The 288,358-nt window shown below is 39.7% G+C and overlaps 4 protein-coding genes and 1 long non-coding RNA gene across 37 annotated transcripts; 3 read left to right on the forward strand and 2 right to left on the reverse strand.

Moving 5' to 3' along the window:
* Positions 1-53,243: 53,243 nt before the first annotated feature.
* On the reverse strand, positions 53,244-71,825 carry LOC123383142. The gene is made up of 3 exons (XR_006592572.1): positions 71,691-71,825; positions 68,674-68,857; positions 53,244-53,787 (listed from the first exon to the last, which is right to left on the reverse strand). It is a non-coding gene; the product is annotated as an uncharacterized LOC123383142 (long non-coding RNA).
* A 287-nt stretch (positions 71,826-72,112) lies between these two features.
* Positions 72,113-99,902, forward strand: CIBAR1 (CBY1 interacting BAR domain containing 1). Of its 2 annotated transcripts, XM_045049912.1 has the most exons (10): positions 72,113-72,381; positions 72,933-73,167; positions 74,298-74,321; positions 76,271-76,339; positions 77,293-77,394; positions 80,695-80,700; positions 81,907-82,011; positions 91,166-91,279; positions 96,838-96,957; positions 98,815-99,902. In XM_045049912.1, the coding sequence occupies exons 1-10, from the start codon at positions 72,356-72,358 to the stop codon at positions 98,899-98,901; spliced, it is 888 nt and encodes a 295-aa protein (XP_044905847.1). In that variant the 5' UTR covers positions 72,113-72,355; the 3' UTR covers positions 98,902-99,902. The 2 variants fall into 2 exon arrangements, with proteins under 2 accessions (XP_044905847.1, XP_044905848.1); XM_045049913.1 differs by lacking the exon at positions 74,298-74,321 and having other exon boundaries at positions 72,185-72,381.
* On the reverse strand, positions 81,716-124,069 carry RBM12B (RNA binding motif protein 12B). 22 transcript variants are annotated; one of them, XR_006592560.1, is made up of 5 exons: positions 108,571-110,649; positions 107,499-107,619; positions 107,363-107,410; positions 85,850-94,473; positions 81,716-85,122 (listed from the first exon to the last, which is right to left on the reverse strand). XR_006592560.1 is itself a non-coding variant. In XM_045049910.1 (4 exons), exon 4 carries the CDS (start codon positions 106,746-106,748, stop codon positions 103,788-103,790), a length of 2,961 nt encoding a protein of 986 aa, XP_044905845.1. In that variant the 5' UTR covers positions 106,749-106,776; positions 107,363-107,410; positions 107,499-107,619; positions 110,674-110,849; the 3' UTR covers positions 103,173-103,787. The 22 variants fall into 22 exon arrangements, 8 of the variants coding, with proteins under 8 accessions (XP_044905845.1, XP_044905844.1, XP_044905846.1 ...); XR_006592562.1 differs by having other exon boundaries at positions 85,850-85,980; positions 94,365-94,473; positions 107,363-107,619; XR_006592561.1 differs by having other exon boundaries at positions 85,850-86,233; positions 94,365-94,473; positions 107,363-107,619.
* TMEM67 (transmembrane protein 67) lies at positions 110,966-188,478 on the forward strand. Of its 7 annotated transcripts, none has more exons than XM_019822882.3 (29): positions 110,966-111,089; positions 124,343-124,430; positions 126,068-126,156; positions 128,769-128,862; positions 135,365-135,464; positions 137,157-137,226; positions 137,320-137,394; positions 142,762-142,824; positions 144,235-144,386; positions 144,507-144,615; positions 145,343-145,429; positions 145,690-145,755; positions 147,858-148,014; positions 148,580-148,703; positions 150,275-150,380; positions 153,038-153,094; positions 154,620-154,718; positions 156,488-156,586; positions 156,840-156,926; positions 159,124-159,223; positions 159,309-159,448; positions 161,745-161,885; positions 165,108-165,188; positions 165,682-165,798; positions 169,041-169,157; positions 169,262-169,366; positions 169,912-170,014; positions 173,976-174,118; positions 175,376-176,629. In XM_019822882.3, exons 3-29 carry the CDS (start codon positions 126,100-126,102, stop codon positions 175,454-175,456), a joined length of 2,730 nt encoding a protein of 909 aa, XP_019678441.2. In that variant the 5' UTR covers positions 110,966-111,089; positions 124,343-124,430; positions 126,068-126,099; the 3' UTR covers positions 175,457-176,629. The 7 variants fall into 7 exon arrangements, 4 of the variants coding, with proteins under 4 accessions (XP_019678441.2, XP_044905843.1, XP_011289698.3 ...); XR_006592556.1 differs by lacking the exon at positions 110,966-111,089 and adding an exon at positions 187,936-188,478 and having other exon boundaries at positions 124,156-124,430; positions 175,376-175,513; XR_006592557.1 differs by lacking the exon at positions 110,966-111,089 and adding an exon at positions 186,745-187,449 and having other exon boundaries at positions 124,156-124,430; positions 175,376-175,513.
* A 58,085-nt stretch (positions 188,479-246,563) lies between these two features.
* On the forward strand, positions 246,564-255,706 carry PDP1 (pyruvate dehydrogenase phosphatase catalytic subunit 1). 5 transcript variants are annotated; one of them, XM_006943307.5, is made up of 3 exons: positions 246,610-246,736; positions 247,578-247,612; positions 251,450-255,706. In XM_006943307.5, the coding sequence occupies exons 2-3, from the start codon at positions 247,582-247,584 to the stop codon at positions 253,108-253,110; spliced, it is 1,692 nt and encodes a 563-aa protein (XP_006943369.1). In that variant the 5' UTR covers positions 246,610-246,736; positions 247,578-247,581; the 3' UTR covers positions 253,111-255,706. The 5 variants fall into 5 exon arrangements, with proteins under 5 accessions (XP_006943370.1, XP_006943369.1, XP_044905745.1 ...); XM_045049810.1 differs by lacking the exon at positions 247,578-247,612 and adding an exon at positions 250,537-250,693 and having other exon boundaries at positions 246,615-246,736; XM_019822886.3 differs by lacking the exon at positions 246,610-246,736 and adding an exon at positions 247,177-247,335.
* Positions 255,707-288,358: the final 32,652 nt, after the last annotated feature.

Here is a 288,358-nt window from a genome sequence, read left to right on the forward strand (position 1 = left end):
TAATAGTTTACTTTTGGGTCAGCCTGGATTTTTCAGGCTTTCCTATCTTTAAGCCCTGATTTTCTCTGCAAAGCAATAATATTTCCACGTTTTATACCAACTCAAACAAAGATGTGAGGGATGCACATAGAGAAAACTTGAGACTTCTTCAAAACCAAGTTGCCCAGTCAAAAAGCCTTCCAATTCAAAAGAATGAGAACCTCAGGGCCTAGACAGAAGACTGGAAAAACACACCTTCTCTCTTTTCCTACCTTTGATCACCCCATTTACACCTACATTTAGCGCTATACATATGTGCCTTTACATAATAGCTCCCAAATATTTGGCATTTACTTTATGCCAGGCAATGTGCCAAGCTCTTTCCAGGCATCATCTCACTGATTCTTCACATCATCTTCAAGGCAGTAATAAGTTACACAGTGCGATTTGCTCTCAGACCTTTCATAGTTCTTGACATCCTCCCCTCTCTAGAATCTCACAGAAACCTGAGAGGCTCCCACAAACCCAGAACAAAGTCACATCTCCAATCTCCCATCCATAGGGTCACAGCTGTTGCTTTATGGCCCAGGCTCACTTTGTCCAGATAGGAACATCGACCCCAAGGGTCCTGGGGTGGAAATAGACATGGAATCTTCGGCTTAACTAGCAAACCCTGTGCCTAGGGTCCAGCCTTCCGTAGTGCCATTCCCTCCAAGGTCCACTGTGAGAGAACAGGATACAAGTATCCACTACACCAAGATCCTGCCAGTTACAAAGGGTCTCTTCTCTCTCCTGTTCTTCCTTCTCTTACCTCTCTAACTCTACTGATTCCCAGGGCATTTTAGTATAATCAGCTTAACAAGTTTAGGCTTTCACCAGACAGGAAGTGAAATTCCCTTCTGACCCAAACTCACCCTAAGGTAAGTGAACCCAAGAAATGGCCACCTCCTTTTCATGCACAGGAAAGGCAAAACACAGGTCATATCTCAGTGAATGATCTTGCCACAACAGCAACCACCCAATATGGGTAAATTTGGCTCTATTATCTTTTTCTTCCAGTGGCACCTCTTTACCCCTTTTTCGTATCTTTGACTTTAGGCTTAGGTAGGAAATATTTCTCTTGGTAGCAATGACATCAAACTAGTACAAAAATGAAACTATCTTAGTTTTCTTTCTTCTGGTCCATCAAATTAAGAACATTATCTGAAGTACCACCACAAAAACAAACAAAATAATAGCAATGATGACAAAATAATAGCTTCTTTCCATCTTATGTATATTTCTTCTTCCTGCTTGGCTCGTCCCAACAAAGAGGTCTGGGAAAATGAGCTAAAACAAAGTGCAACCCATTCTGCTTTAAAAGGATTCTTGGCAATCTCTGGATTTTACTTTATTTGCAACCAATTAGGTCAACGTTGATATCCTTTTAACCACTGATTTTTCTGAAATATTTATGACATTAACATAACTGCACTGGCAAGATTTCCTACAGGTGCCAACTCTTCTGTTCTCCCAATTTTAAATAAATCCTCAATTCTCTTAGTCCCCAAACAGCCCCGGGTATGTGGTAGCAATTGGCTTTAATGACATAGTCTATATCTACCTCTCTAGCAAGGCACGGACAGTGCATACACCCTTGGGGTTATAAGCTTGTCTAGTTATGAAGAAATGTGGCCCTAGTTATATTTTCAGAGATCCCACATAAATAATTCGTGGCTGCAAAAGAAGCAATTGAATCCTCCCTCTCATGTTCTATCTCCCCTTGCAATTTTAGGGTTATAAACTCCCTCTTGCATGAGGACAGGGTTTTTGCTTGTCATGTTCGTGCTGTATCTCCTAAGCCTAGAAGAGTGATTTGCCTCTAAAAAGTGTTTAATAAATATCTGTTGACTAAATGAATGTTCATGTGAGCAAATGAATAGACTTTATTAAAAGCTAGAAGATTAAAATATCCTTTGATTCATATCCAAAAATAAAAATGTTGCTGTTTTTAGGTTTCTATGAAATCAGCTCTTAAATAAAATTGTTCCCTGTAAGTTTGACACTTCAAGAGGGTCAAGAGAAAATATTTCTTCTCTTTCCCAATAAATAAAATTATTCACCACCTGACACCTGTAATACGGGGTTGGGGGGTAGGTTTCTTTCAAGTTTTTAGTGAGTGTTATTATGCACTGTTTCCTAACTGGGCTGTTACTGGCATTCTGTATAGGATTGTTCCACGTGCTGTAGGAAACTTAGCATCATTTCTGTCTCCCACTAAGCATCAAGGGAAAGGATAGTGCAGGATGAGTAGGTACTAGCGGGGCAAGGAAAGATGAGAAGAGTGCCCCCAGGTAAAGGCAGTATGTGGAGGGGTCAAGAGTGATAGACTCTATTCATTCTCTAGCACAGCTTTCTTAATGCATTCAGAGTCATCTTCAAAGTCCAACTGCCCAGGTCGGAATGCAGGGGCCACCGCTTACAATCTACACAACTTTGGGCAAGGATCCTATTCTGTGATAGATTTGTTATGAGGACGAAATAGGGTAATCTATTCAAGGTGTCTCGCACAAAGTCTGGCCCCATAAATATTATCTCTTATCATTTTTTATTATCGTTATTATTATGATTCCACAACCATCTGTAGGCCTGCCCACCATGTGCTAGGCGGGCCCCACACCAATCACAGGATACAAAGAGGAGCAAGATGCAGTGCAGGTGCCAGGAAGGCAGGAGACAGATGTGAGCAAATGAGAGCAACACACACAAAGGAAACACTCAGTAAAAGATGGTTCGGGTTGCTGCCGGTGTTAGAAGCAATGATAGTAATAAACAAGTGCAATAGAGTATTCCCAGTACTATGATGGAATCTGAAAACTCTTTCGCTGTTGGCCTCCCCTCCTGCTTCCATCCTCCACACGTGACACCTTCCTTCTCCTCTAAGCCGCTTCCAGTGCCGTCAGCATCAAAGGCCTCATTGCAGCCTCACTTCCTCCCTAAACTCCCTCCTATGCCAACCCTCATGGCCCTCTCTCTCGCTGCTCTGATTTAGTGCCTAATGAGAGTGTCTTGTCTCGTTGGCTGCTTTTTCACAATTGGGACTGGCATAATAGATAGGCATATAAGTGGTGTGTTTTACAACCTTAAAATAAGGAAAATAATGGGCCCGTGAGCCCATTCCAAGTAATCAAAGAAATATGTTTGTCATGAAAAATTCATATATCAAAACTGACCAACAAATCATGCAGTATCTTGGAGTCATTTTATCGTCGTTAACTTTCCGTGCTACTTGTTAAAAACCGATTTCTCCAGCCCTACTCCCAGCCAATCCTGTTAAGTCAGAATGCCCAGGAGTGAAACATGGGAATCTTTAACTTGCTCCCCAAGTGGCCATTGTGGAAGGTAAGTTCGGGAAATACTGGCTTGCCCCAGTTAACTGCTGCTGTGAACTAAACATCCCCAAACTAAGTAGTGTACGATAACTTTATCATTCCCATGGATTCCCTGTGTCAGAGACTGGGAGAAGGAAAAGGAAGCATGGTTTGTCTCTGCTCCTCAGTGCTTGCAAAAGTCTCAAGGTGCAGCCAGCTGTTGCTCTGGGGACCTATAAGTGGCCTCTCCAGTACGGAAGCCTCAGGGTGGTGGGATTTCTTTACGGCGCGTGGCTGGCTTCTCCCAGAGTGAGCATCCCCGGAGAACTGGGTGGACACTGCATGGCCTCTCCTGACCAAGCTTCAGAATCACATGGCAACACCTTTTGCCGCATTCTGGGGGTCAAAGCAGTCACAGACCTACCTAAATTCAAAGGAAACAGACAGGACCCTGCCTCTCAATGGGAGGACAGCAAAGAATTCAGGGCCATATTTTTAAACTGCCACATGTCTTGTTTCAGTCCTTAATGTGCACCCACAAACTTTCTTTTTCTGTAGACATTCTTCACATTTGTAAGGTCTTGACAAATACCAGAGCAAGGCTATGGGTTACTGGTTCCTTGGAACTCATCAATTGTCCCAGATGATGCCTAAATCTCCTTATGAGAATATTCTGCTTTGTAAAGTTGGTTCTTAATACCTTCAATTCGGAAGCAACCCTTGTTAATCCTGTCTTTAAATTCATTGCCACTAATCCATACTCTCTTTGGACCTCTTCAGAGAGGTTTAGAAACATTAACAATGTTTTACACATTTTTTTGGTTCATATAAAACTAAGGATTAAAATCCTTATAGGACACAGGTTATAAATTATGCCCTCCCCCCTCCCAGATATTTCCTATAAAGTATTCAGTCTTACATAAAATATTGTGATCCAAAGTCTAGAGAGATTAAAGGATGAATTTTCATCCTGATTCATCATGCACACATACAATTCTTTTGGCTGGTGTCTGTTTTGTTTATACATTTGACCATGTTTTATTCATGTTCCTGTACATAATTGTCCACGCTTATGTCACACAATCCATTCAAATGCCTAAACATTATAAATACACATATAATTTTATACTAGTTGGGATTACATAGAAATTAGATGTGTCAGGTTTTTGTGTATTTTAATATGACACTAAAATAGTTGAGTCCATAAGTTCAAAATTTAAAGCATATTAATCACTTTGTTACAGGAAAATGCACAGATGCAATAGAATAATAGCAGTCTGTGTGATTGCTCTAGCAAGTTCTATTAGAAATGTGTGTATTTTTCCCCCAAAGCCATCTTCATTTTTTTCCTTCCATGTAAAATTGGCTTTGGGGGGAAAAAACAGACTGAAATCCACATTGGCATTTTTTAAGGAATCACGCTATCTAATGTGAGATATTTTATCACATAAGTAATCATATTCCAAGACAAAGATTTTTTTGGACATGTGAGATTTTCAACTCATCTCAATGGCTGTAGAACTAAATCAGTTCACTGTTGCTAATATAACCACATAGGCCCAATCACACAGTAATAAGCCTTCCATACAACTCCTGTAATTTGATATTGCTGCCTGTTCTAAATTGCCATGGAGTTTTAAAGAATACTGTCTATTTGTTTTTGAATACGCAGTGTATTTTCTTCTAATTACATTCTGATCACATTTCACAGAGAAAAATACATCTGGCCTATCAATGGCATAAAATGGGTATTTCCTCAGGGGTGTGTAAAGTGTATATAAATCTCAGCTCCTGCCTGAGATTTGCAGAGATGCTAATACACAGGTCACTTGTGTGCTGATTTTTCTTTGTGATTGGGGAGCAATGCTTGCAAGCTCTCTGCGGTGTAATGAGATCATGGGCAGTTTGGCTTACATGCATAAAGATTTAACTCTTTTGCAAGTAGTCCCTCCGTCCCAGTACATTAGGTTCCTACATTGCCTTAATGTACCAGCCTCCCATCTACATTTATTTGGGGGAAAAATGAAAGCAGCATTTCCTTTAGTTTACTCAAACTAAAAAGAAAAAAAAAATCATATAGATGTATACATCGTCTACGTGGTACCTAGACGGTATTAAATAAATACAGTATAGTGGTTTTCATTTTTAATGGCTCGGGTTTTTTTTTCCTTTGATTGCCTTCGCCAATAAAAGTGTAGTCTGTAGAAAAGCACCCTTCTGGATAATCCATTGTCTCATTTTAACTCATTTTTATCAAGGAATTCCCCCTGCAGCAATCTCCACTGCCAGCCATTAGCTGTGCACATCTGCCCACAGTAATGACCGCTCCTGTGTACATACATACCTGACTGCCATCTAATTTAGACCTCACCCATAGGACACTAATGCAATGTCTCCAGGGCCAGCTAAAGTCTAGACTGTTGATGCGTTACAGTTATCACTTCATTTGGTCTTTGGTAGTGAATTAAGAGTGCCTGGAGTTGAAAATAGGGCAAGCGCTTATGCTAGGGGCCCTCATCTTACCTGTATCCAGTCTCATGTATGCCCTGACAGAATGTGTGTCACATCACAACCCTTGGGACTTTATTGGACTTGCGGCCAAAATAAAAGATGTTTCAATCCAGTCCCTTCCTCTGTACAAGTACAAAATATGGGTATGTTTGTGTGATCACAAAGAAACATATATTTTATAGCAATAAGTAGACCATATATTAACATTTGTTCTACCTGAATTTTATTTCTCTTTGATCCGTTTTCTTCTGTGAACATGTCCCAGTTTAAAGGGATCATTTAATTAAAGCAAGAGAAATTAAAGAAATAATTTTTAAGGTTCTTATAAAATGCACCCACATCCTTGTCCCCAAACCCTGAATGTTTGATCTTTTGTACCGCATTGTAAGGGACCAGAAGGCAGTGGATGTAGGAGGACACTGAATTCTATACTAAGGTGGTTGGGCCATTAGAAGACGTTAGTAAGGACAGTCCTAAGATGAGACTTCATCTTAGGACAATTTATGCGTTACTGGTGATAAGGAAAATAGTCAGGTGACTGCTGCAATGATCCAGACAAGAAATCATGATGCCTTGACTGAAGCTGGGAATGTTTCAAAAGATACTTTGGAAATAGAAGTAATAGGACTTGGATAGAAACAATGAAGGACTAGGAGTGAGGCAGACTTTGATCTCAGCTCTGACATATAAAGATCTTGGAAATCATCGTCCCCTTTCTTATAAGGAGAAAAAAATGGACAAACTGAAAATCAATTAATTTGCTTGGACCTATCATAAAATTGAAGTAGCAGGACAAATTACCTCCCTGAAATCTGGAGAGGTAGGTACATCTCAAGAAAGAAATACAGTGACTGAGATCTGTTTACCTCAGGCAGAAGTTACAGGAGCCATAAACTGGTAGAAACACTTTCCTGGTAATTTTGACAAATTGCTGGAGGTTCAGTGTAGACTGGGGTAAGAGTGAGAAATTCCTGGGGTCCATAGTCTTGAGGCAAGGAAGCTTTCCTGAGCTTTCCCTCCAGGAACACCACCAGGTTCACAGCGAGAATCTGCGAAAGATCCCCTCCCAGCTGAACGATCCTTGTGACACCCATCCAGAGCCATCACCATTAAAAAAGGCCTGTTCTCCAGAGAAAATGACTTCACCTGTGCACAATTTTTAACCCTTATCTTGCCTGGGGGAAGGGAATTCCTCCCCACTGCAGTATCCTACAGTCTTCCTATAGAGAAGTAGGGGCAGAAGGGGGAAGGAGAATCCCATAGTCACCAAGGAGCTGGGCTTCAAGAAAATAAATTGAGGAAACTGTAGCTCTGGTATGGAGTAAAGGGCAAAGGAGAAAGGGGCTATACCCCTGGAAGAGAGGTAGAAACTCTTGTGAAGACTACAGTCCAAAACAGTCTCCCTATGAGCCTAGGACTGAGACTTCATCAGAAGATCATGGATCACTTACACACACACACACACACACACACACACACACACACACACACACACCCTACAACTTCACCAACAGACTCCAGTGTCATAACAGTGAATTACAGGTAAAGGAAGTGTACAATGCAGACTCTCTCCAAGAAGTAGGACACAGGGAAGCTTCAAAGCCAAGAGAGAGAACAAAAATAAAGATGAGAAAAAAACTGAAGCCTCTGGAACCTACAGCTAAAATAAACATTAAATATAGTCCAGCTCCTAGCCAGATTAACATAAGTCCTCCCACTAAAGACCTATTTCCCTCAGTTCTTATTATGCAATACAACATGCCCAGCTGTCAACAAAAAATTACAAGGTATGACAAAAGGCAAGAAGAAACACTGCATGAAGAGAAAAAAAATATCATCAGAACTAGACTCAGATATGACACAGAAATTAGAATTAGCATACAGGGAGTTGAAAATAACTATGATTAATATATAAAGGACTCTAATGGGAAAAGTAGGCAGATAGGCAAGGTAAGGTCAACACAAGGACAATGAGTAATATAAGAAGGGAGATGGAAACTCTAAGAAATAATCAGAAAGAAATGCTAGAAATCATAAATGCAATAATAAAAATGAAGAGTGCCTTTGACTGGCTCATCATTAGAGGGAGCTGAGGCTAATGCAAATGATAGAGCAGATGGTGCTGACATTCATCAAGATAGGGAAATACAGGTGGAGGAACTAGTTTAAAGCAAAGATGATGACCTGAGAGAAGTGATTTCTAAGGTGGGTGTTCTTAGGCATTAACAAATAGAGGTGGACAGAAAGAAGACATTCAAAACAGAAGAAATGGTTAAGATGCCAAAGAAAGGTGAACTAAAATGAGCAGTAATAGTGCTCATTGGATGTGGCATTAGGTGATTACAGGTGCTCAGGGCCAAAGCATGAAAGCCAAGGCAGCTCCCATGGAATGCTGAGGCAGAACCCATACTGCAGAAGGAGAAAAGTCAAAGGGACATACAGAGAGCATGGACAAAAACTTGGCAGGAATGAAGTGTGGTGGGGAGAAAGGACAACCGATTTGGGATGGAAAGTTGCAGGGTTTTTATTCAGATGAAAGGGCTGTAAAACTATTCACAAGTTGGGCAGAAAAAAGTTACATGTGTGAGTAAGGGAGTGAACAGATTTATTGAGTAAAGAGTCAAACTTAACCGATTGGACTGAGACTCTGAATGCAGGAGGAGAAACCACACAGATGAAAAGAAGAAAAGCCCATCTTTTCCACTGAAAGATATCTTTTCCATGGCAAAAGGAGTAAACAGGGGGAAACAAGGCTATGGATACAGATAAGTGTGCAGATAAATTAGGGGCAGGAAATCAAAAGAATTCATATAGACTGTTTGATCGAGCTATATTATTCTATGGACTGGTCATTTCCAAACACTGTTTATGTTGTACTTGATTTGAGCACACTCCCAAATTTATACATATAATATATACAAGTATATATTATATGTCTTTTGATGATACATATATACAGCACAAATGCTAATGTCAATCTTTACCTAAAAATTGATTTCTGTCTTTTGATAAGAAGGCATTATATGCTTTGCATGTCACATACCCTGAGATCATCATGCCTCCTTCCTAGAGTGTACATTCTCCATTCTGAAGGTACCAGTCTATGGCATAATTTTCATGTAGCTATATAAAAGTAACTTAGCCATCACAAACTTAAATCTTCTCATTTAGTTTCAGAATCAACCTAACCACCCACGTGGACCTCAGTGCACTTCCGTTTGTTAACACTCTTGCCGACCTACCTTGGAAACCATCTCTTGGTCTTTCAGCATCTGGCTTGAGCCACACAACCTTTGCCCAGTTTCCTATCCCAGCTTCCTCGCCAAGCAAAGCTCTTTGACTTGGCAAATTCATGAACATCCTCCTGGTTGGATCGTTTCCATCCACTGACTCCTTCCTGTGTGTCATGCCTGAAGGCAACCCCCACTGTGTCTATCTTGGACTTACAGACAAAACCAACAATTCTGAGCTAGTCTACAGCAGTCCTGCATTGCTGGTTAAGTTTTGCCATCACCTCCCTTTGCTGTCAGGTGTCATTGCTCTCTCCCATTAGTATGACTTTGACTTGAAACTTCCTCTGCCCTCGTCCAGTTTACTGCTTCTTCGCTGCTCTGGGGTGGGGAGAAAGACAACTGAAAATGTTAGATGAGAATGCTAAATAGATATCAAGAATAGGAAGCACTCAGGGGCCTGGATCTCATGCCGGGACATGAGTCTCCTGCTTCATATCTTCATAGTCCTTTTCCACTTACTTTTTTCAGATCAAAGCTGTATTTCAGACTGACCTCTATATACAGGTGATATGCCACCATATATATATCTTTAGTTTTCTCAAAGCAAAATAAATACCAGCCTTCCTTAAGGTACTAGCATCACAATCAATCTACAGAAAACTAAAGATTCCATTGTCCCCCGAGAAGAGCATACAGGGAAATTGATCAAATGTAATGTATTTTTCATCCTGTTTAAACAACATGTATCCCTAAAATTAGTATAAGTTGTCACAATTTATATACTTATGTTCTCCTTTAAGCTTTTATGTTGGGAGCTGGTCCTAATTCTTTCATGTTTTCACATTGTACAATATGAACCATCTACAGAATTGATGACCACCTTCCAGGCAACCCTGACTTGGTGAAACCCAGAGAAGAGTTAAGAAAGCAAATGCCCATTCAGCTACTCCCCAGGAGTGTCCCAGCTACAAGACAGAGAGAAGCATCTAGTAACTGCTCCACCCACACCAGCTATCCTCATTTCCATTATAAGCTGCAAATGACAAAATCAATGTGTAGAGATGAAACTGGAATATAAAGAGGCCTAATACCGTTACAGATCACGTCTCTACCTGGGAGGCCCATGCAGAAACTCCTCGGAGAGTTTCCCTGAGAAAGGCTCTGCTGTGTCCAGCCAAAGTGCTGAACTTCTCCTTAAGGACCATTACTCCCAAGTGGACATTAGGCTCTTGGTACCTCCCAAACCATCCAGGGAGGGAATAGTGTTCTCCAAGCTTCTGTAGGCCTGTTCCCAGAGAGATCCCAAGCACAGAAGACAAGAGAAAAGCACAGCTGCTCTGCTGGGTAATGGCAAATTAGGTGCTCTTCCCTAAGCCTCCAAACAGCAGGATGGAGGGCAGGGGGGCAGGAGGGGGGGCCCACAGGCAGGCAACAGGTGTATAAAACAGAGTGGTGGGGAGGACTACCTCAACTCAGGCTCACTTTGTTCCCTAAGTAGGTAAATTCTCTTTTGCTGTCAAGGGGAAGGAATCACCCCTAGATAGATTGCCTTCTACCTCCCTTGCTGCTCTCAGAAGAAATACTTTTTTGAAATATCCAACTTCTTCCACTATATTCCTTTTAAAACTTCAATAATTCACTCATCCATTTATTCCAAATATTTTTAAACTCATAATATGTGCCAATTATTTTTCCAGGTGTTGAATCCCCATACATCCTAGACAGAGAAGAGAAAAGCAAAAAATATGGAATTTGTTTTTTTTTAAGTCAGATGTTATGAAGGAAGATAAACAGGGTTAGGGTCTAAGAAAGCGCGATGAAGACTGAAAGGGCCTCTCTGAGGACATCAAGTTTGAGCAGAGCCATGAAGAATAAGAAGAAACAGCCAAGGGCAGTTCTGGGGAAAGAGTGTTCTGGAAGGGAGGAGCAAGTGAACATGGAGTGTCCAAAGTGAGAGGCCACTTGGAGTGCTCCTAAAGCAAAAAGGAGGCAAGCAGACTGAGAGCAGCAAGCAGGGGAAAGAGATGGAAACAAAGATGCACAGACAGTTATGGGTAGGGTCTTAAGGAACATCACAGGCCATGGTGAGACACTGGATTGTGTTCTGAATGTGACATGTCATTGGGGGTGGACACAGAGGAGTGACACGATCACTCTGGCTGCCTATGGAGAGTAACTAGAAGGGCAAGAGAGGAAGCAAGACCAAAGGAGGTCCTTACAGTCATCCAGGCAAGAGGTGATCATGGCTAGGATTAACCTGGTAGTGGTAGAAGAGAAGAGAATTGGTTAGATTCAGAACAGGTTACTAAGGGAGAACTGACAGGATCCACTGAGGGATGGGATGTGGGGTATGGGAAGAAGGGAGAAGTCAAGGAAAATCCCAGGTGGCAAGCCTGAACACATGGATATATAGAGGTCCTCCCACCAGAAATGGGGGAGACAGGATGCATGGATCAACAGTGAACCTCCCAAAATAAGTGAGGAAAAGAGAATGCAAAGATGAACAGTGATCCTCCTAACAGAGATGGGGAAGGCTCAGGGAAGCACGGTTGTGATGGAAGTGAATAAAAATCATGTAGGACTTTTGATTAAGCTTTGTCAATCTCCAAGAGAATTGTGGCTATTAGAAATCTACATTCAAGTACATTCATAATATAATGCATTCATAATAAAATATTACTACCACTGGGAACTGAGAGAAGAACAGAGAAGCGTGTACTCCAGCCTCAATATACCTGTGCAAAGACACAAAGATGACCACAGAGATGCTATGTAGGCAAAGCTGTGTTGCAGATCCTCTCTCCTGTGTGTTAACATCTACTGGGTTCCAAAGACACCCAGTACCCAGGGCATGGGTGCAGTATAGTTCAACAAAGATTTATTAAGTACCTGCTATATTCTATGCCTGAAACAATATGCTCTATACCCATTATTTCACTTAACCCTCATAATAGCCCTATCTAGTAGGTACTGTCAGCTCCATATTGATAATACGAGAAAACTCTGGCTCAGAAAGTTCCATTTTTCCAAGGCCAGAAAGCTCTTTGTGCCAAGATCTACCCTCTACTCCTCTTCATGACGATACCGAATACCCTACTGTGGGCTTTCCTATTCTGGTCCCATACCTGAGTCCATGGGGAACAAAGGTGGTCCTGATTATTCCTGGTGAGTTAGAAATTAAAGAAATACTTATGCTCAGAGGACTCAGGAAAAGAGTCCTCCAGAGCCTGCCTAGCCACCTCTTATCACGGACAAGCAACAGAGCACACAAGTGAGGGGCAAAGACTCTGAAGCCAGCCTGTTGGGTTTGGATCCCTGCCCCACCAATTATTAACTATGTGACCTGGAGCAGGTTATTTAAGTTCTCTGTGCTTTGCATTACCTACTTTTAATAAGGGGAGTCATACCAGTTCCAAACCAATATGGTTATTGTGAGCATTAAGTAAGTTAATATACAAAAAGTCCCCAGAATGACATCTGAAGCATAATAGGTACCGTATACAAGTAGCTAGATTGTTCTAACAGTTCTGTTGAATACCCCTAGAAACAATCAATTGTACTGCCAGTCCCCTTGAGGTCCTGTGGTTTAATGAAAGCAGTCACTTATCTGGAAGCGTTATTTATCTCTTAATAAATAACAGATTGATCACTGTAATTTATGTTGGAATGCTTCTTTTTAACCTTAACACTTCTTTTTAACCTTGATACTTTTATTTTACCATTTTAAGTCTACCCATTCATTCCGCAAGATCTTATTATGAATCTGGTGCAAAGTACCAGATGAGAGGTTTGGAAAACTTTAACAAATGAATCAGAAAAATACCTGCCCAGGAGTAGCTCACTATATGAAGTCAATTCAGTCAAACATAATGATCAGTTAGTCCAAACAACCAGCCAACTCTGCGAAACATGTTTTGTTGTTTGTGTTGACATTGTTGTTGTTGTTTCTCTAAGTTTCTCTCTTGTCTCAGTCAGAACAAAGACGTGTTTCAGAGATGATAGTTACTGATTTATGTGCCAATGCGTCATCTCCATATTCTCAAAGAAAGCTCAGGGAGCATCCAGGATGCCAAACTCCTGTTCCATGAGGAAATGTAAGCCAGAGTTAAGTGGCTTAGCCAAAGTCACTGGACTAATTACCATCATAGGTGAAAATAAAATTGATGGCTCCAACTCCAAATACTTTCCACTAGAGCATGCAGACTCTGTGTTCTGCTGTCCACTAACTAGGTCAGTGTTCAACATGACAGTCAATTTATTACGCAATCTTTATGATCATGCAACCCTGTCAGTAATAAACAATTGAGGAGACAACATACCATACATGAATTATAACTATTCTGCTATGCTAATACATTAATTATAGTGCAAAACCTAGGCAAAACTATACATTGAAAAGTTGAGTTTTCTTCCTTTACTTAAAAGGATCCTTCTGTGCACACCTGGGGGTGATGGACCTCTCACCCTTAGAGACCACAGTGCTGGGTGCTGTCCTGGGCAACCAGTGGAAACAGTATGGAACTGGGAATCACCTGAATCACCACCAAACAACTTTTGCAACTGTATGTGTATTCTATTGCCACTGTCACAGATTACCCCAAATTTAGTAGCTTAAAATAACAAATTTATTCTCTCATGATTTCCATGAGCCAGGGATCCAGGCATAGCATGGCTCAGCAGGTGCTTTGCTAAGTGTTGCACGTGGCAGGATGAAGGTGTTGGCGGGGTTGCGTTCTTTTCTGGGGGTGCTAGGGGAGAACACACACCTCCAGGCTCATTCAGGTTGTTGGCAGAATTCAGATCCGTGAGGTTGTAGGACTAAGGACCCCACTTCCTTGCCAGCTGTTTGCCAGAGTTGTTCTCAGCTTCTTGAGGCTGCCCATATTCCCTGGCTATGGCCTCCTTCATCTTCAAAGCCAACAATGGTGGGTTGAGTCTTTCCCACACTTCGAATCTCTCTGACTTCCCTTCTGCCTCATCTCTCCAGTCAAATCACTTCTCTCAGGCTCAACTTCTTCAACAGCAAAATGGGAATAACAACATCTACCCCACATGACTGGTTTGAAGGTTAAATGGAATAATAGATACAAAATTATTTGGAATATTGTAAAGCAACAGATGTGAGGAGTGGTGGGAGATGGGGGAAATTAAAAAGAAAAGGAAGTACAGGGAAGCTTTTCTTCACATTTAAAATGATCAGCATGACTTTGATACTAGGAAAATAGGGTGAGTGCCCACAGAACATTAAAATTAAGGGAGAGATTATTTGTAAAAAGCATTTTATAAATGCTACAGTGGTGTATAAGTGTTGGGAATTTTCATAAAATACCATATACCAAATGAAACACAAATTAACCTTAAAGCTTATTGAGATATAGTGTAAACTCCCTAAATGATCATAATTTAAAATCTATATATGGAAAAACTGAACATAAGCTAGCACAATACCACAGAGCCTCTAGATACACAAATACCTTTGGGATAACAGGTGTGTCCCTAGCTCTACAGATATTGTCATGGGGCCAGCTACTTAACTTCATTCCTCATCTGTAAAATGGGAGTAATAATAATAGCAGCTATCTCAGCATTGCTGGAAGAATTAAAGAACTCGTGTAGAATATTCAACACAATGCCAGACTATAAATATTGTCTACCATTTCATCATTGAGCTCAGAAGAATGAGACTATAATCAATGGGTCATAAAACCAAAAATATGACAACCAATAATCTATTGCTTGTTCACAGCTCTTATTGAGACAATAAAAAGACTCACATATCCCACCAAAAAATATGCAAAAAAAATTAAAATATCTTTCAGGTTCCAGTATTTAATAGATATTTTACCCATTATACACACTAACCTGATTTTTTTTCTTTTCTATTTCTTTTTTTTTTTTTTTTTTTTTTTGCATCTGGTAGGACTTGGAGCAGTAATTTAGGTAAAAGCAAAGGGTTATGTGAATTTGCAGTTTCAGCAACTAGCAGTTCTAGAAGATGCTTCCAGCAGATGCACCCTCATCCTGAGCAGATTTAGTCAAGGCATGGTTGCCTACATTGCTGACACCTGTTGGTTTTTATAGCACATAGTCAACTAAGAGCAATGGCAAAAGAAAGGACCGAGCGTAGTTAAGCAAATGCATTCTACTCTGGGCAGGGGTAAACTGTACATAACCCAGCTGCACTTCACACGTTCGAGAATTATACACACTGAGGCAACTGTGCCACATTGCTGGCAGAATTTCAAGACGCTCTGAACTTGTATGCCCCCCGAGAGACCTGTTGAGGAACCAAAGAAAGTAAGAAGAGAGATTTAAAATACCAAATGCCTTACTACCTGATGTGTTACTATTTAACAGATGTAATTTAAAATGAAAATCAAAGGACTTTTCCCTTCAATGTGACAGGCTCTAGGGAAACTCTTAAAATAGAAAACATAAGGCAAATCCAAACGGAGATTCTGTAAGGAAAAAGAAATAAAACACTGAGGGAAAGTCAATGAAAGAAGAAAAACTATAAAAGAACAAGATTTTACAATGGCTGTAAGTTAGGAGAAAACCATTTGAAAAAACTTTACATAGTCACATAACATTAACAAAGCACAATAAAGTACCTATTGTGTGTGAAACACTATGCTAGGAGCCCCCAAAGAGCCACGTGGAGATGGAGACAGTAAGCAGGCAATTACAAAACAGAGAGGAACATCTCATCATGGGGTAGGTAAAAGCAGGATACATCAGAAAGAGTAAAGGAACACCCAGCTCTACAGAGAAGTACAAAGATTAACCCAACAAGATAAAAGGTGGAGAATAGAAAAGAGAGAGGGGCTCGTGGGTGGCTCAGTTGGCTGAGCATCCAACTTCAGCTCAGGTCATAATTTCACCAGTCATGAGTTCAAGCCCTACATCGAGCTCACTGCTGTCAGGGCAGAGCCTGCTTAGGATCCTCTGTTCCCTTCTCTCTCTCTCTCTCTCTCTCTCTCTCTCTCTCTCTCTCTCTCTCTCTCTCTCAAAAATAAATAACCATTTAAAAGAGAGAGAGAGATAGAGCTGTGCCCCTCCAGATGGAGAGCAACCACTTGCTTGCTGCCGGGGCCTGGACAAGTCATTCCTCTCTGTACCTCAGTTCTCCCACCTGTGAAAGAAAGTTCTTGAGCTGTATGATAAGGCCAGGAATCCTATGAATACTGTAAGTACAGGGTCATCCTTACCTCTTCTCATTCTTCATATGCCACTTTCAGTATATTGCAATGTCTATTGATGCTACCTTCAAAATATGTATTCAGGATCTGACCTCCTCTCACTTCCTTGGTCTGTCACTATTATTGAGGCCTGAGTCAATGTCACCGCTCATCTGGATCGACACAATGCCTCTGCTTCTGTCTCCCGTTCTCAAGGGCAGGTAAGAGTGAGTCTATTCTTTAGGAGCAATGCATGACTCTGTTCAGAATACTACAATGGCTCCCCATTGTGTACTACACAAGTACCCCCAACCACCCCCACCTTGTCTTCTATTACACACCCACCATACACTTCTCTCCAGCCACAGTGGCCTATTTGCCATTCTTCCAACACTCTTGACATGCTCCAGCAGAGCTCTCTGCCAGAAGGGCTTTTGCTCTGGTCTTACTCTGCTGATGTTCTTGTCTCCTTTAAGTCTTTGCTCAAATTTCCTCTTTGCGGTGAAGCCTGCTCTGACCACCCTAGAGAACCCCACAAACTGCTCGTATGCCCTCTATCTTCCTGATCATCTGATAATTTATTTATTTTGTCTATTGTTTGCTATCTCTCCCCGCCCCTCTAGAATGTAAGTTCCAAGAGGGCAGGGACCTTTGTCTGCTTTGTTAACCAGTAACCACTTGGTCTCAGAACAGTGCCTAGTACATGGTAGGCACCTGATAAATATCTGTTGAATGAGCAAATATGCCATTCTAAAAACAGATACAAAAGCGAGCAAATCACAGGATCTTCTGGTGAGACTCTCAGTCATCCCACTTTTACCCAACTCGTTGTGCAGCTTGATAAAAGACAGGAAGGGCCCTCCAAAGTCAATGTGCCAGGGAGAACAGTAAAAAGGAAAACGTATTGCATGGTAGGATGTCTGAAACAATATTCTGGTTTTGATTTTGCCACTATTATGTGACCTGGGCCTCATTTGTCTAGTTTATAAAAGGAGAGGTTAAGTTCAAACAGGAAAAAAGCAAACCTCTGCCCTCGGGCCAAATTCAGCCCACTTCTTGCTTCTGTAAATAAAGTTTTATTAGAACACAACCATACCCATTCACTTACACATTATCTATAACTGCTTCAGTGCTATAATGGCAGGGGTAAGCAGTGGTGACAGAGACAGTATGGGCTGCAGAGCCTAAAACATTTACCGTCTGGCCCTTTCCAGAAAAAGTTAGCCAACCCCTGGGCTAGGCCTGTTGAATATAAGAGACAGAAAAGTTGACTTTGTTTTGTTCACCGCCATCTCCCCAGCCCTTAGACCTTCCTGGCACAGAACAGGTACACGATAAATATTTGAACAACTCAGAGGTTTTCAAGCTGCGTCACTGACCTGTTGTATAGATTAAATAATACTAGCAGCAGCTGACAGGCAGTATCACATGCAAGTACTGATCTTAGCGCTTAACTCATAATCAACTCCTGTCTTTAATCCTTACAAAAACCCCATGAGACTGCTTTTATTCTTATCATCCCCATTTTATAGTTGGAGAAACTGAGGTACCAGGAGGGTAAGTTACTTGCCCATCTAAGTAAGTAGGAAAACTTGAGACCTGAGCCCAAGCAGTCTACCACTCTAGGTCATACTTGAACCACTGTACCACACTGTCTCTCAACTAACCAGAGGGACTGAGGGCACCCTTGTACCTGTTTTGTCTGTGAGCTCCTTTAAAAAAGAGAACTATGAGTTTTTAAGTTTGAAAACCACTGATCTCAACTAATTAAGTCGCTTTAACACTCTAAAATCTGGTTTAGCAAGAGCTACTCTAAAGAAAAAAGTTAATAAAATTGAAACCTACATTCTTGACTTTCTCTCTGCTCTTCACATGTGGAACCCTAAGACATCCCTGCCTGGGTCCCTCCCAACTCCAGGAAATGGAGAAGACTCACTGCTTCTCAAAGGAAGAATAACCCCCCAAAATCAATTGTAACTTTCATGTCCATTGCATTCTCCAAAAAAAAATATATAGGAAGGGAATTGATTCAGAGGGACTCAGAATCTAATTTAACTTTTAATTGCTTCACTTACTGCAAAAGCTTAGAAGATGAGCTGGAAAGGTGCACAATACATGCAGAATTCCAAAGACTAAATCTGCAAGTAGCATGAAATTTCACTCCAAACTCCAAGGCTACCGCTCTTGGCCCCGAACCACTTATTTTTCAGCATGGAAGCACATGTTTTCCAACACACAGACATCAATAAGTCAGGCCAAGGATAATCTCTAGGTCATTAATTAAACCCTGTGTACAGGCATGCACACGATATCATCATACATAGCATACGGAGCCATAAACACTACGTGGAACCAGCAACTATAAATTACGAGCATATAATTCCCTTGAGCTTCATAAACCATAAAAATGAAGCTCAAGTGGTTTGTGTAGTCATTTGAATCCCAGAAGGAAATACAGCATCGCGATTCAAAAGTTGCTTATTGTTTATTTTTATATAATGGATGGATCCTACTTCTCAATTCACGCGTGCCCTCCTCCCACTGGGGCCATCCATCCTCACACTGACTCTCCCTGTCAGCCATCCCCTCCCAGTCTGACTCCCCCCAAGCTCTCCTCTCTTCACAGAAAAGGCCCCTCCATGGCAGGAGCAGAAAGAGCAGCCTGATGGGAGTTTGGGCCTGATTCTCATCTCATTAGCAAATTTTAATAATTCACGAGAGTAGTGTAACTCTTGTGAATAATCAATGGGGTTTTTTCCCATGGGGTGCAGCATATGTAACACTGCGTTCCATGTATTATGACATACTTATAGATTGCAGAAACACAAAAGAAAAACAATGGTTATTGAACACTAATTTCTTGGTGAAAGTAGTGTTTTAAATGATTCCTTCCCATTCCCTTGTCCTCAAATTGCTGAAGCCTCAATTCGAAACTATTGTGTCCTTTCCTTGAATCCTTTAGTCCTTCCTATATTCATCTGCTTATTGACCTAACAATGAGAAATCAGATATGTAGTGATCACTGACTATGTACTTGGAAAATAATCAGAAAGATGTTTTTGTCTCCCAAGAATGTGCAATCTGGTTAAAAATAAAGCAAAATGATTAGAATAGAATAGAATAGAATAGAATAGAATAGAATAGAATAGAAAAATACACTACAGTGGAAAGAGCATGGGAACCGGAGTCAAGTAAACAAGGTACTTGAACTCTGCTTCTGTGTAACTGTATGCTATTAGGAATGCCACTTAATTGCTCAGAACAATAATTTTCTAATCTGAATTAATGAAGATGATAAAATCTGTTCTGAGTTGCTGTGAGAGTTAATAATATTACCTCTTACTTGTTATATGCCCTTATATACACATAACGGCTCAGTGCCTCCATTTCCTCATCTGCAAAATAGGGATAGTAAGTGTTCTTCTCATGAGGTTATTCTGAGGATTAAATGTGTTACTGCATGTAAAGCATGCAGAGGACTGCTTAATACAAAGTAGGCCCTCAATAAATGTTAGTGGCTATGGTTGTGGGTTTAAACGAAGCACCTATTTCATACCACTTAGGTGTTCAAAGTTTTATAAAATAATATCACCGATAAAGGAGACATTAAATGATTTCATTCTAAATCGTGTAACATAGACTTACATAACCTTTTAAAAGTAGAGGAACACCCCCAAAGAAGCGAACACCAGGACTCAAACTGATATTTGGGTTTCTATTGTTCGATTGTTTGTTTGTTTGTTTGTTTGTTTGTTTGTTTTGAGAGACTGTGACAGAGAGCAAGCAAGCAAGCGCTCGCGCGCGCGCGCGCGCACACACACACACACACACGCACGCACAAGTGGGGGAGGGGCAGAGAGAGAGGAAGAGAGAGAATCCCAAGCAGGCTCTTGTGCTGTCAGTGCAGAGTCCGTGTGGGGCTTGAACTTGCGAACCGTGAGATCGTGACCTGAGCCAAAATCAAGAGTCAGACGCTTAACGCACTGAGCCAGCCAAACTGATATTTGTACACCCATGTTCACAGCAGTATTATTCACAATAGCCAAAAGGTGGAAACAACCCAAGTACCCCTTGGCGGATGAATGGATAAATGAAAGGTGGTATATATATACAATGGGATGTTACTCAGCTTTAAAAAAGAAGGAAATTCTAACACACACTACATCATGAATGAAACTTGAAGGTATTATGCTAAGTGAAAGAAGCATATCCTGTAAGGGCAAATACTGTAAGATTCCAGTACTTAGAGTAGTCAAAGTCATGAACAGAAAGTAGAATGGTGGTTTCCACGGCTGGGAGAAATGGGAAGTGGAGAGCTGGTATTTGAGGGGTACAGAGTTTCAGTTGGGGGAGATGCAAAAGTTCCAGAGACGGATGGTAGTGATGGTGTACAATAATGTGGAGGGTATTTAATGCCACAGATCTAACTGTACACCTGGAAATGGCTAAAATGGTAAATTTTATATTACGTAAGTTCTACCACAAAAAAAGAAGTTTAGAAACAGAGGGCATTGTACAGAAGGCCTAAGAAGTCTAGGAAGTCTATTCAGAGCAAGTGGCATGAGAATTGTGCCTTAAAAGATAGGAAGATCTGGGGAAAGGGCACATTCCGAGTGAGGGGAACATGTGAGTGAGGGCCCAGCTGGGACAAGGAACAAGATGGCACAAGGCAGGTGCGGTCAGTGCTGAGGCTCTCTGCTGGAGAGAGCGGGAACCATAGCAAGGGGGCCTGGCTCCAGCTACTGCCTCTTCCTTCCCTGTCAAGCCTCACTGCACCACTCTTACCAACACCCACCCTCAAGTCACCCTGAGTTAACCCCTGAATTGACACCACCTCACCAGTCAGTGCCCTTCCATCCCTCTTCACACAGTTCCTTCTCTTTGGAAATCCTTTTTGGGGTTCACCCCCTTTGCAAAGCCTTCCTGGATTCCAGAACGTCCTCCTACACTATCCATCTCTCTCCTCCACAAGAATCAATGCTCCTTGAAGGTGGGGCTTATATCTTTTTCTTATATCCAGGCCATATGGCCATGCCTGGCACATTGGTGGTGCTCAATAAATGCATGTGAAGCCAAGGAATCGTAGAGAAGCTCAAATAGGGTTGAGACTTGCACCGATACTGGTTAAGACAGGGAAGATGAGAGTATGAATGGGGTTGAGGAAAGTCCAAAAACAAGAACACAGAATGGAGAAGAGGGCTAAGAGACTGGGTTCAGGAAATAAGCTAGGAGAACCACGCCAGAGTCTAGGCAGGAAGCTTCTGGGGGCTGGATTAAGTAATTATGATAAAAATGGAGAGAACTATTCGGGGGGAAAAACCTCCTTCACTTAGTACAACTGATCGAATGTGAAAAGTCAAGAGTACAGATAAATATTTTTAATAGGTTAAAATTTTCACTGTGGATAGTTGAATTACATGGTTTTCATTAACTGAGACCTAGAAAATGGCACAATAAAGATGTTTAGTGAGCAGAAGTCTGGTTTCAAGCAAAACCAAGCCTCTGTGTTTGTAGAAAGGAGGAAGCATGACAAGAGAGTGGAGGCCGGAGTCCTGCCTGAGCAAACTCACTCATACGTCATTTTCTAGGCTGCTACATTTTCAGTGTATTACAGGCCTCTTCCCTTTGTTTTCCCATCTTTAAAGAGACCTGTCCTCACCAAAAACAAACCAAACAAAACCAAACAAAACAACAAAAGCCAGTAAATTCAATTACATACAACATCCAGTTGGAAATGAGTATAACAAAATCTCCACTTAATGAACTTAACATTAACATCCTTCTTTGAGGGAAAGAGTAACCTGCTATAAACATCAGAGGGATGTCTTTTAAGGTCCTTGTGTGACTTTAAACAAGGGGAGATGTGTCTCTGCCTCACCCTCTTCCCACTGTGGTGTGCCTTTGGGCCAAGACTAACTTCCTCTTGCCTGCCAAATGAACTGAGCAGAAAAAGGCCAACGCTTAGAAGACACACATGTGCTAACAGAAATAATCCAAGGTGCTTTCTAGTTTCCCCATAAGGGATATTGATTATTATGACATTATACATACTGCAACTTTGCACCAAGAAACCATGGCTCCTGGTAGCGGGAAGTTGACATTCTAGATAGACATTGGTCGTGAGCCCACTTACAGTAGAGAATCATGATAGCGCAGAAGGATGCTCTTATCTCTGCCTCCAGGAGATGACTGTCTGGTTGTTATCACCCCCACCCCAAACACAAAGAGGAGACTCAGTCCCCTGAAAGCAGGCTTTCCCACTCAAGTGTAGACTGATTCACACAGACAGTACTACTATTAATGCTAGGGATTTCCCTCAGAACGGCTTCATGTGGCCAAAGGCCTATGGAAAAATCAGCAGAATTGTTTAACAATTAAACCAGTGCTCTGTCAATGCTGGACTTCCTTGGGGAAAAATTATTTCTCAGACAATCAACAAATAATTTTAGATGGGTGGGCTACCCGCCGACCGATAATGGAGATTTTCACAAAACTCAAGTCATAAAACTCCAGGAAATAAAATAAAAAAGCAAGGTAAATCACCATCCGTTTATTTATGTTATTCATACCCTTCTAATTGTAAAACTGGATCTAAAGATGATAGTCCCAGCAGGGTTGCAAAGGTTCCATCTCAGCGCTCCCCGCTGTTTCCAAAGGCACATGCGCTCAGGCACGCATTCCCTCCACACACACAGAGCAGCTCGGCTGGTGTCCCGAGAAGGCAACAAGCAAGGAGCTATTCTTCCCCTCCAGTCCCTGCATTACTAGCACCACTAAACATTAGACTCTCGGGATTTTAAAATAAGCCTAGGAGATCACTCATGTGATAGTTCTCTCTCAGAAAATACAAAGCATCAGAGGATGAATTCTGAAAAGGACTCACTGGTTTCTAAATGCCAGCCTTGGGACTTGGGACCATGCAAGATACCTTCTTTACCAATCCAGGAAAAAATGAGAAAAATAAGGACAAGGAGATGAGTTTCCCAAGAGATCCATTTAATGAATTTAAAGATTTTGTTTTCCTTTGGTAATATATGCTCCCTGTATTTTCTATATTTGAAGGTCAGTTTGTTTATGGAAAGAAGGTAATACATCACCCTAGATTTTTAACACCCATACTGTATATGACTTATCAATTCCCAAACATTGTTTTTTAAATATTGCTAGCTGATGAGATTACACAGATTGGGCACTGCTCACATGATCCAAGTCTTTCTTTTTTGCTTTAATTTTTTGGGCCATGGGTGCAGAGAGCTGTGTTAATAACACTTCTTAGCTCATGCTATACTACTGTCTCAGTCCACACAATGCTCCTTCTCCTGTATTATCTGTCCCCTCACCCGTGCTCCACGGTCCTCTCCTACTCCTCCATGTAAGTATCCCCCTCACGGTGATGACTGGAAAAGATAAGCAACAGTCTAGGCACATTACAAGCACATTTTCACAAGCGCCTGGGTGGCTTGGTCGGTTAAGTGTCTGACTGGCTCAGGTCATGATCTCATGGTTTGTGGGTTTGAGCCCCACATTGGGCTCTGTGCTGACAGCTCAGAGCCTGGAGCCTGCTTCAGATTCTGTGTCTCCTTCTCTCTCTGCCCCTCCCCCACCTGTTCTCTCTCTCTCTCTCTCTCTCTCTCTCTCTCAAAAATAAATAAACATTTTTTAAAAAGCATATTTACACACAAGCAGCATCATTTATTTTATAAATATCCATACAAATCCAAGGACCTGTGTCAGTCCTCTCATTTTATGATGGAAGTCACTGAGGACCAGCGAAGTGAAGTGACTTTCACATGGTCACAAGAAGATCTGAGTCAGAGCTGAGCTAAAACCCAAGCCACCCTGTACTATCTCTGTTTTTTCGTAAGGTCTTCGGCCATTTCAATAAATGAAAACACACACATACACACTGTAAAAAAAAATCTGTTAAGGAAATGAAATTAATCATATACATTCATAAAAATGTTCATTAAATCTCAAAACAAAAACTCCATGAATCTGGCTATTTCTATAAGGTTATACTGATCACATAAAAGGTTTTGTGGACTTGATCCATCTATGATATTATGAACTGGAAGATAATTTATTAGGCATGTTTTTGAGATGTGATTGACACATAACACTCTCTTAATTTTAGGTGTACAACATAATGATTTGGTATATGTATATACTGCACAGCATCATTACCACAATAAATTTAGTTAACCGTCACTACACAGAGTTATGGTTTTTTTCTTATGAGAATTTTTAAGATCTACTCTTTAGCAACTTTCAAATATTCAATACGACATTGCTAACTAGAGTCACCGTGGTGTATATTGGGCATATTTTTTGTAAATCCCATGTGATCTACATAAATTCCCTCAGGGATATTCAGGAGTGTTTTGGTAAAAGAGTGGGAAAGATATTAATCACAACAATCTAGACACTTGTCTAGGATGTCTCTGAGCTCACCCCATCCCTTCCAAACCACAGGTCCTATCCTTCCTGGTGTCTCCTTTCCAGATTCCACAAAGAAAGCAAATTCCTCAAGTCCTGCCACTACCTGCAGCCTATTTTTGCCTTCAAGGTTGGCGTTAGAAAACATCTCCTTCAGATGCAGCAGTGTGTCAGACTTTGCCCACAGACATGCCCTGGAAGCCACAGTCTGGGGCATGACACTAATCTTTTTTTTTTTTTTTCCCCACACTCCTATTAGAATTCATGACTCCCTCTCTTTCTGCCCCTCCCCAGCTCACGGTCTGTCTCTCTCTGTCTCTCAATAAGTAAATATTTTTTAAAAAAAATTTTTTTAAATGGGGTGCGTGGGTGGCTCAGTGGGTTAAGCGTCCAACATCGGCTCAGGTCATGATCTTGTAGTTCGTGAGTTCAAGCCCCACGTTGGGCTCTGTGCTGACAGCTCAGAGATCGGAGCCTGCTTTGGATTCTGTGTCTCCCTCTCTCTCTGACCCTCCCCTGCTCACGGTCTGTCTCTCTCTGTCTCTCAATAATAAGTAAGTGTTAAAAAAAAATTTTTTTTTAAAGAATTCATGAAGTGACTAACTCTAGTATGTGCCTGAAAATATTTCAGGTGCTATTTTCAAGTATAAACCATAGGGTAATCTCATCTAACTGTTTAAAAAATACTGTAAAGTAGCATCCTATGGTCACACGCCCTTCATCCATGAGAAACAGTGCCTTTGATCATGGGCTCCCTGCCCCATAGGTTCTGACTAAGAGACAGCTTCACTGAAGACCTGTTTATTTATAATGAACAGCCAAAAAAAAAAAGGTCCCACTCCTGGCTTGGAGATTCCAAATTTAAACTGAAATCCCTCCGAAAGTCAACTAAATCTATTACCTAACAGAGCCTAGCAATATATCACTGTAAGTCTATAAAGCCAAGGGCAACCTTGACGTTCACACTCTCTCAAGAGCTTTAGTACCCCTTGGTTGAGAAGTGTCCCAAGAATTAGGTTCTCTGATCACCAACCTGAGACTGACACTGTACAGTTTATTTCAGCAGAAGTGATGATATTTACACAGCAAGAATGGCTTTCACTGCTCTATGAAATAAGACCTCCTTGCTTTAACCATTTGCATCCAACACTAATTACAGCCATCCTACTTCTTTCTACTAACCACTCTGTGATCTCAGTGGAACTATCCGTCTATTAAAATGCTTACTCATTAGGATTCCTTCTTTGGTTTTTCTTAGACCCCACTCTAATGAAGTATCCTTTAGTCCTTACACAATGCTTCCACTGTATTTGCATAAAATAAACCTTCAAATACACTACTCTGTTTTAAAAGACAAAACAATGTTAAAGCGGACATTTTTCCACAAATTTATCATAGAATTTGATTAGTTTACTGGAGTCACGTAATCACTAATCTGGTCTTTAGGCCAGTTTGAAAAGACTGCCTTTGTGTCTGCCTACTATGACTATTTATTGGGAGGGAGGAAGGAAGGAAGGAAAGAAAAAAGGGGGAAGGGGGAAGAAAAGAAGAAAGGAAGGAAGGGAGGAAGGGAGGGAAGAAGGAAGGAAGAAAGGGAGGGATGAAGGGAGGAAGAAAGGAAGGAAGGAAGGAAGGAAGAAAGGGGGGGAGAAAAGGAAGGAAGGGAGGAATGGAGAAAGGAGGAGAGGGAGGAAAGAAGGATGGGGGAGGGAGGGAAAAACTTGCTTGAATAAAGCTATTTCTCAAGATGAAAATTCATCACAAAAGAGAGAAATTATACTTAAGTAACGGAAAAAAATTAACTCTTTTCCTGGATAGAACCAAGATAAACTTGAAAGGAGGCAGGAAAGGGTGCTGCAGGAGCTTCCCAATCATTATCTCATTTACCCCTCACAGCAACACTGAGAGGCTGATATGATTATCCACATTTTACACACAAAGAAACTGAGGAGCAGTGATGTAAAGGAACCCACTTACAGAAACACTGGAGTTGTGATTCAGGATGAGGGTTTTTACCCCAGCCTCCACCTAGGTAGTCAACACCTCGGGTAAATTCCACTAGCCCCTAATATATGAAAATTATAGTTGCCACACGAGCTTTATTTCCTTCCCAAAATTTGTTCTTGTCTTTTGAAAAGTTAAATGAGCACCGGCCATAGTGACTAAAAGAATCAAAAGAATAAATGGAGTAAATGTTATAAAAGACCATAGAGAAAGATTGATTCCCTTACCCAGAAGACACTGGACAACTTGGAAACGGTTAGTTATGATTGATGCCCCTTGAGATACTCCCTAGAGTCAGCCTGCCTCTACCTGTGGGGGCACCTAAAGTGCCTGCCACCCTTTTCCAATCTTTTCATCCTCCCCACACTCAATTTAACATCAGTAAACTCGCCAGTGAAGGAAACCAGAGGCCCAATGACCATCTGGCCTTGAAGGCAGGATGGTGCCCTACCTGTGTGCCTTGTCTTACTTTCTCCTCTGGGTAATTGTGCATACAAATTGCTGATCTTTCTTCCAATCCTATTTCCCACCATTCCGAACAACCTTAAACTAGGATGCTCATGGAACAAGGAACAGAGGCAACTGGCCGTCCAGAGAAGTCCACAGTGTCATGACTCCTGACTTGCCCTCTCCATCCCAGCTTTTCCAACGTTCACTAACCATGTGGGTCAAAAGCTATATTACCAGCCACAGGCAAAGCTGCGGTATCACAGCAGCTGTCTCTCTCTTCCAGGCTGTTGGCAAACTTAAGAATCCCTGAGTGGAAGGAAGAAATGGCATGAAATGGAATGGAATGGAATGGAATGGAATGGAATGGAATGGAATGGAATGGAATGGAATGGAATGGAATGGAAACTCTTCATCCTCTTTCACCAAGCAGGAATAAAATCTATTAAAACAGTGCCTCATAATCTTACCACATAGTCTCATTTTCCCCCCGTCATCCACGTAACAAACAGCATGGATACACCTTTAACCTAAAGGTGACTTGAAAGTAGGTAAAATGCCTCACAATTCTAAGAAAAGATAAATGCTTGTGAAAAATAGATAGGCTTGGATACAGAGGAAATATAATTTTCATCCTTTTTAAAAAGAGAGAGAAGGAGAGACAGAGAGAAACAAAGAAACATCGCCAGAGTCCTCAGTGACCCACACATATCAAATTATACAGGATGGGGTAATATGATTGCCCATTCTCAAATCAGCCAACAGATGTGCCGCTGCATTCTGCATGAGCAGCAAGTGACAGAAAAGCCCTGCTGGAAGTCCTACTAAAAGAGAATTACAATAATCAAGCCCGTGCTCCATCAGGACATGTGTTACTGCAGCAAAATTAAATACAGAAGCACAACCTGCCTAGAGCCTGAAAAGCACAACATCATTGTCTTAATCTCCCAAACATTGTTCATTGAAAGAAAGGGGTAGCATTTAAAAATTGAGATCAAGCCCAGCAACGTGACTCAGTTTGATTTTGCGGTGTGTGCGCCAGTAAATCATTGATTGGGTTCATCTTCGCTCTTTCTTACCCTTGTTTATGTTGTCCCCTTGATCTTGACCTCCAATAATGAGATTTCAGTGTAAGACTGAAAGCCAAGGATTTGGAAGTTATTTCCTCCAAAGAATACTTTAAATAGAACACGTGTGGTCAACAGTTTTTATATACCTCAGTAAGCATAACATACTTCCATCATCTAAAATTATCTTGTAACCTTCCAATACAACAAACCAGGATCTTAGCTTCAGAAGAACTACACACCCCACCCCTAGCTAATCTGGTCAGTTCAGTCAAGTAGTGGTTACGTGTCTGAAAACGTCAGTCAAACTCATTTCTACACATACATGGGTTCGTGATTTTCAAACTCTGTTCCCAGAGCCCCAGGGCTCCACAGAGGTGGGCCTTAGGATGAGAAGGGAACACCTCCCACATTCAGCCCTGCACGGGCTACCTGCAGCCTCCCCACTGGATACCAGCCATGGCCTCTTTGCCCAGACCACTCAGGAACCTCTGTATGGCTCTCCTTCCTCTCCTGCCCACCTCCATCCATTCTTCACACAGCAGGCCTGGCATTCTTCTCAAAACCTGAACTAGTTCATATTTCACCCCTGACTAGGTCCTTTCAATGAATTCACATCTCATTTCAAAGAAAACCCAAGCTCCTTGCCCAGCCTTAAAAGACCCTGCATAAGCTGGCATTCACCCCTCCCCTCCCCATCCTCCTGGTTTGTGCTAATCTCTTCCTTACGGCTCCAGCTGTGGAAGAAAATGGTCGTTGTATGTCTGTGCCTTAAAAATAGCAAGCTCTTTCACACCTCAAGGAGGGCAAACCTCAAGGCCTTTGCATATGCTATTCCCTCTGCTTGGAATGTTCTCCCCCCTTCTTTGCAGGGCTGGCTCTCCTCTTTACTTTCAGTGAGAGCCTCCAGGTCCCCTCCTCAAAAAGGCTGTCAAGCATTGCTTTCTAACATTATATCTTGTTCATTTCTTTCACAGCAGCCAGCACTATGTGCAATAATCAAGTTATTTGTTCAGTGTACAAATTTACTGACTATATCCCCAACTAGACTAAGTCCAAGAGCAGTGGATTTTAACATCCATATAGAGGTTCCTTGCAGGCTGTGTCCCTGCGTTATCTCGATATCAGCTCCTAGCAAAATGATAAGGCAACTAATTCTTAATCATGGAAGGAAGGAAGGAAGGAAGGAAGGAAGGAAGGAAGGAAGGAAGGAAGGAAAGAAGGGAGGAAGAGAGGAAGGGAGGAAGGAAGGAAGAAATGAAGAAATAAATGAACAAATTGGCTTACATATAAAAGGGGAATATACGTAATTGGCAAGCCTAACCATTGTAGTCATATTATTGCGGCCTGAAATTTAAACTGAAGTGAATTCTGCATAATCTGAACTACCTCTTTACATGCCCTTTCGTCCCACATCCTAGGGGGAAGCAGATAACGAAAGAGATTATGAGTATGTTTGGGATCTGATTCTCCCCACTTCATCCAGCCTTGCCTCCTGTTTGATGGAGGTAAACTGAGGCAACCCCTGGACACTCGTGAGCCTCCTCTTACAGCACCTTGATTTCTGTAGCCAGTTTTTCTTATCGGTCCACAGTCCTCCTCGTGTGTGGCTCAGGCAGCATAGTCCACACTTTCTACCCAATTCTGTGAGGTCTCCTGGAGCACATATAACATCTGGCAGCATCCTGAAATCACATGTCTGGATGCTGCAAAGGTATCTCCATATATTACGTTCCTGCTCTGCAGGGAGAAATGTTATTTTTGGTTGAAGTCACTTTTTCATTTATCCCAGGTCAAGGGAAGTTCATTCTCCCTATTGTTCAATTTTCCTCTGAGTCAGATTTTTAAATTTTGTCTCATTTTAAAATAAACGACTTTCAAATGTACTATTTTACATAGATATGTAGCTAAAAGCAAAGGCATGTGATTGAGTCTAACTTACAAGAATGAATACATATATATATATGAAAATTAAGCCTTATTTTAAATTGTAATTCACCATGCAATGTCTGTCAATGGTTTCTATGCAACCACTTATCACACAATTTATCAATATACTTACCTTTTTTTTAATTTCAAAAAGATTATTAATTTAAATCTGCCTTCATACTGGAAAGAAGCTCACATGCAAGAAAGTTTTAATTCAGCACCAGGAAGACAGAAGAATTTATTGTAAAAATTCGAGAAGCAAGTAGTGTAACAGCATTAACAAATGATGTTCATTTTAAAACTGAACATCCACACCCAGAGTTTACAAACAAAATGAAGTAACATTCTACCCACCCCCCCCCACATGCTAACAAAATTATAAAGCAATGCTCACACACCATCTGGAAGAAAGCCATGTTTTTCCATTCCCATTTTAAATAATTTGGTCAAATCTTGAGAAAATAGAACTTCAAAAAATCTTAAAGTATAAAAAAGAATGATGATTAGAGGTCTTTTAAATACTAAGGTTAAATCAAGCCGAATAGATTCTCTTGCAAAATAATTTATGGCAAATATAATTTCTGCTTCCAAAATATTTTGGAAAGAAATAATTTCTCCAAAGATCTGAGGTTTGCATATGAAAACTGCTTGGTGACCCATTCTGGTTCTGTTATAATTCTTTCTTTATTTTTTTAAGTTTATTTATTTTTGAGAAAGAGAGATCAGCAGAGAGAAGGGCGGGACAGAGAATCTGAAGCCGGCTCTGCACTGACAGCAGAAAGCCCGACACAGGGCTCAAACTCACGAATGGTGACATCATGACCTGAGACGCAGTTGGGGGCTTAACCGACTGAGCCAGGCTCCCTCTATCATAATTATTTCAAAACCTTTTTCTCTTTATTTTCTTTACCAATCTATACATACTTATTTTCCCCTTTAATTTCTTTCTTTTTCTCTTTTTCATTGCTTTCTAAGAAAAAAAAATTGGGGGCAGAGGAAGGTTTTTTCTTAGTTTTTCCTAGTTCATGTGATGAGAGCAGCAAGCACCAAAATATTTCCCATCAGATCCAGTTACTTGCAAAATTGGGCTTTGGGCACACTGTCTTTGGCACACCCTCATCCCCTTCTGGTAACTTTTTTATAGCTGTAAGAGGCCTGCCTTTCTCCCACCAGGGACACCCACTCTGCCATCCTATCCTTGATCATGACCTATTACTTCAATGCTTACCCTTCCAAGTAGTATCTGATTGTTGCCTACTCTCTACCTCATTATCACAGTTTACCTACTTTGTGGCTCATTCTTTCAGAAATACCCTTTTGTGGAGGCATCAAAACTAAGTGGAAAGAACATGGGCTTTGAAGCTCAAGACCTCAGAGTTTGAATCCTAGCGATGCAGTCCATAGCTGTATGACTTTTAGCAAGTTACTTAACCAGTCTCCCTGGATGTAAATGGGAATAATAATTTCTCCTGCATTTGTTGATAGGAGGTTTAAATATAATAAACATGGGGCACCTAGATGGCTCAGTTGGTCAAAGTCCAACTCTTGACTTTGGCTCAAGTCATGATTACATGGTTCATGGGTTCAAGCCCCTCACTGGTCTCTGTGATGACAGCATGTAGCCTGTTTGGGATTTTCTCACTCTGCCCCTCCCCCACTCATGCTCATACATGTTTGTACGCACTCTATTCTCTCTTAAAATAAATAAATAAGCTTATATATATATATATAATTATATATATATATTATTATATTATAATATATTATATATTATATATATATTATATATATAATTATATATATATTATTATATTATTATATATTATATATTATATATTATATATATTATATATATAATTATATATTATATTATAATATATTATATATTATTATATATATTATATATTATATATATTAATAATATATATTATTATATATTATATTAATATATATTAATATATTATTATATATAATATATATTCTATATTGTATACAATTAATATTATATTATAATTAATATAATAATATATATAATATATATATATTTATATATAATTATAATATTATTATTATATATAATTATATATATTATATATAATTATAATATTATTATTATATATAATTATATATATTATATATATAATTATAATATTATATATTATATATATAATATATATAATATTATATATATATAATTAACATGAAGGAGTTTTAACAGGGGCTGGTATATAGTAAGTACTCAATAAATAAGGAAATGGTAGCTACAATAATAATTTTTAATCTAACATTCAGTTTGGAAAATGATCAACAAATGATCAACAAATAAATGTAAACACATAAAGAGTTAATATCAACTTGACACTAGAGCATCTCTGGCCTAGGGTTACTTACAGTTCAAGAAATACCACACAGACCTTTATCTTTCATTTTTCATCCTAAATCAGGCTTGATCCACTCCCCTAGATATCATGAAAAAAGTGTTTTTGTACCCATAAAGTTTTAAAGTTTATTTAATTATTTTGAGAGTGAGCGAGCCCATGACTGGGGGAGAGGGGCAAAGGGAGAGAGGGAATCCTAAGCAGGCTCTGTGCTGAGCTCAATCTCATGACCCTGGGATCATGACCTGAGCCGAAATCCAGAGTCAGATGCCCAACCAACTGAGCCACCTGGGTGCCCCTATACCCCATAAAGTTCTGAAAACACACACACGCACTCACACTGGTTATAAATCACAATGAGATGAACAAACATTCAGAAAGAAGGCATAGCAAAGGCAGAAGTGATCCATGAACTAAGAAATTTAGTTACTTATTCAACAAAATTAACTTCAAGTCAGCAAACCTTTACAAGGTGCCTCCTGCCAGACACTGAGAAAACAGAGATGATTAAAACATCCTCCCTTATATCAAGGCGCTGGCACACCAGTGAAGGACCCTTCCCCTAAGCTGCTGTCAAGGAAAGGTTTTCCCATAAAGATGACACCTGAACTGCCTTATAAATGAATCCAGGAGGAGGCGCCAGGGTGGCTCAATCGGTTGAGCATCCGACTCTTGATTTCAGCTCAGGTCATGATCCCAGGGTCATGGGCTCGAGCCCTGCAGTGGGCTCCTCACTGAACATGGAGCCTGCTTGGGATTCTTTCTCCTTCTGCCCCTCCCCCACCTGCACGCACGCTCACACTCTCTCTCTCAAATAAAAAAAAAAAATGAATCCGAATTATCTATGTGAAGAAAGATGTATGGGCAACCACTGCAGGCAGAAGGAACTGCTTGAAGAGAAGCGTGAAACATTCAGGTGGCTACAGTGAAGCGTCCAGCAGTAAAGTGTTACTAGAACACTAAATGGGCAGGGGAATGGGGGCAAAGGAGGTCCGAGCAGAGCGCGGGACACAGAAGCCTTATCGTCTGTGCCAAGGGGCCTGCCCTTCATTCTCCCCGTGGTGGAAGCACATGGAAGGGAACCACCCCAAATGGATTTGGTCTTGGGCCGTCACTCTGGCTGGTGTGTGGGAGGCAGCCTGGGGACAGGGTTTGAGGCAAGGCGCATGAGAGTGGAGGCAGGAATACAAGTCAGGCTTGAGCTGCCCAAGCTCAAGAGTGAGCACGAGGGCCTGAGCTGGGAGATGCTGTAAGAGGACAGATTGAAGAAACATGTAGAGGGTAAAATCAACAGGTTACACATAAAACCATGAAGAAGTACGTGAATATCAAAATGTTAGCCTTGGACTAATGGTTCCTAAATATTGGAAGTAGTCACAAGTACGTGAGTGCCTACATTCACTGCAGCTCCCGATTTGCCATCTACAAACCTGTTTTTACTCACTAAACCAGGTCCATTTGTTTAATGAAATGTTTTAAATCACTACTGTCAATTTTCAAGAAGTACATGGAGCTTTGGAGCTACACACAAGCTAGATTCCCAAGAGATATTTCCTGGAATTCTTTTTGTATCAGGTCCCATTTCTTTGCTCCAAGTTTTGAATTAATTAATGCAGATAGAAGGCTATGTCCACACACTCAAATTATTTGACAATCTTGAATAAAATGGCAAATGTTCTTGATCAAATAATCATTTTTAACAGAGCTGTAAACACTAAGTTGACTCATCAATTCAATCAACATGGCTGAATTAGTTGTCCTGTTGACACAGCTTCTTGTTAGAAAACAAAAATGATCTGCCATTGAGCAAGAGCCAAATGTTCTTAGGCATTGGGGTTTGATGCACCAAAAAACAAACAAAATTTTAAAACTAGAATGCCTGACCAGGTACTTTAAGCATTACTGATTGATGGGAAAATTTATGATAGATTTAAAAATCCATTAACATTTGGTTAATAGCTTTCCCTCAAAAATAGCCATGCTATTGAATGGAGATGTTCTAACGCATTCACTGTTTTTTTGTTGTTGTTTTTTTTTTTTTTTTGCATTCAGTATTTTAAAATATTGGTGTGTTAAATGCCAACCAATAGAGGGATGACTGAAAATGGGTTCAAGGTTTCTTTTGGAGGCAATGAAAATATACTAAAATTAGATTGTAGGGAGGTTACACAACTCTGTGGATATACTAAAATTCATTGATTTGTACACTTAAAATGGGTGCTCTTTATAGTATGTAAATTATATCTCAATAAAGCTGTTTTAAAAAACCAAAAGAAGAAGCATTTGAAATCACACCGATCCTCTCTCTCTGAAGAAGACAAGTATTTCCAAATGAACATGGTCACCTACGTAAAGATCACTTGGAGAAGTAGTCAGCAAGATCCTGAAGGAGACAACAAATGTCATCACCACCACCAGCAACAAAACAGGGTGGGTAATTTGAAAAGATCATCAACATTCTCAGCCCTGAGAGTCTGAAATATTCTTGGAGACATAGCCATGGTCACATGAAGCCGCAGAAAGAACACAGGGACAGTCACAGAATATACATTAGAGGTGCCAGCAAAGAACTTTCAGTTGGGACAGGGCTGTGTACATGCTCTTTGGGGAAACAATGCAGCATCTGGGACCTGCTCTGTGACCTCAATGAAGAATATGATGAATCTGAATAGGCAAAACGAAGCTGGGGCAGAGACAGCATGAACAAAGGCCAAGAAGTAGAATGATCATGAGAAGGGGTGGAGAGTGGGTGAGGAGGGGTCTGAGAAAAGGTCCTGTCAAATTTGTGGAAGGTAGTAAGGATCACCCGAGTTAGGTAAGGTTTTTGAAAAATCTACCAGCAAAGCCTCTGTTTGCTCTTACCAGCAGTAGAGTCTAAACTGTAAGTTCTGGGGAAGATGAAGAAAAGAGCATAGAAAACAAGGTTGTACATAAAACTAATTTGAATTTTAACCTGTCAAACCAGATGTGAAAGACAGCAAAGATGTTTGTTTTCATGCTCAAAAAGAGGAAGCATTTCAGAGGAGGAACTTGGCGACCACAAGGGTTTAGAGGAGCAACAAAAGAGAAAAGATTCCAAATGGCCACAGGCTTTTAAACCTGAAGGAAGAGCTAAAAGGATTAAAAAATACTAAAGTTTAGGGGCACCTGGGTGGCTCAGTCAGTCAAGCGTCAGATTTCAGTTCGGGTCATGATCTCATGGTTCATGAGTTCGAGCCCCTAGTTGGGCTCTGTGCTGACAACGTAGAGCCTGGAGCCTGCTTCAGATTCTGTGTGTCCCTCTCTCTCTCTGCCCTTCCTATGCTTGTGCACTCTCTTGCTCTCTCTCTCAAAAATAGATAAACATTTAAAAAGAATGTTTTAAATACTATAGTTTGGAAGAGAGAAAGGTTGGCTTATGTCTAAGATACTTAACTTGAAGACAGAACACCTAAGTGAAATAGTCCCATCATATCATGACTGATTATGAGAAACATGAAGGAGACAGAGAAAGATCAACACAGTGCCCGCATCCTTACTTCTCCCGTCTAATTCTTAGGTATAAAAAACTGGGCTATGTCCCAGAAAACATTCTGAGTACTCAGAACTTCAGCTTTTAGAGATATTTATTTGGTTTCCTCCAGTACATTTAGTTATGAAAAAAATACGAATTAACAAGAATTCCAATGTCTTGAACACAGAACTCAACAATTATACATTATTGCTAGTTAAAGCCATTTCCAAGGCATATATGTATTAGTTCCTCAAGAACATTTGCTTTGTGTGTTTTTCTTCTGGAAAATTAATAATTTTGGCAATGTGTTTGCGATGTTCTTTCTAACGTGTTGTAGAAGGATATTGTTGCAACTGCTGCTTTGTGTATTCTGGCTCTTATAGATGATTTCTCACTTACTAAGTTTGAAATTTAAATCGTAGGTTTGGCTATAGCTGTTGCCAGACAGCAATATCACAGAGTTAGGATGAAGTTAAGAAATTTGTGTTGTCATTTGGATTTCTAACTTTATTCAGGGAAAAAAAAAAAAACCTACATAATCTCAGGACTACAAGCATATGAGGTGTAGGCTAATATTTTGCTTCTGATGAGAGTTTTTGCTAGTTCTGAGAGATTTGCAGGGCATATGCTATTGAAACAGCTCATTCCCAAACTAAGCAATAAATCTAGAATTGACAGCTACACAAATCCATCACCAAGTCAGGGAGGCACCATCCTCAGTGTGTAGACATCTGGGTAATTGGAGAACAGGAGGGCAACAGTGAAATGATAGGACCTCACTGCTGGGGGAGATCTGGGAGATCATTTTTAGATTACATTCTGTTTAAAATCACCAGATTTGAGAGTGTATGGCAGATCTTTAAGTGTTTCAAATTCTAATCACAGAGCCCATCAAAAGTGTAACTTATCTCATAAAATATATTTAGATTACTGTCTTAAATAGCAGCACCAAGAAGTGATTAATTTCTTAAAATCAAATAGACATTTTCCAAAAAAAAACGGTATGATTCAGGGTTTTGTGGAAAACTATGAATTTTAAAGATCTTTTTGATGAAAGTTAAAACCTTCCTTAATTTATGCATTTAGGTTTTTGGTTTAAAGTCATATTTTGTTGCATGACAAGGGGGAAAATAGGAAGAAAGAAATTCTATTGTAAAATGTACATTCAGTGAACTAAACGAAATCACATACTGGGAAAATCAGTCACTAGAGTTACAAAAATTATAATTTTATTAATGATATTTTCTTCAGATTCTCCCTAATTTTGTCTTCCATGAAAATTCTTAAGACACCTCCCATGAAGGCATCTTTGAGATATTTACAACAGTAGGCTGGTCTTTCTGGTGGCTGTATATTTTGTTTTTCTATCGTGGAGATGTATACGTCTGCTCTATAATGCTCCCTTTGGCTTATTGGCACAGCATTAGGGAGAAAATGGCAAACTGTTTCCAGAAAACTGATTCTCAATTGCATCCTTTAAGACTAAAGGATGTCTTGCGGCTTAAAGAGAAAGGGAAATATACAAAGGAATAAAAATCAAATGGGTTACACCATTTGAAAAGTTTCTTTAAGATATTAGAACTAGAACTTCAAAGGTTTAGCTGGAAGATATTGTCAATTATACAAGTTTTTTGAAATCCCTTTTCCAAAAGGCAGCATCTCAATACCTCATGGAAGATGGCATGATTTAATGAAGATCTCTAAGGCAGGGAGCTAGTTCCCCCCCCCCCCACACACACACACACACTGGCATCACAATCAGAAAATAACTCTTCTACAGAAATATCTAAAACGGGGAAGCACTGTTTGAGTAGTTTACATACATTTGTGAAACTACTGCCTAGAAGATATGATTATAAACAAGCAAAAAATCAAACATTTCTGACTCTAAGGTGGTTCAACACAGAACTTGATATAGGAGGCCTGGGAACCAGGATGACAACCAGGAAGCCCTTTTTAATGGTAAACCAGGGACATCTACTGTCTGAAAATGGAAATAGCAAACGAAAGCCATTTCCTACCCAGCATGTGGCGGGCTCTGGGAGAAAGCGGTGAGGCTGTCACAGGTGTAGCTAATTCTGGAAACCACGATGGGCCTTGGCTGGTGAGAGCTATTGAGGGTTGAGTATTCAAAGGAGACCGAGGTGCGGGAGAGAAGAAAAACAGAAAGAGGGGAGTTGCTTTGGCTTAAGTGGTGACCAGGTAAAGATACCCAGCCAGGATGAGCCTCTGTGAGAGGTAAGGAAGAATGCAGGATCCTGGGGAGTGTTACCAGCAGGAATCACATTTACCCTGAGCACTTAGCTGTCTTCAGAGAAAATCTCTCTCCTGTGTTGTTGACTTTGTATATCCTTTTTTCCCCATTCCCCCATCTTAACTACACCGTCTGTAAATCATTTAGAGCTGGAAATCTGTTGATGATCCAAGGTTTTCAAATTGCTTCATAAATTAAGGAATTACTGGCTTTAAGACAATACGTAAACTTCTAAAACTAGGCTGATCCCTTATAGACCATCTTAGTCTGCATTTAACAGTAGAGGAAACCGAAGCTAGAAAAATGTAGGCGACCCTGGGGTCACCCAGCTGGTGAGCGACAGACCACAGATTGGGCCCTGGAAGAATAAATTTTTCCACAAGTAGGCCACACATACAAAATGTTCCTCAAAAGTTTCCCCACCTCCAGTCTGTTTTTATTTGTTTTGCATATGTTTGGAATTTCAGAGGCTTAATAAAATTCTATACTTTCCTCATACATACTTTCCTCACTTTCTCTGAGCTATTTTGAGGAAAATCAGAATTTAATATAAGTACATAGCTACATGAGAAAGTAAAATGGGCAGTTATCTCTAAGTTGATGTATCCAATACATATGTTTCTGAAAAGAATAAACTGATTTAAATCGAAATTTTGTGGTTTTATGGTCCTTTTAAACACAACACAACAAAATAAAACACGGAGCTTTTTATCCTTAATTCACTCTATCTTTATGGAACTTTCTGCCATAACAAAGTCATTCACTGTAGAATGAAACTTCCTAGGGGGTCAGGAAATAGTCTTTAATTTTTTCATAAAGCAAGTACTTTAGAGTAAACCTGGGTGTTTACCTTTTTGGTAAAGTTCTAAATACTGACTTTGATTAATCCATGTTTTAAAGATTTATTTTCTCCTACAATTCTCATTTACAACCATTAAATATGGAATGCCTCTGCAAGTCAGCTACTATATAAACCAGAAAATCACATCCTTTAAGATGTATTTTATTTGCAAGAATAAAGCTCCAAAGATATTTTATATATTCACCTTTTCTTTTTCTGGGAGGAAAAATTTCAAATTTCAAATATTAGCAACCATCAGATTGTTTTCACTGTAATCCTTTTATAAAGCAGGCAGAATAAGGTCAGAGTATTTTTCCAAATTCATTCTAGGTAGAGAAACTGACAATGTTGAATTTTACCTGAGTCCTGTGCTCCTGGAAAACAACAAAAATTAAAGGAATTCTCCCTCCGCTTTTGTGTTCTGGAAAATGGCTTACTGCAAAGAACCACCCTTCCCATACTACTTAGATAAAATTCACAGGTTCCCCACTTGTTCACCCTAGGACAAGACCAGCCTTTGCCTTACAAATGATTAGCTGAACCTCCTGGTCCCCACTGATTTACTAAAACAAAGCACTTGTTCCCCAAACTTTGGTTAGGCTTCTCTTCTTGCTTTGGGTCCCTGAACTTGATTGAGCCCCACTTGCAGCCTGAGACAGCATACAATACCTATTTATGGGTCCCACCTGGAAAGCAGGGTGGGGTCTGAGTAAGGCATTCTCTGACCTACTGTCCTATATGCTGTGCTCTCATCCCACTTCTCCAGCCCAGTTCTTGCCAGCCTTGTTCACTCCTCCTGTAAAAGCCCTTTTTGCCTAACTCTTCAGACACTTGCCGATCACATGGTTACAGTGTTCTCCCTACGGAAAGAGCCCCCTCATGACATTGTAATGGTCTCTGCCCACCTCTTGCAATAATCTTTTCAAATAAAGTCTCTCCTTACTAAGTCCAGATTTGCTTTTTATTTGACAAAACCGAGAACTCTAAGGCTGAGGGAAGTTGACTAAAACAGATCAGGATTATAAAGTCTTCCTGCTCTAGAAGCAAAATCATATGAGGTTCATAAGGATATTCATATTTCTCATATTTTTTTCTTTAATCCCAAGATAAAATTTCAAAACTTTCCAGGGGCAATGCTTTCTGGAAAATATTTGCATTCAAATGAATAGTGAAATTAGCTTTGTTTTTGTTTTGTGGGGGGGTGGGGGTTGTTTGTTTGTTTGTTTTAACAAATCCTAGTAAAAGTCCTAGTATTTCCTAAGTTTAATCCTGGCACACCAAGTTCCTCAAATTTGCCCATATCCAAGCTTACCTTTCAAGGAGAAAAAGAACGATTTATTTAGTATTAGCTCACTAAATCTTGCAACTCACCATTTTGCAGTGAGGTGAGAAATCTAAATATCTTTATTCAAAATTCTTGTTAATATGATCAGTACTCAGTTGTCTATCAGAATGGAAATCTAATTTTTCCATGACAAAACCACACATTGTAAGGCCTAGTGCTACCACAAATCTTCAGGACATTTCTATGGTCAGAACTGACCGATACCATATGCCATATTATATAAACAAATATGTACCAATGGGCTCAACTGTATAAACCACAGGAGGAAATGAAAATGATGAGCTGAACAGATGTCTTAGAAGCATAATCATTTCTCTGACAATCCAGGAAACAAAGACCTATGTTTCCCTTTGATCTATGAAAACAGGTTGGAAATATTTATACGCTCACTCTTTATTTTAAAAATATGTATTTTGAAACATTAATGAAACAATTAGTTGGTTTCTCATAAACTTAACAGACCCAGGTAAATGTGAATTAATTTAGCTAGTGCCCTTCTACACATGTTGGAAAGAAGCATTCATTTCCCTTGACATCAGTTCTAGGCTCAGATCCAATGCCTATATACTCTGATTCATTTCTACTGTATTTATTTAATGCTTCTATTTATTCCTTTATTTGTTAATATTTACTGGACACCTACTGTGTGATAAACATTAGGGATACAGTTCTTTTTTTTTTTTTAATTTTTTTTTTCAACGTTTATTTATCCTTGGGACAGAGAGAGACAGAGCATGAACGGGGGAGGGACAGAGAGAGAGAGGGAGACACAGAATCGGAAACAGGCTCCAGGCTCCGAGCCATCAGCCCAGAGCCCGACGCGGGGCTCGAACTCCCGGACCGCGAGATCGTGACCTGGCTGAAGTCGGACGCTCAACCGACTGCGCCACCAGGCGCCCCCAGTTCTTTTTTTTTTAACGTTTATTTATTTTTGAGAGACAGAGAATGAATGGGGGAGGATCAGAGAGGGAGATACAGAATCCAAAGCAGGCTCCAGGTTCTGAGCTGTCAGCACAGAGCCTGATGCGGGGCTCGAACCCACCAACCGTGAGATCATGCCCTGAGCTGAAGTCGGATGCTCAACCGACTGAACCACCCAGGCACCCCTAGGAATACAGTTCTGAACAAAATAGACAAAACTCTCTGTCCTCATGGAACTTGTAATTTAGATAGAAAATGAACCAGATAAATGAGTAAGATACATAAAATGCTAAATGTATTATGTACTAGGGAGAAAAAATAAAGCAAGAAAGGGAACTACAAAATGCTGAGGGGCAGGAGGATTTTAGGCAGTGACAACGTGATTTTTGAGTCAAGACCTCAAGGAAATGAAAGAGCTAGCCATGCAGCTCTCTGGGGGAAGAACCCTCCTGAAAGAGAAGAGCAAGTCCGAGGCCTAGAGGTAGGAACACTGCTACGTACAGTGCTGAGCACTGCAGAGGATACAAAGACGAATACGCTCAAAGAGCTCAAAATCTAATAAAGAAGCTTGGAATACAAATGTACTAAAACTAATACCAAGTAGACTGCTTTAAGAGTTGTTAGTGAGCTACAAACGCGATTCCATAGCACTTAGGGTTTCACGGCAATAATATTATAGTTGGGAAGGTTCGGCGTGCAGGGCGAGGTGTGGTTACGCTGGGGTCCACAAAGGAGTTCAAATCTGAGAGGAGTTTACGCAAAGCATGTAGAGCAATGAAGCACCACTCCTGGGGTTAACTAGACTTAGGACCAAAACAGGGAGGAAATAGAAATACTAAATACCACGCAGACACATAAATATATGTGCGTCTGTTAAGTCAGCAGTATATTACATATAAAATATGTTTGGACTTATAGTAAATATATCATATTTCCCTATTCACAGAAGTTTCCTGGGCCCCTCATATGTGTATTTGAAATGGGTGTCTTCTTACATTCATTTGAGAAAAAGAAGTAAATTCTTTGTCAAATATAAAGCCTTACAAACGAAGGTGGCGGGAGGGATAGGAAATGGCATCCAGCTGTTGATTTAGAACCTAGGAGAGTCCCGGTAATTGTTTTCTCTCGCCTTGGCAAAAGACACCCAGTTAGCAATATCCTGAAGCTTGCTTTTCTTCCCGGCCCCCCATGCTCCAACTGTAGGCCTCTGCCTTGACCACAGTCGCCCTTCTCACGTCCCCAGTCTCAGCAGGGCCCTTGCCCCCAGCCTGTCTGTCCTCTGCACCACCGCATCACCCCCACCCCCACCCCCGCCCCCGGGCTCCTGTTCCTTCCGTTGCCGGGACCCGACCGGGCTGTGAAGTCCCCAGGAACCTAAACACCCACACGGGCTGTGAAGTCCCCAGGAACCTAAACACCCACACGACGCGGTGGGGGAGACCAGCCAACAGCGGTTAGGAAAGGACCTGACAAGAGCTACAGTGGCGACACCCGGCGGGCTGTGGCAGGGGCCGACGACCAAGAGGCGGCAGGGGACCCCCACACACACCCCTTCTCGAGGAGGCGGGGACAACCAGGACCCCGGGAGGCTGAGCAAAGGCAGTGAGTTAAACTCCCTCCCCTACTCTGCAGAAAATCGGCCAAGGACATCAGTTGCCCCAAAGTGTTAACAATGACACGTCCTTCGAGCGCAAGGGCTGTTTTTAAAGAGCTTGTTCTAAGTGTGAGAAACCGACCTTGGGTGGTGGCCCGTGGGGAGGCGCTTCGGAGCGCAGTCCCTGCAGCCCGGCGGCAGCCAGAGGCGGACTAGCTGAGGCCGCTGGCAGAGGGAGGAGGAGCTCGCGCGGCTGGCTCGCCGGGTCCCCTTCCTCCTCCCCCTCCTTCCTGCCCCAGCCGCACTGCTTGGGGTGGAAAGTTCACCTGGCCCTGGAGCGGGGCTGCCCCCTGACCTTTCACCCGGCAGACAGCCCTGCCCTTCTCCTAGAGCAATGCTTGGGTTCCTCACTTGGGATTGGTGTCAGCCTCGTGTTGAATGAAGAATTATGAATTCCCTCTGCTTCAAAACTCGTGTCCGTCAGAATGTTAGGGATCCTGTGTCCCACGCCAAAGCTTCCATTCGATTTGGGAAAATAAGCTCTGAGTCTCAGTGTTCCCCTGAGATCATCTAAGATCTTTATTGAGTTGCTCTTTATTAAACATTCCCTAACGACCAAATCCCCTATTCTGCTATTCTACGAGTTAGCCCTTTAAAAAGCTCTGAGAGGGGCACCTGGGTGGCTCAGTCGGTTGGGCGGCCGACTTCGGCTCGGGTCACGATCTCGTGGTCCATGAGCTCGAGCCCCGCGTCGGGCTCTGTGCTGACAGCTCAGAGCCTGGAGCCTGTTTCAGATTCTGTGTCTCCCTCTCTCTGACCCTCCCCCGTTCATGCTCTGTCTCTCTGTCTCAAAAAAATAAATAAACGTTAAAAAAAAATTTTTTTAAATAAAAAGCTCTGAGAGTACCCCCAAATCTTCCTCTACAGTTTGTACAACTACATTTGGTCCTTGAACAGCATGGGTTTGAACTGTGGTGATTCACTTATACATGATGGATTTGTTTTTATAAATACAGTACATACTGTAAATATATTTTCTCTTCCTTATGATTTTAATATTTTCTCTGGCCTCGTATATTATAAGAATACAGTATATGATACACAAAATACCTGTTAATTGACTGCTGCTATTATTAGCCAGTCAACAGTGGACTGTTAGTAGTTCGGAGAAATTCAAAAGTTATAGGTAGATTTTTTTATTGCACAGGGTTGGTGCCTAACCCCTGTGCTGTTCAAAGGTCAACAGTATACCCCGTACAACTCAGAAAACCTAATTATTTAAGTTGGTAGACATTTTTCCACAACACTTCTTCCTTTGTGAAGCTTTTAAAAAGATTTTATATGCATGAATTTCAAATTTAATTTCCAATGAAGAAAAAAAAGAAAAAAGAAATTCAATTTCTAATGAAGAATAACTAAGCATAAATACCCATTTACTCCATTCTTTAGTTGTGAAAATAGCAATTAAGTTATTTGTAAAGAATACACATATTCAGGCATCTAAAAATATTATAAAGCCAAACTGGAAATATATTAGGGATACTGATACTTAGATCAAGATTCAGATCAAGGTGATAGCCTTTCTGTAAATTTATTATTTTAAAGAAATATTTGTAAATATTACTTTTAACACGAAAGTAATTTTATTCTAAAAGATTAAAGACAGGGAAGACTTCCATTTTCTCATCTTGAGGCTTATTAACTACATTTAAACAGTTCAAAAAGCTATCTGCATTTGTCATCTGCTTTGTACATAGTTTAAGAGCAATCATTTGCTGCCCCCTGGCTGTAAAAAAAAAATCTTTATCTTTCAATAAAACTACTGTCTTAAAAAAAATTACTATAAAGTGAAAAAGCGTAGTGGAGAATTTAGGAAATGTATCACTTCCCACAGATATCAGGGTACTAATTAATAGTGATTAATAACCTGAACTTTTAGATCAGACTGATTGGATTTGAATCCCGGTCTGCCATGTACTAGCGGTGTGAACTTAGTGTCAAGTTACTGAACTTCTCTCTTCATTTCCTCATCAGTATTAATGAAGATAATAAGAAAAATAATACCTACCAGATTTAGCTAGTATGAGAATTCAGTGAGCTCATATAGTGCTTCAACTGTCTGGCTCAACTGTTAGGTATTAGCAGATGCCATGCTTTAAAAAAAAACGAGGAACTGAAACCATCCACTGTGACAGCAACACTGCTAATCGCTCGGACCCTGCTCTGTTTTCCTTTTGTTATACCACTTACCACATTCTAACATACTATCAAATTGGATGATGCCTGCACCTCACCATGAAGTAAACTCCAAGGGCATCTTTTGCTTTGTTCTCTGACTCCTGCCAAGCACCATATCATAGTCCAGCACATAGTAGTAGGTACTTCATAAATATCTGCTGTTGAATAAATTTTCTGCCATACTTTTGTCAATATTCAGAGAACCTTAGACTCTTGAGGTCGCAAGGAGTTTTCAAGAACAGTACCTTAATTCATCAGCCTTTTGTGACAGACTTCCTCTGTGGCTGATGTTGTTAAAGGGGCGTGGCATCCAAGACGACTGCACAATGTGCAATGAAGGAGCAAACACAAGCACAAAAACGAATAATTTCAATACAATCTCAACACTGTAATAAAGAATAAAATGTTGAAAATTGAAAACAAGAGAATATAAATCTCTCCACGGGAGTCAGAAACAACTGAGCTCGGATGAGAGGTGCTATCCAGGCAGAGAGCACAGGCTATGTTCCAGCACGGGAGCAGCTTGGAACAGAACCATGGAAGAGCACTGTGTATCTGGGGGCAGAGAGGAGCAAACATAGCTTGGGATGGGGTGAGATTTATTACTGTAATTATTGGCTGACATGCTCTGAGGTGCACAAGGGCCGTGTTGTGATTATGGGTGTTAACAGAGTTTTGGGTTTGGTTTGCTACAAACTGAGAGGGAGGGTACCAATGCGGGGTGGAGACCAGGCTAGCTGAGGCCAGGTTGTTATAGGCAGATAATCCAGGTTGTTAGAGGTAGACAGTCCAAGATCAGAGCAAACAAGGAACCATGAAAAACAAAGAAATGAGAGTCGGAGGAAGCCATGGAAAGATGTCAAGGAGACAACCATGGCTCTATTCTGTGTATGCATCGGGGGGTCCAAACAACCAACACCAGCTCTGGAGGGTGGCTGGCCAGAACTGGGATGGCAAAAGAATTCATCCGTGGGCCACAGAACCTTTGATGTCAGTTACACAGCTAGCGATAACTCTGCCAACTTGCCTCCAGGTGAGTTGTTACAGTGAGTTCAGGGGAAAAAAACAAAAATAAAAAACCTTCAAACCACTTACTCTGTACACAAAATGATGAACTGATTGATTAGATTTTTCCACCTTTTAATTGCTCTTCTTGGCACAGTATAGATCCCATCATAAAGAAATGGAATTTCTTTCTATGGATTGATCATATCAGAAATCACTTAAAAACGTATTCTTGATTTTTTTTTATGCAACCTCCTTAAACGCAGGGAATTCAACAAACATGACATTGACGGTATTTTCAGGTTTACAATTGTGAAATGTTGGAGGTAAGAATATTTCCAATTATTTTATAGGGGAGTAGCCCCTTATTTGCAGGGGATATGTTCCAAGACACCCAGTCATAATACCAAACCCTATATATACCATGTTTTTTCTGATGTAAATATATATGTATATGTGTTCACATATATGTGTGTGTGTGTGTGTGATAAAGCTTAATCTGAAAATTAGGCACAGTAAGAGAGTAAGAACAATAATAATAAAATAGAACAATTATAACAATATACTGTAATAAAAGTTATGTGAACATCGTCTCTCTCGAAATATCTTATTGTACCGTATTCACCCTTCTTCTCGTGATGATGTGAGATGATAAAATGTCTACATGATGACATGAAGTGAGGTGAAGGATGTAAATATTACGATGTAGCATTAGCCAACCATTGGCCTTCATTGATTGATCAGGAAAAGGATCATCTGGGGGCGCCTGGGTGGCGCAGTCAGTTAAGCGTCCGACTTCAGCCAGGTCACGATCTCGGGGTCCGGGAGTTCGAGCCCCGCGTCGGGCTCTGGGCTGATGGCTCAGAGCGTGGAGCCTGTTTCCGATTCTGTGTCTCCCTCTCTCTCTGCCCCTCCCCCATTCATGCTCTGTCTCTCTCTGTCCCAAAAATAAATAAACGTTGAAAAAAAAATTAAAAAAAAAAAAAAAGGATCATCTGCTTCCAAACTGGGGCTGAGCACAGTTGACCGCTGGTAACTGAAATCATGAAAAATGAAGCCACAAATAGGGAGATTTCTGTATTCTTTTTTAATTAATAAAAGTTATATAACATAGATAGGAGTACACAGGGCTCAGCAAGATTTTTTTTAAAGGGTGGATAATAAATATTTTCTACTTTTCAGCCCATATGGTGTCTGTAGCAATTACTCAACTCTGCCATTGAGCACAAAAGCAGCCAGAGACAATATGTAAACAGACGGGAGAGGCTGCATTCCAGTAAAACTTTATTTACCAAAACAGGCAGCAAATTGGATTGTTTGCTGACCCCTGATCTGTATACAGTTCTGTATCTTGTTTTTCTCCCTTTATAATATATCTTAGAGTGAATTCTGTACCAGGACATAAAGAGATCTCATTTTTTAAAAGAATATATAATAAGCTACTCTATGGATGTATCATAATGTATTTAGCCAATCCTACATTAATAGTTTTTTGGTTGTTTTTTTGCTATTATAAATAACTGCTAGAGTGAATTACATATTACATACTTCTTTGTATGCATGTGAATATATATGTTAGATAAATTCCTAGAGGTGGAAACATGTAATTCGAGATTGCCAAATTGGCCTCCAACTCTGCACTCCACCAACAATATATGAGACAGAATATCCTAATTTCACGTGGCATTATCCTCATATAGAAGTAAGTTGGGATCAAACTTTATTATATTATAATGCTACAGATGTGTGCCCAGTTGTCCCAAGATGACTTATGAACTACATTATCTTTACCCACTAATTTGAAATATTATCTTATTAAAGGTTTCTAGCCAAGAAAAACGTTTCCTATCAACATATGAAATAAAAATTTTTAAGTATGAATGTCATTTTCATCAAGGCTGCCTTCTCTTTCTCCCCATAAATCTAAAAGAATTTTATCTTGATGCTGTGATGTATCGATCTATAAAAGGAACATGGAGATCAATTTAGATAATCACATTATCCATGATCTAATTCTAAAAGCATCACAACTAGTTGTTAATACCATAAGCATGAGAAATAAGTGGTTGTGTGTATGTTTTTATTGAAGTACTACCATATTGTCTTATCCCTCTCCAAAATTCTGCAATTCTTTGAAAGATTTATATAAGGATCTGCACTCACAACCCTGAGATTATATCAAAATCCAGTCTGGTGGGAGAAGAAACCCTTCTTTGGGACATTGTCCTTTGGCAGCTAGTATTAAGTAATGCAAAACATAATGATAGATTACCAAGGGTCATTCTAGATCTGTAACGTCCAACACACACACACTCTATTGTGAGTATTGAGCCATATAGTAACCACTAATCACATGTGACTATTGAGAACTTGAAATGTAGATAGTGCAAAATGGGATAGGCTGCAAAATATACACTGGATTTCTAAGAAATTATCAAAAAAGGAATTGAAATATTTCAATAATTTTACATTATTTACATATTGAAATGTTTATTGAAATCACATTTACATATGAAACACACAAAATGGAATACTACTCAGCCATTAAAAAGAAAATCTTGCCATTTGTAACAGTATAAACACACCTAGAAGGTATTATGCTAAGTGAAATAAGAGGAAGGAAGACAAATATTATTTCACTTTTATGTGGAATCTTAAAAACAAAACAAACAAACAAAATAAACATACTTTTAAATACAGAGAACAAGGGGCGCCTGGGTGGCTCAGTCGGTTAAGCATCCGACTTTGGCTCAGGTCATGATCTCCCGGTTCACAAGTTTGAGCTCCACATCGAGCTCTGTGCTGACAGCTCAGAGCCTGGAGCCTGTTTTGGATTCTCTGTCTCCCTCTCTCTGCCCCTTCCCCACTCACTCTCTGTCTCTGTCTCTCGCTCTCTCAAAAATAAATAAACATTAAATAAATACACACATACAGAGAACTGGTGGTTCCCAAAGGGGAGGGGATTGGGGGAATGGGTAAAATAGATGAAGGAGATTAAGAGATAATTCCCAAAATGCTAAAACTTTAGATATATTCATTGAATAAAATATATTATGAAAATTGACTTCACTCTTCCTCTGTACTTTTTTAATGTACTGATTACAAGTTACAAACCAGTTAAAAAAATGGGTCATGTTGTATTTCTATTAAATAGTGGTATTAGTTCATGCCAAGAGAACTTATAACTTTAGGATATAACTTGAAGGTTAGCTATGACTCTTGGAGACCACAAATAGAACTTGTGATCATAGGGATTCCTAAGAGTTCAGTATGAATACTGGAAAGCACAATGCACTAGGAAAAAAGAACATCATTCATTCTGCAAATATGGATTAAACACCAGTTATTACTAGGAACATGACTGGAATTAGTTCAAGGCTACAGACTTCTTAATAATCATATAACTTTCACCTTGTCAAGTCATTAAACTACTCTGAGCCCCATGTCTTCATCTGCAAAACTGGCCTCACCTGAAGAGAAGACACTGGAATGGATGAACTCTTGAAATCTTTTTCTGCATCAAGATCTATGATTCTGTACATATTTCAATTTTTTAATCAAGGTCTCTAACTGGGTGTAATAAAAGCTTATCTCATAAATTTATAAACCACATTTTTACACATAATTTACTATGAGCATTTTCTCTCAGCAAGTAAATATATTTCCTTAGTGTCTAAAACAGTCAATTATATAATCAATGGTGAACTAAAAAGAGATAAAATCAAATATATTTTGTATTATATTTTGACAGTTTTATTTTGAAGTACATAGATTTTTTTAATTCATTTATTTCTTATTAATGAGTATAAGGCAAGATCCTATAAGGGTAACAAACATCCATAAGCATAGTCCCTGTTCCTGAATAACTTATCTCTGTGAAGCTTTGCCAACTTCCCTGGCCAGAGTTATGCCTGAAGGTAGATTTAATTACTCCACTGTTCATGCCCCTATTACAGCACACAACTCATGTTACTGTCCTTTTTCTGTTTACATTTCCATTTCCTTCCTAGACTGTAATCTCCTTGGCAGAGGAATTATCTTATTCATCTTTGAACCCAGTACTTAACTTATAAGAGATGCACATTGAAGACTTGGCAGATGACCATTACTATAACCAATAAGGAAGAGATGAACATGTGCCCCAGATGTGATACTCTGAGAAGAACACACCATCTACAACGCAGTATTTTTGCCAAGAATGCATAACCTCAGTCTTTTATGAGGAAACATCAGACAAGCACAAAATAATGAACTTTTACTAAGAACGTGAGACATGGGGGCATTACATTCTCACAAAATGTCAATGTCATAAAAGACAAAGAGAGGCTGTGAAAATGTTCCATATTAAAGAAGGCTGAAGAGACATGGCAATTAAATGCAATACCTTATCCTAGACTGGATCTTTTATTGGACTGGAAAAAATGCTATCAAGGAAAATATTAGATCAATGAACAAAACTGGAATATGAATGATAAAGTATTACATCAATATTAATTTTTTTATTTTGGGGAGAGTCCAAGTGGGGGGGGGGGGCAAAGAGAAAGGGACAGAGGATCTGAAGTGGGCTTTGCACTGACAGGCTGACAGCAGGAAGCCCAATGTGGGGCTCAAACTCATGAACTGCAAGATCATGACCTGAGCCAAAGTCAGAGGCTTAACCAACTGAGCCACCCACATGCCCCTCAATATTAATTTATGAATTTGATAAATTCATGTGGTTCTGTGGAAAAGTGTCCCTATTCTTAGGAAATATATGTGGAAATATTTAAGAGTAAAGGACTCCATATATGTAACTTCAAATACTTCAGTAAAAAATTATGCATAGACACACACACACATACATACAAACATACACAAAGAGAGAAAATGACAAAGCAAATGGAGTTAAATGTTAGCAATAGATGAACCTGAGCTGAGTAAAGAGTATATATATATGTTCCTTGTACGGATTTTGTATTTCCAGCTTTGAAATTATTTCCAAATGAAACATTTTTAAAAAGACAAACAAGAACACATATATTTAAAAAGATGCTCAACTTAACTACAAGTCAAAGGAATGCAAATTAAAACAATGAGAAAGCATTATTCACTATTGGCAAAAATTTTAAGGAATCATTAAAAGTCAAGGTGTAAAAAAAAAAACAATACTGTCTCACACACTTGAAATAATAAACATGTCATTGTATGTTTTTATACTACTAGAAAATCTATATGTATTTCTTTTCCGTTGGCTAGAGTTTTAGATGGGACAATTACCACAGCTGCAAATAGATACATACATACATATTTCTATAGAGAGATAGAGATAGAGACAGAGACAGAGACAGAGATAGAGAGATAGATAGATACTTGGGACTTTTAAAAATCTCCTTAAAAGGGGAACAAACTTTTAGGGAAAGGCTTTTTTGCCCTTCAGCCTTCCCAAAAGTTGTCTGAAGCCAAAAATCTGTATATAATGACTGTGCTGCTGTCTTGTTGCAAAGAAAGAAGTCTGCATTCCAGATAACTTTATTTATCCTCCAGACAAGCTATTGACTCCCTACCATGGCACTTCTTTTATGTGAAAGAAAAATTAATTTCTATCTTGTGTAAGCCCCCCTGACTCCCGGTGTCTTCTGCTTCATGCAATTCCCAAAGCAAATTGCCAATTTTTTTTTCTTAATTAAAACTGTTTTCTTAGGGCAGACTTGGCAACACAGAGCCACCTGGAAGTTCACATATGGCCAAAAGCACAATGACTTTTCCCACCATTCTGGGAAAATTCAACATTTCTGGAGCAAAATGTGCAAAAGTGAAAAGCAGGGATAGGGTCAAGAGCACTTCTGTGATTTTGAATTATGGTTCCATTCCTAGGCACATACTTTAAAGAAGCTTCTTGGAGACCAATAAGAGGAAAAGAAATATACAGAGCCTCAAATTATCAGAGAAGGTATTTATATTATTAAATCAATGGCACTGGGGAAAATAGCTAATTAGACATATTGGTCATACTGGCCATTTAACACTGTTTCCTCACAACTTAGAATGAAATAAATTTTTAAAGGATTAAAATGTTAATTACATAAAATGAAACCTTATAAAAGCTTGGGGGGGGAAGGTGAATATTTAATTGATCTCAAATTGGGAAAGGGCTTTCAAAATATAAAAGCAAATTACAATGACAAAGACTGCTAAAATGGATTTTATCTGTTCGTTTTAAAGCATAAGCTTAAGAGGCAAGTTACAAATTTGGGAACTAAAATATTAAAGTAAAATATTTACTATTTTTAGATATAATTTGTTCAACAAAAATATATTGACTGTTACACTTAAGACAGTATTCTAGCTTCTAGGTGTGCGGTAATGAATGATGTAGCATGCTGTCTATATGAGGTCAGACATATGAGTAATGCGGTCTATATGAGGACAGACAGACACAAATAGTACTCATTACCCAATCAGATATTTACTTATAATTGTGATTGGTGCTGCAGAGTAGTATGAGATATCACATAGAGAAGTATGAGCTATCAATAGCACCCAGGGGTGCCTGGGTGGCTCGGTCAGTTAAGCATCTGACTCTTGATTTCAGCTCAGGTCATGATCTCAGAGTCATGAGATTGACCCCCATGTCAAGCTCAGCACGTCAAGCTCAGCATGGAGGCTGCTTAGGATTCTTTCTCTCTCCATCTCTCTCTGCCCCTCCCCTGCTCGTGTTCTCTCTCTCTCTCTCTCTCTCAAAATAAATAAATAAACTTAAAAAAAAACAAAAGTGATTAACAGTGGTTCTGCATCTTGCAAGCTATCTAAAAAAAAGTATTATAACTTTTATAATAGTAACAAAGCAATAAATATGTGAGAATTTTTAAAGAAAATAAAAGTTTTAGGTACACTCTTTTAATAAAATACCCATTTTTCTATAACACAATATTATCTAGATAAAAAGGAAATGTTTCTGAAAATTATTCCAATGCTTCAGTTAATCCCAAATAAAGATCTGGACATACTCTAATAAATGACTGAACTTTTCACTCCATGGTATTTGTCATAGAAACCCCATATTTACTAGATTCTGCTATCAAAATGAGAAGTATTTCCAAAAACTGGTGATCTGAAGAAACATTACTCTTTCTTCCCAGTAGGCTAAGCCTATGAGTATGTTAAACTGCATAAAACTGTCTCTAATACAAGTACAATCTCAATCACACTATTTTAAATTTTTGTTTATTTAGGTTGAAAGAATAGGAGCACAACAAGCTATGATTTAACGCAGATTTTGACTGTGATAGTCTTTGTTAAAAAGATAAACATATTGTTTTCAGTGACCATTACAGCTAACAGTCAAAATAGATGCTTTCAACTCTTTACTCAGCAGGCTTGCTATTCCCAAAACTCTCTCAAGAAAATGCTTTAATAAGGAATTCAGAGTTTTCAGTTTAAAGTGACGTCTAGCTGTTCCTTGCAGAATTGGCTGATTCCAAGTCTTGAGAAGAATAGACACAAGGTGAGTCTGGGACGTCTTGGGCCAGAACCCAGGACACATTTATGAAAAACAGGAACTTGTCAAACACAGCACCAGCTAGAATGGATCCCACTGGCCAGCTCCTGAGTAATTGGAACATCAGAAAGAATAATGGCTGCAATCACCTGTAAAACACTGACTAAGTAAAATCTAACTGCTCACTAAAAATAACTGTGAAGACTCAGAAAAACTGATATCAACACTGAAAAACAATAAAGAAAAAAATTCATATGGACAGAACATGAAGCTAATATGTGAAATACAAATGGTTGCTAACACAGGCTTTTCTTTTTAAAAAAAATTTTTTAACATTTATTTATTATTGAGAGACAGAGAGAGACAGAACATGAGCAGGGGAGGGGCAGAGAGAGGGGGAGACACAGAATTCGAAGCAGGCTCCAGGCTCTGAGCACAGAGACTGATGCGGGGCTTGAATTTACATAGAGATCATGACTTGAGCTGAAGTCAGATGTCAACCAACTGAGCCACCCAGGTGCCCCTAACAGAGGCTTTTCTGGTTGAGAAAGTTAATCTTCCAATCTAAAGGACAAAAAAAAAGTTACAACGTATGCCCACAATATAGTAGCTTAAAAATTTTTACATTTCTGTCAGGGAAAAAAAATGTTAATTCATATCTAATTTTATCCTTTTAAAAAGTTAATAGAATTATTGTCTAAGCATCTGTAAAAACAAGGAAATCTACAACTACAGTAGTAATAGTAGTAGCTTCACAAGATCATTGTGAAGATTAAAGAAAATAGTATAATATAGCAAAAAATACAAGGACTTCCAGGTAAAGATGATAGAATAAAGTTGGATCACAGAATCCTTTCCCTCCATATCTGACAAAATAAACAAATAAATAAAGATTGCAAAAACTAGCCAAAAAATTACAGCAAAAGTAAAACACAGTAAAGTATACTAAATCACATCATAAATTTTGAAAAGTTTCAGCCATGACTAGATCATAATCCCATACCTTCTTCCAAGGAATAACGATAAGGGAAAATATTGAGTTCAACTAAATCCTGGGAATTCTCCATTTTATCCCCAAATTTTTAAAGAAGTGAAAAAAGAGTAGGTAGGGAGCCCAGAGAATCATTAAGGAAAATCAATGAAAGTAGAATTTTCTATTTTCATTCAAGATCTTCCCAGGGTCTGCAACCTAATTCACATTAGAATCACCTGGGAAGCCTAATTTAAGATTATCAATTGCCAGGCTGCATTCCAGATAAATCAAATTATAATATTTATTGGTAGGACACAGGCATTGGTATTTTTTAAAGCTTCTTAGGTATTTCTTTTTTTTTTTTTTAATTTTTTTTTTCAATGTTTATTTATTTTTGGGACAGAGAGAGACAGAGCATGAACGGGGGAGGGGCAGAGAGAGAGGGAGACACAGAATCGGAAACAGGCTCCAGGCTCTGAGCCATCAGCCCAGAGCCCGACGCAGGGCTCGAACTCACGGACCGCGAGATCGTGACCTGGCTGAAGTCAGACGCTCAACCGACTGCGCCACCTAGGCGCCCCATAAAGATTCTTAGGTATTTCTAATGTGCATCCAGCATTAAGCTCCACTACACTGGAGGAATCTCTTGAAGTAACTGCATCCCATGGCCACATGCTGAATTGGAGTCAGCAGATATCCCCCACCATAGGCGCAGGATATACTGCAATTACATGGAGTTAGCCCTGACACAGGATATTAACAAAGACATCAAAAAATAATAGGACCCAGGTCTTCCAACAAAGGAAATACGGAGTATATTTAAAAAGCTACCAAATGGTAGATTTTAATATTACTATATCAATTATTACATTAAATGTAAATGGCCTAAACAAATTAATTAAAGTCAGAGACTATCAGGTGGATAAATCAAAACCTAACTATATAAGAAACCCATTTTAAATATAAAGATACAGATAAGTTAAAAGCAAAAGGAAGGGAAAGATTATACCATCCTAACACTAATAAAAAGTACATTAGTATCAGGAAAAATAGTCTTCAGATTAAGGAATAGTACCAGGAATAAAGAGCAGTATTTTTTTTTTAATTTAAATCCAAGTTAGTTAACATATAGTGTAACAATGATTTCAGGAATCAGTAGTCAGTAGCTTCTCATAGATTAAAATAAAAAGCCTGTAACAGCCAAGCCTAGTTTTCATTTCACTAGGTAATTCATAACTTTCCTCTGGCAGTGCTGCCAATCTCTAGGTGAGAGTCTGTCTCTGCCAGGTCCTACTTATTTGTTCCCTTCTATTTCTTTTTTTTTTTAAAGATTTTATTTTTAAGTAATCTCCACATCCAATATGAGGCTCAAACTCACAACCCCAAGAACAAAAGTTGCATGCTGTACCGACTGAGCTAGCCAGCCAGGCACCCCTGTTCCCTTCCATTTCTTTTCAATGATGAACCTCTGATGTATATCAAACCTAGGGACGTTTGTGTTTCTATTGTCCCTAATATACTATCTAATGTGCTGCGAAAGGAAATGACTAGTTGTCCATTAGACAGGAGGAACAATTTCTCAGCTCCCAAAAGGTTGCAATGTTTAGCACCAAATGCCAACTATTTTAAAGCAAAAATCCTAAATGCTTTGAATAATTTTTAACAGTTTTGCTGAGATATAATTCACATATGATACAATTCACCCATCTAAAGTATGTAAGTCCAATGGTTTTTGGTATATTACCTTTTTAATATTTTCAAATTGTGGTAAAATATATATATATATACATATATATATATATATATAAAACAAACCTTGGCATTATTTTCTATTTTTATTAAAATTCCAGTTAGTTAACATACAGTGTAATATTAGTTTCAGGTGTAAAATTTAGTGGTTCATCACTTTCATATAATACCCAGTGTTAATCCCAAGTGCCCTCCTTAATGCCCGACACCCATTTAGCCCATCCCCCCACCCAACACCATACCAGCAAACCTCAGTTTGTTTTCTGTATTTAAGAGTTTTTTATGGTTTGTCTCCTTCTCTGTTTTTATCTTATTTTTGCTTCCGTTCCCCTATGTTCATCTGTTTTCTTTCTTAAATTCCACATATGAGTAAAATCATATGATAATTGTCTTTCTCTGAGTGACTTATTTTGCTTAGCATAATACACTCTAGTTCTATCCATGTTGTTGCAAATGGCAAGATTTCATTCTTTTTGATCACCAAGTAATATTCCATTGTATGTATTGTGTGTGTGTGTGTGTGTGTGTGTGTGTGTGTGTGTGTACACACATGTACCACACTTCTTAGGGATAAAAAGCAGTATTATACAATCATTAAAGGGTCATTAAGAAGATATATCAATATGGTACATAATCTAAACATATATGAACCTAACAACACATATTCAAAATGGACAAAAGCTGATGGAACTGAAGGGAGAAACAGGCAAATCTATAATTACAGTTGGAGACTTCAACATTCTTATTTCAGAGCAAATAGAAAGAAATTCAGTAAGGTTATAGAAAAACTATAATACAATGCTATCAACACTTGACCTAATTAACATTGGTAGAATTTTCTACCCAACAGTAGGATACAAATTCTTTTCAAAAGCATATGAAACAAGGCATCATATGTAAGTGATGAATCACTAAATTATACTCCTGAAAACAATATTACACTATATGTTAACAAAGTAGAATTTAAATAAAAACTTGAAAAATGAAGTATAATAAAAATGAAGCATATGAAATATTCACCAAAATAGACAATATTCTGAGCCATTAAAAAATCCTCCAGGGGGTGCTTGGTTGGCTCAGTCGGTAGACATTGTGACTCTTTTTTTTTTTTAACGTTTATTTATTTTTGGGACAGAGAGAGAGCATGAACGGGGGAGGGGCAGAGAGAGAGGGAGACACAGAATCGGAAACAGGCTCCAGGCTCTGAGCCATCAGCCCAGAGCCCGACGCGGGGCCCAAACTCCCGGACCGCGAGATCGTGACCTGGCTGAAGTCGGACGCTTAACCGACTGCGCCACCCAGGCACCCCAACATTGTGACTCTTAATCTTGGAGTCATGAGTTTGAGCCCCATGTTGGGCATAGAGGTTACTTTAAAAAAAATCTTTCAACCAATTTGAAAGAACTAAAATCATAAGATATATATTCTCTGATCATAACAGAATTAAACTAAAAATCAGTAACAGAAATAGATCTGTAAAATTTGAAAATTTGAAAATTAAGCAACACACCTCCAAATGACCCATGAGTCAAAGAGGGATCTATAAGGGAAATTAGAAAGTATTTTTAGTTGAATGAAAAGAAAAACACAACATACTAAAATTTACGGATGCGGCAAAAGCAGTGCTTAGAGAAAAGTGCATAGTATTTACATAGCATTAAATTCATATATCAGAAAAGAAGAAAGGTGTAAATACCATGATCCAAGCTTCTATCTTAAGAAACTAGGGGGGAAACGGGGTGCCTGGCTGGCTCAGTTGGTAGAGCATGTGACTCCTGATATCGGGATTGTGAGTTTAAGCCCCATGTTGGATGTAGAGATTACTTAAAAATAAAATCTTGAAAAAAAAAGAAAGAAAGAAAAGAAGAGGAAGGACGCCTGGGTGGCTGAGTCAGCTAAGCATCTGACTCTTGATTTCGGCTCAGTTCATGATCTCACGTTCATCTCTCATGAGATGGAGCCCCGTGTCAGGCTCTGCACTGACAGCATGGAAGCTGCTAGGAATTCTCTCTCCCTCTCTCTCTGCCCCTCCCTGCTCATGCACACACACTCTCTCCATCAAAATAAATAAATAAACATTTAAAAAAAAAAGAATAGCAAATTAACCCTATAACAAGTGGGAGGCAGAAAAAAAAAAAAGAAGGAAAAGGAGAGGGAAGGAAAAAAAATGGGACCAAAAGCTAGTTCTTTGAGAAGATTATTAAAATTGATAAGTCTCTAGCCAGACTAATCAAGAAAAAAAAAAGAGAGAGAGAGAGAGAGAAGGCACAAATTATAAATCACATAAATGAAAGAAATGAAAGAAGGAACATCATTACTCGTCCCACAGACATTAAAATACTGATAACAGAATATGACATACAACTCTGAGTTTATAAAGTCACCAACTTAGATCAAGTGGACTGATAGAGAGCAATGAGTCAATGAGTCAATGTAAATGTACAACCAAGACTAAACCACTATATGGGTTATAGCTTCAAACATATTGTTAGGGACATTGATAATATAAAATAATAGTATTATTAATAAAAACAAAATGTGAGGAAAAGGGAAGTGATAGAAGGTATAAAGATGGTAATTACTTTATTTTTCATAGCAGAGAGTTTACCATAAAATTTGAAATTGAACTACATGTTTACAAAATATAAAATCTTCAGTTCTCAGGCAGCTTGGGTGGCTCAGTTGGTTGAACATCTGACTTCTGTTCAAGTCATGATCTCACTGATGGGTTCCACCCCCATGTCAGGCTCTGTGCTGAGAGCATGGAGCCTGCTTTGGATTCTCTCTCTCCCTCTCTCTCTGCCCCTCACCACTAATGCTCTCTCTGTCTCTCTCAAAAATAAATAGAGGCTCCAGGATGGCTCAGTTGGTTAAGCATCTGACTCTTGGTTTTGGCTCAGGTCATGATCTTGCAGTTTTGTGGGTTCAATCCCTGCATCAGGCTCTGCGCTGAAGGTACACAACCTGCTTGGTATTCTCTCTCCTTCTCTCTGCCCTCCTTTACTCATGCTGTCTGTGTATCTCTCAAAAGAAATAAATAAACTTTAAAAATAAATAATTAAATAAATAAATAAAGATTTTTTAAAAATTAATTCAAAATTGACCATAGACATAAATTTAAGTGCCAAAACTATAAAACTCTTAGAAGAAAATATAGGCGTGATTCTTTATGACCTTAGGTTAACCAAGCCCTCTTTGTTTAAAAAGCACAGACAACAAAGGAAAACTTACATAAATTGGGCTTCATCATAATTAAAACCTTTTGTACTTCAAAAGATACCATCAAGAAAGTGAAAAGACAATCCATATAATGGGAGAAAAATATTTGCAAATCATATATCTGATAAGGGACTTGTATCTAGAATACATAAAGAACTTTCATAACCCAATAATATAAGAACAAATTACCAATTTAAAAAATAGGCAAAGGATCTACATAGATATTTCTCCAAAGAAGATATACAAATGGCCAATAAGATATCCAATAAGGGGTTAATATCCAAAATATATAAAGAATTTATACAACTCAATGCCAAGAAAACAAAACAAAACAACAACAACAACAAAACAGATAACCCAATTAAAAATGGGCAGGGGGGGTTGCCTGAGTGGTTCAGTCAGTTAGTTGACTCTTGGTTTCAGCTCAGGACATGATCCCAGGGTCATGGGATCAAGCCTCACATCAGGCTCTGTGCTGAGCATAGAGTCTGCTTAAGTTTTTCCTCTCTCTCTCTCTCTCTCTCTCTCTCTCTCTCTCTCTGTGTGTGTGTCTCTCCCCCACCCCTCCTTCACTCTGCCCCACTTATGAGCTCCCTCTCTCTCTTTAAACATTTTTTTTTAAATGGGCAGAGGACCCGAGTAGACATTGTTCCAAAGAAGACATACAAATAGCCAACAGACACATGAAAAATGTTCAATGTCACTAATCATCAGAGAAATGCAAATCAAAACCACAATGAGATATCACCTTACACCTGCCAGAATGGTTAGTATCAAAAATACAAGAAATAACAAGTGTTGGTGAGGATGTGAAGAAAAAGGCACCCTCGTGCACTATTAGTGGAAATGCAAAGTGCAGCCACACTGTGGAAAACAGTATGGACATTCCCCCCAAAATTAAAAATGTAATTGCCATATGATCCAGTAATTCCACTGCTGTGTATCTATCCCCCTAAATGAAATCATTAATTCAAAAAGATATACACACCTCTATGTTTAATTGAAGCATATTTACAACAGTCAATATATGGAAGCAATCCAAGTGTCCATCCATAAATAAATGGATAAAGATGTGATATACATATATATGGATACATATATATATACATATAATGGAATATATGTGAGATTTATATATATATATATATACACACACACATATATATATGTGTGTGTGTATATATATATATATATATCAATTAAAAAATATATATATGTATATATATATACATATGTATACACATATACATATATATATATATAATGGAATATTACTCATAAAAAAAGAATACTCAAAAAAAAAAATGAAATCATTAATTCAAAAAGATATACACACCTCTATGTTTAATTGAAGCATATTTACAACAGTCAATATATGGAAGCAATCCAAGTGTCCATCCATAAATAAATGGATAAAGATGTGATATACATATATATGGATACATATATATATACATATAATGGAATATATGTGAGATTTATATATATATATATACACACACACATATATATGTGTGTGTGTATATATATATATATCAATTTAAAAATATATATATGTATATATATATACATATGTATACACATATACATATATATATATATAATGGAATATTACTCATAAAAAAAGAATTGGGATCTTGCCATTTCTAACAACATGGATGGACCTAAAGGGTATAATGCTAAGTGAAATAAATCAGACAGACAAAGACAAATACCATATGATTTCACTTATACATGGAATTTAGGAAACAAAAAAAAAAATGAACAAAGAAAGGGACAAAGAAAGAAACGACTCAAATACAGAGAACAAACTGGTGGTTGCCAGGAGGAGGTGGGAGGGCAGATGGGTGAGGTAGATAAAGGAAATTTGTAGCAGACTACGAGTCTGGAGTTCTCTCTTGTCCAGCAAGAGAGCAGATGCAGAATTGAGTGCAAGAGAGGCTAATGCCTGGGAGAAGACAAGAGCCCCAAACAGGGATTTTGTCTCCCTATTTATTGAGTTCACAAGATACTACCCACGTGGTGAACATGAGGGAAAAAAAATCTTAAACACGTGAACATGGAGAAAGCAATCAGACAGTAATCATTAACTTGTACGTGTAAGAAGCAAAGGATCTGGGGGGCAAGCGGAGTTTGTGATAAAGGTACATTGGCGCCAGATGGAAAGTAATTTCCTGCAGGTGATATAACTCGTGATTCCAATACAGTATCTCTCTAGCTAACCTTGGGTGTTTTCACCCCGTGGTGGCAGTTTTCCAACCTAAGTTTTTTTTTAACCCATTTATGTAAGTAGAACCTATTGCCCCACAGAAATTAAGAGTACATTTCTTGTGAAGAGCACTGAGTAATGTATAGATTTGTTGAATCATTATACTGTACATTGGAAATGAATAACACTTTACATTAATTATACTTCAATTTGAAAATACAAAAAAAAAGATAAATGGCCAATAAGATCACGAAAAAATGCTTATTATTAGCCATCAGACAAATGGAAATCAAAACCACTATGTCATATCATTTTTTTTCCCACTAGTATGGCTAAAATGAATAAAGTCAGAAAATAACAAATGTTGCAAAGGATGTGGAGTAATTAGAGCCATCATACACTGTTAGTGGGAATCTGGTGCAGCCACTTTGCAAAACAGTCTGGAAATTCATCAAAAAGTTAAACATACTGTTACCTTATGATCCAGCAATTCAACTCCTAAGTATATATACTCAAGGGAAATGCAAACGCATGCCTACACAAAAACTTGCACAGAAATGTTTACAGCAGCATTATTCATAACAAGCAAAAAGTGGAACTAACTCAAACATCTATCAATTGATGAAGGGGTAAATCAAATTGGTATATCCATACAAAGGACTATTACTCAGCAATAAAAAGAATAAAATACTACTACAGTTTATAACATGAATGAACCTTGAAAACATTATGCTAAGTGAAAGTTCAATCACAAAAGACTACGTATTGTATGATTCCATTTATTTGACACACCGAGAACAGGAAAGTCCATAGAGACAGAAAACAGATTACTGATTGCCTAGGGCTGGCGGGTTTGAGAAGCAATGGCTAAACAAATAGGCCAATGAACAGAATGCCTATAAAAGGTCAAACTATGTATGGGAACTTGGCATGTGACAGAAGTAGTAATAACAATTAGTTGGGATGGGGGGGATAATTCAATAAATTAATCTGGTACAAGCGGTTATCTGTATGTTAAAAAATAAAATTAGATCCTTACTTCCTAGTATATACAAAAATAGATACCAACTAGATTAAAGGCCTAATATTAAGAACTTTTGTAATGTAAAAGTTATTACAAACAACACAAAAAGACAAGCCATCTCTATATAGATACTCTAGAGAAAATAAAGTACATATACATTGCAGCATATTTTGTAAGACAAAAAATTGGAAACAACCAATATTCACCAGAAGAATACAAACACTGTAGTTTAACTACACAGCACCCAATGTAACAATATGGATAAACCTCTAAAACATGATAATGTTGTGTTAAAAAGCAAATTTCAAAAAGGTACGTAAATATTATACCAATCACATAATGTTTAAAAACACAAAAAATACTACATCATTAATGAATACATACATATAAAGTAGAAGTATATAAACAGGCATGGAAAGAATATGCTTGAAGACAGTGATTATCACGACAAAAAAGGGAGAGCGGGAACAAGATGAAAGGGTAGGATTTTAACTTATCTGGAATTTTTGCTTATTAAAAAAAAAATGAAGCCAATATGGTAAAATCTGCCCAATGAATACACAGAGGCCAGCTAATTACTTTCTGTATGTTTGCTATATTTCATAATGTAAAAAAAATTAAATAATGCCTAAAATAAAAATTTAAAACACACACAAAAATCATATTTTTGTAAGATTATTTGTCTTCAGGCCTACTATATATTTGTATATTTACATATGCATATATATGCTCTACCTCTACCTATCAGATAGATAAATCTAGAAAAACAGATCTACAAAAATGTTTACCTAATATTAACATAACATTTTACCTATAGTATTGGCATTCTTTATTAAACTTTTCAACTTTTCTCTTTTTTTTAAATTTTTTTTAATGTTTATTTATTTTTGAGAGACAGAGACAGAGACAGAGCAGAGGAGGGGCAGACAGAGAGGGAGACTCAGAATCCAAAGCAGGCTCCAGGCTCCTAGCTATCAGCACAGAGCCTGATGCAGGGCTTGAACTCATGAACCACGAGATCATGACCTGAGCTGAAGTCGGATGCTTAACCGACTGAGCCACCCAGGTGCCCCTCAACTTTTCTTTATTATACTTCTCAACTTTTCTCATTCTAATAATGAATATGTATTCATATTTTTCTAAAAGTCAAATAACTTTGCTTTATTTTTTTCTGTATTTTATTCAGATTTCCTTAGTTCTTACCGTTTACCTAATGTCCACGTCCTGTTCCAGGACCCCATCCAGGATACCACATTACATTTAGTTGTCATGACACCTTAAGCTCCTCCTGCCTGTGACAGTTTTTCAGACTTCCTAATTTTTTTTTAATTTATTTTATTATTTTTTTAATGTTTATTTATTTCTGAGACACAGAGACAGAGCATGAATGGGGGAAGGGCAGAGAGAGAGGGAGACGCAGAATCAGAAGCAGGCTCCAGGCTCTGAGCTGTCAGCACAGAGCCCAACGCGGGACTCGAACTCACAAACCGTGAGATCATGACCTGAGTCGAAATCGGTAGCTCAACCAACTGAGCCACCCAGGTGCCCCATTTTTAAATTTATTTTTGAGAGAAAGAGCAAGAACGCAAGTGGGAGAGGGGCAGAGAGATTGGGGGACAGAGGATCTGAAGTGGGCTCCATGCTGACAGCAGAGAGCCTGATGCAGGGTTTGAACTCATGAGATCATGACCTGAGCCAAAGTCCAATGGATGCTTAACCAACTGAGCCACCCAGGCACCCCCAGACTCTCTTATTTTTGATGACCTTGACAGTTTTGAGGCATCCTGGTAAGATATTTTATAAAATGCCACTATACTTGGATTTATCTGATGTGTTTCTCATGATTACTCGGGGGTTATGGGTTTTGAGGAGAAAGACCACAAATATAAGATACCATTTCCATGACATCACATAAAAGGTACATACTTGTAACATAACTTACCACTGTTGACATTGACCTTAATCACCTGGCTGAGCTGATGTTTGTCATGTTTCTCCACTTTAAAGTTACTTTTTTCCCCTTTTTAGAAAGAAGTTACTACGTAAATAAAAACAAAAGAAAGAGAAGAAAAGAAAGAAAGAAAAAGAAAGAAAGAAAGAAAGAAAGAAAGAAAGAAAGAAAGAAAGAAAGAAAGAAAGAAAGAAAGAAAGAAAGAAAGAAAGAAAAGGAAAGGAGAAAAGAGAAAGAGAAAGAAAAGGAAGAAACAAAAAGAAAGGAAGGAAGAAGTCACTATGTGTTGTCTACACTTAAGGACTGAGTTAGGCTTCCGCTTTGAGGGCAGAGAATCTACATAAATTATTTGGTACTCTTCTGCATGGAAGATTTGTCTCTTCTCCATTTACTTATTTATTCATTCTTTCATTCATTTAATCATTGATCTCAGCATGGACTCAGGGATATCTGTTTTTCACCTTGGGTTATAATCCATTACTACTATATTTTATTGCTCAAATTTTTCCAGCTTTGGCCATTGGGAGCTGTTTCAATTGGCCCCTGTGTTTATTTGACACTCCCCTTCAGTGTGTAGTTTCTGTTTTGTTTTGTTATCAGTTTTTCAAAGCAATGAAAAAAGATTAATATATTAATAATGAGGGAGATTCTATAGATTTGTTAATAATGCTTAGTACAGTGTCAAGCACAAAGACCTTAACCATAAGTAAAATTACTGATATAACTTAGCTGACTATTTTAGCTCAACAATATTATTAAACAGTTTTACTTTATTTTTTGAATTTTCCAAATTAGAAAACACTGCATATCTGTGATATTAACACAAGCTAACCTTTATGGAGCACTCACTATGTCAGGAATCATGCTAAGCACTTAATTAACATCAACTACTCCATTTAATTCTCACAACAACCCTGCAGCTCAACCCTGAGGAACAGAAGGCTTACTTAGTGACATCACTCTAGGAGTCAAGGATCCTATTTCTCAAAGTGTGGTTTTGAAAGAGAACTTTACCTCCATTTTTACCTTAGTCTGTACTTTCTAACTGATGAAGTTTTCCAACTTAACTTTTAACTCAAGCAAAAGAGCTGGCGGTTCCCATGATGGGAACCGAAACTACCCCTTCAAATAATAATAATTGCCCTGATGCCAGCAAGACCCCCCACGATTGACCCCAGGACAAGGCTTGACCTGACCTGTATTGCCTGCCTACATGTACCCACCAACCTTTGTCCTACATTTTCCTTATATAAACCTAGCACTATCTTCAGCACTTTGGAGTCAGTCTTTGGGATATTAGTCCGCTGTCTTCCCAGTGTTCTCACCGAAATAAATTCCTTTCTTGCCTCTCTACCTCTTGTCTCTCTGCCTCTGGATGATGTCAGCAATAAGTGGCTGAGCCTGGTCTGTTTGGGACCCCTGGGGCCAGGTGCTCTTGTACCCTTGGGCCCCGGCTACAGTCCCTGGATCAGCAGCATCAGTGTCATCTGAGAATTTGTTATAAATGTATATTCTTGGCACTCACTCCAGATCCCTGAGTCAGAAACTTGGGCTGGGGTCTAGAAAGCTGTGTCTTAACATGCCCTCCAGGTGACTCTGATGCACACCAACCCTCAAGAGAGTGATAAAGCCGGGCTTTAAATCTGGGTATGAGACCTCAGAGCCCTCCAAAGCCCATGTGCTTCATCACTTTATGACACTCACTCCTTAATACACTAAAAAAGCCAGTGGTAGGTAAGTTCTGCTTGAAAACTGATCATAAAAGGGATAGCAGTCTGGGGCAGTTTCATCCTAATCCCATGGTTCTAGTTCTTGACCAAGTCATTTTAAGTACTAAATTTACCACTAGAGGGAGTCCTTACATCCCCTCAAATATTGAATCTTCAAAGAGTAAAAAAACAAAATTAGAGGCACCTGGGTGGCTCAGTCGGTTAAGCATCCGACTTCGGCTCAGGTCCTGATCTCATGGTCCGTGAGTTCAAGCCCGGCGTCGGGCTCTGTGCTGACAGTTCAAAGCCTGGAGCCTGTTTCAGATTCTGTGTCTCCCTCTCTCTCTGCCCCTCCCCTATTCATGCTCTGTCTCTGTCTCAAAAATAAATAAACATTAAAAAAAAAAATTAAACAAATAATAAACAAAACTATTTGCTAGGGAGAGGTTTTGTATCTGTGTATAAACATTAAAACAATTTTCTTAAGCTATCTAACATGTAACAGCTACATCCGAAGCCATGTTGTATAGGCATAAACAACAGCAAAAAAATACAATATATCATGGTTGCTCACTTAATATTTTCCTTTCTAAAATGGGACAAGGGGGAGGGGAGGAGAAAGCTAAGATTAAGAAAATAATAACATATGATTTAAATAAAATAATCTAATTTAAACTACCTCATCACCTCTAAAGTTTCAAAGAAATACGACTGGAAAAAAGCTGAAAAACTGCTCCAGTTATATGTATAGGTACCTCCTTCCACCTCATGCAGGGCACTTGGTTTAAAAAATGGTAAATCCAGGGGTGCCTGGATGGCTCAGTCGGTTAAGCATCTGACTTCAGCTCAGGTCATGATCTCACGGTCCATGTGTTCGAGCCCCACGTCAGGCTCTGTGCTGACAGCTCAGAGTCTGGAGCCTGTTTCGGATTCTGTGTCTCCCCCTCTCTCTACCCCTCCCCCTGCTTGTGCTCTGTCTCTCAAAAATGAATAAACATAAAAACAAAAAAAAGAATGGTAAATCCAGCACCTGGTATATGACAAGTTCTCAGTAAATAATGCTGAATAAATGGTGAATGAAGTTAATGTAACTCTTTGCCTCCACTGGACCTTTCTTAAACCAACCTAAGTAAATTAGAATTCATTCAATGTTATGCAAAATAAAATTGTGCTGTTTTCGCAATAAATAAATATCATGTAGTAACTTAAGAGAAGTCAGTGAAAAGTCAGTAGTAATTTACAAAATCACTGAAAAAAGTCAAGTTATACAGCTGATATCCTGGAAGAGTAATTCCCAGAGATTTTGGAATGCTACAACCATGATTGGCTGATCACTGACATACACTCTCCTTATTTCAAATATGAAATGGCATTCATTGACTACTTAAATTAATTTATTTAATGTTTACATTTGTTTGAGAACATTGCAAAAAAAAAAATCACAATGTACGTGGTGTGTGTGTGTGAGAGAGAGAGAGAGTCTACAACAGTGGCAAGCACACTGGAAAGAGAAGACAAGGGATTTAATTTCAATGTTCTGAAATGTCTGTTAACAAAAGAGTAAAACCAAAGAAGAGCCCAGAACTCAGGAGATGGGTTCCTAGAACATGTTCATTCCATATGTTAGGTGGAGGCTGAAAGAGTACAATTCAGTACAGTTTTGTTCAAAAATTGTACATGAGGCATTTGCTAAAAGATTTAAAAGTTACATGGCGAATACAATAGTTGTCGCTGTAACATATAAATACTAAGATAAGGACTGTGATCCTTTATTTGTATCAACTTGACTGGGCCACAGGATGCCCAAACTTTTGACCAAACATTTTTCTGGGTGTGTTTGTGAGGATGTTTTGGAATGAGATTAACATTTGAATTGGTAGACTGAGTAAAGCAGATTGTCCTTCCTAATGTAGGTATGCCCTCATCCAATCAATTTAAGACCTGACTAGAAAGAGGTGAGTCAGATGGGTGATGGGCATTGAGGACGACACTTGTTGCGATAAGCACTGGGTGGTGTATGTAAGTGATGAATCACTGAATTCTACTCCTGAAACCAATATTGCACTATAATGCTAACTAACTAAAATTTAAATTAAAAAAAAAAACAAAAAACTACCTGACTAGGACAAAAAATCTGAGGGAGAAGGAAAGCTTCCTACCTGACTGCTTAAACTGGAATGTTGCTTTTTTTCCAACCTTCAGACTCAGCCAGAAATATCAGCTCTTCTTGAGTCTTGAGTCTGCCAGCTTTTGGACTAGAATTCATACCACCAGCTCTCCTGGGTCTCCAGCTTGCTGACGGCATGTCCTGGGACTCAGCTCCCATTTTCACATGAGCCAGTTCTTTAAAATAAACCATATGGTTGGATGGATGGATGCGTGGATGGATGGATGGATGGATGGATGGATGGATGGATGGATGGATGGATAATAAAAACATATATATACACTATATTTAGTACATATACACATATACTATTGGTTCTGTTTCTCTGAAGAACTCGAATGTAAGGAACAAATTTTTTCACCATGACTGAACTGCCTATGTGACCAGACCCCTTCCCTACCACTCCAGCTACATCACCTATCATGATGCCCACCTCCTCTACTCCAGCCTCTTTGATTTTCTTCCATCTCCTCAAACACACCGTGCTCTTTCTGTCGTGGGGTTTTCACTCATTCATTTTTCATTGGTAAATTCCATTAATTACTAATTCCATTAGTTCCTACTATGAATCAAGGACTTTGGTGGTGCAGAGAATATAATGTGAACTGTGCCTACCTCCATGCAGATTATATTCTAATCATGGGAGACAGAAATAGCATATAAACAAATAGGTTAATTTCAGAGAGTGTCATGTGCTTCAAAGGAAACAAAACAGAGTGATATGGTAATGATTAGGTGTTCAGAGAAAACCTCATTCTGTAGGCACCTTTAAAGCAGAATTCCATGTGATAAGAAGGGGCCAGCCACGTAAAGACCTGAGGGAAGAGTGTTCCAGGCGGAAAAAAAACAACAAACACAAAACTGATTCTAAAACGAGCTTGATACATGCTGGGAACAGAAAGATACTGTAGCTAGAGCAGAGTGGGGGCAGTGGAAGTAGATGGGAAGGCAAGAATGAGATACAGCCTTCATAGCCAGAGTAAGGATTTAAATCTTGATTTTTAAGTGTACTGAGTCTGTCTTAGTCCATTTAAGCTGCTATAGCAGAAACAAAAACATAAACTGTGTAGCTAATAAAAAAACAAATTTACTTCTCACAGTTCTCTCCCTCATTGATGGCCATCTTCTCAGTGTAACAAGGCAGAAGGAGCTACGGAGCTCTCTGGAATCTCTTTTATTAAGAGCACCAACAGGGTTGGGACATCTGGGTGGCTCAATGGGTTAAATGACACACTGTTGATTTTGGCTCAGCATGACCTCATGATTCATGAGTTCGAGCCCCATATTGGGCTCTGTGCTGACAGTGCAGAGCCTGCTTGGGATCCTCTCTTTCTCTCTCTCTCTCTCTCTCTCTCTCTCTCTCTCTCTCTCTCCAAGAAATAAATAAACTTAAAAAAAAAAAAAGAGCACTAATAAAGCCTTCCCCTAAGGCCCCATCTCCTAAAACCATCACCCCAGAAATTAGGATTTCAACATATGAATTTGGGGGAGACATAAGCACTCAGATGATTCAGCAGAGGCTTTGAAAGGTTGGCATGATCTGATCTACATTTTTTTTATTTTGCATTGCAATGTGTAACTGTGGACGTGCAGAGACCAACAAGGAGGGTCTGCAGTAAAGGTGAATGATGATAGTAGCTTGGATTATGGTGATGCAGAAATGAAAAAGGAGTGATTCAGGATATGTTTTGGCAGTGGAACAGATGGAAATTGTCAGTGTGCCTGGGGAAAAGAAAGGATGGCTCCAAAGTTTTTGACTTGAATAATCAACTGGAGGGCAGTTAGGATAGATGGGAATGGGATTGGGGTTTGGGTTGGGAGGGAGGGAATCTGCCTATCCTGTCCTTCTCTTTGGACTACTTTTCCCTCCTTCTTCACCTAGTTAACCCCTTCTCAATCTCTGAATCTCAGTTCAAATGTCACTTTCTCAATGAACTACTTTCCCCATCCAGTTCAAACCAAACTTCTGTATTAAGTATATGTCATCGTGCACCATGTACTTTTCCTTAGTACCTGTGTTATAATGCAAAAGGGGTCACTAACATGTTGCCTCTGTTGCCCCTGCTGATAGCCTTCCCAACCCCAGACTTGTGAGCGAGGTCACCCTGGCTCATCCAGTCACCAGCAAACCCAGAGCTGGCCAGAAAGATATAAAAGAACCCATTTGAGTAGACTAAAGTAAAAGAACCACCCAGCCCATTCATAGAATCCTGAGTTAGCTAAAGGACTATCATAAGCCACAAGGTTCTGCCATGATTTGTTATACAGCAAAAAATAGATGCAGTGGCACATACCTCAACTGCAATTTTACAAGTATTTGATTAGTGTCTATCACTCTGAGGAGACTGTGCACTCTACAAGAGCAAAGACTATTCTGATTTTAGTTTACTACTCCACGCTCAGAGTCCAGCACACTGTCTGGAATACAACAGGTCCTGGATAGATAACTTGCGAATGAATACAAGGGGCAGAAGAGACGAATACAGGTAACATACGAGAAGAAGGGGAGTTCCATAAGAGAGGTAACAAAGGACTGGGGATATCCATTTGTCCAAAACAAACTTTCATCAGCCTAAGGCACTGACAATACAAGACCAAAATTGCATTTCCTCTACCTCCGAGAGCTCAGTCTAGACTGGGGGAGACAGCACAAAATCCAGAAAATACACTACCAAGGAAGAGGGCTCTAACGTGCTGTTGGGAAGACAGAAGTGTGAGGCGTGTGTGTGTGTGTGTGTGTGTGTGTGTGTGTGTGTGTGTGTGTGAGAGAGAGAGAGAGAGAGAGAGAGAGAGAGAGAGAGAGAGAAAGCTTGAATTTCGTCCTAACAGTGTTAACTTGGAAGAGCAGCACAAGGTAAGGTCAGAAGACCCAAAGAACATGGGTTGTTCAAAGGCAAAAGAAAAGCCTCCCGTTTGTTATTTATCTCAGAGTATATTGTTCAACAGTTTAAGTGGCTGTCACCTCATTGAACGCTAAGGTCCGTCAGGATGGGGGTCCTTTCTTCTTACCTTTGTTTGTACTAGTTCCAGTGTCTAACCCAATCTTTTCCAGAAAATAAGAACTCAACAAATATTTGCTGAATAAGTGAAAAGTTAGGGATGAGACGGTAAGCAGCGCTCCTACCAAAGGCAGCTTCCAAGAGCCCACGTTTTCAGATTCAACACAGGGACGCGGACACGCTGAGCATCTGCTCTGAAGCTAAATGGCGCGTCAGCAGAAACTGGACCCCATTGGCCTTTCCTTTTACGTTTCCCTCCCAGTTACTGGCTGATTGGCTTTTCGCTCCTTTGCCCACAGTCCCGGCTGGAGGGACCGGAGGCGGTGTTTGGCGAGCGCGGCTCTCGACGAAGATGAAAGGCCCAGCAGCGGGCACCGGCCTAGGCGCTGTGCCAACCGCACGCGGCGGGAGGGAACGCGCGGGCCGAGGGCGCGGGCGGGTCTCGGGGCGGGCGCCGGGGCCCCCAGGCTTTCCCTGGCCGCGCTCCCGCCGACTCAGGCCCCGAGCGCGGGGACGCGCCGCGTTGCCGTAGAAACGCCGGGGCCGGCGCGGCGGCGCGCGGGGCGGGTTCTCAGGCTCCGGGAGGCGGCGGCTCGCGCCCCGGCGCACGCTCGGGCGCCTCCGAGCCCAGGTCGTTGGGCCCAGCCCGGGGTCCCCGGCCGTGCGCAAGGCAAGATGTTGAGGCGCAGCTTGGAAAACCGGTAACAGCCCCGGGGCTTCGGCTGGCCAGGGCCCCTCCACACGCGAGGGCTCGGGTGGGGGAAGCGGAGCCTCTCTCTCCGGGGCCTCCGTGCCAAATCTCGACCCTGGGCCGGGGTCTGGCCGGTCCCCGCTGCGATCTGGGGCCTACTTCCCAGGGCTGCGGCGAGCCCCGGAGGCCGGGGGTGGATCTTGGGACCACGCTCCCCGGGCCCGGTATTGCCCGGGCGGTGCAGACGCCAGGGAGGCAGCCGGGCGCCCAGGCCGCGCCGCGCCGAGCGTCAGCCCTAGCAGCCGCCACCCCGCGGCGGCGCGGCCAGGCCACAGCCTGGCCTCTCCGTGCGCCCGCACTGTCGGGGTGTTGAGGCCAGGCCCCTGACATGGGGACCTAGAGGAGAGGAACCCGCCTCGGGAGGTGGTGGGATCGTTGATGGTTTGCTCCTTCGAAGCCGCAAAACGCCCCGGGAATGTTTGCATATCAAATTAACGCGGAGATGAAGCCTTTTCATCTCTGATGAGAATGATTTGCGTTTTGTGTCATCTTTTTCTCTAGGGACGCTCAAACCAGACAACTGCAAGATGCTGTCACGAATGTGGAGAAGCATTTCGGAGAGCTGTGCCAAATCTTTGCTGCTTATGTGCGGAAAACTGCCAGACTGCGAGACAAAGCAGACCTACTGGTGAATGAAATCAACGTGTATGCCTCCACAGAGACCCCAAATTTAAAGCAGGGCCTGAAAAACTTTGCCGAGGAGTTTGCCAAACTTCAGGATTATCGACAAGCAGAGGTATGGAGTGAGGTCACAGCGTCATTGTTATGAATGAGCCCCGAAGTAGTGGATGAAGGAACCGTGAAGACTTCCACTTGTAATCCACCTAACTGCAGTGGCGACCACACACTTGATGATAAACGTACATTTCATGCAACATTGTGTGAGTCTGTTAAAGGGAAGCTTCCTGTGATTTGTGATTTTACCGTTTTCAAACTAAACTTTAGGGTGTTCTGAAGTCCTGAATTTCCCCACTTCATTTGGCCAAGGGGTGGCTCTTTACAGGGGGTAGTAAACATAGTACCCATGGGAAAGAAAAGGGGCATGACTTGTGTCTTGTGTGCACGTAAGTATATTTTAAAGTATGTCTGGAGATGGAAGATGTTGAGAGTGGTAATACGAGTGAATAAGTAATAATTGGACAAGAGATCTTTGCTGCTTCAGTGCTCTGCAAAGTGGACCGGTATTTCATTGATTAAAAAAAAAAAAAAAAAAACCAGCAGTGATTTGCTGATTTATATCGTAGATATAAACTAGTAGTGAGACTTTGTGGAGTGGCTTTGGTTTTTTTGCTTTTGCTTTGGAAAGGAGGGAAGAAGATGGTGTTGTAATTGTTTTCTTCATGAAAGTCCATTTTTACCTTTAAAACCTCATAAGCACTTTCACTTACATTTATCTTCGGTTTCAAGATACAGGTTTACTGTCAGAAAATTGCCAAGTTAGGAGCCACATTGCTTCTCTTGGACTCTTCTCATCAGTGCTTTTGGTACTTTTTAGAAGCCTAATCCAGTAATTTCAATTATCAAAAAAACTCACAAAAACAAAGATAACGATCTTTGAACCTACATTTGCGATCCAAACGGAAATTTGAGTAGTAATTAGATTTGGGGGTACTTTTTGGGAAAAGTTGAGTTCTTGTTATAGGATAGTCTTCTATAATAAACACCCAACTCTCAGTTAAACATAACTGGGGACTTAGTGTTCAAAAATTATTTATTTACACTCACTGATAACCCTGAATTCCCATGTTAAGACAGTAATTTCAGTGCCCCTTTCTAGAAAACCTCTATGCTATTTATCACATAGCAAAGTGAATTGATTTACATTTGTTCTCCTTTTTTATTTCCCCTGCTTCCCAAATGGTGGAGGTGCTAATGAACCATGAACAAAAGGTAGGCAACAAAAAGGAGAACAGAAACAAGACTTAAGATAATCCTTGCACTGCATAATCAGTGTATGGATTATTCAAAATGGTATAGACTAAACTATTCAGAGTATTCATGGTTTTGATTTTAGGATTCCTAATATTTACTCAATGAGAACTTGGTTTGTTTCATTTTCCTAAAATCTTTTAAAGTGAAGCATTCATATACATTTTGTTTATAGAAAAACCAATATGAAATGTTAAGTACTGACTATATAAACATACATCATCAAAAAAAAAGCCTTCTTCCTGGGGCGCCTGGGTGGCTCAGTCAGTTTCAAGAGTTCTGACTCTTGATTTCGGCTCAGGTCATGATTTCACAGTTCGTGAGATCGAGCCCTGCATTGGACTCTGCGCTGACAGCACAGAGCATGCTTGGGATTGATTCTGTCTCCCTCTTTCTGTCCCTCCCCTCCTTATGTGCTCTCTCTCTCTCTCTCTCTCTCTCTCTCTCAAAATAAACATTTTTTAAAAAGGCTTCTTCCTCCTCCAAAAATAATGTTCATTTTGAACAATAATGTCATCTTGTATTACTTGTCCTGATAAAGAAAATGTTATTGTCCAAGAGTTATTTTTCTTACACTATACATATATATTTGCCTTTAAAGTTTTGGATTTTTTTTTAATTTTATTTAAAAAAAGAGAGAGAAAGTGTGTGTGCATGTACAAGCACTGGGGGGGGGGGGGTGCAGAGAGAGAGAAGGAAAGATAGAATCCCAAGCAGGCTCCTCCCTGTCAGCGCAGAGCCTGACTTGGGGCTCAGTCTCATGAACCATCTCATGAACCATGAGATCATGACCTGAGCAGGGATCAAGAGTTGGATGTTTAACCAACTAAGCCACCCAGGCACCCCTATATATGTCTTTATAAAACCTTTTTCAGTGCCTTCCACTAGCACTATTAATTAAAGTAATTACTCAAAATGAGATAAAAACTGTAATGTTTAAGAAAAACAGTTCAATTTTTTTTTTTTTAATTTTAGGGAGATTGCAAGCAAGGGAGGCAGCAGAGGGGGAGAGAGAGAGAGAGAGAGAGAGAGAGAGCGAATCCTAAGTAGGCTTCAGATGCTCAGCAATGAGCCTAACATGAGGCTAGATCCCACGATCCTGGGATCATGACCTGAGATGAAATCAAGAGTCAGCCGCTCCAAAAAAAAAAAGTCAGCTGCTCAACTGACTGAGCCACCCAGGCGCCCCAAGAAAAACAGTTTAATTCTAAATAAAAAATCAACCATGCAGTTTGACAGTTCAGCAACACTGAGACCATTTATCTTGTTCTTCAAGCTTTAGTAGTTTACAAAAGGCTTCCCAGAAAAGAATTGCAGCTAATGCAGTGGTCTGTAAGCTTTTTCTGCTTTTGAGGATTTGTGTCATTTAAAATTTTTCCAATATGCTGTAGCTTTCAGCTTCAATTTTCTTATCTGGAAAGTTGGACTATTACTTTGGAGATAATATATTTTCTTATCTGGAAAGTTGGACTATTACTTTTGGAGATAATATATGTAGAATATCCAACACTGTGCTAAACACACTGATAATGGTAGCAGTACTAAAATTTGAGAGGTCTTGAGACTTACCCAAAAGCAACTGTGAGGTAGAAAAGTAATAGAGAGATGATTGTGTGGCGGAGATAAGCTTCTTAGAAACCTGAGACACCTTCTTGCCGTATTGTATACGAGGTACTTTTCTGCTTTTATTGTTCCTCTGCAACTTAATAGTTTTTATTGTATTTGAGTTTCGATTCTGAGTTTTATCAATTTCTGGTGATGCTTTTTTATAAAGATAAACTGTGACATCTTAAAACATTACTCTGTATAGTAATTATGTTTAGGTTAAATAGCACAGGTTTTATTTCCGAATTTAAATTTTGATATGTCTGTGTTTCTTTTCAGTTATATTTTATAATAATTTTCAATAGGTTGAAAGACTTGAAGCCAAAGTAGTTGAACCTTTGAAAGCTTATGGAACCATTGTAAAAATGAAACGAGTAAGTAAATTCATTTTTTCCTACTATTTATTAGGTATTGTGGCAATGAGGATGAGATTTCCAACAATTGTCCTCTTAATAAAAAGTATAATGTAATAGTTACACAGTTCTTTTCACACATTTTATGAAGCATCATTTCTTAGAACTTTGAGAATAGTGAGATATTTTTAGTGAGTTTACTAAGTAAACTATAGCAACATAAAACATTATTATAGAAAGTTTAAAATATTTAATATTTATAGTCATGAAGAATATATGGACAGAACTTATTTTACTAAATGAATATAAGTTTATATTAAGTTTATATTTTTTTATTTTAAAGTAGGCAATAACAGGTAGACTAAAAGTGACTAAGACAAAGCTCTATTTTTTTATTGAGACATATTAGTTTCAGTGATTTAGTATCTGTGTACATTGTGAAATGATCACAAAAGTCTAGTTAACATCCATCATCATACATAGTTAGAAATCTTTTTTTCTTGCAATGAGGCTTTTTAAGATGTACTCTTAAGCAACTTTAAAATACGCTATACAGGGTTAATAACTATAGTCTCCATACCGCATGTTACATCCCAAGTTCTGTTTTTTAAATCAACTTTGAGGTATAATTTACAGGCAGTAAAATTCTGTTTTAAGTGTTCATTGAGTTTTGACAAATGTGTATACACATGTAACTACTACCACAGTCAAAATTCTCTCTATATATAACATTATATATAATGGTTATAGGTTCGTATTAAAATTGTCTTGCCTGTATCATTATTTTTAGAGGATATTAAAGAAATGCACACATACATAGGCACACTCACACACACTGATTCTGCAGTAGTAATAATTCCTGTGGTAATGATACCTGGACCAAACAAGGAATGTTTTCCCATTCTTAAAACAGAGTGTGTATATATTACTTCTTAAATCAGAGATTTGTATTAATCATAAATGCCTCTTTTCAGGATGACCTCAAAGCAACATTAACAGCAAGGAATCGAGAAGCTAAACAGTTAACTCAGTTAGAAAGAACACGACAGCGAAACCCATCTGATCGACATGTTATTGTATCCTTTGACTTTTGATCTTTAAAAAAATGTTTTGTAAGGTATGCCGTACAAAAGTAAATATATATGGAAATTATGCATTTCTACTCTTAAATGTGCAGAAAATTTGAATATAAAGGTTGTAAAGAAACCTATGCATTTACAAGTTCTCATTATAGAAATCAACTGCCCTGCTTTTGAAAAGGAAGGAAAAGTCATTTTTCCCCAGTATAATCCCCTTCACCTTTAAAAACAACAACAGTGTGAAACCACAATTATGACTACCAGCCAAAGACCCTCAGGAGGTTCTAGAATACAATTGAGGTCCTTAGCTGGACACAAAAGGATCTAGATAGGACTATCAACTGTGACAAGGATCTTCTGTTAAGAATGACTGTTACTTGGGGCGCCTGGGTGGCGCAGTCGGTTAAGTGTCCGACCTCAGCCAGGTCACGATCTCGCGGTCCGTGAGTTCGAGCCCCGCGTCGGGCTCTGGGCTGATGGCCCGGAGCCTGGAGCCTGTTTCCGTTTCTGTGTCTCCCTCTCTCTCTGCCCCTCCCCCATTCATGCTCTGTCTCTCTCTGTCCCAAAAATAAATAAACGTTGAAAAAAAAAAAAAAAAGAAATTTTAAAAAAAGAATGACTGTTACTTAAGGTAGAATGTACCTTGTTCATGACTAAATAAAAGGATAGAAAATAGTGCCTGGCTAATTGCCAACCATTGGAATAGGTGCAATTGTATAGAGAGTACTAATTTATCCCCCTCCCTCTTTTTCCCATTCCTTGTGTCTCCTTCCTGCTTCCTGAAGGTTTTTACTGCCCTAGCTCAGCCAATTAGGAGTGCCCCTAATGGGGGCATCTGAGGTTCCATAACACCTCCATCCCTGAGGGGAAGCCCTGGAGCAATAATTTGGGGCTACACCAGTTGCGCAGTCCTCCTTCCTCTGGACCAAAGGTACATAAGCCCAACCTTGTAATAAACAAAAATGGGCAGCCATAGGGCTGGGACAGAAACATTTAGTTGAGGATTAAGATTTACCAACTAGATTATAGAATCTGGATTTTAAGCAAGTCAGAAAAACCAGAGAATGGTGGAAAATTTATGACTGCCAACTAGGGACTAAGGCAGAGAGACCAGGTTATCCAGATTTTAAGAAGCGAGAGATCAAAATTTTGTTGTTTTGTTTTGTTTGGAGGAGAATACATAAAGGCAGAAAAATGTCACATCTGGAATCCCGAGTGGTTGGTAGGATTGAATCATGGGTATCAGTGTGGAGATTCAACACAGAAATGAACATTTCTAAGACAAAGATGTTTCTGACTTAGATGGTCTGTTGTAAACACTGCTGTGGAGGAGGCAGTCTTATACTGTAGATGAAACTGGTCGCTAGGTTCACATTGGGGGAAATAAATGCAACAATGGAATAGATTACTGCTATAGGTGAATTGATATGCTCACTGGAAAAGTGAGTGGATTTTGACAACCTAAGACTAGAAAATAAAGGACAATCTATATACAAATGTATTCAATATAAATATAAAAATATTCAATCATAGCATAATAGAATATTTACTAGGATGGACCCTTAAAATTCATCTGATAATTCAAAAGCAAGCATGTTAAAGTTCAATATGTAAAAAACATGGAGTGGCTCTGATATAAGAGGATGGGATAAAGAAGAATCTCAGGGCTCTGTCTGCTTGCTCATCCTGCAAGGCCCTGGGTGGCTTTGGAAAAAGTTTCCTATGACACAGTTTGAAAAACACCAGTCTGGCTCACCATTTTATAAGCCATTTTGCACTAATGGCTAGTTTGATTAAATATACTGATACCTCTAACTCACAGAGTTGTGTCATAGTATTTTATTTTTTTATTTTATTTTTGTAATGTTTATCTTTGAGAGAACATGAGCAGGGAGAGGAACAGAGAGAAAGGGGACAGAAGACCTGAAGCCTGCTCTGTGCTGACAGCAGTGAGGCCGACGGGGGGCTTGAACTCACAGGCTGTGAAATCATGACCTGAAGTCGGATGCTCAACTGACTGAGACACCCAGGCGCCCTCATAGTGTTTTAATAAAAAGCATTTCCTACTCAAATTGATACATTATAGGATTTTGAAGAATTTTCCGAAAAAACAAAACAAAACAAAGAAATAGAAACCTATGTCTTTTTTGTTAAAAATAGCTGTGTTAACTTTGTGTGAGTTGCTGTGCCTGAGTGAAAAGACCTGAGACTTTCAGAAATGAATATTAGTTGGTGGAGGGTGGGGGAAGATTAAAACACAGGTGTCCCAGCTGTAGCCTCTGCTTCCCCACTCTTTTCCTGGTTTAGCCAATTCCACCTACCTGTCCAAATCAAAAAAATTTTTTTTAATTTGAAACTATCAGTAACTGGAGAGGGCAAAGACATAATCAGAAGGAAGTAGTCACAAGAATTGCGTGAGTCGCATGTAATACTATTAAGAAATTAGTTTTCTTGAATATTCTCATCAGAAGGTTACCATGCATCAAATAACTGTTCGAAATTTTTTCATACTAATCTACAAAGGAACTCTATTTTACGTTTGAATTTCCTGTGATACAGTTATATTTTTAAAAATTGCAAGCCCAGGGCACCTGGGTGGCTCGGTTGGTTAAGCCTCGGGCTCTTGATTTCAGCTGAGGGTCATGATCTTGCAGTTTGTGAGATTGAGCCCTGCATTGGGCTCACTGCTGTGAGCACAGAGCCTGCTTGGGATTCTCTCTCTGCCTCTCCTGCACATGTGTCTGCACTCTCTTTCAAAATAAATAAGTAAACTGAAAAAAAAAAGTTAGAAGTTTGTATGCTTTTAAAAAACTTTACTCCCTTATGGCAAATGTACACATACATATAATGACTATATTTTTAAATTCTTAGCATCTTAAAATCATGTACTTGAATTATTCTAAATTCTTCTTTTTTTAAGTTTGTTTACTTATTTTTGAGAGAGAGAGAGAGAGAGAGAGACACACTGCAAGTGGGGGAGGGGCAGAGAGAGAGGAGAGAGAGAGAGAATCCCAAGCAGACTCTGCACTGTCAACGCAGAGCCTGGTGCAGGGCTCGAAGCCACAAACCTGTGAGGCCATGACCTGAGCTGAAATCAAGAGTCAGACACTTAACCGACTGAGCCACCCAGGTGCCCCATGAGTTATTCTAAATGTAAGAGTACATAATCAATATAAAATTATAATTAATGTATAATCTGATTGCAAGTTTATATAACTCAATGAGCATATGATTCTAATTTACTAAAAAAAAATTGTTCTCTTTGAAATGTATTTTTTCCTTTATGAAAAATTTCAGTCACAGGTGGGTAATAAAGTGGTGTGTCGAGATGGATCCCTATAGTAAACTCTTTTACTTACTTCAATTTATACATTTTCTTGAAAAAGCAAGGGCTAAATGTCAAAATAGTACGTGTCACTAAACTTTGATGACAAATGCACATTTTTCCATGGATTATTAAATGATGATATTTGATACTTTTGAGTAAATATACTACTAGTACAGGAAACAAAACTGTATTAGAATTTAATCAAAAATTAAGCTATGTTTTTTAAAACCTCTACTGCTTAGTAATAAAATCTTTTAAATATTTTTGGGCAACTACAGTTCTAAAGTAAGAAATGCTTTTTTAAGTGAAATACATGAGTAGATTAGAAATGTCCTGCACTTTACAGTACTGTAGCCACTAGCAATATATGGCTGTTGAGCTCTTGAAATGCAATTAAACCAAATGAGGAAGTAGTTTTTTAAGCATTAAATCTTACAGTAGCCACATGTGGCTACTGGCCACCATATTGATTATACACTACAGATCTAGATTGTATGAGTACTTGTCATTACAGTATATGAAGTAAAGCGTTAAAGTTGCCATCTAATTTATTACTTACTGGTATATATTTTTTGTAATAAGCATTAACTAAATGGTAACAGTGTAATATGATTAGCTTATAAGAAGAATGTATAAATACACCCCATGCTGAAATAAAGATCTGTAGTGTACATTCTTCTATATCTGATTAGGATATTACAGGATTAGAAACATTTAATGCATTTGGAGAATTAGAAAATTTAAAATACTTAAGTCACAAGTCCATCCTTTTTTGGAAAATAAAGGGCTAAAGGGGAAAGAATGAGAAAAGAACAGAATGATAAATGGCACAGATGGTAAAACAGATGAAAAGAGTAGAAAATATAGAAAATTGTTTTACAGTAAACAGCCCAAGGGTGATGTAGGGAAAAAAATGATTTTGTAGGAAGAAAGGGGAAGAAAGGGGAGTTACGTTTTCTTTTGTTTGAGGTCAGGAATCATGTCATTTAATAGATTTAAAGTTCTTTATTCTGCACATGCTTATTATATAGATCATTTTATTTTATGTGGTAAAATATATTCTTGAACAGTTTACAGTATTACGCCAAAAAGCCAATAGGGCAATTGTAACATTTAGACTCAGTTGAATGGATTCTAACTTGAACTGTTTTATATCTTTGGTTGGGGAATACTTTTTGTAGGCAGAGACTGAATTGCAGAGAGCTACAATGGATGCTACCCGAACAACTCGTCATCTGGAGGAAACCATTGACAATTTCGAAAAGCAGAAAATAAAGGATATAAAGGTAATAAAGTAACTGTTAAAGTCTGCAACATGTTTTCTAATGTTATTTTTTGTTTATTTAACTGTATGAAAAATTTTAATGCTGATTTAGCCCACAGTCTATATGGAAAAGGTACTATAAATAAAAATATATCAGATGATATTTTCCTATTTCCTCAGATATTCAACTTATTCCATTTCTATTTAATCAAAGGAAACTAACATTTCTTACGTTTTTGTGCATCCAGTGCTGTTACAGGCACTTTATATGAATTCTCTTTATAGCAACTTCATAAGAATGAGGTGGTGTTATCCATACATTATATAAAATTTAAGCAAAGATAGAAAGTAATTTACCCAAAGTATCATAGCCAAAAATCTGAAACTATAAACCAATTATGTATTTTAAAAATCTGTGCTTTCCATTATAATACACTCATTAAATGCTCTCTAGTAACTAGATATTATCACATAAAAAAATAGCAAGAGTAGCCAACCACATAAATTTGCATCCACCATGATTCAGTGTCGTAAGAATTGCCTTATCTTATTGCAACATACCAGTAGATATGACATCTTTCAGACCATAGACTTCAGAAGTCTTCAGTGACTTTTTCATATGCATTTGGAAAGATTTGGAGGATTGCTTATGACCATATTATGTCCTTTAAAACAAGTAATCTAGGATGTGTTTTGTCTTGCTGCAAATTTTCTGAGAAAAAGGCTTTAAAGAAAAATACTTTTGTCATTTTACAACTACTAACAAAGAAAACATCTTGCTTTCAAAAGTTACGTTCTTATCAGTAAAATTATCTGCCATTTAATTATATCATTCCTCTTTACAGTCCACGAAACAACATTCATTTGTACCTTTTTCTCCCCGTTACAGTTTTAAAGGATTTCAGAACTTTGATTTTTTCTGATAACCATGCTCAAAAGTCTCTGGTTTGGTCCTGAAGACCAAAACCCTTTTTTAAAGCCTCTCAATTCACTTTGCACTCTGCTTTGTAATGGTAGATTACTGCTCATGAAGACCATCTCATTTAATAGAGGAGACAAACTCCATTTACTGAGGTGGGAGAGTGTGGGCAGGATATAACATTTTACAGTCACTGACATCATCTCATAAATTGAGGGAGAAAGGAAAGAAGATTATTAAAATAATAGCTTTAACCTGAACAATGAGAATGAAGACTGGTGAGGTATGCTTGATTCCATTGCCACTTAAGGGCTTCTTCAGTGATGGCAGTCTGATTCCTCTCTCCCGCTGATCCTCATGCCTGCAAAATTTCCTTGTACACATGGCAATCTGTGTCTCTGATCTTTGGGCTCACTTCAGGGGCAGACTACCTCTACATGTGTTTTTAATTCCCTGAGTAACCACCAGTTACAGAACAGGCAGAGACAGTGAATGCAGAATTCCCAACTGCAATTCCAAGTACCTGGGATTTTCTGAAGCATTATGACATAGAAAGAGACTGCACAGTGGAGGGTGCACAGAGAAGGGCTTCCAAGCTTTCTCTTTACCTACTGTATCATGCCCTTGGAAGGCTCTTGGTGGTCACAAAAGTGCTAGACAGGAAGAAACCTACTTTTTAGAAAATTGAGATATAATTCATACACCACACAATTTACCCACTTAAAATGTACAACTCAGTAGTTTTTAATGTGTTGTGATATATGTAATCATCACCACTCAATTTTAGAACATTATTATCACTTCAAAGTAAGACCTAGTACTTCACTGCTCCTCCCACCCCACCCCACCCCACCCCAGCCCTAAGCAACCATCACTTACTTATCTCACGACTCTATGGATTTGGCTACTCTGGACAGTTCATGTGACTGGAATCATGACATGGTTTATATAACTGGCTTCTTTCACTTAGCGTAATGTTTTCATTATTAACTATACTTATATACATATATGTATATTAGCTATATACATGCTCTCATGTCATAACATGTATCCTAGGAGTATAATCCATTCCTTTTTATGGCCAAATATTCTATTATATGAGTATTGCCACATTTTGTTTATCGGTTCATCCGTTAACGGACACTTGGGTGGTTTCTACCTTTTGGCTATTGTGATTAACGATACATTCATATACAAGTTTTTGTATGGACATAAATTGTCATTTTTATTAGGTATACATCTAATTGAATTGCTGCATCATATGGTATAATCTTATCTGTAATCATCTGAGAAACTTCCAGACTGTTTTCCAAAGGGGCTTCAAGATTAGGTTCAAATTTTTTTGCATCCTCACCGATACTTGCTGTTCATCAGACTTTTTCATCACAACCATCCGAGTGGGTGTGAAATGGTAGGTCATTGTGGTTTTGAGTTGCATTTCCCTGCTAATGCTTATTGGCCATTGGTATGTCTTCCTTGAAGAAATGTGTATTCAGACCCTTTGCCCATATTTTCATTGGGTTGTCTTTTTATTATTGAGTGGTAAAAGTTCTTTATCTATTCTGGATACAAGTCCCTTTTCAGATCTATGGTTTGCAATTATTTTCTCTCATCCTTAGGGTTCTTTTCACTATCTTCATGGTGTTCCTTGAAGCAGAAAAGTTTTTATGCTTGAAGTCAATATATTTGTTTCTTTTGTTGCTTGTGTTTTTAGTGTCATATCTAACAATCCATTGCCGAATCTGAGATCATGAAGACTTATCCCTGTTTTCTTCTAACAGTTGTATAGTTTTCATAGTTCTTTTAAGTCTTTGATCCATTTGAATTAATTTTGATATATGGTGTGAGCTGAAGGTTAAACTTCCATCTTTTTGCATGTGACTGTCCAGTTGCCCAAGCACCATTTGTTGAAGAAGCTATTCTTTTCCATTGACTAGCCTTCGAACCCTTGGTAAAAATCAGTTGACATGGTTTTGTTTCTGAACTTTGCCTTTCATTGATCTATAGGTCTGTCCTATGCCAGTACCACACTACATTGATTAGCATTGCTTTATAATGAATTTTAAAATCAGGGTGTATAAGTTCTTCTACTTTCTTCTTTTGAAGATTGTTTTGGCTATTCTAGATCTGTTGTAATTCTGTATGAATTTTAGAATCAGCTTCTCAGTTTCTATAAAGAAGTCAGGTGGGATTCTGGTAGGAATTGCATCAACTCTGTAAATCAATTTGGGGAGTATTGCCATGTTACAATTAATTTTTTCAGGCCATAAACATAGGGATATTTTTCCATTTATTTAAGTATTCCTTAGTTTATTTTAACCATTTTATAGTGTTCAGAGGATACATTTTTGTGTTTCTTTTCTCAAACTTTCTCCTAAGTATTTTATAATCCTTCATGCTATTGTAAATGGAATTGTTTACCTAATTTCATTTTTGGATTATTCATTGCAAATGCACACAAATATAATCAGTTTTTGCAGACTGATCCTGTATTCTGCAGCCTTACAGAATTCATTTATTAGTGCTGACAGTTTAGTAGATTCCTTAAGATTTTCTACATACAAGATACATATCATCTGTGACAACCTACACTTTAAATACAGACCCCCCCACGATCTACCAAACTTCCAGAAATGAGTTCCAGAAGTCAAAATTAAACTCTGTTAGGGTTCTGAATCTCCATTTTATACATCTTTCCTCATCACTATCAAATTGTTTCTTTTCTAAGTCAGGCCTCATTTGAGATCTTTTATGATAAAGAGGGATGCACAAATCCCAGAAGTTTCAAACACAAGTCAAAAAGAGTGACACTACTGCCCCCCTATGTTGATTTTAGCATGTCTTTCATTTCTGTTTATGATAGAAATTCTTGGAAAAGTAAAAATCGTTGCTGCCACTCATAATTTTGGGAGAAACAAACCTAGAACATTCTTATTCTTACCTTTTATCAGGCTACTGGTTCAGATGGGGGCAGAACTTCTGGCTCCTCTAACCTCTCTGGGGGCAGAAATGAGTGAGCACTGCTGATTACTGTACAACAATGTGGGAGGTAGGTTTAACTGACAAGTCCATCTGAATTTTGGTAGCAGCAAAAGTAGCACAATTAATTAATCAGCAAGGTAGCACAATTTTTAGATAAAGACTTCACAGGAACCTTGCAAAAAATTGGCTTGAGAAAAGTTGGTATGGAACTTAAGAGTACAGAATGTGGATGAAAAATCACAATCCCATTTGTTTCCCATATAATAGGAAAAATCATCAGTTACATGGTGAATGTCAAGGGAATTTCAGGCCTACAAAAAGGATCTTAAACAGGGGGTCACTCCTGGAACAGAGAGGAACAGGAATTCAGTATGTGGCAAAGTAGCTGACATGAACAAGAAACATCTTCTAAATTTAATTTTAATAGCTTTATTTTTCTTATAACTAAATATAAAATAACCATAAATTTTCTGCATGAAACTATTAAGAAAGTATAATAATCCTACTACTGAGAAATAATAAATTAGCATTTTGGTTTATGTCATTACAACTTTTTTCTATGTACATATACACAAGAGATAGGATAATAAATATTTCTTAGGTGTTAACTATGTCACATATTCTATGCATTTTATGTGGATACACTCACTTACTCCTCACAACATCTTTATGAGGGAGGTAATATCATTACCCCTATACAGTTATATTTAAGTGGACCACACTATATGTAGCATCTCCTTTTAAAATTTAATATATCACAGACATTTGCTAAGAAACAGATGTGTATCATCCTTTTGGTATCCTCACAGTTTTTGCTATGGATATATATTACTTTATCTAACCAGTCCTTATTGGTGATATCAACATTATTTTTGCAGGTATAGATCTCATTGCATCATTAAACATTCGGCTTTTTGCTGATCCAGTTGTTCTTTTGGGATAAATTACCAGAGTGGTATTTCTGATTCAAAGAGCATACACCCTTTAAATTTTGATACCTTCTGTCCACAAAGCTTTAAACTCCTGCCCGCAAAGTTTTAACTGGTTTACATTTCTATAAAACCTGCATGAGCAACCCAGTATACCAATGATGAGTAGTAGTCTTTTTAATAATTAGTCTGATAGGTGAAAAAAATCGATGTAATCTTAATTTGCACTTACTACTATTAAGACAATATTTTTTCATATATTTAATAATACATTTATTTCTTCTTTAGTAAATTACCCACACTTGTCCTTAGCCTGTATTTTTATTGAGTGTTGGCAGTTTGCTTATTAATTTGTAAAAAAATCCTTATATTGAGAGAATTAACCTTTTATATTGAAGAGAAATGTCGCAAATGTATTTTCCCAGTTTGTTGTTTATGGTGTGTTTGTGCCATAAAGTTTTATGTTTGTTGCCAGATCTGTTGGTCTCTTTTTTGGTTTCATACTTGGTGTCATGTTTGAAAGGTTGTTTTCATCCTCAAGATTGTAAATACTTGCTTATATTTTCTTGTAGTATTTGTAAGTTTTAAAAATATTTTAAATATTTAAACATTTTATCTGGCAGTTGTGTTTTGCATATGGTATGAGGTACATATCTAGCTTTATTCTTTTCAAGTAGATAAAAGTTCTCCTGGCATCACTTATTGAATAGCCTCTACTCTGGAGTTATTATTTCCCCTTTATTTGCCAAAATGTTATTAGTCAGACCTTTCATGACTTTTTTGTTAAAAGTGTTGCGTGCTAATTAAACCAGGTAGAGGCTTTAATATTAACATAAGGAGCATTTTCTAACTTAGCAAGTTTACTTCTTGAGTGATAAAAATAGCTAACTTGTGTTGAGCACTTACTCTAAGTCAGTCACCATACTATACCTTTTCTTGGATTCTCTCATTTAATCCTTCACCCCCAAACTTATGAGTTTGATGCTGTTCTTATCCCCCATTGTACAGATGAGAAAAATTAAGGAAAAGTACAGATAAACTGCTTATATTATATAACTGTTATGTTCGGTCATGATTGGAACCCACATTTATCTTAATCCAGAGCCCATAATCTTAACTCCTATATACTATCCTGCTTTACAGAATACTTGTCAATAGAGAATTTCAGATTAGCTCCCCCATCTTCTACCAGTAAAAATTAAGTACATGCCCAAATTGCCCTCTAGTCATACAAAATAAAATTGAAAAGGGGAAAAAAAAATAACTCATTAATGCGTCTGTCCCTGATGATACTCACCCACTGCAGATAAGATTACATGAGAATACTGAAAGTTAGGCTACATTTATTTGGGGAAAATTATTTCTAAGTATGATTGGGTCCTAAAAAGTTCCACCACCCTTCTGGTGATTCACTGAAGCTATTTAATTTCAAAAACATGCTTTTTATGTTCTTCTTATACTAGGTGTCACCTAACTTTTCTGTTCCTTGCTATTTTTCTCCTTCCTTCTGCCTATCTTCAGATGTTTTGTGAAATTCTAACTAGAAAAAAAAAGTATAATTAATTGGCAGTATTCCCTCCTCGCTATACGCAGGGATGTAACTCTCTATGATAATCTTTAGGCTTCATAACTCTTAGGTCAAAAATTCCAAGTCTGGGATACTAGATTACCAGTACTTCTGATTTCCCATTATGGTTTTTGACAGAAAAATTAACAGTATAAAAACTCAGTAGGGCCAGTCTCGTCTTATTTAGGTGTTACAATATAGGTTTTGTCAAGAAATAAAAATTCAAACCATAAAGGATTAAACCAAAGTATCACAAAACCTGAGAGTGATTCCCTCCCCCCACCTTCCACATAGTAAATAATAGCCATTTATAGATTAAAGAGAATTTGTGAAGTACTTATCATTAATTGAAACTAAATTGAGACTGGAAAGTGGTAACAGACTCAAAGTTGATCAGTGTTTTTTAAAATGAGAATGCAGTAGATTCTCTTATCAGAGGACATGAATAAACAAAAATAATGTAGCTTTCTTCAGTGACAGACGTATCTACATATTTTTCAGGGCTCACTTATGAGCTAAGGGTAATGTAAATCCTATAAAATGCTAGTATTAAAAAATTGTTAGTTCAGAGATGACACATTCAGAGATTCTGACCATCAGAAATTTAATAACTATATTCAAATACTTGAAAAATGTTTTAAATTATTTTGAAATGTTTGCATATTCCACAAAGTTACCACAGTGGAATAGATTTGAATTAAGCCTAATCTACTGATTTAGGTGTAATAAGGTTGTAAGTATTTGGATTTCACTAGTTATTAAATAGTGTGACAGTCTATTATAAAGATTTAGAATGTCCACTTGTAGAAATATTTAAAAATAGGAGTAATACTTAACTCACTTGACTGATTAAGCTTAATTCCCTTATTTGAGGCTACTTTATTTCTCAAGTACTTTTATAGCATAAAGCAAATACCTTATCTTCTCTCTCCACATAATAGATCCACGTAAGTAAACAGATGATTTATAAATACCCAAAAAAGAAAAACTAAAAGAGAGTGCACTGTGTAACATTGTAAAATGTTGATTCTCTACTGTACTTAGCTGAAACATTAAACCTAAATAAATGAAAACAAATTTCTCTAACAGCCTTGAATAAAAAGAAAGTCAAGCTATGTCTATATTTTTTACATAGTTCTTTATTTAGTAAATGTAGAAAATCTCTAAATTTAAGATTCAGAAGGAAAGTTGTAAACCTCTGCTTGATTATTCCCATTGCCTAAAATGAGCTGCAGACCAAGAACCAAGTAGGAATCTTAAGTGTTTTGGCATATCATTGACTTCTGGTTCTGCTGTTTTCCCTCTTGGAGTTTTCACACTCCTAAGGGCACTTGACTCCTTTCTAGCTAGACTGCTATCTTAGGAAGACGGACAACTAAGTGAATAAGTGCCAGTCTTAATCAAAAGCGACTTCATTCTTGGGTATCTAGAGATTCTTGGTCATAATACTGCTTATTAGTTGCCATTCCAGTATACCAGAACCCTCTGTGACCTATATGAAGTGACAGTAAGGGTCACTGTTAGTCATACTTGTGTCTTGTCCCAGAGCCCAGTCTTTTTAGGCCAGAAGGGATACTTTCAACTACTGATCTGTTTCCATCGAGTAGTGATCAGAAGCCTATCAGTACTCCCTTAAATATTCTTAAGGAAGAAAGAATGGACATGAAGGAGAAAAAAAAAAAAATCACAGGACACTAAGGGATACCTATAACACTGTCTTCCAAAGTGCAGGGCCACTCCTATTTGATGACTAACACAGGAGAGCAGCAACAAAGAGAAATGGGTACTCTTGTCTGTTGTAGCCCATCTCTTTTCTCTTGCCCCTTAAGGACAATGCTTTGGTACTTTCTACCTTATTCTTATTCTGTCCACTCCTCTCTATATTAATGCTCTGATTTTTTTATTTTGATAAGAGACAAAATAATTAACAAAAGGATAAGATCCTATTTTATTGAAAACTTTTCTGGTTTGTATCCTTTCCTTACCTACCGATTATCTCACCCCTGCTTAAATCAACATGCACATCTCCATTCATTCTCTTAGCTCATTATCTTCCTTGTTGTAAGCTGTCATCATGCTCCATAGAGTTTACATGCATAGTTTATTTGTGAAGGAAATGATGGATTCCAGCAAGAAGAGCACAGTACAATAAGCAAGAGCTATAACCTTTGAAGAATCAGACCCAAGTTACAACATTCTAGCTATGAGCAACAGGAGGCAAGTCACGTATTCATAAACTGGAAAAGCTCCACACAAATGCATGGTGCTATTATCAGTAGTAGCAATATAATTACCAAGTAAGTCCTTTGTGGCTAGAGAATACAAGTAACACATAGAAATATGATGGGATAGAATTCCTGTCTAAAAAGACATACTATTGTTTCAACATCAGTTGGAGTTACTAAAATATCAGGTTTAGAACTGACCTGCTTTATCTAATATTTAGAGACATATGGTAACAGAGTACATATGGTATACATTTTAGTCAGATCTTTTTTTTTATCACAAATATTACAAGGTATACAAAGAACTGAATTATTAAAAAATAGGAGGAAATTAAATGGTGGGATAAGAAATATTTTATATAATTTCAACGTTGTGCTACAGTCTTTTCAACTATTTTTATTCCCATTATCTTTTATACTTGATGTGCCCTGTGGAAAAAGAGATACCTCTGTATTTCATAAAATGCAAAAACAATAATAAGGAATAAATTTACTAAATTCACAAATTCATATGATTGTTTAAATTCAAATCTTTGTGGTTTTTTTTTTTTTAGACTATATTTTCAGAATTTATCACTATTGAAATGTTATTTCATGGCAAAGCTTTAGAGGTCTATACTGCTGCCTACCAAAACATACAAAAGATTGATGAAGAAGAAGATTTGGAGGTAGGACTATATCTATCTAAGTTAAGTTCTTCTCTTAAGATGGAAATATTTAAAAGAAAGCATTAATCTGTATGGGTAAAAATATCTTAAGTTTGAATACTACAATGGCTCGTGTTACTGTGTGCAGTCCCAAATAGCTCAACTTTTATGTTTTTCTCATTATGTATTTTTAACTTAACAAATTCACCATGGTAAAGTTCCAAGAATTAATTTATTAACAGCTAGTTAATAAGGCCATTACGTGAAATACTGTATCATTTTGACTGGTGATGTAAGTCACTTAAGTGTGCTAACCATCACATTGATTAGTGCTAACATTTGATTGCTTATGCTGTGCAGAATACCCAAAGCTTCACATGCATTTTCTCATTCACTGCTCAGAATCCTATGAAGTAGGTGCTGTGGTTATTCGCATCTTATAACTACAGAAACAGGTTTAGAGGCTTTAAGTAACTTAACTTGACCACAGCCACTTAGCTAGTAAACAGCAGAATCAGGATTCTCACCAGTTTTGTGTGATTTAATCAGTATGCTATGAAATAAGTGTAGGTTTATAATAAGGCTTGCTTTGTACTGATAGTTAGGTGCAAATGCAAGTAGCCAACTAATGTTAGAGCATCTAAATATCACAGCCTGGCTTCAACAAGCACATCTGAAGAATAACTGTCCAACCCTCTTACCTTTTAAAGGGAGGAATAAAGGCACAAAAGTATTTTTGCTGAAATAGATAAAATATTACACACAGACTTTGTCCATATTATCTCTATAGTAGAAGTGAAAAAGACCAGATAATCTCAAGATATAACCAGAATTCTCTATTAATGAGTGATAGAATTTGGGAGTATCTGCCAGTTGACAATTTTGAAGATTCCCCCAGTTGTTTATTTATTAACTAACTATCCATAAAGAGTTCACCTGGGCCTTCTTTTCCCACTACTCCACTGGTTCCAGGAAATCTAATTCATAAAATCAGATAACAGTTTGACTAAAATGAAGAAGGATACATGTTTTAATATGTGTACATATGTTTTCCAATGTCAAAATCTCATCTTAGTTTTATATCAGTTATGCACACATGATATTTCTATTTATTGTCTATCAATAGATGGCTTCCTAAGTTTCCCTTCCTTCCAAGTACTATAGCTAAGGCTTCTTAATTTTCACTCCTTTCATGTCCTATCTTTTAAAAAACAGATCAAGCTTTTATCTGTCATTTGTAAAATAATAAAATAGCAAATGTTTATATATAGCGATTACTTTGGACAGCTACTGATCTATGCATTTTAATTATATTTTAATCCTCCCATCAACTTTGACAAAAGTATTTATTGTCCTCCTTTCTATGGAAGAGGAAACTGAGGCAGAAGTAGATTAAGAAACTTCCCAAAGGGTCCCATAACAATGCTGGAAGCCAAACCCAAAAGTCCTGACTACAGACACTGTTTTTATCCTCTCTATACTGTGATTAGTGTGGTTCTTGATGAGTGTGATAGGCACCATTCCCTACAAGAAAAACACTGCACTGAGTGGTAGGTTCAAAACTGATCCCTTACTTTTCCTAGAAGACTGGAGTCCTGTTTAGAAGTATCTTCATTCTCCTTTTTCTAATGCCTCTGACATGCCATTTGTTAACTCTTACTAAAGTTCCTTCAGTCTCTTTGAACCCCAAGATTTTCTTTCTCATTCCAGAGGTCCTAGCTAGTTTATTCTGTCACACCACTTCCCTTACCAGTATTCTTAATCAGTTAGCTAAATAGCTCATGGGAGGAGAGATTCATAAAACACCCAGGATCTCAGAGCTGTGTGGTAGATACGTTTTTGAGTATCAACGTTCCTACTTTCTAATGGGGTAATATTGAGCAAGTTTTTCATTCTTCAGCTTCCTTATCTCTCAAATGGAGATCTAGTATTTACCTCATAAAATGTTCATTCAACAACTGTTTATTGAGCACCTGTTATATGCCAGGCATCACTCTGAAGATTTAGTATTATAAGTTAGAAAAGGTCTGAGTTGTCAAAGCAAAGATTTAACAATCTACCATAGAGTTCAGACATTTAAAAAATATACAGGCATACCTCAGAGATATTATAGCATTCCAGACCTGTGCAACAAAAGGAACATCACAATAAAGCAAGTCAAATGAATTTTTAGGTTTGCCAGTGCACATAAAAGTTATGTTTATGCTATACTGTAGTCTACTTTTTTAAGTCTTTTATTTTAATTCCAGCACAGTTAACATACAGTGTTATATACTATAGTCCATTAAGTGTGCAACAGCATTAGATCCAAAAAGCAAAAAGGTGTACATAAAGAGAATATATTATTGCTAAAAAAAATGCTAACCATCACCCGAGCTTCCAGTGAGTCATAATCACTGATCACGGGTCACCTTAAGACAGGTAATAATAATGAAAAAGTTTAAAATATTGTTAATAATTACCAAAATGTGACAGAGACACGAAGTGAGCAAATGCTGTTGGAAAAATGGCACTGACAGACTTGCTTGAAGCAGCATTGCCACAAAACCCTTAAGTTGTAAAAGAGTCTCTGTGAAGCACAATGAAGTGTAATAAAATGAAGTATGCCTGTACTGTGTAACTGTTTAAGTTTTATAATGTGACCAGTCCTGTAAAGAAAAAATATAGTGTGCTGTGAGGATTCTAAATAGTCTGGCGAATCAAAGAATGATTTCTTAATTAGAAGTCTGAGGGACACGTAGGATGCCTGGCAACACCTGTAGGGCAAAGGACACAGATACACAGAGGTCCTGAGGCGTAACGAACTATAGGCAGAAGCCGTTAGTGTTCTGCCACACAGCAATTGTGGAGAGAAGGAAGCAGACTAGGGAGAGTTGTGGGACCAGGGAAAGTAAAATTCTATGAAACTGGTACCAAGAAGAAAAAGAATCTTTTACATACACGATTTCTTCGGAACAAGTAGAGAAAATATGTAGACAGGGACAGAGAAACAACTTGCTATTCTTCTTAAATACTTCATGCTTTACAAGGACTGCTGAGACTTATTCTGGCAACAGCTAATTTTTTTTTGTGGTTAGGCATCTAGTTATATCACAAACCATCTTACCTTATTTGTTCTTCACATAAAAAAGCATTGTCAGGCTCATTTTCCCCTTCAAAAGATCACCTCTGTGCAGTCACTTCAGAGCATCTTGAGACTCACTCCTAGAAGAGATCTTGGACCATATTGGGAAATGCATTATTGCCAATAAACATTCCTGTAAACCTGTTGTTTTGCATTAAGAGATTAATTTTAACACGTAGCTGGTTTAGACTTTTATCCCATGAGTGTATACTGTCTTCCGTTTCCCACTTTTAACTTCATCTTTTCTAGAACAGTTAAAAAAGGAATGTTGTTCTAACAAAAATACATCCCTTCCAAATACCATTTGATTAATGGTTCTTATACCAGGATACGTGTTCCTTATATCCGTTTCTTATATCATACCAGGATATGTTTTCCTTAACTGGCATGAAAACATAATTGGATCCTCAGTAACATGTTAAATAACCTAATTAGCATGACTGAATTGTCCTAAAACATGTCTCACCTCTTGAGTTTAAGTTTCACCTCTTCGCTCCTTTTGTGTCTTGTACTTCTCTAAGGTTTAAAGAAATGCATAGAGAAATCCCTTAGTTTTGAGTTTCTTTTCCCCAAAACACGTCGTTAACATTCCTTTATGTTACAATCTTAAGCTGGGAGGAGTTGCAAAGGTAAAACGGGGCTCCTTGCACTAGTGTTGGAGATAGATGCATAATTACGGAACAATGAAATGATAGCTGTATTGAGGTATAAACAGTAAGCGCTACTGACTAGAGAATAGGAGAAAGCAGAAGATGGCATTTGACTTGGCTCTTGATGAGTGTGCTGGAATTCTAGGCTGAGGAATCAGCATTGCAAAGGCAGAGTATAACATATTCTGCATATAGGTAAATAGGCTAGAGGTGAAGAGTGATGAGTAGGTTTGAGTAATGTTAAGCCTTGGGTGTCAGTATTTGGACTCCAGGTAGGGAGGAGCCACAAAGTGTTTTAATAATCATACTTTGGTCTTCAGTAAGATAATTCTAAGTAAACTACAAAGAAAGATGTGCAGAGTCAATAAATTAAAATAGAAGTGCCTCAGATGAGAAATTTAGGGAGAATGCCTAGGATTATAGTTTGGTCTACTCAATGTATCGTAACATCTATCATTGTAAAGGTGAATATAGAACTACGCTAACACAGTAGCCCCTAGGCATATGTGGCTAAAGTTAAAAATTCAGTTCCTCATTCACATGAACCACATTTCAAGGGGTAGTAGCCACATGTAGCCTGTTTAGACAGCAAGCATTTCAATCATCTCAGAGTTCTACTAGATGGTTGGTCTAGAACATAAGTAGTTAGGCATGTTAAATATGGCTATCAGAAGAGAGCCTATAGAAAATTGGTTGAAAGGTAGCCATTAAACACTATATAGATAAGATCTTCAGAGAAAAGGGTAAAAAAAAAAAAAAAGTGGCCTAAGGGAAATCCTTTAAAAATATTTAAGGTATAAGCAGTAAAAAAAGAGATGTGAAGAAATAGGGCAGCTAGCACATGAAAAGAGTTTAGAGATGGCATACCTGGAAAAGAAGTTTCATAACAAGGCCAGGGAAGATCAAAGATGACTTTGGTGGTTTGGGGCAAAAGCAATTTCAGTGGAAAGTGAAAGCCCACTTGTAGTTTTTTTGACAAATGGAGATGAAGGAGAATATTTGAGAAGTTAAGGAGTAAAGTTATATCTTGAATTAAAAAAAAAAATTGATCTTGAGCTTATTTGCTGAGGGGAAGGAACCTGTGGAGAAAGAAGGCTTTTCTTTTTTGAAGTCTTAGATATAGGAATATGCACCTTGGAAAGACTCAGATGACATTAAATAAAAGGGGTGGGGTAAAGAGTTGAGGAAAAAGGGAGTGAAGTTGAAGAAATCCACATCTGACAACATTACCTACCAGTTTATATTAGAGAAATGGGGGAAGACAAAAAATATAGATAGGCTTAAGAGAGTGGTATTTGGAACTGTTGCCTTAAGGATAAAAAAACTGACAAAAGGTGTTTCAGAGTCTAGTGAGATTATAATCCATAAATCACAGTGGCTCCAACTTACTCTGAAATGATGTACTGTCAGAGTACTGCGATGAAGTTAAATTGATAAGAGTTGAGACAGGGAGAAGACAAAGAATCAAAGGTATGACTTGCAGCCTCTCTCCTTGGGAGCATCCACTTTGAGGGAAGGAACTCCTCAGCAAAAGCTCTCAAGTGATGGTTTCAGAACCCATCAGCATCTTAACCTGGTTCAAATAAACTTTATAGCTTTCATCTTTAAAACTTTATTTTTTGTAGTGTTTGTTTTTTTTTTTTTAATTTACAATAATAGAAATTTGTTCCTGGGAGGTGGAGGTGAGCAAGTGGATGTGGTTGCTTTAAAAAAAAAAAAATCTTAACTAAGAAGAACTTAACATGGCTTCCTAGATTCCCATCGTTTGGTATTTATTTTATAATGTTGCTTTATCATTGCAACAGGTTTTCCGAAATTCTCTGTATCCACCAGATTATTCATCCCGTTTAGATATCGTAAGAGCAAATTCAAAGTCCCCTCTTCAAAGATCACTGTCAGCTAAGTGTGTATCTGGAACAGGTCAGGTAAGCTAAAAACCGTAATTTAAAGGAATATGAGCAGCTGCTTTTGGTATTGTTCAATACATTTTTAGTTTCCCTTATGTCCTGACTTCATATAACTTACCCTCTTACAGAAGATGATTGGAAGATTGCATTAAGTGCAGCTCTGTTCTTATTTTGTATACTGTAGTACATAATACTCTCTACAGAACACTTGAGAGCAGAGGTGGAAAGGACAGGAGAATGCTAACCTAGATTTGTTTTCAGATGTAATATGAAGAGCATAGATTCTGAAGTCAAACTGCTTATGGTTTAAATACCACTATCATGACTCAGTGAAAATTATACCTAAAAAAAGTCTTTTTGCTGAACATGATCTTAGATCTGGAAGCACGTATCTTTGGGTAAAAAGTCCATTTTCTCATTTCTTCTGTATCCAGAAAGCCTGAGTTACTAGATGTCTACAACTGGGAGGGGTGTACAGCCTTTTTCTTTTAAGAGGCCATACAGAAAATGGGCCCAAGGTGTATGTCCCAAATAAGGGCAGCCATAAACAATACATTAACAATTCTTTATGGCAGTGTTATAATAAAACTTTATTTACAAAAACAGGAGGCAAAATGGAGTATAGCTTGCCAACTTCTGATCCAGAGATCAATACTTTTTTTCATAGCTAGCCTTCAGAATTTAAAATTGAGCAAAATAGGGGCACTTGGGTGGCTCAGTCAGTTAAGCATCCAGCTTCAGCTCAGGTCATGATCTCAGTTTGTGAGTTCAAGTCCCACATCGGGCTCGCTGCTGTCAGCACAGAGCCTACCTCAGACCCTCTGTCCCCCTCTCTGTCCTTCCCCACCCCCTTTGATCTCTCTCAAAAAAATTAATAAATAAGATTAAGCAACATATTTTCAAAATACAACTTGTAGGTAAATGTGACCCAATGACTTCTATTTTCATTTGGTTCTCTTCTAAGCATTTATTTACTGCTTTATATGTATACGTCTCTCTCCCCCAAACAACTCACATTTTTATTATTTATCAGCATAAAGTGCCTTGCATGTAAATTCCATATTATCTAGTATTATAGTACAAAGTTTGTTTCTATTGAGAGCTAATAATGTTACCAAAATTGGCTAACATCTGTGTCGTACTTTAGAATTACATTATCCTAGGGTTTCTTGACCTCCACACCATTGACTTTGAGTCAGATAATTTGGCAAGGGAACAGGGAGTACTGTCCTGTGCATTCTAAAGATGTTCAGCATCACTAGCCTCTACCCACAAGATGCCAGTAACACACACAAACACAAACCCCCAGATGTAACAACATTGTCTCCAGACATTGCCAAATGGGCCTCAGAAAGGTCTGAAGCAAGATGACTTCCCAAGTGGCAATGGTCAGGACTTAAAAGCAAGTAGTGAATTCAGACTCACTCCATTTAAATCACAGTATTAAATTTTAATATTTCAGCTGCCTAGTTGAAATAGTCTTGGCATATTATTTGCTGTCCCTTTGATGATTCTCATATTCAAATGCCCATTTTTGTGACCTAAGAATTACTTAACAAAATATTTTCGATATCCATAGTATACTGAGTATGTACTTTTCTCTGAAGTATTTAGTTATTCAAATACTAGTACCGAACTGGAATTGGTTAATTTCATATTTTTGTTCAAAAACAATCTGATATATGAATGAAAAAGCTCTGTAACTGTTTTCAACCTTAAAATATAAGAATTCATAGGGAATTTTCATTACTAAAAAATTATCTTCCTGAAACATATGTTCTATGTGACCTTCTCTATAAGGGCATATTAAAAAGATACCAAGTATGTAAAAATATTTTAAGTTAATACTTTTAAAAATGTGTTAACTTTTAACAGGTGTCTACCTGTCGACTAAGAAAGGATCAACAAGCAGATGATGATGAAGAGGATGAAGACTTAGATGTTACAGAAGAAGAAAATTAATTTTCTTAAGAAAACTTCATATTTCAGTTTTCATCTTGAATGACTTGGCATCCAGAATTACTACACTGTAAAACTTTATACTGGCTTCATACTCGTTAAACCTCAAAATGAAATCCTCCTGAAAATGAAAATTAAAGGAAATTTATGCTGACCAAAAATGAAGGTTTTAAAAAATATTACACACCAGTCATTTCAACATCCTACCTAGCAGTATGTGATTTTTGTATAGGTTCCATTAAAAAAAAAAAAATTATGTATTTCAAATGCATTCCATATTAATGCACTATACCTAGTTGAGGTTGCAATAGAAATAGATGACAAAACACAAGAGATCTAACAATTCCACTTGCTTTCTTTGCTTTCATTGCCAAAAAAAGGGTCTTTACTCATTCTGATTAAATACAAATTCTATTCCATAAAGCCTTAATCAAAAGGACAAAGGTTTTTTTCCTTTACTTTTTTTTCACTTTTACTACAACCTGAAGTTTCATTATTTGATACATAATTTACTTTTCAATAAGTGTCATTACTTTTTATTAAATGTAATGGGACACTAGGATATCAGTGTCTTAAAACTACATAAAGCAGAAATTTTAGATTCAAAAAAAGCCACATTCAGCCTGATTCTGGTTTTAAAATGAAAATGCTGTCATACTGAAGCATTATACATGGTACTATAGCTTTTAGAAAGCTGTAATTTGGTGGAGTGTTGCCTAAGAAACATCATGGAAAACGATAATCATTTAAAAGTCTATAAAAATTTTACCAAACCACCATCTAATTAATGAAAGAGTATACAGTTACTTTTATTCCTGAAAATAATCAATTTAATCAAAGCCTTTCAGTATGTCCAATACTTTTGTTTCTTTGGATGGGGATTGTACTTTTGTTATTTCATGGATACCAGTCAGGCATATAAAAATTTTGAAATTTATAAAATCATTTGGGATAACCACAAAAGGCAACTATTCACAACAAAAATAAAGACTTTCTAGAAAGCTTTTTTGACTTTGTTATTCATGGTTCTGTTAACAAAACATTGCTTCCTGAGAATAGCCCTAAATGATAAAATTACTTCAGTACAAAATATTCAAAATGTTCTAAAACCCTAAATAAATTAAGACACTAAAGGTATCATTACATTGCATTTTATTTTCTCAATATTTAAACGTGGTGTTATAGTTGGGAGGAAAAACCAGGGTTATAGTATTTCTCTTGTTTACTATAGCAGCTCACTTCTCTTAGCATTAGTTGCCTATCTATAAAATTAAAACAGTGCCTGATATACAAAGCAATCAGCAAATAGTTCTGATATAAAATGTATGCTCTGCCTACTTCAAAGAAATCTTCTAAAGACAAAAGGATTACTATACATAATACTTTCAGCAATGTAAAATTAAGTTTCTTTTAGACCAGACTTAGGTTGGCAAACTATTTCTTAAAGGGCTAGGCAGTAAATACTTTATAATCTGTGGGCTGAGAAACAAAATTAAGGCTACTACATAGATAGTTCTATAATCAGTTAAACCACCTTTAAAAATGTAAAAACCTCTTTCAGCTTCCTAATTAAAAAAAAAAAAAAAAATAGGTAACTGGACCAGTTACTTAGCCTATAAGCCTCCATATATCTCCAAAACAGTTTAAGTTTTTTAGGGTTATGGAGAATAAATCACATAGTTAATTCATAATTATAAGCCAAGTATATAGTACCTAGTACAACTCCTTAAGTAATAGCTAACACTTAATACAAAAAGATGGAGGTGATGGGGTCACTGCTTAATAGGTGATCTATGGATCAAGAGCTACTGCTCTTGAGAATATCCTTAGTAACTGATAAAAAATAAACTCTTAATGATTCTTAACTATCTCCTGGTTTATGGGATCAAGTTTACTTTCTAGATGGTAACTGTATTTTTCAGATACCTTCTGACAAAAAATGTTTGGTTTTAAGATAGTTAACATGTTGCTAGGTATTAAACTAGAGAACCAGTATGCTCCTAGTGTACCTGATATGTCTGGGAACAGGAGAAAGAAGTGGCTGAAACAGTTGACCCCCGAACTATACCAGGGTCAAGAGTGCTGATCCCTGCACAGTTTAAATCCATTAACTTTTGATTCCCTTAAAACTTAGCAGCCTCTTGCTTATCAGTAACCTCCTGTTGATCAGAAGCCTTACCAGTAACAGTTGATCAACACATTCTGTATCTGTATTATACACTGTATTCTTACAATAAAGTCAGCTAGAGAAAAAGTATCAAAACCATAAAAATATTTAGTGTTATACTGTATCTATCAAAACAATCCTACCTATAAGTGCACACTTGCAGTTCAAACCCTGGTTGTTCAAAGTCAACCACATTGATGGGTCTATGAGAACTGAGTGCAGTATTCTCTTTTATGTTTTTGAAATTGGTGTGCTGTTTGACGGTCCATCATTGAAAATGCCAATTTGTTACATTTGCCAATTTCCATTGCAAAAATACTACCATGGCCAATTTAACATAACCAACGACAGCAGAGCTGGGAAAATGTGCAAAAATGGTTCCCAACCAGTAGGAGCCAATTTTCTCTACTTTTTTATTTTTAAAAGTTAAAAAATTTATTAAACTAAATGGTTATGAGTAAATTATATCAATTCATTAATTTTACAATCATAATACAAAGCTTCTGTTTACTATTGTTGACCTCTTGTCTACTATCACCTCACACCCCAGCCCATTTGAGAAGCAGTTCCACATTACATGCTATTTCACTTTTAGGCTTCATCTTGGCTCTTACTGATATGTATTTAGGAAGTGTTTTAAAGTCTTCTATACATTCCTCAAGAAGACTGATCAAATGAACCATCTATATAATCTCTGAGCATTTAAAAATAGTCATTTCTTATTTTGTTTTTTGTTCATTGTGTTTAGTTTGCACATTTATCATTCCCCTGGCTATTTGTAAGCTTTCTAGTTTAAAGAGCCATATTGATGTGCTTTTTCAAACCAAATTTACCAGTTTATTCATTCTACTAGCAAGTAAGATATTCACAATAATTAAAAACACAGAAACTTAAGTTGGCCTCTCAAGTTTCTTAAATCACTGAAGATTAATCCAAAATAGTGGCAAATGGCTAAATACTGACAAAGTATTCTACTTCTGCAAACTCCTATTATTAAATTACTAAGCTACCATATATAAATTCAAATTATATTCTTATTTGCTCAATATGGGAAACCTGTGAATCACAGAATTGAGGAAAATTAACCTGGCTTTATGTAAACTATATAAAAGGCCAACCAAAATCAAATCCTATTTGATAAAATGAACAATTTTAAATTAGAAGTCAATTTATGATATTATTATCCAAGAAAAGTCCTGGATAGATATATAAAAACTTTTAAAGTTATTTTGTCTTTTATGAACAATGAGCATAGTAATTTTGGTTTTTTAATGCCACTTTAAAGCAACAATGGAGAGAAAGAAAATATCATTTACTCTAAAGTATTTTTAGCACAATCTTACCAAAATGAAAAGTACCATTTAACAAAAGTTAGTAGGCAAAAGTGTTAAGAGCATGAACTGGAGTCCAAGGTCTGTCTGGGTTGAACCTGGCTCCATGATTTACTAGCTATGACTTTAGGCAAGTTACTTAACCTCTAAACTTCATTATCTCACTTGTGAAATAGACATAAGTAATACACCATACTTCTTAAGGTAATATTTAAATTGAGATTGAGATTATGCATGTAAAGCACTTTCACTGCCTAGCACACAGTAGGTGCCCAATAAATGTTAGCCACTATTATGGGTATAATAAAATCAAATGCAGTGTTTGTAAAACGTCTACACTAAATATCAAAGAAGTAAAAATGCAATCTCACAAAAATCTGATTATATTTAGTTATTGAGTCTTTGGATACAAAGTCTTATAATTTAAAAATGAGAACCTAGTAAAAAAAAAAAAAAAAAAAAGTTCAATGAATCATCACTAAATTCTTCCCAGAACAAACTACATCCATTTATCAGATTCTTCCCAGCATAAGCCTAAATGTCCCCTTGTACCTATAATTACTTTTTTCTTTTAAGTATTTGGAGTTAATCTTACCAGTTTGGTTGATGAGATATGGAAAACACCATAAAGGTACACAGCACTCTATGCTATTATAGGCTATTTGGTCCATCCTATCATAAATATGGTCTAAGATAGCTGTTGAAAACTTCACAGAAGAAGCTGTAATCCTTTTTTCTTTTTATACAAATACAAGTAAAGTTAATTAGCTGGTCTATTCAGTTGCAAATTTTTTTATTTTTATAAAACTTTGCAAAGTTATTATGAACATGGAAACTTCAAGAATCTCCTAAGCTTTTTACACAAGTAAACTTCAAGTTCACAGTCTGTCCATTTTGAACTATTTATAATTAATGGGAGGCTTAACACAGTAATATCTCAGACAAAGAAGAGGGCATTAATTCTGTAGGCAGTTAGCAATGCAAATGCTAAACCTGAACAATAGTCACTGACCATTTCCTTATACAGTGTAAAAGATGTAGACTACAGACCAGAAACAAAAGTGAATATAAAACTTATCTTCCCCAAATACAGGTCTACTTCATACAAATCTTGAGGTTTACCCATGACATCAACAAAAACTAATGCACTCAGGGAATTTTCTCCCCAACTGTCCAAAAAAGGGGGCATATATAATTTTAAATTAGAAAAAGTGAATGGTAATTTGCAAGCAAAAGAAAACCAGATTCACATTCTAATATTTACATTTGTTCTATTCACAAGTCAAAATGTTTCCTTTCATTAGATAATTAAAAATAAACACTTAAAAAAAACAAATGCATTTTACTGCATCAATACTGTGGGGAGGTAATTCTGAATTTAGGAATGCTCTCTAGAGCAACATTAATTTAACTTTGCGTGGGCCAACCGGCCTATCACTTAAGTCTTTAATAGCAGCCATAGCTTCATTATAGTTTATCATAGCAACAATGGCTTCCCCTGTAGGTAACCCTTGCTCATTATACTGTATTGAAACTGAATCAGGTATGATTCTATAACCATGGAAAAAGTCTAGAATTTCGTTAACATTAGCTTTAAATGGAAGATTCATTATCTTAATAGGTGTTAGTCTACCTGAACTACAATTTAATTTTGGGTCAGGCATAAATCTCCCCTCAGGAAAACTTCCCATACTGCGCTTTCCAAAATCAAACTTGCCACCTTCTGGGCGACCAAAATTCACAAAAGGACGATGACTTCTAAAGTCATCGGGTGGACTCCTAAACTCCTCACCAGGAGGTCTAAAACTGTCAGGAAGTCTAGGGTCCTCCTCTGGAGGTTTCCTGAGGTCTTCCTCCGGGAGCCGCCTGAAGTCCTCATCAGAAGGGCATCTAAAATCTTCCTCCTGGGGGCTCCTGAAGTCCTCATCAGGAGGATGCCTCAAGTCTTCATCGGGAGGGCCTCTGAAATCTTCATCCGGTGGGTGCCTGAAATCCTCCTCTCGGGGGCGCCTTAAATGTTCCTGGGGTGGCCGGCGGAAGTGCTCCTGGGGTGGCCGGCGGAAGTGTTCCTGGGGTGGCCGGCGGAAGTGCTCCTGAGGCGGTCGCCTGAAATGCTCCGGGGGCGGCCGCCTGAAGTGCTCCGGGGCCGGACGCCTGAGATGCTCCGGGGCCGGCCGCCTGAAGTGTTCCTGGGGCGGCCGCCTGAAATCTTCTTCGGGAGAACGCCTGAAATCCTCCTCGGGAGAACGCCTGAAATCCTCCTCCGGAGGTCGCCTGAAGTCCTCCTCGGGAAGTCGCCTGAAGTCCTCCTCAGGTGGTCGTCTCCACTCCCCTTGGGGAAGCCGTCTAAAGTCATCCTCAGGAGGCCGCCTCCAATCCTCCTCAAGAGGCCGCCTGAAGTCTCCCTCCGGGGGCCTCCTCCAATCCTCCTCCGGGAGCCGCCTCCAGTCCTCCTCGAGGGGTCGCCTGAAATCCTCCTTGGAAGGCCGCCTGAAATCCTCCTCCGGTGCCCGCCTCCACTCCTCCTCTCTGGGGTACCTGAAGTCCTCCTCCCGAGGGTATCTGAAGTCCTCCTCCCAAGGACGCCTGAAATCCTCCTCAAGAGGCCGCCTGAAGTGTTCCTCCCGAGGGCGCCTGAAGTCTTCTGGGGAGCGCCTGAAGTCCTCTGGGGAGCGCCTAAAATCTTCTGGAAGGCTCCTATCAAGCTGTCGGAAATCCCCCTGGGTTTGCTTGAAATTGTCCAGTTGCCTCAAGTCCTCCTGCTGATGCCTGAAGTTTTCAGAAGGACCGACTGAGTATATTGGTGGATCGCTGGAGTCAAAAGAATGGGAATGGTCATCTCTATCACGTGACTGTGAGTGGTCTTGCACTCTCTCACTGGACATCAAGGAAAAATTTACATCAAACTCCTGCATTTGTGCCTCAGATATAAGTCTTAACAATACCTCTGTCCCCAAGAATCTCCGTCGGTTTAAACGTTCGGCTTTCATGGCTTGTTCTTCTGATTTGAATTTCACCAATGCTTCTCCCAGACCAACTCCTTTGTCATCATAAAGTAAGTAAATGTCATCCTCTGCAAGAGAAAAGTCTGCAAAGAACTTTTGCACTTCAACTTTTGTAACATCAAAAGGAAAATTTCTTATATATATACACAGTTTCTGGCCAGGGTAGCCTTCTTGAGAATATTTTTGTGAAATATGTCCAAGCCTCTCTTTTTCTATGGACACTGGTCTTTTCTTTTCATAACATTCAATGAACTTCAGCATTTGCTTTCTAGAAACAGGATCAATATGAACAGGACGATACTGTAAAACAGTCTTATGTAAACCCAGAGCAGTGTTATAGTCTTTCAGAGTTTTGAACATTACAAAGGCATATCTTGTTCTTCTTTCATCTTTATATAAAAACCTAATCTGTTCATTAGTCAGATCAGTATCTCTAAAGAAATTTCTTAAATCTCTTTTGTTAATACTTAGGGACAGATTTTTTAAGTGAACATAAAACCCGAGAGGAGAACGAGAACGTGTTCTTCTGGGAGATTTTGAATGAGATCGTTTTCGAAAATGTCTATCATTAATTCCTCTTGGTGGAGAATGTTCTTCAATTCTCATAGGAATGTCAACCTCCTTAATTGCATTACCACCAAACTCAATCCACTGTTGTTCTGAGCCTTGCATTACTTCTATAAATCTTGAACCCATAAAACTTCTATGACATTTAAGACCTCCTGAAGCATCAATACATGAAGCAAATTTTACTATGGCATCACCATTATTTCGGCCATCGTGATGTTTTAAGAAAATTACGCCATCCACACACAAACCAGAAAAAAAGACACGTACATCATCTTCATTTACTAAGTAAGGCAAACCTCGCAGAAACAAGTAAGGATTCTCTGCCTTCAATGGCCTTGTCTTTCTTGGCCTTAAATCACCATGTCCTGTACCATTAGTATGAAACCCAGCATCTTGATTAATTGGAGAGCCATATCCGGAATTACTTGCTTCTTCTTTAAGAGCCTCAACAAAGTTAGATAAGCTGCCAGCCCCTGATGCCCCAGATCCCGGTCGCTCTCTTCCTATGCGATCAGTTCTTTTCATTTCTATAGTCTTCTGCATTTCTGCCTTACTACTAAGAAAGAGCTCTACAGATGAATCCTTGATAAACCCTCCTGAACGACTTATGGCACGTCTTGCATCTTCATCTGTTGCAAAAATAATAAAAGCCTCCCCAACTTCCCCTCCAATTATATGCACTCCTCCATCAGGAATAGTCAATCCCGTGAAGAAGTGACGAATATCCACAGGCCCCGCAATAAAAGGAAGCCCCAGTAAACGGATGACTACAGCCATGCTGAGCTCAAACCACAGCAATAATGACCTGCAGACAAAAAGGTACACATAATAGCAAGTCTTATTTGTGAAGTACCTTATCCCAAACTAAACTTAATAATTACTTAGTTCCTACCTTCTTCAGCATTTATAAATGAAAACAGGGTATGAGTTCACAAAAAATATTGACAGTATCTAATTTCTTAGAAAAAGAATAAACCTTCTCCCATCTAAACATACAAATAAACCAACTACTTCGGAGAAATATTTCATATCACCTATCCTATATAGTATGAACATCAAAAATATCAAATCTTCTTTGTAAATCTGCCAAGCACTGCTTCACAACAAGACCAAAAACTATTTTCAGACTCACTTAGAAACAGATCTTCTGCTGAAACATGTGAGAGAGCTTTGTGGATTAAAGAATGTTACCAACCATGATAAGTTTTACATATGAGAAAAGCCATCTATGGTCAGAATATAATTTCTGCTCATAATAATAAACTGTCTGCCACTAGTGCATCACTGACCAAAGGTAAAGTACAGAAACCATGTGTGCCTACATGTACTATTCTACTTTACATTTTTTTTGTCAAGCTTCTGTGAATAGCCTTAAGCTCTAGATATCTTACCTTTTTAAAATTTCTTGGAGACCTGTTAATTCTGTAAAAGCAACTTAACTGTGGAAAGAAAATGAAATATAATTAATCCTTGGACCCTGTAATTGATCTTAAACACGCCAGATTAGGATATTCCCTTCAGAATTACCTATTAAAAGTGAAGCAATATACGGAACCACAACTATGGACATTACAAAATGGTCTTCTTTGTTCCAAGGGGAAATTAATCATCCTTCAGCAAAAACGAAATACAAATTCCAAGCAGACATCTGCAAATTATTTAAAAACAAAAATCTTCTGGAAATTAAATAGCTCCTTGATTGGAAGTGGCAAGAGCAAAGGGGTGATGAAAGTGTTATACATTTTGATTAGAGTGTTGGTTACATGGGAGTATAAACTTATCAAATGAATACTATCCTTAAAGTCTGTACATTTCACTGTATATAAATTTTACATCCACTTAAAAAAAAAAAAAAAGACAAGTGTTCTACAAGTAAAAGGTCAATTTAAACACATCAAAAGTTCCCAAAAAAACTTCTGTCACTTCCACTCATGAGAAAACCAAACACCTAGCTCCTTATGTGCAACTGTCTAGCAGTTTTCCTCCCTTTTAAAATATAAGACCAAATCAAACTAATAAGGAAACCATTCAAAATGATACAATAAATGAACAAAATACTAATGTTTTGAATTCAAAAACCAATTTTTTAAGTAATAAATTCAAACCAATGGCTACCCATTTGAATACAAATTTTAAGTTATACACATATAGCTCACACTTCCAAACATGGAATTAAATTTCCTGATTCTAATATAATTAAGGCAAACACTAAAATACCCATAAAATAAAAAATCTCTGCTACTAATCCTTATCTTAAACTCCTAAAACAATTACTACTAAATTCCTAAGCCAAACAGAAAATGTTCAAATAAGAATCTTATTATGCTAACAAGTTTATTCCATTTTAAGCTGTCCTGCACTGAGAAAACCCAAATGACAATAAAGAAAATAAAAACACATTTATTTAGAATATTTAGGGATTATCAGTATTAACTGCTGAGAAATCTTATTTCCTTAAGGCAATTTATATCTAATATTTTCAGAGATACTCAAAGTTACAACATTTAATGTATTCTTATCAAATAAGAGTTGCTAAATTAATAATTATACATTTATGTTTTTAATGTGCAAAGAAATGTTGCTTTAATTCAGTACTTACACTTAAGTACCACTCTTCCACAAAGTGTGGTTGGAAGACATATTCTTTGAGGTCTGCAAGGCTTATTTTCCTTTGGAAAGGGTCCACTGATTACTTTTTAAACTACAAGCTCAACTAACAAGGTATCAAGAAATTACTGGCCATTTCTACATCTGAATTATCAATGCCAAATTGATACTTAAAATATTGACTATTAATACTATTAAAATATTTACAAAGTACATGGGCGCGGGCAGGGGGTATATAGGAAATCTCTGCATCTTCTCAGTATTGCTGTAAACCTAAAAAAACTGCCCTAAAAAAATCGTTTATGAAAAATCCACAGTACCAAAAATAAAAATGAGTACAAACCTGGTTCCTTCAACAAACCAATATCCACAACAACGTTTAAAAAACTATATAAATGGCTTCTGTACTAGTTGTCCACATTAAAGTTCCAAGATTCCTTCCTATACAAATTAACTTAGCTCCAAAGCAAGTAAGATACATGCCATTTTGTCTATCCTCAACTTTTTAAAAAACTTAAAAAGGGATATGCCCTGAGAACATAAATATATCTGCAAGCTACGTAGGGACGTTTCAAGGAATAACATGTCAAATTCAAAAAATTTCTAGTTTATCCTCAGCTTAAAAACAATATTTGAACTAAATAGTTCCAGGAGTACAAATCTCATGAATTCCAATCCAAGCAGACAAGATAAAATATTTTGTCTAATTTGCCACATATAACTAACAATTAACTTTTTTCCCTTTTAGCTGGTAGGGTAACGTACCATTTTATCCCTCAACAATGACACACCTAGGAGGCCATCTGTAAGAGACCAGTTCTCAAAATGAGCACTTTTCCTATGGTTCCCATAGGTCATTTCCTTAAGCAAATTCACCAGAAATTCTACTCTTAGAACATAACACAAAAATAGAAACACACAAAATACCCTAAAGTACACTGCACTTAGAATTGTTTCTACTTATGAATGTAACAGAAGTATTTTTGCGACTGTGTTGATTTAAAGACAGTGATGTTAGAACTTCTAACCTATGAAAAGATGAAGTGAGTCCTGAAAAGCTTGAAATTAAGAAGTTCATTTTAAGTAATTTTGATTTTATCCAGGATTCATCACACTTGATCACCATTACTAAACAATATGAAATGTGCATCTTCTAATCAAGCCTGATAGGGAAACGAGACTAAATTTAAATAGGTATTATCTCAGATCCATCTGATTTTAACTAGAGAGTAACAAGTCATTCTCCAGATACGGTGGGGGGAAATGACTATTCCTTAAAACCCAAAGTTATGATGAAATTCTAAATGCATGAGTTTCCCTTGCAGAAAATAATCTAGCCCGGTCCACAATTATTCTTTATGAAGATCTGCCTTTTATCCTTTTATAATGTAGATGGTTAAAATAAAAACCAAAGGCATGACGACAGAGCCATAGTCGTTAATAGGAACTGTAAATGAAGACGAATCCACAGGGCACAGGATTTCCCATAACATCCATCATCCTCAAATGGGGATCATCCGAAGGAATCGCTTCTATAGCCCAAAGCCTTTGTCCAGACTCCCAAGGGTTAGAGCTTCCTTCTTTTGCGCCAGGCCAAAGTTGCTACGTGGGATCCGATGCTGTCGCCAGACCTTCAGCCAAAATCAGCCTTCGAATTAACCTGGACCGCCCAACCTCCGTGCCTTTCCGTTACGCCGTCCCAAGGGCAAACATTCCACCCTAACTCGCCACAGGGTGAACTGCCCCATACCTAACTCAAACACTTTGGCCACTCTCACGCCTAACGAGCCGGGCCTTCAGCGCTTTTCTGCCACCACTGACTACGATGACATAGCAAAGAAAAAAAATACCTATGAAATCCTTCGAGATCTTCACTCTCAGGAAAACTGGGAAGCGCACACACAACACCACATGGAGGCTGACGGGAGAGTCGGTGTTTAGCAAGGAAGGAGGGTGCCCTAACGGCAGAAGCTACGCTAGCTCCTGGCGCGGCCGCCGGCCCCGCCTTTCCCCGTTCTTCCGTCCCCGTCGCCAACCCCTCCCCACCCCCGACGCCCCAAGGGTAACTGCTTCGCACTTGGCAGTAAACACACACCACTGCTGCCGAGTCGGACACACAAGACCGGGGGCGGGGGGCACTCCTCGTCGCAGCAGCCTGCCCGGCACAGGTGAAGCCCTCAGTGAGCCTAGAAGAAGATGGCGCCCACTCTCCCCTCCGCTCCGGACAAACGGACGTACAGTTTGTCTGCCCATGCGCTCTCCAGGCGTAACCCACCACCCCGGCGCCCCGGCCACGTTTGCGCACGCGTCTTGTGCTCACCCGCTTCCCCTTGTCAGGGGAAGGGAGGCGGTGCCCGCGAGCACAACGGCCCGCCTAGGGTTTGCTGAGCTTCTGCGCATGTTCAGATTCCAGCCAATCCGGGCGCCTCCACCAGAGAAGGGAGAGATTCCTAGACAAAGTTCGAGGCCGTATCGTTGCAGTAAGGAGAAGCTTCAATAATAACTGCTGAGGTACGTTGGGGAAACGTCTGTGGTTTACAGGAATTAAGGAGATGCAAAAGCAGAGACCAGTTGGCGATTTGTCTTTTCACCGCTGCAGTTATCGTGTGTTGTAAGCATCTTCTGTAAGGCTCTTTCATAAGCTTTAAAAAGGCACAGAAATGTTAGTTTTACTGCCTTAGATGACCAACACCCAGTGGGTTTAGTAAATGCATGCCTATTCAATTTTATAGACATTAATAACTTTTTGAAGCGCCTTTTTACGTTTGTTGTTCCTACTTCCTAGTTTTTTGAAACATGAGAACAGATAGACCAATCCTGAACAAATGGTAAGTGAAAAGCACAATTACAGGCATGTTCTGTGATGCCAGCTATGTAATATCTGGTGAACAGCCTTGTGTTTGATTTTATTTTATTATTTACAAATAACAAAGCAGCCCACCAGTTTTATAACTACATGATGCATTTATGGTTGGAGTCAAAGCTCACTAAGAAAGCAGATACTACATCTTTAAAATGGAGATGAAAAAATGAGTTTTCAATCCTTCTGATATGATTATAAGAGGTAGTCTATCAAGTGAATAAAAGGTGGTTCCTGGAATGAGAGCCACCATTTACTCGGGCAAGTTATTTAGCCTCTCTATGCCTCAGTTTCCTTATCTGTAAAATGGGGATAAAATAATATCTACCCCATGGGGTTGCCATAAATACTAAATGAGTTAATACATATAAAACCTTAGACTAGGTAAGTATTAGTGACTTGTTTCAAATGTCAGGGTTACCCAGGCCATCCATGCCAAAAGAGGGCACTTTGGGAAGCTAGGCTTATTGAGTAGATAGCATTTACCTTGATTATTCCCTACAGTCCTGGGTTTGGTCCTAGGGGAACCTGGCCTCAAAAGCTAAAATATATTGAGGGCTTACTTACCACGTGACAAGCCCTGTGCATTATCTCATTATATTTTTACAACTATTTTTAGAAGTAGGTACTATTATGTTTCCTATATTACAGATAAGGGAAACTAATGCATAAAGGATTGCATAGCTTGCTCAAAACTACAGAGATAGTGAAGGAATTGAATCCAATCCAGGAATTCAATCCAGGAATTGAACCCTGCTCATTTGCTCCCAGAGGCCACAGGAAGAGGATTCTGGCCTGTGAGGCAGGCTCCCTTTAAACAAACACAGAACCAACACTCCAGAATGTCAATATTGCCAATATTAAGTCACAAGAAGAAACACTAGTAGAGTGAACCTGAGATCACCTCTGGCTGACCAGCACTTTTCCTGGCCTGTATATGCTCTCTATATGAAGTCAAATACTCAAAGAGTTGTTCGCTACATGTGGAAATAGAACATGAGAAGGTACCTAATCTCAAAAAGTGGTTCTCAGTTAAAGGGTACCTAGGAAGCATTCTCATCTATGTTAACAAAAATAATAGCTATCATTTAATGAGCATTTTCTATAAGGCTAATCTGAACAAGTATGCTTAGATCAAACTCCCTCTTTTGAACAGGCTTAAACAGGTATTGTCAGCCTCATTTACTGTTTGGGGATAGCCATCCCCTTCTACTTGCACAGATTTTCTCCACAAATAAGACACTATACCGTATGCCTGTCTTTTCTAGTCTGCCTCCTGCCTCACTCAGATAACAATACCAATTACAATCAAAACCAGAAAATGCCAGTTGAGGTAATTAGTTTTAATTACATGGTATCCTGGTTATAGAATAGTTTCTTGAGCCTTTAGTATGTCAACATGGATGTCTAATCATTTCAGAGTACAGAAAGAAAAGTAAGTTTCTGGAACAAGACTATATCATAAAATATGGTAACCACACCAAGCCATGAGCGTTCTGTGGCTCTGCCTGGGCAATTACTCAACCTCTCCCAGCTTTTTACTATATCTACATCACTCCCTACCCTCCAGAATGATTTTGGTATCAGACAGCTTTCAGCTGCCCTTCCTAGCTCTTCAACACCCACAAGAACAGTCTTTTCTCACTTGATCTCAAGAGTTCCTTGATCTTCTCAACTGCAAAGTCCTTTATCCATCTTGCACACCTTGACTTCCATTCAATTTAACTGGCATTTATTGAGCACAAACTGTGGGCCAAGAACCTTGCCAAGGCCCCTGAAAGACGAGGGTGAACAACTCAGCCCTCTTTCCTCAGGAAGCTTATACTGTAGCAGAATAGACACTGCACATGCCATTACACCAGAAGCACAGGTTGAACATGGGGATTAAGACTGTGGGCTTTTGAATCAGGCAGATCCAAGTTTAAATCCCAACTCTGCCACTTGATGACTGTGAACAAATTCCTTGTCCTTAGGTTTCTCCATTTGTAGAGTGAAGATAACAGTATCCACCATTCAGGGCCATTTTTGAGGACTAAATGATATAGTGCTTGTAAAGCACTTACCACAGTCCCTAACACACAACAAACTCCAATATGACTTGGAAATCGAGAAGGCTGGCTCAGAAATCAGAATACCATAGTTCCAAACCTAACTCTGCCACTTGCTAGCTGTATCACATTAGTCACCGAATCACTCTGCCTTAATTTCTTCACCTATCAAGTGAAGGTGACAGTAGGAGTGTTGTGTATGTAAAACACACATGCATGTGCATAAACATGCATGCACACACATGCATTGTATATTATATATAATACATAGTAAAGCACCAAGAAAAGCATATAACATGAAATCTTACCTGTTGCTGTGGTGACCTGAATGCTCTTTTCCAATTTTCCCCTGAGGTGGTCCTCAGAGGCACACCTACAAAACCCCTAGGGATTATTGGAGCCCTGTTTGGACACTACTGATTAAATAAAGGAGCTTGCTCAACTGTGTGTGACGGAGTAAATGGGAGTCTTATCGCCATGGTAGAAAGATGGAGGAGACTGAGATCCTGAATGTTATTTATGTTATAGGTTAACAAAGGAGTCATGCAGGAAAGGTGGTGGACAAAATCTGTTTTACTGCTGAAGCTTTGGCCCCCAAATCTCAGTATAGAACCCACTTCTAGTGAACAGGTAGAACCACACATGAAACATGACCTCTCCTGCTTAGGCCTCATTTCTCTTGGTTCCATTTAGTACTGGGTACATAAAAGAAAGAAGCAAGAAGACCTAATAAACTAAAGAGAACTTCCAAACACAGAATATAAGGAGAAAGTGAAAGAAAGACGAAAAGGGTGAACGGAGGAAGAAGGAAAGAGTCTATAAGACTTTGTGTTGGAAGAGGGAGTCTCCTTCATGCAGTCTTTCAGACCCCACTCAGCTGCATAAGAATGGGCCTTGAGTCTGCAACACCTCCTTGCCAAGAGTTAAAGAGCCCACACAGACTAAACCTGACCTATCACCTTATGTGGGATAGGCCTTGTTTTGGGCTAAGTACTCTTGCTCTGTTTAAAGTATGTACATTAAACATCACTTGGTCAACCCACTGTTATCCTGTCCTAGAGAGAGGCCAGGTTGTTTCCACTGCATCATGAGAGGGGTGTGGCACAAAGACCAGTTGCCTTGTGTCAGTGGCCAAGAGAGACCCACTGGCCATGGGGGACTGACACCACTATTGAAGCCGATCCTGCTCTGTCTCTTCTCTATGTAAATAAACTATTGTCTGTCCAATGTTTGACTGCATTGTATTTCCCCTAATGACCCTAAAAGGAAGATGCAATGGGCAGAAATTTTTGGAGTCCTCCCCTGAGACTGGTTATTGGTACATGGTACTTTGATTGATCAACATCAAGCAAAGTAGAAAGAAGATTTTGTGGACACTAAAAAATCTGTCTCTTAGACTATGGCTAGAGCCTACTCCAGGCTCAACCTATGTTGGTCCTCTGCCCCCTTCTCAGGGATGAAATGAGAGGACACAGCATTGAGATCCCCTTAGAGTTTGGAAGATGACAATAAACTAGAGAATGAGGGAGTGAAGCAAGTTTTAATCTTTTCCATTGCAACAAATGTATATTAAATGACAATGTGTTATGCACAACTCCAGGTACTAAGGAGACAGGGTGAACAAAAATGGACATGGTCCTTGCTTTCATAATTCTTGTAGTCTAGGAGAGGGCAGGAAACCTAGTAGAAGAATTACTCAACTAAATGTAAATTTACAATAGGGACAAGAGCTATAAAAGGGAAATACATGATGCTGTGAGAATCACAGGCCTGGCCTGATCACAAAAGGCAGGAGGAGTTCCTTAAATGACAGATGAGAGATGCTTGGGTGGCTCAGTTGGCTAAGCATCTGACTCTTGATTTCAGCTCAGGTCTTGGTCTCACGAGTTCATAGGATTGAGCCCCACTTGGGGCTCTGCACTGACAGCATGGAGTCTGCTTGGGATTCTTCTCTGTTTTTCTCTCCGTCTGCCCTCCCCCATCCACTCAAAATAATTAAATAAACTTTAAAAAAAAAAAAGTGACAGATGAGCTGGAAGGAAAGGTAGAGTTAACAAAGTAAATGGAAATTTCCAGGGAGGGCAAGGAAAGAGCAATAGTTCAGGCAGAGAGGTGCACAGGCTTAGCATTCAGAGAATTGAAAGAAGACCAATGTGGGCAGAGTGCACAGGAGTGCACGGGACAATGAAAGGATGTGGGAACAAGTCAGACCCTGCTGGGAGTTGTGGTTCATGCTCAAGAGGTTGAGCTTCCCACTGGAAAAAAAAAAAATTATTTTAAGCAGAGAGGTGATAGACTTGCATTTCAAAGGTTACTGCAGCTGAGGTATGGAGAATGGATTAGGGGGCGGCAAGAGTATGTATCTGAGGACAGGTTAACAGGGTTTTTGACGTCCAGTTTAAGGTGACAGTTTGAACACAGGTATTTACTTCCTCTCCTTTCAGAAATCCTAATAATATAACAGAAAAGGAACTTTTGGAAGAAACAAAAACTGACACGAATGAAGATAATAGAGTAGGAGGCAACGGCAATAAAATTTTGTGAGCAGGAAAGAGATAGATAGGTGATAAATTCTTTTGTGAATCCAAGAGGGCTGAATCCTAAATTGACAGTGGGAAAAGCAAAAGGCAACCTGATACACACCAAATAAGTCCTCAAAGTCTTAGAAGTCCTCAGTGTCTTCTGTTGGGGAAGGAGATGAAAACATTTGGTTGAACATTAATTTATAAAGCACTAAAAACATGCACTTAAGACTCCTTTCCAGAGCCAAGAAACATAGATCTCCCCCCAGAAGATAGAAAGTTTATTCTCTTGAGAGAATATGACTATGGGACAATGGGTACAAATGAGATCAGGGGTTCTATTATATGAAAGAATGACAACGTGTAAATGATGAAACTGAATGATGAAACTCACACCCTCCTTCCCTGGCAGCCAGGCTTGAATTCTCCAGAGAGAAGTTTCTTCCTGGGGAAGCTGATCGGCACAACAAGACAGAAGAAAGAAAAAACACTAACATGGGAGATGCCCTAAGAAACAGCCCAGGCATGGGGTGCCTGGGTGGCTCAGTCAGTTAAGCTTCCAACTTTGTCTCAGGTCATGATCTCACAGTTTGTGGATTCAAGCCCTGTGTCGGGCTCTGTGCTGACAGCTCAGAGCCTGTAGCCTGCTTCAGATTCTGTGTCTCTCTCTCTGCCCCTCCCCTGCTCACACTCAGTTTCTCCCTCTCTCTCTCTCAAAAATAAATAAAAACTTAAAAAATTTTTCTAAAAAAGAAAAAGAAACAGTCCAGACAAATCACCCTACACATTGTAGACCAGTCAAGAAGCCCCACATGTCCTTTTAGAGCTTCCTATTAGCTTTTCAGTGTGCCCCACTCTAATATGCATACATTTAGTAGATAAATATACATAGATATAAAACACATATACATAAATAGCAAAGGGTCACCAGATTTATAAGTAAATCCTCTCATACAAAACATAACTTTGAAAAAACAGATTGTGCAGGCAGAAGGAAACTTTAAACATAAAAGGAGGGGCGCGTGGGTGGCTCAGTCCATTGAGTGTCTGACTTCCGCTCAGGTCATGATCTTACAGTTCGTAAATTCAAGCCCTCTGTGCTGACAGCTCAGAGCCTGGAACCTGCTTCGGATCCTGTGTCCCCCTCTCTCTCTGCCTCTCCCCTGCTTGTGTTCTGTCTCTGTCTCTGTCTCTCAAAAATGAATGAACATTAAAAAATAAATAAAATTTCTCAAAATAAAAAACCTTAAAAGGAAACTTAAAACACTATTAATAAGTAATATCTTCAAAGAGATAAAATATTACATCCATGAAAGAATACCATGATGTTACACATTAGATATAGTCAGAAAATTAAAAAGTGCTTTTAGAAGTTGAATTAATAATAGTGGAAATGAAAAACTCAAGGTAATGTTTGAAAGAGAATCCTTGGAAATTTTTCCAGAAAGTAGAACAAAACAAAATGAAATGGAAAAGATAACATAAGAAAATTAAAGAAACAGTCCATGGGGTCCAATATCTGAAACAGGGTTTCCAAAAAGAGAAGAGAAATAAATGAGTGATCGTCATAGGAACAATTAAGATCCAACAAGTGCTCAACACAAAAGAAGACAATGAAATACTCCAAGACACATCACTATAAAATTTTAAAAAATGAGGACAGAGGGACATCCTCAAGACTTCCAGAAGGTAAAAAGCAAATTTAAACCCAAAAGATTAAGAATCAAAATGGCAGATTTTTCAAGAGCAATATGAGAAACCAAAAGAAAGAGAAGCAGTACCTTCAAAATTCTGAGGGGATTTTCCAAAGTAGAACTTCATACCCAAATAAACTGTTAAGTAACTGTGAGGGAAGAATAAAGATATTTTCAGATACACAAGGTCTCAAAAATTTACATCTTATGCATCTTTTCTCAGGAAACTCTACCCAAAGAAAGCAGTAAACCAAGAAAGGAGAGAACATGCAATACACTTAACCTGAGATCTCGCTTTAACATTACTCCACTTTACCCTTCCAGTTTGATAGGTTGCATAGTCTCTTCATTCTGGGTTTCTGTCCTGGAGGAGAGACCTCATAACAGTGCTTAAGAACATAGATCCCTGAGGCAACTGAAGCAAAAATAAACAAGCAGGACTGCATCAAACTAAAAAGATTCTGCACAGCAAAGGAAATCACCAACAAAATGAAAAAGCCACCTACTGAATGGGAGAAAATAACATGCAAATCATGTATCTGATAAGGGATTAATACCCAAAATATATAAACAACTAATACAATTCAATCACAGAGAAACAATCTGATCAAAAAGTGGGCAGAAGGTCTGGATAGATATTTTTCCAATGAATACATACAGATGGCCAACAGGTATATGAAATGGTACTCAACATCACTAATCATCAGGGAAATGCAAATCAAAAACAACTGTGAGATATTATCTCACACTTGTTAGGATGGTTATTATCAAAAAGAAAAGAACAAGCGTTGGTGAGGATGTGGAAAAAAGGGAAACCTTGTGCACTGTTAGTGAGAATTTAAATTGGTGCAACCATTATGGAGGTTCTTTTAAAAATTAAAAATAGAACTATCATATGATCTAGCAATTCTACTTCTGGGTGTCTATCTGAAGAAAATGAAACCCTAACTCAAAAAGATATATGCACCCTCACACTCATTGTAACATTATTTACAATAACCAAGATATGGAAACAATGGAAACAACAAATGAAAGAAAGAAGAAAGGAAGGAAGAAGGAAAGAAAGAGAAAGAAAAAGAAGGAAAGAAAAAGAAAGAAGGGAACAAATGTGATTATACACATATATGTAGGAATGTTATTCAGTCATAAAAAAGAATGCGACCATGGGCACCAGAGTGGCTCAGTCGGTTAAGCGTCTGACTTCGGCTCAGGTAATGATCTTGTGGTTTGTGAGTTTGAGCCCCGTATCGTGCTTTGGGCTGACAGCTCAGAGCCTGGAGCCTGTTTCGGATTCTGTGTCTCATTCTCTCTCTGCCCCTCCCCCACTTGTGTTCTGCCTCTCTCTGTCTCTCAAAAATAAATGTTAAAAAAAAAAATAAAAAAAAGAATGCGACCTTGCCATTTGCAACAACATGGGTGGACCTTGAGGCATTACACTAAGTGAAATAAGTCTGACAGAGAAAGACAAATACCTTATGATCTCATTTACATGAGGAATCTATTTTAAAAAACAACAAAAAAATCCCCAAACTCATAGATACAAGAGAACAGACTGGTAGTTGTCAGAAGTGAGGGTAGAGAGTGGGTGAAATGGGTGAAGAGGGCCCAGAGGTATAAACTACCAGCTGTAAAATAAATAAGTCACGGGGATGTAATATACAGCATAGCAACTATAGTTAATAATACTTCATTGCATATTTGAAAGTTGCTAAGAGTAGATCTTAAAAGTTCTCATTACAAGAAAAAATTTTGTAACTATATATGGTGATAGATGTTAACTAGACTTACTGTGGTGATCATTTATCAATATATACAAATATTGAATCATGGTGTAAGCCTGAAACTAATATAAAAATTATATGTCAATTATACCTCAATAAAAAAATAAAATAGAATAACTGATAATGCCTAAAACTGAAAATTAAGGTTTAAAATAGGTCATTGCAGTAATTCATATGAGAGAAGGCATTTTAGGATGATAGAGGTTAAGAAAAGTAAAAGAATTCAAAGGATATTTGGGTGATTAATTCAAGATATATTTAGAAGGTAAAAAATCAAGAGGTCTAGGGGTGCCTGGGTGGCTCAGTCAGTTAAGCATCTGACTCTTGATTTTGGCTCAGGTCATGATCTCGTGGTTTGTGGGATAGTGCCCCTCATTGAACTCTGCACTGGCAGCATGGAGCCTTCTCGGGATTCTCTCTCTCCCTCACTTTCTGCCCCTCCCTCGCTCTCTCTCACTCCCTCCCTTGCTCTCTTTCTTTTTTTTTTTTTTTTTTATTTTTTTTTCAACGTTTATTTATTTTTGGGACAGAGAGATACAGAGCATGAACGGGCGAGGGGCAGAGAGAGAGGGAGACACAGAATCGGAAACAGGCTCCAGGCTCTGAGCCATCAGCCCAGAGCCCGACCGCGGGGCTCGAACTCACGGACCGCGAGATCGTGACCTGGCTGAAGTCGGACGCTTAACTGACTGCGCCACCCAGGCACCCCTCCCTTGCTCTCTTTCACTCCCTTGCTCTCTCTCAAAATAAATAAAGTTAAAAAAATTAAGAAGTCTAGCTAGACTGAAATGGGAGGATGAAAGAATGGAAAGCATCAAAAGTGACTCCTAGAGATTTGGTCTGTATTACAGGTGGGATGATGTTACCATTAACTGAGATAGAAGACACTGGAAGAAGACAAGGTTGGCGGTGGAGGAAGGGATGGAGATCATGGGTTGTTTCGGGACACCTTGAATTAAAGACGCTTCATTCCACCCAAATGGAACTTCCAAGCAAGCAGTGGAAATACTGGTTCAGAGCTCAGAAAAAGAAATTTGGCCTGGATATATATAAATATGTGAGTCATCTGCAAAAAGTGGTCAGTGAAGTCAAGGACATGGTTGACATCCAGAGGGAAACTAAAGTATGAGAAGAGACAAAAGTCTAGGACTGAGCCCTCAGGGACTATCCATATTTAGTTAGATAAAGGAAGTTGAGTCAAGAAAGGGCAAAGAGCAGGAATAACCAGAAAGTTTATTCTAGGAATCACCTGGAGAAAACCTGGGAGAGTGTTCCATTATGGAAGCCCATACAGTTTAGAACATATTGAATGTGATGCAGCAGTTCTAGTAGGAATTGGCACCAAGAGTCTGAAGATTAGGAAAGAGAGTAGGGCTTACCACACAAAGTGCCCTGACTGTAAGATCTTGACCTCACTAATTCCCCTTTCTGACCACAACTTCCACTTCCGCACTTTGCATTTGTTCATCACATTCTTTAATACTTTAAATTCTGTGATACTTTAATGCATTAACCCCCTCATGGGCTTACCTGCCTTTCCCTTTTCTTTATTCATGCCCAAGAAAGCACATCCAAGGGTTCAAGAGCACAAGTAAAGAATCAGGGTCAAGATGGTGGGCTCCAGGGGTGCCTGGGTAGCTCAGTCAGTTAAGCATCCAACTTTGGCTTAGGTCATGATCTTGTGGGTTCAAGCCCTGTGTCAGGCTCTGTGATGACAGTTGGGAGCCTGGAGCCTGCTTTGGACTCTGTGTCTCCCTCCCTCTCTGCCCATCCCCCTGCTCGCACTCTGTTTCTCTCTTAAACAGAAACATTAATTTTTTTTTTTTTTAAGAAAGAATGTGGGCTCTGGTATCAAATTACCAGAGTTAGAATCATGATCTGAGTATGACCTTAGGAAGTCATATATGCTTTCTAAGTCTTGGTTTTCTCATCTGTAAAGTAAAGTGATTATAATGGTCCCAATTTTGTTAAATGAGATATTGCAGTAACTGACACACTGAAAACAAAAAATTAATATCAGTTATTTAAATTATCCATGGTCCCAACTCCCCATGAATGGATAATTCTATAACTTTAATTTTTACCATTATTTTTTTTTATTCAGAAAGAAGCTTTTATCTGTCCCCAGATATTTCCTGTTTTCCTATAATGTCACAATCCACCTAGCTACCCAAATCAGAAACCGGGAGTGATCCTTGTTTTTGTTTCTTTACTTCCACTGTCCAAGTCATAACATTCTCACGATTCTTCCTCCTAAACAGCTCTTTCATTCATCCTTCCCTGCCTCTCCCTTCTTCCATAGCCCTAATTTTGTTATTGTAGGTAAGGCATGGTACAGTACCCATCTCATTCTAGGTGTTCAATAAGCATTTGCTGTCCTCTTTGAAGCCATCCTCTCATGTTTTTTGGTAGACTTCTTCATAAGCTGACATTAAACCATGTTCTGCTAGTCTCATCCACTTCTATGGATAATTCTTCCACATTTTAGCTGGGTGATACTGGGATGTCTTTAAGCTGATAAATGCACTGTCTATTTATAGGGCTGTTAAAAATATTGAAATGATGCAGGTAAGAAGTTTAGCATAAGACATGACATAGAGAAAGCATTTACTTTTTTTTTTCTTTTAAGAGACAGTGGAAATATCTCTGGTTCAGCTTATTTTCTTCTTCCTGTCTTATATCTGGTATAGGGCAAGCACCCTGCAACTAAGGGAAAAGCCAAGAAAACTGCAGAGGTGACTATCTGACATCATTGAATGAACACCAGTGACCACCTATGTCCAGACTTCTCCTGTTTGTTTTTGTTTAAGCCATTGGGAACTTGCTTAAACTACTTGATCTATTATTTGCAGCAGAAATATCCCTAATGATACACTCCCAATTTATACTTAACAGTTTTAGCTAACATTTTTTCCGCTATCCTTGTAAGCAGTTTATACAGATGAACCCATAGTATCTACAGTTATGTCAAACCTGTTTCTATTTTGAATCATTTCACTACTTTATTTAGCTTTTTGGAGCAGTTTTGTCAGGTACAGTGCCCAAAAGTCTTAGGCAATCATCGTTCCCCTGTCCGTGGTGTACAATGGAGGTACCATCTTGTTAACTAAAGGCAATCGTTTCATCCTATATATAGAATATGCCAAATTTTTCCTCTATTCCACAAAGAAGCCACTTAGTAAACTGGAAAGGTAACAGGTTGTGGAGTTGGCCAGATGAAAATAAATTCTAGTTCCACCACTTTCTAAAATGTTACTTTCTTGATCCTCAGAAAGGGATACAGAAAGGGATAGTATTACCTCAGAGGGTTATTATAAAGAGTTCAGATTAATGCTGTCAAGAGCCTAGTATAGTGCACAGTGTGGAACACAAGAAAAACCAAGAATGGGAGTTCTTTTGTTGTCTTAATTACATAGAAGGCAATGAGTAAATGTTATTGCCCCAATCCCCTCCACAGAGCATAGAACAGTATGCACTTCATCAAGGAAGATTAGAATTAAAATTCACCCATACGAAGCTTTTGCAGATTAATCTCAACTATTCTGACCATACCCTTTCTGAGTCATTGACATTTGTATAGTCACATGTCTTTTAAAAAAAAATCTGAATCAGATAAATGATTTCCACTACCAGTTAAACACCCCAGCAATGCATAATTCCTCAAAAACATTTTTGAGATTCCTTTTTAAGAGAGAGCTTTCAGAACATATTACTGTATCCTGTATCATAGATATTAGTGACTGAGTGAATGCTGGTCTTTTGGGGAAGGCCACATGAAAAATACTAGGACTGATGGTGGATACTGGTTAAAGTTATCTATCTTTTTTTTTGAGAGAGCCAAAAGTTGTTTCAAGCTACTACTGATTGATAAGGTGGCTGAAAATTATGCCAGGTGATTTTATTGGGGGAGTGGGGAGTGTGAGAACAAAATAAAATAAAATACAACAGAAACAAGTGAGATTTAAATATTGAGAAATAAAATGTTATGATTTGTAAAGTGGCTCTAAAGGTAATTCTAAAATGTTTTGGTGCTAATAGCCTTCAAGGATGCCTGCTTTGAAAGGCAGGATTCGTGTATGTTTAAATTTGGTTAAAAATTAGTTTCCTTCTTTATTCACAAATGAGTAAAGATGATCTAATTTTATATACATGATTTCCTTTACCCGAAACAAAGAAAGTAGAAACACAAAGAAAAAGTCTGGCAGGAAAGATCTTTTTTTAGTGCTTAAGCCAATCTTCCAGCATTGCATATTTCAAATCAGTGGATTTTTTCTACTTTTTTGACAAATGTATTTTGCAAATACACTGTTGGAATGTCTCCTTTAACGCGAAAATGGCCTGATTTGGATAAATTCTGATGTAAACATCATTCAACAGCTTAATGAAACAATACTCATAATTCTGTCATACTATCGCATATAGTCTTTGCTGTGAAATTCTATTTACCGACCTCCTAAACTGATAACAAGCCCGGTAACGGGTCGCGTCCCAGAGTTTGAAACACATTTTAAAGAGCGGGTTGGCTTGCCAGCCCCCGGGGTTACTGTACCTCTACCCCTTCCTATCCCAGACCAGCCAGCTTCCCGAGGCTTTGCTCACCTAGCAACCAGGCGGCGACGGCAGACACTTCCGGAACCCCAGGCGGAGTCGTCCAATCGGCTCTGCAGGTTCGCCGCAGCGGCTGATGGGGCGCGGGAGACTGCGCTGCCGCCGGCGTCTGCACCATGGTGACGAGCGGCGGTGGGGCCAGGGTAGCCATGGCGGCTTGGTCCACCTTCGCCGCGGCTGTGAACGTATTCCTCCTGTTGGCCCTCCCGCGAGTCTCACACGCCCAGACCTTCTCATTTCCATTCCTGCAGCCGGAGTCGTGCGGCCACAACCAGTACTTCGATATCTCCGCGCTGTCCTGTGTGCCGTGTGGAGCCAACCAGAGGCAGGATGCCCGAGGTGAGACCGTTCAGGGTGGGCCCTAGCCAGAGTTTTAACACTCTAGGCTGCTTGTTGCCCGCTGCCCCCTCCCCCTGTCTCTGAAACACATTTTGGTCGGCGGGAAGAAATGTTTCAGGAAAGTTAACTGCCAACTCCTGAGGGGTGGGTTTCCTGGGAGGATTGCAGCTTGCACACAAATGAGGTTGGGGAACCCGAGTAAACTACCCCCTGAGCCATGGCCGATCATTAATTTCTCGGCGCCAGTCCCTCACTTCTCATCCGAGGGGTCTTTCGGGAGGCACCTGGAAAGTCGCCCACCGAAGATAGAAAAAAAAGAGAGAAGGAACGAGGTGTAGAGAAGTAGGTCACAGGATGGGTTGCGGAGGGAATGCAAATTAGCGCTTATAAATTTTGTTAGCTCTTTATCTTGCTCTTCAAATCCCAGAAACCTAGAGCTAGAAGGGACCTTAACCATGATTAGGTCCAGTCTTCTCATTTTACAGATAAGGAAATTCAAGCCTCGATGATGTTGTTACATCTTCTTTGTTACCTAAATTGTGGATTGGAAGAACTGGTGTCTCTCTGCCCTCAGTCTCAACCCATGTATTTCCACTATACAGTGTGTTCTTAATATAGATTTCCTTAGGACTCATCCCTTTTATTATTGAATATTACTAATTGCCCTTAAAGTCTCTTTGTATTAAACTTAGTTGTTGTTGTTGTTTTTTCCCTTCAAACGTAGGTCATTTGGTCCCAGTTCCCCTCACTGAAACTGCTCAGAATAAGACCTTTTCCATATTCTAAGGTCCAAAATGTTTTCACTCTTGATTTGGTCACCCATGGTGTTAACTTTCTCCCATCTTCAAATTTGATATATCCTCATTAAAGTTGTCATTTAAGACTGGGCCGGCTCCTCGGGTGAGGATGTATGAATGAGGAAGCATTTCACCGGCTCTTAAACTGTAAGGTGTTGCTTCATAGTTACAGACCCAGATATTGGATGCATCCTACTACATAGATTGCTATGGGTGCTGTTTCCACTTGATGCCTCCTTAGAGAATGTTGTCCTTATCTGTCCAGCAAGTTGAATGGTGATTATCTTATAAGGTCTACTGTCTGTCCAGAGGAAAACAATGGTTTATTTGAATCAAGGTAACTTTGCTAATAAGGTTTTGTTTTGGCAAAGTAAATTTGAATTCATTGAATATATGTGTATGGTTGGATGAAATAGAACAGTAAAATTTCCCATAGCAGTTAATGCATAGTTTGATTATTAAAATTAAAGTTCAATACTTTAATAGTTCAGTTATGCTTGCACTTAAGGTGGTAGCACGTATGGTACCTACTGCGTGCCATACACATTCTAAGATCTTTGTGTATAATAACTAATTTAACACCCATATCAACCCTATGAGGTAAGTACTGTTATTGCCCCCATTTTGCCAAAGTGGAGACCAAGCCATAGAGTTTAGTAACTTGCTAAAGGTCACACAGCTGAATAGCAGAATTAAGATTAGAACCCATGCAGTGCTGATTCCAGAGTCTTGCTATTAACAGCTATACGTCTTCTCAAGATTTTAAGAATATTAAAACTTTCCCTATCTTGGAGCTTTATTTTTATTTACCAAGGTCAAAATTGACTGTTTTTATTTTAGGAACTTCATGTGTGTGTTTACCAGGATTTCAGATGATCTCTAATAATGGAGGACCTGATATTATTTGTAAAAAGTGCCCGGAAAACATGGTATCAAGTATTTATTTTAAAATCATTTTACTGTAAAAAGTAGTAAATTAACATATCTTTATTTTTTTAAACTACATTTTAATGCTGTACTATAATATGGTCCCAAAACTCAAAATTATTAAATTAACTTTGTTTTTCTCGAGTAAATTTTGGGAAATGAGTGAAATTTTATGCAGACTTGGAAAAAAACAAATGTATTGCCTTAGTTTTTAAAGTCTGAGATTTATTTTATTTTATTTTTTTTAAATTTTTTTCAACATTTTTATTTATTTTTGGGACAGAGAGAGACAGAGCATGAATGGGGGAGGGGCAGAGAGAGAAGGAGACACAGAATCGGAAGCAGGCTCCAGGCTCTGAGCCATCAGCCCAGAGCCTGACTCGGGGCTCGAACTCCCTGACCGTGAGATCGTGACCTGGCTGAAGTCGGCCGCTTAACCGGCTGCGCCACCCAGGTGCCCCTAAAGTCTGAGATTTAAAAAAACCACAAAGCTATGAATATTTGTGTCTTTATATTTTCTCATAGAGTAACTCAGTGACTTAAAAAAAAATAGATGAATGGTATATATAGAGAACAAGTTGGGATGTGTGAGTTTTTTGACTGGTACAGATTGAGTTCTGTGCCTTACACCTATTGTGTTAACAGTCTTATATAACAATTCATGTTTCTAATGATAACTGAGGTGTGATAAGTTCATGAAATGCCAATTGCATCGCTAAAGAGGTTAAATAATATCTATTGCTGTTTTGTTAGTCATATCATAATTTTAGGAAAATTAGTAAATTAATAGTTACTATATGTAATGATTCTTAATTAACAGAAATACATTTTCCAGTCATTTTGGATACTTGGGAGTCTTTGTGAGCCAGTTCTTTTATAGCGATGTTTCTTCTCATCTGAATAAAATAATTGAATCTGGGAATTTAATTGTCTAAAATACTATCAAGTTAATTATTATTAAGTTACTAGTTTAATTTACCAGTTGTCCTAATTTATGGCTAACTTGATTTAACTTTTAAGTTTGATTTTCACCTTAATACGTATTTTATATTTTTGTAAATATTGACCATAGTTGAATTATCAATGATGAAAAGCTAATATGAAATGGCTACAAAGCAAATTTATTTTTCAGTGAGATTACTAAACAAGCATAATTTTTATTTTTCCAATGTTTATTTATTTAGATTGAGAGAGGGAGAGCATGTGCACACATGTGTGCACACGAGTGGGGGAGGGGCAGAGAGCGAGAGCGAGAGCGAGAGAGAGAGAGAGAGAGAGAGAGAGAAGGAGAGAAAGAATCCCAAACAGACTGGTACTGTCAGGGCAGAGCACACTGCAGAATCGATGTAATGAACCCTGAGGTCATGACCTGGGCCAAAATCAAGAGTTGGATGCTTAACCGACTGAGCCACCCAGGCACCCCAACAATCATAATTTTTAAATAGTCCTATATAATGTACTGACAAATATAGGAGCATTTCATGATAAATCCAGTCTTTTCAACTAAAATTAAAAATAATTTGTGGCATTGTTTTGTTATTACCATTTGTTCTCTATTCATTTTGGTTACATTCATGTTTTTGATATTATATTTTTGCCCCAGGTTTAGGAAAAATCATATAATACACCTAATTTTGAATGTCATATTTTATAAAAAACCTTCATTGAGGCACTTGGGTGGCTAAATCAGTTAAGCATCTGGCTCTTGATTTCAGCTCGGATTTCATGATTTCATGGTTCATGGGTTCAGGCCCTGCATCAGCTCTGTGCTGACAGTGCGGAGCCTGCATGGAATTCTCTGTCTTCCTCTCTCACTGCCCCTCCACCACTCAAAATAAATAAATAAACTTAAAAAGAAAAACAAAACTTTCATTAATACAAACAATTCTGGATTGAAAGAAATATCCTTATAACTTTAACAACTTTATTTACATATTATTCATACACTATAAAATTCACCCATTTTAAATCATAACTTAATTTTTAAAAGCTAACATATTTGGATTATAAAAATTAGAGGGGCGCCTGGTTGGCTCCATCAGTTAAGCATCTGACTTTGGCTCTGGTCATGATCTCATAGTTCATGAGTTTGAGCCCCACATCGGGCTCTGTGTGGATAGCTTGGAGCCTGGAGCCTGCTTCAGATTCTATGTCTCCCTCTCTCTGCCTCTCCCCTGCTCATAATTTGTCTCTCTCTCTAAAAAATAATAAACATTAATTTTTTTTAAATAAGTAAAAATTAGAATATTTTAGAACAGGTAAAACCAAACTATTAATTGACTATCTGTTGATTAAATGCTGTTGAATTTTGTTGTTTTTTCTTTGTAAATGGAAAAACTGAATGGCAATATTACTTTGAAAGAAATGACTCATTTGAACTGAAAATCATGAAGAAGAAACAACGGTTGCCCAGAGTTAACAGTAGTCTGTACATAGTAATAATGTATAGCTTAATTTCAGAAAGTGAGCACAGTTTGACTCTCCAAGAAATATTTATGTAGCTCATATATGCATGATTTATTTGAATCTTGACTACACATTGTACACTACTGTGGCTTCTTGAATTCACAGCATCAATTAAGGAGAATTTACTTATTGATTTATTTTAATTTAGAAAGGTGTTACTGAAGATGGCTGGAATTGCATTTCTTGCCCTGGTGGTTTAACTGCAGAAGGAAAATGCCACTGTCCTACTGGCCATGTTTTAGGTAAGAAGTAGATTCTTTATGAAAAAGTAGTAGAATCTTCACTTACACTACTTAACAAATATATATTATTTGAGAGAGAGAATGCGAGCAGGGGTGGGGCAGAGAGAGAGAGGAAGAGAACCTCAAGGAGGCTCCACACTCAGTGCAAAGGCTGATGCAGGGCTTGATCTCACAAACTGCAAGATTGTGACCTGAGCCGAAATCAAGAATTGGACACTTTGACTAAGCCACCCAGGCACCCCAACTTACGTTATTTTTGATAAAGACATTAATGGAAATACCTTGGTGAACAGCATTTTTTATTGCCCAGAATTTAATGATGTTTAAGTCAACAGCAGGCATTGAGAAGAGAATAAAAAGTCCTACCTGATTAAAAAAAAAAAAAGTCTTAACAATGTACAATTAGATGGATAAGATGGATACTTCCTTAATATGATAAAGTATATATGTTTCAACTCAAAAGTCAACATGTGCCTAATAGGGAGAAAGTATAAGCATTTCTATTGTCAGGAACCAGATAAAGATGCACTTAGGTAAGTGAAAGAAACAGGTGGTAGAGTAATTAAAAAGGAAGTAAAAATCATTAAAAACTAATTTTTAATGATTTAATTATATGTTTAGAAAACCCAAGAGAATTACTAAAAATTATCATAAACAATAAAGGTTTTGGGGTAAAAAATTAATATCCAAAAATTAGTAGACTTTGTCTATCTAAACAACAATCCTTTAGAATATATGAAGGAAGAAAAGATCTTGTCTACAGTAGCAACAAAAAGAAAAAACACCTGTATAAACTTCAGAAGAAATATATAAGATAAATCAATTGAAGAACCTTAGAATGCTTCTGCAGAACACAAAAGTTGGCTTTAATAAATGGAATACATACCTTGTTCTTGGAGGGGAAGATTAAATATTATAAAGATATTAGAGGGCCCCTGGGTGGCTCGGTTGAGCATCCTGCTCTTGATTTCAGCTGAGGTTGTGATCTCACGGTTCATGGTTTTGAGCCCCATGTTGTGCTTTGCACTGACAATGCGGAGCCTGCTTTGGATTCTCTGTCTCCCTTTCTCTCTGCCTGTCCCCCACTCCTCTCTCTCCTTCTCTCCCTCTCTCTCTCCTTCTCTCCCTCTCTCTCTCCTTCTCTCCCTCTCTCTCTCTCTGTCTCTCTCTCTCACAAAAATAAACAAAACATTAGGGGCGCCTGGATGGCTCAGTCGGTTAAGCGTCCGATTTGGGCTCGGGTCATGATCTCACGGTTTGTGAGTTTGAGCCCCATGTTGGGCTCTGCTGAGAGCTCAGAGCCTGGAGACTGCTTCAGATTCTGCGTCTTCCTCTCTCTCTGCCTCTCTCCTACTCACACTCTCTCCCTCTGTCTCTCAAAAATAAATATTTAAAACAATAAAAATAAATAAATAAATACATAAACCATTAAAAAAAAAAAAGATGTTAGCTCTCACAATACCCGTCCATACATTTAACAGAACCTTAATAAATTCTACTAGAATATTGTTTGTCTGTTTTAGAGACTAATTCCAAAGTTTATCTGGAAAATGTGAAAAGCCAAGACAATTATGAAAAAGAAAAGAGAAAATAACCCCATCAGATACTATGTACATTTTAAAGTTACTGTAATAATATGAATGGCTGGTCTATGGGTTACACATACTGATGGATGGGACTTAAGATAGAGAATCAAAATAGATCTAATCTGTATCAGAATGTGATATGGGATAAAAGCAGTATTTCATGTCAGTGGAGAAAACACTGATTAGTAAATGGTGTTGGGGAAACTTGGAAAATACTAAGTCGGGTTTCTAACTTATTGCTTAAGGAAAAATAAATTTCAGGTCAAATATCTAAATATTAAATATGAATCTAAAGAAAAACGAATTTCAGGGTGCCCAGGTGGCTCAGTTGGTTAAGTAAGGATACAGGGAAATAGTCATTCATATATTACTGGAGGATTATAAATTTGTGCAGCGTCTGTAGAAAGCAACTTGACAGTATTTATCAAATGCAGATCATTGCCCAGCTAGCCCTTATCTGGGAATTTCCTATTCCAGTGCAGGGAAATATATGTCTGAAGAAGTATATGCATGGCTTCTTATTGAAACATTAATCCTAAGACAAAATATTGTAAGCAATGTAAAAGTTTGTTAAGAGGAGATTAGTCAAATAAACTCTGGTACATCCATACAATGGTATAGAATGCAGAAAAATATAGATTATTATATAGAAAAATAATGCAGTTCTTTATTGCTGTGGAAACAAATCCAAGATCCATTAAGTAAAAAAAACAAGGTATATAAAGTTTATATTCATTCATCCACAAATATTTATTTGGTACCTGCTATTTATCAGTTCTGTTTTCTGTGTTTGGTGAACTACCATTTATGTTTTCTAAAAAAGATTATACATGCATATGTGTTTATGCACAGCCTATTTCTGGAAGAATTTACAAGGAACTGATAACAGTATTGCTTCCAGGGAGGAGAATTCGGTATCTGGGGGGAAAAGGATGGAAGAGACTTAATTTTCACTTAAAAATTTTTTGTGCCTTTTTTATTCTATTTATATATTATCTAGTCAAAAATTAATTTTATAGGGGTACCTGGGTGGCTCAGTTAAGTGTCCGACTCTTGGTTCCTACTCAGGTCATGATCCCACAGTTCATGGGATCGAGCCCTGCATCAGGCTCCACACTGAGCATGGAGCCTGCCTGAGATTCTCTCTCTCCCTCTGAGCCTCCTCTCCCCCAAATTATTTTTTTAAAGAAATACAAATCTCTGCCATCAATTTATTTAAAATCTAGCTAGAAGGCAGGATATGCCTATGGAAAAGTAATTTGCAGAGCAAAATAGCAACAAAATATTTTCACAGGGGCACATATATTAAATCATCAAATGAGCATTTATAAACAATAAATGCTCTGTAAAGAGGAAGTCACTTCAACCAGGGTTGTTTAGGAAAGTTGTCATGAGGAGGCAGTGTAATCGTGGGGCCATAAAGGATTAATGGGATTTCAAAAGGTAATAAGAAAGAGAACATCTAGGCAGAAGGAGCAGTGTGAGCAAGAGTATTATTATAAACATAAACATCTAGATTGAAAATAAAGGAATTGGGAGGATAACAGTTTGTTGAGTTTAAAGGTGCTTTGGTACAGATGGCGGAAGGCCTTGAATGGTAGGATGTTCTGTAGGCATAGGCATTTTGTTCAAAGCTTTGAACAGGAGAATGATGATTAATCTGGCAACAATCTGTTGCATTTGTTCATTCAACAAATATTTATTGAGCTCCTACTACGCGCTGGCCATCGTGCAGGGGCGCGAAGCATAAAGCAGTGAAGAGGATACAGTGAACAGGCACGAAGTCCCTGCTTTCATGAAGTTCACATTTAAGGAGTGGAAGAGCAGAAGTAGGGAGGGCTGTGAAGAGGCTGCTCTGGTGCTGTAGACATGTGACTACTGGATAGATGCCAGAAACATTAAAAGGATGACAGTAGACCTAGATGAGTGAAGGAATATAGGGATGAGGAAAAAGGAAAAGTCAAAATATCTTTGGGATTTCTAAGTGGGGATGAAGGTGATGATGGTTCATAGATTCATGCTGTGAGGAAGTCATTATGGACTGAATTTCTGAAACAACTTTTGACAGAGATCACTGGTACAGAAGTGGCAGTTTTAGTAGGTTGCTGAGAATGGAGGCTAGATGCCCGGGGGGCCAGATGGTGGCTCTGACACCTAGAGACCCCTTAAGGGTGAGTGACAGCTGTGAAAACAGTATTTCACTATCTTAGACACTACTGTTACGTACTTAAAATTCTCCATGGCATGAGCTCCTTAGAGCCACCTTGAACTTTTGCTGTGGATTTGTTCTGTGGATTTGCAAGAGGGGTTGGAGAGGAATGGAAGAGTACAGAAAGAGGGTAGGTACATCTTACTTATTGCACCGCTTCTCTCAACTCTTCCCATTTCTGACATAAAAAGAAAATGATCAGATAATCAGGTAAATAATTTTTTTAAATAATTTAAAAATAATTATCATTAAAAATATCAAAATTCTTGAGGCTATAGAATGAGAAATAAAAGTCTACACTCCCCATCTATTTTATTTCCCAGAAATCAACCTAAAGTAATTATTTTTTCTCTACCTTTCCAAGTTTTTAATGTATTGCAAATATTTTGGAATGTCTATTTGCAGTGTATTTTGGAGGGAGTGCCATAAGAGCACATGTAGATTTACTACTTAAAAAGATATATCCATATTTTTCAACTTAAAATTTTTACTTTTTAAAATTAAAGTAATACATATATATGGTTTGAAATGTAAATAGTATAGAAAAATATAAAAACCAAGGGTCCTTGCCCTTCCACCCTCACTCTTATTCTTAGTTCTCTAATGTAACCACTATTAAGTTTCTTTTGTGTTCTTCCAAGAATGCTTTATGTATTTATATGTTTCTGTACATCCTTGGAAATATTTATATGTTGTCATACTTATTTCATCATAAATATTTGTTCACAAAAATTAAAATTTAACATAAAATTATAAAACTTGATTTAACAGAACGGCAGTGAAGCTAAAAAGCAGTACCTTTTACTGAGCAGTACCCTGTTCAGTACCAGAAAATGGTTATCATCATGTAGGAACATGGGTCCCATGAAATCAGATTTTCCTATTTTTAAAAAAATGCTAAAAATACACAATTTTTATGTGAAACCTTCCAAATTAAAATTTCCCAAATTCAAAAAAGAGTTTATTGAGCACTACCTGCCAAGTGCTGGCAGACAGTGGTGAATCCAACTTAGGTTCTAAGCAAATTAATAGTATATGCCAGGGCATGGTAAGTGCTGTGAAGACAAGGGAGGGAGGGGGAGAGAGAGAGAGAGAGCGAGAGAGAGAGAGAGCGCCAAGTGTTATTTTACGTGGATGATCATGGAAGATCTCTTTGGAAAAGTGACATCTGAGCAAAGATTTGAAGGAAGTGCGGGACAGAGCCATGTAGATCACTAGGGGACTTGTTCTAGACAGAGGGAATAGCAAGTACAAAGATCCTGAGATGGGAAAATATTTGGCATTTTCAAGGAGCAGCAAATATGCTAATGTGGGTAAAGTAAATGAGGAGGAAAGCAGAAGTAGATGGGTCTGGAAAGTTGGGGTGATTGTGTGCAGATCATGTAAGGCCTTTTGGCTGTAATAGTGACCTTAGAAATTACCCCAAGTGAGATGGAAGGCCATTAGAAAGTTTTCAGGGGAGTGAAATCATCACACTTAGTTTTGAAAAGTCTTGCTCTAGCTTCTGTCTAGAGAATAGAACCAGGACTCCAATTAGGAAGCTGTCATAAAAGTCCAGGTGATAGATTGATGTCCCTTGGCCTGGGGTAGAGTTGCGGAGGTAGAGAGAATAATTCAGTTTCTGGATATATTTTAAAGGAGGAGCTAACAAGATTTGCAGATTTATTTTGTTAACTTTAATTTTATTGTTTTTAATATACAGTATGAAAAGAAATGAGGAAACTCTAAGGACTAGGGCCTGAGTAAATGGTCCAGTGGCATTGCCATTTACTGAGACGGGGATAGGGATGACTGTAGGAGAAACAAGTCATTCACCTTTACTTTGGTTAAACTCATTTTTACTATCTTGCAAAAACTTAAAACATTATGGACAAAGCATTATTGATAACATTATGATTAGGAGTAATGCCCTTTGACCATTTTTCTCAGTGCTGGTTCTCTGTTAATTCCCTTAGCCCCAAAAGTAATTGTTAACATTTTGATGTACGTGCACATACACGTTTGCGTGTGTGTTTCCTTCTAGAACCTTTTTTTTTCTGTTTTAAAATAAACATTACAGCCACATTATATAAATGTTTCATACCAAAAATATTGTTCTAGAGCAAACTTTTTTCAGTTACCAGTATGATCTGTTAGATTACGTAATTCTTTTTAGTCCACTCCATAGTATTTCGTAGGATGAATATACCATCATCTTGCAATTTTAAATATGTAGGTTGTTTTCTAACAAGTAACTGCCTCAGTAAATATCCTTATACACATGTACAAGTGTTTCTGTAGGTTAGGTATCTAAAAATGAAATTGTAGTGTTGTAGGATATGTGAATTTAACATTTTAATAGGTGCTACAAAAAACCCTCTTAAGTTGTAGAAACATGTTAACTGTCTATGAAATTACTTGTTTCTGCATACCTGCTGTAGCAGGAACGTACAGGTAAGAAGTAACAAAAAAGAAAAATAAAGAAAAAAATAATAATTTATTATTATGATTTGGAAGGTTAATTTTTGTAATTTTTTTATGTGGGAAATGAGGAAGGCTTCACTTTTCTACACTTTGTTAGGGTGGTATTTGACATTCCTCTTATACAAATCAGGTATCTTAAATATACCTGATTATTTATAATAATTACAAGGGGACTGTACTAAGTTTATAGAAGGTTATATGTTGACTTTGAGTTACATCTTAATTTTGTTTCTAAATTGTTTAGTGGAAAGAGATGTTAACGGAACATTGTTGTCTCAAGCAACTTGTAAGCTCTGTGACGAAAATGAAAACTCTTTTACAGTAGCAAATGCTTTAGGAAACAGGTAAGTGGTGTGCTGGGTGCTGACTTTAAATATCATCGTACATTTATGTGGAATCTATACCTTTTAAAAATACTTCCTATGATATCACTTGTTCCTCATAATAGCCCAAAGAAGATAAAAGTAGATATTAACATATAAAGAAGCTGAAGATCAGAGAATGAGACTGATTAGGGTTCAAAGCTTGGTTCAGTCTCTTATCAGTTGTTTGACCTTGGCTAGCTCAGTAAGTCAGTCTTTTTGTCCTTAGAATGGAAATATACCACCTACTTCCTAGGCTGTTATCACAGCTCAGAAATCAGTATGTGAATTCTTAGCATAGTGCTTCAGAGTAAGTGCTCAGTAAAAGGTGCTTTTTTTGTTTGTTATTATGAAATTTGTACATAATCTATAATATATATAGTATATAAATATTAACTTCTATTTGCAGCATCCTTACTGTGTGCCAGGAACTGTGCTTTAAAATAATGTTACATAAGGGCACCTGGGTGGCTCAGTCGGTTGAACATCCGACTTCAGCTCAGGTCATAATCTCACGGTTCGTGGGTTTGAGCCCTGCGTCAGGCTTTGTGCTGACAGCTCGGAGCCTGGAACCTGCTTTGGATTTTGTGTTTCCCTCTCTCTCTGCCCCTAACCCATTCACATTCTGTTTCTGTCTCTCTCAAAAATAAATAAACATTAAAAAAAAATTTTAAATAATATTACGTAAAAAAGCATGTGAATAGATAAATGGTAATTATAGTGACCCAGAAACCCTGATTAATAGCCCTGTTCTTTATCACTTCCTGTTTCCCCTTTATGCGTGCGTATGTGTGCACCACATAAACACACAGCCCTGTCTCTCTAACTCAAACACAGTGTCCCTATTTCAAATTCTTCACATTTTTATAGAGAGCTACATGATGACTTTTCCCAAGTTTAAGAGAAAATACTTGAGTAGCTTCTCCTGGGGGTATTTAGTATTGGATCACCTCTTCCCTTATGCTGATGTGGATTGTAGTATCCAAATATTGACTATTGGGCTGATCCCCAGGTCTTCCCCTCCAGTACCGCCTTAAGCCCACTTCTATGCCATGCCCCAGTGCCTCCTACCTGCTCTGTCTTACGAGTAATGAATACTACAGACCCATCACTGTCCCCGCTAGTCCGGTGGATGCTCTCCCTTCCTGGATATCATACATTAATGAAAAATACAAAGTATTTTTCTAAAATAAATAAAGATAATAAATAGACTTTAAAAGTGTTTGTCACAGCTTTGATCAGGGGATAGACACACATTTTTTCAGTATATGTTTCCTTTTTGCTTTGTGAGAGGCAAAATAAGGAATGTAGATTTGATATAACTACCTATGAAAACAGATTGGGTTTTACTTATGTGAGTTTGTTAGGCTCTTAATTGAGTGACTTAACCATCTTTTTTATTCAATATTGTTTATTCTGTACACGCCATGTAGTTTCAAAAGAATATTCTCCTATTATTGGCTAATATTATTTATTTATACCTTGCTTTGTAATACAAGGAGTGGTATAAAAATAATCAAATCAGTGTTAATTTTTTTAATTTGTTTAGTTTATTATAAGTAATTACTTAGTTGATGAATCTATTCTAATCCAGCATTTAAGAAGACAGATTTTAATGCAATTAGATCTAGCATAATTCATTAACATTTTAAAATGTTTTTGTTATATTGACAGATGTGTTCGATGTGAGCCAACATTCGTCAATACCAACAGGTCCTGTGTGTGTTCGGAACCGAACATTTTAGTAAGGCTAAGCACATTAATGAAGTGTATATTTTAAAATTAAGTTATACCTTTCCATAAACTGTTTTTTTTTTATTTTTATTTATCTATGAAGACAGGGGGATTATGTTTCAGCAGCACAGTGAATTTTCCTTCACGTGTAATTTCATCTGCCCGTTATGGAGAACTTGTGAGTATGTTTCAGTTTTTTTGTTCCATTCTTGTTGCATTACTTCCTTTGGTCATCAGTCTGGGGCTAAAATGAGAAATATTTCTGTGTAAGTCACTTCAAAACACAAATAAATTAAGAAACAGTTACTCTCTTCTCTACCTTAGCTCAAACTTTTTCAGTGAATCTCCGAATGTTTAAGCTGGAAAGGTCCTATATAGATCCTGTAAGGAATGAAGCATTATTCGTTAAGAGCACCAGAGACTCTAGACTTGAACCCTAGGTTGCCAGTCATTAGTTTTATATCCTTGGACTTACTTGATATTTCTAAACTTCAGTTTTACTGTCTGTACATTGGACATAATAATAATAATTACCTCACAGTGCCTATACACGCTAATCACTGGAGAAACAAGGGTTATTCATATCTGGCCAGGTTCCTTGTTCTGTGGATGAGAGCATGGATGCCTCAGGTTAGAGCCTTTGTAACAGATTCTGGTCTGACAAGGTCTGCTGTGTAAAATGGGAAGTAGATGAATTGGAAGTGAAGAGATCACGAATAGAGAATAGGAGTTCGTTGACTAGGAGTTAGTTAATGAGCACTGAAAATAAAATACCCAGTATGGCAGCAGAGCTTGTGGCAGGCAGGCGAGGACCCGGTTGCTCAAATTATCCTTAGATGAATGAGAGTCATTAAGGGACAGGAGGACAGCCATGATGAAGGTGGTATCTGGGCTCTTAAGGAATAAAGCAAAAATCCCTGTTCTGAATATGGTCTTGTGGGAGTGATAGGCAAGTACCATGCATTTGCAAGCCAACAAAATAAATGCTAATATTGGGGTACAAATACGGAGCTCTGAGATCACCCCAAATTGCCTCATTTGGAATAAGAGGTGTGTCTTCTGGAGTGTTCCCAGTCTCAGGTTATAGTGACCTTCTGTATACCATTGTCAAACTTGCAGGCCTTTAATTTTCATTTTTCCATTTGTTTTCTTTTTGCCTTTTTAAAATAATTTTGCCAAAAATACCAACAACGCCTCTTTTTTCTCTTTGGTGTCAGATCACCAGTCATTTAGAAGTCATGCCTCTTTTAGTCTCCTCTGATCTGAAATAGGTCCTTAGTCTTTCGCTGTCTTTCATGAACTCAACAGCTTTGAAGGTTACAGGCTTTACAGTCTATAGGATGACCCTCAACCTGGATCCAGCCAGTTTTTCCTCATAATCAGGACATGCTTGGCAGGAAACCACAAAAAAAGATGTCAACGTATTATAACAGAGGGCACACAGTGTCCATTTGTCCCACTACTGGTGATTTTAACTTTGATCACACGCCATAAAGTCACCATGTCTACTATAAGGGTACCATTTTTCCCTTTATAATAGGTTAGTATTTTGTAAAGAGAATTTCCAAGATTGCACTTTGTCTTCGCCAACCCTAACAGTAAGTTAAACAACAATAAAGTGATGTTTGCCTTTATCAACCACTACTAGTATGGTTGCCAAATATTTCCATCATTCCTTCTTCATTTATTAATTGACATTCTACTATAAGAAAGAATTTTTCCTTATTTTCATTTATATATTTGTTTATTAACGTAGGTATAGATTAGTGGGTTCCTGTTTTATTCAGTTGGTTATAATCCAGTACATGCATTATTTGTTTTGATCCTCAATTTGTCCTAGATTTAGCTAGTAGAAGCTTCTTCAGTTTGTTTCCTGTGTCTTTTTGATATATCTCCATCATTCTTTGAGCATTTCCTTCCTTTCTGGAACAAAAGATTTCCAGCCTTATCTTGTACTTTTCCTACCTCAGCCCTGGGATCAGCCATTTCTTTAGAATTTCTGGAAGATAATAATTAGAAACCAAGATTACCACATGGAGCATGCCCTTTTAGGAGGCAGATACCTATATACATACACACATCTGTAACTATTTATTTTGTATATGTATTGAAGTAAATGAGTTCCCACTGATACTTTCAATTCCAAAGCAGTACCTCAGCATTCCTTCTAACTCTCCTTTTGACAGATTTTAAGTACCGTCTCCAGTAGTGCGAAATCTGGGTCTCATCTTCAGTTTACTCATTTGCTCAGCGTAATAGTCTTCCAACCATACTGCTCTCTTCCATACCATCTCCGCATCCTTCTTCACACCACTTTGCAGTAGATCTGTTGCAGACTCTGTTAAGAAAAGATGGACAGGGAAAATCAATTCCATTCTTAAAGTTAATTTGATTCAGTTAATACATCTCATTTAAACATTATCAATCTTGAACACTGATGCTTTCCTAAGGACAAGTTTGGAAACCTTGATTTTTAAGTCATTTTATAACTAATGTTGAGACAGGTTCTGTGTAGCTTAAGTTATGAGGCATGTAAACAAATATAGTTAAGATTATATGACTATTTTGGCCCAGTCCTCAGCCTGGCTGACATAAGAACTCAGTTTTAGCAGTGCACTTGTAGTCAGTCAGGACCTAGGGGACCAGTACAAAATAATTAAACCCACAAGAGACTAGATGATGGATAAAGCAAAATGCATGTTTATTAGTTTATATATATTAATTGCCAGCTAGACTAAAATACTTACATTGACTTGATAATGTACACGCTTCCTAATTGGAAAAGTGTGCTTAGAACATTACAAATCACGTGTTCTCTTGGGTAATACAGAATTGGAACATAATTAATTTTGTATAATTTTATGAGAACATTTAATCCTACTCTAGGAATCTACCTGCCAATCAGTAAAGAGTTTCCATATATACGGGTCAGTGTGTTCCCATTGTCTGTCCCCAAAGATAGTAATAGTGATCTAGCATCTTGGCTTTGTGTTTTTCTCAACTTTTTTTTTGAAAATTTCAAAATTACAGAAAAGTTAAAAATATAAGTCCAGGAATGTGCCTGGGTGGCCCAGTCAGTTTTGAGCATCCAACTCTTGATTTCAGCTCAGGTCATGTTCTCGCAGTTCGTGGGTTCGAACCCCACACTGGGCTCTGTGCTGACAGCATGGAGCCTGATTGGGATTCTCTGTCTTCCTCTCTCTGCCCTTCCCTGCTCACTTGTGCACTCTCTCTCAAAATAAATAAACTTAAAAAAAAAGTACAAGACCAGGACTATACATATATCTTTCACTTAGGTTAACCAATTATTAATGTTTTGCTACATTTGCTTTATAATTCTGTATGTATGTAAAATGCATGCATACACACACACATTTTTTTTCAGAGTCACTTGAAAATAAGTTGTAGACTTGTGACACTTCACTCCTAAATATCATATTATATAGCCCCTAAGAACAAGGGGATTTTCCTGGCTTCACAGCAAAGAAACTAAGACAATAAAATTATCTGATATACTGTTCATATCTAAATTTACCCTGTGTTCCAATAATGTCCTTTATGCCTCCCTTTTTGTGGGTGCAGGGAGAGAGGAGGCAAGAATCCAAGGATTCATTTAAGGATCCCACAATGTAATTAGTCTTTTAGTTTTCTTTAATCTAGACCCTGCTGAATTTTGCTTTTGTGGGTTTGCGGTTTTTTTGCTTTTTTGACTTTTATAGAATTGAAATGCAGAATCCAGGCCAGGTCTCTTGTAGAGTGTCCCACAATCTGGATTTTTCTGATTGTTTTCTCATGATTAGATTCAGTGAAACATCTTTTCACAAGAATATGGTGTAGGTATTGTGTATATCCATTGCATCATAACAAAGAGCACATGTTAGGTTGTCTAGTTCCTGGTGATGCTAAATTTGATTATCTGCTCACGGTGGGATCTGCCACTTCTCTTCATTGTAAAGGTACTGTGATTAATAAGTCAGTCGGAGATTTTACTTTGCGACTTTGTAAATATCCATTTTGGTGGCCACTGATGAACCAACCTTGCCTGAATCAAGTTTTAAATCGGTCATTTCAAGATAATTTCACAATTCTATTATTTCCTTTACATTTAGTAGCTAGCAGTCTTCTGTAAAGAGTGCTTTCCTTTCTCTCTATACTTTTTCTTTCACTTTGAACTCATGAAATCTTTATTCAATGTGCTATAATTTTTTACTGTTTTTTTTTTTTTTTCCAAAGTTCAAATTGTCTTCGGGCTTCACTTTAAGACAGTTCCTATGTTATTTTGACGTGTCTCCATCAGTCTTTTTGCACCTTCTTGGTTTCTCTATACCATGTTCCAGGCTCAACCAATATAATTTTTAATAGTTACCTAACACTCTCATTACCTAACACTACCCTTTGAATATTTAGGTTTTCTGTTATTAATAATATTGCTATCAATCATTTTATGCACAGATATGTTTTTCCTTTTAGAGAGATTATTTCCTTATGATAAATGTCCCAAGTGTTTCTAAATTCCTGGGTTAAAATGTGTGGATAGTATTTTATGAAAGGATCGTGTAGCTTTAACATTGTCACTGGAATTGTCTGTGGGTTTATTTTACATGAATTTCCAAACACTGTTTTTGCTTTCCATTTTTACTAGTTGTTTTGTTTTGTTTTTTTTTTTAATGTGTTCTTCAATCCTGTATGCAGAGGTGATGTTTTTCTTTAAAAGGGAGAATTTTTACAAGGGAGAATTGCTACTTGACGAGATGAAAATAGTGACTTAGAATTTTACTTCAGATTTTTTTGATAGCTATGATGCCATGTTCCATATAATTTGGTTTTATCTCCTCTCTGTCCATGCCTCTGAATGGTGTTTCTTAAGTGTGTCATTTTTTAGCAAGATGTGCAGATAAGCTCTAAAGCAGTGGTTCTTAGCCAGAGATTTATATCTGCAGCTTTCGGAGCACATGCGTGCCTTGGTCTCCTGGAGATTGATTTGGAATGCAGTCAGGCATTTTCTGTTCTTTGGAAATTCCACAGGTGACTCTGATGCCCATCATTATTTGAGAATCGCCACTCTAGAGATTTTATATGTCAGTTACTCTGTATATCCCCAATTTCCTGTTGCTTAGAAATCATTCATAAATGTTTCTTTTTTATTACTTGCAAATTTAATACAGTATAATAATCCTAAATCAGCATGTGTTGGCAGTGAAATGCTAAATCAATACCTAGTTTTTCTTTTATTTTTTTTGCCATCTTGTTCTTTGTTTCTTGTATTAGTAAAATGAGTGTAATAGTTTTTTTTGGATTATAGACACACTGTTTCCTTTTATCTTTTGCCTAAGTGACATGATTTTGTAATGCAGTCCCTCTTTGTGGTAACTGAGTTTGGTTATAATTAACTCTTATATCCTCATTAAAACTATTTTCTAATAACATTGAGAAAGTGCTAGTAGTCATTTCCCATTGGAAAATATGCATGTTAATATTTTCTTAGCAGTGTACATAAGGAATCTTCATTTGAACTTAAAACTAAAACTTATCTTTTTGTGAGCAGGGCATGTCTTTCACTTCAGAATGGTTTGCAAAGTATTTGCAGTCATCAGCAGCTGCTTGTTGGGTAAGTTTAAGTTGTTTTTAAATAATTTTATTTCATTTTACAGAATTGTCCCACCACCATTTTTTCCCCAGATAATAAAAGTCTTCTAAGATATATCTTCTAGATATATCTCCTTGGTCATATTCTATAAGAAAAATAAGCCATTTCTAGTGGAAAGAAAATACACAAAGAAAATGTTTTTCATTTCACATTTCATTATACACAAATTGAATGTCTTCAAGCTTGTTCAGCTAGAATGGAGTGTTAGAGGAAAGTGATTCATACTGTCATTTCTTAAATATTAATTATTGACCTACTGTGTGCCAGGCCCTGTTCTCAAATCAGGTTATGTATTTCAGAAAAAGACAGGAAAAAAATCCCCCATGGAATTATATTCGAAGTAAATGCAGGTGGTGCTAAGTGCTATAAGACAAATAAATCAGGATAAAGAGCATAGAGAATGGAAGGGGTACTATTTTATACAGGGTGGTTGGGATACATATCTCTGTGAGTGATATTTGAACAAAGTCCTGAAGGAAGTGAGAGTGTAAATATCCAGGGAAAGAGTGTTCTAAGTAGAGACCACAGCAAGTACAGAGATTCCAAAGCAGTTCTCTGATGTGTTCATGTTTAAGAAACAGGAAGGAGGCTAGAGTGGCTAGAGCAGGGTAAGTAAGTAAGGGCAAGTGGAGAGGTGAATTTGGAGATGAAGGGAGTGGCTACAGTAAGGACCTAGAGTTTATTGCAAGGGGGATTAGAAGGATTTTGTGCAAAGGAAGATAATGACTGAACTTCAGATTTTGAAAGGATCACTAGCATGGAGAATAGATTTTGCTGAAGCAAGACAGAAGCAGGGAGACCAGTCGGGAGAGTATTACAGTAACCCAAGTGGGAGATGGCGGACCCGTGAACAAGAGTGGTAGCCTAGGTCTGAGAGAAGTTCAGCTTCTAGATACACTGTGAAGATTGAGGCAATAGGATTTACTGATGAGCTGGGTATGGGTATGGGAAGGGAGAGAAAGAAGATCACTGAAATGTTTGACTTGAATCAGCTGTAAAAAATAGAGCTGCCTCTTCCTGATAGGGAAACTGAGAAGTTTGAGTGGCAAACTCAACAAATAGTATTCTTTCAAATATAATTATTTTACCTAATAATTTTTTAAATGTCCTGCTATGTTTTTAGTTAGTTCTTTTTTCAACTGCTCATCTTCATATGTTCACCTGTAATTTACAATTAAAATGTACACATTATTCAAGTGGAAAGTTCTTTTCTACTTAAAATAGAGGAAAGATATTAAAGAGCAAAAGAATACCGCCAAAAAGAATTTGTAGACTAGGTACAAACATAATTTTTATATCAGCTTTTGCTTAAAGTATTAAAGTCCATGTTACATTTCTTTGCCTGGTTACCTTTACATGGTTCTCTCGTAGGTGTATGCCAATCTAACATCTTGCCAAGCTCTCGGAAATATGTGTGTGATGAACATGAATTCTTATGACTCTGTCACTTTTGATGCATGCCGACTGTTTCAGTTTATCTTTGAAAATACTGGACTGCGCACTGTTCATTCTATTTCATTTTGGTAAAGATACCCTGATTGATGAACTGTCATTTTGACCAAATTCAATGCAGTTACTTTCACAAATATTAGTAATAAGATATATTGGTACCGTGTTACTAAAACAATTGTAATTATTTGTAGGAGACGGAATCTTCCGTGGCTCTTCTATGGAGACCAGCTAGGATTAGCACCTCAAGTACTCAGTACCATACCTCTTCCTACGAATTTCAGTTTTAAAGGGGAAAACCAGGTATAAGTTATTAGATTATTAGAGAACAACTGTATTTTGATTTATAATTTAAAATTTATAATTAGTCATAGTTCTTGCTTCCTTAGGTTTTTTTCTAAAAATTTAATTACTAAACTAAACCAAAATATCAGCTGTTCATAGAAATTAAACAATATAGAGTTTAGCAGCCTTATGAGTGTATGGATACCTCTGGATTATGTGGTTGTGGCAGTAAGTAGTACGTGTAGGACTGGGAAAGTAGTTTTCATCACCAAATGCCAAACAAACTCTGTGCTTCTCTGTCTCTACATTTTTAAGAACTGCTTCCAAAGACTGACTGGAATCTATGCCATTTCCTTAGCATAAATTTTTGTGCTAAGGTCAAAATTTTTACCTTCAGCTTTTTAACCTTCTAGAATGATGGAATATTCTTGTGTCTGCTCACCCCCCACTCTTCTACACAAACACACACACACATACTTAACAGTTTTGAAGGAAGTTACTTGTCACTGGCATTGCCTCTCAATTCTGGGATAATAGTTTTAATGCAAAAAAAACCAGTTCATTTATTTTAGGTGCGTTTAATTATAAAGATACTTAGATTAATTTTGCTTCAAAGTAAAGACAGTTGAATTTGATATTTGATCTCTGGAAAAAGAAAGGATCAGTCAGTAATGAACGTTTCTCAATAGAATACTGCATTGCTTCTAGAGTATGTAACATTTTATTCTTGTTTTTATTTAATCAGAATAGAAAACTGAAGTTTATTGCTGCTTCCTATGATGTAAGAGGGAATTTTCTCAAGTGGCAGACATTAGAAGGAGGTGTTTTACAGGTGAGCATACTTCTAGCTAAAGAATTCCTGCCTAATGTGCCTTATTTTTGCCTCAGCAAAGATAAGGAAAAGACTAGATGTTTACTAGATTAACTTGCATGGCTACGTTGATTTTTTTATTGTGTTTTAAATGGGAATTTCTTAAAACTACTTTAAGAAGTATTACATAAAACATGTTGTATAGGGGTTTAAGGATTCTTGACTATAAGCAAATAAAACATTATTCTGAGATATTTAGCATTTGTACTGTTTTGCTCTAGCTTTGTCCAGACACAGAGACAAGACTGAATGCTGCTTATTCTTTTGGAACAACCTATCACCAAAACGTAAGTTTGGACTAGTCTATATTTTAACTTGATTTCACATCAGCAATATTGGGATGATCTTTGAATTTTCAAAATGTTTTTAATAGTAGTGAATAATTTCACTGACTGATATAGTTTTTTATTATTTGGGTGTGGAAAGTCTTACCTTGTCATCTATAGCGTTTAAAATCATATAATATTAGATTTTCATAATTATTATTTATTTACTTTTAGGCATATAAAATGATATTTTCTTAGCATTTTAAAATAAAGTGAAAATATTATATTTAGTGACTAATAAAAATGTTACTCCCTCCTCTCTCTACCCCCCAGTTAATAAATCAAAATGCCTCTTTCTTTCCTTCCATACTTTTCTCCCTTCTACCCTCCCTGACAGTTCCTTCCTTTGGTAACCCATTTTGCAATTACAGTATTTACAGTATGGTATAAAGGAATGTTATGAGCCATTAAACTTCTGAAAGACAGACATTCACTTGTCTACAGAAATACTTCTTGATAAAATGCATATACATACACCATAGAACAAAACTGTGATTCCACTTTTGTCAAAACTACAATGAAAACTGTCATGGAAAACAGATTGGAAGACAATAAACATTTTTAATAGTGGTTATCTCTGGATGGTGGGATTGCAGGTGATTTATTTATTTATTTATTTTATTATTTTCCAAACCTCAGGGGCACCTGGGTGGCTCAGTCGATTAAGCATCTGACTTTGACTCAGGCCATGATCTCACGGTTCGTGAGTTCAAGCCCTGTGTCAGGCTCTGTGCTGACAGCTCAGAGCCTGGAGCCTGCTTTGGATTCTGTGTCTCCCTCTGTCTCTGTTCTTCCCCTGCTCATGCTCTGTCTGTCTGTCTCTCTCTCAAAAATAAACAAAATAGTAATAGTTTCCAAACCTCTATCATGAACGTGAATTTACTTTTATTATAAATGACTTATGTTATCAAAAAAAAAAGGAATGTTATTATGTGTCTACTATGAACCAGGAGAATCAACACTAGTTAAATGCCTGCTGCTGGATGCTCAGCATTTTGTCATTGTCATCTCATTTGATCCATGAAATAACTATGTGAGATACGTATCATTATTATACATATCATTCATAGATGAGGAAATGGTGCTCAGTGAGATTAAGTAATTGACTTAAGGTCTTGTAGCAGGTAAATTGTGGAACTGGTGTTCTGTTAAACTTAAAAACCATGTTTTTTCCATTGAACCGGGCTGCCTCTGAAATAGCTCACAGCCTAATAGAGAAAATACTATATAGACAAAGAATCGCAAAGAATGTAGAATGCAGTGTGTACAAAGTACCATATTGACACAAAAGAGGAGTCATCAGCAGTTCCTGGGGAGGTACTGGAAGGCTTCTCAGAATGAGTGATATTTAGTCTTGTAGAATGAATATGAGTTTGCCAGGAAACACAGTGGGGAAGGGAATATCAGGCAGCAACATTTATGATGTCAGAGAGACATAGAATAGCATAGCATATTTAGGAACTGCATTAGGTTGGTATGAATGGACCATAGACTGGTAGGGAGCAGTGGGAGATAAGCCTGGTTCTGTTAAGGGAAGCCAAATCTTAGACTACACTGTACGTCAGGAGAAAGAATTAAGACCTCATTCTATAGGACAGTAGTTTTTAAACTTTTTCACTGATGTACACTTACTGTTGAGAACAAAGGCATACCTTCTCCAGCTGTGTTGTAGAATAAGAACCAAGCAGTTCTTTACTTTTAGTTCTTTTGATCCTTAAGAATCATATTGAAGTATTCATGTTTTGGAAGGTTCATGGGAATGCATATTAAAAAGATAAAGATATTTTAAAAGCTTAAAAAACACTTTTACGTTTATTTTTATTTTTGAAAGAGTATGAGTAGTGAGGGGCAGAGAGAGGGAGACACAGAATACGAAGCAGCCTCCAGGCTCTGAGCTGTCAGCACGGAGCTTGACGCGGGGCTCAAACCCATGAACCGTGAGACCATGACCTGAGCCAAAGTCGGACACTCAACCGACTGAGCCACCCAGGCGCCCCCAAAAAACACTTTGAAAGATTAAATATGCTTTCTAATTTTCATTGCTTTTATTTTTTATTTTCCAGTGTGAGATTCCTATTTCTAAGATCTTAACCGACTTTCCCTCTCCTATATTTTATGATGTGTACCTTGAATATACTGATGAAAATCAACACCAGTATGTTTGGGCTGTGCCTGTGTTAAACCTAAATCTTCAGCACAATAAAATATTTGTAAACCGAGGTAAGATATCCATATATACCATTCTCTCTCTGAGCTGAAAACCAATAAATAAGTCAACCTTCATGATAATTTAATAAACCATGGGTTATAAAAAAGGTCATGGGTTTTCTCTTATTATATGGTTTTAGATAGTCTGCCAAGAAGTAAAACAATAAGACTGCTGATATACTTAGAAATTTCTGCCAAACATATGAGGCTTACTGTTAAGAAATTAAATATTATTGCTAACATGTAAATTGAGAAAAAGTAGTAGAACTTCTTCAAGCTGTTCTCAAGCTGCTTTTCAGACAAGTTCATTTATTTTGTCCTCATATTATAAAATTCTTATTCAGGTAATTTGCAGAGAAAATCCTTCCAAACTGATGAAAGTCCAAACAATCAGAAGACATTCAAGTGAGGTCAGGAAGGCTATTACCAAGAATTTCTTGCAGCAATAGCTGTTTGTGCAATCATTTTATCTAAAACACAATGTATAATTCTATGTTTTAAATTTATTCTGTAACTTCTTCTTGAGAACCAAGGTATTTTTTAATGCCATCTTTTTCTTCTCTTTTTATGATAAAAGACAGTAGCCCCGGCAAGTGGCTTCTGACTCGGCGCATTTTCTTAGTGGATGCACTAAGTGGACGGGAAAATGACTTAGGAAGTCAGCCAAGATTAACTCGAATTGCTACCCAAATATCACTGAGGTAAGCAAACATCTGTTGTACTAAATTAAGGTTGGAGTGTATGGGAAAATGTGATAATGAAAGTGTTTACTAGTAATCATCAGATGAAAACAATAAGGACAACTGAATTGCAGCAATACATAGAGATTTTTAGATATCTGTGTAGACTGGTATATACACCAGTAGAAGTGAGGAGCTCCAGGGGGAGAATTCTGTTGAAGAACCTGAGGAGTTTTGTCAGAATGCACACTCTAGCCCTGCTGAATTAGAATGGGTTGGGAGGAGGAGGGGAACTGAATAGCAGTGGGCTGAAATGGGAATGTGAGAAGGAGCCTGCCCAGTGGTTTAATGGGTAGGCCCCTGGGTTTTCATTTCCTTTCATAGCTACTGCCTTGGCCCAGATTAATTATCAACACCTCCCTCTTCCTAGGAAATCTTAATGATGATCTACCTTAGAATAGTGCCTTGTAGCCCTTATTTCTCTGTTTTTAAGTGTGAGATTCCTACCTCTAGATCATAACTGACTTTCCCCACTCTGATATATGTATTTTTTAATGCTTATTTATTTTTGAGAGAGAGAGGGAGAGAGAGCACGGACCGGGCAGGGACAGAGAGAGAGGAAGGCACAGAATTCGAAGCAGGCTCCAGGCTCTGCACAGTCAGCACAGAATCCAACGTGGGGCTTGAACTCATGAACTGCGCGATCATGACCTGAGCTGAAGTCGGATGGACACTTAACTGACTGAGCCACCCAGGCGCCTCACCCACTCTAATATTTTTTGATGTGTACATTGACTACACTGGCAAGAATCAACACCGCCATTTTACATGAGTCTGGCACTTTGAAGCACTTCAATATCCATATACATTTTTTCATTGTTATTTCATTCTGCTTTTCATAGCAATCTTATGAGGTACAGGCAGTATAGAAGCTTTATCATGTATCTTGCTGAAGTCCAAATATACTGTGTTTTTTAGCATCCCCTCAATCTACTAATGTAGTATCACTGATAAAAATGAAATTGGACCTAGTCAGGCCTAACCTGATTGTGGCCCCTACCATGATGCTGGCCACATGCTAGCCCCTAGCATGCTGGCCCCTAGCATTTGGCACTTTGAATTTACAAACTATATTCATGCATTGAATTCAGCAAAATATGTTCCACTATGTACTATAAACAGTACTAGATATGACATGCATTATTTTGTTAAGAATTCATCTTTCTCCTTTGAAAATTATGGTGTTATCTGTCTTTTCCTAGGCTTCGTTTAACACTTCACTTTTGACTGTTCCTCAAAGATGGTTCATAGTACTTCAGTGATTTCACTTGTAAACTTCATAGGACCTAGATCGTGAACAGTTTCTAATTTGTCTCAGACGGCGTATTTTAATATTAAAGTTTTGACTACTTAAGATAGCTTATGTTGTTACCATTAGTTTGTTTGACCCTAGTCCTTATTAACTGGTTGATTCTGAGATCACCAAGACTATCCATATTACATTAAAACAACAACAACAACAACAGTAAGTCAGCTGTATGTTTAAGGACTTAGATATATTTATAACTAAAAATGTATTTTATTATAAACAGCATCTACCTTGTGCCCAACACAAAAAATGGAAACATTTACCCTCCCTTAATTACGATTGCCTACAGCGACATTGATATCAAAGATCCCAACAGCCAGTCTGTGAAGGTGAGTGCCATGCTATTCAGTGGCTCTGTATGTGTTAACATAATACTGATGCAGTTTACATTACGGTCAAAGGTTATTAATTCTTTTTTAAGCTTTAAAAAAAATACTGCACTAAATATAGTCAAGTCTTAATTACTTTTTACTACTAACGGTAAAGGTGAGTTCTTTACAGATCGTTCAAGTAAAAAAGCAAGAATTGAGTTTTTATCTAGACACCATCACCAGGGATACAGTTGGGCATCCCTGTTCAGGATCCCGGGGGTATCCTGAAATATGCAGTGTCTGTCTCTGTCCTTTTTGCCAACTTGCTTGCACTAAGATTTTGTTTCCTTGGCTAATAAAAGCAGAAACTCGAACTTTTCAGCAGGCATATGTGTTCCTCTTCTCATCAGGTTTGCTCACTTGATGAAAATGCACTTTGACAGGTAGAAAGATTCAAATCATCAGTAGTTTATAACTAGTAGTGCTAAAGGGAAGTAGAGAATAGTTTGGACCTGCAGCCAAGTTGGCTTCCTACTATTTCCCCAACTCAAAGTTAACTGCAGAACTAAAGGCCTCCCTTGCCTGGAAGGGCCTGTGAATGGAGTAGAGACCTCGTACACTCTGAAGACAGGCTACGCCAGAGAATGAGCCTGGAGAAGGCTCAGTTCCTCCTCCCAACCTCACGAGTAGTCAGATAAAGCATCTCTGCTTTGAGGAGTGGTACATGACAGAGATATAGAGACCAAAACCAGAGGTAATCCTTCTATACTTTTTCCTCAGAGAGATTAAGTGGCCATTCCCTTCCCTGTCTGGAAACATGAGAGGTATTTAAGCATTCCCTACCTCCAAACCTCACTAATAGCTTTTAATTTCTACTATTTTACTTTTCTGAATTTTGGCTACTTTTGGCTTCTGTATTGTATTTGTACTCAGCTGCTACTAGATTCAGGCTGCCATTAAAGAAAAAGTAGGCACATAACATAACTCTTCTCTGAAAGATTTTACCTCCTCATTTGTATGACCGAATTGGACGTTAAAATTAGTTTCCATTGCCTGAGCTCATATGCACCATAACAAGAGGAGAGGAAAATCCAGAAACTCACCTAGTAACAACAAGGCTGCCTGGTTTAAAATTTCCTGGTTAGGAACACCACCTGGGTGGCTCAGTCAGGTAAGCTCTGTGTTGAGCCCCAAATGGAGCCCTGCGTCAGGCTCTGTGCTGACAACGTGGAGCCTGCTTGAGATTCTCTGTCTGTCTCTCTGTGTCTGTCTCTCTCTCTCTCTCTCAAAATAAATAAATTTTAAAAATTAAAAAAAATAAAATAAAATTTCCTGGGTAACCAAGAATATATTTATTTTAAGATAAAACACTTCTGGGTCTTTTCTTTAACAATCTTTTTATTTGCTTAAAATATTCCAAAGTAAGTCTTGATAAATTGGAAAATAATAGATACAAAAAGAATTGCGAGAATCATGAAACTATACTGATGAAGTCCACCTCAGATTCCTTCTAAGTATAGAATGTACAGTTCTTTCATCATTTCTTAATTTTTCATGAGAGGTGTTGCAAAAATTCTACATTAGTGAAGCATTCAGCTACGTCTTGGCTCTCTCACCAACAGCAAATAACTTTCCCTCACATTTTCTGAGCAGATCAAGAGCATCCCTCAGATATGCCCTCAGATGAATGCCCTCAGTTTTCCTCTGTAAGACTTCAGCATCTCTGTTTCATTATCCTTCCTGTCTCTTGCTCCGATTTTTACGAACAGAGTGCCCTTCCTCCTTACTTACTTTTCTACCTGTGCTTGTGTGTAGTACTTTCTCCAGCATCCTGTTTCACCGCTCTTCCCTTATTCAGCCAGCTTCTCTGCTGGCCCCTTTCCTTTGCCTGTAACAACTATCAAGTCCTCCCGTCTTAAATACAGTAAAACAACCAAACAATAAAATCTTTCCTCAGTTCTGCCAGCTTTTTAGCTTGCTATCATATATCTTTCCTTGATTTTCCAGCCATTTACTCTTTCATCATTTGCAGTCTAGCTCTTGCCATTTTGTGTCTTTGAAAACCTCTTTCTTAAAGGTCAGCAATGAATTCCACGTACACTGGCTTTATTTCTTTAACCTGACATACAATATTTGACATTGTATTTCCAGACATATTCTTGAACCTCTGTTCTGTTATCTTGGTAAGACTTCGGTATCTCGCCTCTTCTGCCTCTCACAGTCCTGTTTTTCTACCCTTTACTGGTTTCTCTTTCTCTTCTTGTCTCTTAATAGAGTGGTATCCCTAAGATTCTTGTTCAGCCCTTTGATTAATGCCTTCTAAGGTGTGATTATTTAGCTAGTTGCTAAATTCTTGCTACACAAGATTTGTCACATTCCTCAGTTACAGACACCTATCAGAAAATGAAATATCACTAGTTTGGTTTGACTGCTGTTAATGAACCTGAATGAGCTCCTAATGAACCCCTCTTTCTTCAGTGTGTGTTCAAAAGGTATATTTAAAGCAGCATGAACAATTCCTCAGAGTATTTCCACTTATATATAAATAAAGGTCAACTCTAAAAATACTGATAGATTAAAAATAGGCATTTCTCCAACAAATATATCTTTATAGTAAAAGTAGGTTTGTGTTACATAATTTCAGTATGGCTAATTTACTTTGTTTTAAATTTCAGGTTTCTTTCTCAGTCAAATATGAAATGAATCAAGGAGAAGCACAAGTCCAGACAGATGTGAGTTTGTTTTAACTTGTTAAAATATTTACAGTATATTTCTTAATTAAAAAATGTTTAAGTACACAAGGGAGTTGTCAAAATAGTTCTGCGATAGATCCTTCAACCAGCCTCCCCTAATGTTCACCTGTTACATAACCATAGTACAGTGATCATAATAAGGGCATTAATACTGATGTAATCCTATTAACTGATCTGCATATCCTTTGAATTTCATAAATTTTTTCACTATCCTTTTTTTTTATTTTTTTTTAATGTTTATTTATTTTTGAAAGAGAGAGAGACAGAGTGTGAACGAGGGAGGGGCAGAGAGAGGGAGACACAGAATCTGAATCAGTCTCCAGTCTCTGAGCTGTCAGCACAGAGTCTTACACGGGGCTCGAACTCGCGAACCGTGAGATCATGACCTGAGCTGAAGTCGGATACTTAACCAACGGAGGCACTCAGGCGCCTGCCTCTCACTATCTTTTTTTGCTTTAGGACCCAAATTGCTTTTGCTTTTAGTGATCATGTCTCCTTACTCTCCTTTAATCTGTGACAGTTCCTCAATTTTTCTTTGTCTTTCATGACCCCATCCCAACACTTTTGAAGAGTACTGGTTATTTATTTTGACCTTCAGTTGGGGTTGTCTGATATTTTCTCGTAATTAAATCAAGTTTTGATACAAATACTACAGATATGATGTTGTGCCCTTCTCAGTGCATCATATCAGAAGGTACATGATGTCAGGATGTCTTATTACTAATGATGTTAACTTGGATCATGTCTAAGGTGCTATATGCAGAGTTCTCCAAATAGTATTTTTTTGTTTGTAATTAATAAGTATCTTGTGGAGAGAGAGTTTGAGAGGATGCAAATATCCTGCTTCTCATTATCCTTTTGGTCTCTGATTTTAGTATCTAGTGATGATTCTTATCTATAAAAAGTATTACCGTGACATCTGCCTGATGGTGATTTTTCTCTTTTTTTTATTTTTTTTTTTTTCTATTTTTCATTTCTTCTATGTTTGTTAAATGGAATTCTAGAAGAAGTTGTCCCTTTGCCCACATGGATTTATTTATTCAATGATTTCTTTAAAAAAAATTTTTTTTAATGTTTTATTTATTTTGGAGACAGAGATAGAGCATGAACAGGGGAGGGGAGAGAGAGAGAGAGGGAGACACAGAATCTGAAGCTGGCTCCAGGCTCTGAGCTGTCAGTGCAGAGCCTGACGCGGGACTCAAACTCACAAACCATGAGATCATGACCTGAGCTAAAGTCGGACGCTTAACTGACTGAGCCACCCAGGTGCCCCTATTCAGTGATTTATTTAAATCAGTATAGATTCCTGGATATTTATTTTATTCTAATGATTATAATTCATTACTATCTATCTTCTTGGTCAAATTGTCCTAGATTTGGCCATTAAGAGTTCCTTCAACTTGGCCTCTATCACCATTTTTTTTTAGCATTTCTTTACTCTATTTGCATATTTGAACATTGATGAAGGAAATTACATATATTCCAAAATGTTGTGTTTTTTTAGATTGCTTTAGGCGTTTTGGGTGGGCTGGCTGTTTTATCATCTCTTTTGAAGACAGCAGGATGGAAGAGGCGCATTGGGAGTCCCATGATTGATTTACAGGTATGATCTCAGGAGTTTTTAAAGTATATTTTCATCTTTTGACTATTTTGTGTCTTTCTTTTAAGATACAGCTGGAGAATGAGTAAAACACTGCCTTCTTTCCCTGGGGTATATAACCAGAAGAGGTGTGTGCACACCGCATTTTCCTCCCACATTGCTGTGTGCCGGTCCACACTCCCACCCGCAGTGCTGTTCTTATTTCCACACATCCTCACCAACGCTTGGTATTTTCCAGCATTTCCATTTGTTGCCAATCTGGCAGTGCAAGTAGTACGTCATTGTTGATTTCATTTTCATTTCTCTGCTTTTCATAGCCTTTATTAATCATTTTGGTTTCCCTTTTTGTAAACTGCCTGTTTATATCCCTTGCCAATTTTTCTATTAGGTTTCCGGTTTTTCTCGTTGATTTAAAGTAGTTTTTTGTATTTTCTAAATATGAATCCCCTTTTGGTTTTTGATGTTGAAATATGTCCTCCAAATATGACCCATCTGTTATCTTTATCTATGTGTTACTTTGTTTAACAGAGACTCTTAATTTTGATATTGTCACATTGATTAGTTTTTCATGTGCCTCTGGAATATTTTTTAGGAAAACCTTCCCAGTCTCAAGATCACAAAGATACCTCCCAGGTTTTATTCTATTAACTTTATAGTTTTACATCTCATATAGTCGTTTTTGATTTACCTTTGTTTTTATTTTTATCTAACATTTATTGAATGTATGCCAGGCACTTTTTTAAAGCTTTATTTATATAATTTATTTAATCCTCACAATAGTTCTATGAGATTAGATACTATTATTATCATTCCCATTTTACACAGAATGAAATTGTGGCAGAAGTGAAATAAACTTTCTACTCATTTAATTTTTTACAACTCAGTAATAGGTGGTATTTATTTCCATTTTGCTGATGAGTTGCCTGAGAAAGGCAACATAGTAACTTGTTTGTACGGATACATCTTCCCGACACCAAAGCCAGTGTGCCAAGGAATCAGAGGAGAGGCGCTTGGTTTACTGTTTGGAATAGTTAAGAAAGGCTTTCCAGAGAAGTGAACTTTAGGGTGGGTTGGGTTATCTGAGCATTCCACAGATAGTCTCTGAGGACCTGCTTTCTGATTGCCAAGAGCACTACCAGGTGCTGGGATGTGATAGTGAGCAAAGACAGATTGGGTCTCTACTTTCAGAGCTCATGAGAGTTTGCCACAGAGAAGAAAGAATATTTGATGGAACAATAAGCAATGCCCATTTCATTCCACAAAATAATTCAAATGCAAGTTAATCATGGAGTGGTTGGAACTGGCATATGAAGTTTAAAAAGTCCATTTTGGTCTAGGTTGTGAAGGACCTTATGGGTCTGGAATTTATACTCTAGTGAAGAGTCATTGTACATTTTTAGGAAAAGGAATGACACAATCCAATTTACATTTAATTTTTCCAATTTAGATTTTAGAAAGCTAACTCTGGTGGTAGTATGAAGGACTGATTGGGGTAAAGGGCTCCAAACTAGGAGAGAATTAGGAAGCAATGTAACTTTTTTAGATAGTGAAAAGATAAGCCGGGTTGAATAAGACAATGTTGGTAATGGACTGAAAGGTACAGATTCAAAGGAACCCAGGAGGTGTCCACAGTTGGGCTTTATAACTGAATAATCTATAGATACATGACACAGGCTTTAAACTTGAGAAACTGGGTAGAAAATAGGTTACTAAAAGTGATAGTATAAATAGATTGAGTCTATAACCGCTATAATTCTCTTTTTAAATTGCAGACAGTTATGAAATTCTTGGTGTACTATGCTGGTGATCTGGCCAATGTTTTCTTCATCATCACTGTGGGAACAGGTCTATATTGGCTTATTTTCTTCAAAGTACGTGAGTTTCTCAATTTAACCTAAATGTTCATACCTGAATAAGTGAGGCTGTCTTTATAGAGGAACTATCTTTATTTGGGGATATTTCTGATCAAGAGAATTGAGTGAGGCAAGTGATGAACTCCCGATTCCTTGAATATGGTATTTACTGAGTCTCACCACCTACCTCTTTTATGCTTTCTTTGGTTTATAAATTGTGCTTCTTAAAAACCCTGTATGGTCATATTTAACAGTGTAATTTATATCGTAGGCACAGAAATCTATCTCTGTTTTGCTACCAGTGCCAGCTCAGGAAGAACGTCTTGTTACTTATGTGGGATGTGCTTTTGCTCTGAAGGTAAGTTTTAAAGGACAGGTTCCTGAATTTAAAAAACCTGCTAATAAACTCATAAGTCTTTAAAATGCTTTCAAAATCTTTGGTGTAAAATTTAGTGTGATTTTACTTTTTTTGTTTATTTTTATTTTTTGAAGTTTTATTTATTTAAGTAATCTCTGCACCCAACATGGAGCTTGACCTCACAACCCTGAGATCAAGAGTTGCCTGCTCTTCCCACTGAGCCAGCCAGGTGCCCCAAATTTAGTTTGATTTTATTTTTAATTTATTATTTATTTATTCTTTTTTTTTTTTTTTTTAATTTGAGAGAAAGAGTCAGGGAGTGGCAAAGAGAGAGAGGGAGAGAGAGAATCCCAAGCATGCTTCTTTCCATCAGCGCTTGGAGCCTGATGCAGGGCTTGATCGCATGAACTGTGAGATCATGACCTGAGGTGAAACCAAGAGTCAGACATTTAACCAACTAAGCCACCCAGCTGCCCCTCTAATCAGTCTTATTTAAAATACTTAAGGAGGGGCGCCTGGGTGGCGCAGTCGGTTAAGCGTCCGACTTCAGCCAGGTCACGATCTTGCGGTCCGTGAGTTCGAGCCCCACGTCGGGCTCTGGGCTGATGGCTCGGAGCCTGGAGCCTGTTTCCGATTCTGTGTCTCCCTCTCTCTCTGCCCCTCCCCCGTTCGTGCTCTGTCTCTCTGTGTCCCAAAAATAAATAAACGTTGAAAAAAATAATTTTTTAAAAAAAATAAAATACTTAAGGAGCTCCTGGGTGGTTCAGTTGCTTAAACGTTCAACTCTTAGCTTCAGTTCAGCTCTCATGGTTTGTGGGATCAAGCGCTGTGTCAGGCTCCAAGCTGGCAGTGTGGAGTATGCTTGGGGTTCTCTCTCTCCTCTCCCTCTATCTCTCCCTCGTGTATTGTGTGCTCTCTCTTTCTGTCTCTTAAAGATAAATAAACATTAAAAGAAAAAAAAAAAGCACGAATTATTTTATTTTACCAAGAAAGTCTACTTTTATTTATAATAGGTAGTTCATTCTGAAAAACTGACTTAAATAATTTTCATAAGAAGCCATACATATTTTTGAATTAATACAAGTTATATTAATTTGATAAAGTGATATTTAATTATATGACTTTTCTTTTTGAAGTCTGATGGTGCATTCACAATACCTTTAGGCATGAATTTTATCTCTTTAGTGGACAATAAAAGGTACCACTTTGGATAAAGTGCTGAAATCTAGAATTTCTTTTCTCTGTCTCCATATTACTTTCCTCCTCTTCTCATGGCGTCTCCTCTCCCTATTTCATTGTTCTGTCAATGTACGGGAAGCTGTCTAACATGGTTCTGGTAGATCTCATCCCGTTGTACTATGATTATTAGTGTCTGCTTTTCCCACTGATCTGTGAGCTTCTTGAAGGAAGGAATCATGTCATACTTAACACTTGTATTCTTTGATAAATAATGCTTCTACTAGGAAGAACGCCCCAGATTAAACATATTACTTATGTTAAAATGAAAAAGATGTGTTTCAACAACACATTTTTAAAAATTAGCAATCTCAATACCAGAAATAGACAGTAAAGGCATCTTAAAACTTTAATTAAGACAGCAAGTTACAGTTGAAAAATACCTTTACTCATAAAGAAATCAGATGATCTAGAAAATAAAGTGTGCTTTTGGAAACCTAGGGAAAGAGAGTCAATTATGCATGGCTTCTGTATGAGGAGAAGGTAGTATGTCTACTTTTTTCATATCCCTATTTTAAAGAAAGAAGAAAGGAGGGCAAATTAATGTGTATAAAAATTTTGTGAATTTGTTGATTCCATGTTACTTGATGAGCTTCTAGTGATCCCATAATGATATTATAACTTTGTCATTGTGTATTGTATATTCTTGTGATTAAGTATATTTGTTTCTTAAAAAAAACATCATTATTTCCATAGGCAGGTTTTTTTTAAATGTTACATATTATTTTTGAGAGAGAGAAAGAGAGACAGTGTGGGGGGCAGGGAACAGAGAGAAAGGGAGACACAGAATCTGAAGCCGACTCCAGGCTCTGAGCTGTTACCATAGATTGCAACATGGGGCTCAAACTCACAAACCATGAGATTGTGATCTGAGCTGAAGTCAGACGCTTAACCAACTGAGCCACCAGGTGCCCCTCCATAAGCATGGATACATTTCAAATGTTTTGTTTGTCATTTTCAGGCTCTGCAATTTTTGCATAAGCTTATGTCCCAGATTACCATAGATATATTCTTTATTGACTGGGAGCGACCTAAAGGAAAGGTTCTGAAAGCTGTTGAAGGTAACTGAAATAAGCATTGTACCAAAATGCTTTTGCTTTTTCAGAACAAAGATGAAACCCTCTTACTTATTTTCTCTCTGACCAGGTGAGGGCGGTGTTCGCAGTGCCATGGTTCCTGTGAGCATATGGAGAACATATTTTGTAGCAAATGAATGGAATGAAATTCAAACTGTGAGAAAAATTAATCCACTCTTCCAAATACTTACTGTCCTCTTTTTTTTGGAGGTATGAACTTTTGTAATTGTGTGTGACTTCTGTGTGCCTCATATATATTAATTTCATGTAATTCCAGCTACATTTTTTTTCCAGCTACATTTTCACATCAGTGGAAGTCTTCTCAAGTTTTCTAAAGTTATCAAGCCATTACAAAGAGTGGCTTTTAAAAATTTTGTTAAAATACACATAACATGTAAAACAAAACAAAAAATCGCCTGGGTGGCTCAGTCTGTTGAGTGTCTGACTCTTGATTTTAGCTCAGGTCATGATCCCAGGGTTGTGGGATCGAGCCCTGCTTCGGGTTCTGTGCGGCGCATGGAGCCTGCTTAAGATTCCTTCTCCCTCTGCCCCTCTCCTCTGCTCACTATCTCTCTGTCTCTCTAAAATAAAAATTAAAAAAAAAAAAACACATAACATGAAATTTACCATCTTAACCATTTTTCAGTGTGCAGTTCAGTCTCATTAGGTACATTCATCTTGTTGTGCCACCAGCCCCTAAGACTCTTTTCATCTTGCACAACTGAAATTCTGTGCTCATTAAACAACTTCCCATACCCCTTCCCCAGCCCCTGACGATTGTCATTCTACTCTGTCTCTTTCAGTTTGATTACTCTAGGTAAGGAGCAGTTTGTTTTGTTTTGTTTATTTTTGAGAGAGAAAGAGCATGAGCAGGGGAGGGGCAGAGAGAGAGGGAGAGGGACACAGAATTCGAAGCAAGCTCTGGAATCTGAGCTGTCAGCACAGAGCCTGACATGGGGCTCAAACTCACGGACTGCGAGATCATGACCTGAGCCGAAGTCAGACGCTTAACCAACTGAGCCACCCAGGTGCCCCAGGAGCCGTTTTTAAACTACTGGTTTGTATCAAAATCCCCTGGGAAGCTTTTGCAAAATATCTGTTCCTGGCCTCACCCCTAGAGATTATGTTTGACTCAGTAGCTCTGAGGTCTAGTTATCTGTGTTCTGGAAAAAAACAAAAACAAAAAACTTTTCTTTCTCAGTCACATTCTTACTAGAATTAGAATTCTGCATCAGAACCACTATCATAGGTGAAGTTTTTCAACCAATTATCATTGAATACTTGCTGTGGGCTACGTTCAGTGCTAAGAGCTGCACTATGCACAGAGAATGGGTGATGTTTATGATGCCTTTGCAGCCATTTCATGGATATGGTTGGAATTATTAAAGGAAGTATTCAGTACTGAATAGGAGACTGAACTATGAAAACCATTTATGTGGGTAATAGATTTTCTCAGGAATTAGCTGCTTAAATAAAGTTAGATATGAATTACTAACTCATGTCTGTCTGCCTTCCTTTTTCCTTCTTTTCTTCCTTTCCCTTTCTTTCCTTTTTTAAGCTGGGAAAATATATGTATTTCTAAGGCATATGAATGATTTTTCAAAAATTCATGTATAGTTTTGTTTGTTAAGAGTGTTCTATAGAGCTTTAAAAGGTGTTATATGAAAAAGAATTTTTTTAGATGAGCACATTTGGAAAGCATTGGATTCAATAAAGTCATGTAGATTTCTTTACTGTAAAACTTACCAGAACTGGGGCACCTGGGTGGCTCAGTTGGTTGGGCGACTGACTTCAGCTCAGGTCATGATCTCACAGTTTGTGAGTTCGAGCCCCACGTCGGGCTCTGTGCTGACAACTTGGAGCCTGGAGCCTGCTTCGGATTCTGTGTCTCCCCCTCTCTCTACCCCTCCTCTGCTCACACTCTGTGTCTCTCTGTCTCGATAATAAATAAACGTTTAAATAAAATTAAAAAAAAAAAAAACTTACCAGAACCTTTATTCAATGAGAGTGGAAGGCATGGACAGGAGTATAATGTACAGACTATACTTACTCAGCTATGGCTTCCTTTTATCACAGAAGGTACCTCCTTCAAAAGACATTTTGCAAAAAACATTTGCAAAAACCGCTGTTGAAAAGTATAAGAAGTATTTTGCATAGTGCCTGGCATATGTTAGAAATGTGTGAAATGCTAGTTGTTCATTGCTGTTTACTGAGTAAAGTTTCATTCTTCTTGACAGAAATTTTTTAATTTTGTCAGTGTGTGATAATAAGGTTATATCTGGCCCTTAGTCATATTGAAGAGATTTCCAAATGAACTAACTAAATATTTTGTTTTGTAATGAAAACTCCTGGATAATTATTTTTAATCTAGATTTTCTAATGTTTGTACAAACTTTTATAAATATTTTAGTTTTTTAAAGTAAGGGTAGGGAAGAGTGTCTCATTTTCATAGTAGAGCCGTTTTCTTTATCCATGTCTATTTAAATTTTTCTTTTTTTTACTTCAGGTTGTAGGATTCAAGAACTTAGCATTAATGGACTCATCCTCTAGTCTTTCCAGAAGCCCAACTAGCTATATAGCTCCCTATAGCCGCATTTTAAGATACGCAGTGTCTACTGCTCTTTGGCTAGTCATTGGAAGTTTACAGGTAACAACAGATCATACTTTTTAGCAACATTGCCTTTCCATATTTATAACTCTGTTTACATACTAATTATCTTCAAATATTGACCACAATCTTGGTTTCTACAGCAGAAATAAGGTAACAGTGGAAACAACAATAGCAAATAGCTCACATTGTGTTATGATCCAGGCCCTGTGGTAATTAATTGCATTGTAAATATTAACTTAATCTTTATAGTAGCCCTCAGAGATAGTTTCTATTAGTATCCTCATTTTATAGATGAGGACACTGTGGCGCAGAAAGGCTAAATAGTTTGCTAAAGTCATGCAGTTAGAGATCGACAGAACTGGAATTTGAACCTCTGATGTCAGAGCCAACCCAGTGGGCTCCAAAGGGTCTTTCAGACCTGCAGCTTTCTAGTCAGAGGACGGACTTTGTGTTTAGTTTATATAAACTATAGGGATAGCTAAGCTACTTTTATTTATTATTTTTTTTTAAGTTTACTTATTTTTGACAGAGAGAGACAGAGCATGAGTGGGGGAGGGACAGAGAGAGGGAGACACAGAATCGGAAGCAGGCTCCAGGCTCTGAGTTGTCACACAGAGCCCGACACAGGGCTCGGACTCACAGACCACGAGATCATGACCTGAGCCGAAGTCAGACGCTCAACCAACTGAGCCACCCAGGGGCCGCATTAAGCTGCTTTTAATATTTCCTTTTTTTTTAAATACAACTGAGTGTTTACATTTATTTATATATCATTAAATCTCATTCAGATTGCCAGTACCCCTTGTGAAATTTTTGTTGAAATATTTATTGAGAAAACTGAAACTAAAAATAAATCTTCTTGGCCTCAGGTCCTGTGGCTCTAGCAGAGGATCTTTTCTATGCTCACTTCCCTTATCTTCTTAGACCTTAAAAAAAAAAAAAAAAAGATGAAGAAGAGAAAGGAGCATGAACTAAAGCACCTGACTCCAATATCTGCACTTCTTTCTCTTGCTTCTAGACACTCCCATGAATGGGAAGAACCTTTCTGTTTGATTAAAAATTTCTTTAAGTCAGCAAATGAACATGGGACCTTTAGACACACCGCGTTAAACTTTCTCCAGCCTGGCAAAACAGGCTATTTTTAAATCATGGTTTGGGATTAAAATCCAAAAATTCCTATAGAATTGGATCCAGGTGGCATTCTGTAACCTGAGAATAGACTCTGAAAATTTACATTTATTTTAAATTGGTGAGACTTGTTTAAACTAGAAGCTACAGGGATAGATCCAGTGAGAGATGGCTTAATAATCAGAAAAGAAAGTCAGGGGCGCCTGGGTGGCTCAGTCGGTTGGACATCCAATTTTGGCTCAGGTCCTGACCTCATAGTTTGTGGGTTCGAGCCCCACATCAGGCTCTGTGCTGACAGCTCAAAGCCTGAAGCCTGCTTCCAATTCTGTTTCCCTCTCTCTCTGCCCCTCCCCAACTCATGCTCTGTTCCCTCTCTCTCAAAATATAAATAAACACTAAAAACAATTAAGAAAAGAAAGCCAAACACATTAGAATTTGAAATGAGGTAGGATCAAAAGAGAATGGGGTTTGATATTTATCATCAATATAATAGGGAGAAAAGTCATTTTAAAGATATATAAGTATACATTTTTCTGAGTAGATTGGATTCATCTGGATGTAGAGAATTTAAAGGAATACCATCTGAACCTTTTCATATTTGGTTAAGTACAACAACAACAAAAAACCAAAATAGCAATGGCTGAAGTAAAAGTGACCTCAATCATGAGAAAGAAGAATGGAGATGTGCAATGCAGGGCGGCTCCATGCTGCCACCAGGACCCAGAAGCTCTGCCGCTCAGAACTTCCCTCTCTAAGGTCACCTTGTGGAAGGAGTCAGGGGGAACAGCTCACCCTCTCTTCTCTAAGAGGCTTTCCAGAAGTGCTGTTCAGCATTTCCTTGGCCAGAACTTAGGCAGATGGCCGCACCTTCCTGCACTGGTGTCTTTCAGCTGGGCAGCAGTGTGCCCGCTCCAAAGAGGGTTCTGTCACTAAGGAGAAAGCGGGAAAGATTGGTGGGGCAGAAACTAGTCATCTCAGGCACCACCATCTCACCTCATTCTTTGTTTCTCACTCTGCTTTCATTCTGGTAGGAGTATTACTCTCCATGGGTTATCAGTGTTTATTCCTCAAGTATTGTTAAGAGTCCCTTTAAAAACCTGTTACCGTTCTACAAATTTGTTCATAAAAAGTGTTTTTGATTCTCATAATGTTAAGCTTATTATTTACTCCTTTTATTTCCCTAAACCCAGCTTCTTCAACTTTTAAGTGGTATCCTTTAGTTTTTAAACTTTGAAAGTTGCTGTTTTTCAAGTCCTTTAAAGGGATTTAAAACAAGACGTATATAGAATGTTAGGGAAGTGTGTTCAGTAATCAGCTGCTGTAGATTCATTTATTTATTCATTCACATATCTGAGTACATTTCTGTACTAGGCTCTGTGCTGGGCTCAAGGATATGCTTAACAAGAACAAGCTACAGATTGTGGCAAATGCTGTGAAGGGCATCGGGAGATGAGATAGGGAGTAAGTGGAGGAGAGGTGGGTGGAAGTTAGGAACGGGCGCAGCTTTCAACTGGGTGGTTAGGAAATGTTCTCTTTCTCTGACATATATCTAAGTAGGTCTGCGACATAAACTTCTCTCTTTTGATTTATAAAATAATTTCCTTTTCCAGTATTGTTATTAAAGCTAAGAAAACAATTGGAACCATTCCATTTGAATATTTAATGCAGTATCTGCAGTTGAAATAGAATACTTGATACATGTTTTTTATGTGCTACTCTGTCAGGGAAGATTAATTTGAAAAGCAGCATGTTTTCTAATGGCTTTGGAACTTAGGAGATGAGCAGGATTGCAGAACCAAACATAAATCTGACCACTAATACATTGGTTTATGCTAAATTTTTTAAAGCCCTTCTTTTTCTTCCCATGTTTGTCCTGTCTTGTTTTAATGATACAGGAAAGTTTTTAAAATGCAAAATAGGCTCCCTCAATGAATCTTAATACAATTCCAAAACCTACTTTCTTTGACAGAAGAATCAGAAATGATAAGTAGGATTGTATCCCACAGGAACCATTCAGAGGCCACTGTGTTCTTGGGTGGACCTTCTTTTTTCTTAAGATACTATACTGTGGCTATAAAAGAAAATTAAATTTTAAAACCTAATAAGTATGAACTTGGCTTAATGTTTCAGATCATGTTCTTTGCTGTCTTTTATGAGAGATTTATAGAAGATAAAATTCGACAGTTTGTGGATTTATGCTGTATGAGCAATGTAAGTACTTTCTAACTTTATCTTGCGACTGTTATTTTTCCCTTTTTAAAGGTCATGAGTACATTAAGAGAGGCTTTAAAAGTGATTTGGTATGATTGGATTTTTTAGTCCAATTTCCCACTGATTGTTAATTCCGGAGATAGTTATAATGAGCTACAAGCTAATGTTTACTGCCTTAGTTTCTTCTTCTTCATGTGCAGTTTCTTAATTATGAATTCCTTATGCTACCAAATAATTCACTCAGCAGAGTCCCTGAAAAGTTTTCATATATCAATCCTATTTCTTCCTTTCTTGGAAAATATCTTCAATCTCATTTCTGTGTTCTTTAAAAAAAATTATTTAATTATCCTTTATTACTTTATTGTCCTGTTTATATATTTTCCAAGAATTCAACCCTCTTTATTTTGAGAGAAAGAAAGCAATTTTAAGAAAAACTTACTTTTCATTGTTTTCTCGATGAGCTGCTAATAGTTCCTCTCTTCTCTTTTTATAGATATCAGTGTTTCTGTTATCCCACAAATGTTTTGGATATTACATTCATGGTAGATCAGTACATGGGCATGCAGATACTAATATGGAAGAAATGAATATGAATCTTAAAAGAGAAGCGGTATGAAAGTATTTAACATCTTTTTAATTTGAGACATGGGTTCTCTTTTCTTAATCTAGGATTTGTTATAATATTTTTAAAAATTCCTCATTGATTACTTTTGAAAGTTGCTGGGGCACTGATTCATTACCCTGAACATTAATAAAGGGAAAGAATCAAATGTCATCTTACAGTTCCTTATATGAACTGTATTTCAGAGTAACCGAAGAATTCATGAGGGAAAGTTCTTCCTTATAAAAAGAAACTAAAAGAAATTCTACCTTAGAAAATCACCATTTTATAATGACTGATGGATTAATGTATATACGTTACAATCATCAGTGGATGCTAAAACAGTTCAGGGTAAGTTGACAGGGAGCTTTAGAACAAGGAATCAGGTGGACACAATCTGAGCACACTGGCTCAATCTTACTACAAGTAAAAATTAGGAAAACGAACATTATGCACTTCCTGTTATGATGCAGTAGGAAGTACATAGTATCACTCATAAAATATCCTTGCTTAAGAAAATCAAGTCTAAATACAATCAAGCCTCTAGATCTAACCGCCAGTTTACAGGAATTAGAGGAGCTAGAGGGATAAATTAAATAATACCATAGGAAGGAATTAGCCATATGTAGAATGCAGGATAGCTCACAAGGTAGATGACCCAGTGTCTCCAGCAAATCAAGAGCATGTAAAGAAGTGGGGTGGGCGGTGTGAGAACTGTTACATAGGAAGAGATTTAGAAACAAAATAATCAAGTACAATGTATAGACTTTGGATCCTGATCCAAACAAACCAACTATAAAAAAAAAGTCCTTGGGAAAAATTAGGAGATTTAAGGACTAAATATTAAATTATATTAAGGAATGATTCATTTTATTACATGTGCAAATGGCATGGTGGTTTGTTTTTTTAAGACCTTATTAGTTATAGATACATGCAGAAGTATTTACAGATTTGGGGTTGGGTGATGGATGGTTTACTGTTTGTTCTCTGTACTGTGTACATTAGACCACTTCCTTAATAAAATTAAAAAGAAAAATAAATACTTAAGAAAAATTAAAAGGATTTTTTGACTAAAGGACCTGTGACTTGTACGAATCTAGTACATGATTATAGCACGTCTCAGAGAACAATTTATTTAGTACGTGAACTGGTTGGTTAACTATTAGAAATTAACACCTGATTGAAAAGTTAAATGTAAAAAAAAAGAATATCTGAGATTGGGAGATGACATTCTAAGCAAAAAGAATAGAAAACATCAGGGGCACCTGGGTGGCTTAGTCCGTTGAGCGTCAGGCTTCAGCTCGGGTCATCATCTCACAGCCCCTGGTCTCCAGCCCCACGTCAGGCTCTCTGCTGTCAGCACAGAGCCTGCTTGAGATCCTCTGTGCCCTCTCTCTCTCTGCCCCTCCCCTGTTTACACTAGAAAGTAAACATTAAAAAAAAAAAATTAGAAAGCATCATAAACGGAATATTCATTGATTTTACTTTATTAATTAATGGAGAATATTTACCTAGCCAACAATCATATAAATAAAAGACATAGCAAATAAGGATAAAATTCTCATAGCAAATATTACAAAGATATTGATAGCAATATTGAAAGTCATAAAGATCAATAGGCGAACAGTTAAAACCTCAATGGAAAAATGACAATTTTTAAATACATAAATGAACAGGAGACTAATAAATCTCTTAAAAATGTATAGCTCATAAATAAATGTAAAAAACTAATATTTTTGCCCTCTTCAAATTAGCAAACTTTTTTTAAAAAGCTAATACTTAATAGTACCAAGGACATGATGAAATGGGCACCCGTAAAACTCCTGGTCTAAGAATAAATTTTTACAAATCTTCTGGAAAGCATTTGGAAATAAATATACCAAGAATTTTTTTAAGAGTTGATTATCTTTTACTCACTGATTCTGTAAATCTAATTCAAGGAAATAATTAGCAATGTGAATAGCTAATTAGGTTGAGGGTCTTTATCACAGGGACTATTTATAAGGCCAAAAGCATACATAAAAATAAGAATATATTAAATCAATTGGTCTTCCTACACAGTGAAATCTTAGGTAGACATTAAAAATCTTGTTTTATAGAATATTTAATGACATAGAGAAAAAGAAATCAGTGTGATCCCAATTGTATGCCATCTATATGTATATCCCTGGACAAAGGACTGGAAATGAAATACCTTCAAAACTTCTATCTCTGAATGTTGAGATCATAGGTGATTTTTTTTTCTTTTCTTTCTTTTTTATGCTACTCCATATTTTATAAATTCTCTGCAATAGCATGTGCTTTTTTAATCAGGAAAAAAGAAATGTTTTTTAATAGAAAAATTCACTACATGTAGACTTCCTTTCAGTCTGTGAAAAACAAGTGTTATGTTTGAAGATTAAATTTAGACAAGAAGATTATTAAACTCTGGAATAGGCAAATAAAGCAAGAGAAGGGAAGCAGGACTTGAGGTGACCTTGAAGCATCAATGGGAAGTAGCTAGGGGTGGGATAGGGCAAAATTTCACATGTTTATGGTTGTCAGGATTCAGGCTGTGTCAAGGAGACCTGAAATGGATATCTGGTCCATGGCATTAACCGTTCAATCATGTATCACTACCTTTTTATTGCATTTAATTAAAGAAGTGTTTTAAAAGTTTTTAGGAAACAAGAAAGATTATAATTATGAAAGTAGTTAATCTAAGACTAGACATTTTGGCATGCATTAAAGAGCAATAAAATTAATCATAAAGCAAATATCAATATATAATGAATTTAGTATGGATTTTTTTAAAGTAGTGTAAAGGAGATGATACAGAGAGCTGAAAGGCATGACAACAAAGAAATTAGTAAAACCCGGAGGGGAGTGGGAACCTCGGATAATGTCAGAATCCCTTTTGTCTCAAATATAGTTTCAGTAAAATTTCAGTTGGCTTCCAAATCTTGTAATGTGTGATACCAACAAAAAGAAAAATTTTAGGGGTGCCTCAGTCAGTTAAGTGTCCAACTATGGCTCAGGTCATGCTCTTGCGGTTCGTGAGTTTGAGCTCTGTGTCAGGCTCTGTGCTGGCAGCTCGGAGCCTAAAGCCTGGAGCCTGCTTCAGATTCTGTCTCCCTCTCTCTCTGGTCCTCCCCCCGCTCACACTCTGTCTCTCAAAAATAAATAAACTTTTTTTTTTTTAATTTGTATATTTTCTTTTTGAGAGAAGGCAAAAATTTTATGATCTTTATTTAAATCATTTAACTTTTCAGGAAAACTTGTGTAGCCAGAGAGGTTTGGTACCAAACACAGACGGTCAGACTTTTCAGATTGCAATTTCCAGCCAGATGAGACAACACTATGACAGAATTCATGAGACACTAACAAGGGTTTGTATAAATTACAATTCAGGTATATTTTGTCAATATTTCATGTTACTTAAAAACCAAGAACGTAAGACGTGTTGCATTTATTTTTGTCTCTTTCACATTAGAAAAATGGCCCTGCCAGACTATTGAGCTCATCGGCAAGTACATTTGAGCAGAGTATAAAAGCATATCATACTATGAATAAATTTCTTGGCTCTTTCATCGATCATGTATGTATGTCAGCATTTATATTTAAACTAGAAGCAAAATATAGTTCTTAAGAAGTTAACCAGGAATGTCATTGATTTCTTTAGTTACCTAAGTCAGTGGACTTAGAACCCTTCTCTTTTTGCCTGTCAAAATTAATACTGTGGCTTAAAGACAGAGTTACATTATATAAAAATAAAATGACATTTTATATCTCTACTAGCATAATGATAATTCCCTTGAAGTATGTCTACACTGCAATTGTGTCAGCTAGTTACTGAAGTATTACTATATTATTTATTACAGAGATATGCTGTGGTTGTATTCCTGAAAAGCTTGTTATAAGTTGATTTTAAGTATATCTAGCCCTAAATACTACTAAAGACATTTAAAATTTTTAACATTTCTAAAGAAAAACTTTGTTAAAAAGCCCAGTGTAGTAAAATCCATCTTTTTAAAGAACATATTTTCCTTACTATTCATTTTTCATTTTCTCTCTTCCTGATTTTACATTAATTTGGAAACATTTCACTGCTGTTTTTGAAATAACTTTGTCTTTTTATATTAGGTTCATAAGGAAATGGACTACTTTATAAAAGATAAATTGCTTCTTGAAAGAATTCTTGGAATGGAATTCATGGAACCAATGGAAAAAAGCATCTTTTACAATGGTATCCTTCAAATGCCTTTGTTAAACTTGATTACTATTTTCAAAGTTTGAAAAAAAAGTACTTGTAGTTATTTGTTTTGCTTTTATAATTTTATATAAAAACAAAGGAAACGTAATGAACTTAATTAACTTCACAGTATTATAGTAGTTTGCTAGGTTCCATTTTATTATGTCATATAGCAGGAAACAAAAGTATAAAAGGGGTGCCTGGGTGGCTCAGTCAGTTAAGTGTCCAACTCTTCATCTCAGCTCAGGTCTTGATCTCAGGGTCGTGAGTTCAAGCCCTGCACTGGGCTCTGTGCTGGATGTGAAGCCTACTTAAATACACACACACACACACGTGTGTGTGTGTGTGTGTGTGTGTGTGTGTGTGTGTGTGTGTGTGAGAGAGATACAAAAAAAGATCATTATTCTGTAAGAAAGTAAAAAAACTGAATTTCAAAAATCAGTGGTAGACATGAAAGAGATAGTAAAACACATAAAATTCAGGTTTTTAAAATTTGAGTATAACTGACATGATGTTACATTAGTTTCAGGTATACAACATAGTGATTCAACAAATCTGTATGTTGTGTTGTGCTCACAAGTGTAGCTACCATCTGTCACTATGCAATGCTGTTATAATACCATTGACTATATTCCTTATGCTGTATCTTTTATTCCTGTGACTTATTCATTCTATAACTAGAAGCCTGTGTCTCCCACCTCCTCCACCCATATGTCCTCCCCTCCACCTTACCCCTCCCGACCATCAGATTCTGTTTTTTGTTCATTTGTTTTGTTTTTTAGATTACACATATAAATGAAATCATGTGGTTTTTATCTTTTTCTGTCTGGCTTACTTCACGTAGCATAACTCTCTCTACATCCATCCATGTTGCAAATGGCAAGATCTCATTCCATTTTTTATGGCTAATATTCCACTGTGTGTGTGAATATATATATTTATTTATGTATTCTTTATCCATTAATCTGTGAATGGATGCTTTGATATCTTGGTCATCGTAAATAATGCTGCAATAAACATAGGGGTACATCTATATTTCCAAATTAGTGTTTCTGTTTTCTTTGGGTAAATGGCCAGTAGTGGAATTATTGCATCATATGACATTTCTATTTTTAATATTTTCAGGAACCTCAAAATATTTTTTGGTTGGAGGTTTTTGGTTGGAGGCTTTAGGGTGTTGTATCATGTCATCTGCAAATAGTGACCATTTAATTTCTTCCTTACCCAGTTTAGATGCCCTTTATTTCTTTTTCTTGCCTGATTACTCTAGCACTTCCAATGCTATGTTGAATAAAGTGGCAAGAGTGAACATAAAATTCAGATTTTATGAGAATCTGCAGTTAGTGGAAAACTAATGAAACACTTAAAGAATAACATTCGTGATTAGTTTTAACATTTAATTTTTTATTTTATCCAAATTCTTAAAAATCACAGCTATCTGTGACAGGAATGGTGCCTAAACCTGGTTTCTTATCTTAAAAATGTGGTATATATGTCACTTTTAATGTGGCTGATAACCTCTTATGTGGGTTCATTAGAATAGAAATGATGTAACCTGTGTCCTGGCCTAGATGTCACTTATTCAGGCAGTATTGGGCATTATGTGTTGTGCCAGTCCCAGGATACACAGATACACAGACTAGTGGGCATCTCAAATGTATGAGTGGGGCGATGCTGGGATGGAAGGCTCTGCAGGCACAGGATATACCAAGTACAGAAAGGATAGTGGAATATCTAACCAGACATGGAGTTGAGCCAGAAGAAGCAACATGGAAAAGTTTGAATTGCATCTTAAACAAAAAAAGTTACTATTGTCAAACAGGAATGTCAGGGGAAGAGAGGCAAAGACATTTGTACAGAAAGGGGAAAGGGCATTCAGTACTTACGAATTTTATTGGTGAAGCCTGGTATGAAGTGGGACATCGTAGGAGTACATGAAAGATAAAGAGGGTGATGATCAAATCCCAAAATCCTTGTCTGACATCCTGAGGAGTTTTACTTTATCCTATAGAGCAGTTGTTTCCAAAATATATATATATACATCTTTTCAATGTTTGTCTCACAAGAGATGTGGTTGATTCGTGAAGGTATGAGAAAAAACATTAAAATGTCTATTTGTATATTTGCGATTCAGTCATTTTTATTTGTATTTTAAAGAATTTATAATATATAGTAGTATTTAATAAAATATACCTATTGTGGAATGCATGCTTAACACTTTGTTCTGATAGGGATCCATGATTAAAACAATTTGGAAACCACTGCTAAGGAACATGGGCGCCATCAAAAAGTGTTAAGCAAATCTGATGGTAGATTTCTACTACTCTGGCAATAGTAAAGTGTGTTAAGGTTGTATTTATACCTGTGTTATCATGTGTGAAAAGCCTGGTAGGCATCAGTGCCTGGTATAGGATGGCTCCCAGTGTAGTCATGTTACTATTTGTAATAACAATACAGTCATCTTCATCTTCATCTTCATCTTCATCTTCATCTTCACTGGGAGATGATGAGAATATGAGCTACAGCAGTAATGATGGGGATAAAGAAGAAGAAAGGATTGTCAGAGATATTAAGAGGAAAAAAACAGGTAGAGGAGAGAGAGTGGTAAAAAATTATCCAGATTTCCAGCTTGTATGACTAAGTGGTTGGTGGTGATGCTTTTCACTAAAAGAATGCAGATGGAGGGAAGGAAGATGAATTTAGGTTTTCTTTTAAATTTTTTTTAATGTTTATTTTTGAGAAAGAGAGTGCAAGTGGGGGAGGGCAGAGAGAGAGGGAGACATGGAATCCGAAGTAGGCTCCAGGCTCCAAGCTGTCAGCACAGAGCCCAACGCAGGGCTTGAACTCACGAACTGTGAGATCATGACCTGAGCCGAAGTCAGACGCTTAATTGACTGAGCCACCCAGGTGCCCCTAAATTTAGTTTTGAATATGTTGTATCTTGAGGTACTTTCTGGACAACTAAGAGGAAATGTCCAGTGAGGTATTAAATGTAATGAACTGGATCTCAGGAGAAAGGAAAGGCACACAATAGCCGGGAGTCTCATCAAAGGAGGGCATTGCTGGAGTGATGTCAGTGAAAGAACACCGGGAAGAGCATACAGAGCAGGCTTGTTTATTTGTTTAAATGTATATGCAAGTATAATATGTATACAGAAGTCCATATTTTGTAAGGATATAGAATAAAGGGGAGTAAATTTTCACAAACTGAATATATCCCTGTAACTAGCACCCTGATCAAAAAGAACATTACCAGCAAGCCAGGCATCCCCTTGTATCAAACAGAGTTCCTAACTGGATATCCATGAACAGCTTTGCTGGTTCCCCGGACCTCCCTGAAATTATGTGCCAGATTTGTATATATGTACTTTCTTCCCACTCTGGTGAAAGGGTCTGTAGCTTTCATCAGAATCTTAAAAGGGTGTTTACATCCCAAAAAGAACAAACCCCTCCTTGTGGAGTGAGGGGAAGAAAAAAAAAAAGAGAGAGAGGTCTTAGAGCAGAACCTTAGAGCTCTGCTCTATTTAAGACGCAAATTATAGCTCACTATGCACTATTCAGTCCTTGCTGGTTTGGTTTGGTTTTTTTTTTAACTTCCTCTATCTTGAAGAATCTAAGATTCTTTGGGCTTTAGTTATATAAACGAATAAGGGATATTAATTACCTGGTCTTTGAGAGGTATTGACGATACACTTATATTACAAGCAATGACCAACCCTTGGTACAAATGTTAAAATTGCTTTTTATGAGCAGAATTCCTTGACTAATCTTTGAGATTAGCAATTTTTAATTTTAATACTGTTTGTTTATTTTTTTTAAAGCAATTAAGTATTACAAGTAGCAGCTAGTTTCTATTGTGCTGTTTTTAAATATCCAAACTTTATCACCAGAAATTTATTCCATTTTGCAGTTTCTAATTTATATCTTATAAATTGCTTTTTTTTTTTTTAAATAGATGAAGGATATTCTTTCAGCAGTGTCCTGTATTATGGAAATGAAGCCACTCTTCTTATTTTTGATGTGCTGTTCTTCTGTGTTGTGGATTTGGCTTGCCAAAATTTTGTTCTAGCAGCCTTCCTTACATACCTACAACAAGAGGTAACTGTAAAATTTTTTTACTGGATTTCTTTTAAAAGAACTATATTGGATGGGGCCCCTGGTGGCTCAGTCCATTAAGCGTCTGACTCTTGATCTCGGCTCAGGTCATGATCTCACAGCTTGTGAGTTCAAGCCCTACATCGGGCTCTGTACCACCACTCCCCCCGCCCTCCCCCCCCCCCCCCGCCAAATAAATAAATAAACTTTAAAACAAATATTTTTTTAAAATAATTTTTTAAAAAATACATTGGAAGTAGATATTTTATAGCAGAGACTAACAGTATCTACTTTCACAAGGAATTTATAAAGGTTTAGAATATGATTATTCCTACAAAAAAAAAAAAAAGAAGAAGAAACATTTCAGCCCTCTCCTTCAGGATCAATGAAATACTGGGGTCTTGTGGAGGGCATAAGTTGTTTGAGCAAATGTAAAAGGAATCCAGTAGGAAGATATTCAAATTGCTGATCATCTAGATGCCAGAAGCGGCAGTAATTAGAATCTGAAACCAATTTTACCATATATGTTAACTAACTGGAATTTAAATAAAAACTTGAAATTAAAAAAAAAAAAAAGTAGAGGTAATTAGAGTTCCATTCATCCTCAGCACCAGATGTTAACATAACAAAAAGGCAAACTAGGGTGATCTAGCTCAGGACTCAGCCCCAGAACAGTCCCCTTATGGTAACTCTCATGCATTTTCCACCTGTGTGAATAAAAAAACAACTGCTAGATGGCTTTGGAGCCTGAAATGGAGATTTTAAGAAATGACAGATTTGTTCTGGAAATGTTATTAATGTCACTCAAATATTCCCCCATTATATCCAAGGAAGTATATGAGTTAGTAATACATAATTTATTAGTCTTTGACAGAGATCTAAAATTACAAATTCTATCACTAACAGTTCTGTTGATGTTTCCGTAGCTTTTAGAGCTAGAGGTAAGATGCCTTGCAACATATTTGACAGTGAATTTCTATGAACATGAGAAAATTTGTATTATTAATTCATTAAAACATAGTCTAAATAGGAATATACACTTCTTTGATATTATGAAAGATAATAAAGAGTCTTGAAATAATTTTGTATGTCACCATGTCTCAGATGCCCGATACATGAAAATAAATAGTTGAGAGAATTAGCTAGTTTAATTTAGATATTTTAATTGGTTATACATATTTCATTTTCTTTCTGTATATAGTTTTCATTCTTTCTGTATATAAAATTTCATTAATAAAAATTGTTTTAATTTTTTTCCAGATTTTTAGATTTATACGTAATACAGTAGGACAGAAGAATTTGGCATCCAAAACATTGGTGGATCAAAGATTTCTGATTTAATTTTGTGAATAACTTCAAAGACAACATAGCTGTGGCAAAAACAGTCATGATCATCAGGTTAGTTTGCCAAAGTTTTTAAAACTTTTAATGCAAATTATTCTATTTTTATTTGTTTTCTAATCTAAAGAAAGATTTATTTTTATAATTTGTGGATACATAACTTCTTTGTGAATATGTAGTGTGATATAATGAAGAATGTTGTTTTCCCATTTGTGGTGGTATTTAATTCACCAGTTCATAAAGTAGATAAACTGACAACAGGGCAAAGGAAATCTACATGTTGCTGTCAGCATAGCAGTCCCCATCATTTGTCTCTGTAGATAATTTTGTAAACTGGGATTTGCCTACATTTTCTCACATTGACAAAATTACTTAGTTCCAAGTTCAAGGCTAGTTTTCAGTTTAAGAGTTTCTGGTTTTTACTTAACGTTATGGTAAATAAATGTTGAAAACTATTTTCAAGTACTTAGAAATTTGAAATTGTATATTGCTGACTCAATTTGCCTCATTTTAATTTCTCACCCTGTTTGGCAATGGACTAATTCACTCTTGGATTAATAGGCATCTCATGAGATGGTATATATTCATTCCTTTGTATACCTGTATTGTTAGGTCAGGAAATCTTTCCCGTAAAGCGTGTATATATCTTAACTATCACTTACATTTAAAACAAAGCTATGATGTGTGACATTTTCCCCAATATAGTTTTTCATACATTTTAAAAATTACATTTTAAGAGCACTCCCAAGTTGTGCTCTTCCATTATATTTAAAGATTATAAATAATGAACTGTAAATTTATCATGCTATATTGACAAGGTGATTTATTGAAAGCAAACTTAGGCTTCATAAATCAGTACACTTGTATTTTTTTTAAATAAGGAAAAAAAATTAGGATCCAAAATATACTTAATGTAAATTCTGAACCATGTAGTAATAATTTCCCATGACATAATTTTTTTTCTTTAAAATACTCTTCAATAATCCTTTTCATTGTATACTGTATACTTGAAAGTCATCTTATGTTTCAAGTATAATGATCATTAACCCACAAACCATCATTTCTTACTGCCTTCTATGTTGATGCTGTGTAAATACGTAAATATAATGTTATGTAAATATTGTTTCTATTTTTTAATTGAACATATGGAATAAAACATTTGGTGTCTCTGTTTCCTGTTTGATTAATGTGTATTTCATGAAATAACATTTAGGAATATACAATACTATTGCGACAGGGGTCCCCAGCCTTTGCCAAAGTTGAATCTTTTACATTTCTTTGAGTTTTAAGAATGACTGAGGAGAAAGAAGTAGGGCTAAGAAGTATTTGAAGTATTTCAAGTATTTGAAACTAGTTTTTGAAGGGTCAAAGTACAGGAATGCCTTTATAAAACCTGTAAAGAGAAACAAATGTAATAGCCTGGATTTTTAAAACCCCTTGCTCAGAAGCATATGAAAGAAATTTAACTCCCATTGCACACATGAGAAGTTAATATTTATGTGAATGTTTGAAAATGGGAATTTCAGACAATAGGTGAGTCGGCTCACCTAATAAATTAAAACAGAGAAAAAACATTTTAAAACATCATTTTTCTATACTAGTTTTATACAGTGTTGCTTTTTACTTCGGTTAGATACATAAAAATGTGTTCAGATTTTCATATGCTGTTGATTCCTTTGTCTACATTGCCACAATTTAAATTTTATGATCAGGTGCCTAATTTTCCATTAGCTCTATAATCTTATGTCCGTTTCTGTGGCACCAATTTACGGTACTTGTCATGTTACATCCCCAGTTTTACTGATTACCTAGAAACATTTGATAAGTCTCCTCATCATTTCATACTGAAGCAAACTCTAGGTTCACCTGGAGGTTCTTTACAAGCTGCTGTGTGCTTAGTATCCTACTTAGAAAATGCATGGGTCCCTGACAGTTCTGCAGACCAGTCTCTGTTATGAGATGTTTATATTTGCTCATTTCTCTGGCACTGCTGTCCTAACAAACCCTTTTGAGAAGGCTCTACTGGTTACTAGATTGAGAGGCCTTCAAAATGACCACTAACTCAGTGCTTGCAGGTACAAAATATGTATCCTTTTTTGTTGCCTATAAATATTGACAAATAAAAGCCGAGGGGAAATATAAGTCAAGGAACAGTATCACTTAATGGAGAATGCTCCAGATTTAGTAACAGAAGCCCCGGACTCAAATGAGAATTTGAGTGCCTCTGTCACTTACTGGCTTTGGGACCTTAAACCAGGTCATTTGACATCATTGAGCTTTAGTCTGCCTCTCTACAATGGAAATAATACCCTTTGTTTTCTGCTTGTTGTGAGGATTAATTCCTTATCTTAATGATAAACATAACAGGAAACTATATACACTAGAATTTTTGTAATTTTTAGTTTAAAACACCTGCCTCCAAATATATTTTCTATCTTGCTAATAAATTATTTCCATAATATTAAAACCCAGATTACTGATCTCAGTAACTAACCAGGAACTGACCCCAGCCTCACCAGGAAGAGGCCCTCCCTGGTAGAGCCATCAGTGAAAGGCAAGAAGGAAGTGTCATCACACCATGTTTAGATACGGTTCATGGTACAGATTAGAAAAGAGGGAAGAGGGGCACCTGGATGGCTCAGTCGGGTGAGCATCCAACTCTTGGTTTCGGCTCAGGTCATGATCTCACGGTCATGGGATCGAGCCTCGTATCAAGGTCTGCACTGAGCATGGAGCCTGCATGGGATTCTCTCTGCCTCTTCCCTGCACATTCTCTCTTTCTCTTTTCTCTCTCTCTCCCTCTCAAAATAAATAAATAAGCATAGAAAGAAAGAAAGAAAGAAAGAAAGAAAGAAAGAAAGAAAGAAAGAAAGAAAGAAAGAAAGAAAGAAAGAAAGGAAGGAAGGAAGGAAGAAAGAAAAAGAAAGAAAGAAAAAGGAAGGAAGGAAGGAAGGAAGGAAGGAAGGAAGGAAGGAAGGAAGGAAGGAAGGAAGGAAGGAAGGAAGGAAGGAAGAAAGAAGAATAGTTGGAAGCAGGAATTTAATTTATTCATTTATTCATTCAAATAGTATTTCTACTCTTCCCACTCCACAGCCTCTCAGGAGGGTCTTAGAACTGGTAGAGGAAATAGGTGTGTTAACCAATAATTGCAGGGAACTGAAAAGTGCTATAGCCACCAGGGTGTGATGGGAAAGCTCTTAACTGTGCATCTGCTGTCATTAGAACTCTTACCTGAGAAAAGTGGTATTTAATCTAAAATTTAAAGATTAACAAGACAAGGGCAATCAAAGCAAGAAACAGTGTATACTCTGAGATGAAGAAACATAGCATTTGGGCACTACAGGTAGTTGGAATACAGAATATGTGTATTCTTTATATGTTTAAATTTTTCTGTATGTTACGATGTTTTGACATCTTAAATTTTTTTCTGGCTATTTTTTCTGGGATTTGAATTTCAGCAAAGGGCATAGCAAGTTGCCTGCTTTGACATATAGACTAACCAATCCAGATCCATACCCCTGTCTGGCTCATACATGCCCAGGAAGCAATATCCTGCCTTAATCATCTCAGGACCAAGTACCAGGCAACTAAAGAGCACCCCACAGCTTAGAGCCCACAGTGATTATTTCAGCTAGCCAATCCTGTTTACCCTGGCCTGCCTTGCCTTTCCTGCAGAAATACAGAGACGGATAAAGGCTGGGGCCTAGGCTCTCCCCTTGCTCTAGTTCTGCCTCCTGACCAGCACTGGTGCTTCCCCGTGTGGCTCCGTGTGACGTGGGTGCCTGCACGGTATGGCACGCTCTTGTTTGTAAGACCGTGAGTATAAGAACTTCTGTTTTCCTGAGCCTCTCCTGTGTCTCTTCTTGTGGCCCCACCTGACCATCACGTAAAAGAACACAGAAGAGTACATTTGGGGGTTTTAGAAGGAGATGAGGTTGGAAAGGAAAATAGGAGCTGTATCATGAAAGATTTTTACATCACGCCACAGTGTATAAAAAGTTCAACCAAGCTAAGCTTACCGGCTGAATACTTTACCCCAAAGAGTGAGTGAATGGACAGAGGCTGCATGAAAGGATCGTCTTCCACAGTCAAATTGCCCTGGAGTACTTGGTGGTCCATGGGCTAGGAGACTGGTGCTTCTGCTGTCTGTTGCCTGGCATATCATGTTTCATTTAAAAAAAAAAAAAAAAAGCATTGCCTATAAGACAAGCAGCAAAGGGTAGTGGTTGACAACAGAATCTGGAGCCAAATTCACTGTACTCAACTCCTGGCTCTTACTAGCTGAATGATTTGGAGCAAGTTACTTACCTCCCTGTGACTAAATTTCCTGCTCCTTAAGAGGGAATAATAGTACCTACCTCTAGAGTTTCGGGGAAGATTGAATGAGTTACTGAGTATACAGTGCTTAGGAGACTGCCTGGCACATAGCTAATACTATGCCAGTGTTACCATGTAGTAGTAGAAGTAGCAGTAGTAAGTCCTATTCATATTTAATTCTGAAAGAAAGACCCGGGTTAGTCTCTCTGGGGCCAGCCTTAGGACACTGTGACATTGTGGAGAGTGCTAGAAGTAGTGGTGGACAAACTGCCCAACACAGAGCAGTCTGTGGGCTTTAAAAAGAACTTCGCATTTATTATCATTATTGTTACCAAAAAAAAAAAAAAAAAAAGACATGGCTGTGGATCTTCCCAGGATAAACAAATGACCACTGGAATGAAATATAGAAACAGGTCCACAGACCCACAGTCACTTGATCTATGGCATGCAGTGCAGTGAGGACAGGGTGTTTTTTCAATGGTCTATTGAATATCACAACAGAAAAAAAAAACCTAGAATCCTTACCCCTATGTCACACCTACACAAAAATCAATTTCAGGTAGATCGTAGATCTAAATGTGAAAGGTTAAATGCTAAAGCCTCTAGATGGTAACACAGGACAATATATTCATAACTTTGCTGTAGGCCAAGATTTCTTTAGACCCAGAAAAGATTAACCTTAAAGGAAAACATTGGTAAGTTGGACTTTACAACTTACATTAAATTTGCACTTACATATATTTCCATTAAATGTAAATGTAAATTTGCAATTTACATTGAAATTAGGAACTCTGTTCATCAAAAGGTACAATTGTAAGAACGAAAAGGCAAGCCTCCATATGAAAAAAATTTCGAAACATATTATCTGACAAGGCACTTCCATCCAGAATAAAGAACTCATCAACTCAATAAGGAAAAGACTAACAAACCCAAAAGGAAAATGGGCAAAAGACTGCAGTATGCATCTCTCAAAAGAGGATTTCTGAAGGATCATAAGCACAGATGAAAAATGTTCAGTTAGGTGGATGGTTATCTCAGGTGGGTAGAGTGTGGCACTAACAGCGCTGACGTTGCGGCTTTGATCCCCGAACAAGCTAAGAGGGGCATTAGTTCTTGTATTTAGTAAAAATTAATATTTTTTAAAAGGGCTCAACCTTAGTCATCCTGAGAATGCAAAATGAAATCAGTGAGATATCATGGCAGAATCACAAAAATGTCTAAAATTACAAAAATTAAAACACCAAGTGTTCCTAACGATATGGAGCAAATGAACTTTCATGCTATGTGTCTGATAGAAAGTAGAGGGGATCAGTCTTTATCCGTAACTTTCCACTGGATTTCTTTGTATTTTAAACCAGTCTTTACTCAGTGTTTGAAGCCACGGCTGGCAGCAGATGGCAGTAGAGCGCACACTAAACCCTTCCCCGGTTTTCAATGAGCGTGCAGGCTGGGGGCTGCCGAGCCCAGAAAATGTCGTGCTGCTTCTCCCCTCTCTTCACTACCTCTGCACCCCTCCTCGTTTCCACTGTCCCAGCCGGGGACTGCGCGTGCTCCAGATGATAACGTGTACTACTCTATATGTAGTGCTGAGGTTTTCAGCTCAGGTTTGGGAACTGAATGCTAAAAATAGAAATACACTTTCATTGATCTCCTAGATAGAGGGTCATAAAACAGGTCATGCCTAAGGGGGAAACAAAAAACGAATTACCTAATTATTATGGAATCTCTCTCCCCTCATTTTAATGAAATACACGTTTTCATTTAAATCCATTAAAAAAATCAAACCATTATCCAGAGTATGTAATGCCTCCTTTACAAATCTCCCCAAATGGAGACTCCTTGGGACATTTTCCTGCCTTTCTCTTATTTATAAGAGGCGCCTGGCTCCTGTGAGGGGTCACTGGCTGGCTCAGTTGGTGAAGCACAAGAACTCTTTTTTTTTTTTTTTTTATGAAATTTATTGACAAATTGGTTTCCATACAACACCCAGTGCTCATCCCAAAAGGTGCCCTCCTCAATACCCATCACCCACCCTCTCCTCCCTCCCACCCCCCATCAACCCTCAGTTTGTTCTCAGTTTTTAACATTCTCTTATGCTTTGGCTCTCTCCCACTCTAACCTCTCTTTTTTTTTTTTTTTTTTTTCCTTCCCCTCCCCCATGGGTTCCTGTTAAGTTTCTTAGGATCCACACAAGAGTGAAACCATATGGTATCTGTCTTTCTCTGTATGGCTTATTTCACTTAGTATCACACTCTCCAGTTCCATCCACGTTGCTACAAAAGGCCATACTTCATTTTTTCTCATTGCCACGTAGTACTCCATTGTGTATATAAACCACAATTTCTTTATCCATTCATCAGTTGATGGACATTTAGGCTCTTTCCATAATTTGGCTATTGTTGAGAGTGCTGCTATGAACATTGGGGTACAAGTGGCCCTATGCATCAGCACTCCTGTATCCCTTGGATAAATTCCTAGCAGTGCTATTGCTGGGTCATAGGGTAGGTCTATTTTTAATTTTCTGAGGAACCTCCACACTGCTTTCCAGAGCGGCTGCACCAATTTGCATTCCCACCAACAGTGCAAGAGGGTTCCCGTTTCTCCACATCCTCTCCAGCATCTATAGTCTCCTGATTTGTTCATTTTGGCCACTCTGACTGGCGTGAGGTGATACCTGAGTGTGGTTTTGATTTGTATTTCCCTGATAAGGAGTGACGCTGAACATCTTTTCATGTGCCTGTTGGCCATCCGGATGTCTTCTTTAGAGAAGTGTCTATTCATGTTTTCTGCCCATTTCTTCACTGGGTTATTTGTTTTTCGGGTGTGGAGTTTGGTGAGCTCTTTATAGATTTTGGATACTAGCCCTTTGTCCGATATGTCATTTGCGAATATCTTTTCCCATTCCGTTGGTTGCCTTTGAGTTTTGTTGGTTGTTTCCTTTGCTGTGCAGAAGCTTTTTATCTTCATAAGGTCCCAGTAATTCACTTTTGCTTTTAATTCCCTTGCCTTTGGGGATGTGTCGAGTAAGAGATTGCTACGGCTGAGGTCAGAGAGGTCTTTTCCTGCTTTCTCCTCTAAGGTTTTGATGGTTTCCTGTCTCACATTTAGGTCCTTTATCCATTTTGAGTTTATTTTTGTGAATGGTGTGAGAAAGTGGTCTAGTTTCAACCTTCTGCATGTTACTGTCCAGTTCTCCCAGCACCATTTGTTAAAGAGGCTGTCTTTTTTCCATTGGATGTTCTTTCCTGCTTTGTCAAAGATGAGTTGGCCATACGTTTGTGGGTCTAGTTCTGGGGTTTCTATTCTATTCCATTGGTCTATGTGTCTGTTTTTGTGCCAGCACAAGAACTCTTGATGTGGAGCATGTGACTCTTGATCCTGGGGTTGTGAGTTCAAGCCCCATGTTGGGTGTGGAAACTACTTATTTTATTTATATATATATATATATATATATATATATATAGAGAGAGAGAGAGAGAGAGAGAGAGAGAGAGAGAGAGAGAGAGAGAATATTTATATTTAAATATATATTTACATATACAGCCATATATACTTTACATATATTTAAATACACGTATTTGCATATATTTAAATATTTATATTTAAATATATAGAGACTCCTGTGATTACACTGGGCCCACCCAATAATGCCCAACTCAAAATCCTTAATCATATCTGCAAAGTCCCTCTTAGCATGTAAGGTAATATATTTACGAGTTCTGGGAATGAGGATGTAGACATCTTTGGGGGGCCATTATTCTGCCTGTCACAAGCACTAAAAAGAAAATCTACAAGGTACAAGAGCACAAAACGTGGAAAGGACATTTCAGCCAAGACATGAAAGATTAGCGTAAGTCAGCCAGGATGATGAGGTAGGAATGATGGTGAAGATGTCCAGATAGAAGGAAAGATATGTGCAAAGGCCCTGTGGCAGGAGCAACCTCATTTACAGAGGTCCTGGATCAGCCATTTGACAGAACTGACCAACAATAAAGAAAGTATTGTTTAGAGTAAAAAATACAAAGCAAGAAAAAAGCTTGCTTCCATCTAATTCCTGGCTTTGGCCTTCCTCATTGCAGCAACCAGAGTAAGATTTCATTTTGTTTTAGTTTTAGCTAGCTAAATGTGGTTCCATGCAATGAACATTTCTCATTTTCTGGAGTCTCTCTCAGAACCATCGGGTCATACTGTTTCAAAGGACTGTTTACATAGTAGGGGGAGGAGACACCAAGCTCAGAAGCCAAAGCCAAAGCCCTCATCCTATTTGGGAAAGGTCTGTTCCTTGCTGGGGGTTGGCCATTATTCTGATCATGCTTTCACATTGGCCATTTTCTTTTGCAGCCACTCTTGCTGTGAGTTGCTGAGGGACAGAACTGATGCAGCAGGAAAAAAAACAGCTGTTTAGTCTACCAGAGCATTAAAAAAAATAGTTTAAAAACAAATCATAGAGCTCTTTTCCCCCTTATGTCATTTTTGAACTTTCTTCTCAAGTCTGCTCTGACAGAAATAATTGTAGCCTAGTGTTTGCATGGCACTTTGATTCCCAATGTTTTAATAAATGTATCCTCTTCAGCTGCCTCTGTCGTAGGAGCCCAGCTGCCAGGGAGACTCATGAAATGGACATTTTCAATGTTACTTTGTACATTACTAGGTCATTTTCCCTCTGACCCTCAGGAGGTAAAGGGTTATGAGATTTTATGCTGCAGAGTATCTACCTTAGACCCTAACCCAAACAGAATCCCAAACCAATTTCTCCAATTCTGTCTTCTCTCCTTAAATACTATACATCTGTGGGAAGAGCCCTCATTTAGCCACATTTTTGGGTTTTTTGTATGCTGAGATAAAGAGGCAGAGCAGAATTGTAGCTCCGAGCAAAAGCTTTGAATTCTGAGGGATCTATATCCGAATCCTCCGTTTTCTTTGTGTGTGACTGTAAGCCCAAGCTTCAACCTCTATGAGCCTCTTCTTCATCTGCAAAACTGGGTAATACCTCTCTCAAGAGAGCCATTGTAAGGATTGAAGGAGATAATCCTGGCTAGTTACCTGGGAAAGGTTAAGTGCACAATGAGTGTAGCACAACATTGTGATTGAATTATTATTGTGACAACCACAAAACGAATTAATGTGGCATGTTTTGCTTATTTGAATGCTTCTGTAGTACACCCAAGGCAAGTGTAGATACACAAATCCAGAGGAGGAGAACTGACCCGACCACAGCGTTCCAGAAAAAAAGAGTAATGGTTTCAACAGGCCAACAAGCGCAATACGGAACAACATTGGGATGAGGTTGTTAATACAATTTATGGCCACATTAGTTGAGTACCCACAATCCCAAAATAAAGGAAGAAACGGTCCTCTTATGTGCTGCCCACATCTAACCCATGGTATTGTGTCTAGTTCTCAATGTACCTGGTTCTCAGGGGCCCGATGAATTGGGCTGTTTGGAGGGTGATGATGTTGAAGGATCTAGAGCTGTCCCAGGGAAGAAAAATAGAAGGAACTGGGGAGAAGTTTAACCAGGACCATGATACCTCTCTTCAAATATTTGTCTCATGGAAGATGGAGTTAACATCCATATGACTCCTAAGTACAAATTAGGATCAATAAATGGAAGCTAAAAAACAATAGATTTCAGCTTAAGAGAGGGAAGAACTTTATGATAATTTAGAGCTGCCTAAATAATAGTGGCTACTTGTCATTCAGATCTTTCTATAGATGACTAATGGCAATAAGTCTGGGGTATGGAGAGGAGTCACCTGCCTTGGGAGAAGGGATAGACCACACAGCCTCCATGGTCCTTTCCCAGTCTGCCACTTGGGCGTGCACATAAAACCTTCCCAGGCAAAAATCACAACACCAAAGAAGGGTGTCTGTTTGCCTCCAGATGGTAAGCCTCAAGAACTGAAATACTGAAAACACCTAAAGCAAATTGCCTTGCACACAGCACAAACTCAAGTATTCCAGACTAACTGGACCATACCAGGCTTTTAGTTATATAGTTCTACCATTTGGGCAAATATCATTTATTCCATGACGTACGTGTTTATGTCCATAAAGTGACAAACCTTGTTATTAGGTTTGTCCTGAGGGGTCCTGTAAATAAGAAGTGGTTTAGGAAAGAATCTGAAGCGGATGGAGAACAAGTGAAATCTTTGTGACTTGTTTCTTCTTCCTCATGAAAGAAATGAGTTCAAAGTTGAGATACATATTTAATAGGCATATGTTTACTAGAAATAGGCAGAAAGTATACTAGACAGGAATACCTTTTGCCTTCCAGTCTAGCATACTTTAGTCCTATCTCTGTCAGTACGGAGACTTTGACTAAACCAGTTATGCTTTCTGGACTTCGTCCCATCATGTGCAGTCCCAAAGATCTCTAAGCCATCTTCTCTCTCTAATTCCAGGATCCACAGTTGATAACTCTCTACATGGGAAATGTTAGATGAAGACAATGTTCATATTGAGTCCATTTGTCCTCAGACAAGTCATTTCACCTAAAATATGGTTTTTCATATTTTTAAATGATAGATAATAATCTTGAAAGGGCAGGTGGGCAAGATTTATAAGAAGTACAGCAGTTTGGGGTACCTGAGTAGCTCAGTCAGTTAAGTGTCCGACTTCTGCTCAGATCACGATCTCATGGCTTGTGAGTTTGAGCCCTGCATCAGGTTCTGTGCTGACAGCTCAGAGCCTGAAGCCTGCTTCAGATTCTGTGTGTGTCTCTCTCTCTCTGCTCCCCCTCACACTCACTCTCTCTTTCAAAAATAAACATTTTTAAAAAATTTTAAAAGTACAGCAGTTTAAACTAAGTCTATGTGAGAAAAATGTTACTGACCTTGACATTTGAACACGACCTGTGATATAGAGTATGCCATCATAAGACTATGAATTGCTATCCTAAAATAAATCAGCTTGCAGAAGAATATCACTAGCTGCCTATAGAATATCCATTCTCCACCTCTTTTCTTCAGAACGCTGGCTTCATTTGGAATGGAATGTGTTCAACTTCCACTGTGTAGGTGGCCATGTTTCATGGTAGTCAGCGAGAGACAAGCAGAAGTGCACTAGATGGGGCTTCTGAAAAGACTGCTGAGTTCCTCATAAAAAACTTAGCTGGCACATACTTTTTGTCCTTCCCCTCTTCCTGCTGGAAATGTGGTCATGACACCTGGAGGTGCAAAAGTCATATTGAGCTCAGTCCTGAGGATGCAGAGCGGGAAACTATGGAAGACTGGGTCCTTGATGACTATCGTGAGCAGGTGTATCAGCCCAGGGCTGCTTCAACTTCTTGCTACTGGGAACGAGAAACCCCTATTTGTAGACAGGTATCTATTACATGCAGCCTAATGCAATCCTGACTAATAAAATACTCCTAAACAAATACTTCCCAGTCAGCCCAAATTAATTACACCAAAGGGTGAATTCCACTTGGTACCCTCCAGAATGTCCTAAGAGGTATATGTAACCATCTACAATTCAATATCCAATGACACAGTAGAGACACCTACTCTTGTATCTTTCTTATAAATATGCTATTTAGTGCCAGAATTATCATCAATACCCTCAACAGTAGCAACAATAATAGGTGGGGAGCATCAGCCATGTTCCTTAAGGAACTTTTGATTAATTGACTGACTTCCAGCAGCATTGCTTAATTCAGACACATTTTGCAAGAGAAAAGAAAGCATTAACTCGAACTTTCTTGGATAACCCCATTAAACATTATACTTATGCCATAAAACTTCATTTAAGTACTAAGAAGGCAAAGAAAATCTTAAGTGTTTAATTAATTGTTACAACTAACATATTCCATGTTAAATTTATTATACTAGTTTTTACAACTATTCGCTTTATAGCATATTGGAGTCTTTTATGAAACTGAGTATATTTATGCTTGTTTTGTAGAACTCAAGAATAATTTTACAGTTTTAAGTGGTTATATGAATGTATACCTATCTTTGCTTTTATGACATGTGGTTGGTTGTATTTATGGTTTCTGCAATGCTGAGTTCTTGGTCAGGATGCTATTCTGTTATAATCTTTTTCCTAGGGTGACAATAGGTTCTATTCTGTAGCAGTCCACTTAATGATGTGGTTTCCAGGAATGCCTGCACTCCACTGAAGAATAGACAATAGACATGTTTTTTTCTTTTTCCTACCAGGATTTGTCTCTTATGTCCCTGCTGGAGAAAACAAGCTCTCTTCTTGGAACTCTGTCACTCAAGTCTGCCATCAAAACCGCTAAGATCCCATTTATCTGTTCGCTCTCCATCTATATCGTTCACTGACCGTCTCAGTTCACTTCTAAGTACTCAGGCTTGCACTAACACCACAGCCTCTGCTCACTAGGCTATTCCTCAGTCTCCCTTTGAGCAGGCCGGTCACGTCCCTCCAGTGCAGCCCGGGCCACCCTCTCCCTATGACTATACAGAAGCTAGCTGGTCGGCTCCTCTGAACTTCTTCAAGTTTCCATAAGAAATGCAATCACCCCAAACATTCTCTGATTCTTTTTAACTTTCTGAAGACACAGCCCCCAACATCTCCTCTCTCATTTTATCTGTTTCCTTCTCTCTTTCTTCTCTCCCCCTTCTTCCCAGATTCACCCAGGAGCTCCTTGTGGTGTGAGAAGCCAAACTCCAGCCTCTGTAGACCCACCTTTTATCTCAGGCAGGAACGGCGTTTCTTAATGAAGCAAGCTCTCCCGGTGGGGGTGGGGGGGGGAGGGATTCTTGTACCAGTTGCTAACAGAATATTCCCCCCCCCATCTTGTTAACACACTTATAATCACCACACCCAAAAAGCATTTGCTTGCATATCTTCATGAATAACCAGAGAAAGTGCTGGCCCAAAGAATCATTTCATGACCTTGTACTTTAAACTTTGTTTTTACATGTGATAATGTAGTAAGAATACAAAGGTTTGGACCTTTCTTCAACTTGTGGTGGTCATGGAAACTAACAGTAAATCAGGATAAAAACAGATCCTTGAAACCCAAGCCACATCTGGTATATTTGCTTCTGTCACAGTCACATGTTAAGTGTTCCTAGTTTTACACACTCCAAATGGGGGAGCATCCACACCATCTGATACTGAAATTCAATCATTTAAATGAAAAAAAAAAAAAACCCAATGACAAGAGGAGATGGCCCATACGGGTGGATCAGGCATTTGTTTGGGCCCCCTTCAAGTGAAAGGATGTTGAGAAGGACCCAGGAGAGACAAAGGTCCTTGGGGCTGAAGGAATGGCCAGATTGAGGAATCTCTGTGAGTTCAAGATGTGAATAAGCTCAGCTGACTAAGCAAGGGGTTAAAATAGAAATCAAACTTTGAAAATTTTGCCAACAATTGGAGTGATTTCTACTACAATGAAGGTTGCTACTCTATTTATTTATTTATTTTTAGTGTTTTATTTATTTTTGAGAGACAGAGTATGAGCAGGGGAGGGGCAAAGAGAGGGGGGGACAGAGGATCCGAAGCAAGCTCTGTACTGATGCGGGGCTCAAGCTCACGAACCACAAGATCATGACCTGAGCCAAGGTTGGCCGCTCAACCCACTGAGCCACCCAGGTGCCCCACTACTCTCTTTTAAAGAAAAAAATTGGGTGCTGGGGTGGTTCAGTTGACTGACTGACTGTCCGAATTTTGATTTCGTCTCAGGTCATGATCCCAGGGTCATGGGATTAAGCCCTGTGTTTGGGCTCTGTGCTGAGCATGGAGCCTGCTTAAGATTCTCTCTCCCTCTGCCCCTCTCCTCTGCTCATGCGCACTCTCTCTCTCTCTCAGATAAAAATAAGAAGAAAGAAAGAAAAAAATTGAGCCAACTGAGGCTAAATTTTACTAATGTAACAAGAATGTGTTCTCTGTCAAGAATTACACATTCAGATGAGAGCCATTCACCAGTGTTCCAACCTTCTCAGAATACCCTGTCCTATAATACACAGATGGAATGATTAGCTTCCAGCCCAACCCGTATATTATGATAAGTCCTGCCTCTTTCCAGTATTTTTTAAGCTTCCCAGTAGGGGGTGCACAAGTGTGTGCATGTGCTTGTGTATGTTTGCACATGAGCATGTATGTGCATGTGCTCACGTGCATGTGTTATGTGTCACAGCTGAGGACCAGAGTGTGGGGGAGGTAGGTTGGCTTATGATCTTCAAGTCGCCTCTCACTTGGAATGCTTCTGCCAAATTCCTGTTTCTCCTCTTCCCTCCTGCAGCCATAGTTCTTGCTCCTACCAGTTTGACCCTATAAGGACCCCTTAATTCCCCCCACAGAACTATTAACACTGGACAAGTATATGTTGTAAGCTTTTGCTGAAGGTCTGGAATAACGGGATGGGCTACAGCATCACATAGATAGAAAACAACTCCAAGCAGAATACCAGCCCTTGTTGTTCTCGGAGCCCTTCAGCCAAGTCTTTCCTGCTCTCCTCTCTGCTCGGACCCTTCTCTCCTTTACCCTCTTCGTCAAGTCCTCAGTATTTCCAAACGGTCTCCTTCGGCCAGGAGTGGCTCTCAAACTTGTTATACAGACAAAGGGGTCTGGGGAGAACAATCTGACTGGAAGTTAGGGTTAAAGGTATTATTTCATTATTTTGTTTAGAAGCACGCTGCTTCTACTTAGATTGTGTGTTACTTGAAGTGGGTTGGGGGTCTAATGGAGGGTAGAAGGAAGGAAAAGACACTTCCACTAATATAATCACCCCTTCCTTTTACCACGGCAAACCCACAGTCTCTCTACCTACAGAACAATTCAGTTCTCTGTCAAAATACATATTGCTGAAAAATGCCTTGCAGAAATCACCTTTTATAACCAAAAGCCCCCTCCAGGTATTTCGCAAACAAAAGATCAGCCTAGTCTCTTCCGTCTTCCAGAATGCATAAGCAGCTTCAGACATTTCTTTTTAAAATAGCATCGTTCCTTTTCACTGGAACATATGGAATAAAAATGATTAGTATTCAAAGAGTGTTCAGTCTTCATTATGTTTTTAGATGTTGTCAAGTCTTACCATGGGGAAAAAGAAATCCCCAAATCATAGACTTCACTGGTCCTTAGAAATAGTAGCTTACCACCCTCATTCGTGGATCACAAAACTGAGGCCCTAAGCAGTTCTGTGGTAGGCCCAAGGTTACTGGTAAATCCTCAATGGTCAGCTGGGATTACAACCTCCTCAGGACAGCCACTGCTGCTCTGATAATAGTTTAATAGAGACAGGATTTAATTTGTTCACTTAGCTTGCTGAGTGGGAAGTGTATGGCTCAGAATTCTTATAAACATCACTTATGGGTTTAAATTATATGCAAATGACATGGTTAGACATGCAAAAATATGTGCATATATATTAGCTATACAGGAGAAACTTATCTGCCAATAGGGAAATTCATGTTGTATTATCAAAAGATAAACAGAGCTGCCTTTACTGCTAGGCAGATTACAGTTTAAATTGCTATAGAAAAATAACAGTAAAATCTCATGGACCCTTGAGTCTCATCCAGGCCTCAGTGCTGAATCTGGGTTTTTGCCCACCAAATAGCTGCTCATACCTCTTTCACATCCCTGGAATTCATGGTGACCTCTGACCCTTAGGACACTGTTCTCTGTCTCTAACGCACACTTCCTACGTATTTAAACCTTTTTTCTGATCATCAAAATCATATATATTCCTTGTAGAAATTTTGGACAGTACAGAATAGCATGAAGAAAAGAAAGTAAATGCTGCTTGTAATCCTAGCACTAGTGATAACCACAGATTACTTTGGCCTTCACTTATTCCCCCAGACATTTTTCTTTGCATCCTAGATGATATATATCATACTTGCACTTTTTCTCCATACTGGGAGGTGTATTGCATTGTTTTGTAGCCTGCTTTAAAAAAAAAAAAAAGCTACACAGAATAAACATATTCCTATGTGATTAAATGTTCTTCAAAAATTGATTTTTAAGCCTGAATCCTAAGCCACCTTTGGGAGTTATTTATTTTTTTCCTGGGTGTCTACCACGTATACATGAAGTATACATGTTAATCAAATTCTGTTTTTCTCTTGTTGATCTGCCTTTTATCTCAGGTGTATTAGCTAAGAACTCAGAAGGGAGAGGGAAAATTATTTTTCCTCCCCTACCATAATCTTTTGTAAACATTTTTTCAACCCATCTTCTATTGTTAGACCTTTTGGTTATTATCTATTGTAAACCCCTTAGAAGAGCAACAAGCAGAGTTTATGAGCAGGTCTATCTGGTCCACATACACCTGGATACCAGAAGGTGATGCAAGAGAGCACTTTCCTCATTCATCCTTCGTGGTCACCTTGTGTTCCAGACCCCACTCTGCCCTCACTGCAGAGGTCCGTCCGGCCTCCTCTCATCTCCTCCATTCTTGATTTTGACCTACCTCTTGTTTGCTCTTTTGCCCCATCCAGCTTTCTTCCTCACACCTCGGGTTCAGATTATGAGATGCTCAATTCCCCCTGCTTTGTCCTGTAATGAAGCCAGAGAGAGAATAAAAGAAGGTAGCCCTGCCTGGCCTAATCCCCGAATGATATAGCCGCAGGACTTGAGCCCCAGAAAGAAGTGATTAGACGTTTCTTCCCTATTGTGTGCCCAGTCCCCTATTTTTACAGGGTAGTAGCCTTAAGGCACTGTGCAACTTGTTTACCAACTGACACTTCCTTCCGTCCACAAACATTTAATGAGTTTCTTGTCTTTTCCAATCTAAATGATGAGAACCATCATTTAGCTAAAGCTTTGCATCTATCCTTGATTATTTCTTTAGGAGAACCTTCTAGAAGAATAATTTCTGGTCCAAATGGTTTGAAGCATGCATATTTATGGTGAAACATATTGTCTAATTGCCCTTTTGGTATAAAGGTTATACCAAATGTATGTTTCTACCAGTGGTGTCCAATTATGCCCCCAGCATTAGGATAATCAATTTGTGGTATCTCATTGTTGCATTAATTTGCATTTCCCTAAAGTATGTGTTTGAAAATTTTAATAATTTCAAAGGGTATTTTTCATTTTAGTAAATCAATAGATTTTTAGGATTTTTTCTATTAATTCTAGGATCATTTGAGACAAGGAGACACCGGGGTTTTTAAATTGTATTTCAGAACTATACATATGGTTGGAGATGAAAAGAAACAGTGATCATCTGGGCAATCATGTTGTTTTACAGATAAAAACAAAATTAAATTTCTGTGGTTAAAGAAAAATGTGTCCAATGAAAGCCATATAGTTGAGTTAACACAAAATGAGATTATTTTTCAGCAGCAAAACTTAGGAGACTGCAATATATTTCAATGTAAGCAATATTTTGTAGTATGCACTTCACATAAAGCTGTTCAATAAAGTACCATCAAAAAATACATAAAGATTTCTTTCAAGAAATTTATGTACAATAAAAAAAAGAAATTTACATACAATCATAAGGGATTAACATCAACAAAGTGCAGGGTAAAAGCAGTTAACCTTGAAAATGCATAGAATGAAGCTAAATAGGTTGTTGATGACATAGTCAAACTTCTAGAATTCTGTCAGCATGTAATGGAAGAAAATAAGAAAAAATACTTTATAGGTGAAATGGTTTTATATTTTTATGGGAAAAAAATACTACATATGATCGTAGTTATGTGTACTTTTTCATTTATTGGAAGCTGATTATATGAGTGGAGTTTTAGAAGATTGAGTGTACTCAGATGCCTCTGTGTGATCTGCAAACTTATACAGCAGGAGACCCCAAGACTCACAGCCACTTGTTTGGGGGAACAATAGTCTATTCAATCAACAAGCAATTATTAAGGGTTTATTCTAAACCAGATGCTACAGAAGATCTACTGAGATCAAAGACAAGTTGTCTCTGTCTTAAAAGAGTTCAGCTTGATAGATAAGAAAGACAACAAAAAATAGGGTGGTAAGATCTGTGATCATCCTATCGAACCCATTGTTGGTCAGTCCCTGGGACTTGTCAGCTTCAGAAAAGCTAGAAACAGGAAACAGACTAAGGTCAGATGCCAGAGAGAACAGACAAGTTGCCAAAGCTTCACACATAAGTGGAACACAGCACTGTCATGGAGCTGAGGTCAGATGCCATCAGCAAACCTGGGCAAGTTAGAGCAAGGGCAAGCCTGGAGGACAAATGTGACATCAGAAATGGCAGGAGTTGAGGAAGAGGCAGGGCAAAGGAACAAGAGATCTAAGGTAATAGACCTAGGAGAGATTGAGGAAGAGCATTCTGTAGTGGGGACTTTCTCCAAGACCTACTGACCACTCCCAGGGAACATTCCCCTGCTGGTCTTAAGGGTGGTACCACCCAACCAAGTATCTAATTATAGAGGTGTGTACAAAGTGGTGGGGAAATCGCCAGCTGGGATCTTTAAGATTTCACAGACAAGGTCACAGAAGTGTGAGCTGCTCAAAGGGTGGAAGATGGAAAACCAATGCCGTAGGATGAGGCTGGTAAATCAGTACTCATAGCTGACATTCACTTAACACGTCATATGCGCCATCTTATTTAAGCCCCACAACAACCTTGTGGGGTAAACTCTATTATTAGCCTTAGAGTGCCCATTAGGAAACTGAAGTTCATAGGGGTTATGTAACTTAAGCAAGGGTTTAACTAGAATGTGGGTCTTAATTCCAGAGCTGGACTGTTTAACTGTTACTAATAACTACTAAAGCTCCCTGGGGCACAATTACAGTGAGCCTTTTAGATGTGCTAAAAGGTCTGGACTTTCTTGTAGACAGTGGTGAGGAACTGAAGGTGTTAGAACCAAGGACTGACATGTGTTTGGTAGTATGGTTTAACATCATCAGCATAAACTTCACAGTCCTCAGGTTTGAACAACAGCTCTTTGGCTTTTTGAGGATCCTTGACCAAGATACTTTCTCGGGCCTCCAATTCCTATTCCAAATGAAGAATAACAGTGTCTTCTTGCGGGAATGCTATGATACTTCAATATGAAAATGTACATGAAAGCAATTTGTTAACTGACAAGGTAAAAATAAACATTAACCTTTAGTATTTCTACTGTATTTCAGCAAAAGCAAGGCAGCCAGGGATAGAGTGGTAGGAGAACCACTGGGGACTATTGTAATGGTCCGGGTGAAGGAGGGTGACAAGGGCGTAGGCTAAAGCAGTGGCAATGAGGATGGAGAGGAAGGGCATATTTAATGGGTAATTAGGACAGTGTACAAACTAGACTGAATGACTGATTGGATATGGGGATGGAAGAGAAAGGGGGTCAGGATGATTCAGAGTTTTCTCTGAATCATCAGGTGGATGGTGATGTCATCCACGAAGGAAGAAGGGTAGGCAGAATAATGCATTCTATTTCAGAAATATTGTGAAGAGGTGGCTATGAGACATCCAGCAAGTGGAGGTGGTGAAGTATGAGTGGGACCCTGAGTGTGGGGGGGATGCCCAGAAAAGAGATGTGCTATAGATTCAGATTTAGACCTCACTGGGTATTTGTGTTCCTAAAACTATGAGAGTAGGTGTGATGTCCAGGCAGAACATTATAAAGCTACGGCTTGTAACCCCATAAAGCAAGGGAAACTTCTCAAAAAAAAAAAAAAAAAAAGTGCTGATGCAGAAGCCCAAATGGCAAAATGTATCAAAATAAAGCTTTTTCTTGACAAATCTGGGGTGAGTTGCCTGGAGCCCACTTCCTAAGACGGCCTCTGAATGGGCCTCACTGAGCCCAGCTTGAGCACCACCAACTTGGAGCAAGAAGGAAGAGGGTTAATTGCCATATTGAGTCTGAAAGAAAGCAGCTTACAAAAATCAGATTTTCGTTTTGTGTTTCTAAAAAAGCCGCTTTGAAACTCTTCATTCTTTTGGGAGCCTCACCCAGTCGTATACCCAGTACTCATATTTTTTTCTGGCCTGCTCTTATTGTGCAATGAACATGGTTGCATACTGGAGGCCACAGTCCGATTTGAGTAGATAGTTGGCTGGGAGCTTAGGCTAGTAGCTGTTTTCAGGCCCATGCACATTGGTTTTCCTCATCAGACGATGGTTGTTGTGTACATCCGCGGGGTCTCTAGCACTGAGATAATCACATTTGTCACAGTTATTGTGAGACTCTTATGTGATCTCTAAACTAGATAAGTGTGATCCTTTCTTCAAATAGTTGTTTAATAAAAACTATCCTAGCTTTTTAAAAAGTTGAATTGATTGAACTTTTCCTCCTAATTAAATTAATTGGGCCTGCTTATTATTTCAACACTTTTAAGGCCTTAGTCCCATATCCAATAGAAGCAGTTTGTTTTGGTGATTAAATCAGGAAGACCTAATCACACGATAAACAAAGACAGTGAAAGGAAGGAAATGAGAGCAGGAGACAGAAGGAGAGAAGAAAGGACAGCGGGTGATGTATTATTTAGTGGTTACTGTTAAAAACAGCAACAACAAGAAATGAAAGCATTCTAAAATCTCAGTGATTTAATGCGATGAGAATTTATTTCTCACTTATTCAAAAGTCAACGTGGTGGGTGTTTATGAGCGGCGAGTGGCCGTTCATCTTGTGACTTGGCCTCCACGTCCTCGCCTGGATCCCTTGCCATTCAGTGATAGGAGCAGGGACCTGAGACTTTCTCTGGGCCAGGCACTTCTAGACGCATTTCATTGGCCAGCACTAGTGTCTACGTGACCTGTTGTCTAGCTTTGCTCTGGGGGAGGCGGAAGCAGCGAGCCAGTCTCTGCTAGCGATGAAATAGGAATGGGGCTCTTGGGTGGCTCAGTCGGTTAAGTGTCATGAGTTCTGAGTTCATTCTGAGTTCTGAGTTCGAGCCCCGCATCGGGCCCTGTGCTAGCAGCCTGCTTCAGATTCTGTGTCTCCCTCTCTCTGCCCCTCTCCCGCTCGCACCCTGTCTCTCAAAAATAAATAAACATTAAAAAAAAAAAAAAAGAAATAGAAAGTGCCAATGCTCAGGTTTTGTGAAAATCAGGAAAAATTAATCCTTTGCATTAAAAAGTTCAGTCTGTTTCTTCTTCTGTTATGGAAGTCTTAATCCAAAACACTGACAGGGCTGCATATTGAATAGCCTCAACCCTGCCAGAAATATCAATTAATTCCTAAGCAGAAGTTAATTGCCACATCTTTAAAGTCACCAAAGAAAGTATGTATCGCTTTTACAGGTAAGGCTCGATTCTGAAAACATTATTTTCAAAACACTGTTTATCAAATAATGAAATAAAATGTATTTGTATTTGATGCAGTTCAGCATAATTACATAAACCTTTCCTTCACAAACTTCTCACAAAAACTTCTTCACATTCTTACCCGAAAAAAGAATTTTGAAAAAGCTAGACATATACCACTGAGTCATAGAATAATTGGAATTCTGACAGGAATATAACTGTAAAGCAGTTCTTTAAAAAGGAACACCATCCTGCTTTATTTAAACTCCAAAGTAGGTAAGCATTTTATGGGTCGAGATTTTCTAATACAGGGTGTTATGCAATACACAGCTCAGCTTTGAATACTTTTCTTCTTGCTCACCACGCACATGCCCATTTGGTGACATCCTGAGGTCTGGGAGGCTCTTGGATTAGACTTTCTGAAAAGAAAAGGTTATTCTACATCATGTATAGAAAGAAGCTTTGATGATTCATAAAATTAAAGCCTTTTAGTTCCTGGCAGGGGAGATTTCCTAGTCAATGTGATGAAAGGAAAGTGGCTATATTATAACTTGCCCCCTGACAGAACCAAAGACCCCAGCTGGCTTTTCTGCAGGAAGGACACGAGCATTAGGCCAACATTGATGAGACAACTTTGAAAAAGCACAGAGTAGACAAAGACGTTGTCAGCCTCCAAAAAAGACAATGAGTGCGTGCCAATGAGTCTGCATGTTATGGAAAGTATAAGGATTGTTCCGGCAAATGTTTTCTCGTTCTGGAGCAGTGCTGGAACAGGCTTGTGTCCCTCCTCATTTGTCCTATACCATTAGTCCAGGCCACTGAGGTATGACTGACAACTTTTGCCTCACAAAATAAAAATTTGTACCATGAAAGGTGGTCTGATCAAATTTGACTTAGCCGAAAGTTCCAGCAGGGACTTCCATCCCCTCCTTATCTTCTGTTTTCATCCCACCCAGTGTTTGAGCTTTTTTCTGCCTGGAGGGAGCACTCGGTAAAAGTGCATCGGGTTATCGTCAGCATCAGAACTTTGTAACTCAATAGTTTGTAAAGAGCTTTAAACTCCATAAAGGAAGTTCTTGGTTTTTCTTTTATGTATATCAACAGAAGGTTCTGTGTTTTTCTTCTCTTTCCCATTATATACAGTTCTTTTTATGCCAGAATTCTACCCTTAATGTATTTTGATCTTTAACCGTTCTGATTAGATGCCATTGCAAAAAAAGTAGTGAATCCAATTATGCATGGAGCACGGCACTTTAGAATATGTGGTGTGGACCACTCTGGCACTCAAGGCAATTAGAGGTGCTATGTGAACAGAGAATTTATGAATTAATAAAAAAAACTATTAATTTCTCCAGAATGTATTATTTGACTCAGAAGTGAAACAGTCTCTCCATTTCAATTATTTTTGAATCCTCTTAAGGAGAAAGTCTCAATGATAATTACATGTTCATTCCTCTTTATCACTTTCTGTTCTTGTTAAGGAGAAAAAAAAAATTTAAGGCTGAGAATCTTCAGCAGGCAATTTTATCTAGCTAAAACTTAGTAATATTTTTTTCTCAGTATTTTTAGTCTTAGTTTTCATTTATGGATATCAAGTGAAACATTTTCCAGTTATCAACTAATAGAAAATTTTCTTTCAAAATAAATAAGGGTGCCTGGGTGGCTCAGTCAGTTAAGCATCTGATTCTCGATTTTGGCTCAGGTCATGATCTCCCCCATTGGTGAGTTTGAGCCCCCCCCATTGGGCTCTGCGCTGACAGCACAGAGCCTGCTTGGGATTCTCTCTCTCCCTATCTCTTTGTGCCCCTTCCTCTGCTCATGTGCTCTCTCTCTCTCAAAATAAAAAGTAAGTTAAGTAAGTAAATAAATAAATAAATATTATTTAAATGCTAAAAAGGGAGTCACCTTAACGGAAAATACTGGATGACAGAGTCAGTGGTATGTGAATGAATCAAGAATGAAAAACACAGTTAGAGAAGAACACTGGTCTGAGATCCAGAACACCTGAGTTCCTATCCTTTGCCACTAACTAGCTATGACTTATGGCAAGTCAGTTAACTTCTATAGGCCTCAATTTTCTTATCTGTAAAAGACTGCAATATATCAGTGCTTCTCAATTTTGTCTGCACAATAGAATCACCTGAGGAGATCTTAAGACTCCCAGTGCTTGGGTCACAACCCCAGACCAATTATGTCAGACTCTATGGAGTGGGACCTAAGCCTGAGTATTTTGCAAAGCTCCCAGATGATTCTCCTGTGCATTTAAGTTGAAAACTCCCTCACTAAATGACTTATAAGGTCTTTGTAGCACTAAGTTTCTGATTCTAAGATACAACGATAGGCCATGTGAAACATTGTATTAAGATAATCTAGAAAGATATCAGCATTTCATATAAATAGCTGAATGACCCAGGTTATCACCGTCATCTGTGGATTTACATATTCAAATATGCCCTGCATGCATATTACAATTTGAGACAGGAACTATACTGGGGATACGATGACGAATGAGGCAGATGTGGTCTCTTCCTCATGGAACTGACAATTTAATGGAAGAGGAGCTCAATGAACATACCACAGTGTTTCTATGTTAGAGGATGCTGGAGAAAACTGGGAGCACATTAAGAAGGGCGTCGTCAGTAAATCTTAAATTTTATTATTTAAATTCTATAAGTAAAAATTAAAACATTCCTCTGTATGGCTGGTGTTCTGTTTTACCTGGGCTACCGGCTCATGCTGAGGCAACGTGTGCCAAACAGAAAAGCTAGTGGTGGGAAAATTTCAGGTTTGGCATTTGCTGTCTGTTTCGCACATGGAAACTCTCAGGTTGGCATTGCACATCTGAATTGCCCAGCAACAAAAGCAAGAAAAAAAATCTCCTTCCACCCTCCTTCCCACCCGGAAGGCGCTTTGGATTGCTTGTGTAAGATTTAAAGATTTTCTTTTGTAATCTGCTTGAACTCAGAGTAGCAATAAGGCGGAACTCATATCAAGGATTCCAATAATGATACACACCATTTCATTCAAATAATAAATGTGCCTACATTCTGACACTCTTGTTCCTTGGAGACATGATAAACATTGATTTACACAGAAAAAATCAGACATAATTTGAAATAAAAAGACACCCTTCACTCTAAGAATAACTCTTAGTTTAGGTAATCTTTGCCAAAATAAGATTAAAAAAAAAAAAAAAGCTAAGAAGAATAAAACCTTGTAACCATTGCTAAATCACATTAATTCCATTTTATTTCCTAAAAATAATGGGCCACAGTTAAAGTATTGGGGGACCCCATTAACACTTTTAAGAAATATATAGTAGAGATGCCTGGTGGCTCAGTCAGTTAAGCATCTGACTCTTGGTTTCTGCTCAGGTCGTGATCTCACGGTTTCGTGAGTTTGAGCCCTGCATTGGGCTCTGTGCTGATAGCATGGAACCTGCCTGGGATTCTCTCTCTCCCTCTCTTTGCCTGCCTCTCCCCTGCTCACACTGCCTCTGTCTCTCTCAAAAATAAGTAAATAAACTTTAAAAAAAGAGAGAGAAAGAAATATATCCTAGAGAGATTCTAAATCATAAACCTAGCAACCCAGAAGTGTAAAGGGAATTTCCAATAGACTGTATGTCGAACGTCACCATGCCAGCATCAGGATCAGTGCCGTTGCATTACATTTATGTTGCATTAGCTGACACATGAGGTGCATGTGGACCGTGGATCAGCATTCTGCCGCGGTGGCCGTGTGCCACTTTCCATGACACCGTCTTCCCTCCTTCCACCATAAACGCCAACCACTGGGCACTTGCCCAGCACCGTGGTAGCCATAAGCTGGGAAAGCAAAGAACCGCCACACGGGGTCTCGTGGTTCCCAGGTTTTTGCGGCGGCCTCCATAGTAAAACAAGAACACTGTTCTCTGTTACCGACTCCAGGCAACGAGAGTTTTTTGTATGACGCGTACTGTTGCCAGTTCATTCAACCCAAATCTATCTTGCTTCGCTCTCTCTCTCAGGCACTCTGGGTTTTTCCCACTTTCTCTGGTATCGGTTCCCACTCAGTCCATGTATGGAAACCTAATAGTTTATTCTTACTTTAGTGTCTAGCATCACCTCAAACTCCACATACCACCATTGACGTAAGCAGCTTCCCTATGGCATTTCCATTCCCCATCAGCTCCCCTTTCTTATTTTTAGTCCACAGCACCAGTGTTCCCATCCTCCTCCTCCTTGCTTCCTAGGCAGCTCAGTGCTGCTGCTTCACCCCTAAGCGTCTGCAAGCTCTGCCATCTCTTCCGTCGAAGGGCCTTGTGGTTTCTCTTCCCTCTCCGTTCCAGTCCCTCGCACCCTGCTCTACCTCCTGGTTTCACATGCCAGGAACCAGAGGGCGCTCTTAGAGTCCCTTGGCCTCCAGCGTTGCTACCCTCAGCCATCCAGACTGCATGCTGTTGCCGGACAGGTCTTCCTAAATTAGTGTCTAAAATAGCACCATGGCCACTCCTGTGTTTAGGAATTCCCAGTACCTGTCCACCGTCCAATGCACTGCTGAGGGTAACCGTGGTGATGGTGGCAGCCATGACCTCTACACGTACTGAGCACTTACTCTGTTTTGAGCCTGGGGCAAACCCTGTACGTACAGTATCACTAATTCTTACAAGAGCTGAACCGAGTACATGTTATCAATCCCATCGTACAAGTATGAAGACTGAGGATCCATGGGTTTTAATGAGTTACAAAATGGCCCAAGATTTTATACATTAGGACAAAGCAGAGATTCAAGTCCAAGTTTAACTCCATGCTCTGTGTGTTATTCCATGTCGCTTTTAAAAAACTCACGTGGATTTCCAGTTCTGTTCTAATGTGCACAGACCCTTCAGATCTAACTTTATCTCCTACTGCTCTGTGACAGGCCCCCCTCTACTCAATTAGGAAGGTCTCATCTCTGTCCTTTACATATTCCATACTGATGCCCCCTTCCCACCTTTGCCTAATATAGTCCTCACCCCAGGAATGCCCTCCCTCCTAACTTCTGTTTGTCTACATGTTAATCATTCTTCAAGGTCCTGGTCGTGTTCAATCTTCAACATGGACTACTCTGAAATCAAGACAGCCCAAACTGTTATTTCCCTTTTCTGAGATTTAACATAGGATCTGTGCTCTATAATTTACTCATTCACAGTTTTGTGTCTCCATTAAGTGTGAAAGCAGAGAATACAAAGGTTATGGAAGTGCCTAGCAGACCAACAGATCTGTGTTTGGATTCCGTTTTTTGGCTGTGGGACACGGGCATGCTAACCGTCTTCTCTGAAGCTGAGCTTCCTCATGTGAAAAGAAGATAAGAACCGTCATGCGGCAGGGTTGTTACACAAATTAAACAACCCCAAAAAAATGTCAAGCCCTATCTGAGGCCCACCACTCTGTGGTCTCTAAACACTTGTGAGTTTTCTCTTCTCTTTGGGAGGTGGGCTATGACTCATATTTAAAGAACTTTGCAAGCGATCAGCAACAACCCATGTGTCTTCAGCTATTATGTAATGAAAGGTTGAGTTGTACATTTTAACTGAGACTTTGAGATACAAGATCCAACTATCTAAAACCAATTTCAGGACACTAAAACCCCCTCATTCCAAAGGGAGAGAGTAGAGAGTAAGAGAGGATGTGTGAAGTGGATTTGTGATACGAATTTCTCTAAAGGGAAAGCAGAGACCCCGACAGGCATTTGTACCCCTGTGTTCTTAGTGGCATTATTCACAACAGTCAAAAGGTGGAAGGAACCCAAGTGTCTGCTGACTGATGAACCGCCAAACAAAATGTGTTCTATACATACAACGGAATATCATTCAACCTTATAAAGGAAGTTAAAATTCTAACACATACTACAACATGGGTGAAACTTTAAGACGTTATGCTAAGGGAAATAAGCCGATCATAAGAGAGCAAATGTTGTATGTTTCCATTTACATGAGGTTCTGAGAGTGGTCAAATTCAGAGACAGAAGTAAAATGGTGGTTGCCAGGGGTGGAGGGTAGGAAGAATGGGCAGTTGGTGTTTAAGGAGTATGTGGTTTCAGTATGGGAATATTTTAAAGTTCTAAAGATACATGGTGGTGATGGTTGCATAACCATGTGAATGTACTTAATGCCCCAGAGCTGTACACACAAAAATTGTTAAAATGTTGGGGCACCTGGGTGGCTCAGTCAGTAAAGCGTTTGATTTCGGCTCAGACCATGATCTCATGGTTCGTGAGTTTGAACCCCACATTGGGCTCTCTGCTGTCAGCACAGAACCTGCATCACATCCCGTCTCCCTCTCTCTCTGCTCCTTCCCTGCTCACTCACTCTTTCTCTCTCTCTCTCTCTCTCTCTCTCTCTCTCTCTCTCTCTCTCAAAAATAAACATTAAAAAATTTTTAAATCATTGAAATGGCACACTTTAGGTTATGCCTATTTTACCACAATACACAAAATATAGGGGGAAAAAAGGGATGGAAAAGTTATGGGACCTGTTCAAATGTGGGCAGTGAGTAGACTGCCCACACCTGAGCAGGTGTCCAAGGCAGTGAAGGCCATAAATGAAGTCCATTTGTCTTTACACCATCAGAGTCCTACTGGTTTGAAGTGCAGGTGACACAAGTAACAGCAAATCCAACTTGAACTGACTTAAAGTAGGAAGCGGATTTACTGCTTAGGTAACTGCTCTAGGTCATTGTTTCTCAAACTTTAATAAGCATCAGAATCACTTGCAGGGCTTGTTAAAACACAGACTGCTGGACCCCACCTCGTAGTGTCTGATTCAGCAGGTCCGGGGTGATAACTGAGAAATTGCATTTCTAACCCATTAGCAGGTAATGCTTCAAGAATGTAGGCGAGACCACTTCAGAGTGGATACGGGCTCATATGTCATCTGTGTCATCAGGGCTGTGGCTCTGGATTTCTGCCAGTCTCGTTCCTCTAACCTCGGCCATCATCCAGTTTCTCTTCGGACTGATTTTCCCCACGAGAGCTAAAACATCTTACCTCACTTCCAGCTCTCGCATCCGTATGCCACGTGGTCCCGAGCAGGAAAAATGCCTCGTGTCCCAGCATTCCAGATAAAAAGCCAATTCAGATCAGTTAGTACTTGTTAAATGAAAGGTCAAAAACCAAAACAGAAACGTCTCTAATAGGTGGTTTCCTACGTAGAGATCCTCATCCCTGATAACGATAAAAAGCACAGTGACACTCGCCTGACTTCTACTTGTCCTATGTCTCTTGTGCTCACGGTCATCTGCTCCCTTGACCATTAATGACAACGCTTCGCTCCAGAAACTGTCATCTGAGAGTCTCTGCCAGAAGAGCCTAGCTCTGGTGCTTAGCAGCTGAGATGGATTCGACTGAAATAGGAAACCACATCGGTTCTCTTTGTGACCACAGCGCTATAGCTGCTGAGGAGCCTGGTGACAACCAGGCTCAACATTAACAAGGACAAACTGCTAAGCAGCTCTGGCAGGGCCACCCATGCTGGACACACCCACGGTGCCACCAGGGCTGCAGGGCCTTTCAGGTTCCAGGCATTCAGACGGTGGCGGTTCAGATGGTGAGGGTGGAGCTTCAGTCTTCCCTCCGCTTTGTTCTCATCTACAGGCTTTGTCTCTTTCTTCAGGCTCTACTTAGATAGACCATCTGGAAAGGCCAAGTTCCCTGGATCTGTTTTCTTTCAGGAAATGACCTTTTCTCATAAAATTACAGATTTTTTTTTAATAACTGGAAGAATTTTTTGACATCAGGTTAACCACATTTCACCTCATTTATAGGTAAAAACAGCAACTTGGGGGCTTTCTCATGGCAGCAGACAAAGGCTATTGTTATTGATTCTGATGACAAAGAAGTTCTCTGATTTGTGTTCCCAGTCTTATCCAGAATCCTAGCAGCAAAGGTCGGATGGATCGCAAACAGAGGGCTGATCCCTGACGTAGGACACCTTTATCAGGTACAAAGCAACTGATGCCTTGAACTCAAAGCAGCTCAAGCCAGGCTCCTCCAAGAAGCCTTGACCGGTCACTGCAGCCCATGGGGACCTTCTGGTCCCTGGAGCCCCAGAGCCTTCAGTTGGGAACAGCTGATAATGTTGTAATTTGTGCTATTTCAACATTGTCTGCTTCCTGAGTGTGCCTTCTCCTTTGTCTCCTGAATTGAATTCTGGGCTCTTTGATGACAGAAACCGTATTAGTATTTATTCATAATCTTCATATTGTACAACACAGCTCCTGACTCAATAAATACAGATTGGTAATCGCTGTGACAGAAAAGCCCCAGGCCGTTCCACGTCCTGTTTGTGATGAGGCAGTTCTATCCTCGTTACACAAGGACATCCTTTTAAGAAGAGGCGGTGCGTTCAATCCTGAAAATCATCTCATTCAAAATCAAAAAAGATCTGAGGCCTCTGAATAACTTCCACTGCTTTCTTTGGTATTTGATTTATTTTATTCCCCAGTCAGACAATACTTTTTACTTCATTAACATAATAACATCTTACCATTTCAACTAACAAGCATTTCTTGAATGCCTCCAATGTACAAAAACATGGATCAAAGAGGAACACAAAGTAACCCCTGCCCTCAGAGAATTTAATCTTCTAGAAGAGATAAAATGTACAGAAATCAACATAAGAAAAGGCAGAATCAGATCAAATCTGTGAGAAAAGTTGAACAAAAATACATTTGGAAACAGAAGAATGATGGGAATATAGAATTCAGGGTTGAAAGGTCTTTAAAACCATATGGTCTATTTCTGCAAAGGCTGCTGGAATCCCCTTTACAATATAGTCAAATACCCAGCCATCTAACCTATGTTTGAAGAGCTCCAGGGATGGGAACTTATTATCTCCCAGACTCCCAGTTTTAAACCTAGTTAACTGGTTTGTTTGGTTGGTTTTTTGCCCTCCTGTCAATGCATACATGTGAGATCCCATGTCTGATCCCTGGGGTGATTCCTGGGGTGCAATCCACTGTCCTCTCCTGCATAGCATTGGGCACACCTGTCTGTAATGTCATATGTTTCCACTCAGGTATAATTCCATATGTGTGTACACAGCTATCCGTGTATTATTAACACAGGTAAAACAGGTACAAAGCAGAAATAAAAATGATGAGATAAAGAGGAAATATAGAATACTTCTGAAGTGATCTCGCATATTATCTCATTAATTTTATCTACCCCCTTTACTCTCGTTTTAACCATACTAGTATTAATAATATTCTGAATGCTTAGTTTTTAAATGGTTATATCCTGATAACCATGATGGCTCCCTACAATCACGGGCTAATGTCACAAGGCATACTATTCCCTACTGCTTGATTTATTAGGTATCATAATGGTTGTAAACTCATACTTCAGATAGTTTTTTGATGATTTCAGCTGTGTCTGACCGACTTCTAGCCAGATTTGATTATGCTTTTACTTCTTAATGTGGGTGACAAAAGTCCTGTTCTCAGTGTTGGAGAAATGCCAGCTGTGCCATTTCTTCAATGTCCTCTTGTTTGCAGGAATCATGTTAAGCCACTTATCTATTTTGCTGGGATTACTTTAGTTACATCAAGATAATATTCTCACTGGGTACGTCTAACATGCTACACATCACGATAACCGAACGCCGGCCAAGGAGTGAGGCCTGCCTTGGTCAACCACCCATTTTATGTAACCCCTGCTCTTTCCTCGGGATACTTCAAGCGTGGCAGGCAACGCAAGATCTATTTGCATTCTGTTCTCCGACGGGTCGTCATGTGCCTCTCACTCCATTTGGACATGTTTACAGGGATCCCTATTTGGTTTTTGGCAAGCTCTGAAGGTGACCAAGTTCTTCCCTCCATTGAGTTAGAACCAAATTGTATGCTACAGAGCCAGTCTGCTTGCTCTCCCACATGAAGTCCAGGGTCATGGATTCTTGCTGCCTTAACCTACTTCCCCAAACAGCTCCTCGTGGGCCCAGCCCTGGGTGTCAGCCTAATGCTTGCGGCCCTCTCTGTCTTTCGGCATCTCTTTCTGCTAAATATGTATTGTGCCTCAGGATCCCTAGCCCTACCTCCTACCAATAATTCCTGATTCCACCTGTATTCCAGCCTGTCAGGGGGAAAAATCTATATAGATAGAAAAACAGGGAGACATTTGATAGTAAACATAAATCCTTTTACCTTGTAAAAAAAAATCTGAAACATGGAGAATAACAAAAATTAAATACTGAAATCACCCATCATTTCACATCTCAGTGATAAACACTGAAACGTTTTAATGTTTGCCCTTCCAGATTTTTCTATGTGTATACACTCACATACATTCACATTCCATTCCATTCTTTTTGTTTTATTTTTTAGGCATTAGGCTCTTCAGGTGCATCGAAAACACATCTATCTGACTGAATAAAATTAGAAATTAGAAGTGGCCAGGTCAACACCAATAAGCTGATGTGACAAGATGATATGGAGTTTTTCTAACCTAGACTGTCCTCTCTTCTGCAGAACAGTTTTGCAGCTTGGAGTCTGTGGGTGCATGTATAAGGCCTATGAGAAACAACATCTTGGTTTTGAAAAGAATATTGCAGGTCATATAATCCAAACCCCACTCATGATGAGGATTCCTGCCCCACTCTTTTCCAAAAGGCGTTCAGCTTCTCTGGAATATTTTCCACCTGGGAAGCTCAAAACTTCCCAAGGCAAACCATTCCATCCTTCCCTCACCCTCCACAGTCTAGTTGTTAGGAAGTTTGGACGGAGAATAAAACATGCTGACATCCTGGAAGCCCAGCAAAGACAGTGCAGATCAGGAAAAGCTAAAAAGAAACCATAGAATTAGAAATGGACTCAGAAGGGGAATAAAGGATGATTTTTTTCAACAAAGTTGAAAAGCCTTGAGGATCTAGCTGTTGTGGGAAGCAGAGGGATGAAGTACCAGGAAAGGCTTATTCTTCGGGATTTCAAGTAAGTTGTAAGACAAGCAATCGCACATGAATGGATGACACATGGGTCCATGTAGGCATCTTGGAGAGGGTGACGTTTGAGCCAAGTCCCATGAACAAAATCAAGTTTGGGCTTGGTTTTGGATTTGCTATGTGAAAAAAACAAATTTCTATTTTTTTATTTTTTATTTATTTATTTTTTTTAACGTTTATTTATTTTTGAGACAGAGCATGAACGGGGGAGGGTCAGAGAGAGGGAGACACAGAATCTGAAACAGGCTCCAGGCTCCGAGCTGTCAGCACAGAGCCCCACGCGGGGCTCGAACTCACGGACCGCGAGATCATGACCTGAGCCGAAGTCGGCCGCTCAACCGACTGAGCCACCCAGGCGCCCCTGAAAAAAATAAATTTCTAGAATGTCTAACAACCACTGGAGTCGGAGAGCGATTGGATGGACGGTCATCTAGGAAAGCCAACTGGCCTCTCAGACAGGCTCTCATAGATAAATCATTACCCTTCAGTGTCTTCCCCTCAGGTTTTTACGTCCAGAGGCTCAGTTTGTCCTGTGCTGTCATGGTGGCTTAGGCTTGGGTATTCTGACCGGCGTTAACAAAACTAAAACAGGATTAGTATATAAATCTGAGTGCCAAGTATAAAGGGTAAATACAAAATTTTAAAAGCCATTTCCCTGATACAAAAAGGGAGACTCACACCCCCTCCCCCTTTCCGTCCAGCGTTTACTTTAGAAAACCTGTGACTGTAAATTCCTTCTCTGTCCCTCTAGATGTATGTGAACCATTTTCAAAGCTAAACCAGCCTCTTGCCAGCTTTAAGACCCAAGAATACTTTTCTCAAGGATGTGGGAATCATCTCTGAAATGTAATCCTCAAGGAGAAAGCGGCCCCGGGCTCCCAGTTTCTGTGGGAGGGTAGGAGCCTAACTTCAGTGAGCCAGCTGGCTCCAGCTTGCAAACCTCCCTCTTGTCATAAGGAAATTCTATTTTTCCTTTGGATAAAACCAATTAGGTAACACAGATGACCACCTCAATTCCCAGGTGCATTTATGATGAACTACATGTGTGACTAACGGTGCTGCTTGGTTTTCCTACTTGAGGACTATTGTTTACCTTGAGAACATGTATGTAATGAGCTGTATCTCCTCGACCACATGAAAGGGCAAGATTCCTTTCCATCTTCGCCATCTCTTAGCAGATTGCCTGGGATGTGGGTCACATTCGGGTCTAATGCCTATCCAATAATAAAAATGTCCCCTTACTCCTCTACTTTTTGGGGAGAGGTTTTATGGGCTGGGGAAGGTTTTGATTTATGTCCCCAACACAAGTCATTCCCTGACAAGGAGAAGTGCTCCAGCCACCCACTCCCCATATTCTCTCAATATATGAGAATCTGCAGGGACCAACTGATCTCTAGAAAACTCTTTGGTGAGTATTATGGTTTGAATTGTGTTCATCCAAGAAGATGTTAGAGGTTAGCCCCCACTACCTCAAAATGTGAACTTACTTGAAGATAGGATCTTCCCAGAGGTGATCAAGCTAAGATGAGGACATTAGCATGGGCCCTAATCTAATGTGACTGGCATCCTTATAAAGGGGGACATTTGTTACAATTTAAATTTATTACAATTTCAGTGCAGTGATATCACTGTCAATATGACACCTTGACAAGGAATTCAGATATGTGCAAGAAACTATATTCTAAAATCTTTGTCCCCAAACAAGATAACCTGGTTCGATGGTCTTCAAATAAATAAAAACCCCATGAAAATAATATATAACACTCTTGAGTGCATTTGGGGAATGTACTTTTTAATTTAATTTCTATGTTTTAAAAAAAAATTGTTTTTATGTTTTGTTGTATATTAGAGAGAGAAACAGAGCACGAGCAGGGAGGGGCAGAGAGAGAGACAGAATCTGAAGCAGGCTCCAGGCTCCAAGCTGTCAGCACAGAGCCCGAGGCGGGTCTCCAACCCGCGAACCGTGAGATCATGACCTAGGCCAAAGTCAGACACTTAACCAACTGAGCCACCCAGGCGCCCCTTAATGTTTTTTTTTTTTTTAAGTTTATTCATTTATTTTGTGAGAGAGATCACACGAGTGAGAGCGAGGGAGAGGCAGAGAGAAAGGGAGAGAGAAAATCCCAAGCAGGCTTCGCGCTATCAGCACAGAGCTCATCGTAGGGCTCGAACCCACGAACTGTGAGGTCATGACCTGAGCCTAAATCAAGAGTTGAACGCTTAACCAACTGAGCTACCCAGGCACCCCCAATTCCAATGTTATATAAATGAAACTGAATCATCATTTTTCGGAGCCTGCAGCCTCCAAAGGCAGGGTGAGGACTGCCACCGTGGCACAATGTGGCTCTGTGATGGAAGAATCCCCGCAGGAGCCTGTCGCAGTTGACTCACCTGCCATAACAAGGTACCACAGCCTGGGGGGCCTAAGCAGAAATTGATTTCTCACCATTCCAGAGGCCGGAAGTCTGAGATCAGGATGACACGGGGGCCTGTGCCTGGTGAGAGCGGCTTCCTTGCATCCCTGCCTTCTTGTGCCTTCACATGACTTTTCCCATGACCGTTCGGGTAGAGACAGGGGTGAGGCAAGCAAGTTCTGTGGTGTCTCTTCTCATCAGGGCACCAACCCCCCCATGAGGGCCCACCTTCACGACCTCATCTAAACCTAATTACCTCCCAAAGACCCCATCACCATATACCATCACAGTGGGGGGTTGGGGCTTTGACATATGAATTTGTGGGGGTGGGGAAGGGGGTACACAATTCAGTCCATAGAATTGCCTTTGAGCAGAGAATGGGCCTTTTCTTTCCTCGGGGCAGATGGGCATGGCCTGGTGAGCCAGGCGTGGCTGGAGTTCAGCTCCCCCTTCCACCTCCGGGATGCATTTGTGCAGTACGTGAACCACACAAACTGCATCTAGGCACACAGACTAGAATCTAGAAAAAAGAGGTTGCTTCACATAACAGCAAGTCCTGTTTCAGTAATAGAATTATGGGAAAGGGAGGGCTGCCAGGGCAGGTCAGCTTTTATTCTGAGGTTTTCTTGCATTGGCCAGATGGGTTTTAAGCCACGTTATTCCTCTGTGGGCCCTCTGGCTGTTCCAGGAGGGTCCTCAGAACTAGCCTCCTCCACGTATCTTCCCGGGTTATTATTCTCCGTGTCCTTTTGCTTTCATTTTGTTCCTCTTCAATTCCCATCCGTGGGTGGGTAACCCCTTCAGTTGTCTCCACTGTTGGCCCCTCTAAGCTTGGCATAGGTCCTGATTTGGGGCCTGAGGCTTTCTCCAGGATTCTGTGGCAGGACCTATTAGCCAGGGTCAGGAACTTTCCAGTCCCAGTCTCAGCTTCCACAGTCCAAACCCAGCTCCAGGCCACTCAGCAAGAGGCTGGCCAGCCTACCCCCTATTGGCTCTCCTTTCTCTTCTCTTCCCTCCAGAGTGGGAGGCGCACACAGATAATCTCTCAGGGGAGCTGGAGTGGCGTAGAACTCCTAGAAACCCTGCCTTGTGGCCTGGCATATGGGAAACATGTCTGCTCTGTGAAGGTTGTCCAACCCTGAGATTCAAGCAATATGTGAGAGGCCTTTCTATTTATTTTTTTGGAAAGTTTTATTTTTTTAAGTTTATTTACTTATTTTGAGACACAGAGAGAGAGAGAGCAGGGGAGGGGCAGAGAAAGGGAGAGGCAGAATCCCAAGCAGGCCCCACACTGTCAGCACACAGTCCAACTCAGGGCTGGAACTCACGAACGGTGAGATCATGACCTGAGCCAAGATCAAGAGTTGGACACTTAACTGACTGAGCCACCCAGGTGCCCTATGGCTCTTGTATTTTTAAGGCTCCCTTTCTGTTAGCTCTAACACAACTGCTACTGTGTTTAATTTTATCTTTGACATCAAATGGTTTGATATCTGCTCACTGCCTAAAAGTCTTAGAACAGTGATGTTCGTCAAAAATTGAAAGCCCTTTCACATTTTTTTCCACATTTAATGCTCATAAAATCTTTGGAAGAAAGGTATTATTCTTCCCATTTATAGGAGAAAAACAGATGTTGGGGAGGGGATTTATAACTCCCACCCAACCTGAGGTCACTGGCTTTTGAGTCAATTCTGTGCTGTCCCCCTGTTTTAACCTGAAATGCTGGGCAAACGCCAGCTGGTCTAACAACAAGAAAATCGCTGGTAATATAACTCCAATTACTTTCATCTTAGTGGAAGATATGTTTCACGTTTTACCTCCTGAATAACAAAGTTCCTTTACAAAGGACATATTCCAGCTTAGAAAGATGCAGTGTCCAGAGCAATTTCAGGTGTTTCTTCTTCTCTTTTTTTTTTAATTCTTTTATTTTTGAGGTGTAACTGGCATCACATTACACCTATTATTTTCAGGTATAGAATGTAATGATTCACTATTTGTATAAATTGCAAAATGATCCCCGTTGCAAATCCGGTTAACACCCCTCGCCATACAATTACAAAAAATTTTGCTTCTGATTAGACTTTCAAGATCCACTCTCCTAACTGCTTTAGAGCACCTGCAGACGTGTTTGAAATGGGTTAATTAGATTAACTACTTAATTAAATACCAACTATATTAGCTAAGATGATTGTATTTCATTCATTTATGTGATCACACAAATACTTTTAAAACATTTTCTAAATAGAGAAATATTATAAGAGAAAAATTGGAATTGAGAATGTGCGTGCATGAATGACTCCCAGGAGCTGACTCACATTACCCAAGCTCTTGCTTGATTTCATCTCCTCGTGTGAGCTCGGGAACATGCTTTACCACCAGATCGCTTTCTCTTCTGTGTCTTCAGTCTTTCCATTTTCACTGGCACCTTTTCTTCAGCCTAGAAGTCATTAAGTCCCTTCATCTACACACACACACACACACACACACACACACACACACACACACACACACATTTCCCTCATTTCATGCGTCCCTGTAACTTTCACTATCACTCTACTGGGTCTTTTTCTCTCTTGTTCCTACTTAACCATAATTCACGAAGGAATACTCTGCAATCACCTGCCCAATTTCTCACCTCCTTTCTCCTTGTCTCCACCATTCATTCATTTGCATTCATTCAACAAACTTTTTTTTTTCTTATATGCCAGGCATTGTTCTAGATGCTATGGATATAAAGATAAGGAATGTTTCTATCCTTTTTTTTTCATTTTAGTTTTTAAATTTACATCCAAATTAGTTAGCCTATAGTGCAACAATGATTTCAGGAGTAGATTCCTCAATGCCCCTTCCCCATTTAGCCCATCCCCCCTCCCACAACCCCCCCAGCAACCCTCTGTTTGTTCTCCATATTTAAGAGTCTCTTATGTTTTGTCTTCCTCCCTGTTTTTGTATTATTTTTGCTTCCCTTCCCTTATGGAATGTTTCTATCCTTAAATGCGCATGGGTTAGGGCAAAGAAACTCAAGTGGTAAAGCACAGTGATTAAGAGCACGGGTTTAGGAGTTCAACTGCCTGGTTTGGAATTGTATCTCCTACTTACTAGCTGCGGCCTTGGGCAAGTTACTCTACCTCTTTGAGCTTTAGTTCTCTTAACATAATGGGGTTCATCATAGCACCTGCTGTCAAAGGTTGGTGTAAGGATTATACAAGGTCAGCATATGCAGCATTTAGTCCAGAACCTTGCAGGTTGTGGCTCTTCATTACTAGTGAGCAGTTTCTGTTGCTATCACATTATGATGGGACAAGACTCAAATAGGGGCATGTAAAAGGCTGTTTTAGGTACAGGGCACTGCCAGTGAAAACCAGGAGAGGGGACACAGCCCTTCTGGAGAAATCTAGGTAGTGTGGCTGGGATGTAAGGTGAGGGATTTAAAGAGGAGAATGAGCTTGGGGTGCCTGAGTGGCTCAGTTGGTTTAGTGCCTGACTTGGGCCCAGGTCATGATCTTACACTTCATGGGTTTGAGCCCTGTGTCGGGCTCTGTGCTGACAGCTCAGAGCCTGGATCCTGCTTCAGATTCTGTGTCTCCCTCCCTCTCCGCCCTTCCCCTGCTTGTCCTCTGTCTCTCAAAAATAAATAAACATTAAACATTTTTAAAAAGAGAATGAGCTTGATAAGTGGGCTCTATCACCCTTACCTTGCTTTTTTGTCTCTTTCATCCATTTATGCATGCATTCATAAATCTGTCCATGCCCAGCATTTCTCCTCTTTAAACAACATATTAAATGAACATCACAATCCTCTTTCCCATCAACGTTACACACCACATTCCACTACCAGCCAATAATCAAATACTGGATTGTTTCCAGAAGATTTTTTTCCTTTTCTTCTTGTCAAGTTTCATCCTGTTTCTACTTGGGCTGAAAGAGCCTGGGCTGATTTCAGAGACGGCTGTTCTCTCTCTCTTACTATGCTTTTATTTTATAATGGAGAAATTTCAGGAACTAATTTTGGTGCTTTTAGGACATTTGTTCGTGGCATTGTTTAACGGAAAGTTAACTTTTTAGGGAAGACAGGATTTCTTAAAAAACGCTTTTTGATTTTTGAGTTACAATTAAATACATGTTCAGAGTTTTAAAGGTCAAGCTGCGTAAATTGTGCCAGAGCATGGAAAGACTTCATAGAGGATTTATGCTTTTTAACAACCGTTGGAAGCAGATGATGCCGAGATTAAGCGGCAGGCAAACGTATTGTGGCAAGTGACGATGGTCAGCCTGGAGAGTTTCTCATAACTCGCACAAAGCAAGAGGAGAAAAAGCCAGAGTGTCAGATCTTTAGAATGGAACTACAGCAGGGGCAGAGACAGGTTGGTTCAATTATTGTCAAAGCAGCTCTAAGACCAAAAGCTGTTTTTAACATTCCTAGCACATAAAAATCGTTGGCCTCAATGTTTTGATGTGCTGAGCAATTGGGGAAATGAGTATTTCCACTGTGGCCAAAAGCCTGCACATTTTTCTTATGACTCATCTTGTGTCTGAGTTCTAAAAGCTTGGTTTGCGGAAGAAGCGGGGGCTCCACACTCTCATTTCCAGTTAATCCCTGTCTATATAAAGTCAGGCTGTGCTTTAGGATGAGCTGTGTGTGACAGTTCCCCTCAGGGTGTATTTTCTAGGGTCCTTGATATTTGGGGTAAGAGGTGATTTTTCATCTCTCAAAATTTTTTTATTGTTTTTAATGCTTATTTAGTTTTGAGAGACAGAGCGTCAGCAGGGGAGGAGCAGAAAGGGAGGGAGACACAGAATCCAAAGCAGGTTCCAGCCTCCGAGCTGTCAGCACAGAGCCCGACGTGGGGCTCGAACTCACAAACCACAAGATCACAACCTGAGCTGAAGTCCAACGCTTAACCGACTGAGCCACCCAGGTGCCCCTCCTCTTTAATGTTTTTAAGAATGTAGACACAATATGGTATGTAAACAACAACAACAACCAAAACACTATGCTCCTTCTTGCTCTCTATACTGTGAATTGGGATAAATATCAACACCCTGATCTTGGGAAATAATATTTCTGAGCTTCATTTTCTTCATTTGTAAATTGGGAAAAATATTGCCTTCCTGGTTTGTTGCAGGAGTTAAATGAGTGAATACATGTAAATAGCTTATCACAACCTCTAACACATGCTCATTGTTCAATACACAGTAGCTGCTGTTATGACTGTTGATTCTGTCCATATTATTAGTGATTTAATAGAAAGAACATTGGCCTGGAATCAGAAAAACTAAGTATTGGGGCACCTGGGTGGTTCAGGCAGTTAAGTGTTGGACTTTGGCTCAGGTCATGACCTCACGTTTCATGAGTTCAAGCCCCACGTCAGGCTTTGCATGGAGCCTGCTTTGGATTTTCTGTCTCCCTCTCTCTCTGCCCTTCCCCCATTCCCCGCCCCCCTCCCTTTCTCTCAAAAATAAACAAACATTAAAGAAATTTTTTAAGAAAAATTAAGTTTGCAAAAAATAGCTATTTAATGTATTACAAAGTCTATTTTGCTTTCTTAACCAATTTTGAGCCATAATCTTCTCGTCTTAAAATAAACACTTTGGCCCAGATAACTTACCCACGTTAGCACTTAGGACTCTACGAATACATTGGTCAGTATTCTGAAGTTCTTCATCTCCATCACCCGGTGTCCCTGCATGTTACCTGACATAGTTTTGAACCACAAGCAAGACTCGTGTCCAGCGTTCCATGGAGCTCTTATGTCTGACTCCACACTGACCGGTTCTGTGTGCAGGTGCTGGCTGGCTCTGAAGAACTTCAGAGGAAAAGACCCTCTAGGGTAACAATTTTTAAAGACAAGGACATAATGTCTAGAAACATGCCTTAATACGAGTGGGTACACAAATCACATTCAGACCTGTCTCCAAGAGATACTGTTCCGTCATCCAGCAAGAGCAGAAGACTGATGACTTTGTCCCATAGTCCTTGGTGGAATTTAACCGTTTTAACTCAGAAACAAAGAAGGTATCACCTGAGGAAATAAAATTTTTCTCCAGGCTGACTCCAGTGAAGGGCAGGCAGCCATAACAGTACAACAATTACCCCTGTTGCCGCTACAAAGCCTTTTGTCATATAGCATGTCATGACAACCCACACAACCATGCAAGGCAGGTAGGGGCAGCAGTGTGTATTCCCATCGCGGAAAGGAAGCTGGCCCGCCTGCAATTACAGTTTATAAGGCATATGTTACGCCAGAGAGAGCCATGGCTTCCTGGCTACGTAGGCATCTAGACACTTTCTTACACCACGTCCATGCAGCAGCTACTCTGTCCTCCCCACTGGTTTCCTTGGAAACTGACAAAAAATCCAGCATCTCTGTCAGATACAACTAAGCAAAGAAAAGTTTTCAAAGAAGGATCTACCAGGTCAGCTTCCCAAGCAGGCCTGCTGGATACATGTATGGGGTAATGTACGGGGAGGCGCTGTCCTCATTCTCCATTGAGAGATACCCTTATAATCCTTATTAATAAACATTTTTTTAAAAGCTGTCAAACTAGGGGCGCCTGGGTGGCTCAGTCGGTTAAGCGTCCGACTTCGGCTCAGGTCATGGTCTCACGGTTTGTGGGTTCGAACCCCACGTTGGGCTCCGTGCTGACAGCTCAGAGCCTGGAGCCTGTTTCAGATTCTGTGTCTCCCTCTCTCTCTGCCCCTCCCCTGTTCACGCTCTGTCTCTGTCTCAAGAATAAATAAACATTAAAAAAAAATAAATGAAAAAAAAATTTAAAAAAAAAGCTGTCAAACTATTCATATTCCAAGATGCACAAAAATCACCCACAGAAGGTCGTACTCAGTTCAAAAGCACAGTCATTGGGGACATTTTATGGAGAAATTTTGCTGCTTACAATTGAGGAAAAGCAGAGCATGTAAGCACTTTATTAACTGAATCAATCAAATACAAAAACAAATTCAGGCTCATGAATCAGGAGATAGAACAGTCTTGGCCTGTTCATAATTTTGCTTAGTCAGTTCTGCAGATGGAAGACAATGACAGACGACTTGCCTCTCTCTGAGTTTCCTGGCTTTGGTTTGAAAGAGAAAGAATCCTCTCATGGCTTCTCCCTGGACACACCCTGTTTACCTAGGACTTCGTATGGGAGTAGCCCTCGCTGAGAGGTCCTCAGGGTGTCGGGTGGGTTTGCTTATCACCGACTCTGACAGTGGATTACAGACAAGCATTGTTGGCTCTCGAGCCTTTGAGAGGCTCCACCAAATAAACCCCAGAGGCCTCTTCCAGCTGGAAGGCCAGAGACGTCCCTTTCCCCCTCCTGGGAATCAGCCAGCTGAGAGTGCCCAGAAATGACAGGCACCGAAAAAGTCCCCCAAATAAAGGAGGAGGAAAATGAAACTCTCAGAGGGCCTCCCTCTGTCTCGTCCTCACCTTGTGATGGGCAGGTCCACAGCCCCGATGTGTAGGCCACGTTGGGTTGCAATTGTGCTCTCAAGCCTTCGAAGGCATGGCCAGTAGTGAGGTTTGGGAATGACAGAATCACTACAGAGCTTCGTCTCCCAAGGTCCCCAGGTGTGAGCACCCTCCTGATGGCGCCAGGCCAAGACGGGTCCCAGAGGTGCACAAAAATATGGCTCTAAAGCCTAGTATATCCCTGAGCCCATTTAGCCAACTTTCCAAAGATTGGGATCGCTTTATTCCAGCTCTAGAAGAAAGTCCTCAAACTGGTTTTTTTGTTTTGTTCTGTTTTTCGCTGTGGGTTTCAATCTGTTAATCTTTGCAAAGCCTGGCATATCAAAATCCGAAGTCATCTGAATAAAGACGACAGATGAATTGTGAATGCATTACACTGTTAACCTCTGGGGGTATTTCAAGAGAACATTGATGTCCGCTTACCAAGGACCGCCAACACAAGGGCAGTCCCTTTGCATTTAACCTTCCTTGCAGCCCCGTGAGGTAGGTGTTATTACTACTTGCACTTCACAGATGAGAAAATAGACTCACAAATGGTGGAATAATTAAGTGTATGTAGTAAAAGGTGGAGCCAAATGTAAACTCGGGCTCCTGCCTTTAACACGAAGCAACGTTGCCTCCGGATGGTCTAAAAAGAGCAGAGATTTCAGTTAAAAACAGATCTTCCAGAACCTGGCACGAACTCATCATTGTGGCTGAGGACTATTTTATTCAGCTACTTACTCACTGCCTCCCTATCTACCCTGAACTGTACCCGGTGTCCTATCGATGCAATAGCCCCACAACTTCTCTCAGAAGCATTAGGAAATATACAGGCAAAACCCGGAATGGAAGAAAGTTGAAAAAATTCACAGGGTATGATGGGGCTCAGTATCCGTGTGTGTGTGTGTGAGAGAGAGAGATAAGGCTCAGTGTGTGGTGTGTGTATAATGGGGCTCAGTATCAGTGTGTGCACGCGTGGATGTGTGTGAGTGCACACACATGCACACACGCGCGTGCACGCGCACACTGAGTCTGTGACACGGACTCGCCCCTGTAAACACGAAGACAAGAGTAGGCCTCTCTGTACTTTGACACCTCCCCTGAGTGCCGCCCAGAATAGCGCTGGCCCAGCTGTTGCCTCATCCCATTTCAGAGCAGCACCTCCGTGACTGTCCATCAGCGCTCCCGGCATTTTCCATCTTCCCCGCTCTCCTTTCTCTGCTGACCGTCCCAGCCTGGCGTGCTGGATTGGCTCCCTGTGGCTGGTTTGATGTGCACTTCCCCAGACCGAATCCCAGTTCCTCCCTCCTGCTCTGCACCAGCTCCTTTGGACATCTGCTTTGGTTTCCTCCGCTAGCCTGTGCAGTACCTCTGTGCCTCCTCTCTTCCAAGTTGTTAAGAACAGAAGTTCACGGAGGGCAGCCGAGACTAGGTCTTCTGTGTGATGCCTCCCGGGAGCCAGCTACCATCTCACCCCTGAGATGGGCACCAGAATGCCAATGCTTAGCCTCTACAACATGCTCTGAATCCCAGCCCCACCATCTGGCTACTGCTTTACTCCCTGAGTCTCGGTTTTGTTATCTGTATGATGGGCATCTGTATGATGCCAGTATACTGGCATACTTCATTATCTCCCAAGAGTTGGGAGATAATGCTATGAAACACTCAGTTTGTGACAGCTGTTGAAAAAGTTCTAGTTCTTATTAATATTGTCATAATTACTTGACATGTTCCTTACCCCGGTGGCAGGGCTACCGAGCCCCTGGTTTTCCCATCACCTCCGAGCTAAATATAACATAAGCCAGACTGTGTCCTGGAAGAGAGAAAGAGAATTCTGACCTGGGAGAGAGGGAGCAACGGAGCCGAGTATATGCTAAAGCCCAGTTTATACTGTACGATATAAGTAAGTAGATCTTGTAAGAGTAGGTGGTTTTATTAGAGCCTGGTTTCAGAGGAAGGAATGAACGAAGACAGGGACCTGAAGGACAGAGGATTCATGGTGGGGGAATGATAAGCGTGAGGCTAGATCATGAGGAGCCGAAAGCGTCCAGCTGAGGAGCTTATTTTAAAATCAAAAGGGAGTCACCTAAGCGGTGGGTCAACACCACAGCTATTCTGGGCGACAGCGTGTGTGTAGAGGCTGGACGGGAGAGAGGAAAGTTCTAGGCAGGAAGATCAAGAAGGTCTATCATTTTAAACAGGTTTGTCTCAGTTACTATGATAGAGATGGTGGCGGTGGCATAAAAATATCAGGACTCAGATTAGAACTGAGGAAGGAAGGCGGAGTGTCAGTTAGAGCTCTGTTGCTTTGACCAATCAAGCCAATACTCAGCAAAGGAGGGCAGTAAATCAGTCAACTTCAACACCAAGTATTTCCTAGACTCAAAACAGGAAGAGAAAGAACATAACTCTAGGTATTATGCTGTCAAAAGCAGGACCGAGTTAAGGAAAGAGGAACTGCCATTCTAGAAACAATTAAAATGAAAAAAAACCCACAAGCACAGAGAGGCAGAAGTTGGCAAGTATCCAGAGGAAGGGATTCCATGACCTTCCATATTTAATTCTCCATCGCTGTACTGGGTATCTTTTGACCCTACGGTGGGTCTTGATGCCATTAGCCTTTCAATTTGTCACCAACTCTCTTGCTCTGACTCGATACTCACCCAGACAACCCCTGGTTATAATTCTGCTTTGCATATAAATCCTCCTACAGAGAGACAAACCACTGAGGGGCCAACATGAACGTCCGGGACATTTGGCAACAGGCAATGGAGTGTACTGGTTAAAGAGCTTGGTTCCTGAATTTAAAACTTCCCAGCTGTGTGACTTTGGGCTAACTACTTCAAAGCTCTACATCTCAATTTCCATACCTGTAAAGATGATCATGGTACTATCTCATAGGATCACTGTAAGGGCAAAATGACATACTGCATGTAGAGTTCTAGAACAATGCCTGTATAGATAGGTGCTCAAGAAGTCATGACTGTTATATTCCAGATCTCCTTAAAAACTGATAAATGATGGTTCTGTGATTTATGTGAGGATGGTAACTCTGAGCCAGTGTTCCAGCATGCCTTTTCCTATGGAACTGATAAGATTGTTTCTAGATATATGAAGCTGAGAACCAAATTCTCCACCATGATGGACTTGTTTGCTTGTCTGTTTCCCACAAAATATTTGTAACTCTTTGAGAGGAGAGCTTGTCCTTAGTGCCTCGTTGTCTCAGTATCCCTAGTGCCTAGAATAGCACCTGGCACATCGTATGTGCTCAATACATTTTTGTAGCACTTATAGCTATGATCCCAGTATTGCTACTGGCATACTTCAGTGTTTTCCAATAGAAAAGTAATGTAAGTCACGTCACTTTTAAAAGTAACTTTAAACTTTCTGGTAGCCACATTTTAAAAAGCAGAAAAGGTTAAGTGAAATTAACTATGAAGATATCTTTTCTATTGGACTTCTACGTCACACCAAATACAACAATGAACTCGAAAGAGGTCATAGACCTAAATGTAAGAGGTGAAAGTGTAAAACGCTTAGGAGGAAGCAGGAGTGTGAATTTTCATGATCTCAAATTAGGTGACGGTTTCTTGTTAACAAAAGCAAGCAACAAAAGAAAAAACTAGAGGATGCAAAATCGACATACAAAAATCAGTTACGTTTCTACCCACTAATAATGAACTCTCTGAGAAAGATGTTAGGACAACAATCCCATTTACAGTAGCATCCCATGTGGCTTTGGTGGGGATACAACTGGTCCGTCCAGCTTTGGAGTGTGTGCCAACGTCATCTGCCTATGTCCTGCACCGCCTCCTCATTCCAAATCCGGGTCCCTTTGGCCCACTCAGACCTCCGTCTTCCCCTAGTGGGACACACGGGAGATCAAATCACCCGGCCGCCATGTGCAGGCCCTCTCACTGCCTGACCGTGCCTCATCGCCATTTCTGCTCCTCTGCGGCCTCCCCTGGTGAAGTGGGCTCCCCTCAGAATTCCAAACTGGAAGTGAGGCAGAAGCCCCCTCTGCCTTTGGCTTTCTTTTCAATCTGTCTGGGGCCTCCACTGTTTCCACATTCTCCTTTTCCAAGATTTCTAAGCAGGGACTCAACTGTATTAAACCTCTCAGCTCTTGCTGTTGCTCATTCCCTTTAAAAAAAAAAAAAGTTTAGGGGCCCCTGGGTGGCGCAGTCGGTTAAGCGTCCGACTTCAGCCAGGTCACGATCTCCCGGTCCTTGAGTTCGAGCCCCGCGTCGGGCTCTGGGCTGATGGCTCAGAGCCTGGAGCCTGTTTCCGATTCTGTGTCTCCCTCTCTCTCTGCCCCTCCCCCATTCATGCTCTGTCTCTCTCTGTCCCAAAAATAAATAAACGTTGAAAAAAAAAATTAAAAAAAAAAGTTTATTTATTTTTGAGAGAGAGAGAAGGGGAGGGGCAGAGAGAGAGGGGGGACAGAGGATCCTAAGCGGGCTCTGCACTGACAACAGAGAGCCCAATGTGGGGCTCTAACTCGCCAGCCAACCGTGAGATCATGAACTGAGCCAAAGTCTGAGGCTCAACTACTGAACCACCCAGGTGCCCCATTCATATCTTTTAAAAAAAAAGGGGGCACCTTTTCTTCCCCCAGGGGCGCCTTGGTGGCTCAGTCAGATGGGCATCCAACTTTGGCTCAGGTCACGATCTTCGCTCAGGTCATGATCTCAGCTCAGGTTAAGATCTTGGCTCAGGTTGTGATCCCAGCATTGGGCTCTGTGCTGACCCCTCCGAGCCCGGACCCTGCTTCGGATTCTGTGTCTCCCTCTCTCCCCTGTTCACGCTCTGTCTGTCTCTCTCCTTCTCAGAAATAAATAATCATTAAGAATTAAAAAAGAAACTTTTCCTCCCAGTTTTATTGAGAGATAATTGACATACGTCACTGTGTAAGCTTAAGGCATTCAACATGATGGTTTGGTTTCCATATATTCTGAAGTGATTATGACAGTAAGGTTTAGTTAATATCCATCTTCTCATACAAATACAATACAAAGGAAAGAAAAAAAAACGTCCTTGTGATGGGAGCTCTTAAGATTACTCTCTTAACAGCTTCCCTATTTCCCATACAGCATCATGAGCTCTAGTCACCTCGCTACCTGTTCTGTCCCTGGTACTTACCTTTAACTGGAGGTTCATACCTTCTGACCACCTCCTTCCAGTTCCTCCCATTTTAGTTATTTGGTCACTCTTATTTGATTCCCTAACAACCCACAGAGCAAGGTAAGTACCAGAGCTTCTAATTAGGGTCAGAGAGGTGAAGGGACTTTTGCAAGGTCACCATACAAGTTTTAGGCTTCCTGGCTGCAGACTTCCCATTAAGTATGGTGTGATGAGCACAATAGTCCGAGGATGACCCTGGAAACTCATTCTGGTGACCAGGACAATGAGCTAGCAGGGGACCTGAGACTCTTTGTTATGGCAGAAGGGCTGCGTTTAAGCTCAGCTTCCCAAGGGACAGCTAGCATCCTCTCCCCTGCAGGAAGACTGCAACATCCCATGAACCCCAAATTCCTCAGGTGCTAAGCAGCTGGCTTTCCCAGCAACTGCTGTAAACCACCTGGGCCCCCAAATCCAGACTGCCTGGACCAGGTACCTGAGTGCTCCCCCCAGTGACAAAGCAGCTTTCTTATACCTGCTTTCTAGGAAAAATGGAGTGGGGGGGGGGTATTGTTCTTCTCTTGGAACATCAACCCTGACCTCATGTCTTGTAGGGGACCCTCGCCTGTGGGCCCATGGGAGGCAGTGAATCCATATCTTCTCTTTCTGTGTGATCTGTCTTAGAGGTTTTCCCTTTCCTCAATAAAGCATATTCCTTAACCTAACCTGGGTATGATTGTAGAATTCATTCCAAACCTGACTCACAACAGGTGGTGACCCAGAAGGGATCCAACTTGCACAACAGTGAGACTGCTTTTTGAAGGTAGGTTGAAGGATACAAGTGCCATTCAATTGTCCCCACAAGTGCAAAGCTATTAATACAGTGATGCAGGAAAAAAACTCATGCAAAAATTATTTCACCCTTATTTTAAATTTATGCCTTCAAGTTATATGTATCCATTCGAGTTATCCTAGCTTTCTTCTGCAACAAAATAGGGTGTGTATAAATAAATACAGAACAATAAATGTGTTATACATCATTTATTGTTTTATCTAAGACTTGCATATTCTTTCTGCTTCCTCTTGCTTCCATTTTAGATGCACTCACACACACACACACACACACACACACACACACACATCACTCATTTACTCTCTGGCAATAGTTCACCGATGACATTGCCAAAGAAACTTACTTTCTGTATTGATTCTGAATATTGAGAGTCTAGGGGCATATCGGAGCATTCTTCCTCCCTAATTCCTCTGATCCTACAATTTCTTTCATGTCTCTACCACAGTGATCAAAGACAAAGTATCTTTTAATAGAGAAGAATATTTCTCAGGAAAGTATTAATCAACCCTCATGAGTATTTTTTGGATTACTCTTTGGAATATTCTCCATCTTAACCCTCACTTGATCCTCCCATATTTGCTGATTCACCTTCAGTCTTATCCCTTCCCTGAAGTCCCTCCACAGTTGTGGGCTCCCAGATCCCCTTCCCTAGCACTTGTTGCTTATATATCGGGTATCACTTATATACCATCATGGAGTAATACATACATGTTTACATAGTAGCTTAAGAATTGGAACTGTGACTAATATTTGAGTATATTCGGCCACCTAAAACAATAAGAATTGATTGGCTTTGATGTTAAATAACAGTTAAAGAAAGAAGAACAAATAAATTTCTAGAAGCAATATTTTTTGGTTTTTTTATGCTTTAGAACCCAATAGCTTATCTTTCCAGAAATATAAGTTTCCAATTAACTATTCTAAATTCGTTCTTGGTTTGTCTTTTAGAAACAACAGCTGCCAATAATTATGTTACTTCTCTTGTCTTCACGACAATGTTATATGAAAAAATGAAAACCTTCACATACTTTTTCATTGGCTGAAAGTTTCAATTAGCTACTCTACCTCCAATATTTTTAACTTTTACAATATCCAGAATATACCCTGAGATTAAATAGAAAACTATAAAAATCATAATCGTTTATTTCATTGCCCTATCAGGTTTTTTAACCTCACTTTTTAAAGTATTCATTAATTTCTGGGGCGCCTGGGTGGCGCAGTCGGTTAAGCATCCGACTTCAGCCAGGTCACGATCTCGCGGTCCGTGAGTTCGAGCCCCGCGTCGGGCTCTGGGCTGATGGCTCAGAGCCTGGAGCCTGTTTCTGATTCTGTGTCTCCCTCTCTCTCTGCCCCTCCCCCGTTCATGCTCTGTCTCTCTCTGTCCCAAAAATAAATAAACGTTGAAAAAAAAATTAAAAAAAAAATAAATAAAGTATTCATTAATTTCTTCCATTACTTCCTGACCAGAATGGCTAAAATTAAGCAAGAATGACAATATAAAATGTTGATGAGGATACACAGCAACCAATTCTTGATAGGGCTGTAAAATGACTTTGGAAAAAAGTCAGTTTTTTTTTTTTTTATAAAACTGAACATATATCTACCTTATGATCCAGCAATTTGACTCCTAGGTATTTACCCAAGAAAAATGAAAACACATTTTCAAGAGTGTTCATGGCAGCTTTATTCTAGGTATTCATCTTGGACAATGGATACACAAACCGTGGTAAATTTAACAAGTGGAATGCTGCTCAACAACAAAAAGGAACAAACTAGTGACTCAAGCAACAACATGGATGAATCTCTAAAACGTGCTGCGTGAAAGGAGCCTCGGATAACGGAGTATGCGCTGTATGATTCCACTAACCTGTGGTGGAAAAAGTCAGAGCAGTGGTTGTCTCTGGGGGTGGAGCATGAGGCATTTTGGGGTAATAGTAATGTTATTTTGATAGGGGTCTCCGTTAAACAATTGTGCACGTTTGTGAAAACTCAGAGAATGTTCGCTTGAAATGTACCTAGATCGTTGTGCATACCTGAAAAAAAGCTATAAACAAAATGAAACTCGAGATAATGAAATGCATGCTGCAGCATTTAGGGGAAAGTGGTGACTGCGACTTTGAAACGTATCCAAAAAACTGATGTATTAAAGGATAGGGATGGACAGATGGGTGCAGGTGTGATAAAGTAAGTATTTTTTTTTTAATTTTTTTTTTCCAACGTTTATTTATTTTTGGGACAGAGACAGACAGAGCATGAACGGGGGAGGGGCAGAGAGAGAGGGAGACACAGAATCGGAAACAGGCTCCAGGGTCTGAGCCATCAGCCCAGAGCCCGACGCCGGGCTCGAACTCACGGACCGCGAGATCGTGACCTGGCTGAAGTCGGACGCTTAACCGACTGCACCACCCAGGCGCCCCTAAAGTAAGTATTTTAACATTATGATAAAATCTGGGCAGTGAGTACATGGATGTTGAGTACAAATTCCTCCAAATTTTCTGTATGTTTGAAAATTTGCATAATGCAGTGTTGACTAAAAGCTCTTTAGCTTCTCTCGTCTTCCAAAATCAGTACATTGTCCTTTTCATGTTTCCTTTGGTCCTCAGAGTCCCTGGAGGCACAGACACAGCCTTGAAACTAAAGCTACCCATGTGATGTGATTTGAGAGGCTCCAGGAAGCCTTCTTTGCTCAACATCTCCCCCCACCCACAATTGAATTTTTTATTAAAGAATTTTTTCCTTTAGATCTTGATAAATGTACTTATTAGAGCTAATAATCTTTTTGCAGATTCCTTTGGAATTTCTATGTGAAAATATCTTAGAATAACACCAGTTTTCATTCTTTAAAAACAAAATTCTTCCTTTAGATCCAGAGTCTGGGGTCATCAGAAATCTCCCATGAAGATGCAAAGATCTCCAGGCTGGGGAAGTAATGTAAGCCTGGGGAAAATTACTTGTCAAATAACAGAAAGCTTCTTTGTTATGGTGAATAAACTATAGAGGAGTTGAGGACAAGAAAGGAGAAAGAGACTCTGCACGGGAGGTTAAGACATATCAAGAACAAAGGACAATGTAGTTTTGCCTGGGCCATGCTGAAAGAGCAGGGCTCATCAGTAGGGGACAGCTCTCATTCCTGTTCCTCAGGCCACAACAGCCAGATGCCAGAAATAGTGTCAAGATAAAGGGTCACCAAAAAAGGTGTCTCTGACTCCAGCCTTGCTTGCTCCATAGGACACTCAGTTCCCTCAATGTCTTCCAGTTTGTCTGGGAGTCCTAAGAGGGTGTCTCATCTGTGTTTGAGAAGGAGTCCTCCCTCCTACCCTGACCTGCTGAGGCTGTGATTCTTCCCGGACATTCCACTGAAGCCTGGATGCCTCCCCCACGTGATTTCTTTTCCCATCTCAATTCTGTTCCAGAAGCAGGCTGGGTTCAGCAACCCAATTCCCGTCCATCCCAAACCACATACTCCCTTCACCCTCTAAATCCCCATGTCTTCCCTAGAGTTTTCACTGAAACCCTGTTTTGTTCTTTTTGTTGCAGCCACTTCTCCTCAGGTCTTGAGTATAGATCATGGGTATAGGGCTGGGGCCATCTGAGGGAGAGACAGGGACTGTGCTGAAGTGTCTCCACCTCTATCACTGACTCAATGTCCTTGGACAATCATGTCACTCTCCTCTCTCTCTTATTATGAATTCTCACTTCCCTCAGAGGCCCATAACTGTGGGAGATAGAGTCTTATCCACCAAGAGATAGTCTTTTTAAGGTTCTGTTTGTGTTACATTTGTGAATGCGTCATTGGCCAAAGCAAATCATACGTGATTTGCTTTGGCCAATGACGCATTCACAAATGTAACACAAACAGAACCTTGAAAAGTGTTTGTGTGGCCACATGGGTGAGCCTAGTTGGGATGAGCAGAAGAACCACCTAGCTGAGCTCAGTTCAAATTGCCAATACCCAAAATTGTGAGTCACTCAGTGATTGTTTTTTAAGTCACTAAGTTTGAGAGTTGTTTGTTACACAGCAATAGATAACTGATACGTTGTTGGAAAAGAGGAAGAAGGAATGTGGAATTGATGGAATAAGTATCCATACTAGTGGATAAAATCTAAGGTCTTCTGCAGATACTGAAATTCTATGATTTGGTAGGAAGATCCCAATGTCCATAGCAAGTATAATACTTGTAACTTAAACTTATAATTTAAGGCCCTATGTTCTTTTCTCCTGTTTTGTATTACAAATCCTAGAGATACACAATGTGTGACTGATTACCACCACATCCATCTCCTTACTTCTTGACCATACCTTGTTATGTCGCTGCCAGGACAATACACTTCTTGAATTGTGTACTGTTCGTAAATGTTTATCTCACAAGATTTACACCATGATCTTGAGGAAGAGCAATATGCATATAAAAAAGGAGTTGAGATTTATGTAGGAATTAATTTTTTAATAAAAAGAAATTGAAATCACTTGCAAAGTCACACACATCCGTGACAGAATGCAGCTGCTATAACACTAAAGGAAATTATCTCTAGGCTCCCATCCAATACATGCACTTTTCAGCAACTAAGACAGAGCCTTAAAAATAAGAAGTAATAATGGAAATGCTGACAAACCCATAACTCCCAGTGCTGAAGAAATGGCAGGGTAAGACCAGAATAATAACCACAAGGTGTGAATCTCCAGTGTTTTTACCTAGCATTGGCTGCAAATGACACAATAGGCTTTCCTAACAACAACATTATAATTAACTTACCAAGTGTTTACCTAAATGATTTCTGAAATCAGGAAAAATGAACGCTATTCAATCTTGGATAAGATCTCATTTCCCTAAGGTTTTTGCTTCCCGCCCCAAGTTGGAGATTGCTCAGATGGGACACCGCCCTGTCCTGGTTTACAGTCACCTGGTGTCCACATCAGGTCACATGGAGGAAGATAGAGGACGCATGCCGTTGCATCTTTGTACACAACGTGTCACACTGAGAACTGTGAGCCTGGAGTTCTGGGAACATGTCCTCTTTCAACTCGGTGTTCAGTGCTTTCCCCTCCCCGGCTTTGACACACTTTTCTCTTTGAAGCACGGGGACATCAGGAAAGGGCCTGGACAGTTCTCATCTCCATTTATGCTGCCCCCTGCCTCCTCTGCTTGCAAAGGGAGAGCCAAGGGCCTCAAAGGGTCTCCTCCTCTAGATGCCTAGAGCTGGCCCAGCGGGAGGGGCTGAGCCCATGTGGAGGTGAAGTTGCCCTTACTCATTACAGAATGTCCTCTCTTCTCATCTTGCCTTTTTCAGCCTGAAGGACAAAGACAGAGAGAGGAGTCTCGATTTTCCTCATTAATCTGCTCCATTCGGTGGCCTAGCCAACATCTGAAATCACTTGCAATGTGACAATTATTTATATATTTTTTAACACTAGCATCTCATTTTATGTAATTTTGTGGGTAACAAGAGGAGAAGTCGACTTGGAAAACTTTGGGCCAACAACCACTGAGACAAATAAAAACGAAGACAAAGAGGATGCCCGTGACAGCAAACTAAAGCGGCCTGCTATGCCAAGAATGTGCAAGAATCGTATTTTCCAAAGGCCGCGTTTCTTCTCTGTTCGGTAATGACCTGGAGCCTCCTCCTCACCAAGTCTCTCTTGGGCTCCTTTGTTGCCCAGCGCCGACTAATGTCACCACTTAGGACAGGTGGACACACAGAGCCTCACGCTCTGGGATCAGAAAGGACCTCAGACGTCATTTTGGTTCACCGGTCCCCCCGCCTTCCCATGCCTGTTCGGGGGTTGAAGAAATAAGAATGGAGAGTCTTGGAGGTTATTTGCGTCTCCCCCACCTCACCCCCCACAAGCTGTGTCAAAGCCGTAACCCCCAGTACCTGGGAATGCAACCTTATTTGGGTGTAGGGTCTTTGCAGATGTAATAAAGCTTAAGATGAGGTCATTAGTGTCATTAGAGCCCTAATTCAATATAACGGCTGTCCTTAGGAGAGGAGTTACTGGGACAGACACACGAGGGGAGAACACCATGTACTGCACAGGAAGAGATGAATGTGTGGTGGCTGCCAGGCAAGGAGTGCCAAGGATTACTGGCAAGCCACCAGAAGCGAGGAAGAGGCAAGGGAGGATCCTCCCCTGTAGGTTTCAGAGGGTTCATGGCCTTGCTGACTCCTTGATTCCAGATTTCTGGCCTCCAGAACTGCGAGACGATACACTTCTGTTGTTTTAAGGCGCATAGTTTGAGGTACTTGGTTACAGCAGCCCTAGGAAGTGAGTACAGAGAGTTTAGGCAAACTGCCTCCAATCACACGGCTGGCGATGGCAGAGGACACACAGGGCATGAGCCCTGTGCTTCCCACCGCAGAGTTCCGCCCATTGGCCTGGGCTTCATGCCGAAGCTGTATGCATGTGTGCTTTCACACCTCTTCTGGTTTGATTCCAGACTTCTATAATAATTTCTCTCAAATAGACTTTCCTTATCTCCCCACTCTCCTTTTTATTTAACAAAATTCGAAACCTACAGGTAAGTCGAAAGAAAAACACAATGAACACACATATTCCCTTCACCTAGATCCACCAATGACCATTTTGCCATGTTTGTTTCTCTCTTACTTTTGTCTTAAATCATTTGAAAGTTGCAGATCTTACGACATTTCACACTAAAAGTTTCCAGCACGCATCTCCAAAGAGTGAAGACATTCCCCTTCGTAACAATCAGAGTCAAGCAATTTAACACCGATACAAAAGAATTGCCTAATAGAAAGACGATATTCCACTTTCTCCAATTTTGTCCCAAACAACCTTTACAGATATTTTCCTCCTTCCCCCTACTCCCATCCCCTCTCCTCTGCTCTCCGTTTTTGGATCCAGCACCCTATCACTCAGCCGTCCTTTCTACTTAGTGTCTTTTCATTTGGAGCGTCCCTTCACTTTGCTGTTGTTGTCATTGTACTGGCACAGCGTGTTTGAAGCATCCAAGCCAGATGCCTTGCAGAATGCCCCACAGTCTAGATTTGTCTGCTTGTTTCCTCATGGTCAAGTTACACATTGTTTGGTGGTTTGGTGAGAATACTTACTAGCTAGGTGATGCATCTCATCAGGGAGAACGTGTTAGCCCATAATCACGATCATTGATGACGTTAGATTCATCGACGAGGGTAGTATCTGACAGATCTCCCCATGATAAAGGCACCACGTCCCCATGGTAATTAATGAATAATCTGTGGGGGATATTTGAGAGACTCGTTCTTCACTACTTAGTACAGTACCTCCAAAGTTAAAAATAAATACTGACTTGGTATTAGGTATCACTTCATAGCTGAAATATAACATCTACCATGCGCTGCTTGATTTACCACATGTTTTTTGCTAGGGTTGTAACGGGGTTAAGGTTAGAACAAGCTGTCCTCCTTTACAAACCACTAGCCTACAGAAATCTGAAGGTCGTTCTCATGGCTTTACCAGCGCATATAATATGATCCAGCCTTTGGCCTCAGCCAAGATTTCTGACTCTTATTAAAATTTACATTGAAACTTAAGAAAATATATACAAAAAGTTAAATATATCAAAGAGTAAAACCCTAGGTAGGGAAGCCCGATACTTAAAGCACAAAATTGCATTTGAGAAAATCAAAGGTTTGCTTCTCAGCATGTCAATATCACGGGTAACATAGAGCTTATTCTATTACACTTGTGGCTGGGTGGCATTTTCCTTGTTGGATCCCACAAAGAGCATGAACTTGAGAAAGCAGAACAAAAATAGATCTATCTGCAAAGCCATGTCAGTGATTTTTGAGAGGTCAAAAATACTCACTGCTTTAATTGGAAGTGAGTGCTTTGATAATTAGTATAACAACATGAAAACACATACTTAAGTTTCTGAGTGAATATTAAACATGGACATCACGGTACTTAAGCCACCAGGCCCACACTCGAGACACTCCTATGCCACAGGAGGATGCATTCTGTGTTCCTTCTGAATTGTTTTCCCCACTAGACTTCAGGTTCCATGAGAATGGTGACTTGGTCCTGTTTGATCTCCAGCGTCCAGAACAGTGTCTGACACACATCGGGTGACCATTAACTATTGATTGAATGAACCAATGACTCAAAATAGCACTTTTTAAGTTTAGGTCAATTTAACATTTCTAGGCAAGAGATATAACCTCATGATCCCTCCACCCCCTTTTAATTTAATTACAAAATCTGTTTCTTGGGAGTGTGTGAGAGGGGCTTCTTAGCTTCTCTATCTCAACCCCCAACAGCTTAGCCAGTCATTTCAGGGCAGACAGGCTTCCAGGAGCTCCTCTGTGCATCAGATCAGGTCATGATTCAACCCCCTCAAGACCAGAGATAGTATCTCTATATTTCTCTCTCTCTCTGTCTCTCTCTGTTTTTCAAAGCAGGAACCAGGAAGGACATGTAATATTCCATTATCCCATCATCACTGGTATGTTTATCTCCTTCCAATATTCCCATTGCTGGCTTGGTAAAGGTCATGGAGAGAGAAATGTCTGAGGCTTGTTAATAGAAAATATAACTTGCTTAGGGGCACTTGGGTGGTTCAGTTGCTTATGTGGCTGACTCTCAGTTTTGGCTAAGGTCATGATCTCACCGTCTGTGAGATTGAGCACTGCCTCGGTTCCGCAATGACAGCACAGGGCCTGCTTGGGATTCACTCTCTCCCTCTCTCTCTGCTCCTCCTCCACCCGTGTAACCTCTCTAAATAAATAAATAAACTTAAAAAAAAGAAAATATAATCTGCTTAAATGTTTAGCATTTTTTTCTCTACATGATTTTGTTTAGAAATATTGTGATAGAAATTTTTGATTCGTTTGCTTAAGTATATGACAGTTCACCAAAATAAATGATCTGTCCGATCAGCCTGAGAGTAGCTTTTTGGTTCATGCGCAGGTGTTCTAGACTCAAGGAAGCTGAAAGAATCAACTAGTATGCATGCGCACTTGAATCAGGACCCTCCGGATTCAAAGATGGAAGACGGTGCACAGTAGAGAAGGAGGGGGTGCAGGGGAGATGGTCCCTTAGAAGGAAACAGCAATAATAAAAATAGGAATAGTGGTAATTTGTGCTTATTGCATGCTATTACTTCTGTGCACAACAACGTTATGCAGTAAGAACTATTATTCCCATGGTAGAGAGGAGGAAACTGGGGTTTGGCAATGTTACGACCTCGCAGTACCAGGAGGATGAACCGAGGAGCATGTCTGACCTCAGAGCGCTCTTACTTTACAGGGATAGTACAATGACAGCCTGTTATGTACAAGTGTTGTCTGGCAAGTTTTCAAGGAAATCTTTGATCATGTCTTAAAGCACTTTTGCTGGGAGTCACTCAGGGTAGATAAACTCTTACAAGACCTGCCCCAGAGTTCAGACAGGGGAATCCCTATACTTTTCTTAAACATCTTTTGATATTATTCAGTCCTTTTATCATCTTTGTCATTCTCCTTGAATCCCTCTTCAAAGATGACACATTCCTTAAAATTATGGCTAAGCTCAATTCCTGCCAAGCATCTATTTGCAAAGAGATGGAAAGCTTTTGCTACCAAAGGTGAGACGGGCGAGAGGCTTTGGGCAAAGCGGGTCTTCAGCCTGGCTGCGGTGAAGCTTCTGTTACTGCTGACCTGCTCAGACAGAGCCAATGGCTCACTCTTTCTGGTCTTGTTTCGAACAAGTTGGGCGGGGGGGGGGGGGGGGGGGGGGGGGAGGCCCATATATACAAAAGTTCTTATTTTTTTAACCTAATACCCAGAAAGAAGTAGAAGGTTTACAATCATCAAACCTAATTTTAGCTAAACTTCAGAAGACTTTATGGGGGGAGGGGGAAATCCTTCTAAAACCAGTATTCATGTTGGTAGCAGCAGCTTTTCAAAGCTATAATTCAAATTCTATACCCCTATGGGCACAGGTTTTCTCTCTATCTTCCCCCCACACTCCCCCAGACACATTCAAGAAAAACATTAAAAACCAGTCTTAAAAAAGCAAGGATATATATATTTTTATTTCCCATAAATTTATTTACCCTTAATGCAGAGGTAGTTAAACCACTTGCAGGCAAACAGCAGAAATTTCCTTTACACAGGAGTGTACCTCTTTTCCAACTCCAGCTCAGATGTAACCATCCATATTAAGGGCTCCTATCCTTTTGGATTTCACGGACCAATAAATGACTAAATGCATGAAAATGCAGATTGATGTGAGGCTGCCAAGTTTCATTTTGCAGTTAAAGAAAACAAATAATAGGTACTATCATCATGACTTCATTAAGGATAATATAACAAAAAAGAAACGTAAATCCTTCATTTTAGGCTGAAGAATTTTTAAAAATCATAAAGTTAACTTATATAATTTAGTTTATTTACATTAAATCATGGCCTTATTCTTTTTTTTTTTTTTTTTTTTTTTTGGTCACTCTGCCACAAATCAGTAAAAATTCTATTAGAGACTAGCACTGGTCCTGTGACCAAATTTTGGGGACCAGCAATCTAAGAAGAGTCTTTCCTGATAACTCCTTCCTCTACCAGGCAGAACTAAACTCCTTCCCCCTTCTCTTTAAGCATTTTGTGAATACTTCTGCTATAACACATGGTCTCATGATTATTCCTGTTAATGTTCACCTAGCAGCTAGACTACAAGTTCTTAAAGGGACAAAGATTGTGTCTTACCTTTTTATCCATTTATAGAACACCACAAAGCTTAGAACCCTGTAAGTATTCTAAGAGAATTTATCAAAATAATTTGTACATAAGTCAAATGTAAAGAGAAAGTTCTCTCCCTAGACAAAACTGATTATCTTACTCGTAAACTAGCATATCACACCAGGTCTGGAAGGTAGACCCCAGAGGTAAAGAAAGTTATAAGAACACCGAAATACCCCTAGCACATAGCAATGGCTTACAAATTTAAATTGGAATAATTTAAAGTTGAAATAATTAATCAACACCATTGTTCTGAAAAAATAATCTTGGCTAAGAAATTGGTCTGGGGTTGTGTTCACACACTGATAGTGACATCAATTTGTACATACTTCAAGTGAAAATGGAATTTCCAGATGCAGAATAGAGGAAGGAACATCAAAACGGAGGGTAATAGCCAGCAACAAATGAAATCCTCTGTGTTCATTTATCCGGGTTGTTTGTTGGTTTATTGGTAACTCATGGATCTGTGGTCTGAATACTGAACACTGAGCCAGCAGTGCCCTGGTTCCAGGAGAACAACATGTCCTCATTTCTTTCTCTGATAAAATTTGGCTACAGTTCAACAATGCAGTAAAAATACGTTCCATAAAACTATCTTCATGGATTTTCTCATTACACTGACAAATGAGGGGTGGAGTCATCTTATGAGGGGCGGGATCACTAAAGCCTTTTATCTTCTACACACATATACCTCCCGTGAAGCAAAGAACGTAAAAAGTGAAAGGAATTAAAATCATAATCGTTTCTTGCATAACCAAATGCACAGCATGTAAGTATATAGTGTTATTTTAGCTCCTGAGCATCCCCAAAATTAAATCATTTAGGGTTATCTTAAGGAGAAGGATCAGATCTGGATTCATCTTTAGCAGTGATTAGAGTTACGAGGCTACACAAAGCTTTACGGATGAAATTGTGGCAGTGCTGACGATCGTAAGCAGGGTCAGAGGAAGAAAACTGGAAACCCAGAACAGCACTGCTTGTTGGTGCTCATTCACCTAATGTTCAAGATGCGAGGGATGGAAACAGCTTTGGGGGCCAAACCTGAGCGTGAATCCAGTGGTTTTGTAAAAGCAGCATCATGTGGGCTCAGCTACATTATTTACTCAGTGTGGTTGGCACGATGGCCCCCAGTGATCCCCAGCCCTGGAATTCATCCCCTTGTAGAGTTCCCTCCCCAGTGGCACCAGGGTTTGTTTGTGCGACCAACAGAATATAAGCAAGTGACCATCTATCGTTTCTGAGGTTAATTACAAAACATATCGCAGCTTCATCTCGGTGTCTCCCTCAGATTACTGGCTCTCGGGAAAGCCAGCCCCTGTGTTGTGAACAGCCTCACAGAGAGGCCCATGAGGCAAGAAACGGAAACGTTCTGCCAACAGCCATGGGAGTGAGCTGGAAGCAGATCCTTCAGCCCCTGTCAAGCCTTCAGGTGACTACTAACACCTGAGGCTTGGCTGCAACCTCATCAGACTCTGAGCTAGAACCACTCAGCTACGCTGCTCCCAGATTCCTGACCCTCAGAAATCAAGGGAGAAACTCAGTGTTCGTTCTGTTTTCGTTGCTCATTTCGAGGGTGATTTGTTACCTAGCAACAGACAACTAATATACCCACTGTAGTCTTGGGTAAGTTAGATAAATTAATTGAGCCTCTGCTTTCTTGTGAATAAATTGAGGACTAATGTACATAGAGATATATATATGTGTGTGTATATATATGTGTGTGTGTGTGTGTGTGTGTATGTATGTATATATATATATATATATATATATATGTATGTATATATTTAAGTTTATTTATTTTTTGAAAAAGAGAGAGAGAGTGTGTCCATATGCACGTGAGCAGGGGAGGGGCACGAGGAGAGAGAATCCCAAGCAGGCTCTGAGCTGTCAGCACAGAGCCCAACTCGGGGCTCAGTCTCACGAATCAAGGTCATGACCTGAGCCGAGATCAAGAGTCAGATGCTTAACCAACTGAGCCACCCAGGCGCCCCCGTAGAAGTATATTTATACTTATTCTCCTTTGTTCTCGAAGGAATTTAGGACTACTTTCAAGGATGCATAAAATATAAGACAGCAAAATTAAAAGAAAGAGGATAGAAAAACAAGGGTGGGGATATAAAAAGAAATGGAAAGGAGGCTAGAAAAATAATATATGACACATATGCTATAACTGGGCCACAGTTCTGGCTCTGAACAACTGAATACCTCCTCCATCCTGCTCCCTCACCCTGCCACATACACACAGACACAGGCAGGTATTTATTCAATTTAGAGTCCAAAAATTAAAAAAAAAAGAAAATCCAGTTACTTAAGAAACATGTCAGTATCCTTAGTACTAACATGGCTGAGAATTCTCCCTGGCCGCTGCCCTAACGCAGACACTGGGCAGGACCAGCTGAGGCCTTCGTATTCACCGGCCATTCAATGACATGAGGTGATGCGTATGGAGTGCCTCCTGTTGCACGGGCCCAGGGCAGTCTCCCCTCCAGCAGTGCCTGCTATTATTATGGCCATTCAGGGCAAAGTCTTACCTCATACTGCGGCTCACCTATGAAACTTTGGCCCTTCACAGACTAATATTCTTGACTTTTTCATCCTCACAAATATTTAAAAAAAAAAAAAAAAAAACCATTCCATTTTCAGCCAGAACTTCACAGAAACAGCTGTGGGAAATCCTGAATATTCTGAATATCTTCCCACATTCCTTCCATCTGAATAAGAAAGAAACTCAGTGGGCATAAACGTCCAACCTCTTGGTCACCCAGACACAAAGCTTTGGGCCTCTGATACCATTTCCTTTCCTTCTTTCTTATTTACCTTGCCATCAGGTCCTGATGTTTTTAGTAAAAACATCCCATTTTTTCCCTCCCTTATATTTTTGCTGCCGTTATCTAGCCCAGGGTTTTAACTCTTTACTCTCATATTTAGGCAATAGCCTGTCTTAGACTGGATTTTTTTCTCTGGTGAGGGTGCTTTTCCTGACTTCCAGATGGCACGCTTCTCTACATGTACTCCCATGGGAGGGACAGCGGGGAAAGCAAACTTCCTGCTGCCTCTTCTTTTTTTTTTAATTTTTAAAAAAAATTTTAATGTTTAGTTTTGAGAGAGAGAGAGAGAGAGGGAGAGGGAGAGACAGAGTGTGAGCAGGGGAGAAGCAGAGAGAGAGGGAGACACAGAATCCAAAATAGGCTCCGGGCTCTGAGCTATCAGCACAGAGCCCAGAGTGGGTCTCAAACTCACAAGCCATGAGATCATGACCTGAGCTGAAGTCAGACCAACCAACTGAATCAACCAACTGAGCCATCCAGGCATCCCTCTGCTGTCTCTTCTTAAAAGAGCACTAATCCCACCCATCAGGAGGGTCCTCATGACCTCGTCTAAACCTAGTCACTTCCCAAAGACCCCACCTCCCAATACTACCACACTGGGGTTTGGAGCTTCAACATATAAATTAGGGAGGGACATAATTAAGTCCATAACAAGCTCCTAGTCATCCCCATCCAGCCATGATGCATATGATTGTCTGAGTACTTTCCTTTCAGAACAATGTAGTCAAGTGTCAACCTGGGTCCACACTGCAGGAAATCTAGACCTAGTGTTCTGTGCCAACTCTAACTCCTGTTCTTCACCCAACACAGCACCTCCACTCAGATTTGTTCCATCCCCTCTCTGGGCCTTTCCATACTGTGAAATCTAGCATGTACTACCACGACCTCTTTTCTGGATTCCAGTTCTGCTCTTTAAATTTAGTTTATACCCTAGCTCAGAGAACTAACAGTCTCAGCGTAGGAGAGACTCCAAAGGTCACTCTGTGTAATCTCAACCTCATCCATGCAATATCCATTCCCCCATCCAACATTCTTTGGGTATCTTCTAAACCAAGTAAAAATGAATATGATAGGTTCACCCTAGAAAAAGATAACAACAATTAATACAGGGAGACTGGAATGTAAATGATTACAATGTAAGTACAATGTTTGAGACATGAACAAAATGCTTTGGGAGCACATTCTTTGACACTATTGTCTGGGTTTTATTTGAATACCTTCAGTCACAGAAAACTCATTACTTTAAGGGGTAGCTCATTCCATTTTCAGAAAACCATAACACACAAAGTGATAATACCGAGTTTAAATCTAACGTATACACATTTATTCTAGTGTTTGCAAACTCCAGAACTTTCAAAGATAAATCTTGCTTTCTTTTCATACGACTGTCATTTAAGTATTTGAAGATCACACCATCAATATCCCTAAACTTGTCCTATGTTCTGATTCTAGGCTCTTCACCCTGCTGGTTGCCTTCCTCAGGTTCCACTAAAGATTTTTTATACCCCTCAAAGTTTGGTGGAGAGTCACCAAGGCAGAATGGAAGGAGGCTATCACCTCCTTTGTTCTTACCTTAATGCAAACTAAGATCACATTTTAAACAATGCAAACTAAGATCTCTTTTGGGGAGGGAAGGGGACACCCTTATTTCATTACTTCTTGAAGACAATCAAAATTTCCAGCGATTCTTTTTTTCCCTCTCATACACCAAACTGACTCTTTCCTCCAAAAGTCTGTAGCACAACCTTGAGTGGCTCATATCAGGGCCTGTTGCATATTGTCTGGTCAGTTAATTTTTTAATGAGATTTTTAATAAAGTGTCAGTTGTGTATAATTGTCAGTACATTTTTTAATTTTTTAAAATCTAAGCTCTCCAACTAAACAGATCTCTCTGGAGGGTAAAAGATACTTTTTTTATTTTATTTTTTATTTTTTAAAATTTACATCCAAATTAGTTAGCATATAGTGAAACAATGATTTCAGGAGTAGATTCCTTAATGGCCCTTATCCATTTAGCCCATCCCCCCTCCCACAACCCCTCCAGCAACCCTCAGTTTGTTTTCCCTATTTATGAGTCTCTTCTGTTTTGTCCCCCTCCCTGTTTTTATATTATTTTTGTTTCCCTTCCTTTATGTTCATCTGTTTTGTCTGTTAGAGTCCTCATATGAGTGAAGTCATATGACTTTTGTCTTTCTCTGACTAATTTCACTTAGCATAATACCCTCCAGTTCCATCCATGTAGTTGCAAATGGCAAGATTTCATTCTTTTTGATTGCCGAGTAATACTCTATTGTGTGTGTGTGTGTGTGTGTGTATATATATATATATATATATATATATATATATATATATACCACACCTTCTTTGCCCATTCATCTGTCGATGGACATTTGGGCTCTTTCCATACTTTGGCTATTGTTGATAGTGCTGCTGTAAACATTGGAGTGCATGTGTCCCTTCAAAACAGCATACCTGTACCCCTTGGATAAATGCCTAGTAGTGCAATTGCTGGGTCGTAGGGTAGTTCCGTTTTTAGTTTTTTGAGGAAGCTCCATACTGTTTTTCAGAGTGGCTGCACCAGCTTGCATTGCCACCAACAACGCAAAAGAGATCCTCTTTCTCCGCATCCTCACCAACATCTGTTGTTGCCTGAGTTGTTAATGTTAGCCATTCTGACAGATGTAAGGTGGTATCTCATTGTGGTTTTGATTTGTATTTCCCTAAAACACACTTTCTTTAAAGTTTATTTTTTGATTTTGAGAGAGAGAGAGAGAGAGAGAGAGAGAGAGAGAGAGAGCGCAAGCAGGGGAGGGGCAGAAACAGAGAATTCCAAACAGGCTCTGCACTGGCAGCACAGAGCCCGATGTGGGACTTGAACTCACGAACCTCGAGATGATGATCTGAGTGGAAACCAAGAGTTGGATGCGTAACCAACTGAGCCACCCAGGCACCCCAAAAGATACTTTTATTATTCATAGTTTCCTTTAATAAGTGCATAAATGAATGAACAAATATTAAGGAAGAAAGGCGTTATGGTGTGCAGAATAATACCCCTCCCTATGTCCACATCATAATCCCCAGAACTTGTGAATATGCTGCTTTACATTGCAAGAGGAAACGAGGTTGCGGATGGAATTATGATTGCTAATCAGCTGATTTTAAAATAAAGAGATCGTCCTGGATTATCATGTTGGGCCTGATGTAATTGCAAGTGTCCATTAGAAAGGAAGGCGGTGGAGGAGATCAGAGTTAGTGATCGTAAGATCTCCGCTTGCCTTGAAGATGGACAAAGGGGCCATTAGCCTGGGAATGCAGGTAGCTTCTCAATGCTGGGTAAGGTAAGAAAACAGCTTCTCGGCTAAAGACTCCAGAAGGGGATGCAGATCTGCAGACACCTTGATGTCAGCCCAACGAGACCCATTTCGGACTTCTGATCTCCCCAAGTGTAAGATGTGTGCGCTGTTCCCACTAAATTTGTGGTCATCTCTTACAGCAGCAATAGAGAACTCATTTGGGTACAACCTCTTGGTACTACATGCCAGCCATCATTTGGAACTTTCATTGACATCATCATTAATCTTTACAACACACCTTAGAGGTTTTTAAAATTGAAGCCGTTGGGCAAATTTTGAAAAAATACCCAGTTGTTCAGAGCAAAGCTAGGATTTGAATTCAGGACTCTCTGACTCCAGTCTATACTCATTTCACAAAGCCATGAAGCCTTAAGAACCCAGACGTTGTACTAGGTAATATCTAAATATTCTGATGAGCATTCCAGAGCCCATTGTTCCTGGCAGAAACTGGATACCTAATTCAATAGCTATACATATACATTCAATAGCTAACATTCCACTTTCTCAGTCTTCTTTCTCTCCTTGAACTTTTCTCTCTCCAGCTGATACTGCTTCAAAATAAAAGTAACGCTTTCAGATGAACATAATTTATAGCTTTCAACAGATTAAACTGCTGATATCATATCTAGGATATGAATCGAATACATTAGGTATCATCTACAAATATTAATATCTGGTTTCCAAGGAAAATATGCTTTTAGAGCCACAGCTGGTTCTCTTGAAAAACTATAGCCAAACCCTGCAGCACTCTGACAATAGAGGACTGTCAGTGTCCTCTAGCTGTACCAAGGTTATTGCTGGTCACAGACACAATAAGCATGGGTGAAAATTCTGCAAATATATAGTTTGCCCTCAAATCCGAATGAAAATGGGAAAGTTTCTTTAGGCCTTCATCACAATGCATTCATCTATTGCAACGTGCCGCCTTTTTCATTTGAAAGGAGTCCATTCATTATCGAGCATCTATTTTTTTTTAAAGTTTATTCATTTTGAGAGAGACAGAGACAGCATGAGTGGGGGAGGAGCAGAGAGAGAGGGAGACAGAGAATCCCAAGCAGGCTCCCCTCTGTCAGCAAGGAGCCTGATGTGGTGCTCATACTCAAGAAACCGTGAGATCATGGCTTGAGCTGAAACCAGGAGTCAGATACGTAACCAACTGAGCCACCCAGGTGCCCCATTGAGCACCTATTATATGTAGGGGACCTTATAGCATAGTGCCTTAGAGTACAAGCTCTGAAGCAGATGGTTCTACTATTTCCTACTTATGTAACCCCGAGCAAATTACCCTTGTTGAGACTCAGTTTCCTCTCCTGTGAAATAGATATACTGATAGCACCTACCTCCTATGAGTGTCATGAGAATGTACTGAGACAATGCAGTTAGAACAGAGAATAATATAAAGTTAAGCACTCACTACCTGTTAGTTCTCACTATATGCCAAGCCGTGGGTTTGTATCGGTTCATAAAAGAGACATGATCCCTGCCCTTAAGAGGCTTACATTCTAGTAATTAAGGTGTACAGATAAGTGAAGAATTATAGCTTTTAAGAAGTATGCAAATCAGCAGCGACTGTTTTTGGGTGTATAGACTGGAGGCTTCTGCTGAAGTCTGCACATTGGCCTGACCTGCTTCAAAGGCACCATAAGTCAGCACCTGTTGTACAAAGTGCTCTAGACTCGCCCCAATGGCTCTGTTTCCCTGAAGCCCTTCCTTTACCTTTTCCCTCTGTATTTTATTCTGGGGAATCCATCCATAGAATTACACTGAGTGGGAAATTAATTTGCCAGATTGTCTGATGACTAGACAATACCAATCCCCCCCATGCATGCTATCCTTAGTATTCTAAGACACCCCCATTAACAGGGATTGTTGAAATATGTGGCAGTCAGGTCCACAGACCTGCAGTCTTCTTACCAAAGCACCCTAATTAAGCAACCCCAGATACACAGCTGTCATATTCTTTGTCATGTTAAATTAATGCACAGAAACTTCCTGCCTACCAGTCAGCAGACTTTCCTCCCTAGTTTTGCAAGAGAATGAAGCTTTATTTTTCCCCTCAAATATACCATTGCTTCATGAATTCTTATGACAATGGAATACTTTAAAAATATTAAATAAATGTGAAAACACCTTTAACAGCCTCTAAGTCCACAAGAGATGAGCTACAATACACATTCTGTTTCTCATAGATGGTTTGCTGATCTTACCGCATTAACTCCAAATAATTTCCAAAAAGCAACTCTCAACCCTGGGATGGTAATAACTAACAGAGGTACCTATTGCTTACACACTTAGTAAATACTTGCTGATTTCCTGCCTCTTCCTGTAGGGAAGTAGGACTTAGAGAGGAGTGTGTTAGACCCAGCCTCTCTTCCAATTGTTGATTTTGGCAAAGGCAAAGGGAAGTCACTAACTACCAGACCAATACCTCAGACCCACATGCTGGTCTATTTTAAGCTTCTTGGATGGTACCAAGACTCTGCTGGGCCATCTCATGTTGTCACAGCTAACCTCCAATACCCCCAGAGGCTTCATCATCCACCCATAAGAACAACAGGCCAATCTGGTTCAGCACTTGCTCATTTCTAGCTTTGTTCTAGGGTAAGAAAATGATCGTCAAGGGTCTCATTCATGAGCTGTCTTTGCATTACTGGTATCACGGAAAGCCTGTGAGTAGACAAAATAGGTATTTTTGCACAGCCCCTTTGTACCATTTTTTGGTACTATTTTTGTACTATTTTTGAAATCCTTTCCTCTCTCTTTGCTGGCTCTTCTTTCCAACAATCCTAGGTTGTTCCGAAGCTTCTTTGCTACACCTTCCAATGTCCAAGTGTCAACAGGTGTTCTGGTGGCTCAACCAGTCTGTGGGGTCAGCGCAGCACACCCGAGGACTTGCCCTTCCTTGCCTGGCCAGATGACCATGTGGTAACAAACAGCACTTCATAAGCAAGCCTGTTGAGTGGCTAAACAGAGCTGTGTATAGAGACAGGGAGAAAGCCAAGGCAGAGAGGAGATAAGGTTGAGATACTAAAGAATCTCTCTCAATGGTACAAGTGGTTGGTTCCTCTGCAAAACTATGACTCGGTGTGTCATACACATCACTGAAACCTACAACTCTGCAGCTGGAAAACAAACTTGCACCTCTACATGAGTTCACTTCATAGACATTACTTTGGGGGGCCTTTACTCTGATTCTAGAAACACCTTGACATTGCCTCCAACACTCATGACAAATGCTTTTGACTATATTTAGTGGTGGCAAATACTAGCTTTTTGAGAATGGGTTTTCAGAAATAGCCAGGTCATTTAGGGCTAAGAACAGTAAGATGGGGGAAATCAATGCTATTTTAGGTATAAAAAACAAGGTGCTAGTTATAGTAAAACAAGTTGGAGTTTCCTGTGCAGACAAAAACAATTTGCAAAGGTAATTTAAAAAGTGCTCTGCATAATGGCAATGTGGGTGTGGAATAAAGGTGTACATTCCCAAAGTGACAGTTTGAAGAGGTCATTCATATGGATGTATACATTCCTGAGTATTATCCCTCTACCTTTCGGAGTCAATGGGAAAATATTATAGACAACAGACAAGCCTAGTATAGACTTCATTTCTGAAACCTTATGAGGCAGAAACTCATAAAAATCTACTCTTAGCTTCAGTTTACTGGTCACCATGTCTGCAAAGTAGGGGCTAAAAGGCAGTGACACTCCTCACGTAAATTAAACTGGTATCCTAAAGTTCTAAGACTTTCCAGTATGTTAATAACTTCTTTTTTTTTAATGTTTACTTATTTATTTTGAGAGGGGAGGAGGAGCACTACTCAGGGAGGGGCAGAGAGAGGGGGAGAGAGAATCCGGAGCAGGCCATGTGCTGTCAGCGCAGAGCCCGATGCAGGGCTGAATCTCCCAAACTATAGTGACTTGAACCAAAATCGAGTCGGATACTTAACCAACTGAGCCACCCAGGCACCCCTATCAATAACTTCTTAGTGTCTAACTAGAGAATTAAGAATATATTGCACTTAGGGATCTGGAACCACTACTCTTTAGGAGTCTTAAATCTAAAAGAGGCATACTTACCGGGACATGTGTCTATAATATTAATAATAGCTAATTTTTTTTTAAGATTTTATTTTTAAGTAATCTCTACACTTAATGTAGGGCTCAAACCCACAGCCCCAAGATCAAGAGTCATATGTTCTACCGACTGAGCCAGCCAGGTGCCCCAATAATAGCGAATACTTATATAGCTCTTACTCCCTGCTATGTACTTACTTAGCACAATATATATTTATATTGGCCTATTTAGTACAGTCCTGTGAGGTATTACTATTTTTATTCCTACCTGACATATGAGAGACCTGAGCCAGAAAGAGGTTGCTTAAGACCACATAGTAATTTACAGAGCTGGGATTGGAACCCAGGCAGCCTGCCTCCAGCTATGCTCTTACTCACTATGCTAAGTCACCCTATACTGCTTCTATGAAACAAGAGAAAACTAGACAAATAAATCTATACCAATTGGGAAAAGGACGATGAAAAATACTTACAGAATTTGAGAGGTAAAAAGGGGGGAAGTGAGGCAGATGAACTAAATGGGAGATCAAGGCCACTTAGAGAGCCACAAGAGTTTCATGAGCCACTTGGAGCTGGACAGAAAAGCTCTCCTCTAATTTAAAGAATAGAGGCAGCTGAAAAAATCCAGGAATTATGAAGAACCAGTTCTTGGCAGTTTTTGTATATAAAGTTTTTCCTTTATTACGTAAAAATAAAATAATGCAAGATTAATAAAAACAAAACCCCACAATACCATTAACATGACAGTTTTTATATCCAGCCCATATCACTGTGTGAACTTTATTGGCTAGTAAGCAGATATGCTTAATAAATCAAAGTAAACAGTTTCACACTAGGCAGGCTGAGTGCAATGACCTACCTAATATCATCCCCAGGGAAGCATTTAGAGGCCACTATAGATGACTCAGTTCCCATAAAGATGGGATATGTGTGGATGGAGGCAAAAGAAGCCTTCAGGATCTCTTGTGTATAATCACACAATGCCAATGCCACTCCAAGCGTAACCTCATCTCACTGAAACAGACACGGAGTCTTATGGAGCAGAAATGACTTGGATGAAGGTGCTCTGATCAGCTCCAAGTCCAGTACTCTTCCACTCCTACAGGTTTCCTTGTAACCATCCCGGGAAAACGAGACAACACTGGTATCAAAGACCTTCAGAGCACACCTACACTAGAGGGAAAAGAATTCCTTGATCACAACTTCTTGCTGCTGTTCAGTCTCGCTTTTCCTCCCTAGGACCCAAGAGATGTCTAGAAAACGGTGGGAAACATGATCCGAATTACTGTTCCTAAAATTTGCAAAGTATCAAATGACCGGGGCAACAGATTGTCATGCCTTATATTCTAGGCTGGGGCGAAATGCAGGGAATTCAGTTCCCTGCTGGGCTGGGAGCCGGCCCCACCGCCTATCCTAGGAAACTTGGGCCCACCAGCAAGGCGCGGGGAAGGCTGAACCGCCAGGCTGCCAGGCCAAGGCGGGTCACCTGCCGAGGCGCCAGGGATTCGCGGAAGCCCGGTGGGCCGGGAGCAGCGAACCCCCGGGGACCCCAGCGCGTGGGGATGCTGGGGCGGGCCCAGGAGCTTCTTCCCAACCCCTCGGGTCTCCAGCCGCTTCAAAGCCGCCCCGCCCAGCCGGTCGCAGCTCCCTTGCGCCACGAAGCCCCACCTTCCACCCAGCTACCGGGCGCGGTCACGTGAGGCGTGCCAGTGGAACCAATGAGCCGCTCGCTCGGAATGGAAGGGATTGTCTGACCCCCATGACGTCACAAAGCTGGCTGGGAGCGCGCGGCTCTTCCGCCCCCCCTCCTCGACTCAGGCCTGGCCCTCACTTCTCCTCCCCGCCCACTCTCCCGGGCGCAGCCAATCGGGAGGCGGGAAGTGCTTCGGCCCGGACGTTCGGGCGGGGCAGGGTGGCGGCCCGGCGGGGCAGGGAGTGGGCCAGCTGGGGGCCAGGGGCTGCACTCCAGGGAGTTACGCCGGGCGGCTAGGAGGGAGCGCTTGGCGGTGCCGCTACTGCTGCGGCCGCTTCCTCGTCGGGAAGAAGCGACTCCTCCCCTGTGTGCCCGGTTCGTATTCCCTTCCCTGCCCCATGCCCGAGCCGCCCAGTCCGGAATCCTCCTCTACGCGCCCAAAGTTGTGAGGAGGTTGCCCGGCACGCGTGGGGAGCGACGGCCGCGGGCGTGCAGAGGGTTGGCGAGCGGTGGCCCGGGCGGAGGAGGGACGAGCCCCGGAGCGCTAGGTGCGCGCGGGGGCGTCGGGGCTGCGGGCGGGCGTGGCGGCGCCGAGGGGCCGCCGCGGGCTCTGGGTGGGGGGCGGGCCGGCCGCCGCCGCTGTCAGCGCCGGGGACGCCGTGGAGAACCTAACGCGAGTGCGAGCTCCGAGGAGGTGCGGCGCCAGCTGTGTGGCGTCTCTGCCGGAGGGTCCCCCGTACGCACCCCGGAGTCTGGGGTGATCCCACGGCAGCCTGCCGCGGGCCGACCCCTGCCTTAGGCTTCTGGACCGAAGCCGGCGCTGCGTGGGCCGGGCGGGGTGGGCAGCGGGCGGAGGATGCCGGGGGCCGGTGGGCTCCGCGCCCGGGCTGGATGGAGGGACCGGTCTCGAGGCGCGTCTCTGCTCGCGGCTGAGTCCCCGCCGCCTAGGGCTCCGTTCCTGCCTCTCCAGTGGGGTGGGTTTGTTTGTTTGGTTTCCTTCTTCTCCCCACCCCTTTCTCCCTGCTCCATCCTTTTCCCCCCTCCCTGCCCCACACACGGGGCTGGAGCGAGAGCTCGCCCCTCCTCCGTGCCCGCCTCCCCCGCCGCCGCCTCCTCTAATGAGCATCTCTGCCTTGCTTTCAATGGGCCGGTGCTGCTGTCGCTGCTGCTGTCCGCGCGGGTTGTGGATGTTGTCGGCTCCGTGTTGTGATGACAGGAGAATGTGTGTGTGTCCCGGGCCCAGACGAATTGGTAGGTATTCACTTAACTACCTGCGTTGGGTACCCAGAAAGGATGGTGACTGATTTTGTGTGTGGATGGTTTTAGCTGGGTCGCCGTGGAATTAGGGGTGAGGTAGATAGAAAAAGGGAACAAAGGCGTCCTGGACCCGGATAGCTTTGATACCTTAGTGCAGCTTTCAGGTAGGGACAAAGGAAACTAATCAAACAAGTGCTGGCTTGGGGCGTCGTGTCTTCTGAGGGAAGCCGGTTTCTTCATTCATGTAGAGATAACAGGAGCTGTGAAATGGCTAGCATTTCCAGAAAATGCTGAAAAATTGTGAAGTCTTTATACAGGGTGTTTAATGCAATTGGGTTACATAAACTGAGGTTCTGACACGTTGAATGACGAGTATAGCTTTTTTTTTTTTCATTTACACCAAAAGCTTTGAAAGCTAAAGAGCTCCGGAGTCGGTGCAGTATAACAGCATTTTCTAATTAATATGGTCCGTGGGTTTATTGAATGAAGTAGAATCGTTTCTTGGCACAGGCTCTGTCGAGCCCATCAGTAAGAATGGATGGGTCTCTCTCCTGTTTCGGGTTGCAGTGCATCTTTTCTTACTAGTCATTGGCAAAATGGGTCAAATTTGCCTAGGACTAAGATACTGCATATAACGTGGATCAGGGATAGGAACTTTTCAGTGAAATTGTGGTCAGAAATCACTTGAAAATATGACAGTCCTCCAGTTTACCGACACTGTACCTTGTTGCTGTTCTTAATTGCCTAATCAAGAGCTTTCTACTTCATTAGTTTAGTGAGTTTGTCAGCAAAAGTTTTGATCTCATGGGGTTTTGTTGTTGTTGAATCACAGGATATTCAGAAAGATACTCAGAGTTTTTGAATGCTCACTTACGGTTTGAAAAAGCATTTGCAAGCACTTTGGCTTGTGAGGATATCTGGTCTGATGGAGAGACTATGTCATGTGTACTGGTGATGATACAACACTCATGAATCACAGAGCAGGGTTTTCATGAATTCCATATTCTCTAAGAATTTGTCTTTTGAAGGTATGCTGGGAGTTGGGGTATTGGGATACATTCTCAGTCCATATGCTAAGCTCCTGAAAAACTGAAAGGTGCAATCGATAAAATCCACTCTGCTTTTTTTTTTTTTTAATCTCAAGAACTTTCGCCTCGAAGGAAAAATGTAGTATGTTATCTGAGTATTTGAGTGTTTGCTGTTTGATTTTACATATTATTCAAAGCATCTGCTGCATGAATCAGTTCCTTTGCCACAATATTTCATTCATTTTGCAATCAACTACAAAAGCAGAAAAATTGTCAAAACGGAGGAATTTAAGGAAAGTGCAGATTTCTTGGACTTGTTATTCCTTGGTTAGACATACAACGAAATCCTGCTGCTCATCTATCAAACCCCCCTTGCAAACACATACACACACACACACACACACACGCACAAAGTAGTACTTTGATTTGGTCTGCATTCCATACAGAAGCAAACATTTCTTCTTCCTATAAAAGTCTTAAGTTTTAAAGTAAGCACACTACAAACTTATCTAAAGTTATGGAGAGGGGTGCCTGGCTGGCTCAGTCGGTGGAGCAAGTGACTCTTGATCTCAGGGTTGTGAGTTCAAGCCCCAGGCTGAGTGTAGAGATTACTTAAAAATAAGATCTCAAAAAAATAATAAAATTATGGAGAAAATTTCTCTTAAAATGGTCATCAGTTTATATTTTTAATAATAGAAAATCTTTATACAAAGCATGAAATGAGTTAATGTGCTTTCTGCATGCAAATCTACCAAGGTACGGTTTATGTCTGGAAGCCAGAGTCATGTGGCACAACATTTGAGCACATCTCCTGGCTCAATCATGTACCCTTAACCTTTGGATGACTTTCAGGTATTTAGTTTGAAGTGCAGAGATTTATATGGTTAGTCTTGATAGATTCCTGTTCATCTGGAATCTCTTTTTTTCATTATGGCATTTCAGAATGCTTATTTAGTTATTGATCTTCTTTCCAAAATTCTAATCATTGCCTTCTGTTGTATAATCTTGTCTTCAGTTTTTAAAACAAATCCCTTCTGAAATAGTGCATTTAAAATAATGGTGCGTTCTATCACTTGCAAAAGGGGTTCTGTATGCCCAGCTTATGCAGTGCTCAAACAAGAATAAGTTATTATTCGGTGTTTGGTTTTCTCTGCCCTCACACATCCCACTTATCACTTCTCCAATTACTCTTCAAAAGAGGGTACCTGAAAATAATGTAATATATACTTGTAAATTTTTTTCTGATACTTGTAACAATCTCTGATACTTGTAAATTTTTTTTCCTTAATGGGTTCAACCTTAAGAAGGAATTGCTGACATTAAAACCCACATGGTTTTGTTTTCTGTATTATTTTTTGTTTACTGCATTTGTTTCCTTATTTAACTCTAAAGTCTATTTCTTTATAGGCCAAATGAGTTATTTGAAGCAATACCTCAACAATTTAGGGGAAATAAATGTTAGAAGGAAGAAAGTTTTTTTCCCTTGCATAAATTATCTGGATTAACGATGCACATTCAATAAATTTTCTAGATAAATGTCCAGCAAAATATTTTCTGTGTCACATAGTGTCAGTGATTTTTATTTGGATTAATAATGTGCACCTTTTCTATACAAACCTTAGACTATTAGACTATTATTTCACTATTCTTTATTGCTTCCTTAAGGCAAATACATACTTTTATTTTAAATGTAAGAGAAAATATTCTTCTAGGGATTGAATTCTACCTCGATCCATAATGGATGAAAATAGTGTTTCTGTAGCTTTCCCTTCTGGCTGATTAGCAGGGGAAAATGCTAGCAAGTAAATTAAATTACAGAACTGAGACCATTTACATTACTAACAAAGCCTTAGAGCTACTAGCGTACTTAAACTTCTTTTTATCACAAAGCGTACAGTGATTAAACAACGAATAAATGAAACCTGCATTTGATTTCAAAGCCTCACTGCAACAAACACTTATAAAGGCATAGAGACCCAGAAGAGGCCTTCGGTAGCATCTGCTTCTGTGTGTTCACTTACAGCCTAGGGAAGTGAGGCCCAAAGAGGTAAGCTCACATTTCTAGGATTATTTGGCTAGTTGGTGGCAGACCTATGTCCCTGAGATCACCAAATTGGCACAGTGGTCTAGAGAAGCGTAGTTTGCAAGACCGTCCACTGAGGCGCAGGAAAGGAACACTGGCATTTCTCTTTTTATTCATCATGTAATTTTTCCCCCTATATCTGCTGCATATATATGTTCATACTATATATGAACATAATATTAATTTGGTAGTGTGTGCATATAACTTACCAAAGAATTCATGAGCATACATATGTCGGGGATGTATTTTGACACCATTTTGGTGGTAATCATGTGTAATCAAATGTTACCATTGACCACAAATCTGGAAACGGGGTTTTCGTCATGGGAGATCCAGGCCTTTTTAAGGATAGAGAGGGAGAAGAGTGGTTGGCCAGGTAGACTGCCACTGCATAATGTTACATAATCTTCATCTCCTCAGCTTTTTCCCAGCCAGATCTGTTGTATGTTCTGCACAGTCTGTGCTGCAGAAGGAAATGCGAGGAAAAGAGAGAAGTAAAGCTAGACTCTAGTCTTGGCTCCATAAGTGATTAAGAATTGGGCTTAGCAGAATATACCCTGTGGAAGTAGTACAGGAGAGGTGTATAAAATACGGTGCTTTCTAGCGCAGGGTTTAGCGTGTAGATTCACCTGCTAAATATTTGTTCTCAAAGCAGAGATGGATGAAGTGATCTGAAATGTAACTCTTCTCTCTGTGTGTGTCTGTATAATTGCTGTCTAGGAATCCCCGTCAGAAGTGCCAGCCTGCCGCTGTTCTCTGATGCCATGCCAGCACCAACTCAACTGTTTTTCCCTCTGATCCGTAACTGTGAACTGAGCAGAATCTATGGCACTGCGTGTTACTGCCACCACAAACACCTCTGCTGTTCGTCGCCTTACGTTCCTCAGAGTCGCCTGCGATACGCACCCCACCCGGCCTATGCCACCTTTTGCAGGCCGAAGGAGAGCTGGTGGCAGTACAACACCCAGGGAAGGAGATACGCCTCCACGCCGCAGAGATTTTACCTCACACCCCCGCAGGTCAACAGCATCCTGAAAGCCAACGAATACAGCTTCAAAGTGCCAGAATTCGATGGCAAAAATGTCAGTTCCGTCCTTGGATTTGACAGCAATCAGCTGCCTGCAAATGCACCCATCGAGGACCGGAGAAGTGCAGCTACTTGCTTGCAGACCAGAGGGATGCTCTTGGGGGTTTTTGACGGCCATGCCGGCTGTGCTTGTTCCCAGGCAGTCAGTGAGAGACTCTTTTATTACATTGCCGTCTCCTTGTTGCCCCATGAGACTTTGCTAGAGATTGAAAATGCAGTCGAGAGTGGCCGGGCACTGCTGCCCATTCTCCAGTGGCACAAGCACCCCAATGATTACTTCAGTAAGGAGGCGTCCAAGTTGTATTTCAACAGCTTAAGGACTTACTGGCAAGAACTTATAGACCTCAACACCGGGGAGTCTACTGATATTGATGTGAAGGAGGCTTTAATTAATGCTTTCAAAAGGCTTGACAATGACATCTCTTTGGAGGCTCAAGTCGGTGATCCCAATTCTTTTCTCAATTACTTGGTGCTTCGAGTGGCATTTTCTGGGGCCACTGCTTGTGTGGCCCATGTAGATGGCGTCGACCTTCACGTGGCCAATACCGGCGATAGCAGAGCCATGCTGGGTGTGCAGGAAGAGGACGGCTCTTGGTCGGCAGTCACTCTCTCAAATGACCACAATGCTCAGAATGAAAGAGAACTGGAACGGCTGAAATTGGAGCACCCAAAGAATGAGGCCAAGAGCGTGGTGAAACAGGATCGGCTGCTTGGCTTGCTGATGCCTTTTAGGGCTTTTGGAGACGTAAAGTTCAAATGGAGCATTGACCTTCAAAAGAGAGTGATAGAATCAGGCCCAGACCAGTTGAATGACAATGAATATACCAAGTTTATCCCTCCTAATTATTATACACCCCCTTATCTCACTGCTGAGCCAGAGGTGACTTATCACCGATTAAGGCCACAGGATAAGTTTCTGGTGTTGGCTACTGATGGGTTGTGGGAGACGATGCACAGGCAGGATGTGGTTAGGATTGTGGGTGAGTACCTGACGGGCATGCATCACCAACAGCCAATAGCTGTTGGCGGCTACAAGGTGACTCTAGGACAGATGCATGGCCTTTTAACAGAAAGGAGAGCCAAGATGTCCTCGGTATTCGAGGATCAGAATGCAGCAACCCATCTCATTCGTCACGCGGTGGGCAACAACGAGTTTGGAGCTGTAGACCACGAGCGCCTCTCCAAAATGCTCAGTCTTCCTGAGGAGCTTGCTCGGATGTACAGAGACGACATAACAATCATCGTGGTTCAGTTCAATTCTCATGTTGTAGGGGCATATCAAAACCAGGAATAGTGGGTGGGTCTTACTTACCCTGGCAATTTTCAAATGAAATAGATTTAAGGGGCAGATAGATTTGTGAAAGATACTAATATAATAAGGGTTTCCAGTAGGTCACTAAACATTTACCCATTGATACTCTAGCTGGTCAAGTCCTCCAAATTGACTTTGCGGCAGGGTGGCAGGATCACGAGGGTCTCATTCTGCCTAGCTCGGACCTCACGGCACCTGTGATTGAGGCGAGTCCATTCCTTGTTGCAGATGTCTCATGACATTGGCTTCTTTTATCGATCTGAGAAAATCAAGATGACCTGGCAAGTAGGATCTTGAATAGGCCAAAAGCCAGGATCTTGCTGGGCGTAGTCTCTTGGTAAAAGGGAAGAAACATTCTGTTCACACCTGCAGACCCTTCTCGTCACTAAGATTCCAATGTACATGAGAATGTTTATTTATTGCATGACTTCCTAGATATACAATCTATGCATTATTCATATAAATTTATTTTAGCCTGAAGTGGTTTTCAAATCCAGTACTTAAGCCATAAATGACTGAGAACCAAGCAGTCTGAATTTGTAAGTGTTTGTGATTATTTGACTGGAATGCTTCTTAAGTGGAAAAACAAACTACTCCCTTCACCACCCCTGGTTACCTAATGTAATTGAAACTTTTTCTGTTTTGCCACGTGCTTGAAGACAGTGTTTTTAGTTTGGTCCACTCTTAGATTGATGTTAAATGAAGAAAAAAGAATTATTTTTTTAGTTTGTATTGATGAAATGATTTCATTTAGTTTGAAATAAAAAGATCCAGAATAAAAAGAAGAGACTGTTCAATTATTGTCATCTGTAGCCACCAAGCACATCATGCTTATCTCGTAATCCCCACAGGCTTAGCATGCTGTGTGTGGTGGGTAGACTGTTGAGGAGATCATCCTTCCAGTTTAGTCGTGATAAGAATGTTCCCCACTTTTTGGAATTAAGTTTAAATATCAAATTGGGGAGTAAGATTTAATACTACTTTTGGTTATTGAGACCAGGGAGGGAGTTTTTGTTTTTCTCCATGTAGACATAGGTCAGTTAAAATATTTGGTTTAAAAATCACTAAATGCTTTAAACATGTTGTAGCTTATAAATAGGAATTTAAGATATATACGTGAGAAATTTTCAAAGGTAACTGTTGTGCATGCCTGATGCTTAATAGAACACTTAGTAGCATCAAGTGTTGTTTGCAGCAGTCCCTGTAATTATATGCAGTCCCTTCTAATGCTGTATCAAAATAAATGAAAATAAACATTCAGATTGGCTTTTGGGGAGCTTTTTAATATGCATCAACGGCATTTGTTCCTGTATTTAATGGTGATCTGTGTACAGCTGCGCATATATTTTCATCACTTATTCTAGCATCACTGGTAAAAGAATGGCTATGACTATGTTTGATATTCACATAGATTTTAATACAACTCATGATCAGCTTTCCCTTGTATAATTAGTTGAGGGGTGTTTAGGAGTCCTTCTGATTTCTGTAGAATATGAACTGGTTGTTCAAGGACTCCCTCTGGATTGTGGACTAAAGCAATGTAGAACTGACTAAAACTTGTTCCAGTTGAAAAACAGACTCAGGAAGATTGTAGTTCAGAGCATCGTATAATGTCTATTTTCTGAGGGTTTTTTTCCCCCCCCATCTTCCCCCCTTAATTCAGCTTGGAACTTTTCTTCCAGGCAGCATCTTGGAAAAGGGAAGGCTCTACCATATATTTATTTCTAAATGTTTTGACAGAGATGTCATCTTTTTAATGAAATATATGTAGACTGCTGTAGCAATGAAAACCCATTTTCGGGGGCACCTGGGTGGCTCAGTCGGTTAAGCGTCTGGCTTCAGCTCAGGTTATGATCTCTCAGTTCATGGGTTCGAGTCCCGCATCGGGCCCTGTGCTGACAGTGTGGAGCCTGCTTTGGACTCTGTGCCTCCCTCTCTCTCTGCCCCTCCCCCCCCTCAAAAATAAACATTAAGAAAAAAAACACCATTTTCAGGCTACTATTTGAATTTCTCTTGAACACCGCTACTGAAGAGTTCCATATTATATACTTAATAGTCTCGTCTCTATTTAGTACAGTATGTATAAATTTAGTTTCCAGTGGTCACAATCAAGATAGTAATTCTTATTTCTTCCACAAGAAACTTGGTCTGCAGTCTAAAAGTTGGTCTACTCTTTAGAAATGAAAATGCAGTGTGGAAATGAAAATAAGTGGATGTTAGATATCCAAATGTACTATCATCTAAAAGCAGTTGTAATTTTATTGTAATTGGCTGTCACTGTGATGTGATATTTAAAGTAAAAAAACACGTGAACTTTCATAGTTTAGCCTTTCTTAAACTTTTTTTTTATTATGGAAACTTTCTAACACATATCAACCTCTGTATTTATATTTAATCAGTGGCTCATTATATTTATAATACGCCCTTAACTAAGTGGAATGGTGGTATGTTTCACAGTACTTGGTAAAAAAAAACCTGTGTCTTATAAAAGATGTATCTGTATGAAGACGTGTAAAGTTTATAATATTGGTCAGAGAAATGCCCACAGTGAATTAAAGCTTCATATCTGCTTTCTGAATGCCTGTGTTGTTTTTTAATCATAGTAAGATTTTTTAGATGCTTTCTACAGTAGTAGATTATATTTAACTTCAGAGTCCAGTAGATAATTAGTACTTAAAAAAAAAAAACATATAGTTTACATTCAATACACTACACAGTTTTTAAATGTATAGTTTGAGATTTGGTGACCACAACCCCAATAAAGAAACGCAACTTTTCTATTACAGAAAATTCCCTCTAGCCCCTTTCCAGTTAATCCTTCCCCAGGTAACTGTTGTTCTGACTTCCACCACCATAGGTTAGTGTTGCCTATTCTAGAAATGCATATAAATGGAATCACATAACACATACTCTTTTGTGTCTGTCTTTTCAATTTTTTGAGCTTCTTCTATGTTGTTCAATGTGTTCATAGTCTCTTTATTACCAAGTAACATTCCATCATATGAATATATCAATTTATCCATTGTTGATGGACATTATTAGCCCTTCCCTGTCTCCTTCTAAAGCCGACTTTAGCAATTGTCAGGAGTACTCATGGTGAGGTGTAGCTGTAACTTTGCAAATACAATTACAGGTGAGTTTTATGTTCTTTTTTCTCAAAGGCAGGACTTTTTTTTTTTTTTTTCAACGTTTATTTATTTTTGGGACAGAGAGACAGAGCATGAACAGGGGAGGGGCAGAGAGAGAGGGAGACACAGAATCGGAAACAGGCTCCAGGCTCTGAGCCATCAGCCCAGAGCCCGACGCGGGGCTCGAACTCACGGACCACGAGATCGTGACCTGGCTGAAGTTGGATGCCCAACCGACTGCGCCACCCAGGCGCCCCGGCAGGACTTTTTTTAAAATGCCCTTGGGCACCTTGGGCAGGACATTTTTAAAAATGCCTTGGGTGGCTCAGTCAGTTAAGTGTCTGACTCTTGGTTTCTGCTCAGGTGGTGATCTCATAGTTTGTGAGTTCTAGCCCCACAATGGGCTTTAACAGTGCAGAGCCTGCTTGGAATTTTCTCCCTCTCTCTGCCCCTCCCTCCCCTGCTCACTCTGTCAGTCTCTCTCTCAAATAAACTTAAAAAAAATTTTCTTTTAATGTCCCATAAACAAGTGATGAAAATTTTTCATGGTGAAAAGTTTGAAGGGATTAAGGAGAGGTTCTTTGCTGTTGACCTCTCTGTACCTCTCCCACTGAGAATTTTGTTGAGTTAATTTTAAGTTCATTAAGTGATTGAATTAATGACTAAGAAAAAGGCAAATTATGTCCTGGTTTTTGATGGTCTTGGTTTATCAGTCAAAGCACATGCCTGAATATGCATTGTTATTCATTTTGTCCTTGGACCTAGCAAGAGTGTGGAGGTAAATTTATTATCCTTGGTCAGTAGTTAACATACCTTTTTCATAAATAATAACCTCAAAAGCTGAGTCCTGGACAAGCCTGGTAAATGAAGACATCTTAATAGCATCTAAACTGACTTGTTACAGCAGGCAGGTCTTTTCCTTTGTTGTTTTCAGAATTTACTTTGAGAGCCAAGCTTAATCCTACTAAATCCTTTCTGCCCAGTTCTTACAACAAAATTTATACCTTAGATGGGATCCTAACAATATACAGCATTGTTTTCTAAATAACTCTCAAGTTACAAGTCTAAGCAAATATATTAAGAATGATAAAATTCATGCATTTCATATGCCATTAATAACGGTTACCCAATGCACATATTTTAAGGGCCACACAATTTAGGCTCGATTATTTAACCAATATTTAGGTTCATAAAATGTGCACACACTTGTTTCTAAATTGTTTTAATAATTTTTGAACTTTAAGATTTTCAGTTTTTTAAGGGCAGGGCCCATTGGTTTTGTTGGCTCGTTGAGCCCAACACAATATGAATATAAAGTGGATGTTCAGCATTCATTTTACATTAGTGATACACAATCAAAACTTTAAGTTGAAGTTCTCTTCTTCAATTCATCAGAAGTTAACTTCTCAGATACAGAGAAACAATTTTTTCCTGTAGTTACAGTTTCATTTTATACTTAAGATTCAATGATTTCTAAAACTCAATCTAGTTTCTTTTTGCAAAGAACTGAACAAAAGAAAGTGCCAGTAATACAAATTGGCCCCTCACAGGTTTGGTTCCCCAGGGGAGGTGGCTTCTGTATTCATTAGGAGAGAACTCAAAGTCTCAGTTTGTCAAGTGAGTCAGTTGGACCCAAAAAGTTCATTCAGATCCCCCATTACTTTGCTACATGTTCTCCATCCAACGCTTGACCCCTGTTGCTCCATAGGCACAGAACGGGAGAAGAGTTCCTGTGAGGGCCCACCAAGAACTGTAGCTGCTATTTGAAAGTATTGGGCACCAAGCCCCAAAAGGACCAATTATTTCTTCTTAGTTCACCTTACTACCCCATGGGGTGGTGGGAAGAGAAGGTTTAAGGGTCACACTTCCCTGTTTTTCTAAATCATACCCAATTCACTGCCTTGTCTGCTACATACACTCGATCAAACTGTACAACCTAATTTTCCTCCCCTGCAAGGAGTTTAGTGAACACATTCAGCCTTTCAGAAACTTCAAACCTTGGGCACTGAGCAAAAGCAAGCAGCCAGGGAGAGTCAGAGAAGTGAGATTTTATCTCACCTGTGAGGATTACTCAGTTTGTCTCCTTGAAGGACAGGAACTGTAATTGGCTGGCAGTGTTGACTAGGAGGCCAGCCTTCTTCAAAGAAAGCTGAGAAGAATGGGAAACCTGACAAGACACCCGAGAGGGAAGGAAAAAAAAAGGGGGGGTGGGGTGGAGAGAATGGTGTCAGCAATCTCAGTAGTGATTAGAGGTGGTAATGGGGGCAGGGAACATCAGATCCTCTGACACCTTGGACCAGTGACAGGGACAAAAGCAAAACAGAGGAAAGGCAGCAGTGAGCTGAATAGAGGTAAGCTAAAGATTTTAAACATTTTTGAGGCTTTATGAAATTTTTATACTAGGACAGCAGCAGTTGGAATGCAAAACAGTTGCCATTAGCATGGCCATTTTGTCTCAGCTTATTGGAAAAGACAGAAAAAGAAAAGTCTTTGAAACTGACCTTATGCAAAGGGATCTGTGCTGCCTAGATGGGCAGTTTTCTCAAAACAACTTTGTTTAGAGGTATCATTCCTTGCTCTAAACCTGGGCACAGGTTAAACAGCCTAATTTAGCCTGATGAAAAGATTGGATCATTGAGTCCTGGTGGCAGGAGAAATAGAGCTGTGAGACCGAGCAGACCAGAGAGAGCATATTCTTAGAGCACCGCTTGGGATCTTGTGTCAGATCCTTGTGGCTCTTTCTTAGGCTAAGAGGACATCAGGTATAACCAGAAAGTTCACTGACCTTGCAGCTGTAATAGCAGCTGTAATAGTAACAGTAACCAAAACTACTGTTAATTGAGCACTTATTATGTGTCTATGTGTCAGGTCATGTGGAAAGCACACTATGTACATTTTCTTATTTAATTCTTGTGCCGGCTAGTCTGTTTGGCCTCTTAGCCTCTAAGCTGTCACGCCGCCTGGCCTCTCCATATAACCAGAATGATCTCTTCAGAATTGAGAAGACCTGAGGACTAGTGAGTGGCCATAAGCAAGTGACCCCTTGAGAAGCAGAGGCAAAGATCCTCAGAAAAAGCAAAGACTGATGAATATCCCAGCAGTTAGTCTAGCACATAAGGAATGGGGCCACCCACAGACAGACGGAGTATGCCAAGCAAAGGTATAAACAAAATTGTTTTACAGGTTAGAACCAGAGGTGTCTCTCACTTCACAGTGCATTGCAGCGTCCAGGTTGCAGTTCCTTAGTTCCTCAGTTTATTTGTTGAAATATTCACTGAAATCTGGGGCACCTGGGTGGCGCAGTCGGTTAAGCGTCCGACTTCAGCCAGGTCACGATCTCGCAGTCCGTGAGTTCGAGCCCCGCGTCGGGCTCTGGGCTGATGGCTCGGAGCCTGGAGCCTGTTTCCGATTCTGTGTCTCCCTCTCTCTCTGCCCCTCCCCCGTTCATGCTATGTCTCTCTCTGTCCCAAAAATAAATTTTAAAAAAAGTTGAAAAAAAAAAAAAGAAATATTCACTGAAATCTACTACAGAAATCTAGGCACTGAGGATAGGCATTGAGGGTAAAAGGTCGAATCTGCCTTCGAGGAGCTAGCTCACAGTTTGCTTGGGAAGATGCATGTGTACAAAAATAACTACCCCGAAGTAAGAATGGTTCCAAAATGGTAAAACAAGTAAAAATTCCAACAACAATCCAGAAAAGAGAGTAATTAACCCTGTCCTGGTGTGCCCCAGGTACAAGGCAGGCCCTGGAGAGTCAGGGAAATTTCATTAGAAAGGACGATGCTTGAGCAGAGATTTGAAAGGTGAAAAGAAGTTTGCTAGGCAGAAAACGACCGGGGATGACATTCCTGGAAGAAGAACAGCACGCGGCAAGGCACAGAAACATGAACTCATATACTATCTGTCTGAAGATCTCTGAGGACTGTTGGTATGACTAGAACATTCAGTGTGAGGGAGGACCATGGCGGGAGAAGAAGCAGAAAGATAAGAGTGTCAGAAAAAAGCTGTCGGTAGATACACAGTGACTGCAGCATCCTTTCAACCAGTGTATGTTTCAAGACAGAACTACTTGGGAAGGCAGATAGTGGCCAAGGGCTGCAAGTGTTGGTGGCAGCAGCAGTAAGAGGAAGTACAAGACAAGGGCAGCAGAGCCATGCCAGGCTGAAATCTGGCTTCTAGCCACTTGTAGGTGGGTGGCTTGACTAATTCTAAATCAGGTAAGATGGGTGGTTAAGCAAGAGGACACCTGTGTCATTTCCATGTTGCCGTCAGTCATTCAGTGTCTATAGTGACATTTCGTAACCTGGTATGCAAACTTACTTTACATTGAGTTTAAACCGTTCTACTTTTATTTCTCTCAATTTCTCGGTTGACATAGTACAGGGTCACTGAATTCTACTCAGGTTTGGGGCAACTTGACAACTGAATGTGGGTGACCTAAACAGTGTCTCTTCAGAGTCTTGGACCATTATATCTGGATTGAAATGCCAGCCACTCGTTGGTTCTGTCCAATCTAGCAAATGTTTACTGCCTTTCTTCCTTGTGTAGGATACTTGGTATATTTGGTAACCTGCCTCTACGACGGCTCCCAGTGATCCCTGCCTCCAACTATTGGTTTGTGTGATGAACAGAACACAGCACAGATGCAATGTGATGTCCCTCCTGAAATTAGGTTATAAAAGGCACTGAAGCTTCTGTCTTGTCATTCTCACTCTCTTTCTTTTGGATCACTCACTGCAAGGAGCCATGATGAGAAAGCCTTGTAGAGAGAGGGCTGTGTGGAAAGATACTGAAGCCTCTTGCCAACAGTCATATGAGTGAACCTGAGAGCAGATTCTGCCGCCCGCAGTCAAGTCTCCAAAGGCTACAACCCTGGCTCACAGCACGACTACAACCTCCCGAAAGACCCTGGGTTAGAACTGCTGCTCTCAAATTCCAAACCCTCAGAAACTGCATGAAATAACTGTTCAGGGGCACCTGGTTGGCTCAGTCGGTTAAGCATCTGACTTCGGCTCAGGTCATGATCTCATGGCTTGCGGGTTCGAGCCCCGGGTCTCTGTATTGACAGCTCGGAGCCCGGAGCCTGCTTCGGATTCTGTGTCTCCTTCTCTCTCTGCCCCTCCCCCACTCATGCGCACTCTCTCTCTCTCTCCCTCTCTCAAAAATAAATAAACACTGAAAAAAATTTTTTTAAAAAAAATAACTGTTCATTGTTTCAGACACTAAGATTTGAAGTAATTTGTTATACTCTTGAGAATCATACATTTAGTCACACAGACACTGCTCACTCAGCTTTTGCCTGAAAAGGCGATGTCTCCAACTTGGATATTTTCTGGTAAACAAGATGTGCAATGACCAAAGATGTCATATGTTTAAAAGTCACTTGGGCAAATAAATACATACATACATACAAAAAAAGGAGCTATATCTACATGCAGTCTTATGAAAAGATTTCTGAGATATAATGAGTGAAAAAATTCAAGTTCTGTAATATGATCCCATTTATGTTTGATTATTTTAAGCCTAATTGAAAATAAATTTAAAGCTTTATTTCTATCATAGACAACTATCTTTCGATCTTTTGATATGCATCTGTGCATTTAAAATAAAGTCAGATTGTACATTGATTTGTAGCCTGTTTGTCTACTTCATAATATATGACATATCTTTTTAGATATCCCATGTTTGTGAATTGGAAGGATTGATGTTGTTAAAATGGCCATACCACCCAAAGCAATCTACAGATTAATGTAATCCCTATCAAAATTCCAATGACATTTTGTCTAGACGTGGAAAAAGAACTATCTCCAAATTGTTATGGAACCACAAAAGACCCACAAAGCCAAAGCAGTCTTGAGCGAGAACGAAGCTGGAGGCATCACGCTTCTTGATTTCAATATGTATTACAAAGCTAGTAAGCAGAACAGTACTGTACTGAACTAAAAACGTGAGCTAATGAAACAGAATAGAGAGGCCAGAAATCAATCCATGCATATACAGCCAACTGATCTTCAACGAGGGTGCCAAGAACACACAATATAGAAAAGATAGTCTCTTCAATAAATGGTGATGGGGGGGGGGGGCGCCTGGGTGGCTCAGTCGGTTAAGCGTCTGACTTCAGCCAGGTCACGATCTCGCGGTCCGTGAGTTCGAGGCCCGTGTCGGGCTCTGGGCTGATGGCTCAGAGCCTGGAGCCTGTTTCTGATTCTGTGTCTCCCTCTCTCTCTGCCCCTCCCCCGTTCATGCTCTGTCTCTCTCTGTCCCAAAAATAAATAAACGTTGAAAAAAAAATTAAAAAAAAATAAATGGTGATGGGAAAATCGGATATCTACATGTGGAAAATGAAACTGGACCCTGTCTCACAACATATGCAAAAATCCACTAAAAATTGATGAAAAACTTAAGCAGAAAACCCAGAACTAGGAAAGTGCTAGAAGAAAACATGGGGAAAAGCTTTTCTTGACATTGGTCCGAGCAATGATTTTTTTTGGATACATGTTGCCAAAAGTACAAGCAACAGAAGCAAAAACAGAGATATGGGATTGCATCAAACTGAAAAGCTCTGCACAGCGAAAGAAACAATCATCAGGGTGAAGACACAATCTACAGAATTGGAGACAGTACTTTCAAACCATGTGTCTGATAAGGGGTAATATCCAAAATTATAAGGAACTCAATAGAAAAAAACAAATAACTTTGTTAAAAATAGGCAAAAGACCCAAATAGACATTTCTCAAAAGAAAACATATAACAGGCCAACAGTATATGAAAAGGTGCTCAACATCACTAGTCATCAGGGAAATACAAATCAAAACCACAAGATATCATCTCACACCTGTTAGAATGGATATTATCAAAAAGACATCTGTCGGCAAGGATGTAGAGAAACGGGAACTCTGTATACTGTTGGTGGGAATGTAAATTGGTGCGGCCAATACGGAAAATAGTATGGAGTTTCCTCAAAGAATTAAAAATGGAACTACCATACGATCCAAGCAACCCCACTTGTAAGTATATATCTAAAGGAAGTAAAATCGGGATCCCAAAGAGAGATCTACACTCCCATAACTGTCATTCACAATAGCCAAGATATGGAAACAACCTAAGTGTCCATTGACAGATAAATGGAGAAAGAAAATGTCACACACACACACACACACACACACACACACGAAAGGAAATTCTGCCATTTGCAGTAACATGGAAGAACCTGGAGGACGTTAGGCTAAATAAAATAAGCCAGATACAGAAAGGCAAATACTGAATAGTTTCATATGTGAAATCTAAAAAATTCAAACTCTTAAGAGCCAAGAGTAGAATTGTGGTTGCCAAGTCTAAGGAGTAGAGAAAATAGGGAGATGTTGGTCAAAGGGTACAAGGTTTCAGTTCTGCAGAATGAATAAATTCTGATAATCTAATATAGAGCATGGTGACTATAGTTAATAATACTGTACTGTATACTCGAAATGTGTTGAGAGTAGATCTTAAGTGTTCTCACTGCAAAAAAAAAGCTTAACTATGTGAAGTAAGGGATGTGTTAATTAGCTTGATTGTGATGATCATTTCACAACGTGTGCATATACCAAATCATTATTTTGTAGACCTTAAGTATAAAAGTAAAATAAAATTAACATATGACAAATATCTTTTTTAAATAATCACATAGTAATCTATTTTTTGGACATGCCAAAATATATGTAACTGATGTCTCAATTTTTTTCTGTTTTTTTTTTCTTTTCCTTTTTAATGTTTATTTATTTGTGAGAGAGACAGAGTGTGAGTGGGGGAGGGGCAGAGAGAGAGGGAGACACAGAATCCGAAGCAGGCTCCAGGCTCTGAGCTGTCAGCACAGAGCCCAACACGGGGCTCAAACTCACCAACCGTGAGATCATGACCTGAGCCGAAGTCAGACGCTTAACCGACTGAGCCACCCAGGTGCCCCTCTATTTTTTTTTTTTCTATCACAAATAACAGACTAATATTTAGTTGTCTGGTTTCTTTTTTACTGCACTAATTTCCATATTTAAAAAAAGTAGTAATTTAAGTGGTTAGACTTGGACTAGTTTTCTTTCCTTTTACTCCACCTTTGACTTTGTAACAGGGAGAATTTCCATTCCTTAGTGGAAGTTTGTAGAACGTGACTGTGATACTGCTTTACAGAGTCCTTGAAATAGGTAAATATTTTACAAACAAAAACTACCCGCTTGAGATCGTCCCTGATCTCGGCTAGTTCACTTCCCACTTCTCTGCCTCCTGGCCCACTGAGGCCCCAACCCCACCCCACTTTCACCCTATCTCTCTAGCCCACATCCTTTCTGGTCTCTGGTCAGAGGAGCAAGCTGGCCGTCACATCACATGCTTCATAATGGTTCTAGGTTGTCATACATCACTGCCCACAGCTTTGCCAGCACTGGTTCAGCTGAGAAGAGGTCTAACTCCAGAGTTAGCTGTACCACAAAATCCTCGGGAGGTAAGTAACCATGACCAACTGATTCTTTTTGGCTTCCGACTTCTCTGGCTCCCACCCTAACTTGAACTATATCTTCCCTCTGTGCTGAAATATCAAATGCAAGTACCAGAAGGCAATTCCTGCATGGTGTCAGGAGGAGCTTCTCAGACCAGTGAAACAACTGTAACTTTAAAAAAAAGTCCCTGGAGATTGTCCGGAAGGCAGATAAAAGAAAAACGTTTATCGTTTACTTAAGAAAATCTAATAAATCTCAGTACGAACAGTGAGATTCTATGGCACTTAAGCTCTGAACTGCTCCCTGCCTCTCCCTACCCCCAGCTCAGTGGGACAGGCGCTCCACTCCAGTTCGGAGTCGCCAAGACCGTGGGGGTCCCTCCTATTGCCCTGGCCACCAGCCAAGGACTGTGGTATCCCTCCTGGAGTGCAGGCTGTCTGCATTTCCTATCTTCCTCAGCTCTGTGCTGCAGGGGCTAAATTCCAGGTGAGTACAGCCAAGGGATTGGGGCTCCCTTCCTTCACCCAGCCCTCACTCCTGAGACATAGGCTCTACCCTAGACTTGGCAGGTCGAGAATATTGGGCCCCGGGACACCTGGGAGGCTCAGTTGGTTGAATGTCTGACTCTTGCTTTAGGCTCAGGACATGATCTGGGGGCGTAGGATCGAGCCCCAGTCCGGCTCTATGCTGAGTGTGGAGCCGGCTTAAGATTCTCTCCCTGCCTCTCTCTCTCTCTCTCTCTTTCTCTCCCTCCCCTCCCTCTGCCTCTCTCCCCTGCTCGCACTTGCTGTCTCTCTAAAATAAAATATTTAAAAATATTTAAAAAATAAAAGAATATTGGACGCCATTGCCCTTGCTCTAGCTTCCTAATAGGGCAAAGTCTCTAGAAGACCAGAAGCTACGGCTCTTGGCCATCGCTGATTTTCAGCAAGGGTTCCCAGACAATTCGGTGTCTTTTCAACAAATGGTGCTTGTACAACTGTAGAGCCACATGCAACGCAATTGGATGCCTTCCTTACACACTGTACACCCAAATTAACTCCACATGGAACATAAATCTTAATGTAAGAAAATATTTGCAAAGCCTACATCTGATAAGTGACTTGTATCCAGAGTACATAAAGAATCCCACGCCTGGGGCGCCTGGGTGGCTCAGTAGGTTGAGCGGCCGACTTCGGCTCAGGTCATGATCTTGCGGTCCGTGAGTTCGAGCCCCGCGTCGGGCTCTGTGCTGACAGCTCAGAGCCTGGAGCCTGCTTCGGATTCTGTGTCTCCCTCTCTCTGACCCTCCCCTGTTCATGCTCTGTCTCTCCCTGTCTCAAAAATAAATAAATGTTAAAAAAAAAAAAAAAGAATCCCACACCTAAGTATATACCCAAGATAAATGAAAATATATGTCACACAAAAACTTGTACATAAATGTTCACAGCATTTATAATAACCAAAAAGTAGAAATGACAGAAATGTCTATCAACTGATGAACAGATAAATTAAATGTGGCATACCCATACAATAGAATATCATTTGACAGGGTGCCTGGGTGGTTCAGTCAGTTAGGTGTCCAACTTCGGCTCAGGTCATGATCTTGTGGCTTGTGAGTTCGAGCCCCGCATCGGGCTCTGTGCTGACAGCTCAGAGCCCGGAGCCTGCTTCAGAATCTGTCTCTCCTTCTCTGTCTGCCTCTCCCCGACTTGTGCACGCTCTCTCTCTCTCTCTCTCAAAAATAAATAAATAAACATTAAAAACCAATTAAAAAAAAAGGATATCATTTGACAATAAAAAAAAGAATGAAGTGTGTGTGTGTGTGTGTGTGTGTGTGTGTGTATGAAACTTGAAAACGTTACACTAAGTTAAAGAAGCCAGTTACAAAAGGCCATATATTGTATGGTTCTATTTCTATGAAGTGTCCAGAGTAGGGAAACCTATAGAGACAGTGGATTAATGATTGGCTAGGTGTGGGGAGAGGGTTAGGGGGAACTGAAGTGTGACTGCTAACGGGTAAGGGTTACTTGGGGGTGGGGTGGGTGAAGAAGATGGTCTTAAATTGATGGTTGCACAGTGCTGAATATACTAACAAGACACTGAATTGTATATTTTAAGTGGGTGAATTGTATGGTATTATGAATCATATCTTAATAAATGTGTTATATCAAAAAAGTACTAGTCTTCTAGAAAGAGGATAGCTAAAAGACATTCTGAAATTGAAAAAGCACAGAAGTGAAAATGTGTCCTTCTCCCCCCATCTCTGCCTTCAAACAGAAGGTTCTGTTTTCTTTGGGTCAAAAGCACATACTGAAATACTTAGAAAATGGAATATTCATTTCTTTTACATGGCTGGTTTCTTCCTCTCATTACCCACCTTGAGAATGGTATCTTTTCCTCTTTGCTGCTGATATAACAGGGTCAACAGGCTGATTAGTTTCTTTGTGTTCCCCTCTATGAACACTTGAAAATCATCTATTTCCATGAAGCCCTTTCAACAAACTCTATGCTACATTAGAACAGCTTCCGGCAGACAGGTGATATGATCTTGTTTTGTTGTTTGAAACTTTTTACATATTGAATTTGAGGCTATTCACATCTTCGTTTCAACAGCAGCATTTTCGAGAGATCGTATAGACATGCACATCTGGTTTATTTGCTATGCAGTTTCTACCTCTTTTGACTGTCACTTTTTAAACTCTTGGAATTCATCTCTTACAGTAGAGTTTTATATTCACTGTGATTATAGTCTTGGAAAGCCGCCTCACATAAAAATTCTTAATTTCAATTGAGTAATAAAAAAGTGGGATGTATTCTTCTGCTATAATTTGTTGATTATGAAGAAGTTGGTGCATGATTGGTCTGGAGTGGCAAAGACAGTACTTGAAACAGTCGAAGAGAATGAGTCCATTTTCCTCAATTTAACCTGCTCACAAAAGGGCATTACCTTAAAGAGAGCCTCATTACCTTGTCTGGAGGATACTTGTAGTCACAAGGCACTCAGTGTAGTCTCAGAGTGGATTCATTTTCTGAGATATTTCTGTCTGACTCACATCTCTAAAAATTTCACATAATCAAGGTCATAACGCATGGTTAACCTTTAAACCCTCTGCCCTCGACTCTTGTCTGACACCCAGTAAATCCTAGAGACCTTGCTCTCTCCTCCCCTGCTCACCACGGTCCCTCCCTTTTGCCTCTCCTTGAGTGAGTCTGATCCAACACCCTCTCTCCCCTGTCTTGCCCCCGCTATGCAGCTGGCAGCAAAGGAAGAGGCTAACAGGATGGAATCCCCAAAGGATTTTGTCCAGTTGCCTTTCAGCCACATCAAGCTTCTGAGGTTTGGGGTTTTATCTTAGTGTGTGTGTGTGTGTGTGTGTGTGTGTGTGTGTGTGTTTAATTAGGGCTTATAAAAAGTCTTTAAAAAGTATGTTATGGTCCTTTGACAAATTACCTTCTTTCTATGGACAGTGGCTGGGTTTTCCTTGCCAATGCTCCCTTGCTCGGTTCCTCATTTGCATGTGAGACAGCGCATCGTTGCATTACCCTTTCCTCCTTCACATTCATTTGTATCGCTTCCCTTTCTGAGGAAGAGGACTGCCCCCCACCTCCCATTTCAAGCTCTCTGACCCCGGGGACCATAGGCAGCCATGCCCACTTGGGGGGGGTGGCGAGGGGGCAGCTGCTTCCTGACTTTGCTCCCGCTGCTCCAGGACTTGAGCCTGAGTGGAGGTTATTAACTCAAAAAGACGGTGCTTCTCTTCGCTTGCCGGCCTCTAGGTCGGGCACACAGTAGGAGCTCTGGAGAGATGATCCGGGTCTATATGTAACTCATCTGGGGTCTGCCGTGTGAGCAGCCCTTACAACAGCAGGGAGGGTAACATAGGGACAGGCTGGCTACCATCACAAAAGTTGGGTACAAAGTTTATATTTGGTCGCTTTATAAGGCAGTTCGAACTAAGTTCACTGGGTCTGACATCGCTGTCCTAAATCCAGTCTGTTCTCCATTTAGGGTCACCTCTGTCCGTGTCCTAAAGAGGAAGTCTTTCCCTGTCTTGGCTCACTTAAATTCCTTCAGGTACTAAAGAAACTTACTTGCTGCTGAAAGAAATGATTTCCCTCCTCTCATGGCAAACGGAGCTTAACCTCCCTTAGCGACCAAGAAATTGAGCTCCCTGTTCAGGAGAAGAGGCGGCCAAGGCCGGGAGGCTGCTGCCAGGATCTACCTCCTGCTTCTTTTGTATTTGATCATTGTCTAAAACCCAGAGGGAGACAAAGGGTACTTCCCACTGTCTCTCCACAAAAGATGCCGCATTGCCTCATTAGTATTTGTGAACACCAAACACACAACCGTGGTCAACCACCCTGATGATATCAGAAAGTCCCAGGGTAGCCTGGACAGTGGAGAGCAAGTCAGCACAGCGTGCAGTTTAAAAATATGGTGCTCTCAAAAATAAATATAGACACTAAAGGAAAATGGTATTAGGTTTAAGTTGTGGTATAAAAATACATGTTACGTAAGATGCCAACATTCATGCTCAATCCTTTTCTGTCAGGACACCGTTCCCTGGTTCTTTCCGACTCAAAAAGAGGTATTGTTTAAGAAAGTGGGAGGTACACCCTCCGAAGAGAAGAAACAGGAGCAAGGGACACGCAGCCTCTGGAGGGCTTCTCAAGTGCGGTACACGTGAACCCCTTGCCATTAAAGGGGCTCTTTTCTTGACCGGTTTTTCTTCTGGACAGCAGCTTCTGCAGCATTCAGAAAGTTACAAAACAAGTCCTTGGACTCGGCCGAGCGTTCAACGTGTATTAAGTGCCTACTATGCGCCTAAATTTTAGAATTCTAAATTTTAGAATTTAATCTAAAATAAGTTTAGAATAAGTGACTAAGGCTTTAGGCCCTTAGCCAAATGTAATCAGATTGCACAACTTGGCTAAATGTTATCTTACTTATGGATTGGACTGTATTTACTCTGAGTCCAGGCTCGATGCATAACTGCTCGATCTTTCTCCTCCCTGTCTCCTCCCCACCGCCCCCACCCCCGCTCCACCCCACCCGGGCCCCCTGACTGGGTGGGGGAAACAGAGGAAGAGGGAGAGGATGCCAAGCTGAAGCCAAGTCCCTTGTGAGGCACATCTCTTTGCTTATGGTCTCACAAGTCCTCACTCAATTCCCAAACCCATCTAGAAGAGCTTGCTTCGTTTCCCACTTCCTAAACAACAAATTTATCTGTGTCTACATTTCCCTCCTTCTCTCCAGTTTTTTTTTTTTAATTTTTTTAATGTTTATTTATTTTTGAGACAGAGAGAGACAGAGCATGAACGGGGGAGGGGCAGAATCGGAAGCAGGCTCCAGGCCCAGAGCCCGACGCAGGGCTCGAACTCACGGATCGTGAGATCGTGACCTGAGCTGAAGTCGGACGCTTAACCGACTGAGCCACCCAGGCGCCCCTTCTCTCCAGTTTTAAAGCTTGTCTCTCCACCAATCTTGATCAGAGCCCCTTTCAGCTTCTCTAGGGTGGAATCACATCTTAAGGTGGAGTTTAGATTCTTGCGTCAGCACACAGGCAAGCGTCACACAGAGTCAAAATTATCCTAGTAGGCTTCTCAAATCACGCATCACAGGATGTCAGATAGGGCTGTGGGAATGCGGTTCTGTAGGGTAATATAGAAGTAGGAGTGTATCAAGCAAAAGTAATATATAGGTGTAAGGCATGTGTACTGCACAAGGTATATGGTAATAAAGCATGAAAGTCCAAAGGGGGGGGTTGTACTGAGTAATGCAGTAAGCTTTTTTGGGACATTTGAGCACATTTGTGAATATTCTGACTTCTCCTTTGGTGTCACCATCCAAGTTTTTGTGGACAAATGTATTAGTGCCTCTCTAGTCCCGAGTTAGATCTTCAGTTTCTTCTTCAAGGTTGTAGGAAAGCCATCACTACCCACTGGGATGAACAATACATTTCATTATTTGTGTGCGCTTTGGAACCCCCTAAATCACCCAGGCCTTTTTTGGTACGTTTTACTAAGAGGCTTCCTGCCTGTAGACAACCTCAGAGTGCAGTGGTCCACGGGATTGCCAGCATTATTTAAATAATTATTTCTGCCTCTAGATGTCTGCCTCCTGCCCCATTAGAAGACGGAGCTTGGCCACAAATAAGAGAAGCGATGGCTTAAATGAGAGAGAAGCTTATCACCCCTCCCCCCCCCAAAAAGAAGTCAGGAGTAGGTGGTGCAGCGTTGTTTTAGTGACTGCACAGTCATCAGGGACCCAGGCTCCTTTTCCCTTTCTGCCCTGCCATTGTACTTCCTGGCTTCCTCCTCGTGGCTGCTGTAGCTCCAGCCACTGCACCCGCATTTCAGACAGCAGGCAGAAAGAAGGTGGTGTTCAGGAAAAGCGTCCAGAACTTGGAAATAAAGCAAAAGGGTGACTGTGGGTCCTGTCACTGTCATCCTAGAGCATTGTCACGTTCCCCCTAGGGTCTTCTCACTTGGTGAATGGCTTACTCTTTCATTGCTGCTGATTAGGGTTCAGAGTCTAAAATTAGACGTTAATTTGTTAAAAATGGGCAAGATGCAAATGAGGTTTTCTCAGGAGAGATGGTTTTATTACCTTGAAGAACATTTGCCACTTTCTATCTAACTTAGCGTTCTTATTTCAGGATTTCTTTTTTCCCTACTGAGCCAGCTTTGTCACCTTGCTGGCTCCCCTCATTAATGAATCAATTACACTTTGGCACGTGCTCAGATAATGTGTGAGAAGTATGTGTTTCACATTTATATGTTTCAACTGTAGGAAGGACAAGAGGGCTTTCTCCTGGCCGAATCAGCAATCTGCCTAAGTGTCCCACCTGAAATTTCTACTTCTGTCTCATTGGCCAGACCTTATCAATAAGGCCACATCTGGCTGCAAGGGGTGATGGAAAATAGTCTTTTAGCTAAGTGCATTGGTTTCCTGACTAAAATCAAGGTGCTCTTGGGGCGCCTGGGTGGCTCAGTGGGTTAAGTAGCTGACTCTTGATTTTGGCTCAGGTCATGATCTCACGGTTTGTGAGTTTGAGTCCCGCATCGGGCTCTGCGCTGACATCTCAGAGTCTGCTTGGGATTCTCTCTCCCTCTTTCTCTGCCCCTTCCCCGCTTCTCTCTCTCTCTCTGTCTCTGTCAAAATCAATAAATAAACATTAAAAAAAATCAAGGTACTCTTACTAAGATAGGCAAAGATTGATTAGCAGAGAGCAACTAATAATGCTTGCTACAAGAACATAGCAAGGTCCATCAATTCTGCCCCCTTTGGCTTGTATTTTTGCCTCTCCCTCTGTCTTCCTTGGTCCTGCATTCTTCCCCTCTTATCACGACAGCATTCTCCCTTTCCCCCATCAAGGTCTTCGAAGGAACAAACTCACTTGGTTCTACTTTCTCTTTTCCTTTTCCTCTTCACCCACTTTCATGGGGGTTTGTCCCCCCCTCCCCACTAAACGTGCTAGTGCTGATCTTCCAAACAACAAATTCAGATCAACTGCATCTTGCACAAAGCAAATCTTTAATAAATGATGCTGAATGGTTCACCTTGTTTGCTGTGTTCTTAGTTATTCTTTCTCAGGACGTGTTATTTTCTATTCTTCTTTATTGTAAAAATAATATTTTAGTTTCATTCTGGGTCAAATAGTTTCTCTTGACCTGTTTATGGAAACTTAATCCTTAGATATCACTTGGTTTCTGTGCAAAAAAAAATGCATCCTAACTTCCAAAATAGTCACCCAACAGCACACTTTTGGAATCATCCTTTTGTGACTCGAGTCTATTGATTCGGTTCTCCCCTCTCGTGAATAGAAAAAAAGACACCGGATGTTTGTTGCTGATAAAAGCAGATTTAACTTCGATTGTTTCTAAAGCACAGCAGCGTCAGTGACCAGATGTTTACCTGGCTAACTCATAAAGGAAAACTACCCATGTTGAAACCCCCAAGGGAAAAACACCAATGAGATCCTTGATAATACATTTTCCTCTTTTGTTGAACTTCCCTCTTGATCTTTTCTCAAAATATGGATCTAGCTATTTTCAAGTTCAATTTATGTCCTAAACCAGAGATCATAGTGTCCCAAATGTATTCTCTGCCTTCTATAACCTCTCCCTCTCTGCCTGCATTGCATAAGACTCCTCTTCAGGGATCTGGGGCTGGGATTTGGGAAGCCCAGGTGGTTAGGGATTGTGGGCAGGATGGAATTATACTGCCCCATTGTGGCAGATTCCATTCTATTTCAAGTGCTGTCTCATTTTTTTTTTCTGTCCTGCTTCCTTGAGAAACCAAACCACAAATGAGCAGCAGTTTCTGAGCGAGGACATTATAGAACATTACAGGATGGTGGTGGTCTTTAGAGGGACCCAAAACTTCTCTTTCACATCTTTCTCCCACATTTTACGGGGGGGGGGGGGGGGGGGGCGGGGCATATGTGGAAGTAACAATGAAAGCTTGGCACTTTAGTAAGTGACCCTTTTCTGCCATATCTGAACAGCATCTCCAGCAGGAAGAAAAGCAAATCCCCCAGAGAGGCTGATCAGCTTTAATCAGCTGGGGTTTGCCTGACCCTGCCAAATTCTAAACAGAGGCTGCAAGTTTGGGCTCCATAAGCTAAGTCTGGCCCTCGGACACACTGTGTTTGGCTGATACAGTGTTTTTTTTTGTTTGTGTTTGGTTTTAATTTTTAAAAAGAAATATTTAAAGGGGAGATATCATGTAAAAATCCAGACTTCTGCCTTCTTCATATTATATTCCTGAGCTGCAGCAATTAGTTGGAACTTTTACCTTTTACCTTTCGATGGAAGTTCACCCCCTGCCCTCCGCAATGGTCCTCACTTCCCTCTATTATGCAGTCAGATTCTAACAAACTGAACCCATCCACGTAACAGCATCAGAAACAGATCAAGAAACAGAAGATAGCAGCACTCCAGGGGTCCACCTCCTGTTCCTGTTCAGTCATGACTACCGCTTCTGACACCATCGATGACACATGTACCTGCATTTGTACTTCATATAAATGGGATCATATAGCAGATTTGATTTTTGCCCGGTTCCTTCTATTCAACATTATATTTATGAGATTCACCCATATTGTTCCGCGCAGTAGCAGAATAAGTCACTCATTTTCATGGCCATATAACATTCCATTGTGTGAATCCCCCGCCATTTAATTATCCGTTCCTAATTGATGGACATTTAGGAAATTTTCTTTTGTAGATCTTAAGAACAGTATGGTTTATGAAAACTCTAGTACATATAAGAAAGAGACCAATATATGTCAAAATGGCATTTGATAATGTTCGAAACCTAATGCTGGCTTTAAAAAAATGTCTTTTTTTAGGAGCGCCTGGGTGGCTCAGTCGGTTAAGCGTCCGACTTCAGCTCAGGTCACGATCTCGCGGTCCGTGAGTTCGAGCCCCGCGTTGGCCTCTGGGCTGATGGCTCAGAGCCTGGAGCCTGCTTCGGATCCTGTGTCTCCCTCTCTCTCTGCCCCTCCCCCGTTCATGCTCTGTCTCTCTCTGTCTCAAAAATAAACAAAACGTTAAAAAAATTTTTAAAAAATGTCTTTTTTAAAAGGTTATTTAAGTAATCTCTGCACCCAACCTGGGGCTTGACCTCACGACCCAAAGATCAAAAGTCACATACTCCTCTAACTCAGCTAGCCAGGTGCCCCCACAAAAATGTCTTAGTAAGATAGAAAAAGAAGACTATTTACCAAATATGGTATAGAAAGGTAGATAGAAGGTATATATGGTATAGAAGATATGTACAGTATACAAAGGTATATAATAGAATTATTGCCTTTGAAATGAAGAATAAAATGGAGCTATTCATTGTCACTCCTCTCACATAACATTAACTTGAGGGTTAAGCGTAATAAGAAAGGGAAGGCAAGAGTTATTGGAACAGAGATAAGTGTATCACCATTTTCAGATTACATCATTTCTATCTGCAAAACTCAAGAGAATTAATTCAAGCTATTATAATTAATAACAGAATTTGGCAAAGAATCAATAGAAAAAGAAAGACAAAGGGAGATGGGCAAGGAAGGGAGAAAGCAGAGGAGATTGCAAAGGAAGGAAAAAAACAAGGAGAGAAGCCAGAGGCTCCGTCTTGTCATAACCGCCAGGCTCTGAAAGCTATTGGCACTGTTGGAGGTCTAACTCAGTAATAGAAGATGCTCTGGAAGGATCATTTATTGGTGCATTTTATGAGTCAAGAATTGCTCGTTGTGCTTGTGGTAAGTGTTGGGCATTTTTGACTTGCTGAGCTGGGCCTGAGACACCGTGAACAAGGCAAACATCTCCATCCCCAGGGCCCAGAATCTCTTTGTGCACCCACTCACATACCTGCAGCTTTATTTGTGTAATTGGTGGTGGAAAGAGGAATTTGGGTTGAAGGTGAAGGCTGAGCAGGAGTTCTTTCGTTTTGGTTTTTGTTCGGTGTATTTGGGTTTGTTTTGTTTTGCTTTGTTTTGGCTCCTCACACAGGGTTTAAGGCCAGAAACTTAACTATATTTCTTGAGACACTTGGTGGGCTCATGGACAAGGGTTATGCCCAGAGATGGAGAAATTGAGTGAATCTTTTGAGGCTTTTGGTACAGTCTGAGTTATTTCAGGGCAAGAGTTAGGGAGGAGGCTATTGTCTTCTCCTCCGTGGAACACTGCACTGCTCTGGGGATAGCCTTGATAGGAACACTGGCATTCTTGTGAGCAGGAGAGGCGTTCACCCAGGTGACCTTGGGGGTGCGGACTTGATAACTGGGAACCTGGGAGGACACTGAATTGTTGCCCCTGGAGACAATCTGATTTGGGAAACCATACAAGCGCTCCCCTTTTGGACTCCCAGATATCGAAGTGGGATTGTCCACAAGGCTGCTCCCCTTTGAAAGACATGACTGTTGCAGCCTGACCTTGGGACATAGGGGCCAGCTGCGTGGGACAGACAGAGGAAGACCCAGGCTGGCAAAAGTGTTTGTGAAACAAGGAACAGCTCAGCAGTAGACTTAAAGATGCTAGGATTCTTCTCTGCTTGGGAATAAACACCTGCCAGTATCCTGCTTTGAACTGCCTACAACGAACTTCTTGGATGATTGCAGGGGACCTAGGGTGGACAAGGCCAAGGCCATGACTTTCCACCAGTCTGGAAGATAGGGACTCAAACTGGTGCTGAATAATTTGAGAAATAAATAAAATGTGGTATTACTTGCATCCCCCCTGGGTGGAGTCATTCATACATATGATACTACTTTTAATTTTTATTATGTAGAGGCCAAAGCATATGCCTTGCATAATTTCTATTTTTGGAACTTACTCCTTGTGTTCTTTAGAAACATTCCTTGTCACGTTTTCATAAACTCTAAACGTTTTTCATTGATTTGTTCTTCATTACAAAAGTGATCCATGTTAATTATAGAAAAAAATGAAAAGATAAAAGTGTCAAGAGGAAAATGAATCTTTTACAATATGATTTTTAATTCTATAAATATTATTTGTGTACATATATTTGATTGATCCCCAATGTTGGACATTTAGGTTGTTTTCCTCATAATTAATATTGAAATAAACTGTACATTTTAAATTATTTAGGATAAACCCTAGACGTGGAATTACTGGGTCAAACATTACATTCATTTTTAAGCCTTTATTGCATATTCCTAAATTATATTCCCTAAAGTTGCATCCATTAACTATCTCAACAGTAGCATTTGAGAATGCCTGTTTCCTGCACCCTTACCAATATCAAGTATTGTTGTCTTTCACCTTTTTTCTTTTTTCTTTTCTTTTCTTTTTTTTTTTTTTGAAAGAGACAGAGAGAGAGAGAGAGAGAGAGAGAGAGAGAGCTAGCACATGAGTGGGGGAAAGGGACAGAGAGAATCCTAAGCAGGCTCCACACCCAGCACAGAGCCGGATGTGCATGACTTGAGCTGACATCAAGAGTCCCATGCTTAACCCACTGAGCCACCCGGGTGCCCCAGCTATTGCCACGTCTTAAATGTCATTACCTAAGCAGGTCACCCTCAGCTCTCATCTGGATGACTTAGGACAGCCATCACTCTCCCAGCTCTGGTCAATTCTGTATACTCTGCCTAGCATGCTTCTCCTAACACGAGTCTGATCAGGCCACTTCCCTTCTTAGAAGGCTCTTCCCTCCCATTCCACCTATCCGTTTGGGGTCTTCTCTGTCATCTGGTCATGTGCCTCTATACCCCAGAAGAGGAACTCATTCATAATTTTAGGAGTCATTCCTATCCCCCTCCCGCCCCTCCTCAGTCCCGTCGTCCCTTCCCTTCTCTTCACCTTCCAGTCTCTGCATATGCGACTCTCTCAGGTTGGAACACTCTTTACCTGTCAGCCAAGGGAGATAACCGCCTATTCTCCCACCAGTGTTGAGCATTTGGGCTTTTACTTGTCTGAACCGCTCAGACCTGTTTGACACTAGACAACACCGCCCCCTAGAGGATCTCCTTGCACTCTGGGCTCACCGGGTCCCTAACTTGGGAGTGCGCTGGGAACCTAGTTGATGGGATGTTCAGGGATCCTGCTGCCAGCCTTATCGCAATCATTTCTTCAGATAGTGCCTCTGCCCTGTTCTTTTCCCTCTCCTCCTGTGGAACTTCAAAAAAAAAAAAAAAAAAAAAAAAAAAAAAACCTGTTAGACCTCCATTGGATCCTCAGTCTCTTAATTCTCTTTTGTGTTTTCCACCTTTTTGTTTCTCTGTGCTGCATTCCAACAGTTTCTTCCACTCTGCGAATTTTCTCTTCAGCCATGTATAACTTACTACTGAATCTTTCCACTGAGCTGTTCGTGTTGCTTACCGCAGTTTTTAACTCTAGAAATTGTATCTGGTTCTTTTTCAATTCTGCCCCATCACTTTTTTTTTAATCTTTATTTATTTTTGAGAGAGAGCGTGTGAGCAGGGGAGGAGCAGAGAGAGAGGGAGACACAGAATCCGAAGCAGGCTCCAGGCTCTGTCAGCACAGAGCCGTACGTGGGGCTCGAACCCATGAACCATGAGATCATGACCTGAGCCAAAGTCGGACGCTTAACTGACTGAGCCACCCAGGCGCCCCTGCCCCATCACTTTTTAAATGTAATTTCTAGGTCCCTGCTAAATTTTTTTCTGCCTGTGTTTTATTTCTATAAATATGTAATAAGAAGAGTTGTTTTATAGTTTGCATATAATAATTCAGTTGTTAGGTCTTTGTGTGTCTGTTTATGTTGTCTGGTCTTTCCTCTCTTTTTAACTTACAGTTTCCAGGCTCTGAGGGTGTCTGGTTATCTTTCACTATGTGCTGATCATTGTATTTGGAAAACTGTAGTAATAATGAGGACCCCTAGGATGAAGACATATCCATCCTGGGAGAATTTTCATTTATTTTTGCGGGGTGCCTAAGGGTATTGCTAAGTCCAGGGCTCCCTTCATCTAAATTTAAGTCTTGAGTTTTCCTCAACCACCTGGGCATGGTAAAACTAGGCTGTGGGTCACTGAAAGGTTTTCTTCCAATTCACGTTAGTCTGAGTCTATGGCCCTGTTAGGATCCCAGCTTAAAGAAAGGATGTTTTAACACAGGACATATTTTTTTCTGGGTTCTAGGTTTTGACTTTTGTCTTCTTGAACCAGAAATCCGTAAGCTTGGTTTTCAACTGTTTCTTCTGGATCAACAAATATTCTTGAGACAAAGGCAGCTTTGAGTTCTGGGCTTACCTCTCTGGGTTCTTATCCTCTCCTAGATTTGAACCCAGCAACTACTCCCCACCCTGTTTGTTCTTTGATGCCTTAAAAACAAACAAACAAACAAACAAACAAACAAACAAACAAACTTACCCAGCTCTTTGACTTGTCCTCAGTGGGTAGAGTGGTCTAATTAATTACCTTAACATCCATACCAGAAGTGGTAATCCTTATTCCTTGTTTTTCTTGGACCTAACAATGCCAAAGGATAGAACTTGAATTTAGCTCTCAGTTGTGGCCCAGATGTGAAAAGATCCCTCTGCACAGTATATGTGAACTCCTAGACCAAGGAAGGAGAGATGAAAGCCCTTTCCAGCTCCTTGGATGGCAGGGGGTGTGCAGAGTTCTCTGACAAGCTGTCATTAATCCCAAGTGGTTCTCCTTGTCAGAGGCAGGCAGCATCAGCCTGCCTCCACTTCTCCACTACTCGGCTCTCAGCTACTCTGACAGAACCAGAATATGCCAGTCTACACCTCCCACAACGCACTTCTACCAGGGCTCTCTTGTTACCAGCCCCGCCCATAGCACTTCCCTTGTAGGAAACACATTTCCCAGCATGGGGTATGCCTCTGCCAGCCCCCCAGTGCCAATCCCCCTTTTTTTCTAATTGTGTTCTGACAGTCTCTGAGCAAGTGTAGAACAAGGTGGGGCCAGGGGAGAGGAAAGAATGAAAAGCACTCCAGCTGCCCATTTTGGGGGGTTGGTCCAGGCCTTGAGTTTCTCATCCAGGGTCAAGCAGATCAAGGGAAGTTGTCCTGTGGCAGACTCGCTCTGCTTTTGGCATCATTCCGTGGATAGTATTGTGGACTAAATAATGAATGCCCCCCCACCCCCCCACCCAAGGCAAAAGGAACTTGCTGTTGTGATTAAGTTAATGACGTTGAGATCGGGAGAGTATTCTAGATCATTCAGGTGGTCCCATTGTAGTGACAAAAGTCCTTATGGGGGGGGGTGGGAAGGTCAGAGTGTGTGTGTGTGTGTGTGTGTGTGAGAGAGAGAGAGAGAGAGAGAAATGTGATGGCAGAAACAGAAGTTAGTGATTTGAGGAAGGGGACATGAGATAATGCAGGAAGCCTCTAGAAGCAGGAAAAGGCACAGAAATGGATTCTCCCCTAGAGCCTCCAGAAGGAACTCAACCCTGCCAACACCTTGACTTTAAGACTTCTGAATAAGATAATAAGTTTGTGTTGGTTTAAGCCATTAAGTGTGTGGTAACTTGTTACAGCAGCGTTAGAAAACTAATACAGGCAAGCCATCCATCTAGTTTCACCACCATTATAGTTGGTGGAAACTGTCTTCAGATGCTGGAGGTAGGTGGGTGCTATACTCTCAACAGAAATTGTCGTAACTTTCGGTGAAGGTTGAGTTTTTGTCTTTTTCTACGTTTTCTACACTACCTGTGCTGTTGCTGCCTTTTTGGTGTGTGCACCTCACCATCATGTGAAAACTGCCCTGCCCTTTTCAGGGTTTGTAGTGTCTTCTCTGAGCAGGAAAGAGTCGCTCCCTCCTCCCGGTGATGGAGCAGGTTCTTTGTCTCCAACCAATTCGTGTCCGTCGTGCCCTTTCTGTGCAAAGTTCCACGTTAATTCACCAGCCCACACTTTGAGAGTCTCTTTGTGGAAATAAACTGGGGTGGAATGAAAACAAAAATACCTTAAAGCGCTATAATATTCCATCTAAGAAGATGTCTTCAAGGGTTCAGTTTGTGGTCTAGGTGTTTAAAAGGGGTGTGAGAGAGTGCTGGGAAAACACAGCACCAGGCGGCGGGCAGAAGACAAGCCCTCTCTCCTGCCTGCTGTGACTCGCTCAGCCCTGAGCAAACCACATCATCCCCCTGTGCTCCAGCTTGGAAATTCATTTTACATCTTATCTATTTACATAAACTTGAAGCTATAAAAACGAAGAAGACACAGTCCTTTCTCCTGAGTTCATCAGGGGAGACAAACAGCTCAACACATAATTACAATGCGGCATGGTCATTATTATGGGACAATGACGAGAGGAGCAAGTAACTGAACCAAGAGGAAATGGTAGAGATATTCATTCACTAATTAATTCAAACGACTACACGCAAGCACTGTGTCAGATGCTGGATGATCACTTACTCTGAGAATAAGCAGCAATGAAAAGAAATATGTTAGAAACGCTAGGCCCATACACTCAGGACTTCTCCACCTCTGTCCCCACAATGTCAATGCCCACTCTGAAGCAATGACAGCTGCACAAGCTAAACACACTGATGGTGTTAGGGAAGATGCATCGGTCCTCCACAGACTCTTCTCCCTGGGCACCCCAAATTGATGTCCCTTGTCCATTCTCTTGGAGAGGCCGGTCTTGGGGACTGCTTTGGGAACTGGGTGGGTTTCCGCTGCTGACCAAGTATCCACTTGGCTCCAACCAAGACCCTCTGTTCCCAAATCTTAAGACTATCCAGGATTTATTACCAACTCCCCCTTCCACCCAAGTTCAATACAGACATGACAGCCAAGAGATGAACACGACACTAAAATTTAAATTTTCTTGCTTTCCTTTTCCAATCCCGTCAAAGACTTTCTTCCCAGACCACAAAAGGATCTTATTCTTCCTCGGTCTCTGGTTTCCCAAATACACTCTAGGGCAGAGTTGGCAAACTATGGTTTGTGTGACAAATCTGGCGACAGCCTGTTTTATAAATAAAGTTGTATTGGAACAAGACCACACCCATTTGTTTACATACTGTCTGTGAGCTACCTGTTACAACAGCAGGGTTGAGTAGTCGAGACAAGGACCGTTTGGCCTCTTTTGGAGAAAGTTTGCTGACCCCTGTTCTAGGCTAAGAATCCTTCGAGTTTGGCACCAGATATTTAAAGCGAGGCTTTTAGAATCCAAAGAAATCTACCCCAACTCCCACCTCTATTGCTTTGTTCTTGCATTTGAAGCCAAGACACTTGGAATGCAAACTCAAGAATGGAACTGTTCTCACAGAGTTACGTCTTCCCTTCCCTAGCATGGTAAGTGTGGTCTGATTTTAATAATGAGGGGAAAAAGTGCCTCAGTTAATGTTTCAAAAGGTCCCTTTCACTTTATCTCTGCTTTCTTGCTGGTTGCTTGTGTGGCTTCATCCCCAGGTAGACGTCTGGCTGGGACCGGTGCAGTGTGCTCTCTAACACCCTACGGAGGCGGTGATTTTCCCAGAGGGAATCGAAGAGACATTGGCTCCTCTGGGGCTCTTTTGGGGCTGGTTCACCAAGTGCAGGAATCATTAAATGTTTGAGCTAGAAAAAATGGTGACGTCTTCACGCTCTCCCATCCTCACTCCACTTCAACAATGAAGACGTAAAATGTAAGATGGGGAAAGGAAGATGTAATGAGGGAAACTTAGGAGTGGCCTCGTCAAGAACACACAGTAAAAACTGGAGTCCTTTTTCCCCTCTGACTTCCTGCTCATGTGCTGAAACAGACTCTGAAAGCAGCAAGGCTCCGGGCATCACGTACAAGCTTCGTGGAGCCTGGCCTCTCTCGCCTGGTCTTCTTGCTCGCGTGACTTCCGGGGGGGGGGGGGGGGGAGGTTACCTGAACAGCAGAAATGCATGTGACAGGACAGGACCAGTGATGACCTGAGTGTCTGGAGTCTGGGCTTCTGGGTAGATTTCTCTGTCTTTTCTCCTGAACTCATTTCTCAGGTCTCTGATGGTAGGAAAGAAAAAAGATGAAAGTCACAGTTGAACTACACAGGAATGACTGGGATGGAGAGTTCGGGTGAAGGAGCATTGATTTTAATGATGGCTGGCAACTGTCACATGGCCCCCCGCAGCCAGCCTCCTCTTTCTTCTTCTCTTGGAAATTGGCTCTTGGATAGCAATCGCTATTGATGAAGGTGCAGGCTATATTGGCTAAAGAAATATAGTATGGGAACCATAGCTAATATTATTAGCACTTAACCGTGTCCAGGGCAAATCTAAACACAGCATGGACCCCGCTAAATTGAGTGGCTCCCCACTGTCCGCGGGATCCAGTCCCAACTCCCTCACATGGTATATGACGGCTTCTGCCAAGCTCTCTCACCTCATCTCCAGTTACACCCCCTTCAAATTTTCTACTCAACACTTTAGCTTATTGAACTTAAAAATGTATTTTATTCATTTTAGCCAGTGGACCTTTGGATATAACATTTTCTCTGCCTTGAAAACTACTTCCACTTCCTCAAACCCCCACACGTTGACCTACTCCCAAATCCCTATTTGCTCGATCAATCCCCCCCCCTTTTTAAAGTTTATTTATTTATTTTGAGAGTGACAGAGACAGTGCGAATGGGGGAGGGGCAGAGAGAGAGGAACAGAGAATGCCACGCAGGCTCTGAGCTTCCACCACGGAGCCCAACAAGAGGCTTGAACTCGTGAAACCGGGAGATCGTGACCTGAGCCAAAACCAAGAGTCTGACGCTCCACCAACTGAGCCACCCAGATGCCCCCCCCCATCAATTCCTTCTAATCCCTCAGATTGCAGCTTCGCATTACCTCCTGCAGGAAGCTGTCCCTGACCCCTGAGTGCTACGATCCCAGAGCACCTGACACTTCCGTGACGTGTTCCTTATCGTACTGTGTTGTAATTGTCTGCTTATGTCTTTGCAAGCCACCTTAGCCTAGAGCTTTGCCCAGGTGCCTGGAACTTAGAAGGAATTCAGTAAATACTGCAGAATAAATGAATGAACAAATGTCTGACGGAGGTTTTGCTAGCCCCATTTGCAGAACACTTATGCGGCATGCTGGGAGTCAGACACAGAACAGAACAGAGCTGAGGTTTAAATGTCGGCCTATCAAATCTAAGTCCAGCGCTCTTTACAGGGTCTCATAAGGCCTGACCTAGGCCTGGATGTTCAGACGAGTATAACAGAAATGTGCCCTTCAGACAGAGTATACCCTCACCTACCTAATTAATTAAAGAAAAGTCTGGAAGAAAACACAGTAATAGGAAATCATGATGATCTCTGAGAAGATGGAGGGGGTTAAGAGAACTGTGGTGATGTTCCAAGGGGCCTCGAACCGTACCTGTCATTTCTCGTTTTCATAAGGAGAATGTATTTATGTATTACTTGTATAGCTAAAAATTAACTTAAAAAATGAGCCCTACCAAAAAGAAAAAAAAAAAAAAAAGCACTACCAGAGGATTTTCTGTACTACACTCCCTAGTTGATGAAGTTTTCCATTACAGGATTTGGAAATTAGCATTTGACGTTTTACTTTACTGCCTATTCAAAAAAGAAAAAAGGAAAGAAAAGCAAACAAGTAAAAGACTCTGGCCCCAATTTTTAAAAATGCTTACCATTACACTCAGTACTAAAACTAATTGAATTGAGAAGATGGACTGTGGCAAGCCAAGTGTGGCAGTGACTAGACTACTTAATTTGTTAGTTTCTTTCAATTTATGGCTCCTCGTCATAGACGATTTATCTTTGATGCTCTTTCTCTTTTTGTGTTTATTTCTAGTCATAAAGCATCTGGTCTGCATAATTAAGGGGAGCTGAGAAAATATAATTAGCCAAACAGGCAGGAAGTACATGGCAAATCTTCTTCATGACAGAAATGTAGCCCCAGACCATATTCCTTCCCGGCTGAAGACGTTAGGTTTTTTTTTTGACTCCCCTGGGGACTGTGAAGGCAGAAATTGCTCCCTTCCCCCCGAAAACGGTCTTGCATCGCGCCCTCTGGTGGTTGGTCTGTTTAAAAACCTACCTGCACAAGCGGCTGCTTCACCCTCCGGCCCCGTTCCGGATTCTGGATACATGTAGAAAAATCCATAGTTGTTGGCTCAGGAACGCCCCTCGAGGATGTACATGAGCATGGCTTACGGTGCAGTTCAAGGAAAAGAGTGCCACAGGAAGGACTCAAAGCGACAATAGTGGCGGCTTCTAAATAAACGTGAAACCCCCAACAGGTGTATACCATGCCATCCTCTAGAAAGGACAGAGTGATTATGCAAAGACACACGTCCAGACTTGGGCACCCTTTGGACTCGTCCCACACCAGGACCACACAGTTTAGTGTTCATACTTGGAACAGACTGCATGTTTGGGGCATAATTGTTGCCATCATAGGGCTATAATAGGCCGTCATAGCCACCAGGGTGTGGACAAATTCATATGTAAGGATATATGTGGAGCCTGAAGACTGGAGTATTTCTAAGTAATCCTAAGTCTTAAACTACCCCTTGGATGCATTTTGTCAAATGGCGAAGAAGGCTGATCTGAAACAACAACAGAACACAAAACAAAGCGCCCCAACGGGCCTGACTGTAATCTGTGGCTGCACAGGGGGCCCATGTGAGAAGAACAGCTCGTATTTCATTGGCCCGTTTGCTGAGTAAAGTACTGGTAAGGCACACGGCCCCTGGAGTCGAAGCATCTGGGTTGAAAGCCAAGAGGCCACCCTCCCCTGCGCGTCCCTTGGGGAGGTTGCCCAGTCTCTCCACCTTTGGCTTCCTCGCTCGAACAGTGCAGTGGTGCGTGCTGTGTAGGCACTGGTGAGGATTCGGTGAGTTAGCATAAGGGAGTAAGAGCTTAGGACGGAGCTACGCACGGGCAGGCTGAGTGGCCGGTAACTGTTACTCTTCATTTTCACCGCACTAGCTCTCCCATCCATCATCCCTCTGGGTCCCAGGGTTGTGTCACACGTTTGCCCACAAATACCTGCCATGATCTTGGTTTTCTTGTGGCTCTGCCTGCAGTATCTCGCCACCAACTCCAGGGCCGACCATCACGCTACAGCGGACATCGCTTGGGTTGATGGCTTGACTCACCACTACCCGCTCTCCTCTAACTTCTATGGTCCTAGCTGACCTATGTGACCCTGGCGCCCTCCATGGGTGGGTCACTTGGGGGTTGTCCCTTGACCTGTGCTATGCCAAGCAGTATCTGTCTTCTGTGAATCTGGAAAGTGTAATCAACAGGCTATTGCTGGAGCCAAGGCACGCTCGTAAGAATGTTCTAGAGAGAAGGTTTCACGAGCTTCTGCAATGATCACATCTCCAGCCACACACCTGCTTCAACTTCTGAGGCAGCTGCTGTCCTTTAAGAGTTCGGGGGTGGATGCCTGCCCTTCAGAGCCCCTCTCCCCATTGCTACCTCTGATCCTCAGTGAGGATTTCTGCGTCAAGGTGCAAAGTTCGCTACCACTCCCTTTAAGTGGAGGGCTGCAAAGAGCCTGTCCGATGATTCTTTCCATGCTGAAAGTAGATGTTTTGCTTGTAAAGCTGGAGCAGGCAGAAGAGCTACCATCTGGAGAAGAATGGAGAACATTTGTAAAATGAGCGTATCTCCCGTTTTCGATGGCATTGGGCTTTAAAAAATGTCACAGATGGCTTCACTGGATGATTACGGGCAATGTGCAGAGATCCAAACATGTCTGGGTTTTTGTTTTTTGTTTTTTGGGGTTTTTTTTTTTTGCCTCTTGAGTGCCACATTGCAGGACTAGGCATGAGACAAAATGGTATAAAGAAAAAAACACCGGCTTTGCGGTCTAGGTAAACTCAGGTTCAAAAGCTTGTGCCCTAACGTGTGTTCTTATGACACCTGACCCTGCTTCGACTGAAGTCAAATGGCTTTCCTGGGCCATGGCTTTCCATTCCCACGTTAATCACTATGGTCTGTTATCTCACAACCTCCTAAGCAGGAGCCAGTATAGATCTTGTCACTGCTGTACTTCAAAATAGCAGTGGCTCCCCACCACTCCCCAAATGAGGGAGAGACTCCTCACCTTGAGGTTCAAGGACTGTCATGATATTATCCTGAACAACTTTTTTTTTAATTTTTATTTTTATTTATTTATTTATTTAAAAAAATTTTTTTTCAACATTTATTTTTGGGACAAAGAGAGACATAGCATGAACGGGGGAGGGGCAGAGAGAGAGGGAGACACAGAATCGGAAACAAGCTCCAGGCTCTGAGCCATCAGCCCAGAGCCTGCTGCGGGGCTCGAACTCACGGACCGCGAGATCGTGACCTGGCTGCAGTCGGACGCTTAACCGACTGCGCCACCCAGGCGCCCCACAACTTTTTTTTTTAAAGTAGGCTCCACACCCAATGGGGCTTGAACTCATGACCCAGAGATCAAGAGTCACATGCTCTACCAACTGAGCCAGCCAGGCACCCCCTGTCCTGAACAACTTCTCAGCTGTTCTTGCGGGCATTGCATTGTTCAGATGCTGCTATGGCAGGCTCAACAAATATAAAAAAAAGAAAAACCTGTGAGGACCAGTGTAAGGAACCAAGCCCCAGGAGTGGGGCTGACTGGTGACAGGTTGCTAGGCAACCATGCAGCAATGAAAGCAGCCTGGGCTGAGCCAGATGATGCCAGAGGCCAATGAAAACTCCTGCATTCTTTGATTTATATTTTAGTTGGAAAGATCCACCGATTTAGGGTGCTATCTGATAGAATTTTGTAAAGCCATTTGCCTCTGGTGCTGAATATGTTGAGGCTCAAGAAATTTCCCCCTCTTTGGTGTTGAAAAAAACCTATAAACTCGTTTTGTTTTTATGGAGGAACGTGTGGGGTAGTTGGTGGGTATAGAGTGGGAGACATTTTCTAAGTAGCAAAAAAGAAAACTAGAATGAAAGTAATTATTCTGCTTTTCAGAACAAGTTGCCTTTATTTCATGATGGTTGCCTGGAGACTTTGTTTATATGTATTTACAAAGAAATAAATGCTGAACACAGGCTTAGAGATCCAAATGAAAACCATGCCACTCTCAGCTCTGAGCTGAGATGCTGCGTGATTGGTCTATGAAGCTAAGCGACCACGTTTGCCTTGCATGCTTCTATTTCTGACTATCTTTTCAGTCCGCTGAAGAAGAAAAGTTATAGACACACGCATTCATGCACACACATACGTATATACACACACAAACATATGTATATATACACATATCTTACAGGAATTTGAAGCAACTTGGAGTTCTTCCTTAATAAGCTGTTTTTTAAAAATCACCATGAACAATTGCTGCCAACAATTAGAAATGCTTGCAAACAGTCCCGGCACCTAAGCACAATTAGTTTCGAGAGGAGCACAACACCCAACCTCGGGGTGGCTGATAAACCAATTTCTGCTTGTCATCTGCCTTGGCCCAGCTCAGCTGCTCAGGAGATGAAGGCCAAGGAGATGGGCACCAACCAGCATAGGCTCCAGATTTGGCATCTGTGCATCAAATGACTCATAGGTCAAAACCAGATTTTTCAAGTCCTTGCCTGCTCTGGCTGAAAAAGTCCCAATTTCCCTGTGCCTCACATCCTGTTCTGTTTTCATGCAAAGGAACATCAAAAGAAATGCACATTGATTGATTTCCCTGTTTTCTCCCCTCTAGTTCTAAGAAGATTCTCTTTTTCTCTCTCATAAGCCTGCAGTTAATTTAGCATTTGAAATGTGAGTTTCTAAAGCAAATTCCCGTGAATGCTGCATAGCCATGTTTGGTTTTGCTGTTCTCTTGAAATCCCCTTCTGGTTTTTGTTAATATTAAGAAGAAAAAAAAAAGAAAAGAAAGACAGATGGGGACAAAGAGAAGGGATTTTCCAATGTGTTTCCAAAACAGCCACTGCTAGACAAACATCAACAAGACAAGATATTCTAGCATCACAGTGACAGCTTTCTAGGCATCAAAAAACAAGTCATGTTACAATAACTTTAAGAAAGATTGCTGACAACATCATCATTGCCTTTACTTCCTACAGAAGTCAGAATTTTCCAGAACCATAAGCTTTTCTGTGCCTTTAATGATGGTGGAAGTTCAATCCTCATGAGATGCTTGTCAATATTTCCAGGAGAGAGGAAGTACCACATGACTTTAAATGTCAAGCTTATGACCACCAAGATCTGTGATCTTGTACCGTGTGCCTGGACTATAGCATGCTCACTCACTCATTCATTCCTTCATTCA

Source organism: Felis catus, chromosome F2 (assembly GCF_018350175.1).
Source record: "Felis catus isolate Fca126 chromosome F2, F.catus_Fca126_mat1.0, whole genome shotgun sequence".
NCBI lineage: Eukaryota > Metazoa > Chordata > Mammalia > Carnivora > Felidae > Felis > Felis catus.

What these genes read in the sequence shown, in the direction of transcription:
- RBM12B (XM_045049910.1), bottom strand. Translation starts at nt 106,748, where the DNA reads ATGGCTGTAGTCATCCGTTTACTGGGGCTTCCTTTTATTGCGGGGCCT.
- TMEM67 (XM_011291396.4), top strand. Translation starts at nt 124,208, where the DNA reads ATGGTGACGAGCGGCGGTGGGGCCAGGGTAGCCATGGCGGCTTGGTCC. An exon ending in GGTTCTGAAAGCTGTTGAAG is followed by an intron (nt 159,224 to 159,308) that starts GTAACTGAAATA and finishes CTCTCTGACCAG; the next exon opens with GTGAGGGCGGTGTTCGCAGT. An exon ending in TAGTCATTGGAAGTTTACAG is followed by an intron (nt 161,886 to 165,107) that starts GTAACAACAGAT and finishes TTAATGTTTCAG; the next exon opens with ATCATGTTCTTTGCTGTCTT.
- CIBAR1 (XM_045049912.1), top strand. Translation starts at nt 72,356, where the DNA reads ATGTTGAGGCGCAGCTTGGAAAACCG. An exon ending in AGGATTATCGACAAGCAGAG is followed by an intron (nt 73,168 to 74,297) that starts GTATGGAGTGAG and finishes CAAATGGTGGAG; the next exon opens with GTGCTAATGAACCATGAACA. An exon ending in AGAAAATAAAGGATATAAAG is followed by an intron (nt 82,012 to 91,165) that starts GTAATAAAGTAA and finishes TTTTTTTTTTAG; the next exon opens with ACTATATTTTCAGAATTTAT.
- PDP1 (XM_006943307.5), top strand. Translation starts at nt 247,582, where the DNA reads ATGTGTGTGTGTCCCGGGCCCAGACGAATTG. An exon ending in TCCCGGGCCCAGACGAATTG is followed by an intron (nt 247,613 to 251,449) that starts GTAGGTATTCAC and finishes ATTGCTGTCTAG; the next exon opens with GAATCCCCGTCAGAAGTGCC.